The 203,594-nt window shown below is 36.8% G+C and overlaps 2 protein-coding genes and 1 long non-coding RNA gene across 4 annotated transcripts; 1 reads left to right on the forward strand and 2 right to left on the reverse strand.

Annotated features, from left to right (window-relative positions):
* Positions 1–13,966: 13,966 nt before the first annotated feature.
* On the reverse strand, positions 13,967–102,497 carry NDFIP2 (Nedd4 family interacting protein 2; the record flags this gene model as incomplete). The annotated part of the gene is made up of 8 exons (XM_037799916.1): positions 13,967–15,474; positions 16,932–17,037; positions 19,761–19,827; positions 24,279–24,403; positions 37,176–37,269; positions 50,010–50,143; positions 62,392–62,557; positions 102,159–102,497. Coding segments are annotated over 7 exons (1,029 nt in total), but the record flags the coding sequence as incomplete, so codon positions are not given.
* Positions 102,498–102,517: 20 nt separating this feature from the next.
* Positions 102,518–145,265, forward strand: LOC119507386. 2 transcript variants are annotated; one of them, XR_005211228.1, is made up of 4 exons: positions 102,518–102,822; positions 103,448–103,614; positions 105,848–105,904; positions 144,851–145,265. It is a non-coding gene; the product is annotated as an uncharacterized LOC119507386 (long non-coding RNA). The 2 variants fall into 2 exon arrangements; XR_005211227.1 differs by lacking the exon at positions 144,851–145,265 and adding an exon at positions 107,973–109,113.
* Positions 114,277–114,471, reverse strand: LOC119507385 (translation machinery-associated protein 7-like). Its single transcript, XM_037800565.1, has one exon. It carries the CDS (start codon positions 114,469–114,471, stop codon positions 114,277–114,279), a length of 195 nt encoding a protein of 64 aa, XP_037656493.1.
* Positions 145,266–203,594: the final 58,329 nt, after the last annotated feature.

Here is a 203,594-nt window from a genome sequence, read left to right on the forward strand (position 1 = left end):
CTAGTTTGCATGAGGAAAGGGGAGAAAGCTTTGAGCATATCCACCATATGTCCTTTTAGAGTTCACATTATTTAACTTAAATTGACTGCATAAGCATATGGCAAGCCTGTGAAACCACTAATCAAAATTTCTATCAGACGCCACCAAGAGATAAATTTAGTCAGTGAAGTTTTTAAAACCTATACGACAAAGCAAAATTTCTATTAACCCATCGTATATATACTATTATTATAATAGAGAAATGCCTGATATTGTGCAAGACATTAAAATTATACATTATATGTATAAAGTATATATTTATGTAATGAAATAATTATTAGATCATAAATTAATTTTTATAGTTAACATATATTGTTATGGGTCACAACTAAAACCTTTTCAAAGTCTCATCCAAAGCTAACTTCTTTTAAAACTGGTTTAGAGCAGTGGAATCAGGCTACTATACATACTGATACATGTAGTAGACTGAATTATGTACCCCAACAAAGACATGTGTTCTTAATCTTAATCATCATTCCTATGGGTATGAACCCATTTATAATTAAAACCTTTTGAAGATGTTATTTTTAGTTAAGGTACAGCCCATCTGAATCAGGATGGGCCTTAATTCGTACAACTGAGGTCCTTAATAGGCAGAAGAAATTCATATAGTCAGTTAGAGAAGTCTACAAGAAGGTGGAAGTCAACAGAAACTGCAAGAGCAGACACAAGAAGATGGGAGGGAGAAATGCAAGTCAAGGAACCCCAAGGATTGCAGCAAGCCAGCATCACAACATTATAGTCTTTGGGGAAAAAGCATGGTCTTGCCGACACCTTGATTTTGGACTTCTAGCTTCCTTGATACAAATTTCTGTTGTTTTAAGACAACCCATTGTGTGTTATCTGTCATAGCAGCCTGGCAAACAAAGACAGTACCCATTACAGACGATTCTGTTCTAAGGCCAATGCTCTGGTCCATTGTTCCTTAAGCCGCACAAATGAAGAAATAGTTTTGACAAGTTTTTTTCTATTAAGAAAGAAATTTATCATTGGCCCAGTAGAAATTTTGAAAAATGAGAAATTAGGTCTCAAAATTCTGTAAACTAAATGGCTACAATATTTAGTTGGACAAGACATAATCAACTACAAGAAAACCCCTAGTTGTTACAATAGTTCAAGACCAACATGCTCTATACCAAGCACTACATTGTTAACTAAAGAAAATTATTCAGTCTGTAAAAGATACTGGGAAATCTGGAGAAATAAGTTTTCCTCCAGAAAGGGGCGAAGAAAATGCTTATATATACCTAGACAATTTGTGAAAAGATGCACTAGAAAACTGAACAGTGTTTACTCTGAGGGAATGGAAATGAGGAATGAGGACTCTTTACACTGCATTTCCGATACTTCTGTACTATATTCTCCATGAACACAGCACTAATTTAATAATTTGGGGGAGGGAGTGGAGGCTTGAGGGAAGTTGTTCACTAATGAACCAACCAATGAAATGTTTCCACTTAAAAGACTTTCAATTTAATGCTAACCATCTAAACTTACATTAATATATTTCTAGCCAAATCATCTACATCTAACAAACAGGGCAAACTGATTCAAAACTAAAGTCATGTGTCTTGCAAGGTAACTGACCTGGAATACAGCATTAGAGTTTCTTCAAGAGAATGATATACCACAGCACTAAAAGTTCTTTAAGGAAAAAAAAAGAAAGGAAGAAAGAAACCCTCAAATACTTTTATCAAAATGGCTTTCTTCATGATCATGCTGCAAAAGTCAAACATGAACTGAAAGATACTACATAAAAGTGGGAAAAAAACACAAATTTGATCTTTATTCTTCTAAGAATTGCCCAACGTCAGTTACAATATAAATTTTGTTTAAGGTAAAATAAGCCCAAAAGTTTCCATTTTTTTCATCATTCTCTTTATATTTACAGTGCCCATTTAAAGTGGATTCACTTGGAATAGGCTTTTTCTGGTAGTAATTATCCTTAGCTAATAGAAACATCTTTTAATTTCTGTTTCCTATCTTAAAAAATAATTTTAAAAACAAAATCTGGGAATGAAATGATGCTATCAATCATGTTTCATGACTCCTGAATTCAATGTCTGATTTTACAGTTCATTAGAAAGTAGCTAACAGAGTTGGGGTAAGTGCATATTATGCTTTTAGGAGTTTTATTCATTTTCTTTTCTTCCCAGTCACAGGAAAATGGAGAAATTTCTTAAACATGGGAAAGGTAATAATACATTTTTGAAAGACTAAACAAAATGTCTGAATTAATTTCAGTGCAAAACCTGAAAACTGTACAAGATTAACTCCCCTTAAAATGGTATCTGAGAGGCGGGGCAAGATGGCAGACTGGTGAGCTGTATGTTTTAGTTACTCCTCCAGGAAAGTAGGTAGAAAGCCAGGAACTGCGTGGACTGGACACCACAGAGCAATCTGACTTTGGGCATACTTCATACAACACTCATGAAAACGTGGAACTGCTGAGATCAGCGAAATCTGTAAGTTTTTGCGGCCAGGGGACCCGCGCCCATCCCTGCCAGGCTCAGTCCCGGGGGAGGAGGGGCTGTCAGCTCTGGGAAGGAGAAGGGAGAACTGCAGTGGCTGCTCTTATCGGAAACTCATTCTACTGATACAGACTCCAACCATAGATAGACTGAGACCAGACACCAGAGAATCTGAGACCAGCCAGCCCAGCAGAAAGGAGACAGGCATAGAAAAAAAACAACACGAAAAACTCCAAAATAAAAGCGGAGGATTTTTGGAGTTCTGGTGAACATAGAAAGGGGAAGGGCCCTGAGGCGCATATGCAAATCAAGAAGAAAAGCTGATCTCTCTGCCCTGTGGACCTTTCCTTAATGGCCCTGGTTGCTTTGTCTCTTAGCATTCAATAACCCATTAGATCTCCAAGGAGGGCCCGTTTATTTTGTTTTTTTTTTTAATCCTTTTTTCTTTTTCTAAAACAATTACTCTAAGAAGCCCAATACAGAAAGCTTCAAAGACTTACTATTTGGGCAGGTCAAGTCAAGAGCAGAACTAGGAGAGCTCTGAGACAAAAGGCAATAATCCAGTGGCTGAGAAAATTCACTAAACACCACAACTTCCCAAGAAAAGGGGGGTGTCCGCCCACAGCCATCATCCTGGTGGACAGGAAACACTCCTGCCCATCGCCAGCCCCATAGCCCAGAACTGCCCCAGACAACCCAGTGTGACGGAAGTGCTTCAAATAACAGGCACACACCACAAAACTGGGTGTGGACATTAGCCTTCCCTGCAACCTCAGCTGATAGTCCCAGAGTTGGGAAGGTAGAGCAGTGTGAATTAACAAAGCCCCATTCAGCCATCATTTCAGCAGACTGGGAGCCTCCCTACACAGCCCAGCAGCCCAGAACTGCCCTGGGGGGACGGCACTCACCTGTGACATAGCACAGTCATCCCTCAACAGAGGACCTGGGGTGCACGGCCTGGAAGAGGGGCCCACTTTGCAAGTCTCAGGAGCCATACGCCAATACCAAGGACTTGTGGGTCAGTGGCAGAGACAAACTGTGGCAGGACTGAACTGAAGGATTAGACTATTGCAGCAGCTTTAAAACTCTAGGATCACCAGGGAGATTTGATTGTTAGAGCCACCCCCCCCCTCCCTGACTGCCCAGAAACACGCCCCATATACAGGGCAGGCAACACCAACTACCAGGCAAGCTTGGTACACCAACTGGACCCCACAAGACTCACTCCCCCACTCACCAAAAAGGCTAAGCAGGGGGAGAACTGGCTTGTGGAGAACAAGTGGCTCGTGGATGCCACCTGCTGGTTAGTTAGAGAAAGTGTACTCCACGAAGCTGTAGATCTGATAAATTAGAGATAAGGACTTCAATTGGTCTACAAATCCTAAAAGAACCCTATCAAGTTCAGCAAATGCCACGTGGCCAAAAACAACAGAAAATTATAAAGCATATGAAAAAACCAGACGATATGGATAACCCAAGCCCAAGCACCCAAATCAAAAGACCAGAAGAGACACAGCACCTAGAGCAGCTAATCAAAGAACTAAAGATGAACAATGAGACCATAGTACGGGAGATAAAGGAAATCAAGAAGACCCTAGAAGAGCATAAAGAAGACATTGCAAGACTAAATAAAAAAATGGATGATCTTATGGAAATTAAAGAAACTGTTGACCAAATTAAGAAGATTCTGGACACTCATAGTACAAGACTAGAGGAAGTTGAACAACGAATCAGTGACCTCGAAGATGACAGAATGGAAAATGAAAACATAAAAGAAAGAATGGGGAAAAAAATTGAAAAAATCTAAATGGACCTCAGGGATATGATAGATAATATGAAACGTCCAAATATAAGACTCATTGGTGTCCCAGAAGGGGAAGAAAAGGGTAAAGGTCTAGGAAGAGTATTCAAAGAAATTGTTGGGGAAAACTTCCCAAATCTTCTAAACAACATAAATACACAAATCATAAATGCTCAGCGAACTCCAAATAGAATAAATCCAAATAAACACACTCCGAGACATATACTGATCACACTATCAAACACAGAAGAGAAGGAGCAAGTTCTGAAAGCAGCAAGAGAAAAGCAATTCACCACATACAAAGGAAACAGCATAAGACTAAGTAGTGACTACTCAGCAGCCACCATGGAGGCAAGAAGGCAGTGGCACGATATATTTAAAATTCTGAGTGAGAAAAATTTCCAGCCAAGAATACTTTATCCAGCAAAGCTCTCCTTCAAATTTGAGGGAGAGCTTAAATTTTTCACAGACAAACAAATGCTGAGAGAATTTGCTAACAAGAGACCTGCCCTACTGGAGATACTCAAGGGAGCCCTACAGACAGAGAAACAAAGAAAGGACAGAGAGACTTGGAGAAAGGTTCAGTACTAAAGAGATTTGGTATGGGTACAATAAAGGATATTAATAGACAGAGGGGAAAAATTATGACAAACATAAACCAAAGGATAAGATGGCTGATTCAAGAAATGCCTTCACGGTTATAACGTTGAATGTAAATGGATTAAACTCCCCAATTAAAAGATATAGATTTGCAGAACGGATCAAAAAAAATGAACCATCAATATGTTGCATACAAGAGACTCATCTTAGACACAGGGACACAAAGAAACTGAAAGTGAAAGGATGGAAAAAAATATTTCATGCAAGCTACAGCCAAAAGAAAGCAGGTGTAGCAATATTAATCTCAGATAAAATAGACTTCAAATGCAGGGATGTTTTGAGAGACAAAGAAGGCCACTACGTACTAATAAAAGGGGCAATTCAGCAAGAAGAAATAACAATCGTAAATGTCTATGCACCCAACCAAGGTGCCACAAAATACATGAGAGAAACACTGGCAAAACTAAAGGAAGCAATTGATGTTTCCACAATAATTCTGGGAGACTTCAACATATCACTCTCTCCTATAGATAGATCAACCAGACAGAAGACCAATAAGGAAATTGAAAACCTAAACAATCTGATAAATGAATTAGATTTAACAGACATCTACAGGACATTACATCCCAAATCACCAGGATACACATACTTTTCTAGTGCTCATGGAACTTTCTCCAGAATAGATCATATGCTGGGACATAAAACAAGCCTCAATAAATTTAAAAAGATTGAAATTATTCAAAGCACATTCTCTGACCACAATGGAATACAATTAGAAGTCAATAACCATCAGAGACTTAGAAAATTCACAAATACCTGGAGGTTAAACAACACACTCCTAAACAATCAGTGGGTTAAAGAAGAAATAGCAAGAGAAATTGCTAAATATATAGAGACGAATGAAAATGAGAACACAACATACCAAAACCTATGGGATGCAGCAAAAGCAGTGCTAAGGGGGAAATTTATAGCACTAAACGCATATATTAAAAAGGAAGAAAGAGCCAAAATCAAAGAACTAATGGATCAACTGAAGAAGCTAGAAAATGAACAGCAAACAAATCCTAAACCAAGTACAAGAAAAGAAATAACAAGGATTAAAGCAGAAATAAATGACATAGAGAACAAAAAAACAATAGAGAGGATAAATATCACCAAAAGTTGGTTCTTTGAGAAGATCAACAAGATTGACAAGCCCCTAGCTAGACTGACAAAATCAAAAAGACAGAAGACCCATATAAACAAAATAATGAATGAAAAAGGTGACATAACTGCAGATCCTGAAGAAATTAAAAAAATTATAAGAGGATACTATGAACAACTGTATGGCAACAAACTGGATAATGTAGAGGAAATGGACAATTTCCTGGAAACATATGAACAACCTAGACTGACCAGAGAAGAAATAGAAGACCTCAACCAACCCATCACAAGCAAGGAGATCCAATCAGTCATCAAAAATCTTCCCACAAATAAATGCCCAGGGCCAGATGGCTTCACAGGGGAATTCTACCAAACTTTCCAGAAAGAACTGACACCAATCTTACTCAAACTCTTTCAAAACATTGAAGAAAATGGAACTCTACCTAACTCATTTTATGAAGCTAACATCAATCTAATACCAAAACCAGGCAAAGATGTTACAAAAAAGGAAAACTACCGGCCAATCTCCCTAATGAATATAGATGCAAAAATCCTCAACAAAATACTTGCAAATCGAATCCAAAGACACATTAAAAAAATCATACACCATGACCAAGTGGGGTTTATTCCAGGCATGTAAGGATGGTTCAACATAAGAAAATCAATCAATGTATTACAACACATTAACAAGTCAAAAGGGAAAAATCAATTGATCATCTCAATAGATGCTGAAAAAGCATTTGACAAAATCCAACATCCGTTTTTGATAAAAACACTTCAAAAGGTAGGAATTGAGGGAAACTTCCTCAACATGATAAAGAGCATATATGAAAAACCCACAGCCAGCATAGTACTCAATGGTGAGAGACTGAAAGCCTTCCCTCTAAGATCAGGAACAAGACAAGGATGCCCGCTGTCACCACTGTTATTCAACATTGTGCTGGAAGTGCTAGCCAGGGCAATCCGGCAAGACAAAGAAATAAAAGGCATCCAAATTGGAAAAGAAGAAGTAAAACTGTCATTGTTTGCAGATGATATGATCTTATATCTAGAAAACCCTGAGAAATCGACGATACAGCTACTAGAGCTAATAAACAAATTTAGCAAAGTAGCGAGATACAAGGTTAATGCACATAAGTCCGTAATGTTTCTATATGCTAGAAATGAACAAACTGAAGAGACACTCAGGAAAAAGATACCATTTTCAATAGCAACTAAAAAAATCAAGTACCTAGGAATAAACTTAACCAAAGATGTAAAAGACCTATACAAAGAAAACTACATAACTCTACTAAAAGAAATAGAAGGGGACCTTAAAAGATGGAAAAATATTCCATGTTCATGGATAGGAAGACTAAATGTCATTAAGATGTCAATTCTACCCAAACTCATCTACAGATTCAATGCAATCCCAATCAAAATTCCAACAACCTACTTTGCAGACTTGGAAAAGCTAGTTATCAAATTTATTTGGAAAGGGAAGATGCCTCGAATTGCTAAAGCCACTCTAAAAAAGAAAAACGAAGTGGGAGGACTTACCCTCCCTGACTTTGAAGCTTATTATAAAGCCACAGTTGCCAAAACAGCATGGTACTGGCACAAAGATAGACATATAGATCAATGGAATCGAATTGAGAATTCGGAGATAGACCCTCAGATCTATGGCCGACTGATCTTTGATAAGGCCCCCAAAGTCACTGAACTGAGTCATAATGGTCTTTTCAACAAATGGGGCTGGGAGAGTTGGATATCCATATCCAAAAGAATGAAAGAGGACCCCTACCTCACCCCCTACACAAAAATTAACTCAAAATGGACCAAAGATCTCAATATAAAAGAAAGTACCATAAAACTCCTAGAAGATAATGTAGGAAAACATCTTCAAGACCTTGTATTAGGTGGCCACTTCCTAGACTTTACACCCAAAGCACAAGCAACAAAAGAGAAAATAGATAAATGGGAACTCCTCAAGCTTAGAAGTTTCTGCACCTCAAAGGAATTTCTCAAAAAGGTAAAGAGGCAGCCAACTCAATGGGAAAAAATTTTTGGAAACCATGTATCTGACAAAAGACTGATATCTTGCATATATAAAGAAATCCTACAACTCAATGACAATAGTACAGTTGGCCCAATTATAAAATGGGCAAAAGATATGAAAAGACAGTTCTCTGAAGAGGAAATACAAATGGCCAAGAAACACATGAAAAAATGTTCAGCTTCACTAGCTATTAGAGAGATGCAAATTAAGACCACAATGAGATACCACCTAACACCGGTTAGAATGGCTGCCATTAAACAAACAGGAAACTACAAATGCTGGAGGGGATGTGGAGAAATTGGGACTCTTATTCACTGTTGGTGGGACTGTATAATGGTTCAGCCACTCTGGAAGTCAGTCTGGCAGTTCCTTAGAAAACTAGATATAGAGTTACCATTCGATCCAGCAATTGCACTTCTCGGTATGTACCCGGAAGATCGGAAAGCAGTGACACGAACAGATATCTGCACGCCAATGTTCATAGCAGCATTATTCACAATTGCCAAAAGATGGAAACAACCCAAATGTCCTTCAACAGATGAGTGGATAAATAAAATGTGGTATATACACACGATGGAATACTACACGGCAGTAAGAAGGAACGATCTCGTGAAACATATGACAACATGGATGAACCTTGAAGACATAATGCTAAGCGAAATAAGCCAGGCACAAAAAGAGAAATATTATATGCTATCACTAATGTGAACACTGTGAAAAATGTAAAACAAATGGCTTATAATGTAGAATGTAGGGGAACTAGCAATAGAGAGCAATTAAGGAAGGGGGAACAATAATCCAAGAACAGATAAGCTATTTAACGTTCTGGGGATGCCCAGGAATGACTATGGTCTGTGAATTTCTGATGGATATAGTAGGAGCAAGTTCACAGAAATGTTGCTGTATTAGGTAACTTTCTTGGGGTAAAGTAGGAACATGTTGGAAGTCAAGCAGTTATCTTAGGTTAGTTGTCTTTTTCTTACTCCCTTGTTATGGTCTCTTTGAAATGTTCTTTTATTGTATGTTTGTTTTCTTTTTAACTTTTTTTTCATACAGTTGATTTAAAAAAGAAGGGAAAGTTAAAAAAAAAAAAAAAAGGAAAAAAAAAAAAAAGATGTAGTGCCCCCTTGAGGAGCCTGTGGAGAATGCAGGGGTATTCGCCTACCCCACCTCCATGGTTGCTAACATGACCACAGACATAGGGGACTGGTGGTTTGATGGGTTGAGCCCTCTACCACAGGTTTTACCCTTGGGAAGACGGTTGCTGCAAAGGAGAGGCTAGGCCTCCCTATGGTTGTGCCTAAGAGCCTCCTCCCGAATGCCTCTTTGTTGCTCAGATGTGGCCCTCTCTCTCTAGCTAAGCCAACTTGAAAGGTGAAATCACTGCCCTCCCCCCTACGTGGGATCAGACACCCAGGGGAGTGAATCTCCCTGGCAACGTGGAATATGACTCCAGGGGAGGAATGTAGACCCGGCATCGTGGGACGGAGAACATCTTCTTGACCAAAAGGGGGATGTGAAAGGAAATGAAATAAGCTTCAGTGGCAGAGAGAATCCAAAAGGAGCCGAGAGGTCACTCTGGTGGGCACTCTTACGCACACTTTAGACAACCCTTTTTAGGTTCTAAAGAATTGGGGTAGCTGGTGGTGGATACCTGAAACTATCAAACTACAACCCAGAACCCATGAATCTTGAAGACAGTTGTATAAAAATGTAGCTTATGAGGGGTGACAAGGGGATTGGGAAAGCCATAAGGACCACACTCCACTTTGTCTAGTTTATGGATGGATGAGTAGAAAAATAGGGGAAGGAAACAAACAGACAAAGGTACCCAGTGTTCTTTTTTACTTCAATTGCTCTTTTTCACTCTAATTATTATTCTTGTTATTCTTGTGTGTGTGCTAATGAAGGTGTCAGGGATTGATTTGGGTGATGAATGTACAACTATGTAATGGTACTGTGAACAATCGAAAGTACGATTTGTTTTGTATGACTGCGTGGTATACGAATATATCTCAATAAAATGAAGATTAAAAAAAAAAAAAAAAAAGTCATAATGCTGAGCAAAATAAGCCAGGCACAAAAAGAGAGATATTGTATGTTACCAGTAATGTGAATTCTGTGAAAAATGTACAATGTTTTATACTGTAGAATGTAGGGGACCTAGAGATACCAATTAGTGGAGGGGGAATGATAATCTAATAAGAACAGATAAACTATGGAGGGTAATCTCAATGTTATGGGAATGCTCAGGAATGATTATGGTTTGTAAACTTTCTTGGATATAGTAAGATCAAGTTGGAAGCAATAGAGTTATTTTAGGTTTTTTTTTTCTCTTATTCCTTTGTTTTCTTAGGGGTTGTTAATTTTCTTGGGGTATGGAAGGAACATGTTGGAAGCAATGTAGTTATTTTAGATTATTTGTTTTTCTTACTCCTCTGTTTGGACATGGTTTATTAATTTTCTTGGGGTATGGTAGGAACATATTGGAAGCAAAGTAGTTATTTTAGGTTATTTGTTTTCCTTAATCCATTGCTTTGTTTGAAATGTTGTGGGGTTTTTTTGGTTGTTGTTTGCCTGTTTGTTTTTAATTTTTTGATAAACAAAGTTAAAAAATTGAAAAAAAATCAGTAGAAAAATGGGAGTAAAAACTAAATGACAAATAGGGTGGGATGGGGGGATGGTTTGGGTATTCTTTTTTCACTTTTATTTTTTATTCTTATTCTGATTCTTTCTGATGTAAGGAAAATGTTCAGAAATAGATTGTGGTGATGAACGCATAACTATATGATTATACTGTGAACAGTTGATTGTATACCATGGATGACTGTATGGTTTGTGAATATATTTCAATAAAACTGAATTAAAAAAAAAAATGGTATCTATGTGAGAACTTGATATGGTTATAAAAAGCTAAATCTGATATACCAATGGATATACAGAACACTTCAATTTTATCAATCAGAATACAATGGTTGGCTTCAGCCCTGGCCTGAAATTCCTTCTCTTAAATGGCAAGTGGGTTAAGGCAGTCTTTTCTCAATACAGTGTACAGTTGTAATAGGGTAAAAATACAATTTATCCTACAAACTAGGAACATTTTGAGAGTAAGAGGAGACACTAATTAGGCTGAGACAACAGGCGTAAACCAGGACTCTTCTGAGCAAACTTAGGACAAACATCTCTCTACTTTAAATACAGTATCAGTTTCTGTCATTGTCATTGCTTTTGTGAGAGTACAGACAAGTTGTAAAAAATTATAGTTATTCCTTCTGCATTGCTGAGTCTGGGACAAGGTGCCCCTGCAATATGGAAAATTCAATTTAAAATTTTTTGGCCCTCTCTTCATACCAGAGAACAAGTCTGAATTTTTCTTTCTTTTTTTTAATGGGGTGTTTTTAGTACCTTATTGTAAAATTTGGGTTAAGTATTTGATCATAGGCTATATGTAGGTCAATGTAAAATTAAAATACTGTATGCAAAAGAAATAAAAATAGTAAGCTTCTCTTCTTGGCTGATGTACATCCTCTGAGGCATTGTTTCCAATACAGACGTTTCATCAGCATTGAATATCTTTTGCCGTCTGTAGCCTTTCTCTTCAGTTTCTTCAGGGTTTCAGGAAACTCCCTAGCCGCTTCTTGATAGGCAGATGCTGCCTCTCCCATTACTTTTACATTGCGTAGCCTAACCTTTTTTTAAAAATTTCAATTTAGCCTTTGCTGGCCTGAAAATCCATAAGGGCAGATTCTTTACGTTCATTTTCCTGTAGGGAATCATCTAAGGGCTTAGCCTTTTCATATGCCAGAATTTACTGAAATGCCTTTTTAATAACAACCTTGCACCCAAAAGAATGTTGCAATTCCTACACGAGAGAGATGCTGCTCTCGTGGTTTATGCAAATATTTTCCAGTTGTTGGTGGAGCTGCAGCAACAGCTTCCCGGATTTCCTTCTTTTTTCTTCATATGCCTTATGGTTATCATTAACGCCGTAATGGTAGCCAACTGCAGCAGCCCGTTTGCCTGAACATAGCATGTCTAACGATTCTATTTTTACCTTCAAGCTCATCACTTTCCTCTGTTTCTTGGGAGCACTTAGTAGGAACACGACACTTGGGACGCATGATTTTAATGGTTTATGGCATTTAAACACCATAAGATATGAGACACTGCAGATTCAAAATCACCGCGAGGTCACTGGGAGATTTCATGTGAGAGATTACCGTAAACACGCTTCGCATCCCCAAGCCAGTGCGTAGAACCGCAGTTCTTTTACTACAATTTTAGGAAAAAAAAATTATGTAGCTGTTTGTTATTAATCAGTAAAATACATGTACACATAGTATTATACATAACAGTACATACACTTTATGCATTTACGAGTTACTAAACTTTTAAAGACAGCGCTACATTTCTAGTCTTTGTCATCTGCTGGCTTTCGCGTTCTTTTTGCAAACTTCATCTTTTCACTTATTTTAACTTTAAAAAAGAAATTGTGTATACCTTACAGTATTAAAAGATAAAATATATTGATATTTTACAGTACTGTAATTTATTTTATGCATTTCCAAGTTTCTAAACTCTTTCTGGCTTTTGCCTCTCATCTGCAGCTTCTGCAAAACTTCCCAAATACTTCACATTTACTTTCTTATGCCAACCTAAGATTTAGCGACACCATGATGGATAAGTCGTGATGTGGAAGGGATAACTGTACTAAGGAACCCTGATTTTTTTCGACCCTACTTTTCTTGTTATGGGGAGTTTTACTGAAAATATTAGTATTTACTGTTTTAACAAGTTAAAATTTATGAGCAATTTCAAAGGCATGCCCAAAATGATTCTTTTAGATTTAACAGACTAGAGATTGGTATTCTTTTTTCTAGTAAGCAGAGATTTTCATTTTAACTGAGTTGTAATGGGTTTTGCCTTTTAATTTTAAATTTTTAAAATCTATCCTGACCACACTATACAGAAATATGTATTTTCTCCTCAAAATAACATATACACATAAGAATGAATCATCCTGACCATAACTAGCGTGTTCAAATACAACAGAAATAGTTTAAGAAAATTTACATTTACTTCCAAGCCATTCACTCAAAAATTGTTTAGCCACTCTTACAAAGGCACCAGTGCAAAGGTGGTCAAGTATCCCCCAAACAAAGCGGCAGCTGTTCTAGTCAAGCACACAGGAAATAAAGGGAAACATGCAGGATTTGATAAATCTGGAAGGGAATGTTAAGTTTTTGGAAATAATATTCTGATTTTTCTGCATGGATGATGAGATTTAAGGCTACCATTGAATTGGAACAATTATAGAGGATTAGGTAACATGCACACTTGAACCTTACAGACTCTGTGAAAAACCAAAGCAAAAACTGAAGTTTTGATGTTGGACCAAAAGTGGCATGTCCATCCATATTCAGAAACCAAGTATAAATACGCAAAAACTAAAATGAAACTTTAAAAATCGATGCTTGATATCTGAACTTCCTAGTAATTTTAAATTATTATATATCATAGTGATATGTCATTTAAAAATTATTCAAAGAACAAAGTATAAGTCTTTAGGAAATTCATTATGAGATGAAGAAGAGATCCAGCATTAGTTTGCATATATTATAATTACATTCTAATTTTAATTAATTTCCAAATTAGGCAACTAAATTAAATATTTTGCTTTCTTTACCTTATACTACTTTTTTCTGTCAAGGGGTGTAACACAGGTACTTTAATCAACAATAAAATTTCTATGCAGGAGAGTAAACTGAATGAGGGAAAACAAAAAATAGGAGGCTCAATTAGCAAAACAAAACTGCACGTTTTATTTCTCAAAGACAATGGAAAAAATTAGAAAATACAGAGAAATACAAAAGATGTTATAAAGAATAAATTTTATTTTTTTCAAAATGGAAAAATGTCCCTGAATAGTTGAATGTACCTTTTAGTAGTCAGTATTTAATGATGAATAAGCAACCAATTTTATATGTTCTATATAGTTGTATTAAATGATTTTTAAGTTTAAAAGATATAATTCCCATCTTTTTTTATGTTGGCATTCAAAAGCAAAGAGATAACTAAAAAGAAAAAACAGGTGAGATACAAAATGATCTGCATGATGTGAAATGTAGTAGCTGATGAATGTAAAGCAGATTCCAGTTGTAATAATGGTTACTATGGTCTATTTTTAATCTCTCCTCCTACACACACTCTTTCTCTCAACACACTTACACATCCCACCCACATTATCTACAAACACACACATTTCCATAGTTTGAAAACAGATATTTTCCATCTCTCAATTGAGGATATGATTTCTACAAGTTATTCATACTACCATAAAGCAAGAAGCTCTTAATAACACAAGTTTTTATTTGCTAAGCTTAACTTAAACACCTAAAGAAAAAATTATTACAATGACATTGAAAGATACTTTTATTGGCTTTTTAAAAGACAAATGCAAATGAGAATAACTTATTCAGAAAACCAATTTTCAAAACTTAAATGAAATAAATATAATATCTAATACAATCTCTTCCTACAAGGATCTATATAAGATGGGCATTGCTAAAAACCAATTTCCTCATTTGGGAATTCTTAAAACTGGTGTACCCCTTAAAAAAAAAAAAAGATTTTTTTTTTATAAATGACATTTAGTACACTCACATTTTCTTAAAATTTGTCCTGAAACAATCTATATCTTTAACATCCAAATTTTCTATATATATATTAAGTTCATTTAATTTAAAATTAATGAAAAGATATCTAGACACAATTTCTAAGAAAACAATGCAGAAAGTAATTTATGCATGGTTATTTACAGAAAGAGTTTTACTGAATAATGTAAATATCATGGTCAAAAATGTGACAAAACCTATCTAATAATCTGCACTGCAGGTTTCAAAAGACTTTATATATAACAAAGAATGTTTTATGTGCAGTTACTAGATGAATCCAAGAGCCAGACACTAAAGCATTTGACATGGTAATAATTTCAGTTTCATTATACTAAACGTCAGGTCAAAAGTCAGTGGCACTCACATGCTGGAAGACTGTTATCACTCAAATTCTTTAATTGTATAAAACACTGATTAACCAAATGTGACTGGACATTACTGTAACCAACTTTAAGGTTTCTTTCAAGTATACGCAAATCTTTTAAATGGGCACATATGCAAATATGCAAAACAAATGAAATACAAATATTTAAGAGACTGAACAGAAATGGCTTTTAGGCATAAACCATCCTGCATTCAATTTTGAAACTGTATCTTTTCTTCACTAATTTGTCTTCTATTGTTAGTAGTCTTCTATCCTATTGTAGGCTTACAGATCATCTGGAAATTTCACATTGGTATAGGAAAGGAATGTCTGGTCGCTGCAGTCTAGGGACAAAGAAACAATCAGACTTAAAATGGATTAAGGGGCATTTATCTAAGAGACAGTACATTTTGAAACTCATTTTATAGCAGTATTACTTCAAATATATATGCTCTTTTGATAAAGATAACATAAAGTAGTATTTATCCGAATATATTCTAAAGTTTAAAGCTCCTAGAGACCTTTAGCCTAGAAAATATTTGTAACATATTTTAGACTCTGAAATACACACAAGGTAATCACACTGACTACTCACAGAATACATGTAAGTTAGCAAAACTGCCTATCATTTTATAGTTGATTCTGACAAATTTTAATGCCACTGCTTGCAAACTTCTTAATGTTTTTTTTAAAAAGCAGCATATTCTAAGGGGGAAAAAATACTTAATTGAGCATTTTAAAATGATCCAGAAGTACAATGGTATTAATTGTGCTCTTCGGCAGAAGTAAATTATGTAACTTACGTTAACTCACATAATTATAGCTAAAATTTTAGCAACCAAATCCTAAACCATGTGATTTAATTGTAACAAGAGTATTTAATTATATTTATCTTGAAACACTTTGTACTTACTCCTACATGCTGAAGTGTTCTGATATTTTAGTTTCGCAATTCAAATACTTTCAAAATGTAAATCATTTATACATGTGTAGTATTTATACACATACTTCACATGTATAAATGATTATACATGTATAATCATTTACATGTATAATCATGTATACTTTTAAAGAAAAGTATACAGGCTGTAAAAATTTTGCAGTCTCTCCATATAAGGTACTCCTGACTGCACAATAAATAAATGCTATTCTATACACACAGCCTCCAAAAACTCAATGGGTAACCACTAAGACAATCTCTGCTCATTTCTTTATATTGCCCTTTATTCAACTTGGAGCTTTCATTGTTAGTGCAAACTGACACATACTAAGGAAAATAATAACAGAGTTCCTATAGTCATTTTTATTCCTTGATTCAGATTAAGACTGTTAATATCAGTGCATAGCAAATTGCTTTCAATCACAAATTTGTTTTTTTTCCCACCAGCTGTTTATGGGGATTTCACATTTGTTTTATGCAAAATGCCTATCCCTACTGTGCAAGTACTTTGTCATACTTTGTTTTTCAAGCCCTCAAATTTTGTGCTGATGATTACTTCATACACATCCTGTAGCTAATTTTAAAAAGGAAGTTTTAAAACTCTGATTTATTAAATTAGCTAAATTTTCACTGGAAACTATGCATTCTAGAGAATATGAACCTGTTATATAAAAAAAAAAACTAAAAATTTCTGAAACACTTCAAAAATCTAAGTTATCTAAAAAAGGTCCACAGCATATTAAACTTCAATAAGCTGACTGCTGACAGTATACATGATGAGCACACATTAAACACTCATTATGTAACCACTGAATTTGCACACACAAAAAGAATAAAGTTACTATATTAATTGTTTCTTACCTCTATAATAAGAAGAAATATCTTGTTCTATGGGCAGCTGCCATACTTTCAGACATATTTCTGACTTTTAGATAATTAACAAATCCTCTGAAGAAAAGGAGAAGTCCTGAGAAGGTTGAAATAATATGGATATATTATGTACTTCAGCAGAAAAAGAACATGGTAAATGGAAAATAGACAATTATAAACAAGATCTTCTTGGGTTAAAGAAGTTAATCTGTAAGATTCCATTCTTCTCCATGTATATTTCATGCTTTTAAGTATAACTCCATCATGAGAACGTACAAAAAAATTTTACCATCACCCCAAAATTATTCAAGTCTAAATATGTCTAAATTAAAGTAACTCAAGTCATATATGAAAATCCAGAATTACACAAAAATACACATTAAATGATTTCTTTAAACAAATATCAAAGTTACGTAATTCATTCAAACTAATTCAACTTACAGAAATCCCATTTTACACTAAACTTTGCAATTAGTATAAGTACTGAGCAAAGGAGGGTATATTCACTTATATAAAGAATTCAAGAGAGAATTTTGTACATCTATAGCTGCTAATAATTGTGGGATACAACCCACAAAGCTTGCCTAGTAATATCATGTGCCTGTCATCTGTGAAATCTGTATTGGAAAATATGTAATTATGTAAATATTTTAAATTACTTTTTCTTATTTTCAAGTAATAAGACTTTATAAAAAAATTAAGAGGGGGTAAATATTAAAATTGGTGGATCTCTGTAAGAGTTATTATTTTTGCAGCTATCCTGTAAATCTGAAATTATTTCAAAAGTAAAAGTTAAGAAAAACAGAGCATAGGAGAAGATGGTGGAGGGTGAGAAAGAAGACCTTAGAGTCAGCACCCTAGTGATTTCTTACGTAAGTTGTGGTACATAAGTTATATCTATCTCAGTGTTCTCTTCTGTAAAATGATGTTTTAAAATAAATCCATTTATATCACAGGTTTCTTTAATAATTAATAAGATCATGCCTGTGAAATGCTTCAAAGTTTCAGAAGAAAAAAGTATAAAAACATTACCATTATTAGACTTAAGCCTTTTAAATATTTAAACATACAGTTCTAAGGAAAATATTTATTAACTCCAGTAAAATTTTAACCAGAAAATGGGTAGGGGGAAAAAAACAGAAACAGAAGATAAATGTGTGTGTAACTTTCCTCACCAGGAGAAATACAGTCTGTCAATTTAAGATGCAGCATCTTAAACTAAATTTGTACCCCATCTCCAAGACAGTAATCAAAGCCCTTAAAAAAGAAATATGGCTGGAATAAATCAGAGAGGTAAAACAGAAGGATACACAAATAATGACTTAAACAAGTGGGATAAATTTCAGCTACATCTGATCCCATATGCTTCCTATATATCCTAACTCCTTCCCTATTTGTGACCCCCTCTCTGAATTCCACCCTCATGCCCTTCCAGATGCAATTCAAAGATGTTATTGTAATCCAAATGTAAAAGTAATACTGAAAAATGTAAACCAAAATTATTGTCTCCTTTCATCTATGAAGCTGTTGCTTCTAAGACATATTTTGTTCTGCTCAGGCATTTTCTAAAATAAGCTAATTCATATATAGAAACCAATCACTCAGCAGCTATTGTTTGTCAGCATCTTGAGTATATGATGAGGGCAATATTTTTATCACAGATTAAATTTTCACATTTTATATCCCCTATATAAATAACCTAGATTATGGTTATGTGGTTGTTGTCTGCATTCCATTCTACCGTCTAGTTTTCTTCCTAAGATTGCTCCAATCCCTTAATAATCTATATAAGAAAATATACTCATTTAATATGCTTAAATATATAAAAGAGTTTATAAATTTTCTCACTTTTAGGTGGGAAACTCATTAAAGAACACAGAATTCAAGAGTCAGAACATAATTAAATATACAAAACCAGCTAAACCCCTTTGCTGATTCTCCAACAAAGTCACAATACTAGAATAATACCACTATAATTATTACAGAAAGAATTCAGGACCTTGGCTGACGACAAAGAATTTGTCTCCCTAAAGAGCCTAAAGATCCAGAAGCATGGCGAATAAAACCTCAAAGAGAAGAGTGCCCCCTACTGAAATGCTATTATTTCCTAGTGCAATTATTTCACTGGGGAAACATGGCTTTTAAACCTAAGTAGAGACAAAATGTATCCTTCAGGTCAGTAAATATATTTCAAATGTAGATTAAAAGTATAATGTGATTTTAAGATTAATTATCAAGCCCCTAGTGTGAAAACAAAAGGGACCAAAATTAGAAATCATAAAATTCATCAACATGAATGAAAAGATAAACCTTCTGAGAAAGACGACAACACAACGTAAGTACTGTGATCATTAAGCATGAAGCCTTTCCTTATGCCTGGCTGAGTAATGATTAAGGAAGGGCACATTTCAAAGGCATAAAGAATGTTTCCATGATCCAAAAATAAGAAAATGGATAGTTCACCCAAACTGTCCTATTTTCAACATTTCCTAAGATCATTAAAAGAAATTATGCATATACAGTTACCAAGGTAAATGCTGAAGGCAATTTTTTTTTAATCTTGTTAAAATTTTCAGATTTTGTTGTATTAAATTATCATTCAATCACTGATTCTTTAAATTGACAGCCTCTGGATGTTAAATCCAAGAAATCGGGAGTGCTATGCAGAATTATTTGAAAAGCTGAGACGACACAGGCATTCGAATATGACAATTTTATGGTAGAAAAATGATTTCCACTGAAGTTGCAGTATTATTTATATATTACAATTTCAGAAAATATCAAAGTTCAACAACCTAAATGCAAACTAAACAAACTTACCAAGTACAAGAAATATCCACCAAAGCCAATACTGTCCATTGAAATATCCAGTAAAGTAATCAGAAAACTATGGAATGAATACAAATATATTAATCTCATGTGTACCTAATTTAAAAATTAAGACTAGACCCAGTTTGAGAATGGCTTGCCCCAAATAACTTTTAACACTTAAAAATAATACAAAAGGAAAAAAGAGAGGAAAAAAAATAATTAATGACACACATATATATATTTGAGAAAAAAAATCTTGTATGCAACAGCAAACAAACTTACGCAAAATATTTTAGAAACAAAGAATAGTTTCAAACTGCTTGCAAGAAAGAAAGGTAAATACTATATATCTGAATCAAACATTTTCCAATTAAAGAGTTCAGATGTCAGTTTTCTTTTTTTTTTTTCCATAAATCTCTCAAAGTCACAACTACCATCCCACACATACTACAGCAACCTGCTGTTTTAGATATTAACACCACAAGCCACATTAGTTTAATCTTATCAGATGGGGATGTTCCGCTGACCTATGAAAAAGAAGAGCTTTTGACCTTCTGCACATCCCCTACTGCTAATCGCTACCAAGAATACCAGGCACATAAAGACCCCCAACTCATTAGTGCCTGTTTTATTTTCAAACTAGATGTTCCAGCATTCAGTTCCCAACAGTGAGCTGAGAACAGCTAAATGAACCTTGAAGTGGCGTTTCAACAGCTCCTGTTAGTGGCATAGTAGACAGTTTAATATTCTCTGTTATGTGGGAATATGAACAGGCAGCTGGAAGACAGTGGTTGGTATCACTGGATGCAGGTATCTTTTCCTTGACTAGACTCTAGACATCATGCTTCACTGACTGAAAAGGTTTTTTTAAAAAAATCAATTTTTTTTTCATTTTACTTCAGATAATTCTTCCTTTTAGCACTTAAACAGTGTTCCCAAACAATTCTTTTTAAAAATATTTGAGTTTCACTTGGTGTTAGTTTTTAAAAGTGCTAATATAGCCTACTCTGAAAAATACTAAAAATTAGCTTGTTTTATCAACCACATTTCCAATGGGGCTCCAAACTGAATCTGATTTAACTAAAAAATGACCTTGTTAAACACACTATTAAGCTTTGTTCTCAAACTTGAAGTTTAAAAACTTCCATAAATTCATTTGTTGCTAATTTCCATAAAGGCTTACACATTGTATTGCTCTGGAAATAATAGAAATGATTATAAATTGTAAATAATGTCACCATGTAGGCAGCATATCTACTAAAGATTATCTAGATCACTTTTTCAAAGTATTTTTCCAGGAAGCAGTTTCAATTAGTATATGAACCACAGTCTATAAATTCTCAGCTTTCAAAGATTTAAAATTTCAAAGTATAACTGAAGACACAAATTCCACATACCCCTACATATTTAAAATATGTACAATGAAGTGAGAATTTGAAAACTGGAAAAATACAGCTTATAAAATAGGACTTACCTACTTTTTAGTCAAGTGATTAACAACTAGAAATAAAAGGTTTCATATAGGTCAAATCACTGTAGAAGTATTAGAGGCTACAAGAACAAAAACGAATAAAGAAGAACCAAAGCAACAAATTTTTAAGTTTCTGTGCATCTTAACCAATGAGAGGCAACCATAAGATCAAGAACAGGCATTCTTCATCGAAAATATTTGCTATAAAGCTATCCCTTATTTCCTCCCAAGTGAAGAATATAAATACCTTCACCTTGAGGTCACACAGAAAGACTCACTATGTAAAAAAGGATAAAGAAATAAGCTTTGGGGCTCATTACTGAGTTATCAAAATGTTTTTAAAAACTAAATCATAGGGCTGACCCAAGTTGTTTTGCTTTGTTTTTTTAATTAGTAAACCAATCATATTGACTGGCCCAATCACAGACTGCAGAAAGCAAACCAAGGAAAATAAATTAACATGATTTCATTTTATTTTATGAGTTATATTATAATTAATATATAAATTTATTATTTTATATTTTCTTATCTAAAAACTATTTTATTATTTATATCCTGTCAACTTTCGAAAAGACCTTGCTTTTAATAAAACACATGCATTTAAAAAATAATAAACATATTAAAAGTCTTAGAAGAGAAATATGGGTAAAGATATTAACACTAAATCTGTGGTTCACTGCAGCTCAGAAACAAAAAGCAAAGCTGCAGCATGATTTATGAATTACTTGTTGTCTAATGAAAAGAAATGCCAGGTTTAAAGCACTGGTCTCTCAGCACTAAACCCCAGTTAGAATTTGTTGCCTGAAGCATTATAATAAAAGGCAGAGCACGGTAAAGGAGAGTATGAATTAGGAGAACAGGCATTGAATTGAGACCAAACTTGATTCTAGTCCACATACATACTGGGGAAGGCGGGGGTGGCTGGGGGGGTGGTGGTAAAGAGACTTTGAGCAAGTTATTAGACCCTTTTTATTCTTATCATCAATAAAATAGTTGGATTATCACCAACATCATGAATATAAATATTAAGGATTAAAGAATTTAGTGTTTGTAATAAACTATGCCTGGAACATAGTAAGTGCTCAAGGAATTGCAGTTGTTATGAAAGGCAGGAGATTTTTTTTAAATCCTTTTCTTGTATCAACCCTCACTTAAAGGTATAATATTAACCTAACTCAGTAAAGGTATTTTAAAGGGAAACTAAAAAGTCCTGGTAAGCAAACTTGATGCCGGTATATACTTTACAAAACTTTGAGAAATTCCAGTTTTGCACTTAAGTACCTTGTCTTATCACATGACTAGAATTAATAACTAGATAATATAACCCCATCTCAATCCTAGGTTCTACAAGAGAATCAGACCCAAATACCCTAAAGGCATAGGGTATATATAATGGATTAACTTCTTTCCTATGCATCTAGAATATTATTTACTAATTTGGGGAGAATTAAGAAAATAGTCCTCAAATCATTTTCTGTGTTCTGTGATTTAGATAGGAATCCAATTTGAATAGTAATTCATTCTATTACCAACACAACCAAGGATGGACATATGTAACTCCAACTAATTTGAGATTTTTCTAGCAATAACTTCTGCAAGGGCAGAGACTGTGTATGTTCTTTGTATGCTCCATAACACTTAACAGAATTATGCTCATGGTGGGAACTCACTATGCACCTGTTGAAGTAAAATTAAACAAAAAACTGACAGGGGAGAGTTCTTACAAAGGCTCAGGTTTTAAACATCTTAGAAGAAACCAGTCTGTTAAGTCCCAACCAGGAACCAACCAATTAATAACAAAACCTATAATCTGGTCTGGACTGAGACAGGGTCTGATATTACTGAAACTCTGGGAGGCTATAAAATAAGTTTAAATATAATGAAGAAATGAATTGCATCAATAGTATTAACATTTTTGTAGTGGGTAATTTCAAATCAATTTAAAAAGGTAAGTGCATTATCAAAGTGTCGGAATCATTTAAGAGAAGCTGACATTAGACTTGCGATTCTAGTATAAATTTTAGGAAGATTTAACTCATTAAATTAAAAATCAACTTTTTAAGAAAATACAATTTGTAGAACTTATGCATTTTAATTTATTAATTGCATAATAATATTTAAATGTAAGGATAACTTTTAAGGAGGTTTATTAAAACAATAAATAAAACTTGATCAATTGCCTATATCTGATGCTACAGAAACAAAGCTTTGTACAAAGGAGCCAAGAGTACCTTCAAGAGACAAAAGTAAAGAGCTGGGGAAAGAGTATGCTAATGATACTACTGCCAATGCAACTTTTACAGAAAACTACTGGGGACAAGAAAAGTTTCAATATGGAGAAAAGAAAAGGATTTGTTGCTGTCTCCCTTTACATCTTGTACATGAAAAGAAATAGGATTTCAAGGACCAATAGGAAAATGAGAAGAAAACCCTAAAAGAAACATAAAGGAGAAAAGATAAGTTGTGATAGCCACTTCATGGTAAAATGTGTGCAAATTCAGATTTGCCTATGCTTTACTTTTGAGTTCTCAATGTTAAGGGAAAAACAAGTGATAAGATTTTTAACTTCATGATAATTTTACTAAGCAATACAAATTTTTCTGTTTTAACTGATTTTATGGATGCCTGTACTACATCATAACAGGAGTAGCCATGATTTACTGAGCTCATATATTTGTACAGCTAGCTACAGGGTAAGGCATTTTAATTATATGATTTCCATACATCAGAAAAATCCTGAAAGATAGCATTATTAGCACATCATTATCCTATGAAGAAAATAATTCTCAGAACAATTAACTTAAAAGCAGAGCACAGATAAAAAAAAAAAGAGATGAAATTAAAACTTCTTCCCACTGTACTACTCAACCTCTCAGATAATAAAGTTATAGAATGTTCACACCAAAAAGATCACTACAATAATTAGGCATGGAAGTTAAGAATAAGCCCTCAAATAACTGAATTCATATGCATAAAATAAACATTTATGAACCAGAAAAATTTCTACATTTTAGTGTTAAAAATAAAATGTGATATAGGCTATCAAGAACACTTACCCTGACAATAAGGATCCATTTGATCAATGAAAGGCCAAATCCACAGATAGCACCATACCTTCCAGCTATGGTATTGGTTATACAGAAGGATAAACAAAATCCAAGCCAGTTGAAAATAAATGCCACTAAAAGCAATGGAAACAGTTCTTTTAAAGACCACACTTTGGAAACAAATTAACATAGACATAATATTAGCAATACTTAATTGCTTAATGAAAACAGCAGTTCCCTTACAATTCTATAACCAATGAAGCCTTCTGTGCAGACTGTAACTTACCGTTTGCAAATGTATCAGTTATTTACTAGAAAACAACAAATGAGTACAATTGGCTTTCATCTCAGTTCGGTTAACATGAATAAATTCCTTAAAGCATATCACCAATAGGTGATATTGCATTTTAAACCAGCTAAAAACCAGATTAAAATGTAACTCCTATGTGATCCTACCCAAGAAATCCAGCCTCAGCAATCAACCAAATTGCCTTTTTTTAAAAGCAGTATTAGCAATGAGCCAAACAAAATATAAAATAAACTACCGTTCCCAGAGCAGACACTGTTCATTGCTTCTTCCTCCCACCTAACAAAAACCCATGTTCTTCCCCCTCCCTAGGAACCTACCTCCCTCTACAGTCATTTATTTCAGGGAAGGCCAAACCTCTTACTTAGTCTCAGAAGGGTAGGTCCTAAGTAATCACAGTGGGCCTAAACTCCCTGCCAGTGATTTTTTTCTTTAATAGGACTTCTCAAAAACATTCCTTGGTTCTTAAAAACACAACAAGGAGAGGGAGGTTGGTACATAGATGAAGTAAGAGTGGCTCTTAATTGATCACATGGGTGATGGACACATGGAGGCTTATAATACTATTGTCTACTCTGTTTGAATATTTCTATGATAAAAGTTTAAAAAAAAAAAGGCAAGGGAAAAATGGTCCTTTCTCTTCCACTGGATGTCATCGTATTTGCATATAATACCCAGAACTGCTGCAGGCTTCTTGCTACTAGCCAGAGGGGTAAACCATCATGGTGGGGGAGGGTAAAGAAAAGCAAAGAAAAGCAGAGCCAGAGCAGTTATTCTCTCTATGCCTCAAGCCTGCACTTCCATGGACTTCTTGTTTTGTGGAATAATCTCCTAACTGTTCAAAGCAGTTGAATAGAGGCTTTCCTATTACTTGTAGCCAAAAGCATTCTGACACAGGTCCTTAAGATCACTGTGGGCCTAAACTCCCTGCCAGTTATTTTTTTTTTTAAATAAATATGACATAATCATAGTGACATATTTGTGACTAAGATACCAACAAGATCAAAATAATAACCTCTCAAAATCAATTTGAGCCTAGGTTTGATCCTGGTTTAGTGCCCATCTTCTTGCCATAAGTATCTTCTAACGCCTTTCAGGAAGAAAAAGAAAATTACCTAGAGAATTTTGATGTTTCATATTTTGGAAGACAAAGAGGAAACATGTAGGATAAGTTAACACAAAACAGTTGATTTTTTTGAAGCAATTCCCCTACTCCAGTAATTTCTTCCATCACTTAAATGCTTCTTTGTCCCAGCTTGCTTGTTCACTTACAGGAAGCTGTTATTATTTAGTGTAATAGAAGAATGATTTTTGAAATGAGAGACCTGAGTTTGAGTCATAGCTTTTTCATTCACTAGATATGTGACCTTACTTAGACTCACCCCTCACTTCTATGAGCCACAGTTCTCTCATCTGTAAATACTTACTTAACAAAGCTGCTAAGCTGATTAAGTGAGATAATAAATGCAAAGAGTTTAGCATGATACACAGAATCTGGCATATGGTAAGTGCTATAGAAATATCAGCTATCCTCACTACCATACAAAATGATCTCTTCCCTTTACATTCTAGGTTCTATCTTTTCTGCAAAAAACATTTCAGGAAAGACTACTACAAATTAAACTTATTATTTACTTGCCACTTTTTCTTTCTAAGCCTAGACACTGATTAGTATTGTGCTATTCTCTATATCTGTGCTGTCCAATGCTACTAGCCACATTGCTTCTTCCTCCGGCCACAGGAACCCACCCTCCTCTACAGAAGAGACTATTTAAATTTAAATTAATCACGATTAAATAAAATTGAAAATTCAATTCTTCCATTGCTCTAGCCACATTTCAAGTGTTCAACAATCATACCAGACTTAGAGTTACCATACTGACAGTGGAGATACAGAACATTCCCATCATCATAGAAAATTCTATTAGACATTGTTATTCTACACCTAATTGGCTAATATCTGTGTTAGCTGTGGGGAGAAAACACACAACATTTAGATAACCAAAAATAATTTTATACCCATTTAAAAAAAGGATTTACATATGTAGTGGTAGATTCTAAACTGGTACACCACATAACACCATAGCAAACTGCTGAGATATTTCTTTCCTCAGACTTCTGAGGGAGGGAGGGTGGGGTCTGGGACAGAGGGCAGACAACCACCAGCCCTGAGCACCTTCTTCCTTTACAACAGTGTGCTATAAACATTTTATCATTTTCTAAGCATGTCATGTTGTAAAACATTAAGAAGCACTGATGGAAAGAATCCGAAAGAGCAAAATATTCCAAAAGTGTATTTTTATCTTTGAGTATATGTGCATTTAGCTGGGGGGGGGGGGGGAGAACAATGCAAACTGTCCAATTTCTTCCAAATCAGACTGTGGTGGTTTGAAGCCGTATGTTCCCCCCCTAAAAACATGTTCTTAAATCTAATCATTCCTGTGGGTATAAACCTATTTTAAGTAGGACCTTTTACTGAGGCAACTTCAGTTTAGGTGTGACCTACCTCATTCAGGAGGGTCCTAATCTATTACTGGAGTCCTTTATTAATGGAATGAATACAGAGAAAAAGTCACAGAAGCAAGAAGCTGAAGACAATAAAATGCAGAAGAGAAGGGAGAGACCAGTAGACGCTGCCACAGGCCTTGCCATGTGGCAGAGGAGTCAAGGATAGCCAGCAGCCAGTCTTGAAGAAGAAAGCATCGCCTTGGTGACACCTTGATTTGGACGTTTTCTCAGCCCCAAACTGTAAGCTAATAAATTCCCATTTGTTCGAGCCAAACCATTTCATGGTATTTGCTTTAAGCAGCCTAGAAAACTAAAATACAGACTTACTAATATATCTTATATATATATATCATTGCACCCATGCCAGGAACAAGATCTGACAGAATAAAAAGTATTTACTGAGCCATCACGTTTTCTTTTTGCTCTCTGCCAAGTGTATGGAATCCTATAAGCTGTGCTCATGTGATATAATTTAACCATCTTTAATTGGCTTGAGACCTAGGAAAACAAAGTTGGAGACCACTTGAGCCCCTCTGCCTTAAACAGAAAGTGAAGCTGAATAGGTTTTTAAGGTACAGGAAGGGCAGGGGCAATCAGTTTGCAATCCTCTAAGACAAGTCAGAGTCGGCAAGTGAAGAGAATTTAATAAATATATACCAAATGATAAGCATGTAAAACTCCATAAAAGAAATATGTCATAGAGGCAAGCAAACATATGCATGCCTAACAAAGAAAACAAAAACACCTTTCTTTCAGTCTTAACTTCATTCATGACATGTTCCCCTGGAAACCGAGGGTGATATAAGGAAGCTTAAAAGGTGTAGAGTACCTGTTTCTCACACTGTGAGGACCAAGATAGAACCAAAGGAAATAAGAGGCTTATATAACCTATATTCCTTCAGAAAAACAAGATTCAGGGAGAGCAAGCAGCAGGGAAGTGGGGCAATTAACTCAGAAAAGTAGGTAAAAAATGTTTAGTGGAGCTCCCATTATTTCTCCATGCTTGCCTTCACAGTGCTCTTCTTTGCCAACAAAGCAAACCAAGCAGGTTCAACAAGTAACAACATTTGAAAGAAGGCTGCTGATCACCTTATATCATATTACTTTATTATAAATAAAAGGGCAGGAATATTAGCACCACTGTCACTTCATAGCACTCTGTAATTTACTATACACTTTCATATAGTTTAACTCATTTGATCTTTACATTAACCTTTTAAGATGGGTGTTGTGGTTTGCTAATGCTGCCATTACGCAAAATACCAGAAATCGACTGGCTTTTATAAAGGGGATTTATTTGGTTACAAAGTTAAAGTCCTAAGGCCATAAAAGTATCCAAATTAAGGCATCAACAATAGGGTACTCTCACTGAAGAATAGCCAATGGAGTCCAGAAACCCTCTGTCAGCTGGGACAGCACATGGCTGGTGTCTGCTCCAAGGTTCTGCTTTCGAAATGGCTTTCTCCCAGGATGTTACTCTCTAATTATCTGGGGGTGTTCTCTTAGTTTTACCCAGGCAAACTGTGGGCTAGCAAAAGTCTACTTTCAATGACCATCTCCAAAATGTCTCTCTCAGCTGCAGGACTGAGCTTTTGTCTGCGGGCTCTTACATGACTTCAGTAAACTAATCAGGACCTACACTGAATAGGTGGGGTCAAATCTCCAAAGAAACATTCAATCAAGAGGTCAAACCCTAATCAAAAAGATTAATGAATCTGCCCCCACAAGATTGCATTAAAGAATATGGCTTTTTCTGGGAAAGCATAATCCATACAAACTGGCACAATAGGCAAGGTCAGAATTAAATCTACTTTACAGAAGGATAAACGGAGGCATTCTGGAGATACTTAGAGCAGTCAAGTCACAGAGTCACATAAAGTCACAAGGCAAGTAAGTGGTATAGCAAGGACTGGAGCATCCAAATATTTTCTCCTATATATCTAGTGATCTTTTTACTATATATACCACCCACCTATCCAAAGAGGTTAGTAAGTGTGCCAGTTTGAATGTATTATGTCCCCCAAATGCCATTATCTTTGATGTAATCTTGTGTGGGCAGACCTATCAGTGTAAATTAGATTGTAATTCTTTGAGTGTTTCCATGAAATGCGGCCCACCCAACTGTGGGTGATGACTCTGATTTGATAATTTCCATGGAGGTGTTGGCCCGCCCATTCAGGGTGGGTCTGAATTAAGTTACTGGAGCACTATATAAGATCAGACAGAAGGAGCACACTGCTACAGCCAAGAGAGACACTTTGAAGAAAGCATAGGAGCTGCAGATGAGAGACAGTTTGAAGACAGCCATTGAAAGCAGACTCTTGCTCCGGAGAAGCTGAGAGAGGACAAATATCCCAAACGCAACTACGAGTGACATTTTTGAGGAACTGCAGCCTAGAGAGGAACATCCTGAGAGAAAGCCATTATGAAACCAGAACTTTGGAGCAGATGCCAGCCACGTGCCTTCCCAGCTAACAGAGGTTTTCCGGACACCATTGGCCATCCTCCAGCAAAGGTACCCGACTGTCGATGTATTACCTTGGACACTTCATGGCCTTAAGACTGTAATTGTGTAACCAAATAAACCCCCTTTTATAAAAGCCAATCCATCTCTGATGTTTTGCATTCCGGCAGCATTAGCAAACTAGAACAGCAAGATAACCCAGAAGACAATACTGTACACTACATTTAAGCCACACAAATAGTAAGGCTCTCTTCTTAAATTTTCAATAGACACAAAATAAGTGTTAATTACAAAGGGAAAAACAGTAACTTTGGAGTAAAGAAAGCTAGCAGACAGGACAACCCATAACTTGTTTAACACCACCAGTAATAGGACACATCTAGATCACTGATTCCTGCCTGACAGGAATACAGTGAGTGAGGGTGGGGCTAGGGGGTGGTACAATATCAATTCTATGGTATTCTTAACAACAACAACAAAAAAAAAGCGTAATCTGAATCCAATCATGAGGAACCACCAGACAAACCCAAACTGAGGGACTTTCTTCAAAACAACTGGCTGGTACTCTTCAAGAGAATAAAGTCCTGAAAAACAAAAACTAAGAAACAGTTTCAGATCAACATGGACTAAGGCAACTAAATATAATGTGTGATCCTGGATTGAATCCTGGACCAGAACAGGGACATCAGTAGGACACAATCGGCAAAATTCGAATCAAGTCTGTACACTGGCTAACGCTATTTCATTAATTTTAATTTCCTCATTTTGATTGGACTGAGTTACATAAAATGTCAATACTTAGGAAAGCTAGATGAAGGGTACGTGGGAATTCTCTATACCATTTTTGCAACTTTTCTATAAGTTTGGAGTTATTCCAAATGAAAAAGTTTAAAAAGTTTAAAATTTTAAAATATTTTGATAACGACTGAAATGAAACAAATGAAAATTGTAAATGAATGAATACACATATAACACAGATTAACATTTAAGTATTTACTAATTTTCTATGGTCATGGAAAAATACTTATTACAAATAAATGCATGAGGTTTCAAAGAAAATACGTTCCCAAAAAATAATCTCATTTTACTATCCTTAATTCTGACCTGCATAAATGTAAATTTGCCTCACACTCAGGCAATTCCCTTTGTTCTAAATTATTATCCATTAAGAAAGACCTGAAACATTTAAAATGTTCCTTTCTAATAATTTTAAGACACTTCCAATATATCACAAATTCCCTATACAACAATTTCAATAAAATTTACCTTTAAAAAGATAGACAAATGGCCCATAATTACAAGAATAGATATTCAGCATCATTTCATTAGGGAAATACAAATCAAAACCACAATGAGATACCACCTCATACCCACAGAATGGTTATTATATTTAAAAATGGAAAATAATAAAGGCTGACCAGTATGTAGAAAAATAGGAATCCTCATACATTGTTAAATGGAACGTAAAATGGTGCAGCTATTATGGAAAACAGTTTAATGGGTCCTCAAAAAGTTAAACATATAACTACCATATGACCCAGCAACCCCACTTCTAGGTATATACCCCAATGTTCATAGCAGCATTATTCACAATAGCCAAAAGATGGAAGCAACCAAGGTTTCCATCAACAGATGAATGGATAAATAAAATGTGTGTACACACACACATGCACACGCACACACACACACACACACACACAAATTGGAATATTATTTTAGCTGTAAAAAAGAATGAGGTTCTGAAATATGCTACAATATTGGATGAATGATGAAGACTTCATGTTGAATGAAATAAGTCAGACACAAAAGAACAGATATTATTTAATTCCAATTACTTGAAGTAACTAGAATATGCAAATTCATAGAGGGAGAGATAGTAGATTACAGGTTACCAGGGGAAGGGACTTAATGCATAACGCCTGCCGGGTTTCCGTTCAGGGTGATGGGAAGTTTTGGTGATGCATGGTGATAACTTTAGCATGACACTGTGAATGTGATTAATGCCTCTGAATCGCATGCATGGGAATGGCTGACATGGGACATTTTATGTTGTGTGTATGTTACCACAATTTAAAAGAAAGAGAAACAGAGAAACTGAAGAGAAAATGACAATTAAATGCAATACATAATCCTGGACCAGAACTAATAATGGAGGAGAAACCGTCCAAAAGGACATTATTGGGACAACTAAAAAACTGGAATATGGACTGTATGCTTTATATCAATGTTAAATTTCTTGAACCTGACAGTGGTATTTAGGGTGGTTACACAACCAAGTTAGTGCCTTTGTTCTTAGGAAATGTACATCAAAGTTTAAGTGTTACAGTAGAATGATGTATACAACCTACTCTCGAATGCTTACAAAACAGAGTAACATAACAAACATGGCAAAATGCTAAAAGTTGGTAAATCTGGGTATCTAGTAGGGGTGTGTTTTGGGGTTCTATGTATTATTTTTGCAACTTCATATAATTTTGAAGTAATTTCAAAAGAAAAACTTTTTTTAAAAATACATTACTTCACAAATATGAATCCTTAAGGTAAAATTATAATTCTTAGATGCTCTTTTCTGGATCCATTCACAATACGTAACTCCATCTAATAGCTACATAAAAACATCACAGCTTTACATGGACAGAAAAAGTCACCAATGTATTACACATTTTTCAATATGTGTGGTGCCCAAACAACCCTTTTAAGAACTATAACTTTTATGACTTGTATCTGCAGGTGCTCAAAAGAACGTACTGAATAAAGATACTCATTAATTATTAGGGAAACACCAAATGAGATACCACCACACACCTTTTAAAAGGTAATAAAATGTTTTTAGAAACTGGCAATCCAAAATACTGTCAAGGATGTGGAGCAACAGGAACTCTCATTCACTGCTGGTGAGAATGCAAAATGGTACCTTCACTTTGGAAGACAATTTGGCAGTTTCTTTCACACCTAGACACAATTTTGCCTTAGGATCCAGCAATCATGTCCCTAGGTATTTAGCCAACTGGTTTCGAAAATGTATGCCCATGCAAAAGCCTGAATGTGAATGTTTAGCTTTATTTATAATCATTAAAAATTGGAAACAATCCAGATGTTCTTCAACGAGTAAATGTGGTAAATCCATACAATGGAATACTACTCAGCAATAAAAAGGAGCAAAGGATTCATTCACATAATAATATGGCTGAATCTGAAATGCATTTTGTTAAGCGAAAAAAGTAAAGACCCAAAAGGCTATATATTGAAAGATTCTTTTTTAATGATACTTGGGAAAGGGAAAACTACAGGGAGCAAGCAGATCAACTGTTGTCAGGGAATGGTGATGAAGGAAGGTGCTGTCTATAAAAACCCATACAACTGTACACTGTGAAAAGTAAATTTTGCTGTTTCTAAATTTTTAAAAAAATATCAACAAGGTGCTCAGGTGAGGCCTCTCTCAGCCAACTCTGCAAATAAACTCACTACCCTCCCCCCTACATGGGACACGACCCCCAGGGATAAGCCTGGCCGTGGCACTGTGGGATTGAGAATGCTTTCTTGACCCAAAGGCAGGAAAAGAAACAAAACAAAATAAGGTTTCGGTGGCTAAGAGATTTCAAATTGAGTTGAGACATCATTCTGTGGGTTATTATTATGCATTATACAGAATTCCTTTTTAATTTCTAGTGTATTAGAATAGCTAGAAGGAAATAACTGAATCTGTTGAGAAGTAATCCAGCAGACTTGATTCTTGATAATGATTGTGTAACTATATCTATATAGCTTTTATCGTGTGACCGTTTGACAGTGAAAATCTGTGTCTGACACTCCCTTTACCCTGTGTAAGGGCAGATGAGTAATAAAATAAAGACAAAGTACATATATAAATATATAATGGGGAGCTTAAATGGTATGGGATGTTTTGGGTATTCTTTTTTATTTTTTTTTCTTTATTTTGGAGTAATGAAAATGTTCTAAAATTGATTATGGGAATGAATGCACAACTATATGATGAAATGGTGAGCCACTGATTGTATACTTTGGATGCATTATATGGTGTGTGAGTATATCTCAATAAAATTGCATCTAAAAAAATCAACAAGGATGTAAGGAATATGGAGTGTGGATTGTGGCAAATGAATCAAAATGTATTATATATGAATTACATAACCATATAGAAGGGGATGGGGATGAAAGAAGCTGACCTGAGTAACTTTGGAAAACTGTTTTGACTGGATACTGTAAGGCTAGAGACAAAAAGAAATGCATACAAACACTGTACTCTAATTAGCAAATTTGTTTCTCACAGGGATATGGGTTAGGAATTCTGATATTATTTTATTTGTACAAAAGGGTTAAACAAGTAAGTAAATGTATTGTAGAAAATAAGAAGAAAGTTTCTCTCTTTCAGAGGAAGAAATTTAAAACAGAGAAACTGAGGAGGCCAGAATGAACCCTACTGCTGCTGAAATGGAGTCAAAGATATCAGTAAAGACCCATGTTTTAAAATTTGTATGTGTGTATGTTTGTTTATGTTGGTATGCACACATATATCTGAGGCTCTATCCACAGAGCAGGTCTAGACCAGTGATTCTCCAGTAGAAACAAACACACTCCTATTCCCCAGATCTTCATTTCTAAATACTGTTCTCCAGTAAAAGGACAAGAGATCCTCAGAGAACTGGATGACTCCAGAACCACAGCAGGGAAAACATAATATGAGCTGGAGCACCCTGTGGTGCAAGAAAGTTAAGAAAGTACTGGAGAAAAAAGGAAAAAAAAATGTAAAAAATGGAGAGGCATATAGAAAGTACAAGCAAGAGCTCTCAATAGTCAAAGGTGGAGCAATTCTAGCAATAAACTGATTAAGGACAGTGTTGGACTATAACTCAAAAAATAATTCAGAGCAGTCCACATCGATATAAATAACTGAATAAATAAATGAGAAGCAACAATTCTTTCCAGAAGAATTTCAATTAATAAACAAAGAATGAATGAGGGATACAGAAAATCACCTTTCAAAATATCAATTAAATTCTTCCAAATTAAGGAAAGATTACATACATTTGCAAATAAAGCAGCACACACTGGAATTTAGAATTCCGATTTCAACTCTTCTGTTTCTTTTTAATTCTGTACAAATAACAATGTCTAATTTTGTTTCCTTCACGTTTAAAATGGGAATAAAGCAGGCCATTAACTACTACCATAGCATGCTAATATGAAGATGTACGCCTGGTAGAGAAGGCTAAACACGTTGGGAGAAAAGGCTTCTAAAATAGAACCCATAAGATTTCAAAGCACTAGTTCAAGGTCATTTCCACAAACTGTCAGTTATCCAAGGAATCAAATCTTATTTCTAATTTTTAGCTAATAAATCATTGGCTTCTATTCCATTCTCTTAGAAAATTTCTTAGAAGTAAGATCAGAGATAGGCAGGTTAGGCATTTATGAGGTATTCTGTGGTGACAGTTTAAGGGATTAATTAAGAGAAGCAAAAGTAGTATCGGCATACTTAGGATTTCTTCCGTTATATTTTCGGAAAAAGAACATTTAATTATCTTGCCAAGTTTAGGCATAAACTTGTTTTTAGGGTTAGATGTGAAAAGAGATTGAAATATAAAAGATGAGATCTGAAAAGGTAAGAATTAAATGTAAAAAAGGTCTTGATTGAAATATTCTTGTTAATATTCACTTTAATTTTATTTGCACACCCTATATAACCTGAAATACTTAAGATATAAACCACATTAAAGAAAATCTTTTTCTAGACCTTTCATAGACAACAGCTATTCTAAATAGTTTAAGAAGCACAGAAAATATACCAGTTGCAATTTGTAGAACAGCCACTAGATGGTAGGTAGTGATTACAAATAAATCTATGCTTATTATCACAGCAAAGAAGCTCAAACATTGACCTGTTAGATAGCCTAGTTAGAAAAAACATGGCAGGAAATGAAGATGAAAAATAATTTCTAATTTTACTCTTACAATGTTGGTACAATATTTGCATCATAGAAAGCATAAAATTCCAGGTTAGATAACTATTTAGTAAAAATTTAGTGGAGAATTTCTTCATTGCTAATACTATTAATGGCCATAAAAAAGTCATGAAAGTGTCTAGGTTGCCATGCATTTACAGCACTGTTATATTAGTGAAATGTTTTCAAACTAAAAAATAAAGATTAAAGAGAAGATACTGGGGTTAAGTGAAATGTAGAAATAAAGAATAAGAACTAAGCCCTGAGCCAAATAATTAGATAGTATCAAATATTTTTTTATTCCTAAGAAATAGTTGTTTAGACTACAAATAGTCTAATTTAAATGTTTCTAATTAACATTTCTTAAAAGATGTAACTACGAAAAGAATTAATGTTTAAGCTACTCTTCCGTAAACAAAGAATTGTGGGAAGCCTGCTTATAATATAAAGGGTCACCAAGTGAATTAAAAGATAAAACCAAGATTCATTGGACAGTACTAAACAAAGTGATTTGTAGTCAAAAATTTCATTTCCTTTTGATTGCAGTTAATATCTAATCAGGAATTGTAATTTAAACCACAAGATTTAAACATTATATACACATTAGCTGGTTGACAACCTGAATACAAATTTAGTAAATTTGAAGGGTAAAATAAAAACCCACCCCTAATTTTTGAGTGGCTATCTATTTCTGTTCTTTGGCAGATAAAATAAAAGAAATATAGTAAGCAAGAAACAATTTCAAAATAGAGGAAAAGGTAAGTGGATTTCTAGGTTCAAAAGTAGCAAAACTCAGGAAGTATAATGTGTTTTCTATGTCTAAAGTTGAATATAGTTGATCAAATTTATCTTTATAATTAAAAAGAATTAAATCAGCATTCTATTCAAGAAGGTATAAAACCTTGATCATTTAACCAGGTTGAGGGCAGAAATTAACCAAATCAGTCTAATCAGATGAGTCTACTTAAATGAATATTGGGTTTCCACCACCACTACTAGCAATTTAAACAGTTTATGAATGTCTTAATACTACTTAATGAGTTTACTATGCACCAATCACTGTGGTAGGAATTGAAATAATGAAAATATGATACAATCTTCCCTTAAGAAACTATCTATTTGACCTTATAAGTCAAATATTAAATTAAGAATTTCACAAGATGTTAAAAAAAATATATTACTTGGATTAGTGATCTCCTAACCCTCAAATAAGACTTGTACTTTCATACTTTGGGGTCTCAAGTTACATTGTTCCAGTTGCCTTTTTTCCAACCTTTCCCTCAGCTTAAGGACATTCAAATGGAAGCTCTCTGCCTCAAAAGCAGAATTTACACTCTCATTCTATATGCTCCTACAGCACCAAATGGCCATCAACATTATATACACTCCTCACGCAAAATCAAATTTAGCTTAAATACGCATCTCTATCTTTATACTGCTAGCATCTAGCACAATGACTGAAATACATCTGAAGTGTTAAATAAAATCTGTGATTTGTTTCTACTATATGATCATAATTAGTATTCATTACTTCAGTATCAGAAACAATTTACATTTTAAAACAAGTTAAGGACAATATTTGCTTTTCTTCCTCATCTATGCTACTTTAAACACACACAGATAGCACTAAGAAAAAATTAATTTGGAAACAAAAGACCACTTACTGAAAAACGCCAGCATGAAAATGCCATCATTACCCACTCTAAGCTGGTCTGCATCATTAAAGTCATCTCTTGGTGGACATTCTTCCTCCTGAATCTGTAAAACATATAATACTAGAAGAGTTAACCAAAATAATTGCAACTTTATCATTTTAAAAGTAAGGAAAAGAACTTAAATTTTTAAAAATCTAACATCCTTAATTAGCTGTAAAGACAGTTAAGATACTAGAGGAAGGAGAACAATGTCTGGCACATAGTACTCAATAAACATTAGCAATTATTACTTTTTCATGAGTATCTTGGCAAACAGTAACTTTAAGGTAAACACAAAAAAGACAAAACTCGAATTAATGAAAATGGCAGCAATAAAGTTTTGACACTGTTGCAATAGTGGGAGTGTATAAATTAGTACCACCTCCATGTCTGATAATTTAGCAATACTTATTAAAAATTAAAATGCACATACCCTTTGACTCATCAATTACACTTTGTGAAATATATCCTTCAGCTATATATAGATGTATTCCCACTAAAAAGACATGATGTATTAAAGATAATTCATTGCAACAATGTTAAAACAGCAAAAAATTAGACACAATCTAAATGCCAATCAAAAGTGCATTGTGAGGCGGGGCAAGATGGCGGACTGGTGAGCTGTATGTTTTCGTTACTCCTCCAGGAAAGTAGGTAGAAAGCCAGGAACTGCGTGGACTGAACACCACAGAACAATCTGACTTTGGGCATACTTCATACAACACTCATGAAACGTGGAACTGCTGAGATCAGCGAAATCTGTAAGTTTTTGCGGCCAGGGGACCCGCGCCCCTCCCTGCCAGGCTCAGTCCCGTGGGAGGAGGGGCTGTCAGCTCCGGGAAGGAGAAGGGAGAACTGCAGTGGCAGCCCTTATCGGAAACTCATTCTACTGATCCAAACTCCAACCATAGACAGACTGAGACCAGACACCAGAGAATCTGAGAGCAGCCAGCCCAGCAAAGAGGAGACAGGCATAGAAAAAAAACAACACGAAAAACTCCAAAATAAAAGCGGAGGATTTTTGGCGTTCTGGTGAACATAGAAGGGGAAGGGCAGAGCTCAGGCCCTGAGGCGCATATGCAAATCCCGAAGAAAAGCTGATCTCTCTGCCCTGTGGACCTTTCCTTAATGGCCCTGGTTGCTTTGTCTCTTAGCATTTCAATAACCCATTAGATCTCTGAGGAGGGCCCTTTTTTTTTTTTTTTTTTTAATCCTTTTTTCTTTTTCTAAAACAATTACTCTAAGAAGCCCAATACAGAAAGCTTCAAAGACTTGCAATTTGGGCAGGTCAAGTCAAGAGCAGAACTAAGAGAGCTCTGAGACAAAAGGCAATAATCCAGTGGCTGAGAAAATTCACTAAACACCACAACTTCCCAAGAAAAGGGGGGTGTCCGCTCACAGCCATCATCCTGGTGGACAGGAAACACTCCTGCCCATCGCCAGCCACATAGCCCAGAGCTGCCCCAGACAACCCAGTGTGACGGAAGTGCTTCAAATAACAGGCACACACCACAAAACTGGGCGTGGACATTAGCCTTCCCTGCAACCTCAGCTGATTGTCCCAGAGTTGGGAAGGTGGAGCAGTGTGAATTAACAAAGCCCCATTCAGCCATCATTTCAGCAGACTGGGAGCCCCCCTACACAGCCCAGCAGCCCAGAACTGCCCTGGGGGGAAGGCAACTCATCTGTGACATAGCACAGTCATCCCTCAACAGAGGACCCGGGGTGCACAGCCTGTAAGAGGGGCCCACTTGCAAGTCTCAGGAGCCATACACGAATACCAAGGACTTGAGGGTCAGTGGCAGAGACAAACTGTGGCAGGACTGAACTGAAGGATTAGACTATTGCAGCAGCTTTAAAACTCTAGGATCACCAGGGAGATTTGATTGTTAGAGCCACCCCCCCTCCCTGACTGCCCAGAAACACGCCCCATATACAGGGCAGGCAACACCAACTACACACGCAAGCTTGGTACACCAATTGGACCCCACAAGACTCACTCCCCCATTCACCAAAAAGGCTAAGCAGGGGAGAACTGGCTTGTGGAGAACAGGTGGCTCGTGGACGCCACCTGCTGGTTAGTTAGAGAAAGTGTACTCCACGAAGCTGTAGATCTGATAAATTAGAGATAAGGATTTCAATTGGTCTACAAATCCTAAAAGAACCCTATCAAGTTCAGCAAATGCCACGAGGCCAAAAACAACAGAAAATTATAAAGCATATGAAAAAACCAGACGATATGGATAACCCAAGCCCAAGCACCCAAATCAAAAGATCAGAAGAGACACAGTACCTAGAGCACGAACTCAAAGAACTAAAGATGAACAATGAGACCATAGTACGGGATACAAAGGAAATCAAGAAGACCCTAGAAGAGCATAAAGAAGACATTTCAAGACTAAATAAAAAAATGGATGATCTTATAGAAATTAAAGAAACTGTTGACCAAATTAAAAAGATTCTGGACACTCATAGTACAAGACTAGAGGAAGCTGAACAACGAATCAGTGACCTGGAAGATGCCAGAATGGAAAATGAAAGCATAAAAGAAAGAATGGGGAAAAAAATTGAAAAAATCAAAATGGACCTTAGGGATATGATAGATAATACGAAACATCCGAATATAAGACTCATTGGTATCCCAGAAGGGGAAGAAAAGGGTAAAGGTCTAGGAAGAGTATTCAAAGAAATTGTTGGGGAAAACTTCCCAAACCTTCTAAACAACATAAATACACAAATCATAAATGCTCAGCGAACTCCAAATAGAATAAATCCAAATAAACCCACTCCGAGACATATACTGATCACACTGTCAAACACAGAAGAGAAGGAGCAAGTTCTGAAAGCAGCAAAAGAAAAGCAATTCACCACATACAAAGGAAACAGCATAAGACTAAGTAGTGACTACTCAGCAGCCACCATGGAGGCAAGAAGGCAGTGGCACGATATATTTAAAATTCTGAGTGAGAAAAATTTCCAGCCAAGAATACTTTATCCAGCAAAGCTCTCCTTCAAATTTGAGGGAGAGCTTAAACTTTTCACAGACAAACAAATGCTGAGAGAATTTGCTAACAAGAGACCTGCCCTACTGGAGATACTCAAGGGAGCCCTACAGACAGAGAAACAAAGAAAGGACAGAGACACTTGGAGAAAGGTTTAGTACTAAAGAGATTCGGTATGGGTACAATAAAGGATATTAATAGACAGAGGGGAAAAATATGACAAACATAAACCAAAGGATAAGATGGCTGAATCAAGAAATGCCTTCACGGTTATAACATTGAATGTAAATGGATTAAACTCCCCAATTAAAAGATACACATTCGCAGAATGGATCAAAAAAAATGAACCATCAATATGTTGCATACAAGAGACTCATCTTAGACACAGGGACACAAAGAAACTGAAAGTGAAAGGAGGGAAAAAAATATTTCATGCAAGCTACAGCCAAAAGAAAGCAGGTGTAGCAATATTAATCTCAGATAAAATAGACTTTAAATGCAGGGATGTTTTGAGAGACAAAGAAGGCCACTACATACTAATAAACGGGGCAATTCAGCAAGAAGAAATAACAATCGTAAATGTCTATGCACCCAATCAAGGTGCCACAAAATACATGAGAGAAACACTGGCAAAACTGAAGGCAGCAATTGATGTTTCCACAATAATCGTGGGAGACTTCAACACATCACTCTCTCCTATAGATAGATCAACCAGACAGAAGACCAATAAGGAAATTGAAAACCTAAACAATCTGATAAATGAATTAGATTTAACAGACATATACAGGACATTACATCCCAAATCACCAGGATACACATACTTTTCTAGTGCTCATGGAACTTTCTCCAGAATAGATCATATGCTGGGACATAAAACAAGCCTCAATAAATTTAAAAAGATTGAAATTATTCAAAGCACATTCTCTGACCACAATGGAATACAATTAGAAGTCAATAACCATCAGAGATTTAGAAAATTCACAAATACCTGGAGGTTAAACAACACACTCCTAAACAATCAGTGGGTTAAAGAAGAAATAGCAAGAGAAATTGCTAAATATATAGGGACGAATGAAAATGAAAACACAACATACCAAAACCTATGGGATGCAGCAAAAGCAGTGCTAAGGGGGAAATTTATAGCACTAAACGCATATATTAAAAAGGAAGAAAGAGCCAAAATCAAAGAACTAATGGATCAACTGAAGAAGCTAGAAAACGAACAGCAAACCAATCCTAAACCAAGTAGAAGAAAAGAAATAACAAGGATTAAAGCAGAAATCAATGACATAGAGAACAGAAAAACAATAGAGAGGATAAACATCACCAAAAGTTGGTTCTTTGAGAAGATCAACAAGATTGACAAGCCCCTAGCTACACTGACAAAATCAAAAAGAGAGAAGACCCATATAAACAAAATAATGAATGAAAAAGGTGACATAACTGCAGATCCTGAAGAAATTAAAAAAATTATAAGAGGATATTATGAACAACTGTATGGCAACAAACTGGATAATGTAGAAGAAATGGACAATTTCCTGGAAACATATGAACAACCTAGACTGACCAGAGAAGAAATAGAAGACCTCAACCAACCCATCACAAGCAAAGAGATCCAATCAGTCATCAAAAATCTTCCCACAAATAAATGCCCAGGGCCAGATGGCTTCACAGGGGAATTCTACCAAACTTTCCAGAAAGAACTGACACCAATCTTACTCAAACTCTTTCAAAACATTGAAGAAAATGGAACACTACCTAACTCATTTTATGAAGCTAACATCAATCTAATACCAAAACCAGGCAAAGATGTTACAAAAAAGGAAAACTACCGGCCAATCTCCCTAATGAATATAGATGCAAAAATTCTCAACAAAATACTTGCAAATCGAATCCAAAGACACATTAAAAAAATCATACACCATGACCAAGTGGGGTTCATTCCAGGCATGCAAGGATGGTTCAACATAAGAAAATCAATCAATGTATTACAACACATTAACAAGTCAAAAGGGAAAAATCAAATGATCATCTCAATAGATGCTGAAAAAGCATTTGACAAAATCCAACATCCCTTTTTGATAAAAACACTTCAAAAGGCAGGAATTGAAGGAAACTTCCTCAACATGATAAACAGCATATATGAAAAACCCACAGCCAGCATAGTACTCAATGGTGAGAGACTGAAAGCCTTCCCTCTAAGATCAGGAACAAGACAAGGATGCCCGCTGTCACCACTGTTATCCAACATTGTGCTGGAAGTGCTAGCCAGGGCAATCCGGCAAGACAAAGAAATAAAAGGCATCCAAATTGGAAAAGAAGAAGTAAAACTGTCATTGTTTGCAGATGATATGATCTTATATCTAGAAAACCCTGAGAAATCGATGATACAGCTACTAGAGCTAATAAACAAATTTAGCAAAGTAGCGGGATACAAGGTTAATGCATATAAGTAAGTAATGTTTCTATATGCTAGAAATGAACAAACTGAAGAGACACTCAAGAAAAAGATACCATTTTCAATAGCAACTAAAAAAATCAAGTACCTAGGAATAAACTTAACCAAAGATGTAAAAGACCTATACAAAGAAAACTACATAACTCTACTAAAAGAAATAGAAGGGGACCTTAAAAGATGGAAAAATATTCCATGTTCATGGATAGGAAGACTAAATGTCATTAAGATGTCAATTCTACCCAAACTCATCTACAGATTCAATGCAATCCCAATCAAGATTCCAACAACCTACTTTGCAGACTTGGAAAAGCTAGTTATCAAATTTATTTGGAAAGGGAAGATGCCTCGAATTGCTAAAGACACTCTAAAAAAGAAAAACGAAGTGGGAGGACTTACACTCCCTGACTTTGAAGCTTATTATAAAGCCACAGTTGCCAAAACAGCATGGTACTGGCACAAAGATAGACATATAGATCAATGGAATGGAATTGAGAATTCAGAGACAGACCCTCATATCTATGGCCGACTGATCTTTGATAAGGCCCCCAAAGTCACTGAACTGAGTCATAATGGTCTTCTCAACAAATGGGGCTGGGAGAGTTGGATATCCATATCCAAAAGAATGAAAGAGGACCCCTACCTCACCCTCTACACAAAAATTAACTCAAAATGGACCAAAGATCTCAATATAAAAGAAAGTACCATAAAACTCCTAGAAGATAATGTAGGAAAACATCTTCAAGACCTTGTATTAGGCGGCCACTTCCTAGACTTTACACCCAAAGCACAAGCAACAAAAGAGAAAATAGATAAATGGGAACTCCTCAAGCTTAGAAGTTTCTGCACCTCAAAGGAATTTCTCAAAAAGGTAAAGAGGCAGCCAACTCAATGGGAAAAAATTTTTGGAAACCATGTATCTGACAAAAGACTGATATCTTGCATATATAAAGAAATCCTACAACTCAATGACAATAGTACAGACAGCCCAATTATAAAATGGGCAAAAGATATGAAAAGACAGTTCTCTGAAGAGGAAATACAAATGGCCAAGAAACACATGAAAAAATGTTCAGCTTCACGAGCTATTAGAGAGATGCAAATTAAGACCACAATGAGATACCATCTAACACCGGTTAGAATGGCTGCCATTAAACAAACAGGAAACTACAAATGCTGGAGGGGATGTGGAGAAATTGGAACTCTTATTCACTGTTGGTGGGACTGTATAATGGTTCAGCCACTCTGGAAGTCAGTCTGGCAGTTCCTTAGAAAACTAGATATAGAGTTACCATTCGATCCAGCGATTGCACTTCTCGGTATATACCCGGAAGATCGGAAAGCAGTGACACGAACAGATATCTGCACGCCAATGTTCATAGCAGCATTATTCACAATTGCCAAGAGATGGAAACAACCCAAATGTCCTTCAACAGATGAGTGGATAAATAAAATGTGGTATATACACACGATGGAATACTACACGGCAGTAAGAAGGAACGATCTCGTGAAACATATGACAACATGGATGAACCTTGAAGACATAATGCTGAGCGAAATAAGCCAGGCACAAAAAGAGAAATATTATATGCTATCACTAATGTGAACTTTGAAAAATGTAAAACAAATGGTTTATAATGTAGAATGTAGGGGAACTAGCAGCAGAGAGCAATTAAGGAAGGGGGAACAATAATCCAAGGAGAACACATAAGCTATTTAATGTTCTGGGGATGCCCAGGAATGACTATGGTCTGTTAATTTCTGATGGATACAGCAGGAAGAAGTTCACAGAAATGTTGCTATATTATGTAACTTTCTTGGGGTAAAGTAGGAACATGTTGGAAGTTAGGAAGTTATCTTAGGTTAGTTGTCTTTTTCTTACTCCCTTGTTATGGTCTCTTTGAAATGTTCTTTTATTGTATGTTTGTTTTCTTTTTAACTTTTTTTCCATACAGTTGATTTAAAAAAGGGAAAGTAAAAAAAAAAAAAAAAAAGAAAAACGAGGAAAAAAAATATGTAGTGCCCCCTTGAGGAGCCTGTGGAGAATGCAGGGGTATTGGCCTACCCCACCTCTATGGTTGCTAACATGACCACAGACATAGGGGACTGGTGGTTTGATGGGTTGAGCCCTCTACCATAAGTTTTACCCTTGGGAAGACGGTTGCTGCAAAGGAGAGGCTAGGCCTCCCTATGGTTGTGCCTAAGAGCCTCCTCCCGAATGCCTCTTTGTTGCTCAGATGTGGCCCTCTCTGGCTAAGCCAACTTGAAAGGTGAAATCACTGCCCTCCCCCCTACGTGGGATCAGACACCCAGGGGAGTGAATCTCCCTGGCAACGTGGAATATGACTCCCGGGGAGGAATGTAGACCCGGCATCGTGGGACGGAGAACATCTTCTTGACCAAAAGGGGGATGTGAAAGGAAATGAAATAAGCTTCAGTGGCAGAGAGATTCCAAAAGGAGCCGAGAGGTCACTCTGGTGGGCACTCTCACGCACACTTTAGACAACCCTTTTTAGGTTCTAAAGAATTGGGGTAGCTGGTGGTGGATACCTGAAACTATCAAACTACAACCCAGAACCCATGAATCTCGAAGACAGTTGTATAAAAATGTAGCTTATGAGGGGTGACAATGGGATTGGGAAAGCCATAAGGACCACACTCCACTTTGTCTAGTTTATGGATGGATGAGTAGAAAAATAGGGGAAGGAAACAAACAGACAAAGGTACCCAGTGTTCTTTTTTACTTCAGTTGCTCTTTTTCACTCTAATTATTATTCTTGTTATTTTTGTGTGTGTGCTAATGAAGGTGTCAGGGATTGATTTAGGTGATGAATGTACAACTACGTAATGGTACTGTAAACAATCGAAAGTACGATTTGTTTTGTATGACTGCCTGGTATGTGAATATATGTCAATAAAATGAAGATTTAAAAAAAAAAAAAATTGCATTGTGTTAGGAGATAATTCTCCATGGGTCTCTTATGTTTCTGTATGTCTTGCAGATAGAGGCACTGACTACCTTTGTTCTGGACTATCTTTTTAAGGATGTTTATATGGCGAACAGCTTTGGAAGATAAAGTGTATTCCACCAGAGCAAAGGTGTAGGCATGATTACTGATCATTAGAAAATATTTGGGTTCCTTAAGTTAAGGGGGCCCTCTGTAACTCAGTCCACCACTGCTTTGTGTCACCTACCCTGCAGGAATTGGGGTTGGGAAACTGGTGCAAGAAAATGCTAATATCCTGGCTACTGCTATTGTTGTAATAAAGATCATTAATATCTCTGACCCAGTAGTCTCATCTCTGCTAGTAGCCATGAAACTGGCAGGCAAATCAGTCAGCTTACAAATAGGTTAAAAATCTCAGACTTTTCACAGTTCTTGACAGACTAATTAAACAAATGATTGCTCATCTATCCAATGAAATTTGAAAAGCAATGTAAACATTTAAAAATAAACAAAAATAAAAAATACTTCATATTGTAATATGCAACAATCTGCAAGATACATTAAGTGAAAATCAGACGTATAATACCTTTCATGTACAAAAATAATACATCAATATTAACACATTAACTCTTTGTTCATAAATGCAGAGAACTTCTCTGAAAATAAATATAAAACCTGTTATCATTGACTGCCTCCAACAGTCAATAAATATTCACTGAATACCAATTCTACATGAGACTTGGCTTCCTAGTCCTTGGGATACATCAGTGTACACAAAACAAAAATGCTTGCCTTTCTGAATACTATATTTCAGTGAAGGGAGTCAGAAACTAACCAAAGATATATGTTATTAATTTATTTGAAAAAAAAAGAGTAAGGAAAGGATATTATATAATGCTTTGGGGGTAAGGTATTAATTTAAATAGCGTGGTTAGATAGGCCTCATGAAGGCAACACAAGCAAGGACTTAAAGGAGAGGCACAAGAAGTTAGCTATTCAGTTATCTAGTAGAAAAGTGTTTAATGGCATGTTAGCATGGCTGGACCAGAGTGAATAGAAAGTAGGAAGAAATGAGGTCAGAGAGGTGCACTGAAAGTCTTTGGATTTTACTTCAAGTGAAATGGGAGGTTTTACAGGGTTTTGATCAAATGAGTGACATGACCTGATTTACATATATATTATCTCCACGTTACATATATATCATCTCAGCTGAGTATTAATAATTTCAATTTTGTATTAGTTTAAACAGAGACTTGGAGAGGCTAAGCACCCTGTGCAAGACTGCATTAATAAGGCAACAGCAGAATTTGAATCGAGAACACTGATGATCTTTCCAGCTACTCATGGTAGTCTCATTAAATAGACTTTGCTAGAAGAGAAAGACTTTCAAAACCATCTTGGTCTTTAACTGGGCTCAAAGATCTCTTAAGCTCTGCAATCATATATCCCAAGCAAACTTCACATGGTAAACTGAATGACTGTCAATGAACAAATTCGAACTAATTACATTTTTATAATTTCAAATTAATTCAAGAAATAAGCATGAAATCATGGTATGCACAAACAAAAGCACTGTCAATATGATGGAAAGGATAGAAATATTTTATATTCTTTTAATATACCAGCCCAGAGATTTTATCAAAGGACATCATTTTTAAAAAGATATGACATATGCACAAAGATGCCCTTTACAGCTTTATTTAACACCGCGCGCGCGCACACACACACACACACACACACACACATATATTTAAAAATAATCAAATTGTTCACTCCAGAGGACTATAATTTATTACAGTATAAACCATGGAATTTCACTCAACTATTAAAATAAAAATATTTACATAAAATGTTTAAAAAATAAGATGGTATCTATGCAATAATTCCCACTACATTAAACACTGATTTATAAATCTTAAAATTGGCAAAAGACAAAATATATTTAAAATGAGCTCTTATCGAAGAACTGTAGGGTTTTTTTTTCCTTAATTTTCCACATTGGCTAATACAAAAAACACACTTATTAACTTAATCCACTGCCATTTATTAAACACTATATATGTGCCAGATAGTAGCTAAGTGTTAGAAATAAAAACACAACTTATGTTGGAGTTGCTCAATTTATCAAGTTCTACTTGGAATGGCAAAAGGCAACTTACTGAAACAATATATGACAAGTTACTGAAAAGTGAACCCACTATAAGGCTATAAAACAAGCCTAACTAATGAACAAGTCACGTTCTAAAGGTATTATAAAACGAATTATTTGGAATTCATATATAAAAATATTAAAAATGAGTAGCTCATTTCCATAAATCTAAGCATTCCATAATAGGTAGAAGTACACATTAGAAGTAGAAATAATAGAGAAGAGTATGTGTCATCCCTGAGCTATTTACATTCACTTAATGAGAGTTGGTTTAAGAAATAAGCTTTCAGCTGATTCAGCTCTAAGATTCATTTACAACTGAATGTACTCAAAAGCTAAGCAGGCCAGTTTTTTATCTGATGCAGGTGTGGAGACCCATACTCAAACATTCACAGATTGCAGAAAGAGGGCCCTGCTCATAAAATACAGAAAGAGGGCACTGGAACACTGGGTTAGACAGCACTGATGGATTTAAACTATTTCTTACAAGGATGTGCATTTTGTACTGACACACTTTAAATCAGTCTCTTATGTACAGTTGTACTTTGTTTTCTATGAAGTTTTCCACAATCCTCTTGTTTCACAAGCTGGGGTTACAATGAAATCAAAAGCAGGGGAAAAGAGGTAATTTTTCTTTATGGACATGTTCTAACTCAGGCTGGGGACCACACTGACTATAAAACAAGGCACTGGAAATGATGACAGTGAAAGGAGGGAATAGTTAACATTTCAGAGCTTTCTAGTTATAATGGGTAAAAAATCACCTTTTTGCTTTTCTCAATGCACAGACAACAAGACTTAATACCTCCTACTTTCTCTTAGGTTCCATCCCACTGTATGAAAATTAGGGTAGTAGAGAATCCAAGGTGCCTAACATCCTTTAAAGACCTTTACCATTTCCAAGGTCTCTAAAGAGACCCTTTCTCAGAAAAAAGGAGTTACTATTCCTCTATTTCACATGCATGTGAACAAAAGCACATATATATACACTCTAAGCAACCTAGAGTTGATTTTGATAAACTCCATACTTTATAGATCTATCCATTCTTCTCCATGATTCTCCCTCTCAGCATAAAAAATCCTTACTGACTGAGCTTTATTTAGGCCACTTTTTTTAAAAGAGACTTACTTCCCCACTCTGAGAGGTTTACTGTCTTTACCTAACTTCATAATTGTGCCCAAAGCTATTTATAGTGTGAGATGCAAAAAATGGAAAGATATCTCCCTCCCTTTGCTCTTCACCTAATTGTAGCTTTCTAGTATCAAGTGAATTTTCTGTCTTTTTCCTGAACAAAATGGGATATGAATCCAAGGATCTGATATAACATCTCTAAAGTCTGAAGCAAGAAAAAAATACAACAAACTCTAGCCCTGCTTTGCAGCCACACTGAAATGTAAACAATTTCCTCCATTAACCTGGCTGCCAAATAGCAAACATGCTACTGAGACAGCCATTTTTTTTACCAGAATGAAGAATAACATACATGTATATCAGACTCCATTATTAAAACAGACAGATAAGGAACAGAGGGCAGGTGGAATCCCCAACCATTGGTCCAAAATTCTACAATGGGATATGGGAGATGGAGGAGTGGGTAGTGAACTGAAAATTTAAAATAATTTGAAGGCCTTGTTAGGTACCTAGCATTACTTTTTCTGTGTTTTTTAGCCTACCTTGAGTTCATTTATAGATTCACTTAACTGACTATGCTAATACATAAAACATGAAAATAAAAAATAAAAGATGATTTATGATTATAGTGATGGACCACAGAATCTAAACACTATAAAGAGGGAAATGAGGACATAACAGTGAAGAGTTCAATGGACTTGAAGACAAGAAAAAAGAGAAGAACTGTTTGAGTGGGGATAAGTAGAGTGAGTAAGTTAAAAGGATAGAAGTAGATGGTCAGAGCATGAGATTCCTGAAATCAAGATTAAAGAAGTGATACATGCATCGGCGATGATAAGGTGTAGGATAAATATAAGATGAGATTAGATGAAGATGAAGCTTAATAGAAATGAGGAGGTCAAGGAATTGGAGAAGTTGAGTTTAACTAGAAGAATGCCAATTTCTCCAAAAATTATGACATACATAAGGAGAGGGAGAGAAAATACTAAAAAGTATCTATATACACACATACACACAAACAGACTGTTACACTTGGAGAACTATTTTTATATTACTAAATGTAACATATGGATAAATAATTAAAATATTCTCAAAAGGAACTGATATAATTTTCTTACTCTTTGAGATGTTTCTGTTGCTGCAGCTGCCATTGCAGCAGCTTTAGCCTTCTCAGCTTCATCGTATGTAGGAAGAGAGGTAGCAACACTGTAGGGAGGTGGCACAGGATAAAACTCATTGTAAACTTCTGCATCTGAAGGAAAGGAAAAAAAGAGGGGGGTAACCAATAAAAAAAACTATTTTAAATAATTTCTATATACCCATAACCATAAATGAATAATTTACAAAAGGCCACTAAAGACTACTACTGCTATTGTAGTCTTAGAGTTACAAAATTATAACATTTCAATTACTATTATATCCCATATATTATTTTAGTCTTACATTATAAAGAGAAGAGACGGATAAATATCATCTAAAGGCCGATACATTAAAGAACCTCAAGAAGGAGGTTTTGAAAAGGAGTGCCAGACAAGGGAGGTAAGAAACTCAAAATACATGAGGACCCTCTATGATCCTACTACTATGCTCGTCACAGGTACTTTAAATCTCTCGACTTTAAGATTTATCTTTCTATCAGCACATTAAAGATGAAGAAATAAGGACTCAAAGAATTTACTTATCCATTATCTCACAGGCAAAAAGTAGAAAAATCAGGAATAATAACATTTATATAGTACAAAATATTTGATATAGCACTTCTATATCCATTAATCTTAGCAACTCTGAAGCTCAGAAAAGTTTGACTTGCCTAGTATCACAAGGCAAATAAATGGCGGAACCAGGGATTTTCTAACTCCAAATTCTATATTCTAGTAACATACAAAATGTGATTTAAAAAAAAATTTCCAGTAAACCATTTTCTTCCAGATTTCATATAAAAAGATAAGCCATAATTCTCTACTTACTGGGTAAAAACCAGATATCAACTATTATTTATTTTGCTTTTTATTTCCTTAATCTACACACATTGGTTTGAGCAACTGCTCTAATCTCCTAAAAAGATTTAGAATTAATGATTCCAATTTTTTTAAAATTCATTTTATTTAGATATATTCACATACCATGCAGTCATACAAAACAAATCGTACATTCGATTGTTCACAGTACCATTACATAGTTGTGCATTCATCACCAAAATCAATCCTTGACACCTTCATTACCACACACACAAAAATAACAATAATTAAAGTGAAAAAGGGCAATTAAAGTAAACAAGAACACTGGGTGCCTTTGTTTGTTTGCTTCCTTCCCCCATTTTTCTACTCATCCATCCATAAATTAGACAAAGGGCACCAGTCTTTCCCAATCACATTGTCATCCCTCACAAGCTAAATTTTTATACAATCATCTTCAAGATTCATGGGTTCTAGGTTGTAATTTGATAGTTTCAGGCATCTATCGCCAGCTACCTCAACTCATTATAACCTAAAAAGGGTTGTCTATATTGTTCGTTAAGAGCGCCCACCAGAGTGACCTCTCGGCTCCTTTTGGAAACTCTCTACCACTGAAGCTTATTTCATTTCCTTTCATTCTCCCCTTTTGGTCAAATAGATGTTCTCCATCCCACGATGCTGGGTCTACATTCCTCCCCGGGAGTCATATTCCACGTTGCCAGGGAGATTCACTCCCCTGGATGTCTGATCCCACATAGGGGGGAGGGCAGTGATTTCACCTGCCAAGTTGGCTTAGCAGAGGGCCACATCTGAGCAACAAAGAGGCATTAGGAAGGAGGCTCTTAGGCACAATTATAGGCAAGCCTAGCTTCTCTTTTGCAGCAACCGTCTTCCCAAGAGCAAGTCCTGTCGTAGAGGGCTCAACCCATCAAACCACCAGTCCCCTATGTCTGTGAGCACATTAGCAACCATCGAGGTGGGGCAGCCCAATACCCTTGCATTCTCCACCAGCTCCTCAAAGGGGCTCTGCATATTATTTTTCCTTGTTTTTTAAATTAATTCTTTTTTTTAAATCAACTGTATAAAAAATCAAAAATTTTTTTTTTTAAATTTAAAAAAACATACATTAAAAGAACACTTCAAACAGACCATAAGAAGGGAGTAAGAAAAAGACAACTAACCTAAGATAACTACTTTACTTCCAACATGTTCCTACTCTACCCCAAGAAAGTAACCTAATATAGCAACATTTCTGTGAACTTGTTCCTACTATACCCATCAGAAATTAACAGACCATAGTCATTCCTGGGCAGTCCCAGAACGTTAAATTTGCCCATGATAGCTTATCTGTTCTTATTGGATTATCATTTCCCCTTGCTTAACTGCTCTCTATCACTAGGTCACCTACATTCTACATTATAAACCATTTGTTTTACATTTTTCAATGTTCACATTAGTGGTAGCATATAATATTTCTCTTTTCGTGCCTGGCTTATTTCGCTCAGCATTATGTCTTCAAGGTTCATCCATGTTGTCATATGTTTCAGAAGATCGTTCCTTCTTACTGCCATGTAGTATTCCATCGTGTGTATATACTACATTTTATTTATCCACTCATCTGCTGAAGGACATTTGGGTTGTTTCCATCTCTTGGCAATTGTGAATAATGCTGCTATGAACATTGACGTGCAGATACCTGTTAGTGTCACTGCTTTCAGATCTTCCGGGTATATACCAAGAAGTACAATCGCTGGATCGACGGGTAACTCTTATATTTAGTTTTCTAAGGAAGTGCCAGACTGACTTCCAGAGTGGCTGAACCATTATATAGTCCCACCAACAATGAATAAGAGTTCCAGTTTCTCCACATCCTCTCCAGCATTTGTAGTTTCCTGTTTGTTTAATGGCAGCCATTCTAATTGGTGTGAGATGGTATTTCACTGTGGTCTTAATCTGCATCTCTCTAATAGCTAGTGAAGCTGAACATTTTTTCATGTGCTTCTTGGCCATTTGTATTTCCTCTTCAGAGAACTTTTTTTATCTTTTGCCTATTTTATAATTGCACTGTCCGTACTATCGTCATTCAGTTGTAGGATTTCTTTATATATGCAAGATATCAGTCTTTTGTCAGATACATGATTTCCAAAAATTTTTTCCCATTGAGTTGGCTGCCTCTTTACCTTTTTGAAAAATTCCTTTGAGGTACAGAAACTTCTAAGCGTGAGGAGTTCCCATTTATCTATTTCTTCTTTTGTTGCTTATGCTTTGGATGTAAAGTCGAGGAAGTGATCACCTAATACAAGGTCTTGAAGATGCTTCCCTATATGATCTTCTAGGAGTTTTATGGTACTGTCTTTTATACTGAGATCTTTGATCCATTTGACTTAATTTTTGTGTAGGCTGTGAGGTAGGAGGTCCTCTTTCATTCTTTTGGATATGGATATCCAACTCTCTCAGCCCCATTTGTTGAAAAGACTGTTACGACCCAGTGCAGTGACTTTGGGGGCCTTATCAAAGATCAGTTGGCCAAAGATCTGGGGGTCTATCTCCGAATTCTCAATTCGATTCCATTGATCAATATGTCTATCTTTGTACCAGTACCATGCTGTTTTGACAACTGTGGCTTTATAATAAGCTTCAAAGTCAGGGAATGTAAGTCCTCCCACTTCATTTTTCTTTTTTAGAGTGTCTTTAGCAATTTGAGGCATCTTCCCTTTCCAAATAAATTTGATTACTAGCTTTTCCAAGTCTGCAAAATAGGTTGTTGGAATTTTGATTGGGATTGCATTGAATCTGTAGATGAGTTTGGGTAGAATTGACATCTTAATGACATTTAGCCTTCCTATCCATGAACATGGAATATTTTTCCATCTTTTAAGGTCCCTTCTATATCTTTTAGTAGAGTTATGTAGTTTTCTTTGTATAGGTCTTTTACATCTTTGGTTAAGTTTATTCCTAGGTACCTGATTTTTTTAGTTGCTATTGAAAATGGTATCTTTTTCTTGAGTGTCTCTTCAGTTTGTTCATTTCTAGCATACGGAAACATTATTGACTTACATGCATTAATCTTGTATCCTGCTACTCTGCTAAATTTGTTTATTAGCTCTAGTAGCTGTATCGTTGATTTCTCGGGGTTTTCCAGATATGGCTACACAGTTACAGTCTTAAGGCCATAAAGTGTCCAACGTAACACATCAGTAATCGGGTACCTTCACTTGAGGATGGCCAATGGCATCCAGAAAACCTCTGTTAGCTGGGAAGGCATGTGGCTGGCATCTGCTCCGAAGTTCTGGTTTCAAAATGGCTTTCTCCCAGGACGTTTCTTTCTAGCAAGCTTGCTCCTCTTCAAAACGTCACTCACAGCTGCACTGAGTTCCTTCTCTTTGAGTCAGCATGTTTATATGCCTCCACAGATCAAGGCCCACCCTGAATGGGTGGGGCCACACCTCCATGGAAATATCCCATCAGTCATCATCTACAGTTGGGTGGGGCGCATCTCCATGCAAACAACCTAATCCAAATGTTCCAACTTAATCCCAACTATTATGTCTGCCGCACAAGATTGCATCAAAGAATATGGCTTTTTCTGGGGGACATAATACATTCAAACCGGCACAGGCTCTTTCTTTCTTTTTAATATATGCGTTTAATGCTATAAATTTCCCCCTCAGTACCGCTTTTGCTGCATCCCATAGGTTTTGTTATGTTGTGTTCTCATTTTCATTCATCTCTATATATTTAGCAATTTCTCTTGTGATTTCTTCTTTAACCCACTGAATGTTTAGAAGCATGTTGTTTAACCTCCAGGTGTTTGTGAATTTTCTAAGTCTCTGATGGTTATTGACTTACAGTTGTATTCCATTGTGGTCAGAGAATGTGCTTTGAATAATTTCAACTGTTTTAAATTTATTGAGGCTTGTCTTCTGTCCCAGCATACGATCTATTCTGGAGAAAGTTCTGTGAGCACTAGAGAAGAATGTGTATCCTGGTGATTTGGGATGTAATGTTCTATATATGTCTGTTAAATACAATTCATTTATCAGATTGTTTAGGTTTTCAATTCCCTTATTGGTCTTCTGTCTGGTTGATCTATCTATAGGAGAGAGTGATGTGTTGAAGTCTCCCATAATTATTGTGAAAACATCCATTGCTTCCTTTAGTTTTGCCAGTGTTTGCCTCATGTATTTTGTGGCACCATGACTGGGTGCATAAACATTTATGATTGTTATTTCTTCCTGTTGAATTGCCCCTTTTATTAGTATGTAGTGGCATTCTTTGTCTCTCATAATATCCTTGCATTTAAAGTCTATCTTATCTGAGATTAATATTGCTACACCTGCTTTCTTTTGGCTGTAGCTTGCATGAAATATTTTTTTCCAGCCTTTCAACTTTCCATTTCTTTGTGTCCCTGTGTCTAAGATGAGTCTCTTGTATGCAACATATTGATGGTTCATTTTTTTTGATCCATTCTACAAATCTGTATCTTTTAATTGGGGAGTCTAATCCATTTACGTTCAACATTATAACCATGAAGGCATTTCTTGAATCAGCCATCTTACCCTTTGGTTTATGTTTGTTATACATATTTTTTCCCTCTCTCTATGAATATCCTTTAACGTACCCATACTTAATCTCTTTAGTTCTGAACCTTTCTCCATGTCTCTTTCTCCTTTCTTTGTTTCTCTGTCAGTAGGGCTCCCTTTAGTATCTCCAGTAGTGCAGGTCTCTTGTTAGCAAGTTTTCTCAGCATTTGTTTGTCTGTGAAAAATTTAAGCTCTCCCTCAATTCTGAAGGAGAGCTTTGCTGGATAAAGTATTCTTGGTTGGAAATTTTTCTCACTTAGAATTTTAAATATATCATGTTACTGCCTTCTTGCCTCCATGGTGGCTGCTGAGTAGTCACTACTTAGTCTTCTGCTGTTTCCTTTGTATGTGGTGAGCTGCTTTTCTCCTGCAGCTTTCAGAACTTGCTCCTTCTCTTCCGTATTTGACAGTGTGATCAGAATATGTCTCAGAGTGGGTTTATTTGGATTTATTCTAGTTGGAGTTCGCTGGGCATTTACAATTTGTGTATTGACAGTGTTTAGAAGATTTGGGAAGTTTTCCCCCAAAATTTCTTTGAATACTCTTCCTAGACCTTTACCCTTCTCTTCCCCTTCTGGAACACCAATGAGTCTTATATTTGGATGTTTCATATTTTCTATCATATCTCTGAGGTCCATTTCAATTTTTTTTCTTTTGTTCTTTCATTTTCCGTTCTGTCATCTTCCAGGTCACTGATTCGTTGTTCAACTTCTGCTAGTCTTGTACAGTGAGTATCCAGAATCTTTTTAATTTGGCCAACAGTTTCTTTAATTTCCATAAGGTCGTCTATTTTTTTATTTACTCTTGCAATTTCTTCTTTATGCTTTTCTAGGGTCTTCTTGATTTCCTTTATATCCTGTGCCATGCTCTTCTTCATGTCCTTTATATCCTGTGCTATGGTCTCATCATTCATCTTTAGTTCTTTGATTAGTTGCTCCAAGTACTGTGTCTCCTCTGATCTTCTGATTTAGGTACTTGGGCTTGGGTTAACCATATCGTCTGGTTTTTTCACATGCTTTAAAATTTTCTGTTGTTTTTGTCCTCCTGGCATTTTCTTAACTTGAAAGGGTTCTTTTAGGATTTGTAGACCGATTAAAATCCTTATCTCTAATTTGTCAGATCTACAGCTTCGTGGAGTACACTTTCTCTAACTAACCAGCAGGTGGAGTCCGCGAGCCACCTATTCCCCTCAAGCCAGTTCTCCACCGCTTTGTCTTTGTGGTGAGTGGGGGTGTGAGTCTTGTGGGGTCCAATTGGTGTACCAAGCTTGCAAGTGTAGTTGGTGTTGCCCGCCCTGTATATGGGGTGTGTTTCTGGGCAGTCAGGGAGGGGGGGCAGCTCTAACAATCAAATCTCCCTGGTGTTCCTGGGGATTTAAAGCTGCTGCAATAGTCTAATCCTTCAGTTCAGTCCTGCCACAGTTTGTCTCTGCTGCTGACCCACAAGTCCTTGGTATTGGTGTATGGCCCCTGAAACTTACGAGTGAGTCCCTCTTCCAGGCTGTGCACCCCCAGGTCCTCTGCTGAGGGACGACTGTGCTATGTCACAGGTGAGCGCCATCCCCCCAGGGCAGTTCTGGGCTGCAGGGCTGTGTAGGGAGGCTCCCAGTCTGCTGAAAGGATGGAGATTTCGCTGAACTCAGAAGTTCCACATGTTCATGAGTGTTGTACGAAATATGCCCAAAGTGAAACTGCTCTGCGGTGTCAGTCCACGCAGTTCCTGGCTTTCTACCTACTGCCCTGGAGGAGTAACTAAAATGTACATTGCACCACTCCGCCATCTTGCCCTGCCTCTCCTAATGATTCCCTTTTTACTGTTACCCTATTCCTCCCCTTTTTCTCATATCTATCTGTTCTGTAAATTTTCTTTTTATGAAGTTATTTGTCCCTCCCAAATTTTTAAATCATTTTTGACATAGGACCTCCAGAAAGTTATTATATTACGAAGTACAAACTGCTTATTAAAAAAATACATTACTTATTTCCAACATAATAGTATAAATAAAATGATACAGGTCAATCAACTGATTAGACTTATACTAGAATCACTGACATGAAAAAACAAGATAGACTCTAGAAACAGTACATGCCACAAGTCTGACATCACTTCTGTGATTTTCCCCATTATAATTATAGTATTTTTACATTTTCTACATTGGTTTATAATTTCCTTTCTATTAGATTTACTTGTATTTCAAACATGAAAACACACTTTACTCTAGCAATATTTTTCCATTGTAATCTAAGGTATATGCATTTTAAAGCAATTTTTTTAAAGCCATGAATTGATTAGAGCTATGGATGAGAAATCAGGTCATTTTTAATCTAATGATAGAAAGTGGCAATAGCAGCATAATACTGAATGTTAGCCATAGGAAGATGCAAGAGCTTTATTCTTAGCAAAGACTTACTATCAGGATATAAAATCATCATATACAACCAAGTGAATAGAATTATTTAGTTCTGAAGACTCGAGATGAAGGGAAATCTAAGTGAAAAAAGTTATGTGATTACAAGAGCCACTGATTGTACACTTAGGATGGATTGTATAGTGTGTGAATAAAACTGTTATAAAAAGGAGGGGGGAGAGGACTTATGAATTTCAAGGTAGTAACATTAAAATTTTAAAAACCAGAACAATGACATACACTATTCAAGAAGATGCAATCTTTTATACTAACAATGGACATGTAAATTTTTTTAAAAAATTTTTACACCCAAGATAGAAAAAATCCTCACCATTAAAGGAAGGAACATTAAAATGCTACAGCTTTAATTTTCATGTGTTAATTCTACTTATCTTCTTCCACCCTTTAAAACAGTGGTTTTTAACCAGAGATTTAATGCTTGGTGGGGCTCCACATCTAGCAATTCCTTTTCTTAGAAGTTGTGGGACCTAATGTAAATGACATAAGCACTATGAAGAGTCACTTTTTCATCCATGAAGCTGACCCAGCAAGGCTGTAACTTGCTATGATGGGATGAAATTGAAGAGTTTTCAAAAGGATTCTGTAAATTGTAAAGCATTATACAAATGTCATCTATTATTACTGATGCTGCTAAGCGCTATAAAAACAGTGATCTATGGAAATAATCTCTACAGAAAACTGTCACTGCCCATGCTTAAAACATAACAACACTGTTTAAGAAGCTGAAGAAAAGCAGTATCAATAGTTTTCACAAATAGAATTACTCAGTTCTTGAGCTCAATTATAGTCACAAATGACCTTTAAGCATAAAGTTTCAAAAATCGAGAGACCAATAATCACGGAGGAGTTGTAAGAAAAATTGAACATCTAGGTACCAGGAACTGGTTTTACACTTGAAATGTATCTAACCTATAAAAAATAGCTTGCTACATTAGCAAAACTATTCAAGATTATAGAAAAATAATACAAGGCTTCTGAATTCATTTCTTGTTGCTTCCATAATATTAATTCCCAAAACACAAACACAGTAGTACATAAAGTAAGGTACAGATCCCACTAACGAATAAAGCTGCAAAAACTCTAAATAAAGTAGTCACAAATCAGAATCCAGAAGAGATGAGCATATCAAGTATCACATTACAAACAGTAATTCCAGGAACGTAGGGATGGATTAACTTAAAGAAATCTATGAATAATATATTACCAAAAATTAAAGGAGAAAAATCATGTACTTTTATGATCAGGTACCAAAAAGATAACTCACAAGTTCTGCCCTGGCCTACTGGAGCCATTTAATGAAACTTCAGAAGGAGAAGGTATAGTCTGTTTAGGCGGCTGGGGAGTAGGGTGGAAGGAATCAGCAAAATCTTTGAAACTCTTCTTATCAAGAGATGGGGACTACTCTCTCCTCTTAAACACCAGACTTAGTGACTCACTTCTAACAAACTAAATGTGACAGAAGTGAAGCTATGTCATAATAGGTGACATAGCTTCCATCTGGCTCTGTCTCAGAATGCTTGCTCTTGGAACCCAGCTACAATGCAGTGAGAAAAAGCACAGGCCACAAGATGCGGCACATACAGGTGTTCTGGCCAACAGCCCCACTGAAGCCTAAGCTGAAGTCAGCATCAACTGCCAAACAAGTAAATACGGAAGCCTTGGAGGTGACTCCAGCCCTAGTCACCTTCAGACAACCAACCACGTGAGGACCTGGGAAAGAAGTGCATAGTTGATCCCAGTCAACAACCAAAACCATGAGGATTAATAATAATAAACTGCTATTTTACTCCATTAAGTTTGAGGTGCTTTTTATACAGCAATAATTGCAATGGTAAACACAACAAAGGGATCACAATTTTGTTCTTAAAATTAGCAACACTCAGGATCTATATTTTCTGTAGGACACTAAACAATTTAACTTGTATAGTCAGCTTGTTCAAATACCATGATTACATGGAATTTTGAACAGGAAGTGAGATCTGGTAGGTTTGCACAGGTTAGTGTGAAATAGCAACACATCCCAGAGTAATTCGGGCAGAGTATAAAAATACATATGCAGGGACCCCTTGAGGAGCTGGGGGGAAATGCAGAAGTGTTGGACTTCCTCACTTGGGTTGCTGCTGATGTTTTCACACACATTAAGAACTGACAGTTTGATATGTCGAGCCCTCTATCTTGGGGCTTGCCCTCATGAGACTCGCTGCTGCAAAGGAGAAGCTAAACTTGCTTATAACTGTGCCTAAGAGTCTCCCCTTGAGCGCCTCTTTGTTGCTCAGATGTGGTCGTCTCTCTCTAGCTAAGCCAACTTGGCAGGTGAACCCACTGCCCTCCCCCCTACGTGGGACCTGACTCCAGGGGTGTAAATCTCCTTGGCAATGCAGGATATGACTCTGGGGGATGAACTTGGACCTGGCATCAAGCGATTGAGAACATCTTCTTGACCAAAAGGGGGAAGTAGAATGAAACAAAATAAAGTTTCACTGGCTGAGAGATTTCAAATAGAGTCATGTGGTCACTCTGGTAGGCATTCTTATGCACTATATAGATATACCTTTCTAGGTTTTAACGAATTGGAATAGCTGGAAGTAAATATCTGAAACTATCAAACTCCAACCCAGTGGGCTTGACTCTTGAAGACGACTGTACAACTATGTAGCTTACAAGGGGTGACAGTGTGATGGTGAAAGCCTTGTGGAACACATTTCCTTTACCCAGTATATGGATGGATGAGTAGAAAAATGTGGACAGGGACTAAATTAAGATTGGGTTGGGATGGAAGGATGATTAGGGTGTTCTTACTTTTGTTTCTTATTCTTATTTTTATTCTTTATGGCGTAAAGAAAATGTTCAAGTATAGATTGGGGTGATGAAGGCACAACTAAATGATGTTACTGTGAACAGTTGACTGTACACCATGGATGACTGTATGGTATGTGAATATATCTCAATAAAACTGAATTAAAAAAAAATAAGCATCATTCAGATATAGACTTCATCAAGAAACCAAGTCATTTACTTCAAGGTTACCATCAAATTGATATATTTTAAACCTAGTGTAACAAATTCAGCATACTATATTCTAGAAATCTGTAAATACTGAAGAATATTTAGTACATAAAAATTTTAGCAAACACCAATACAGTTGTTAAAACTTACAAAGATGAGTGGATATCAGTATAAAAATTGTGCATGAAACAGAGCAATAAGAACATTGAATAAATAAACATTATATACAAATAAAGAAATGAGCATTTACTCATTTAATTAGTGAGAACACCTTCATGGAGAAGAAGATTTTCAGTAACTGCATAAAAAGAGTAAATGTATTTGGTGTAATACTGGTTCTTTTTACACATTCCATACAGAATAAAATGTGGACAGACAAAATGGTGATCAGAGAAAGATGGCATGAGTTTGAGAAAAGTAGATGGCATTGATTACACAATAATAAACAAGGAGGATAAAACACTCCAGAGTGAAGGACTTTTTTATGTTAAATTATTTTTCAATAACTGATTTTAAAATAAATGCTTCATAATGAATAAAAAATATTTAGAGAAGTAAATGTAGTAATTTTTGAAATTTTTGAAATATAGAATGACTAGTTATTGTAATTGCTGAGAAAATGCAAGTTGTAGCTTAAGAAAGAGAAAGGGTACTTAGAATAATCTGAAAGGATAAGCTCAACAGTGGCAACTATGAATCACAACTATCTAAGAATTATCATCATGTACATAGGATAACATATGTACACACTTTACCTCCATTTATACATACTCGCCACATTCCCACTTATCATAAATAACATACTTTTTTACTATAAGTAAATACTCATTTATATGTATGCATATATGCATATAAATGTGTGTGTATATGTACATATATATTTATATATGGAGAGAGAGAGATATAGTTTCTTCCAAAAGTTACATGTTAATGTATCTAGAACAGATTTTTAATAAGCATAAGAAAGTTTAAATAGCTATACTTTTAAATTAATTTTTTAAAAAGTAAAAATTGCTCTATAGCTACTTGTTGAATTGTGCTTTGAAAGTCTTCACCTTTCTGTAGATACCTTATATTGCATAATGGGGAAAGAACTGAGACTGGAATTGTAACTTTTAACAATTTTTGAAATTACCTATATAAATGCTTGCCAAGCTAGATATCAAAAGTTAACACCTTTTTGTATGTATGATATATTTTACAATAATGGAAATAGCTGAAGTTGGGGAACTGTGATCTGTAACACTCTTTGAAATTTGCTAACTACTTGTTGAATCGTACTTTGAAAATTATCACTATTATGTATAGATGTTAAAGTTCATAATAAAAATTTTTTAAATAAGTAACAATATGGGACAAGTAATATATAAAGTCAATATTTTACAAGTTACCCTTGAAAAAGTATTAAAAAAAAAATCATAAGACCAAAGAAGACCATAACAGACCAGATAATTACACAAAAGCATACTAGTGAAAGACTGAGCTATTAAAAACATTACTAGTTGTTTCCTGTTGAAACAAAAAATACCTGAAGTTGTAGGTACTTCCACAGTAATACTACTATAAGGTGGAGGAGAAGAGTCAGTTTCAAGGCCTGGTGCTAAAGGAGCTGTCTGTACAATCTGTGGTGCTAGGTTTGAAGCTGATGGCTGCTCTATAGCAGATGATTCTGAATTATCCTCTTCATTGTGAAGCTATGAGAACAAAGGGAAAAGAAAACGTTAATGTACAGTGCATTCTCATTATTCACAGCAATTATGTTCTATAAAGTCACCAGAGACACTGAATTAGTGAATACTGAACCATCACTTTTAAGAGAAATACAGAGTTAGGTTCCTATCAGCCTCTGCTCACAATACTTTTGTCAACCAATCAACTATAGCTCATGGCTGAACAAAGCTTTTCCCTAACACACCTATTTTGTCCCTAAGGCACATCAAAGCCTTTATGCACTTAACTTTAGATACACACTTCATCACCATGATTAGGGACCACTTGAAACAGCAAAATCATCAACAAAAAGACAAAAACCATGGCACTAACTAGATCACAAAAAGGACACTTGTTTATAATGTGAGAGCTGAAACAAGGCATTGTCACCTTGTTCAACCTCAGCTGAGAACATGCACATCAGAAAATTCAAATTTTTCGCCACTCTGTACATGTACCAAATGACTGCAAAAGTGCCGCAAGAATTGGTTTGGTGGTTACAAATAAATTTTAGCGAGTAGACAAATATGCAAATATTGAATCTATGAATGGATTTTTATGGCTTTAGTATAGTGACCAGGTGGTGCAAGTAATACTGAACACTATTTTCCACCCTGCAGAAAAAAAAGAAGGCAAGAGAAGTGTTTTAACAGTACCTGAAAATGTGTCTTCACAGAACATTGAGTGTTTTTTGGTAACAAAACTGCAAGCATTATGATTAACTCTAGTTGGAAGCTCTAGCTTTCAATGTATATGCCTCCTATAGCATAGACCTTCATTTCATCTTAAGGTAAAAACAAAAAAATTAATGTAATTACTGAAAGCTGCTCTTGAGAAGCCAGAGATCTCAAAGAATGTTTTCTGAAAGTACCAAGATACATATGTACAGATGTGCTTTAACGTGTTGTTTCAGCAACTGGTGGCCTTGCTTTGCTTTGCTTTTAATTTGGACATAGGGTATAGCTACAGAGAGAAAATGACAAGAATTTGATATATATAAAAAAACATTTTTATACTTGTATACACACACACACACACACACACACACACACACACACACACACACACACGAGGGGTGATATAATTTGCTACAGTACCATATTTGACTATTTTTAGTACCAGAGAACACAACTGTGAATAAGAATTTGTTGTTGTAAGAAGATACATTTTAGTTCAATAAAAGAACTTTTTAATTATTACAGCCATCCAGAGCACTAGATTTTTGTAAGCCAACAAATACTTTCAGGGAGAGTTTGGATGATTATCTGGCAAAGCTGTTACATCAGTAGGGTAACCATATACCTGGTTTTTTCCCAGGACAATCTCCCTCAATACCTGTTCTTTGAGGATACCATCCTTTTTATCATTTTCCTACCCCTCTCATTCTCAAAATTGTTCCAATTTGGGTGATAAAGTTTATAGTCAACCAACATAAAATGGAATTCCTATCCTTAGTAGGATATTAAAGTAGATGACAATGGTGCCATTTAACTCTAAAATATACTAAGACCCTAATAAAAACAGATGGTAGTCTTTATCATTCTATGTCACTTACTTAACTGATTTAAAGAAGAAAACCGATTAGAGCTACAATGAAATCAATTAGTAGAGTCAAGCTACTCATTTAAATCATCCAAGAAGAAAGTGAGCTTACCTTACTTATGTTCCTATGGATTAGATAATAGCTGGTATGCAGAGATCTCTGCAGGGAGTCAGTATTCTGAGCCAAGAGCTCAGAAGACACTACTGCTCAGCCAATGGAGCTTAGTTTTCTACCAATAAAACTGAATCACAACAGTCTTCACACATACACCATTACACAAATTGACAGAATTTACTTAATTTTAGGTTTTCTTTTCAAATATTTTTCCACTAAACCTTTGCTGTCTCTGGACAAATTTTTTGCTAGTGGATTTTTCATAGCCAAAAATATGAACAATGTGGAAATAAATACATTAGCAGCAAATGAATATTAATGGAAAAAACTGCAAGTTAGCAAATCATGCTTAATTTTCAGCTTCTTGTTTTGAAAGAATACCAAAGTTTGATATACTTGCTTGTGGTTTTACATTTGGTAATATCATACAGGTATATTTTTCACTAGTCATAATGTTTCTTGGTAGTATGACAAAATATATCAGTTATTTCATAGTGTTCCACAAAAAGCACCAAGAACTCCAGATGGCTCCATCACCTGAACAAGCTTGCAACAGCTGTTTAACAGCAGGAGTCGGATATTTTTAGGAAGACAACTAACTTATCTTTTAAACAAATAAGGTTTTTTGTTTCATTTAAAACTGTTATTATCTGTTCACAATATAGCAAGTGAAAAAAGTTGTAGAACGGTTTATTCAATGCAACTGGATTTAAAAAATAATAACACAGGAGAAATTTTATTTACTTAATTCATATGGGCAATCAAAATTTCTGGAAGCATATACAAAAACTGTTAACAGAAAAGAGGGAATAGGGAGGGAGCCACAGGTGGAGGGAGAGACTTCATCCTTCTCTATTTGAATTCTTTATTCAAAACACAAATTTACTTTAAATTTTTTATTTTTAATAAAACCAAAGTACAATAAAATGAAACCTCTAATTTCTGATTTGGTATGTCTTAGAAGCAAAAATGTTACAATAAACACAATATGATAAAAAGCTTTCACCAACATAAAATATGATATGATATCATTACAATAGCTACCTTAGAAAATGCAATTTTCTGCTGAAAATGATACAATCTGGAATTGTAACCAAGCAAAAAACATATATGAAGAATGTGAATAAGAAATCATTTAAGGAAAAATACAGCTAGGGGTAATTAATGGGGTGATAAAGTGATTAAAGACTACAAGGTGAAATTTATATTACCAGACTAGACTGACTGACTGAGCTCCAGACCTGTTTATCTATTCATTAATACATTTCTTTAAAATACATTAAACATAATCACATACAGAAAAACCACATACACTCTTTTCCTACCATCCCTCACCGCCTAGCTAACTCGTACACATTTTTTCATCTCAGCTTAAAATCAAGTTCTGAGGAAAGCTTTTCTTGTCTCCCAAAAGTACATTAAGACTCTTTGGCATAGTCTCAAAGCACTCTGTTCTTAGAGACCTTATCACGATAGTGATTATTTACGTGATCATTCATTTACAATCTGATTTTGCAGCTGAAGTATGAGCTCCACAAAAGTGGAGGTTTTGTCTGTCTTGTTGAACACTGTGACAATAAAAGTCAGCAAAATACTTTGATTTAGCCTTCAATGAAATAAAAAGAAAATGCAATATGAGTCACACCAGTCACAAGAACATAGAATGGAAAGCCTGGAGAGAGAATAACCTTGCTAATCCCAAGTACTTTGAAGTCTTCAATAACTAGTTATTACCTTCTTTCATAAAGTCAAAGAAAAGGCCTTAGAGAATATTTACATCCCAAAGACGTTCCAGAAACAAAGAAGCCAAACAGGTGGGGTAAAGATCTTAAATAAATTTCTATTTTCAAAAGAATTTGCTCTTTGGTTAAATTCCTAAGAAGTAAGAAGTTTCTTATCATATCTAAGGTTAATTTCAAATCCTTCTTGTGTTCTTTAATACAAAGTTTCTATTTAATCTTTCAGGACTGTAATTTTCAACTGCAATGCAAGTGACCACAAATGCTAGTGAAATATTACATTGTTCATTTAATCTATAGAGTCCTTCTCAGAGAAAATGAAATTGTGTTAAGTCATAAACAAAAAAAAATGAATCTGACCCACATCCATCTCTGTACAAATCCTCTCAACCACAAAAAAAAAAAAAAAATCAGATCCCTAAATTTAGTTATTTCTCCTTGTGGGGCAGTACAAGTAAAATAAACGGTGACTCAAACAGTGAAATCCCAACAAGAGATGAAGTCTCATTTCATCAGCACCACAGTGTCCTTAGTACCTGGCACATATTAGGAAATCCCTAATTATCTGATGGACAGACAGAAACGTGGTCGGAATCGAGAATAAAATTATTCATTTCTAACATTTTGTTCTGTAATGCCTGCTTTCATGAGTTAAGCAAATGATGTCAAGAACACAGATGCCTTGCTCAAATGAGTATATTTTTCACTCAGAGAGAGGAGGAAAAACTGCTCAGAGATTAATATTCTTGTCCATAAATATTTTCATCTGATAGGCATGGTATTGATCAGAAAAATCACTGGACTAACGCAGACTAGCCGCTATTAATTTTTTTTTAAAAAAACTGGGAAATAGTTCAGAATAAGTAAAGTACCAGTCTGTGCTCTCAACTACATTTCTGACAACAAAAGCTAGAAGGGTTATAGGAAAATAAAAGAACTTGTGTGCCTCAAGGAGGTCCCTCCTGTCAAGGTTCCCTTTGGGCCAGGGAATGATGGTGGTAACAGCGTGATAATGTCCTGCTCATCCCTGTAAGCCTAAGTGGGAAGCCCAGCTCTGGAAAGCCCAGTCTAGGGATTAGTCATTAAATGGCTTATAATCCACCCATTACCCAAAATAGTCATCCTTTAGTACAGTGACTCTCAAAGCATCTATGGTATAGAAACAGATTTTTGTAAGTTTGCTTTTTTTTTCCCCAATCTATTGCAGAGATACTTCTGTACCTAAAAAATACTTACTCTAAATGTCTGTACTTAGTTGGTTATGAGCAGCTGCAGCTTGGAGTTATGTACTCCAGAAAAACATGCTCTTAATCTTAATCCATCCTGTCGGTGTAAACTCATTGTAAAAGACCTTTTGATGACATTACTTCAGTTAAGGTGTGGTCCAACTGAACCAGGATGCATCTTAATCCTATTATTGGGGACCTTATAGAGAAGGCCACAGCTAGAGAAGCCACAGGCAGCACCCAGAAGCTGGAAGTCAAGGAGAAAGATGAAAGACACCACCATGTATATTACGAAGGGACAGAAAAGCTAGGGAACCCTCAAAGATTGCTGGCCAGCCAGTAGATGCTGACTGAGGGGAGAAATAAGCCTTCTAGCCTTATGAAACCATGAGCCAATAAATTCCTGTTGTTAAGCCAACCCATTGTTTGGTATTTGTTTCAGCAGTTAGGGTATTAGCCAAGATAACCTGAAAATCCACATTTTATAAATGGGCAAAAATTGCAGGTGTGGGAAGAGCTGCACAACTGCATCCTCAGAGAGATATTGGGGGAAGAAAAGACATCTACTACATAAGGGCATAGACTCCTTCCTTCACTATGCATACTGGTTAGAATATGTAAATTGAAACAAACACCACTTCATATTCCTAAAGTTGGCAAAAATTTAAATTCTGATAACATTGCTTAGATCACTGGAATTAAATTAAAAAGCTTTAAACCAAATTATAAGTCAACTGGATTATACACTAGATGTCATAACAATGTTAAATTTCTTGGGTATGATACCATGGTACTGTGATAATGCAGAGGATGTCCTATTTTTAGGAGACACATACCTAAGTACTTAGTAGTGAAATACCAAGTTATAGTTACCTTATTTTCAAATGGTTCAACAAATTTTTAAATTAAAACAACTGATAAAGCAAACACGGCAAACGTTAATTGTTGAATCTAAACCAAGAATATAGGGGTGTTCATGGTACTACTCTTTAAACTTTTCTGTAGGTTTTAAATATTTCCAAAAAATATATATATTTTTGTTTATTGTTCATGGTTTCAGTGTCTAAGACCAAGTGTTCACAAGGATGGAAATGGGGTAGAACTACTGCTAGTAAGAGTATAAATTCAACCAGCCACAATGAAAAGCAATTTTCCAATTCCTGGTAAGGCTGACAGTGTACATGACACAGAAATACTACTTCTAGGTGTCAACACTATAAAAATTCCCACTTTGGCATAGAGAGACATGTACAAGAATGCTCATGGCATCACTATTTGTAATTGTGAAAAACTGAGAACAACTATCTGGCCAATAGGCAATAAAAAAAAATTATGGTTTATTAATCCACAATTTAAATAAAACAGTTCATCTAGTGATGAACTAGATGTCTAATTCATAGATAAATCTTAAAAACATGGTAAGTGAATAAAGCTAGTTGAAAAGGTATATGAAACCATAAAATACTATAACAAATACATTTTAACATAACCTAAATCTGAAGTATATATTTCATACAGACACAAATATATGTAGCAAAAGTAAAGCACAAAAACATTCATAGAATATTATACACCAACTTCAAGATAGTAAAAGGAGAAGAGATGGGGAAGGCATGGAATTTTAGTCACTTTTTTTTTTTTTTTTAAAGAAAAAATGTTTAAGACCTGAAACAAATAAGGCAAATGCTAACATTTCTTATCTCCACAGTGGCTACAGAGATATCTTTTACATCATTCTCTGTACTTTTATGTTTCATAGTTTTCTTACTGTTTTAAATTTTAAAAAATAATAATTTGAGCCACCAAGTTGTTATTCTAAAACATCAAGGCAGACATTTTCAAAGATAAAAGAAGATACAGAATATACAGTACCCTTAGTACTTGAGAAATAACTATTCTTGGATGAAAGCCAGGCAACCAAAGAATGAATCAAAATAAAAAAGCACAGAAGCAGAAAAGCCATGGGAAAAGATACGATGGTAAGCACTGAATCCTTTTAAGACCATAGAACTAATGAATAAACTGCTGTCGAACAGAAGGTAAACATTATATACCCTGACAAAGTAAAAAGTATATAACTAACAAAAATCAGCAACTGGAGAAAAAGGAGAAGAAAGAATATACTAGTGCCATTCACTTCACTTTTCACAGCAGGGAATTAGTCTAAAATTAAAACATGCAGTTTTAAAAATTACTCCAACTTCTTACTGGTTTTCAAGAACTCTTTTCTTAATTGTAGAGAATCTTACAGAACTTAATAGCTCTTGTGGTGAGGAAACCTTTATCTAGAGTTCAGCAGTTCCTCAAGGTATTTTTTCTTGCTATTAAATTCAAACAAAATAACACTTCATATTTTGATTTTTAAAAATAGTAGAAATAGTGTGATCCGATTCTTATAACATTATTCCTGTCTACCTGTACCTAAGTTAGAATGGAATGATAGTCACTGTGGTAGTTTGAAGCTGTATGTACCCCAGAAAAGATCATGCTCTTTTAATAACCTTTTAATTAGGTTATTTCAGTTGAGGTCTGCCCCAGGGTAGGTCTCAATCTTCTTACTGGAGTCCTTTATAAGAGGATAAAACACATAGAGAAGCTTGCAGAAGCTCAAAGACAGAAGCCCCCAGAGAAGCTGAGAGAAGAAGCCACTGAAGCCAGAAGCTGAAAGCCATGAAACCGGGAGAGAAGGACCAGCATACATCACTATGTGCCTTGCTATTTGACAGTGGAGCCCAAGCTCACCAGTAGACAGTCTTCTGGGAGAAAGCATCACCTGTTGACGTCTTGAGTTGGACATTTTCACAGCCTAAACACTGTAAGTTTGTAAGTTAATAAATCCCTACTGTAAAACCCAACCCGTGTCTAGTATATTGCATATTGTCAGCCTTAGCAAACTAAAATGGTCACCAAATGTTAACACCGGTACTGGCTTGAAGCTATTATGTACCCCAGGAAAGGCCATGTACTTTTAATCCATTCCTGTGGGTGCAGATGTGTTGTGGATGGGGCCTTTTGGTTAGATTATTTCAATTTGAGATGTGACCCAGCCCACTCAATGTGGGTCTTAATCCTTTTAACCGGAGTCCTTCATGAGAGGGCAAAAGACAGAAAAAGTCAAGAACACAGAGAAAAGACCCAGAGGAGCTAACACAGGACCCACAGAGGAAGCCCCTGGACCCTGAGCTGAAAACAATGAAACCTGGAGTGAGGGACCAGCAGACATCAGCCATGTGCCCTCCATGTGAAAGAGGTATCCCAGATGCCAGCAGCCATTCTTCAGAGTCCTGGTATCCTCCTGTTGATGCCTTAGTTTGGACATTTTCATGGCCTAAGAACTGCAAATTGTAAGTTAATAAATCGCCATTGTAAAAGCCAACCCATTTCTGGTATATTGCACTGCGGCAGCTTTAGCAAACTGAAACAACTGACTATTTCTAGTTGGTAAGATTTGGGGTGCCTAGTTGCTTCTTTCTTTGTACTTATCCTGCTTATATTTTTAAAACTAAGAATACATCATTTTTTATAAAAATTTAAAAGGTCATTACTATACACATACAAACATACTCTCTCTCTTCAACCTAGTAATTCTCATTTGAAGACTCTACCCTATGGAACTAATCCTATACTTAAAACAAGATTTCTTTATAAAGTTGTAAATCACAGTGTTATTATAACTGGAAACAATTTATTCATCCAAAATGAACACAGTACATTGACATAATGGAATATTATACAGATTTAAAATGGTGTTTTAGAAGAATCTTTCACAGAAGAAGGAAATGCTCATGATATGGGGTTAAAGAAATACACTTTTACATACACACACACACACATAAACACACATATGTATACATATACACACAGAGGGAAGAATAGCAGATTATTCCAATTTTAAATAAGACAAAATATTAAAAGTTTCAAGATTCCTGTTAACAGCCAAAATGGATAAAACGGTTGCTTGCAAGTTATTGTATTTTCTTCTTTCTCAATTTTTTTTCTTTATTTACTTTTCTGTATTTTTTCCAAGTTCTCTAGACTAGGGATGAAAGTAAGAAATGCTATTTTGTCTTTTTTTCATGTAGGACAAATGTGATGAATTAAAAAGATTTTCATTTGTGCTTTTTAAAGAAGTAAGTTTCTGTAAGCTAGAAAACTTGCCTTATAAAATATTTCAATGGTATTAAAAAATCATCACAGACCATACATCCATTCAACCTTTTATAATCATTATCACCTCCACAAAAAATAAGGTCAGGTGTGTTCGTATTACCTTTAGAAACTCAGATATGTTTGTCATTTTCCATCAACCACTTAACAGCATTAATACATAAAGTAATATACACTAGCAGCATATATTCATTTTAGTGTGATGATTTTCTAATGAAACCCATTGCAGAGGTCAGAGTGATTCAAAAAGGTTTTTGTTTGTCTTTCCCACACAATATTTTTCCCATGGTGTCCTTTTGCCATAACTAGTTGGTAGTCACATTATCTATTCTTCTACATAACCTAAAAAGGCATTCTGTTTTTACAACGGTACTATCTATTCCCTAGAACTACAATTGTAAATGATGGCACATTTTGAGCAACACACCACCAATGTTCCAACTGCTTTATTCAACAACCCAGGTGATAAAAGACTCTACAAACCCTCCACAAATAAATACATGAGAGAATGTTCATTAAGCACCCAGCAGAGCTACTTTGCAATAACTCTTGTGTTACAGGTGGGGTTCTTTCACTGTAGTCCCATGTATAAATTTAAACAGGGCTTCTTTATTCTAAACTAAAATGTAGAAAGCAGATACTTTCACATTATGTAAATGCTAAATGGTAAGAAAGTTCTCAAAAAATGACAGGGATATGTCAAAAGGATATAGAAGTCAGAAGGAAGAAGCACCATTGGCCAAATCTGAGACAAGAGGAACCTCAAAATAAATAACAGTAATGGATAAAAAAACTCATAGAATAAAATAAGAATCCATGAATTCATACTGGTATGTGAATATATAAATTGAGAAGGAAAAGTTCTTCCTTATAGCAGAATTCTAAATAATAAATATAGAAGAAAAGATAGAATTAGAAAATCATCCCTTGACAACCACCACAGTTACAACTATTTCAGGCAAGATTAATCAATGTTGAAAACCAGTGGGTGAAAGTATAATAAAAATCAGGATATTCACAGTCTCAAAGTAAATCCTCACAAGACACTTACTAATTAAGAAGGGAAAAATAGTAACTTTACATTGGAGAAACAGATACCACATTTACCAAATGATCAAGGTTAATATAATGGGTAAAATCAGTATCACAATGTATTAAAAAAGAGACATCATTTCTGTGCTAGTCTTGACACTCCACCCCTCCAAAAAATGTATAATCTGAATCAAATCCTGAGGTAAACCTAAATTGAGGGATATACTACAAATAACTGACACGTAGTCTTCCAAAATATAAAAATCATGAAATACAAAAAAGGACTAAAGAATTGCCCCAGATAAAGAGACTAAAGAGACACAATAACAAAGTACAATGTATAATCATGGATTAGACCTCAATTTTTTTTCTTTTGTTATAAAGAACATTAGTAGGAAAACTGGTGAAATATACTTATAGGTTAGATAATAGTATTATGTTAGTGCTATTGATTTTCATAATTGCACTGTGGGTATGTAAGAAAATGTCTTTGTTTTTAGGAAATATACACTGAAATATTCATGTAAAGGAATATCAGGCCTGCTATTTACTTTTTTGAGTATATATACACATATACAAAAAGATTATTAAAAAGCAAATGTGGTAATGTTAACCTTTGAAGAAACTGGGAGAAGAGTATACAGGAATTCTTTAGACTGTTTTTCCAACTATTCTTTAAGTCTAAAATTATTACTAAAGTTTAATAATGCTATACTGCAAGAAAATAATAGTATATTGTATAAAAACAAGCAGAGATGAACTTAAAATTCTATGATCCAGTTTCTAATAATTTCCACTCAATCTTTAAAAACATTGCATGATCCTCTAAACTCTCAGCCACTTTACAAAATGATCCCTCCATGTTTAACTGAAATCCAACTTCCCCGGACAACACTACAAGTATTCTCAAATAAAGAATTTTAATCCTTCCACCCCTTCCCCTTATTTGGGAACAAGAAAGCAGGGAGAATTTTCTTGGATATTGCCAATTCCAATTCATGAGCCTCTCCAAGTTCATGCTGTCCATGTACAGCTGGCCAAATCCTCTCCTGCCCTGTTCTTGTTTTTAGTATTTCTAAGTGTCCAAATCATTCCTCAGTGGGGTAAGAAAGACTTACAAACCTGCTCTCTACCACCAATAACATCCTCTCTCCCTTGAACCTTACTATAATATATGAAGACTTCAAAGTTATTATGACTCAACTATCTTTATATCTCAGCTATAAAACAGAAAGTCATGATATCTGGAGGTTAATGGTCCTGTAACCACATCAGTTTTCTATTCCTTTAACAGAACCTCTGACCTAGTCATCATCTAGAATTGTTTCCACACAAAAACATTACATTTCTACATCTCGGTTGCTGATCACAACCTCCTGTCTTTTCTCACTCTCTTACTCCCACTAAAGTTATTATTTGAGTCCTCCATTTGCTGCCACCTTTTTTCACCTTCTATCCAATACAGCCTGGATTATAAAGGGAAGGACTTCAATGACACTCATCAGCACTGTCAATTCCCAAGTCCTCTTATCCTTCTGCCACATCTACCCAATTAATAGCCAATTTAGGATGAGTCTGTCTACCATCTTCCGGCAGAGGGAGGGAAAAGAAAAATCACACAACTGTGTGGATTGAAAACTAAATTTGTAGTGGTACCGATCACAGCAGAGTATTCAAATCAGTCATCACAATGGCAAGTATTTCAACTCCACCACTCTCCTTTTCTTCACTTCAAACCATTTAACAGTCAGAATCTTTGCTTCCTACTTCACAGGAGGAAAGCAGCTTTCAAGCAAGAATTTCTTCAACTTCTCCTCCCCTGCAGCTCTAAACTTAGCATTATGACATTCATCCTATATTCTTCACTCCCAAATGCCAGACAACTGTGCAGAGAAGAGCCTTCTTCCCAAAGGATCCTGTCTCTCCTCCCTTTTTCTTCACTAACTTCTTTCTCTCTACCAACATGCATATTCAATCCACACCCATCACTTTAAAAAGAAAAAAAAAAAAAAGCTGCCCAACTAAAAATAATTTTTCTCCTGTTTTCTGAACTATTTCCATCTCTCTCTCCTTTCCTTTAGTGACAAACATCCGGGGCGGGGGGGTGGGGGGTGACACCAATCTATTCTCATTCTCTGCACTTCTAATTCTCATTTCCTCCTCAATGCATTACCATCTGGCTTTCATGCAAACATCTCTTGGGAGAATGATGACCTTTTAATTGCTAAATCCAAAAGCCTATTTTCAGTTTTCATCTTACCTAAAATCTTTAATTCATTCAACACTATTGTTTGTACTTCTAATTTGTTTTTCTTTAGCTTCCAGAGAACAATTCCCTTCTGGTTTTTCTTCTACCTTTGAGTGTTCGTTCTGTTTTGTTTGTAAGGGTCCTTATTTTTCTCTGCCAATTTTCAATAGTTTTAACTAAAACTGAATCCAGAGCCTGGATATTACCTCTCATACATGAACTTGTACTGAAGCTAGATAGTGTGTTAACTGGCTTGGTTTAGTTTCATTTGCAAGGACATAAGGCAACCAACCCTACACTAATATTGTTGGAGTTACTGTTGTAAGCATTGATTTGTCATTTTAAACATTAGCGTCATGTACTGTCTTGTTTGATTTCGTGTTCTTGTAAATCATCAGGTAGTTGCTATATGAATAAACTGGAAAAGAACTGGATCTGATGCCAGAAGACCTAAATTTAAACTTAGATACTAGCTACCACCTACTAGCTGGATAACCCTGAATAGTTATTAACCTCTGTGAGCCTCATTTCCTTTTTGTGATTCATTCGTTTTCATTCGATCAGCTCAATCAGTCACTCAACCAACACTTACTGAATATCTAATATGGTCCAGGTACTGTGGTTAAGGTGCAGGAAATAGGTACAAATCCCATCCTATCAACACCCTAGGACTTGTAGCTTCTAACAATTAGGAGCTCCAAGGCAAGGTTTAACACACACTCAAAAAGTCAGCATCATGTGCCCCTATTCTGATTCATCCTAACATATTTCTTTATTCTGTATAAATAATACTTCCCTCACATTACAATGATCACTCTAACACTACACTTCTAAATGCACTAGTCAATACAAAAACAGAGTGAACTTTCCAATAAAACTTGATATGACTGGCATTATCTGGTAAAAATTCATGAATTTGAATTCCACTTCTGCATTGATTTGCATTAGGAGCAAAAACGCACAAGGCAAAGATGTTATAATTTGTGCTTTGAAGAAACTAAAGCAAAAATACTATCTGATGAGAAGCTGAGTAGGTGGTTCCTTATGGTACTTCAATTCCATCTGTCAGCAAACCTACCTCAATCTCAGTACAAATATAAAACCAATTTACCAAAGAGTATAAGGGAAAAAAACTGGTAAACTAAATTTTTAACTTTATCTTTTTCAAAGACTGAATTTTGCTTTAACGAAAAACCTTTACTTAGCATAACTAAAACACTGATGAAGAAAGATTTGAGAGTATTTTATTATTTGACAATTTTGTTTTTAACTAAGTCAATGAAAGTTCTGTACTAGAATATATCATTTATACAGATAAATGAAATAAAACACTAGCACAAACAATTCTCAGCCTATCCTCAATCATGTATGTTGGGCTAAGAATATAAAGCATAATGATTAAGTGCACAGACTCTGGAATCAAATTTCCCACATTCAAATCCAGGCTCCAAGACATAACTCTGTGACCTGTCTGGATCTCATTTTTGCTATCTATAAAACGGGGATTGTTTTCACAGGGTATTTGTGAGGCTTATATAAAATAATACCTGTAAATACTTAGAATAATGTTACTTTAGGGGAAAATAAAAGGCACTTTACACATACAATCTAATTTAGTCCCTAGAACAACCCTCTGGGGTGGATATTGTCCTCCCTTTTACAGATGATGGGACGAACTTTAAATAACTGAATTGCCACACCTAGCTAGGGTCAGAGTCCAGGTTCAGACTCAGGTTTTACTGTCTAAATTCAAGTTCTTTCTATTCCAAGATGAGTTCCATAAAAATTCACAGGTAGTAATCCACTTGCCCCTCCTTCTCTCCGACAAAATGACCTTTATGAGCACTTGTAATACAGAACTGAATAAACACACAGACACACACAGTACCTGCTCTCCACTCCCAAGGTAACTATCCTGATTTCTGACACCACAGAGTAGCTTTCTCTGTTTTTTTTTTTTTAATTTATTTTATATAAATGGAATGATACATATGCATTTATTTGTGTCTAGTTTCTTTTGCTCAACATTTTGCCATGTTGTTGAGTGCAACTATATTTGTTCATTCTCATTGGTACACAGTATCCTATCGTATAAATAGACCACAATTTATTTATTTATTCTACCGGCATCCATCTTTTTTATTTTAACCATTCTGATTAATATATAGTGGTGTCTCAATGCAATTTTAATTTGCATTTACCTGTTACTGACCACTTGAATATCCTCTTTTGTGAAATGTCTATTCACATCTTTTGTCCATTTTTCTACTGGGTTGTCAGCCTTTTCCTTATTGATCTGTAAGTAATAAATTACCACAAATTTAAAGGATTAAAACAACAGCTATTTATTATATCACAGTTCTCTAGATCAGAAATTTAAGCATAGCATTGCTGAGCTAGTTGTATGTTTAGAGTATCAAAAGGCCAAAAATTAAGGTATAGGTATGGCTGGTATTGCTTTCTGGAGGTTTTAGGAATTAAATTAATCTACTGCTACTTCAGGTTTTTGGCAGAATTCAGTTCCATGCAGTTGTAGAACTGAGGTCCCTGTTTCCTTGCTGTCTGTCAGCTGGGGATCATCCTCAGCTTCTAGAACCTGGTCTGCATTCCTTGGCTTGTGGCCACCTTCCCCCAGCTTCAGAGACAGCAGTGGTGGGTCAAGTCCTTCTCCTGTGTCTTATCTCTCTAATCTTCCTTACCATCTCATCCCTCCTCTATTTCCAGCTAGAGAAAATTCTCTACTTTTAAGGGCTCATATGATTAGACTGCACCCACCCAGATAATCTAGGGGAACCTCCCATCTCAAGGACCCTAACCCTAATCACATCTGCAGGTAACCTAACATATTCATAAATTCCAGGGATTAAGACATGTTCAACTTTGGGATGAGAGGAGGAGTATTCTGCCTACCACAGTGGTTACAGATTCTCACCTAGAGCCTTCAGAAAGAAAAAAAATACCTGCCAACACTTGATCTTAGCCCAGTGAGACACTGTGTTGGACTTCTGGTCTACAGAGTTGTAAGATAATAATTTTTTGCTGTTTTAATCTACTAAAGTTCTGGCTTTTGTTACAGCTGCAACAGACAGAAAACTAACAACATTTAAGGGTATACTTAAATCCAATTTTGTTTTAAGTAAACCATTCATAAACACCATTATTTTAATGTAGTGGTAAATTACTCTTAACAATTCTTCCTCCTCACCTTCAAGTACGTGGTCCCTGAATCCGTTTTTCCCACTATCCCTATCCGTTCTTTACAGTTTCAATCCTATTGCTTTATGACTCCCACATATTGTTAAAGTACATCTCCATCCTCCATCACCACTCATAAAACATTTTGACCAGAAGTTAATTGTAGCCCATTAACTCCATGTTTCAGAAATAAATAACATTTTGAATGTCTCTGACAAGTCAAAGAACTTAAAGAAGCAGCTGGGTGAAGACTGACTTATTCTTTGGTTGAGTAACTAACTTTACAGAAAAGTAACAAAATTACAGTGCCTTAACTTTGTCAAGTTGTACAGCCCTCACTCATCTTCATGCCAAATAAACAAGCTGAAAGTAAGAGTTATTTAAAATAAAAATTTAAAGAAAATTCCATAGTTAGTATACCATGTCACTCAATCCACCTACAGCCTAAACACTGATGTTCATAATGACTCCAATTCACCAGAAGGTTAATTTATTTTGGTATTTCGTTAGCAAGAAATCAATAACCACCACGAAAGAGTTGAATTTGAAGAGATAAAGTTTAGACATTAAAAGGCAAATCTTCTCAATTTTAAAAAATTACGTCTCCAAAAACTGTCATTCCTCCAACAATGATGACTAACCATAGTGATAGTATACCTGTAAATATAAGGTATAAACTTTCATACACATTAATCATGTATTTCTATTGGTAATAAACAATGTATTTAGGATCAAGATTTAGTTGACACTGGTCCATGGGAGAAAAAACATTTCTTCATAACCATGTCCGAGTACTGAAGCCTCTTGGTGTTATAATTTCTGATACCGCTATTCTTATTCTGTAAAACCAATGTCATACACAGTTTGAATGACTGTACAAGTTGCTCATGTCATTTACTTATTCCTGGACAGCAGATTCTCTAAGATATACTATCGATCAAAGCTTCCAGGAAAGTCATCCAATTTTATTCTATCCCTCTATGATCATGAAAATCTTCTTCAAGAATTATGTATAAACATCACAAACATACAAAAAACAAAGTTATTATATTAACAGACTCATTTTAAAATGTGAAAAGATTTGGAAGTTTTATATAAATGTAATAATATGTAACATCTCCTATAATGTATTTTATTGCTTCTTGTGGCAATTATTAATATATGACTGACCACTTATCCCATCTTCTCCTTGCTTTCCTGACATCTCAGTTTTCTCCCAACTTTTCCAGCTGCTCACTGACAATTCCTCTGCACAAGCTTTCAGAGTTCTTCAGAACTCAACACTGTGACCTCTTCTCTCTCTTTGCACTTTCTTCTCAAGTAATTTCATACATTTCTATAGATTTAAATACTATTATTTCTGTTCACAACAACCAAATTTATGCTTCAAAAGTAAACACCTAACTGGCAACCAAAAACTCCACTTTTATTTTTATAGAAATTTCAAACTAACAGTCAAAATATAACTCGATCTCTCCCACGCAATCTGTTTCTCCTCTAAATTTTCCTTATCCCCCAAAAAACATCATAATTCACTAGGCAGCTAATGCAAGAAACCTGGGAGTCATTATTGACATCTTACTCTTACTCATCTCTTCTACACCTTTTTAGGTAGTCAGTCTTGAAAGTCCTATGGATTCTACTCCCAAAGACAGAGGGGAAGAAGTGAAAATATGCAGACACATTACACACATCCTTGGATCCATCCACTTCTCATGGCTACTATTCTAATCCAAGCCACCATTATCCTTTAACTGAACTACCGCCACCATTTCTAAGTAAACTGCAGACACTGATGTTTGGGAGGCTCTCAGTGAAAAGGCTGACTCACCAAGAAATATCACTATGTTGAAGCCCACCATTCAAACACCACGACATCCCATCAACTTACAGAATATAAATAGGCAGAGAAGGAACTCCCATACTTAAACAGAACCCCATTATCATCAAACAGAAACAAAACAAAACAAAAAAAGTCCTAGGAGAAAAGTTAATGCGGGGAGTAGAAAAAAAATCTCAAAAATCAGTAACTACCCTATTTCCAGCATAGCATTGTAGGCCCCCTACAGGCCAATCCTCCCACTGACAGCAATTATAAACTTGATAATATAAGAAACAACTACCTAAGGATTCTGAAAAGTAAAGAAAATAGATAGGCTGTAGAGGGAAGTTAAAACATGGAGAAGCATCCAGCACTGAGTGTGTTTCCTTCTTTTTTTTCCCCTTCTTTCTGCAGCTTTGCCCTGCTGAGGCTGAGCCACAGTAACAGAGAGGCACAGTGGCTTGGGCCTCTAAGACTCCAACAGAAACCTGCACTGTTTCCAGCCAAAACCATGGAAAGGAGCCCAGGGAGGCCAGAAAGTGAGGAAGAATTCACCAACCCTAGACCATGCATGTGTAGGACTGACCCAAAATGGACTGACAAAGGCCTAAGGAATTGAGCTGAGATTTGAACTACTGCACAGAATTTAAGATTGTACCTACAATCTGAAGCTAAGCTGACAGCCTGCTAAAACAAAAATATCAACATTCTTCAGAGGACCACAGCAAAGCATTCAGAAGGTACAGGATAAAATCCATAGCTACTAGAAATACAACATACTAGAAAATGTGAGTAACTCTCAAGGGAAAAGGCAATCAAACAGATGCCAACCCCAGATGACTCAAGTTACAGTTACAAGGATTTTAGAGTAGCTATAACTATGTTCCAGGAAGTAAAACAAAATTACCTTGTAGTTAATGAAAAGATAGGGACTATCTCAGCATATGTTGAATATACATACCTAACCTTTCACTGTCTATTGTAAACTTAGAGCAAGCACTAAAAAAAACAATGCAAAAAATAGCTAAAAAGGCAATAAAGAATCTGAAAGGAAGGACACTAAAAGTTTAAAAAATACATCAAATATTCTAAAAGAAGGCAGAAAAAGGTGAAAAGGGGGGCAAAAAACAGAAAGAACAAACAGAAAACAAATAAAACAGTAGCCAAAACCACCATATCAATAATTACATTAAATATAAACACTCCTGTTAAAAGGCAGAGGCTGTCAGGACTAAAAAAAAAAAACAACTAAACTATATACTGCCAACAAACAGTACGTTTTGTGGATTCACACAAAGTTTAAGTAAATGGATAGAAAAAGATATGCCACGCAAAAAATAAAATAATATGCCTGGAATGGCAACATTAATACCAAATCGAATAGACTTCAAGACAAAGAGTACTACCAAAGATAAAGAATGGCATTTCATAACAGAAGAGGCAGTTGATCATCAGGAAGACATACAATTATAAATGTGACATACCTAATAATAGAGCCTCAAAATACAAGCAAAAATAATTAAAGGGAGAGCATCAACTCCATACTCATAGGAAATTTTAACACCATTCACTCAGCGATTAATAGAACATAAAAACAAAGATTAGTAGACACATAGAAGATCGGAGTAATAATATCAACCAACTTGATCTAACTGCCTTTATTAAACACAATATCCAACAACTCAAGGATACACATTCTTTTCAAGTTCGCACAGTATATTCCCCAAGACAGGTACACTAGGCCATAAAACAAGCCTCAATAAATTTAAAAGGAATGTGATCATACTAAGTGTGTTCTCTGACCACAAAAGAATTAAACTATAAATTTTAAAAAAAGATATTTAGGAAATTCTCAAGCAAATGGAAATTAAACACACCTCTAAATAGCATGTTTCAGAAAAGAAATCACAAGAGAAATCAGAAAATATTTTGAAATGAATCATAACAAAAAATATATATCAAAATTTGTGGGACAATTAAAGCAGTGGTTAGAGGAATATTTATAGCCTTAAATGCTTACACCAGAAAAAACAGAATATAATTCAACTGTAAAAAGGAATGAAGTTCTGATACATACAACATCATGGGTACACCTTGAAGACATCAGATTGAATGACATAAGCCATCACAAAAGGACAAATATTCTATGATCTCACTGATATGAAATAATTAGAATAAGAAAATTCATAGAATCAGAAACTAGAATATTGGCTACCAGGGGATGGGGAGGGGGTAGGAAATGGGAAGTTAATGCCTAACTGGTACAGAACTTCTGATTGGGGTGATGGAAAAGTTTGGTAATAGATGGTGATTCTGGTAGCACTACATTGTGAACATAATTAACAGCACTGAATTAAATATTTGAATGTGGTTAAAAGGGGAAATTTTAGGTTGTATATGTGTTACTAAAATAAAAATTAAAAAAAGAAAAGCAACATAGGACTGTGTAACATAAACAGTGAACCATAATGTAAACTATGGACATTGGTTAATAGCATAATTATAATATTCTTTCATGAATTGTAACACAGGTAACACACTAATGCAAGGTGTTAACAGCAGGACTATATATGGGAACACTATATTTTCTGTGTGATTTTTATGTAAACCTACAATTTCTCTGAAAATATTTATATATTAAAAAAATAAAATAAAAAGTCTAAAATTAATAATCAAAAGTTCCTCCCACAGAAGATAAAAAAGAAAAGTAAACCAAAACAGAAGGAAATAGTAAATAAGACCAGAATGAAATACAATATAGCAAAAAGAGAAATTTAACAAAGCCAAGGCTGGTTCTTTGAAAAGAGCAACAAAATTAACAAAACCAGAGACAGACTGATGATGAAGAAAAAGAGAGAAAGCAAACTGCCAATATTAGGAATGAAAAAGAGATTATCACCACAGATTTTACAGACATTAAAATGACAAAAACAGCTTATGAACAACTTTATGCCAACAAATTTGACAACTTAAAAGAAAAAAATTCCTTAAAAAACATAACTTAAAATTAAACCAAAGAAAGAAAAAACTCTGAATACTCCTATATCTATTAAAGAACTACAATACAGTATAAAAAATCTCCACCAAAAGAAAACTATAGGCCCAGATGATTTCACTGGAAAAAAATCTATGACATTCAAGAAAGAAAGAATGCAATTTTTTTCTGAAAATAGAGGAGGTAACACTACCCAATGCTTTATGAGGCCAGTATAATTCTAATATCAAAATCTAAGAAACTACAGAAAAAAAAGAGAGAACTATAGAATAATATACATCTTGATTATAGTAAAAATACTTAAAATATTGGCAAAAAATAATAATAAAATATAAAGAATACATCATGACTAAGTAATTTGTCCCAGGAATGCAAAGTTGGTTTACACTTAAAAATCAATCAACATCAAAAGTGACACCTACGAAAATATCTAGCTAAACATACTTAATGGTGAAATACTAAGGCTTTTCCCCCAGGATCCAAAATATGGCAGGAATACCAATTTTTACCACTTTTATTCAACACTGTACTGGAAGTCCTACACTGCAATAGAGCAAGAATTCTAAAAAAGGCATAATTTGCTGATGATATAACTGTTTACACAGAAAATCCCAGGAAGTCTATACAAACTGCTATAAATAATAAATTAGTTTAGCAACATTGCAGAATATAAGGTTAATATTTAAAAATGAATTCTGTTCTAGTAGCAGCAAACAAATGAGATATGAAATTTTTAAAATCTCATATAAAAACAACTCCCTCCCCCCCAAAAAAAAGAACTTAGGAATAAATCTAAGAAAATGTCCAAGACCTCTACAGTGAAAACATTACTATAATTTTAAAAAGACTCAAATAACAGAAAGATGTATCATGCTAATGGATTGAAAGACTCACTATAATTAAGATAGTAACTCTTCCCACAATGTAGCTTAATCCAATCCCAAATAAAACTCAGCAGGCTTTTTTTTGTAGAAATTGGCAAGATGATTCTAAAACTTATATGCAAATACAAAGAACCTATAAAAACCAAGGGAATTTTTTAAATGAAGAGCAAAGCTGAAGGACTTACCTGGATTTCAAAACTTACTATCAAGCTACTGCATAACAAGGATTTTGGCCTTCAAAAAGAGGTCTGGCCTTTAGCTACTACTCCTGGGGAGGTAACCTCTAAATCTTTAGGAATTTCCCAGGATAGGAGTATCTTTTGTTATAGCTCATGCACTAACAAGATGATAGGGTAGGGCCAGCCACACCTATAGTCTTGGGGTGGGAGGCTGGCCACACCAGAAAGACTACCATGTGATTAGGGGACTGGGGGTTGGAGCCTTATAAATCAGCCCAACTTCCTGGACTAATGCGGGGGGAGAGAGGCTGGAGACTCAACGACATGGGCATGTATTTCACCAATCACACCTACACAATGAAACCTCATATAAACTCTATTCAAAAGTTTGAGTGAGCTTCCACAATTGGTTATATATATGGATGTGCTGGGAGGGTGATGTATTTTGATTCCATGTGGAGAGGACATAGAAGCTGCATTTGAGATCCTCCCAGACCTTGCCTTATGAAAAGGCATGCCACAGATTTAGAGAAAATACTCACAACACATATATCAAACAACTTTTATCAAGAACATACAAAGAGAGAGAAAGGCAAGGCAAGATGGTGACATATAGCCAGGAACAACTAGTAAATAGTCTGGAACAACTGTTGGGAGACACCTGTGACGGGAGACATCTGTGACTGGACACACATTGTACACCCGTCTGAATAGGTGGTACAGCCGAGATCGCAGCATAAGAACTGTAAATAAAGCTCCCCAAACTGAGAAGCTGGTGCCCCTCCCCCTTCAGCATGGCAGGCTGAGCTGAAACACTTCCCTGTGGAAAAAAGAAGCAGTCTACTAGGAAGAAGGGAAGATAGCTCAACCAAGCTCCAACTGCAGTTTTAGTTAACGAATTTGGAGTACTGAATATAAGCTATGAGCACAGATAAACCTGGAACAAGCAGGAAAGGAACCCAGAGGTTTCTCCTGGTAGAGAGGAGGTGGGGCTGAAGGAAAAAAAATACATAAATAAATAAAAACAGAGGCTTCTGGAGTCAGCTGATCTCAGAATACTGAAAAAGGGTTGTATGCCAAGAAAAGCACACAAGACTGGGCACCAACTGTGATTTCTGACCGGCAACTGGGGCTTGGGGACTGGCTCTGAAAAGGGGATTTCTTTCTTTTTTCCTTTTTTTTCTCTCATTCTAAGTAACTCATTAGAGAAAGCCTCAAGCATTTTTAATTGTCAGCTCTGACCCAGGCAAAGGTGGAATTAAGACAGTCAAAGACAAAGGAAGAAGTCAAATGTAGGAGATAAATCCCTGAAGGACTTATCTTCCCTAAGAAAAGCTTAAGCTTGTCTTCTGACACTCTCAGCTCCTGGCAGGGACAAGGTCTACTGAGAATTAAAGGCAAGGCACCTCTTTATGCCAGTGGCAAGCTGCGGGCAACAAGCACCACCTGCTGGGCAGGATAGGAAAAGCAGAGCTTCTACAGGCCTCACAGGAAAATCTGACAACTTTCTGGATCTCATCCTCAGGGTAACGTGATACTGATTACACCCTCTTACTGAGACATGGCCCAGTCTCATCTGGGAAACTCTGACTGAGGTAATCAAGGAAACCAGACACATAGACAACAAAAAATTACAATTCACACTAGAAGAAACAAAGATATGGCCCAGTTAAGGAAAAAACTTACATTTAAAATGAGATACAGGAGGTGAAACAACTCATTAAAGATCTTCAAACAAATATGCAAAATCAATTCAAAAATCAAATCAACAAGTTGGGGGAAGATATGGCAAGACATGAAGGACATAAAGAAGACATTGTGCAAACATAAGAAAGAACCTGAAAGTTTGTAAAAACAATTGGCAGAACTTAAAGGAATGAAAGGCACAATACAAGAGACGATAAACACAATGCAGACATACAACAGCAGAAGAAAGGATTCAGGAACTAGAGGACAGGATATCTGAAATCCTACACACAAAAGAACAGATAGGGAAAAGAATGACAGGAAACTGAATGACAACATGCAGTGCATGAATATACATGCCATGGATGTCCGAAAAGGAGAAGAGAAGGGAAAGGGACAAAACAATAATGGAGGAAATAATCACTGAAAATTTCCCATCTCTTTTGAAAGACATAAAATTACAGATCCAAGAAGCACAGCATACCCCAAACAGAATAGATTCAAACAGATCTACTCCAAGACACTTAATAATCAGATTATCAAATAACAAAGACAAAGAGAGAATTCTGAAAGTAGCAAGAGAAAAGTGATCCATCACATACAAAGGAAGCTCAGTAAGACCATGTGCATACTTCTCAGTAGAAACCATGGAGGTGAGAAGGCAGCAGCATGATATATTTAAGATACTGAAAAACTGCCAACCAGGAATTCTATATCCAGCAAAACTGTTCTTCAAAAATGAGGGGGAGTTTAAAATATTTTCAGACAGACACTGAGTTTGTGAACAAGAGACAAGCTCTACAAGAACTAGTAAAGGGAGCACTACAGCAGACAGAAGAAGACAGGAGACAGAGGTTTGGAGAAGAGAGTAGAAATGAAGAGTGAGAGTAAAAAGAGAGAGAAGGAAAATAAAATAAAATAAGATATGATACATAAATTTCAAAAGACAAAATGGTAGACAGTAGATATTATGTTGAGTGAAATTAGCCAGAAACAAAAGGATGGGTACTCTATGGACTCACTAATATGAACTAACATTGATGAGCGAAATTTGAGAGTTAAAGTTGAGAACACAGGTTATCAGGAGATAGAAAGAGGTTAGAAATTAGGCATTTGATGCTAAAGGAGAACCTAAGGGTAAACAAGATTGATTATATAGATCCAGAAATGGATAGCATAATACTGTGTGATGGCAGTTCAATACTGCATGTACTCTGAACAAAGACAAGTGTGAGTACGGTTTAAAGAGGAAGGCTAGGGACATGTATGACACCAGAAGGAAAGATAGAAGATAAAGACTGGAATTGCATAACTTAGTGAAACCTAGAGTGGGTGATGATGGAGATGAATTGTACAAATATAAGAATGTTTTTACAAGAGGGAGAACAAATGAATGTCAAAATTGTAAGGTGTTGAAAATTAGATGGTACAAGGGAAAAAAATACAATCAATGCAAACTAGAGTCTATAGTTAACAGTAACATTGTAATATGTTTCCATGAATTGTAACAAAGGCAATATACCAAAGCTAAATGTCTATAGAGGGGATTATAAGGGAGTTGATAAAGGATTCTTGGTGGTGGCGGTGTTGTCTGACCTTTTCATTGTATTTTACTTCATTATTTTTTGTCTATCTTTTATATTTTTATTCTTCATTTTTTTCTCCTTTTCCTCTTTCTGTGCGGAAGAAATGGAAATGTCCTCATGTAGGTTGTGGAGGTGAATGTATAACTATTCATTCTATGACTATACAGGGAATCATTGATTGTTTACCGACAATGGATTGTATGGTGTACTATGTGACTATACCAGGAATCATTGATTGTTTACTTACAAAGGATTGTACGGTGTGTGAATAAAGCTGTTTAAAAACTAAACAGAGGGATACTAGTGATGGAGAAAATGTGGTGAGAGGGATGTACCTATTCACTGTTGGTAGGTGATCTAGTTTGCTAATGCTGCCGGAATGCGAAACACCAGAGATGGACTGGCTTTTATAAAAGGGGTTTATTTGGTTACACAGTTACAGTCTTAAGGCTATAAAGCATCCAAGGTAACACATCAACAATCGGGTACCTTCACCGGAGGATGGCCAATGGTGCCTGGAAAACCTCTGTTAGCTGGGAAGGCACGTGGCTGGCGTCTGCTCCAACGTTCTGGTTTCAAAATGGCTTTCTCCCAGGACGTTCCTCTCTAGGCTTCAGCTTCTCTCCAAAATGTCACTCTCAGTTGCTCTTGGGGCATTTGTCCTCTCTTAGCTTCTCTGGAGCAAAAGTCTGCTCTCAAAGGCCGTCTCCAAAGTGTCTCTGTAAGCTGAAGCTCCTCTCTCAGTTCCAGTGCACTCTTCAAAGTGTCCCTCTTGGCTGTAGCTCCTCTTCAAAATGTCACTCTCAGCTGCACTGAGTTCCCTCTGCCCATCAGCTCATTTATATGGCTCCACTGATCAAGGCCCATCCCGAATGAGTGGAGCAACACCTCCATGGAAATTATCCAATCAGAGTCATCACCTACAGCTGGGTGGGGCACATTTCCATGCAAACAACCTAATCCAAATGTTCCAACTTAATCCCCACTAATATGTCTGCCCCACAAGATTGCATCAAAGTATATGGCTTTTTCTGGGCGACATAATACATTCAAACCAGCACAGTAGGGAAGTAGAATGGTGCAGCCAATCTGGAGGGCAGTGTGGTGGTTCCATAGGAAGCTAACCATGGAGTTGCCATATGGTCCTGCAACTCTGTTATTGGGTATATACTTGGAAGAACTGAGAGAAGGGACATGAATGGACATTTCATACTGATGTTTATGACCTAAGGGCACATCAATCTATAAACAGAATGGTGAACTGTGGTGTATACATTCAATGGAATATTGAGCAGCAGCAAGAAGAAATGAAGTTGTAAGGTATACAACTAGGTGAATGGGACTTGAGAAAAGTATGTTGAGTGAAATAAGCCAGAACTGAAAAGATAAACATTATAACGCCTCGCTAATTGCGGGATACTGATTACGTGCTTCAACTTGGCGGGCCTGGGCCGGGGGACCTGATCAGCCCCTGGGGAGGGTGGTGGGCACGGGCGATAGCGCCCTCCACAGCCCCCCGGGCCTGAGAAAGTGGAGCCGGAGGCAGGCCCCATTTCCTCACCCAAAAACCAACCGTTAGAGGAAGCTTGCCAGAGAAAACTGCCTCCCTTATCTTGCCACACACTCCCCGTTGCCAGAGCAACTCCCCCACCGCCAGTGCGCATGCACCGTTGCCAGAGCAACTCCTGCCCGCGGCAAACAGCTTCCGCATCCTCTCAGAACCAATCCTAGCCTTTCTCCCCTCAGCATTACCATTTAAGGCTCTTACACCCCCACTCCAACCCCGCCCTTCTTGCCAGCCTATATAACCTGTGCTCACCCCTGAATAAAGTTCCTTTTGTTCTACCCCCACTGGAGGAAGAGTGTCTTGCCTTTCCCTTCTCGCCGCCCTCCACACCTTGCACGCCACCGCCGGGGACCTGGCCAAGTCCCCCGCCTCGCCCTCGCCTCCGGGAAAGAGCCCCCGCCGCCAGTACCCTCAGAGCAGCGCCGAGAGCTGAGGGTTCAGCAACCGGCCGCCATCCCCCCAGACGATTCAACTGCGACCGCAACTGGTGCCCCGTGTGAGGATGGTCCTCTCCACACAACGGTCCAGTAAAATCACCCGCTCGCCCGGACGCCTCTCCAACTCCCCTTCTCCTCGCCTGCAAGGTAAGGGCCGCCTCTCCCTCGCCGCTCCACGCCCGGGCCGCTCCTCCCTTCCCGTATTAACCTGGCTATTGCCCCCGACTACCCTTCGTCCTCTCTTCCTATGACCCCCATTCCTCCTGACACTCTCCCTCTTCCCCTCCATTACTTTGCTGTAGTCCTCTGTGTCTTTCTTTCTTTGTTTGGCGCGGTGTGCCTCTTTGCGACCGCCCCCCCAGACTGCTCCCGCTATCAGAGAGTCCTGCTTTCTGCTCTCGCCGTCTCCTCCGGCCTCGCGGCCACGGTTTACCTCATTCTCCTTGCTCGGTAGACAACCCCCCCCTCCCTTCCCCTCCGCTATGGGCAATCGTCTATCCGCACGCCAAGCGCCTCAAGTTCACGCTCTGGCGGGTCTCCTAGACACACATTGCTGTAAGGTGTCTGTCCGGCAGCTGCAAGTATATTGGGACCTCCTGCTGCCCTTTAACCCATGGCTCACCACTTGCCATCTTTGGGACCCTGTCACTTATAATCGCCTTATTGATCGGGTCACCAACGCCATGGAAAATGAGAGCAAGCGCTTCCCTCCTGGCTTGCTCCCCACCTTAATAACCGTCCGCTCCTGCCTTCAAGGCTCCCTCCCCCCTGATCGGGGCCCTATTAAATCCAAGGAAGCCCTATCAACTCAATCGACAGATTCGGACAGTGAAACTAATGCGGACCACGATTCGGACACAGAATCCTTAGTTGAGCAGATTAACAACGCGCTCGAAAACACCTCCCAAAAGCGAAACAATACTGAGCCTCGCCAAGATGGCGAACTTCCTCCTTCTTCTTCCATCGAGGGGAGGAAGTGCTCCGGCGATGACGTCAGCCCTAAGCCAGGCCGGAAACCACAAGCGCTTTACCCCGCCCTCCCACAGGGCGGAGCTAGCCCGCCATTTTATGCCTTAGCCACACCTACCGCGCCGCCATCTTGCGACGCTTGGGGCCTCCCACTTCCGCCTCCCCCTTCGGCGAGCTCCCCCTCGGAGCCGCTGCCGGCAGCTGCCGCCACCCCTCCCACCCTGCCGGCAAACAACCCCTGGCTGCCTTCTACACCTCAAGGCAACCCTTGGGGCAATGCTGCCCCTACCCCCACTCCCGTGCCAGGCCCTCTGCAAGCGCGTCCTCCTTTCTCTCGCGCTTTTAGCTGCTTTCCCCTTAACCTTACCCCCACACCGCAGAAACCGTACGACTGGTATCCCTTTGACTTAGACATTATCAAGCAGCTTCGCAGGGCCGTCAAGGAGGACGGGTTAGGTAGCCCATACGCTTCCCAAATACTGCAGAATATCGCCATAGACTTTTGCCTCCCCCAAGACTGGGCCTCGCTTGCCCGTACCATCCTTAACCCCGACCAGTTCGTTGATTGGCGTGCCCACTTCCAGGCAGAAGCAGCTAGGCAGAGCGAGCAAGACGCAGCCACTGGGGCCAATCATAACCCCAAAGCCTACTTGGGCACGGGAGCGTTTATACACGCATCCGCCTATACCTATGCACCCACCACCTTTTGGCCTATCCTTCGGGGAATTGCCTTACGAGCGTTTGCCAACTGCTCCGCCTGTCGGCCTAATAAATTCACCAAGCTCTTCCAGGAGCCGAGTGAGCCTTTCGCCACCTTTGTCTCCAGAGTCGAAGAAACCTGCGCTCGAAAGGTAAGTGATCCCCAGGCCCAATATTACATGTGCCCATCCTCAAATCCTGGAAAATCATACTGCAATTCCCCCAATGAGTACTACTGTGCATACTGGGGGTGTAAAACATTAGCCACTAATTGGAAGCCTCCTGTTCCTAATCAATACCTTACCTTAAGGTGGGCCCCTCCAGGGTGCAAACTCCCTACTGTTAACTGGCTCGGCCAAGAAAGTGAGGGATCCTGCACACATCTTAATCTTACAGTGCAACTCCCCACTGATCCCTCCTGGTTACTCGGTCGAACTTGGGGCTTCAGAATCTATGAGAAAGGAGCCAACCGAGGATCACTTATTCTCATAAAAAAGGAGGCTGCAAACCAACCATGCCAAAATACTGCATTAAAAACACCCTCTGGCATCGGTCCCAACCAGGTCCTTAACCCCCTTTATCCACAGCCCTCCAGCCGCACCTCAGCTCCAACCAACCGCACCTCAGCTGCCAACAGCGCATCGCCAACCCCACCACCCCAACCTTTTCTGCCCCCCTCTCGTTACTCCTCTCCCCTCCTCGGCCTTATCCAAGCGGCCTTCACCTCAGTGAATTCCTCCAACCCCAATCTTACCTCCTCCTGTTGGCTTTGCCTCTCCACCTCCTCCTCCCTGTATGAGCCCGTCGCCTCCAACCTCTCCTTTTCAGAAAATACAGAGAATAGCCCCTCGGAATGCAACTGGAATACCTCTGCCGTCCCCCTAACCTTTCATTCAGTTTCCTCCACAGGAAAGTGCATCCGCCCTCTCTCATACAACTCTCCCAACCTCACAGCTTGTGCCAACTACTCATCTCCCGACAGCTCTGCCAAATTTCTTATTCCCCACAACTCCTCCCAATGGCTCTGCTCCTCTACAGAACTTACCCCCTGCCTTAACGTGCAAACCCTCAATACAACTCATGAAACTTGCCTCCTAATTGTCCTTATCCCTAGGGTCTTATACCACAGCAAGGAAGACTTCTTCCTCCGCCTAGAAAGAACTGCAGCTCCTGCCCCTCTGCAAAAGCGAGAGCCCATCACCGCCCTCACAATCGCCTCCCTCCTAGGTCTTGCAGGCGCTGGCACCGAAATCGCTGCGCTAGCCAGTCAAGGCTCCGCCCTAACTCACCTCCGGGCGGCTGTTGACGAGGACATTCGTCACCTACAGAACGCTATTTCCCATCTTAAAAATTCTGTTAACTCCCTCTCTGAGGTCGTGCTCCAAAACCACCGAGGTCTCCACCTTCTCCTCCTCAAAGAAGGAGGCCTTTGCGCCGCCCTAGGAGAAGAATGCTGTGTATATGCCAATTCCACAGGTCTCGCCGAAGACAGCCTAAAGAAGGTCCGAGAAGGACTAGAACAACGCAAAAGGGACCGTGAAGCCGCCAACTATTGGTCCCACATCTTTGCCCCCATCCTCCCATACCTCCTCCCTCTCCTCGGCCCCCTACTAATGATTATTCTAGCTCTCGCCCTAGGGCCCTGTATTATCCGCAGAATTGTCCAACTTACTAAAAACCAAGCCAATGCTGTCTTCTCATCATTTGTGCAAGTCCAGTATCAACGACTTGCCTCCACTGAAGAAGCTGACCCTCCGCAGCGTCACCACCCTCGTCCATCCCGCAAGAAGCGAGGCCCCTCTCGAGCGCCCGGGCGCCACACCAACGTCGAGCTCCAGCCTCTCTAAGCAACCGTCAACCCCTTTTCCCCTCCCCGGCCTCCCCTTTCCCTCATCCCTTAGCGGATCTCTCTGGTAAGCTTCTTCCTTTAATTAGAACAGAAAGGGGAAATGCGGGATACTGATTACATGCTTCAACTTGGCGGGCCTGGGCCGGGGGACCTGATCAGCCCCTGGGGAGGGTGGTGGGCACGGGCGATAGCGCCCTCCACAGCCCCCCGGGCCTGAGAAAGTGGAGCCGGAGGCAGGCCCCATTTCCTCACCCAAAAACCAACCGTTAGAGGAAGCTTGCCAGAGAAAACTGCCTCCCTTATCCTGCCACACACTCCCCATTGCCAGAGCAACTCCCCCACCGCCAGTGCGCATGCACCGTTGCCAGAGCAACTCCTGCCCGCGGCAAACAGCTTCCGCGTCCTCTCAGAACCAATCCTAGCCTTTCTCCCCTCAGCATTACCATTTAAGGCTCTTACACCCCCACTCCAACCCCGCCCTTCTTGCCAGCCTATATAACCTGTGCTCACCCCTGAATAAAGTTCCTTTTGTTCTACCCCCACTGGAGGAAGAGTGTCTTGCCTTTCCCTTCTCGCCGCCCTCCACACCTTGCACGCCACCGCCGGGGACCTGGCCAAGTCCCCCGCCTCGCCCTCGCCTCCGGGAAAGAGCCCCCGCCACCGGTACCCTCAGAGCAGCGCCGAGAGCTGAGGGTTCAGCAACCGGCCGCCATCCCCCCAGACGATTCAACTGCGACCGCAGCTAATATGGACTAACTATAATGTGCAAACTCTGAGAATTGAATCTGAGAGCACAGGTTATCAGGGGAAGGCTTATGGTAAAAGTTCCTAGATTATAAGCTCTTACAGCAGTCACATCTATTAATGAGTTGTAATGGTTATTTCTAAATTCTGAGATGATGAGCTGTGTGTGTATAACCTGGTCAGTCCCTGGAACTTCAGGTATCTATGTGACACCTGAGACTCAGAGCCAGAGTTCAGCAGCTATGAATGTCAGCATTACCCCATACAGCAAATGTTTTAAAAACTGAAAAAGAGATCAGACTTCAATTAGAGATATGAATGAAATGGACTTCGTTAGGACTAACATAAACCAGACTAAAGGGAAAAGGATGACATTGATAGGGTTCTAAAACTTCAACTTCTATTTGAGACCAAAGGAAGAGATGTTAATTTCATGGAAAATCCTTATTTTCTGTAGCATTACCATTGTAGTTGGCCAAGCCTTTGATTTTGGGGTTTGCCCTTATGAAGCTTGTTACTGCACAGGAGAGGCTAAGCCTACTAATAATTGTGCCTAAAAGTCACCCCCAGAGAACATCTTGCATTGCTCAGATATGGCCTCTCTCTCTAAGCCAACACTGCAGGTAAACTCACTACTTGGCAGAGAAGGGTGGGAAGTGGAGATGTGGAGGCAGAGAATGACGGAAGATATTCTGGAGAAAATAACAACAGTGATCTGAATAAAGAATAAAAATTAGTCCTGGAAGGAGGAGGAAGAGAAGAGAAAAAGGGAATAATATGTGCCAACACCAGAAAGCAAGAGAGAACATGGTTTGCTGGGGGTGGATGATGGGGTCACTTTAAAAGATTCTTTTGTAGCACCATCTCAGTCACATAAACTCCAATTTATTTCCTTATTCTCAAAAAGCCTTTGTCCAAAAAATACAATTTCTTTACATAATGTTATGAGAAATTGTGGAAAAACATATTAGAGAAACTAAACCACAGCACATTCCTAAACTTTTAAAGTATTAAATTGTTCATGTTCAAACAAATCTTAAAAGTAAGCAAGTCAAAACCTGGAAAGAATCCGATAATAAATCTTAGACTACTGCAGCATTTTCTAACTTGCATCTGACATGTCTTTAACAGGAATTTTATCCACACCTTAATTCCAACTATATGATCAAACCTTTGGAAATAACTATAACAACATGGCATAAAAACATAGAGAATGACTACAACCATACAGAAAGTAGGTTAGCCTAAATTACAATGATCTTGTCAGTAAATTTACATTTAATTAACATTAACAGAATACTGATTTGGACACTTCCTGGAGTTTTCTCCAGAAAATCTTCCCTCATTCTCTGCCTCCCCATCTCCATTTCCCATCCTTCTCTACCCAAACCTTAAGTTAGGCCTATATATACAGATTATATATAAAATTCTAAAACAATATTATTGCCAATACACATATAATCAGAAAATATTTCAGAATGTAGGTCAGACACTAAAAATAAAAAGTTGCTGAGCAACTGACATGAAACAAATGAGGAAAATCAAAGCAGTGACTACAACTCCAGTTAACGAATTACTAAACAGGGCTGCTACATATGATTTCACCAGTTGCTTACTGAACAACTCTAGGGGAAACCATTCATGGAGGTATACGTGTATGCATATATACATAAATATACATACAGTAAGCAATATGTATGCTGAAAGCAAAAGCAAAAACAACTTTGGAGAGCCCATCTCAGTAGCAGTGATAAAATAAATATAAAAATAAAAATTAGAATAAAATATTAAAGGCAAGGTTTTGAGCCTTATGGAACGGTCCTTGTAGCTAGCATAATTCATTATTATCAAACATCTACAAGTGTCTACCAAATGCCAGGTACTGAAAGATACAGCAGTGAACAAAGTCGGCAAAAATCCCTGCTCTTTTGAAGCTTACATTCAGGGAGAGAAATAAATAAGTACCAAGTGCCGGGGCTTGGAGACAGAGGCATGCCTAGACTGTTCAAGAAACAAGCAACCAAAGAGATCAATTTGGCTGAACAGAGGAAATAAGGATGAGTGGAAGGATGGAACATCACTTGGCCAAGTTAACAAAGGAACCTAACCATCAAAGAGGTCAAGAAGGAAGGGTGATCAGATTGTATAGGACCCTTATCACTATAAATAGTATATAAATAGTATATAAAGACTAGCTTCCATCTGGGATGGGATGTCATTGTAGAATTCCTATTTTTATTAACTGTTCATTAGAACATTCTTCCCAAATAATACAGGGATCTTGAAACATGAATTCTAAGCAGTCTCTTCTACTTACATCTTATTTTGCCTAAGTTGAGTTTTTTCTTTCCTTAATGTTTTATGTAGTTAATGTTTGTTTGGGTTTTTTGTTTTGTTTTGTTTTTCTTTTTTTGGGGGGGGGGATGTCTAGGCAGGAACTATTGCTTAGGTTTTTAAGTGTATCATTTTTCTTTGCTTATCATTCCTCCTTGGATAGTTTTTTTTTCTTCACAAAATACACAGAAGTTTTTCTTTGGAGGTTTGCTGGTATTAAACAATTTTTTGTCCGAAATTATCTTTATTTCACCCTTTTCCTTGAAAATTACTTTAACTTCATATACAATTACAATATGGCAGTTATTTTCTCTCAGCACTTTGAATATGTAAGATCCCCCTGTCTTCTGCTTTCAATTGTTATAATTGAGAAGTCAGGTGTCGATTTCTTTCTTTTTTGTTTGGAAGTAATTTGTCTATATTATTATATAGACTCCCTGATTGCTTTCAAGATCTTTTCCATTACCCACTTATCTTCACTCCAATTCCAGTGACAGACTATATGTGCCTGCCTGATCATCAGGTACAAGTATGTGATGCAAAACTTCACTATATGCCTTATTTAGAGATTGGGTGAAATAAAAAATTAATTTAAAAGCAGGCTCAAGGTTCTGGACTATCTGAAATACATTCCTATAACATTTATATTAGGAGTGGGCAACCTACAGCCAGCAGGCCAAATTGTTGTAAATAAAGCTTAATTGGAACACAGCCACATTCTTTTGTTTACGTATTGGGTATGGATATTTTTGCATTATAATGACAGACCTGAGTAGTTGTGGCAGACCATATGGCCTGCAAAATCTGAAATATTTACTATCTGGCCCTTTACAGAAAAAATTTGCCAACCCAATTACATCACCACCACCACTATCACTACTACTGTCCCCACAGTGAGACTGGTTTCAGGGCCATCTTTATGAGCATGAGATCAGTGCAGGACCCTGCCTCAAGAAGGCCCCATACTTGGGATTTAATGCTCTGCTCTTAATAATTTAATCTCTGAATTTGCTTTTGGTAAGTGAAGTCCAACAGAACAATGAAATATGCATTGGGGACTTGGAGCCTCAGCTCAGGAATCACCTCCCCAGGAAGAGATCTCACTCACTTACTCTCCATCCCCTGCCTCACCCTCTGTCCAGGGGGACAACAGTTTGCATCAGCAGGGGAAGGTCAGCACTCTCATCATTACCCTCCGCAAGGGCCCAAACATGAGCTTAGGCTGGGTCAGAGTTGAGTTTCTTGGGGCATGACAAGGTAGCAGCCGTCTCCACCCCAGGATGACTCCACCACAATACATTCAACAGGCAACTGAGAAGGGGTGTCTCACTCATCCCCAATTCAGGTAAAGAGAACATCCTGACAGAGAGGTTGCAATCCCTTGGGGTCTGCCAAAGGTTGGGGCAGCAGGCCTATAGGAAGGAATATACACAATAACATGAAATGAATTCTTAGTGGGAAAAAAGGGTCAGAAAAATCAGAATGGCCACCTGAGGTTAGAGATTGATTGGGAAGGGCCATGAAGAAATTTTCTAGAGTGATGGTAATGTTCTGGTACACTTTTTCTCTAAATTGCAAAACTACATATTTCAGACTTTGTGAGCTATATCAAATACTCAACCTCTGCTGTTATAAAGTGAAAGCAGCCACAAACCACACATAAAAAGAATGAGCATGGCTGTGTTCCAAAAAGTCTTTATGGACCATAGTTTCCCCATCTCTGTTCTATACCTTGAAAGTGGTTAGGATTACACAGATGCATGCATTTGTCAAAACTCATCCAATAGGACAAGTAAGATTTGTGCATTTCATTACATGTCAATTTTACCTCAAAGGAAAAGAATCATAAATATTGAACTCAAGGCTCATGATAAGCATGCAATTTGTGGTAAAGAATACTGATATCTGCAAGTTACTTTGAAATGCATCAAAAAATGAGATAGATGGACAGATTTATATAAAATAAAGTGAATTTAACAAAGTGCTAACAACCATAGACTCTACAATTAGTATATGGTATACGGGAATTAACTTCAATTCTTTCAACTTTTCTATATATTTGAAAGTTTTAGCAAAAAAAAAAAAAAAAAAAAAAAATGTTGGGGGAAATGCAACAAGTCCACTGAAGATTTTTGAGAAAAGAAGTAAAAATAAAATTTATATTCCACAAATTTTTATATTCCACAAATGACTCATTTAGCACACTGAAGGATGGTCAGATGAAGAAAGAAAATAGTACAATAGTCCATGCCATAGAAAGCATTGATACTTAAGGAGTAAATACAAAAAAAAAAATCATTTCACAAAGACAAAGCAGAGAAATAAAAAGAAGTAGAAAGCTTCTTTAGTATCAGGATATAAGGAAGAAGTTTCAAGCAGTGCAAAGTTCAAAGTGTCAATTTAACAGAGAAATCAAGTATTACTTGATTGATTGAGGACTGAAAAGTAGTTATTCGATTAAGCAATCAGGTGACCTTGATGATGTAAAAGAGGTGTGATAAGAATATAAGCCAGCTTAAGTATACTGATGAGTTCAAAGGAATAAATGAAGGTTGAATCAAGCTGGGTCTAGAAAAGAAAGCAGTAACTACTGAGAATGTAAGATAAAAGGCTGCAACATTTCTTTAAAATGGAAAGTAAAATCTAAAAATCACCATTTATTATCTCATCCAAAACACAGACCCTTTGGGCAAGGCTGTCCAATATGGGCCTGAGCAACCCTGCACATGCTAATTAAATATGCCAGTCTTCATAGCTTACTCTCCTGGTACTGAGCAATTTCTCGTAGTTAGTCACATAAAGCAACAAAGAAGGTTAAGGCAATTACAGCATGTAACTGCCTTCTCAGGGAAAGGTGGGCTAGCTTGTTTGTTATTTGCAACCTGCTAAAAAAATAGTGTTGTGCTCACAGCCTTGAGTTCCTCAGATGCAACATAAAACCACTGTATGGGTCCATCCAGACCCACCACCACCAGGGACCTGGAACCAAGGATGGTGATGGACATGCTGTGCACTGAGAAATAATGTCATTTGTCTCTGACCTGGGAGTCTCCTATCTTCCGCCAACATCCATGAAATAGTAACAAACCAAGTTATTAGTTATTATGGTAAATAGGGTAAAATCATATCTGACTTTTTACAGTTCTTGATAGGGACAAGCAAGGAATTAACATTCATGTTGTGACATAAAGCAAGAGACACAGTGGTATCACAAGCAAAAATTGGAATCGACATAATATTTTAAAGTTCGTAAACTTTATTCATAAGTTATTTGCCATGTACCAGTCATCATACTACATATCTCGTTTAGTTCTCATAATAATCCTAATGAAGTAGGTACTAATACAATGAAACTTATGCTTCAAGGTACTAAATCAAGGTCTCACAATTACTAAAAACCTAACATAAGCCCAGATGACTTTAAAACTTGGGTTTTTAACCATTAATAGACAAACCTCCATCCCTTCTGATTTATCAAGGGTTATCCTACTCTGAATGCAAGAGCAAACTCTCCAGATCTTTTTAGTATGAATAGATGGAATTATGTTCCATAAAAAAACTAACATTTTGAAATGTCAATATAATCTTTAAATAAATTAAAAATCGTGTTCAAAGTTTAGGAAGAGCTTGGTTAAACAAATCCAAACCTTGACTGCAGAAATTCTCATGGTTTTAACATGCTAATTATGTTGTAAATCATCTAGGAACACCTACTGCCATCATTCTTGAATACAGTTTGGCCAAGTATTGCTATAAACAGCACTGCCAATTTAACTTGTACACAAAATACCTTTTAAATCTCAGTGGTCAACTTGGTGCAGGTACATAATCCTTGAAAAATAGAGATCAAATTTAGAATGTGGCCTAACAGTTGCAAGCCAAGTCAACCAATTCATAATCTGGCAACATTGCTCATTTCCTACCAAGCAAAATAGAATTTCCCATGACAACCAAACTACATATCATATTCAGCTTTCTCTGAAATTACAAGGGTAACAATCAAGCCTTTTTGCAGCACTACTTCGTTATTCACTGCTTTACTTAACAAAATTTGGACCCTCTGAACATTGGTAGAAGAGTCCTTAAAAAAGCCACTTTCAGATAAAGCTTCTGCACTGGTTAATGGTAATAAGTCATTCTGATGGTCCTGGGCTTCACTGCTAACCTACTAGTTTGGAGATACGAATGTTAACTCTTTAAGTTAGTGATAAATTAATACCACAAACTATTTCACCAAATATACTCACCTATCTCCTTCCTTAGTCATCCCTTAACATTCAACATCCAAAATCGCATATTGGTCCAGTTAATTAAGCATTCCGGAGTTTTCAAAAAAAACCATATATGGTCCCTAGCTAAACAGTCTTCTGGAAACTTCAATTCAGCTGCCTCTCTGACATATTCTTGGATATAGTTATTGATCAGACATTCTCAACAAAACCAAGAATTAAATCAGGTAGGTGAAATTACTACACAGTCACACAGTACAAGAGTTAAAATCCAAATTTAAATTGTGCCAAGATTCCCAAACACTGCCTTACAAAGAAAGCAAATAGATGTTTTACCTACTTAAAGTGAATAGTATCTATACAAGGGCTAATTTTTACCCTTTACTCTAAGGGAATGCCTCTACCCATTTACAGTCTATGTAGGACCCAACTCCAATTTGAAAAATATGGGAGAAGCAGATTGAAATATAATATTGTGTACTTATTTTGAAAGGAGTTGTAAAAAAAAATAATAAAGTAGGAAATAGCTTAAAACAGCAAATTTTAATATTTTGATATCAGGAATTTTAAAAAATAATTAAGTCATCTCAACTAGTCAAAATTACTGAATGCAAAAGTAACAATATAATATACAATATAATATTATTTTAAGGCACAAAGTTACATCAGTTAATGTTTTGAAAAGTGACTTGTATATGAGAACATGGTTGATCCTGATAAGCAAAAGCATCCAAAGAGAAAGAATTCTTATCAGCTAATGCCTTTAAGAGAAACAAATAAGAAAAAGAAAGAAAATATATTAGAGAGAAACAAATTCCACTAATAATATTATTTGACATTTATCTACTACCTTTTATTTTTCCAAGCATCTGCAAAAATAACAATACCTTAAGAAAAATCAAAACTATAAAAGTTATACACACTGTCAACTTGAAAAACGCCTTCCATACTGGCAGCAATAATTTTCAATGCATTCTAAAATCACTGAAAATTTTTCAAAAAATTCAGAATATGGATCCTTTATAGGTTTTACATGATGTTACCAACTGAATGCAGAAGAATCATGAGTTTTTATGTTAGAAAAATGCAAAATTACATATATTGGGATCTCATCTGTCAGGATCCCTCATATTGTCAAAAAGCATTTAATAGAAATTCTTAGTTCAAAATCAAGTCTTACAAAGGAAAAAAAACCTAAGTCTTATATGTGCAAACTGATTTCAAAGGTGAAATCTGGGACTAACAACTACACTTATAGACAATCCTATATACTTTATTTTATAGACAATCCTATATACTGCACCATCAGCGTTACACATTGATGTTTTTCTCCTCTCCCTAGCTAAACAGATTTAAATAAATTACCATCTGAAAGTTTATAGAGTAGTAAGTTACCTAGCTGCAACATAATAGTCATCTATTGCTGGGTCCCTTTTTAAATTGGGTTTACAATAGAAATCTCCAATAGCCATCACCAGGATTAATACATAAAGGAAAATGTATATTGGAAAAATTGACACAAAACACATAGGAACAACTTTGTCCTCATTTCAGCAGACGGTTACAAAGGTTTATAATGGGAGCACTAATAAATTAAACTGGAAAAATTCATATTTATTGAAAAATGATTTTTGAAAGAAGATTAAAATTTCTTTCTAACAACAAAAAGCTCCTCTGTTCTCCCTCCCTCCCTCCAAAAACAAAACAAAACAAAACAAAAAAGCGGGGGTGGAAAAAGCAATACATTCACTTTTAATACTAACATAATGGAAAAGGACAAAATGACAAGGTTAACTAGAGCAGAGAAACAAGATCAGCACAACGCCTATTACCTAACGTTCCCTGATTCCTAACCCACATTTTTACCAAATCCACACCCCCACCTTACCTGGTGCTTACACCTCCTCTCCCCCACCCCACCCCAACCCCAACCCCATTTATGACGTTCACCTTCCCAGCAGGTATGTGAACTCAGCACCATTTCTAGTAGCCAATGGACCTGAACGTTTCAGGAGTGACTGGGTCAGGGAATAAAGAAATGATCGAGTGGGTCAGAAATAAGTAAGTTTTAAGGCAAGTTGGGGGTTGGGAGCGTCTTACAGCCAGGAACAGGGTGAGATGAGGATGGGGTTGGGGGACTAGGAGGAAACCTGGGGCGAGAAGGACGGGCCTCTAAGGAGTCACAAGCAGGTTCCACAGGGGTCTGACGGGAGGAGCGCAGACCAGAACAGCCTAAAGAATTAGCTAGCATGTCCCGTTCGGGAATAACCTGAGAAAAAGGACTCTTGAGGCCACCGCGGGAACCCAAGGTCCCGGGCGGCGCAGGACACCGGGAACTCACCACTTGATAGCGGCTAGTGCCTGACTGGTGAAGGTCCATCCTGCCCGACTCGGGATCCGGCTTCCGAGCGGGCAAGTCTCCTTGGCGGTCGGCGTCCTCAGCCACCCCGATCGATGTCGTCGTCGCCGCTGCCGCAGCGCTCCTTCCGCCTCTGTTGCTGCCGCCGCTGTCGCCCAGCGGAGCCGCTTCACTTCCTGTCGCGTCCGCGGCGGATCCGTGGAGAAGATCGGAGACGCCGCGGCCCTGGCGCGCGCAACTGAGCATGCTCGAAATGGCCGCGCAAGCGCGCTGGGTCTTCCGGCGCCCCAGGCGGGTCGCGAGTGGGAGGGTTTCGCTGGGTGGGAGGGAATGGAAAAGTAAGAGAAGTCCGGGGGAGCTCTCTAGTTTGTCATCCTGTCGGGAGTGGGCGGAGGTAAAAGGAACGGAAAAATATATCACCGTCCTTGATTGGATTTTTCTATGTGGACAGATTTGGCTCAGGCATAAGCGTGTGCACAATCACACGACACAGATAGATGTCGAGAAGAGAGGGGACGTATTTCTAGAACACCTGAGGATAGGTCGCCCATTTACCCAACACATCGTGTATTACTCAAGGTAGGACAATAAAAGGATACCCATCCCTAGGACATTCTTAGAATGCTCAATCAAAATCATTACTGAGGTAAGGAATTTCTTCTTTATTTTTTTTTTAATTAGAGTAGTTGTGGGATTACAGAAAAATCATGCATAAAATACAGGGTTCCCATATATTACCTTATTATTAACACCTTTCAATGGTGTTACGTTTGTTACAATTGGTGACGCACATTTTTATGGGGATTCTTTTAATCCGTAGGATGTTTTGTTTGCGTATTTGATAATAAGAGATAAGAATTCAGCAGGGACTCTTCGGACATACTCGTGTACTTCAAGAAAAGAGACCTCTAGAACTTTAGGTTACTGGAAGGATAAAAGGGAATAATGAAATAAGGTAGCACTATTTTGTGGTCACACTCAAATCAATAATTCTAAAGGATTTAACATTAAAGGAATCCCTTTGTGTGCAGTATTGTAAACGCTATCTCAGTACCTACACACGTGACCTGCTATGTGTGTGTATCTAGAAGAAGGCATATGTTTCTCCAGCAAGTTGAAGGGTACGATGGGGTGAGGTAAACTACCAAACTTTTCACTGAAAAGTTTTCTGTACCCTGAAAACTATGATTCCACATGATCTGTCCCAGAGGTTCTCAACCTTCTTATTTTTAAGACAGCTGAACTTTTTTTCCCTAAATGATATTTTACAGTGAAGCCACCTGAGGGGAAGAAGGAGTGAGATCTGGAGCCCCACCACTTTATCTCCCTACTGACCCTGGTGTCTCCAGAGGAGGTTTCTGAATGAAAAAGGCCACTGGATCAATCTGATTAGCTGGTTAAAATAACAACAAACACTGAAACTCATCAACCAAAAAATGTAAGACTTTCTGATAGTTTTATTCAAAGTGTTCATCAGCTCTTCCATTTTTGCAGCCCTGACAAATCCAATGGCAGAAAGAATTAATAGCCTAACAATGTTAAGAGGCAATGATATATTTAAATTCCTTTAAGCTTGCTTTCTTTTGCTGTAACAGTATATTTTAGAGTCTAAGACAAACATATGCCATGTTGTTGTTAATACTGATACAAGAGTTCACCCTCACAATTTCATTCCAAATGATGTTACTTTTAGTGATCAAAAAACAACCTATGTCAGCAAAATGAAATTAGATTTCTACATCACTTACAGTCTATAGGACTCAATTTCAAACAATTTTCTATGCTCTTGCATTTTCATTAATCATTTATATGTTCATTTGTTTCTCAAATAAGACTGCTAGCTGCTCAAGGCAGAAACCATTTTTTACGTATAACACTTCCAGCACAGTAATGAGAACATAATGGTGGAAACCAAACCCTTGATTAAAAGCTTTTGAGACAAAAGCTCCCAAGTTCTATGATCATTTTGCTAATCTAGCAGGGCAGGTGACAAAATTCAATGGGAAATCATATTTTCAGGGAGAAGAAAGAAAAAAGGAGATGTAGAATAATAGTTAACTAGTATTGAGCCTTTCCTAAACCAGGGATTATACATGCATTACATCATTTCATCCCCTCCTCACAATGACCCCATGATGTAGACAGGATTGTAATTCCCATTTAACAGGTGGGGAAATTAAGGCACAGAGAGGCTCAGGATCTTGTTCAAAGCCAAATTACTAGTAAGTTGTGACGGACTCCAGAGCCCCTACCCACTGTATTAAGCACTATGCTATAATATACCCTTTTATTTTAAAGGCTCTTACCGTTTTTCTCTTTTGTCCACCACTAGGTAAAACTTGTATAGCAACTTAAGAAAATAGTGACACATCACAATGAGCTAACCTGACTTCCTTAAATCCAACTACTTGATCTATAGGAAATAAATTATTCTTTTCCATTATCCCCAAAAGATCCATTCTGAGCACCTTTTTCCCATTTCACAACTAAGTCAGCATACCCTGTAACGGGCCATCACAAGCAGAGGACCTGAATTGTGCCACTTGGAGCAATTTATTTGGGATAAAATGGGAATAACAAAACTCTTTACCATTATAGAGTCCTTAAGCAACATCTGATTTTTTTTTTAACCCTACTCTTTTGATAATGATGTGAACTCTAGTTACCTAAGTAATTGGTGGTGATGCACCACCAAACTCAAGTAGAATTTTAAGAATTTGGTGCACTTCACTACCACATCTTGTTCTGATCTAATCAATTTTCATTTCCAAATACACAGCCACCCAAAATTTTACTGGTTTCCCACTGTAATACTGGGGCAGACATGAAGATAAGCCACCCAGATTCCCTTTCAAGAAGCACTCTTTGCCCAGCTGCAAAGAGTGTGGTTAGCTGACAAAGCTAACCTTTGTCAGAATCTGTCTGGGCTTTCAAGTAGAGGTGGCACTATTTTCAGAGTGGCTCCCAGCCAATGATTGAGCAAGGCAGTGACACAAGGGCCTAGCCATTTTTGCCCAACACCGGACTCTTAAAGTACAACCTTTGCTTTGGAGCTTCCTCCTGAGCTGGCAGAAACCTTGTCAGTTCTGCATCACTTTGACAGTGCCCCTTGTTAACCCCTGCTTCCTCCTTTGTCCTTTCACAGATGTTACTCCCCAATAAATCTCTTGTGCTCATAACTTCATATCAGCGTCTGCTTCCCAGAGAACCCAACATAAGTACCAAGACGTAAAGTGATAGAACATTGTTAATATTCTCGAAATCACGTTAAATGACTGTAACGTAATTTTACATGGTTGAAATTTCATCTCCAGAATAATTCTCAGTACTCTATGATGTTAGCATTTTCTCATACGGATGTAGCTACATTCTTCCTACTAAGAAAGTACAAGCTAAAATGGTCCCTATACAACACCAATAAAGGATAAGTAGAGAGAAAGAGGGAGGTTGGAGTAGGCAGAGAGAGAAAGGAAATGAAGTACCAGAGACTTAGTGTACAGTTTAAAATAAATTTCCAACTTTAAGTATTTTATATTAGATTTATTTTATATATTTACTGTTACATATGCAGGCATCATCAGGCAGCAATTAGAAAAGATTTGAATTCTGAAAAGCTGAATGTCAGCCTTAACAATATGTATCTAGTGTTTTCATTTTTCCTTTGTTCATAGGCCACAAATCAACAGCCTTTTGCCTTTCGGGTTTCTTACTTTAAATTATGCTGATTCGTAAGTATTTAAATTATCTTCCGTTTACCACAAGTATTGGAGGCTGTTCTTTGGACATACTTAATCAGGACTTTATGTTTGGTTGTTTCCTTTTTTTATGCAAGCTAGATAATCTCATTCATCATTCAAAAGCATGGCAGGTACTGCGTTGCCTATTACGATGAGTTTCCCTTGACTGATAATATATGAGCATAACATAAGAAGACAAACATATATAAATAAAAAGGAGAGAAAAATGTCTCCACATGTCAAGATTTTTTAAATATATTAATGATCATTTGCTTTCTTTCTTCTATAGCAGAAACCAAACCTCATTTGCTACACACAGTCTGATGTCAGTTCACTGCTTCACCATTAAACATAGTACAACATTAACAATAACATTGTCACATAATAAGGTCACCTGATTTTGGTATTGAAAATAAAAGGCGATCAATATCTGAAGGGATAAAACAATGACAGTAAACAGAATAACTTAGTAGATTTTGCCTTCCCAGAACTGAGAAATTCACTCATTTCTGGCCTTACGATTCAAGTAGGAAACAAACTAATGGTTTGACAGAGCCAAAAGTAAGCCCAGGGTAATGAATAAAGGGTAATTCCTTTCATATCTGGCAGTTATATCCTAGAATAAGTAAAATATTTATATTGCATTCCAGTTCACCTGAGAAATAATATGTAATGTTCCTATGAAAAATCTGTAAATTCTGCTTTAAGGAATGAGCACTGAACAATTTGGCACAGTTCTCCAATAGGTAAAAACATCAAGCTCAAATCTTTTTCTTCAGATACGGACTTTTAAAAACTAAAATATAGATTTTGCAAAAAACATATACTCATGCACAAATATAAGACATGGTAGAAAATCAAACTTAATTTTTTGTGTTTGAATGGGCCAGATGATTTGACTCACTGGAGGCCCCAGAAACTTCCTTAAAACGTAATTGTCTGGAAAGGAGATAGAGGTTAATTTTCATAGAACTTCAGCATTTGAAAGGAGCTTGGAGATCACCCATCCCAATGCCATCATTTTAAAGAAACTGAGGCTCAGAAACATAAGGACAGCCCCAGGGTCATATCTGTGAAGCAGTTGTCACTGCACTTCCAACTTGGTCCACATGTGGTAACTTATAAAACAGTGCGAAATACTCCATGAACTGTTTCTTCCTCATCCAACTAGAAATAGCCCTCCAAAACTATACTCATAAAAACATATGAACTCCAAAACGTGTGAACTCAACATGTCATAATTTCCTTTGAAAGAAGCATTACAGTCAAATTTAATGTCACTAAAAAGGATAAATTCTAAAATAGCTACTAATCCTCTCAGAGGTCACTGCTTTGGAACAAGGAAAGCATTTACTTTAAAAATACGATAAAATGTCCGCTCCAAAAATATAGTCTTTGAAAATACAGCAGATACCTAACGTTCATAGTATGCATGCAGACTTAAAAACCAAACATTTCTTACCCTATACATATATTTCCATCTATATAAAGTTGGGATATAAGATGATCTAATCATATGGTATATGGGAACCCTATATTTTATGCATGATTTTTCTGTAAACCCACAACTTCTCTAAAAATAATAATAGTAATAATAAAGATGACCTAAACACAAAGTGAATGAGATTCTACCCTTGACCATGGGACATAATCATGATTTCTGAAAATGTACAGTTGTACAGTCAATATACTAGCCCATGGGGCCATTTAAATTGAAATTAATTTAAATGAAATAATATTAAAAATTTGGTTCCTTGGCCATACTAGCCACATTTCAAGTACTCAGTAGCCACAAGTGACTAGTAGCTACCATATTGGATAGTGCAGATATAAGACATTTGCATCATCACAGATAGTTCCACTTGACATCATTGCTTGTGCAAAGACTTTCTTATTACTCACCTTAAATTACCCTCCTTCACTTCCTGAATTATTCACATAGTATTATAATAACCTTGGTCCCAGTTCTGGCATTTCTTAGCAATGTGGCACCTGAATAACCTGCTGGTTTGTTCAACTTTAATATCAAAATATAACTCCCTCCCTATTTTTCTCACAGATTGTTGTGAAGCTCCAATGAAATGGTAATGCTACAAATATATGAAGTATTGTGATTTCTGGAGGCTCTTTTCCTTTCTTTCATTTACTGGTGGACTTTCAGAAAAATTATTTTTAACACCTTTTGCTCTTAAAATGTGGAATAAATATTATAATTAAGGAGGATGGAGACTGCATAGAACAACAGAGAAGCTGGATATTTGTCCACATGCATCATTTTTCTAGGCTGTGACTGGCTTATACTCTACATAGTGACTCATTATAAAATAAGTAATAAATTCCAGTGGGTGTAATTGTAGAGATTTCATCAATAGTTGTTTCTTAAAGAGTAAAACTAGTTCATGGTATATTTGTTAATCGTTATAATTATGGAAATAATAGCTAATATTTAGTGAATGCTGACAGCCATTTTGCTAAGTACTTCAGGTTATCTCACTATATTTTCACAACAAACATATGGAGTAAGGAATATTATATTACCGTTTTACTTATCCGGAAACTGAGACTCAGAATCTTAAGAAATTTACAAAAGGTCACAAAACAAGTAGGGGGAGGGAGTATTTGATGGAATTATTTTAACTTTAAAAACTTTTCTTTGAAATATATATATAGGAAGAAAGTATGTAATTCATAAGTGTATACCCCAATAATTTTCCATAAACTGAGCAAATCCATGAAACCAGCACCCACATTAAGAAATAGAACGTTCCCAGAACCCCAGAAGACCCCTTGATCCATTTCCTCTCTCTACCTCCCTATAAAGGATAACTATTATCCTGACTTGTAACATGAAGTTTATTCATTCTCATTGCCATATAGTATTCCATTCTGTGAAATAAAATTTTACTTCATAAACACTGTTGATGGACATTTGGGTTATTTCGAGTTTGGAACTATTATGGAAAATGATGCTATGAACATTCTTGTACATTTTATGGTGAATATATGCACTCATTTCAGATAAGTAGATTCTTATGAGTGGATATGCTGAATTACAGAGTATGTGTTCAACTTTAGTAGGTACTGCCAAAAGCTGGCCAAAATGGTTAGACCAGTTTTCCCTCCTGTGGTGGTTTGAAGCTGTTATGTACTCCAGAAAAGGAGTTCTTTTAACCCATTCCTGTGGGTGCAGATCTGTTGTAGGTGGGACATTTTGGTTAGGTTATTTTAATTGGGATGTGACCCACTCCACTCAAAGTGGGTTTTAATCCTTTTACTGGAGTCCTTTGTGAGACTATAAAAGACAGAAAAAGCCCAACGAGATCTTAGAGAGAAGCCCCAGAGAAGCTGAGAGACAAGGGCACACCCACAGAAGCTGAAAGCAAGGAAACCTGGGAGAGAAAGATCAGCAGATGCCAGCCATGTGCCTTCCCATGTGACAGAGGCATCCCACATACCAGCAGCCTTTCTTCAGAGAAGGTATCATCCTATTGATGCCTTAATTTGGAAATTTTCATGGCCTTAAATCTGTGAATTTTTAAGCTAATAAATCTCCATTATGAAAGCCAACCCATTTCTACTATATTGCATTCCAGAAGCTTTAGCAAACTGAAACATCTCCCTTCATCAGGGTATGAGCATTCCAGTTGAGCCACATATTCATAAACATTTGGTACCACCTGTCTTTTATTTTAGTCATTCTGATGGAAATACCCATATCTCATGATTTTAATTTGTATTCCTCCGATGGCTAATAATGTTGAACTCCTTTTCATATATTTATTGACCTTCTGGAGATCCTCTTTGATAATGTGCTTCTACCTTTCCTTGTTTTTCTATTTAGTTGCCTACTTTTTCGTGGATTTGCAACAACCGTTATTTTTCTAGACATGGGTCCTTTGTCCGACATATGTATTTTGCTATGCCTTTTTTACTCCTCTTGGTACCAGATACCAGGCTTCAGGAAGGTGGACAGGCTTGGTTGATCCACTTCATTTTCTGCTCCTCTAAGAATGTGTTTAAAATGTCCATGATGTACTAAAAACTATCATAATATAAAATAGGATGGAGAAATAAGGTGGTACAGAAATATCTAGTGTCTTGTCCATTAAAAGTGTTGTTTTATTAACTGACCTTTTATTTTCATGGAATGATTGTGTTTATCTATGTATGTTTAAGACTGTCTATGTCTCTGTTTATTTCTTTTAATGTTCTCTTCAAAAGACTTTAACCATTTGGCCTGCTCACCTCTATTCTTTTCTGTTTAGTGTGCCAACTTCTGGGCTTACTTTCTCTGTCTTCCAGTGCTGGCATCAGAGAAGGACAGGATGTATCCACTTTCAGTCTTTAACTGGGACCTTGAACATAGTAGACCCTCAATATTGATCTGTTGACTACAATTGATTGAAGTTCTCATTTCATTTCTATGTAAAAATAACCATAGACTGCTGTTTTCTTTTTAAGAGTTTTGAATACCAACAAGATAACATTCCAGGATAAGACAAAGATAACATACTTTGCGAACAAGGTTTAGGAAAGCTCTAATAGGTCAGGAATTTTCCCCTGATTTTATCTAAATATAAATGGAACGTAAGTCTGATCTCTTAAATGGCATCTCATTAATAATCTCCTTTCCTGTTTTCGCTTAGAGTCCATAAAGATCCTCAACCGTGCATTGGTTCTGTAACAGGCTAGAACTCTACTAGAGGTTTCTCCATGAGTTATTTTATTTAATCCTCACAATTACTGCCTCTGGCAGACCTGAATTTGAAACCACTTACATAGCAGCTGACCCTGGCCAAGTTGTTTTCTCTTTGCATCTTTATTTCCTTATTTGTTAAATGGAAATGAGGATAAAAACCTCATTGGATTAGACTGAGAATTTAAGGAGATAGCATAAATATCCAGTGTAGTATCTGCCATAAAGGAAGTATTCAATGAATGGCAGCTAGAAACATTGATTCATGTAGATACTGGACAATTCAGGTGTCGGTCCCATACATCGTGGGAGAAATCCAGATTGATATATGTAATATGTTCCCTGTTTTATGAAGAGTCATTAAAAACAAGCATATAAAGCATATTCCAGAAGTATTTTTAGCTTCTAAAGTACTCAAATCAATGAAGGAAGACAGCAATCATTTGTGAAACATGTTCTTTTCCTTCCACCCACTATCTATTTGCCAACTTCAAAGAGGTTAAATTATCAGTCCAAAACGTTCAGTTTTAAGGTTCAGTGATTTGACTCTTCAGGCAAAGAATGTTTTGCTTTGTTTATCTGACAAACAAAATTATATCATTAAGGAAAATAGACTTAATTACTTAATAGAAATAGAAGCATTTTCACACTCAAGTAAAACTAGTCTAATTCTCAGGGTAAGCATCTTGGAAAATAAATAGCTGAACTTTACAGGAAAAATTTTTTTATCAGCTTTTGTACTCTGCTGGTTTAAATCTATTATGTACCCCAGAAAAGCCATGTTCTTTTAATCCAATCTTGTAAGGGCAGACCTATTGCAGGTGGGACCTTTTGATTAGATTGTTTCCAGTGGAGATGTGACTCACCCAAGTCAAGGTGGGTCTCAGTCCTTTACTGGAGTCCTTTAAGAGAGCTCACGTTGAGAGAGAGCTCAGAGAGGCTAAGGTATGTAATCCAGAGTTTGCCCCTGGGAGAAGCTAAGAGACAAGCTAAGACAGAAGCCCAGAGACATTTTGGAAAAAGCCACAGAAACCAGAAGCTAAATCTGGGAGAGAACCAGCAGACTTCAGCCATGTGCCTTCCCATGTGACAGAGGAACCCCAGATGCCATTGGCCTTTCTTCAGAGAAGGTATTGTCCTGTTGATGCCTTAATTGGGACATTTTCACGGCCTTAGAACTGGAAACTTGTAAACTAATAAACTTCCATTGTAAAAGCCAATCCATTTCTTGTATATTGCATTCCAGCAACTTTAGCAAACCGGAGCATATGCCAATCTAGATTTAGATTGCTTTGCTTCTGATATAAAATATTAGTGTAAATCATAAGAAATTTTTAAATATGCTTTATAATTTTAATAGCTAAAATTTTATAATACTTTTTCTTATGATAGATATTTTGACCATACAAAAAGGTAAAAAAAAAGAAAACTCCTATAACCCTAAGACCCAAAGACAATCACTTTTAACATTTTGTGTATTTTTTTATTCTTTTTTCTAAGCATAGTTTTGCTTTGTTGGCAGAGGTTGGTAGTAGGAGGTTAAACATAGTGAATGATTTTCTATATTCAATTTTATAAACTATTTTCCACTTAGCCTTATAATACAACACTCTACATAATCATTTTCCAAAATTATAAAAAGCACCTTATGAACATATTTTTAACAGCTACTTAATCATTCTCTCAATCCTTTTCTAAGCAAATTCTAGAGAAGAATTATAGAAAAGTGATTAAGAATGTGGACTCATGCCACATTTCGGAGTTTAAATCCCAGCTCCATCAGCGACTATATTTGTCCAGGCTGCCAGGACAAATTCCACACAATGGGTTGACTTAAACAATGGGCATTTATTGTCTCATGGTTTCAGAGACTGGAAGGCTTACTTCCTCCTAGGGTAAGTAGCATTCTGGCTGGCTGGTAATTCTTGGGTTCATTGGCTTTCTGGTCATGTGGCAATGTCCTCTTCTTTTCTGGGTTCTATTGACTTCCAACTTCTGGCTCCTCCCTGTGGCTTTCTCTCCATAAGGCCTCCAGTGATAGGATTAAGACCTTTCCTGATTCTGCTGGCCACTTCTTCACTAAAAATAACATCTTCAAACGGTTCAATTTACAGTGGGTTCACACCCCCAGGAATAGGATCAAGACTAAGAATATGTCTTTAGAAGGGGGTACATAGCTCCATGTGCCACACTATATACAAACTTGAACAAGTTACCTACTACTCTTTGTCTCAGCTTCTTTGAAAATGGGAATATTAATAGTATACCTACCTCATAGGATTGCTTTGAGGATTAAATGAGTTAATACTTATAAAATATTTAAAATAGTACCTCACATATGATAAGCATTCAGTAAATGTTATCTGTTATTCTTATTAGCTATTATAAATCCTTGGTATGGCACTCTAACAACTGAAGTGTTAGAACAAGATAGATATAATAATTGACTGAATTTAAAATTTGTAACATTATTTACAGATGACTTATGCTTTCATAGTTTTAATTTCAACATTTATAAATTATGTGAGGTCAAGTAGTATGAATTCTAATCCTCAATTTTTAATTTCATGCATTAACCTTGTGATTTTACTTTTCACTTGTCAACAGGGTATGTAAATCTTTTGAAAACCATAATTTGTACATCTTTTAATGAAAAGTGCTTTAAAATATAAATTAAAATTTAAATGGAATCAAAATGTTAATCAAAGTTAAAATTAAAAAATTTAAATTTCTGTCCCTCAGTTACACTAGCCACTTGATAGTTTCACTAGCCACGTGGTCACCCTACCCAGACTAATAGCTATGCATGGCTACCATGTTGGACAGAGCAGATATAGAACGTTTATCATTGCAGAAAGTTCTACCGGACAAAGATTTGGGCAAAAAGTGGCATGCTTGGATTTTGCATCAATTCATGAGTAATGTGCTTTCACCCCAATTTTATTCATCTAATTATGCAATATATAGCAATTTAAAAATGTTTCTAATATGACCCAAACTTAATATCATTTGAGAACTGGTTCAATCATCTATGGTGAGGATCAAATGCAAAAAAAGCAAAATGTGAGTGATATACATGATATTTCACATTTTTTCTTTTCAGAGTGAAGTGGTAAACTACTCTCAAGATACTTAACAAGTGTTATCTTTTCAAATACTTAATAATTTCACAGATTAAACACAGTTCTTAAATAACTTAAATTGGAAAATTGAAATTTGCTCAAAAGTAGGGAGATTAGTATATTGAACCTACATCACCAAGTTTCAACAATTTATCAATTAATTGCCAATCTTATTTCCTTTATAACCTTTCTGCTCTCACCAGCACCCTCCTCAAGATTATTTTGAAGCAAATCTTAGACATACCATTTTGTCTATAAACATTTTATATGTATTTCTAAAAGTTAAAAACTTTTTGAAACATAATCACAATATCCATTATCCAAGCAGAAAAAAAATATTAGTAATTCTTCATATTATCGACTATCCAGTCATTAAGCATGGCTTTTTTTTTTTCCTACAAAAGTTTATTCTTAAATGTACAGCAGGCTCCAAGACAAAACTTCATTCTAGCTGTAAAGTGGCAAAAGGTGTTATAGCAGGGAATCTGGATGTTTAAACAGGAATGGAAGCAACAGTACCCATGGCCTCAGGCACAAGGAGTGGCTTACCTTTTGCCAGATTTATGAATCCCACTTGTGGCCAGAGGGCCCTTCCCCGCAGCCTTCACTTTCAGCTCCTCCAGTTTCTTCTGCTTTTCTTTTTGTTTCTTCTTGAAAGCCCTATCCTCCTCGTCCATGTCTTTGGCTTGCTTCTTGGGCTGCTTCAGGGGCTGCTTCTTGCCATCCTCATGGCCAGACATGGCGCTTGCCACCTGCCGCCCCTTCCCTAGACCCCAAGCATGGCTTTTTAAGACCATAAAAAAGCCTCTTAGCTTTTCTGACTTTAACACAAAATTTTAATGTTGTGGGAGGCACATTTGATAATGTCACTCATTCAAGATGACTGATCATTTGATGTCGGAAACAGTATAGGTCAATATTCAGGAAACGAATGCAGTATTATTACCAAGAGAAAGAAAACGACTTAAAGCTATTTGTCATAGGCCAAATTATCCTAATATTGTGTATATTAACAGACTGCACTATTTGCACTATTCTAGTCACAACAGAAAACAACCCTTTGGTATAAAGGGTGAGACAAGTAGATTAATAAATACTTTGCACATGTATTTGCAAATCTAGTATAAACAAATGGACTAGTTAACCCTTGTGTACCTTGAAGAAGGACAATATTATGTGGAAATTCATTTTTGGTAAAGGATTTTATAATTTCTAATTAACTATGAGAGATTGATTAATAGTAAAAATGAATGTGAAAAAAATGTAAAATGTTGATGATAAATGTCCTAGTCACAGGCCAGAAGGAAGAGATGGACTGTGGATTGTGAAACTTTTGACCTATTTAGTCCAGAGATACAGATACAGAGATGAATAGACATGACATGCTATCATTTGAATTGAGATTACTAGTAGGATTTACTGAATGTATTAGGAAATTTTGTAGTCATTGTAGGATCTAATGGGGAAGAAAAATATAAACAAAGGAGGGATAAAGGTGCAGAAAAGAGGAAAACACAGCTGGATACCCAATTGGTTTTGATGAGGTGTATGTGTAAATCTGAGTTACACACACACACACACACACACAAAGTAGGCATTTGTAAAATGTACTGCATAGTCTCTGAGGTTCCATCCATTTCTAAGTTGATGATTCTAAGTAGCAGATTCCTTCTGGAATTTTAGTTTGCTTTCCAACAATTCTTCCCAGCAAATAACTTTTATTGTTTTAATTCAATCATCCAGTAGTTCATCCCAACATTCTTTCCTTCACCAAGCACCTGTAACAATCTATTATGACCTTGTAGTATATAGTGGGGACTATAAAAATGAACTAGACACCCTGTCTGCTTTTGAGGAGCTCATTATTCACAGCAAGAGCAGACAATTATACAGGTAATTCCTGATCTTCCAGGGTAAGGAGGAGTGAAATTAAGAGGTAGTCTCAAGGTGTTCCAGGTAAGAGAAGCTTTGAAGGTTACCAAGTAAAACCTGGGAAAGAAGAATATTCAGTGCCTGGAGAAATGGCAGGTAGTTAAGTGTTGTTGAGGGGAGGTTACAGAGCAATTAGGCTGCACAATTAGGAGCTGACACATGATTAAGGTCTCTGGCATGCTGAGGAATTTGGAGTTTTATCATGGAGGCAAAGGAAGTCACTTGAAAACTCAAATTGGAAATGTGACAAGATCAAATCTAAATTTACAGCAACCAATCTGAGGATCAGGTGGAAGTGAATTGCAGGAGATTAGAGATGTGTAGTGCAATTAAAAGACAGCTATAGTAATCCAGGTAGGAGTCATGCATGATAGACCAAAGCAGGAACAGTGGACATTCAGAGGTGGGGACACAGCCTAGAGATATTGCAGAGGTAGAACTGGCTACAGGTGATAAGGGCCCCACCCCAGGAAATTATGATTTAATAGGTCTGGAAAGGGATCTTGAAACCAATAGTTTAAATAAAATTTCCTAGGTAATGCTGATGACTAGTCAAGTTTGAGACCCACCAGTGGAGACTTGAATGTCAAAGAAAAGAGGATGGCAGTTGGAGGGCTAAAGCTGTGTTGAAAATCAAAAAGCCTTCATTGTTCTCATGCTGGAGAGAGCCAACAGGAAGTACGAAGTTGGGACAGAGAGAAGAGAGGATGGCCCTAGACTCCTGAGGAGCTAAGGGGTGGGGGTGGGAGCACTAGACCCCTGAGGAGCTGAGATCATGGAATCCATTGTGCAGAAGAAACTCTTTGAACAAGAGAAGGATCTTCTGTTTGAGATAGGAGTGGAAAGAAAGTAAAGGTAGGCACAGACAGTTGGAGAGGAAAGGATAGGAGTATATTGCAGGAATTCTACCTTATTCACCCTTTCCTCAGTAAAGAAGGTGGTGAGAAATTAGGACATTTTCTGAGAAGGCTGAGGTGCTTGAGAGGAATGGAAAGAATCATGGAGAAGATGAGCGAGGGCTTATGAACGATAAAAGTGCCATTGCCTTACAGAGCCCTGTTGAAGTGAAACTGTGTATCTGTACTGTTACCAATGGTCATGACTGTGTGATTTTTCCTCATATTGGGTTGCTGAATTTAGCAAATAAAAATACAGAATGCCCAGTTAAATCTGAATTTCAAATAAACAGTGAATAATTTTTTAGCATAATTATGTACTTAAGTATGTCCTGTTCAATATTTGGGACATCTTAAAACTAAAAAATTATTCATTACTATCTGAAATTCAAATTGAACTGGTTATCCTATATTTTATCTGCCAATACTATATGAGAATTTTAAAAATCAGCTGTAAGAGGGCAATGACCTAATACTTAAGTTAAAATTGGAGTTTACTATGAAAATCACTTCATTTATTAATATTTATTTTAGTTGCAGAAATGGTCCACTGTTAGCAGATAGGGCAACAAACACACACTTATAACATGGCAATAACTACAAGAAAAACTGACTAGATGGTGACTGCTGAGATGTTTCTTTACTACCTGCCTCTGTCCCATTTCTAGAAACATCCACCTTCACCTCTGACCCCGGGAGTCAGCATTTCCTGTTCCTGATCTGACACAACCAGAGTGGATTCCTTTGAGTCAACAATGTCTCAATATTGATTGTTAAGCTATAATTCTCACAGAATTGTAATATTCTCCCCACTCCACCCCCAAAAAATCATCTTCATTACTTAAATGATCTCTTCTCTTCTACATAAAAGGTAAGAATTTATAAAGGAAAAGGTACTATTCTGGTTTACTAGAGCTGCCATTATGCAAAATACCAGAAGTTGACTGGTTTTTATAAAAGGGATTTATTAGGTTACAAATTTATAATTCTAACGCCATGAAAGTGTCCAAACTAAGGCATCAGCAAGATGATGACACCCTCACTAAAGAACGGCCGATGGCGTCTGGAGCACCTCTGTCAGTTGGGAAGGCATGTGGATGGCATTTGCTGATCTTTTGCTTCTGGGTTGTGTTTCAAAATGGCTTTCTCCAAAATGTCTCTGGCTTCTCTCAGCTGTCAACTTGGTTCTCCTGTGACATTTCTTTCTAAGCATCTGGGAGTCCTCTCTTAGCTTCTCAGGGGCAAACTCTGGGCTTCGTCTCTTAGCTTAGCATCTCCAAATGTCCTTCTGTCTGCATCTCCCATAGTCTCCAAGCATCTGGGTCTGTGTTGGCTCTTAGCTTCTCTCCAAAATGTCTCTCTCTGCTTCTTTGAGCTTCTTTTCTCTGTGAACTCTCTTAAAGTACTCCAGTGAACTAATCACCGGATGGGTGAAAATGATCTAATCAAAAGGTCTCACCCACAGTTGGTGAGTCACATCTCCATGGAAATAATCAAAAGTTTCCATCCAATAAGACTGGATTAAAAGCTCATGGCTCAGTAGGGGTGAGATTGAGCCTGGGTGGGGGTGGGTGAGGCTGGCTTGGGTTGGGGGTGAGGCTGGCTTAGGGTGGGGGGTGAGGCTAGTCTGGTTGGGTTGGGGATTGGGTTAGGCCTGGGTGGGGGGTGGGTGAGGCTGGCTTGGGTGGGGGGTGAGGTTGGGTGGGGGTGAAGGTGCCCTTGGCATGCTCAGGGCATCCATCCCCAGCCACAGAAGGCCAAGTCCCAGGACAATAACGGGATGTTAGCGAGTGTCAGCAAAGGTAAAGCGCAGTGCATGGTGGCAACTTAGAGGACCAGTGAGACGAAGGGGCAGATTGCAGGATCCAATTCAGGATACCATGTGGCATTTGGAATAAAGTCAACTTTAGAAAATATAAAGTAGTTTTAAAAGCTGGAAGTAAAACTATGGGAAAAATTATAAAAGTTATGAAAAACTAAAAAATATGTAAAGAAACTTGTCACATTCATGGATTGATGACTCAACGTAAAGATGTCAGTTCTCCTGAAACTGAGTAACAATCAGTGTCATCCCAAACTTAGGAGAGTCAAAAAGAAAATGGTTTGAAATCTGACAAAAGGAATCAAAAAAGTGGATTGAAATGCAAGGACATTTCAGAGACCCCTGAAAGACCAGGAGGAGGACAGGATCCCCCAGGTACCAATGGACAGTTAAGAGCAGCCTGGAATAAAATACCTCATAATAAATTTCACCAAGAAGGTGAAAACTGGCATACTGAAAACTACAAAATATTGCTGAACGAAGTTAAAGCAGCCCCAAATAAATGGAAAGGCAGCCCATGTTCATAGAATGGAAGGCTTAGTATTGTTAAGATGTCTATACTGCCTAAAGTGATCTACAAGTTCAATGCAATCCCTACCAAAATTGCATCAGCCTTTTTTGCAGAACTGGAAAAGCTTGTCTGCAAATTCATGTGGAATTGCAAGGAACCCTGAGTAGCTAAAACAATCTTGAAGAAGAAGAACAAAGCTGGAGGATTCACACTTCCTGATTTCAAAATTTATTACAAAGCTACAGTAATTAAAACAGTGTGGTACTGGCATAAGGATGGATGTGGAGAGCAATGGGCTAGAATTGAGATTCCACTTTGCACATCCATGGCCAGTTGATTTTCGACAAGGTGCCAACCCCATGGAATAGGAAAAGAACAGTCTCTTCAGCAAATGGTGCTGGGACAACTGGGAATCCACATGCAAAGGAACAAATGTCGACCCCTACCTCTCACCATAAACAAAAGTTAATTCAAAATGGATCAATGACCTAAATATAAGAGCTAATACTACAAAACTCTTACAAGAAAACATAGGAAAATATCTTCAGGATGTTGTTGTAGGCAATGAATTTTTAGATTTCACACCCAAAGCACAAGCCACAAAAGAAAAAATAGATAAAATGGACTTCATCAAAATTTAAAACTTTTATGCATCAAAGAACATTAGCAAGAAAATGAAAAGACAACATACAGAATGAGAGAAAATATTTGGAAACCATGTATCTGTAAGGGTTTAATATGCAGAATATTTAAAGAACTACTACAACTCAACAATAAAAAGACAAACAACCCAAGGATTTGAATACCCGTTTCTTCAAAGAAGATATTCAAATGACCAATAAGTATATGAAAAGATTCTCAACATCATTAGCCATTAAAGAGATGCAAATTAAAACTATAAGATACCCCTTCACACTACTCGGATGGCTATTATTAAAAAACTGAAAATAACAAGTGTTGGCAAAGATGCAGAAAGACAGAAATCTCATACATTGTTGATAGGAATATAAAATGGTGCAGATATGTGGAAAACAGTTTGGTGGTTCTTCAGAAAATTAAACATAGAATTATCATATGACCAGGAATTTCACTCCTGGGCATATACCAAAAAGAACTGAAAGCAGAGAATCAGACTGATGCTTGCACACCAATGTTCATCGCACATTAGTCACAATAGCCCAGAGGCGGAAGTAACCCAAGAGCCCATCACAGATGAGGCATAAACAAAATGGGGTCCATCCAAACCATGGAATATGTTTCAGCTGTAAAAAGAAGGGAAGGCTGGCACATACCACCACATGGACGAAACCTGAAGTGAGTGAAATAAGCCAAACACAAAAGGACAAATACTGCGAGATGTATATGAAAAACTTAGAATAAGCAAATTCATAGAGACAGAAAGCAGAGTAGTGGTTTCCAGGGGAGGGAGCAATGGGGAGTTATTGCTGAATGAGTGTGAGTTTTCATTGGGGATGATGAAAATAGTCTGGAAATAGTAGTGAATAGTATACTTAATGTCAAAGAATGGTCCATGTAAAATGTTTAAAATGAGTTTTGGCTTATGTATATTTTATCACAATTAAAAATAAATGAATACGTAATTATGAAAAAATAAAAAAAAAAAAGCTCATGGCTCTTCTGGGGTCCATAACAGTTTCAAACCAGTACAGGTACATTTTCATAATCTATGCCATATTAGTTCTTAGAACATTCCGAATGGAAAAGTAGATCATATCTTTAATAGGGTAATTATTAAAGAAGCAATTTTAAAATGATTGAGTGAGCAGCAGGCATGATGCCTGGCTGAAGATGGCAAGAAGAAGCCCTTGAGCAGCCTAAGAAGTAGGCCAAGGAGATGGATGAGGAAGATGAAGCTTTCAAGCAAAAACAAAAAGAAGAGCAAAAGAAATTTGAGGAGTTAAAAGCAAAGGCTGTGGGAAGGGTCCCTGGTGGAATTAAGACATCTCGCAAAAAGTAAGCTGTTCCTTGTGCTGAGGCCATGGAGACCCTTAATTCCATTCCTATTTAAACATGTGGACTCCTTGATACAACATCTGTTGCCACATCTCACTAGAATGAAGTTTTGTCTTGAAGCCTGTTGTGCATTTAAGAATAAACTTCTGAAGGAAAATAAAGTGACTGAAGGAAAGAGTTGATCCTTATGGATGTTCATCCTTATTTACTTTTGGAGTTGTACTTTGATCAATTAAAACCTTCATTATGATGGCAATATTTGGGTCCTGATTTATAGTTATGAAATACGCTGCTAGCTGCTGAACCAGTATTGATTTTCTTTTTCTTACTTAATAACAGAAATTTGATTTTATTCCAGGTAGTAATCGGACAAGCTAAAAGGCTCCTTTCCACAGCCTTTTAGGCAGCTAGACATGGAACTTTCAGAAAGACTCTTTAAGGAAGGGGCAGCCAGCTTGCATGAACCCTTTTTACTCTGTCCCTGTCTTAGTTTCCTTTGGCTGCCATAACAAAGTACTACAAACTGGGTGGCTTAAAACAACAGAAATTTATTTTCTCACATTTCTGGAAGCTAGGAAGTCTGAAATCAAGGTGTCAGTAGGGCCATGCTCTCTCTGAAGGCTCTAAAGTCTGTTCTTCCTTGCCTCTTTCCAGCTTCTGGTGGTTACCGGCTATGCTTGGTACTCCTTGGCTTGTGGCAGTATAACTGCAATCTCCACCTCCATCTTCATATGGCTATCCTCCCTCTGTGTCTGTCTGCATCACTTCTCCTCTTATGTGGACACCTGTGATTTGGGATTCAGGCCCAGCCTAATTCAGTATGACCTCTTTACCACTGCCAAGACTGTATTTCCAAGTAAGGTCACATTTATAGGTACTTAGGATTAGGATTTCAATAAATATCTTATTGGAGAAACAATTCAACCCATATCACCACCTCCCCACCCCACCCCCATTTCTCTTGCTTCTTGCCTGGAACGCATACATGGTGTCTGGTACTCTGGTAGCCTTCTTGGACCATGAGAAAACTTCAAGGATAGAAGCCATGGCTAAGAATGGTACAGAAGGAAAATAGGAAGGGCCTGGGTCTTGGATGAGTCTAAGGCACCATCCTTCTAGATCTGAACCACCCACTCCCCAGCTTCTTTTATCTGAGAGAAAAACAATTAAAGATCCTGTTGTTTTTGGTATTGTTTTTTGTTGGTGTTACTGGATACCAAATATGGACCTCAATGGATATATATTAAATGGATAATATATTTAATTGTGAATATAAATAAAGGTGGTATTGCTTGGATTAGTAATAACAGTGTTACTTATGAGTGTTCACTCTCTTATTGAGTGTGCCAATCTCTGAAATACTTTCTAAACATTTTCACAATCACATTTGATTCTCACACAACCCAGTGAAGTAGGTATTGTATATACTCCATTTTTCGTATGAAGAAACTGAGCTCAGGAATGTTAAGAAACTTACTGAAAGTCAGGATTCAACCCAGACAGACTGCCAGGAGAGTCCTGACTTCTCCTAGTGACAGAAAGCAAAGGGAATTTTATAATTTTTAGTAGATCAGTCATTTGTCAAATTTTCATTGAGAGTTTATTATGAACCTTGTTCTTTAATGGAAGCTGAATACATTAAAAAAATGAATAAGACATGATCTGGTTTGCTAATTGCCATTTTGCAAAACACCAGAAATGGATTGGCTTTTATCAACGGGAGTTTATTTGGTAACAAAGTTACAGTCTTAAGGCCATAAAGAGTCCAAGGTAAGGCATCAACAATAGGGTACTTTCACTGAAGTATGGCCGATGGCATCCAGAAAACCTCTGTTAGCTTGGAAGGCACATGGCTGGTGTCTGCTTGCTCCCAGGTTACATATCAGAATGGTGTTCTCCAAAATGTTGCTCTTGGGGCATTTTGTCCTCTCTTAGCTTCAGCTCCTCTTCAAAATGTCACTCTCAGTTGCTCTGAAGTCCCTCTGTTTGTGAACTCTTTTTATAGGACTCCAGTGAACTAATCAAGATCCACCCTGCATGGACGGGGCCACACTTCCATGGAAGCAGTCAATCAAGAGGTCACACTCTAATCAAAGGCATCACTCACAGTTGGATGGGTCACATCTCCATGGAAACACTCAATCAGAAGGTTGCAACCTAATCAACACTAATACGTCTACCCCCACAAGATTGCATTAAAGAATATAGCTTTTTCTGGGGGACATAATATATACAAACCAGCACAACATGTATCCCATCTTTGTGGCTCCTGGTTTAAGGAGAATAATTGGGAAATGTTCTTATATCAATAACATACCAAAACTGACAAATCTGATTTAATAACTCTAAGAAAATTGTGAAACAGGGAAAGTTTTTTTGTCAGAGCCCTCACAATCCTAATTGATCCTTTCCTCATGTCAATTTATAGACAGGACAGTTGTGTACAGTTGTGCAAGATGATGCATTACATGATAGTCTGCGGTTGGGGGGGCTTCCTTCACATCCATAGTCATCATCAATTTGCATATTTATCATGATTTTCTGGCAGATGTCATGTTTTTCATTTTGGGTTAGTAGCAAGGCCAGTGATGTGCTTTGCTCCCCTACTGCAGGCACCCTAGCTTGTGATCCCTCACCCAAAGCACTTGTGTCCGCTTTAGTACCAATCCTATCCTAACCCAACAAGCTCTGTCCCAAAGAGTTCCCCATGTACTGGAATTAACCCTCTTCTCCCTTTGGGGTCTTGTTATTATTTAGTGTCAAGGCAACAAAGTCCAATTACTAAATTATGATAAAAATTGAAATTAGTCTGTATTCTTGGTTTTCTCTTTTGCCAAGACACACTTGCATACCCAAAGCCTTAACTCCAAGAACTGAGAAGGAGAGGGAGGGAGGAAAAGAGAGAAAGAAAGAGAGAGAAATTTTAGTAAAGTAATAGCCTTTTAAAAATTACACCGCTGTTACTGCAATCTGCAATCCCATTGCCCATCTGCATCTCTTATCCCAGAAAGAACCGAATTCAACTCTTTAATATGTCTTTTTTTTTTTTTCTGGTATTTGCCTCCATATTTCTAAGTAATCTGCTTATACTGGTCTGTCTTATCAATTTCAAATTTATGTATTAATATCCTGTTATTTATAACCCCTTTCCCCGCTTTCCTTACATCGCCCCACTCTCACAAGATAGTTACATCACAACTTTTGGTTAAATAAATATTCATTGTTTACATTTTCATGCCTATGTAAATATTGCCCCCTCGAGCCAAGTTCTTCCTGTAAAACACTGTTTTTCCTAGCATGAATGATTGCTTTATTTTGTCATTTCTTGACATTAAATAACTGCCTCATTTCTCAATTTCTCACAAGAAATCTTTATACATGCTCCATCATATCTGTCAAATATTTATCAGTATTTTTCAAGTGCTCAAACATATCAGGTAATCTATCAATTCTATTTTTTCCTGAAGGCTACCCACATCCTCCTGCTCAAATCTTGCTTGATTTACTTCTGGGATTGTTACGAAGTTGTCATTCAGGGTGTCCTTTCTTTACTTTCTTGTTTTGAATACCTTCCTTCCTATGGTCCCTGAAGTCCTGTCATGAATACCCCCTCATCAGTATATTCTCCAGTATTTCCCTATGGAAGCTAAACATTGGAATTTGGACCTGTCTTCAAATGTCTTTATTTACCCTGATACTTGACTGTTAAAAATCATTGTCTCACAAAATTTTGAAGTATGGCCTCATTGTTCTCTAGGTTGCTAGATTGCTGCCAAATCTGATGCATACTAATTTCTATTTCCTTGCATGTGAACTGGTTTTAAGTGCAACGTTTAAGCTTTTTTTTATTCCTGATGTACTGAAATTTCGCAGCGAAATGCCTTGGTATGGATCTTTTTCATTTATTCTGCTGATAACTAAATGGGTCCTTTAAATCTGGAGACTCATGGCCTTTGGTTCCAAGAAATTTTCTTAATGTTTTTCTGGAACTCCTGTTTCTTCAGCTGTTCTCCAGTATTGATCCTTAGGATCTATTGTTTTCTTTACTAATGTCTTTCTATTTGTCTTATGTCCTATTTTTGGATTTTCTTAATTTTATCCTTCATCTCTTCTATCAAAGTTTTTATTTTATCGTAATGTTAATTTTCCAAGAGCTCTTCATTGTGCTTTTTCATGTCATCTTGTTTGTTTGTTTGTTTTATGGATACAACATCTTGGGAGAGGTTAGGTATATACCAGGATACCAATACCTGTAGTTCAGGTTAGGAAAGACGGCTGGAATTTCCTAGCAGGCCTCCAAGAGGGGAGATTTGTTAGAATGTTATCTGCCTTCTTTAGAAGGATAGGAGGAAAAAATGATACTAACATACTTCCTCAGAATATCACCAGGAAAAACGTAGGGTCAACATCTTCTCAGAGTAGCTTCAGGACTGCCCTCGTTTGTGTCTATAGAACAAAAATCATTTTTGAGTTAGGACACAACCCTAATGCATGGATTATGTTGGGTTATAATAGGCATCAGACAACCAAATGGACCAGAAACTTATTTCCAACAGAGTAAGACTTTTCTTATCATTGAGATCTCATCAACACCGAAAGATCAAGTTAGATTTCATTCTGTCTTCTAATTTTCTGGCTACAGGATTCCTTAACTTCAGAAATAACTCAGCCTACTTATAGAGACCATAGGCATTTGCCCAATTTTCTGTTTTGAGAGGCACCTAAATGCACAATAATAATTGAGGTCCACAAGCTTCCTCACACTGAATGATTTTCCTCAGTTTCTTCCTTGTTTATGATGCCTTCTCTTAACTGGGCTAAACTTACACTCTGTAGTTCTCTCAGTTCTTTTGGTTTTTAGAACTGTCCTAAAAGACCATTCAAGTAGTCAAAAATCTTTATCTTTTCTAACTCTTACATTAGTCTCAGATTAACCTCTCTCTTTTTTTCCCCTGAGGTGATCTTACTGTATTAACTTCCCTTTAGGAAGTTCTGTAACAATTTGGGGAGAGGAAAACACCACAGCCTCACCCCTGCTTTACTAAGCATTCTCTCCAGCTGGTCAGTCAAAAGTTTCGTACAAATGTAATTGTCTTATGTGAAAATCAGAGTCCTGTTTAAGAAGATTAAGAGAAAGACAGTCTGTCCCTTTCTTTTGAAGACAGTGGAGGCTGTCCTGTGCTCATTGTACAGATACGTTATCTCAGGCAGTGGCTGAGCCACTTCCTTTCCTGCAGAAGAGAGAGGTACTGCCCTGAGTCACTGCCCTCTGTTGCTAGGTGCTTGTTTGCTGAGTAGTGGCACACTCCACCCCCATCTCTCCACACACACAGTTCTGGGGAATTGCCCCAGTTTTCAGCTCTGCTGAGATAGTTTGTGACTCATTCTCTCTTCTCTCCAACGACCTTTAAAAGGGACATATTTTACCATCTGATAAACTTCTCTAATGTTTGTGCAGGTAACCCCTATTTTTTTTCTTTTTCTTTTCCTTTTTCTTTCTTTCTTTTTTTTTTTTTTTTTGGTCATTTCTCTTGTAGGCCTTTTCCTATTATTTTGACCATAAGCTATAGTTAAGACTAAAACCAATAACTTTATTTTGAATGCCATTTATATAAAGTTGGCTTTCTATTCTGTTTCCCAGATAAAATATTTTCTTTCCGTTGGGGAAAAACAGTACAGGATCTTATTTTCTATGGGACAGTCAAAATTACATTTCCCATTAATTGCTATCAGTAACCATCCAAAATAAAATAGGGAACTGCAATCCTAGGAGTTCTATTTAGTATCTGTTTATTCATAGCTTTATTTAGAATTCTTTTACAGGAATGACAAAGATTGCCAGTACTAGCAAATTCCAACATCCAATCTTTGCATTATTCTGCAATGGTGTTTTTTTTTTGAATCTTAATCAAGGATATTTGTGTTTTTTTGAATCTTAATTCAAGGATTTTTTTTTGAATCCTAATTCCAAGAAACTTGATTCTTTACTTCATTTTATTGTTGTAGTTGAAAACTATTACTATAATGAAATATCTTCCACCTTTTAGAATTGAAAAACCCCTAGCAATATTTTATGTTAGAATTCTTGGCATGCTTATTCACAATTTAACCTTCTGTAAGGTAAAAAACCATATGATTGGGTTGTGGAAGATGTATCTTTGTGTACTTAACCTCTATCACTAACCCTGGAGTCAACTGGATTAAAAAATTACAAACAGCTCAATTTTGTTGGAACATAAGGTGTGAGGGTGGGAATGGCAGGAGATGATGTAGGAAAGACAGCAATAAAAAGCTTAAATATTGTCATTTTAGGGTTTGTAATACCTCTAGAGAGAAAGGCTGGGCATAATCTCATTTTAGGAAATCTGAAATTTAGATTAATTTTTCAAATGTAAGGAAATTGTTCCAGTTTGCTAGAGCTGCCATCATGCAAAATACCAGAAATGAATTGGCTTTTATAAAGGTGGTTTATTTGGCTACAAATTTACAGCTCTACAGCAATAAAAGTGTCCAACTAAGGCATCAACAAGAAGATACCTTCACTGAAGAATGGCCAGTGGCGTCCAGAAAACCTCTGTTAGATGGGAAGGCATGTAGCTGGTGTCTGCTCCAGGGTTCTGGTTTCAAAATGGCTTTTTCCAGAATGTCTCTAGGCTTGTCTCTCTTAGCATCTCTGGGCTAGCATCTCTGAGCATCAGCTCCCAAGCATCTCTCCAAAAGTCTCTCTCAACTGCAGCACTGAGCTTCTTCTGTCTGTGAGCTCTTATAGGATTCCAGTGGTTTAATTAAGACCCACACTGAATGGGCGGGGTAGCACCTCCATGGAAATAATCTAATCAAAGGTATTACCTACAGTTGGGTGAGTCACATCCCCATGGAAACACTCAATCAAAAGTTTCCACCTGACAAGATTGGGTTTAAAGATCACAGATCTTTTGGGGGGACATAATATATCCAAACCGGCACAGAAATATATTTCAAAAAATTGAGATGAACAATATAGCACTCCCATATAGATCAAGAGTGTTTGGAATTCCAGAAATACATTTATCATTATATAGTTCAAATGGTGCTAGTAATCACACTAATACTGAGTATATGCTCTCTAGTATAGTGGTACTGGTTTAATGCCTGCTTGAGTGAGTGAGTGAGTGGGGAAATATCAAAAGAAACAATGTGCTTCACAGGGAACTTTTTAGTAATCTCACATTTAAAACAATATGTATGAGTGTGTATATGTGAGAAGAAATAAAAGCACAGAAGTGCAGAGTCAAAAGGTAACCATATGCCTAAAGAATCCCTTGAAATTATTTTTTAAAAACTGTCTAAAATATTCCTTCCTTTTTTCCTTCTTGTCTGCCTCCCTCTGTCCTTCCCTCCATTCTTCCTTTCTTTTCTGTTATAGTTGAAGAAAGAAAGAAAAGAGAGAGAGAGGAAGGAAAGAAGGAAGGAAGGAAGGAAAGAACGAAAGAAGAAAGGAGATAGAGAAAGAAAGAGAAGGCGAAGGTTAAGTTTGGGTTCGTGGCTGGGACCTGCATATAATAGATCCCAGCCAGGCCTGTCCACTCTTTGTGCGTGTTTGCAGACTGGTCATTGTTAAAGAGTGGCAACAAGATATGATTGCAATGCCACTGTACATGTATAAGACTTGGTCATTTTTATATGACAGTGATGGTTAATTTCACATGTCAACTTGGCTAGGTTATGGTGTTCAGCTGTTCAGTCAAACACTGATCTAGTTGTTACTGTGGAGGTATTTCATAGATGAGTTTAGCATGTATAATCAATTGATTTTAAGTAAAGGAGATTACCTTTAGCAAGATGGGTGAGCCTCGTCCAATCAGTTGGAGGTCCTAAAAGGGAGAACTTGGGGTTTCACGAAGCAGAAGGAATTCTGCCTCAAGGCTACACCCTCCACTCTTCCTGGCCTCCTCTACAGATTCAGACTAAAGACTTCAACATCAATTCTCCTGGAATTTCCAGCCTCCGACCTGTCCAACAGAACTAAGACTTGTCAGCCCCCTCAATCACATGAGCCAGTTCCTTACAATAAATCTCTTTGTATGCATCTATATCCTGTTGGTTCTATTTCTCTGGAGAACCCTCACTGATACAGATTATTTGTATTTTTATTGTTGAGTTGTAAAAGTTCTTTAAATATTCTGGGTACAAGCCCCTTATGAGATAGATGATTTCCAATATTTTCTCCCATTCTGTGGGTCATCTTTTCACTTGCCTAATGGCACCATTGGTAGCACAAAAGTTCTTAACTTTGATGCTTCCATGGAGTAGGCTGAATAATGGCCTCTCAGAGTGTCCATGTCCTACTGGAGCTTGTAAATATAGTAATTTATGTGGCAAAAGGATCAACTTAATGACCTTGAATGGAGAGATTATCCTGGATTATCTGGGAGGCCCAGTGTAATGTCAGTTTCCTTATAAGAGAGAGGCAGGGGGTTCAGAAAAGCAGATGTGAAAACAGAAGCAGAGGTCAGAAAGAAAAGTGATCCACTGTTGGCTTTGAAACTGAGGAAGGGGCCATGAACCAACAAATGGAGGCAGCCTCTAGAAGCTGGAAAAGGAAAGGAATAGATTTCCCCTCGATCATCCGCAAGGAATATAGGCATGCAGACACCTTAATTTTAGACCAGTGAGACTTCTGACCTTCAGAAGGTCATAAGGGAAGATAATAAGTTTTTATTGTTTTACACTAAGTTTGTGGTAAGTTGTTAAAGCAACAAAAAGAAACTAATACGATACCTTTGTTTAGGATAGTTTTAAAAACCACATAAGGTAATTATCCTGGAATTTCAAGGGGGCATGGTTAGGGATATAAGAGCAGCAGCAAATGCTGCTTTATAGGATCTGAAACTTATTCAATTTGGGGGGCCCTACTTAAGAAAACATACAAATTTAGAAATTCAAAATTTCCAGGGTCTTTCCCAAAGTCTTGGCCGAGGCTCATGCAATTGAGTGACCCTAAAGCTTAAGGTTAAATCTGCCTTTGCTCCAAAAGGAGAATATTTGATACGAGAGCACTTCCCTTGGACAATCAGAAAACTATCACCACCACCCCAATACATGTCCTCTGGAGATTCAAGAAGCCCTTTTACTGTTTCTCTGAGCCAGAACATGGAAAATTATTGGAGTGATGATTTTCTCTATTGTCCCAAGATAATACATACCTAGTACCACTCTCGTTGTATTGGAGAGAAGGTAATCCATTACATGTAAAGGATGCCTTTATGTATTAAGGCTTAATTTCTTCAAGGAATTGGTTGATAAAGGCTGCCCTAGCCACATATCTTCTGTTATTCTTTGCTGAATATTTATAAAGTTTAATTATAAGGTTTATATATTAGGGTGTTTACTTTCGCTACTCTTCAAACCCAATTTCTGTGAGACTAGTTCACCGCCCTAAGCAACAGTCTCAAATAAAAGGCTTACTCAGAGAAGCCACAAATATGATCAGAGTAGGCAGATATGATCACTCAGTTAGTACCAGAGGAGCAATATCAGTTATTAGGGCTAAGGGTCAAAGGTGAGACCATAAACAGGAAGTGAGGAAAAGCATCAGAATCCAAGGTGATCAGGAAAGCTGAATCAAGACAAGGAGAAAGTGTTGCAAACTTGTTCTTTGTGGGTGTCAGGCACATGGCACAAACACAGGCTTGACTGGATGGTACCAAAGGGAGAGCCAATAACGTGCTAATGACACAGAAAATGCACACTCCTCATTCCTTATGTTGCTCTCATGTTTTTCCTCAAGGAGAATAATCTTTTGATGGGCAGTCATAAAATGAATATTAGTAAAGAAAAGGCAACCACAGTGGAAGAAGAGGTTATAAGGAACATGTTAATATTCTAAATGAGACGAACCCTCCTAACTTGAATAAATTCCATGCCGGATGTGGGATGTAAACTCTAGTTACCTGTTAGCTATGCCCATGTGGAAAAGGACATCCAGAAAGGATCTCGAAGAAGGCAATGCTGAGATGAATCTCAGAGGATGAATGAGACATTTCAGGGTAGACCAGGCAGGGTGAGGAAGGCTAAATAGTATGCACAAGAACTTGCATGAATGAACAGTGAGGTTTGATGGCTTATGAAAATAAATGCAGGACAGGAGTTTAGAAAAGGTTGCCCAACTTTCAGAAGAGTTAAGATGATCTATTCCATTAATTTCTGAAGCAGATGATCCTGAGGTTCTAAAATGGGTTACTAGAGAATGTGTTGGGCCCTTCTAGTTCCCAGTATGGATTATATTGGAAAGATCAACACATCCTAACTCATCTTTCCAAATACTACATCTGCCATTCCTTACTGGCAGAGAGGAGTATGTTGTGTTCTTGTGGTGAGGGGTGGGGGAAGGGTGGGAGAAAGTGGACCACAGGCTAAGGGGCTGAAATGAAATTTAGTATAACATGACACTGGGCATTGAAGCAAGCAATGAATGGGCAGGCCATGGCAATGAGAGATGTTAGGCCAGATGACAGGGAAAGAAATGAAAAAAAAATCGCCAAGGTTCAGAAACATTAGAAAAAGAGTTACAGGAATTGAAAGCAGAATACTGTATCAAAAATATGGATCCCATGATGATAAAAGCAAATGCAAACAGTCTGAGTTAAATAGGGTGAAGGGAGAAAAATGGGAGAAAATATAGGTAGTAGGTCCTGAGCCTACTATTACCTTAAAACAGTGGTTCTCAACATATGGTCACAAATGAACATGACCTGGGAATTTCTTAGAAACACAAATTCTTGGACCCTGCCTCAAACCTGCTGAATCAGAGCCTCGTGGGATGGGATCCAGCACACTATTTTAACAAGCTGATGCACACTGGAGTTTGCAAACCACTTTCTTAGAATTTCAGTTAGAATTTGCAGTTTACTTTAATGGGAGTAGGGAGCTCAGTGTAATTCCAAGGGCCAGTGTCTGTCTTGATTGTTACATGGTAAAGCTTTTTTTTTTTTCAGTCGTACAAAATCTTTGCATTGTGTTTAGATTTCAGAGACCAGTCACAAATCATTTTGTTAAAAGGCCTACTGCAGAAAAGAATGACATTTTCTCTGAACCATCAAGAGTTACAATGAGCTTTTTATAGCTCTAAAAATAACCTAAAAAGAGAAAACTTCCTGAGAATGCTGCTGATTCATTTGTACCAACCAATACAATTTATGAACTATCATCAATTTTCACATCAGCTATTGTATCTTGACTTCCAGCAGTTATTTAAAACAATGTTTCAAAAACAAACAAATAATGTTTCACAAAACCTTAGCATTAACACAAGTATAAAATTTCCTATTGTGTATTTTATAATAGATAAAAACAGGTTCCATAGTACATCCATTTCTTTGGGATAGGAGCTTAGAGAACAAAAAATACACTATAAAATACAATGGGATCTATATATATATATTTCCTTCTCAAAGGCTATGAGTCAGGAAACAGAAACCACACCAGTTATGTCAACAGGAAAAGTTTAATATACGGAGTTGTTGGCTGGTAGAAAGGAGTCACTACTAAAACAGGTAAAGGTGTTTAGAAGAATCTGGTGTAAAAAAAAAAAAAAAAAAAAAATGGCAGCTACTTCTAGACTGTGGAAACACAGACAATAAAAGGACAAAACAGAATCCCAGACTGAGATTCTGATCTCTTCAGAGAGAGGGTGGCTACCACAGGAACATACAGCCTGACAGTGGGAAGGAAGTTGCCAGTGTGTAGGCTGGCACTGGTAGGTAGAAGAGGTCCATATTTGCTGGAGGCTGTAATTGGGCTGGAGCTGATCTCTAGAAGTGACACTCCATTGCCAGAGAGTTTGGATAGGCCAGAACTGCTCAGAAGCTGCTTCTGAAAGGGAGATCGTGGCCTCAGGGCAGCTCCTCTACACAGGCCAGCAGTTGGTCTCCTGCTCTGAATAATAATAATATATAAAGACTGGAATCTGGAAAGGAAATGTGTCTTCCTGCTGCTATTGCCCTGAAGCCTCTACCAGTAGCCTCTACTGAAAAAATGGAAAATGCCCTAGTGGGCAAAGGAAAAATGTTTACAGAATCCAGCTGCAGAATCACAAAGCTGGGCAAAGAATGGTAGATTTGGAGCTGAGAGACAATAAATTGATAACTCTACACTCCACATCTTGGCTACTCAGCTTCCACAGACACTTCAACAGTAAAACAATTCCAGTTTTGCATCCAAGATGCAGCTATCCTTCACACACATGAAGAAGTTCTCACCCTCTTCCCAAACTGCGGAAACACACAGTTCCAAGAATTATTGTAATTACCATACTGCAATTCAGAGTTCCACTGAATATTCTGTAAGTTTAATCTTCTACAACTTGTATATAAAATAATAAATGAAAGGAGAGAGCAAAAGAAAACCATTATTATATACAAATAAATGCTTGCACATAGAAAGCAAATAGAAAATATGCGAAGCTACTACAGTCTTTGTTTCTGCGATTGGGCATGAGGCTGTAGTTGTTATCTATGATTTTTTTATTCCACTATGCATTCCATATTTCTCTTGTGCTCAGGAGTTATTTTAGCTGGTAAGGAATCTTTATCTGGTGGAATAACCTAAAAAAATTCCTGAAGGGTCTGTATTCTGAATAGTTTTACCTTTTGTTGTCGTTGTTGTTGTTGTTATTGTTGTTGCTGAGTCTTCCATTAATTTAGGGCATGGAAATACTAAGAGGCACTCGGAAATTCCCTGGGTTTCAGAGGCAGTACTCCTCGACCTCTTGTGTATTAGCAACCCAATCCCCCCTTCGTAATTGAGATCAATTGTACCAGCCAGTAAAGTAATTTTTTTTCCAGATTATTTAGTAGTATAAGGAGCTGCAAATGACCAGGTGGCATTCTCACCTTCCAATTCCATGGAATCATTATTTTATCTTCTGTTGGAAGCATTTTCCTTCTGGGAACTAAGAATGCCAAACCAGCAGAGCTCAAAGTTGCTGGGATAGGAAGCAAAGATTCTGTAATGGATAATTAGGTATAGTTTTAGGAGAAGCCTCTCCCACTTGATTCTCACTACCATATATTATGGAGGAAAGAATATCATAAGACAGTCTCTTATTCAAAATATATACTTTATTCTGTAAGACAAAAGTCCATATCTTCAGGATGTTTTTTTCCCAAATGGTATCATAATCAAGTTTTCAGAAAGTCATTCTCTATTCAATTAGGCCAGCTATTTTTTAGGCTTCTGAATTCATACATTTTTCTAAAAGAAGGGACTTACATATTTGTTTTTGGAGCAGATAATGAAAATAGTTTAAACCCAATATGACTTGAACCACAGTGAAACATTTGAGAAGATGGATTGTGATGCTTTTATGGATCTTTCAAGAAAATATAAGTTAAATGGATGACTTGGAGTAGAAAATTGTTGAGCACTCATTCCGCAGAAATTCGCAGGTCACTGTCACCTGGGAGGGATATGTCTAACATAGTGCAGAAGAGCCTCTTTAACCCAGGCCTATATCACACTCCAAAAAATGACTTGAATCAGGATATGATGTTGAAGGCATACGCTTCAAATCCAAACAAATATAGGCAAAGACGTTAGAAGAAAAGAAAACTGTACATTAACACCTTCTTAAACATAGATACAAAAATCCTCGGCAAAATATTAGCAGATCAACTTCAACAATATATAAAAAGAATAATACATACAACCAAGTGGGACTTATCCTAGGAATACAAGCACCTAAATAATAAAAACTGTAAAATCAATTGATGCAGGAAAAGCATTTGACAAAATTTAACACCTGTTCATGATTAAAACTCTCAGAAAACTAGGAATAGATGGGAAATTCCCCAACCTGATACAGGGCGTCTACAAAAAGCCTGTACCTCACCTCCAAGTTGAAGACCTTCAACCCAATATCATCTTTATTTGTATTTCTCATGAGCAAGATATCCAAATTTTTTAAAGTTGATATGAAAGCTTTCTTCCATAAGTGAAATGGATCACAAATTTGCATACATAATACATAAAGAAGACAATCTTTCCTTTCTTTCCATTTTCTCAGGATTTCCTGGGATGATTCTAATCTTTTTTGGTTAAAAAAAAAAAAAAGGCAAAATTCCAAAGTGTAGTTTGTAATCTGTTCCAACCCACTCATCTACATCACTCACCTCTATCACTGAATAATTGAAAGTTAGCCTAACATTTGGACACTTACTGCATTGTCTTCTCATACATTCTTAATACTGTATTGCTAATAACTTGATAATGTACCCTTATATTAGAAATAAATAATTAATCAAAGGTGCTGAACTCAGAGAATGTGAGCTGCCAGCCTTTCTTTCTTCCCTAAATATTGAGTTTATCACTTGGATCACTTGGGGCTGGAGTTATAGACTGGAAGTTTAGTGTTTCTTAGCCCATCCTTTGCTGCACACTGAATAAGCATTTGTGGAAACCCCTTCTGAAAGCAAATTAATTTTATTAGAAAGGAACAGAAACATGTTTGGAGGCATGTTTACAGTACTTGCTAAGAAATATTCCCAACACATATTTATTGCTGAAAACTGAGGTATTCTCAGTCTTTGTCTGTACCTTTTATGATTAACATTAAACAGATCAACTCCATTCATTCATACAGTTGGTCCACAAAGATTTGATGAATGCCCACGATAGGGTACTATCCATGTCAGGTTCCCTAGAAGAAGAGACTGAGATGGAGATTCTTGTTTAAATGATTAGTTAAGGGAGTGATCTCAGGAAAAGGGCAGTGAGAGAGGCAGGATGGTACAGGAAAAAAACTCAGCAAGCATGTAGTCTCATTGAGACATTAGCTTCAGTATAGTCCTCTGGAAAATGCTGGATTACATATTGCATCACGGGCCCCATTTGAGGGAAGGGGGCCAAACTTTTGTGCCCTCATCAGTCAGTTATTAGATGGAGGCTGTAACCTCAAAGGTGTGACTGCTCCAGTCTCCTGTTATGCTGAGGGGACTAGAGTAATTCCCTTGAAATGAGGGCAGCCATGAGATACTTGTGCCAGTTTGTATTTTGTCTCCCAAAATGCCATTATCTTTGATGTAATCTTGTGTGGGCAGATGTATCAGTGTTGATTACATTGTAATTCTTTGAGTGTTTCTGTGGAGATGCGCCCCACCCAGGTGTGGTGATGACTCTGATTGGATAATTTCCATGGAGGTGTTACCCCACCCATTCAGGGAGGGTCTAAACTAAATCACTGGAGTCATATAAATGAGCTGACAAACAGAAGGAACTCAGTACAGCTGAGAGTGACATTTTGAAGAGGAGCTACAGCCAAGAGGGACACTGAAGAATGCACAGAAGATGAGAAAGTAGCTGCAGATGAGAGACAGTTTGAAGACAGCTGTTGAAAGCAGACTTTTGTTTCAGAGAAGCTAAGAGACGACAAATGCCCCAAGAGCAACTAAAAGTGACATTTTTGAGGAGCTGAAGCCTAGAGAGGAACGTCCTGGGAGAAAGCCATTTTGAAACCAGAACTTGGAGCAGACGCTGGCCACAAGCCTTCCCAGCTAACAGAGGTTTTCTGGATGCCATTGGCCATCTTCCAGCCAAAGTACCCGATTGCTTGTATGTTACTTTGGACACTTTATGGCCTTAAGACTGTAACTGTGTAACCAAATAAACCCCCTTGTATAAAAGCCAATCCATCGCTGGTGTTTTGCATTCTGGCAGCATTAGCAAACTAGAACAATACTTATAAGAGTAGATACACATAATAGCCAAGGATGGGCACATAAGCCAGGTTGGTGGGAAATTGAGGGGAGGGAATTCACCAATAGCATCCACTACATGGCTATATTTGATACTGTCATGATATTAAATTTTTGAAGGTACAATGTACCTTAGAGGTCATATAAGAAATCACCACTCATTTTCCACATAAGGAAAACTGAGTTTCAAAAATGCAGTCACAGAAGTGCCCAATTTGGGATAATTTAAATTAAAGCACAGAACTTGATGTCTAGCCAGGTGTAATTTCTATTGTATCCTAATTCCTACTTACTTTTAGAATTTTTCTTTTGATAAAGGTAACAGAAATCTCATCTCTAATAGCTCTGTTTCGGAGAACTAAAAGCCCAGTTATCACACTTTGGGACTAATGAGTTTTGTGATGGGAAAGAATTAATTGCTCAAGTACAGGTAACTAAAGTTCCCTTTTTGCAATTAGCTTAAGAAGAAGTAAGAATTCAACATCAAAACTTAGATGAGAATGGAAATAAAAAAGCATCTCCAAACTGGAGATAAGAATAATAAACAAGAAATCAATTTCTTCCTATCACAAGTGATGAGGCAGAAAAGCCCTGGGCTGGAATAATGCCTAGAAGTGGAAGACCTGAAAGAGATGTCTTAACATCAGATTTTTTTTTTAACATTACTAAGTATTTTGACCACCTTTGACCACCTTTCATATCTTGACAGAGACAGACAGTCAGGATTCTATTTTCAACTACTTAGAATTGACATTAAAAAACAGTAATTTTCCTTTCATTTTAAAATGTCCTGGTTTTATAGGACTATTTATGCTTTTTTATAGCAATTCTGTAATTATACCGAATAGCCAATATGTGAGAGTTATAAATTCTGCTTAATTTATTTACCTGTTTAGATCAGGAGTTCTTAACCAGGGCTCCTTGATGCCTGAAGTTTCCACGGATAGAATTCACACTTGAATCAGTAAAAACAAATTGTGTGTTTATTTTCAGTAACATCTAAGTAAAATTTAAAAGTCCTTCAATTATGACTGTTGGCAAAAATCATAGTCCCTCTGATCTTGTCACCAATAGAATTCACAGATACTTTCATATCACAGTGAAGTTGTTGCAAGTATCTCAAAACATCATATACGCTTATCACCCCCTCAAAATATGGTAGTATTTAGATCTCAGCCTGGCTGCCCACAAGCACTCATCCACTAGAGAGATGGCAATGAGAATGCAACTCTGGGCCACCAAAGGAAGCTGTGTATCCTTGTAATAGATATTTAACAAAATCAGCTTTGGCTCATGGAGTTAGTATCCAGGAGATAGAATGAGGGTAGAGAATGGGGAGTTGATGCTTTTAGTAAGGTGGATTATAAATGTTTGGAAATGGATAAAGGTGAGGGTAGCTGTTCTAGTTTGCTAATGTTGCCAGGATGCAAAATACCAGAAATGAATTGGCTTTTATAAAAGCGGGTTTATTTGGTTACACAGTTACAGTCTTAAGACCATAAAGTGTCCATGGTAACGCATCGACAAGGATGGCCAATGGCATCTGGAAAACCTCTCTTAGCTGGAAAGGCACGTGGCTGGTGTCTGCTTGCTCCAAGGTTGCACTTCAAAATGGCAGTCTTCAAATTGTCTTTCTCAGCTCCAGCTAGCTATGAGCTCCTTCTGTCTGAGCTTACAGAGTGCTCCAGCAAACCAGTCAAGGCCCATGCTGAACAGGCAGGGCCACACTTCCATGGAAATTATCCAATCAGAGTGATCACCTATAGTGGGGTGGGTCACGTTTCCAAAAACACTGAACCAGTAGGTTCCAACCCAATCCACACTAATATGTCTGCCCCCACAAGAATGCATTAAAGAATATGCACAGTATCACATTATTGTGAGTGTAACTAACAGCACTGAATTGTGTGGGTGATTGTGGTTGAAAGGGGAAGTTTAGGGTCATGTGTGTCACTAGAAGGAAAGCTAGAGGATGACACACAGGACTGTATAACTTAGTGAACCCTATTGTGGATGATGAATGTGGTTAATAGTACAAATATAAGAATGTTCTTCCACGGACTAGAACAAATGTAAGTCACTATTAGAAGTTTTTAATAAAAAGATGGTATGTGGAAAAAAATACACCTAATGCAAACTATGACCACAGTTAACAATAATATTTCAGTATTCTCAATTGCAGCAGAGGTACCACACCAAGGCTAAGTATCAATAATGGGGGGGGGGTTCTTTTGGGAGCAATGAAAATGTTCTAAAATTGATTCTGAAACATTCCAAAATTGATGAATGCACAACTCTGAGTATACTGAGACCCATTGATTGTAGACTTTGGATGGATTGTATGCTTTTTAAAAAAAAAAGAAAGAAAACAGCTTTGGATAATTTTGGTATTTCTTGAGAGAAGCCGATCCGTTTTTTGTTAAGCAAGCTATGGAAACTTTAATTACATATATGATAATATATTTTTGTGAGTCAAGATTATCAACACTTATAACCAACAAAACAAAAATTGTAAGCCAACTGAATGGCCTACACAACCTGAATATTCCCCAGTCAAAGAAAATTTATTGTTCTTACTTATGCTAAATGACAACAGCCTTCACATTTATAAATGTTTAAAAATATAATTTAACTCTTACTTGCCTATTTTATAAATCTACTGTTACTTAACATATTTTTTCATATTTTTAAGGAAGCACATATATTGCTACATCCCCAAATTTAATATTTTTAAAACTGTTTCAATATAATTGATTTTCATTTGTAATCTTATATATTAATGTATTCAAAAACATTCTTATTAGGGCCCATAGGCTTCACTGGACTGCCAAAAAGACCCATGATATAAAAGAAGGTTAAGAGATCCTGATTTAGACATAAGTTATTTGTTATTTATTTAAATTATGACAAATTTTCATCTTCACTAGCCTTTGTGTTCTGGATCAAATCATTCAGTTATTTGCTTATTTTATTTTTTCTATTTATAAACAACTTTATTGAGGTAAATTTTTCATATCCTAAAATTCACCTGTTTTAGGTGTATAATTCAATGATTTTGTTTTTATTTTTTTTTCCTGTTTGAAAACATTTTATTAAACATTTTTGGAGTACTGCTTCCTATCTTCAAAGTTTAGGAATACAAAAACATTTTAATAAAACCAAATCTATAGTATTTGTGTGAAGAAATATGAATGAAATATGCATTAATATTTAAAAGTAATGTATTCCACTGTAGAAATATCTTTAAATATCTCAAGAGCATGACAAATTCTAAACACACTAAGATCATGTAGCTATTTCAATGTTCTTGGAAATGGTGAGTTTGTATTCTATCTCCCCATCCAACTGATTACAGTGTTTTAAATTTATTTTTATTTTCTTAGAGAAATTGTGGGCTTACAGAACAATCATACATAAAATACAGGATTCCCATATACCACCCCAACAACAGCAACTTGCATTGGTGTGGAGCATTTGTTACAATTGATAAAAACACATTTTTATAATTGTACTATTAATTAAAGTCCATGGTTTGACTTAGGGTTCACTGTGTATCATAGTTCCATGGATTTTTAAAAAATTTTTATTCTGTTACCATATATAAAATCTAACATTTCCCCCCTTTTAATCACATTCAAATATATTTTTCAGTGCTGTTAATTGCACTCACAATGTTGTGCTACCATCACCACCAATTACCAAGACATTTCCGTCATTCAAAATAGGAACCCCATACATTTTAAGCCTTAACTTCCCATTCTTTATCCCCACCTCAACCCTGGTAACCTATATTCTAGATTCCGACTCTATGAATTTGTGTATTCTAATTGTTTCAAAGTAGTGAGATCATACAATATTCGTCCTTTTGTGTCTGATGTATTTAATTCAACATGATGTCTTCCAGGTTTACCATGTTGTTGCATGTATCATGACTTCATTCCTTTTTACAGCTGAAAAATATTCCATTGTATGTATACACAATATTTTATTTATCTTTTCATCCGTTGATGGACACTAAGGTTGCTTGCATATTTTGGCAATGGTGAATAATGTCACTATGAACACTGGTGTACAATTATCTGTTTGAATCCCTGCTTTCAATTCTTTTGGCTATATACTGAGAAGTAGGATTGCTAGGTGATTATAGTGTTTTTTTAGGTTATAAGAATCCATCTGTAATAAAAGCCCTATGACTTTGCGGACACTTAGCATGACATTACTGATAACGCATTTTAGAAACAAGATTAATTAGAAAATACTCATTCTAATTGATTAAGGAGGAATCATCGATGGTTGCTAAAGCTAGTGTGTAAAAGTTTGAGGAGTAACAGGATAGTTATATAATCTCAACGTATCTTTCCACAAGATAGTTATTAATTACAGTGGGTAAAACAATGTTACAGTGGAGGAACGTGACTGACAACCCACCACCTTGGCTAATAATGGAGCAAATCAACAGCATCTGCCTCCTAATATGGTGCACTGAGAAGAACACACCATCATTTTTGTGGTAATCCTGCCAAAAGCCCATAACCTGAATTTGATCATGATAAAACATCACAGAAACCCCAATTTAAGGGACATTTTACAAAATAATTGACCTGTACCCTTCATAAATGTCAGCTTCATGGAATACAAATAAAATCTTAGGACTTCCAATATATACAAGGAAAGAGATATGACAACAGAATATAATGCGTGATCAAGAATTTCTTTTGCTATGTTTGCAATTATTGAGACAATTGGGAAAATCTGAATAAGGGCAGTACGTAAAATAATGGTACTGTATCAGTGTTAATTTCCTAATTTTGGTAATTGTGTGTTGGTTGTGTAAAAAAATTTTTTAGAAAATACACATTGAAGAGTATAATAGTCAAGAGGTATCATATCTGCAACTTACTCTTAAATGGCTAAAATTGCATGTGTGTCTATATGTGTGCAAAGCAAGTATAATACAAAGTTAACATTTGGAGAATGCAAATAAAAAGTATTTTGGAATTCTATGAGTTATTCTTGGAATTTTTCTCTAAGTATGAAATTATGTTAAAAGGAAAAAAATTAAATGACACTTGTTCTTCTGTGTTCTCACTGTCATATCACACATTAAAAGTTCTGATACCTCAATTTACATTCTAGTATCAGTTATTTTTAGCCACTGGTAAATTTTCTCCAAAGGGTTTGTGTGTGTGTGTGGGGGGGTGGTGTTTTGTTTTGTTTTTTGCTGTGTCTCCATTTGTGCCTTTTATTTGAGTATTTGTGCTCTCCTCTTTGGTTATTTCCCTAGGGCAGATTATGTTGAGTTTCAAACATATGGCTATTTTTATTTTCTGGCAATAATGGGCAAAAAACAAAAAAGATCAATCACAGTGATAACCTAAAATAAGGTATGGAAATATGGAACAGAATGAGTCATATATTCTGCGAGTCAGGAGCTTTGGTTTGCTGCTTATTTAATTCATGACGTTGGGAAAAACATCATTGCTTTCTGCCCTATTCTCCTTGTAATCTTTTTCCCAGAGCTTAAATTTCAGAGTGTTGAAAGGATTAATTTATGGTTATGTACCACCTTCAATCCTCATGGTATAGGTATTAAAGAAGTTACTACAAATAAATATCCCTATAAATAGCACATGTATGCAAATCCCCTTCTTGGTATTTTGGTGGATGTTTTAGAACCTTAAAAGCTTTTCCTAATGCTTTAAGTATTAGCAGCATTATTTTGTGGTGTACTTTCTCACTGTGAACATTGCATTAATTACATTTTATTGAAGACAATGGGAAATCATGCAAGGGATATACTGTATCGTTGGTATTTTGCCTATTTTTGCCTTTCCATTTCTAGACTGGCAGCAGATAAGTTATTATTTTTTCCTTGCAAGTTTTTACTCTTCAACAGGCATGTTTTTGCCTGCCTGACATCTACTCACCATTTTTCTGACCTCAATATGCTGTTGAGAAAAATATGCCTTCAGCAAAATATGCCTCTCCCAATTTAGTTCATATGATTTAGTTGAGAATGACCAAGATTCACGAACCAGATCTGACCAATCAGAGCAACACATTCCCAGTCACCAGTGATTGGTTCAGAAATAGGCATGTGATACCAATAGACCATGACTCCCTCTTATGACTCACACTAAAATTATTAAAAATCAGATGATCCTGTACCAGTGGGAGTGCTAAACTGGGAATTCTCCCAGTATTTCTGGTAGCCAACTTTCTACCATGAAGGGAGTCCACTAAGCCTGTTTACAACCCAGATAAAAGCAGGGCTGACTCACTCTCTCTAACTGAGCGACTTCAGCAGGTGAACTCACTGCCCTCCCCCATACATGGGACCTGACTCCCAGGGGTGTAAATCTCCCTGGCAACGCAGTTTATGACTCCCGGGGATGAATCTGGACCCAGCATCACGGGGTTGAGAATATCTTCTTGACCAAAAGGGGGATGCAAAATGAGAAAATAGTTTCAGTGGCTGAGAGATTTCAAATGGAGTCAAGAGGTCACTCTGGTGGACATTCTCATGCACTATATAGATAGCACCTCTTAGGTTTTAATCTGTTGGAATAGCTAGAAATACTTGAAACTATCAAACTCCAACCCAGTAGTCTGGACTCCTGAAGATGATTACATAACAATGTAGATTACAAGGGGAGACAGTGTGATTGTGAAAACCTTGTGGACCGCACTCCCTTTATCTAGTGTATGGATGGATGAGTAGAAAAATAGGGACAAAAACTAAATGAAAAATAGGGTGGGATGAGGGGGATGATACGGGTGTTCTTTTTTACTTTTATTTTTTATTCTTATTCTGATTCTGATGTAAGGGAAATGTTCAGAAATAGATTGTGGTGATGAATGCATAACTATATGATCGTACTGTGAACAGTTGATTGTACACCATGGATGACTGTATGGTATGTGAATATATTTCAATAAAACTGAATTTAATTAAAAAAAAAAAAAAGCAGGGCTGAGAGATAAAACAAAACTGTTCCCAGATGATTATTTGAGCATCTGGATCAGCTATGCTTATATTTAAATACCTGAAGTTTTGGTAATGTGGATCAATACACTTCCTTTTTAAAATTTTTATTGTTTTACTTATGTTGGTTGAGAGAGCCCCAACTATATCTTTAACTGCATGGCAGAGACAGCTGGTTGCTTTTTCAATATCCATTCTCCCCTTTAACTTTAGTAACATAACCTCATTTTTATTCAAGGCCCTAATGTCCTCAGCTTTAAAAATACATTTCTCAGCCTCTTTTCAAGATAGATATAACCATATAATTAAGTTCTGATTAAAGAGATGTAGGCAGAAGTCATTTATTAGGAAGCTGTTATTAACAAAAAGCATTTATGAGTACTTTTGCTCCTTGCCCTTCTATTTATTCCTCCCTTGCATGGACATACGATGGCTACAAATTCCAGTGCCCATCTTCTGACCTTGAGAATAGAAGCCATGTATTAAGAAAGGCAGAGCAGAATGATATGAAGGGCTTGGATCCCTACTGTCTTTGTGGCACTGCCATACCTGTGTGGGCTACCCAGTTCTGAACTTCCGTTATCTAAGAGAGTAAACTCTTAGGTGTTTTAAGCCACTGTAGAAAGGTCTTTATTGCTAGTAACTGACAAAATTCCTAGTTGATATAATGCACTTCTGCAATTGAACATAAATGGTACTTCATGAAACACTTGGGTTTATTTTGTCTGAATGGAATATGAGGAAAAATGGGACAACAATATTTTGGCTTAAAGCTATAGGTAGTCCTCTTTATTTTTTGCCTCATTTATGAATTTTGTATGAGAAGTAATCATTAATGCTCGCCACTACCATCTTAACCTCTTTTCTGGCTCTCCCATTCAATGAACAAAATTTTGGATGGGTTAAATGTAGCAGTTCAGAGTCACAAAATTCTGCCAATATGAGCTTGTGAGAAATTTTCAATATTTTGCCTCCTCTATATTCTTACTATCATTGTCCCATTTCAGGCAAATCAACCGTCTGTTATTTGGGGCTTCCTGCCTCCAGTTTTTGCTTGCTAAACTCTATTCTCTGCACTAGTATTGGAATAACTGTTCAATATACATTCATGATCTTTTTTTAAGTTGCTTTGAGAGCTACTACCTAAGTAAACTGAAGAGTGAAAATCAGGCAGAAGCCCAAGAGAAGTCAACCTTTGAAGGGAAAAAACAACAGGTAAGTCTACTTTTTTTTAATTTTCTTTTTTCTTTTTCTTTTCCTTTTTACAGTTTTTATCCAGAGGACAGGCTCCAGTAAGGGAGCTAAAACTTGGATAGAAACTCACAGTTCCACTGGCTTGAAGAACCAGAGACAGAATTTGAAGTGACCACTGTACCTGGGAAGAGAGGAAGAAAATCTCATAAAGGAGAGCTCTAGACAGACAGAGTCCCAGGTTCTCTGCTCAAATATTTAGTAGAAGCCTGAATTACACATGCTTAGGACCGATTTAAATCAGCCAGCTAAGACCAAATGAATTGAACAGAGATTTCAGGTACTACCATCACAGGAAAGACAGACTTTTGTGTGTGGATCCAGCCATGTTAACTGCTTATTAAAAAATAGATTCATCATCTTCCAATAAATATAATGGAACCCAAACTCTCTATGGAGTTTTTGTAATATTATCTAGCACACAATAGAAAATAACTGTATACACAAAGAAATAGAAAATCATGACCAATAAGTAAAGGATAACAGAGACCAACCTTGAAATGACTCTGGTGTTGGAATTATTAGAGAAGGATTTTAAAGAAGGAGTTATACTATATTCATGGGCTTAAAAGAAAATATGCTAATAATGAATGAACAAAAAGGAAACAGCAGAGAAATTGAAACTATAACAAAACCATATGGAAATTCTCGATTAAAAAAATATGAAATTTTAAAAATTACAATGTGAACTTAACAAAAGTTTAGAGATTACCGAATAATCAGTGAACTTGAAGATACAGCAATTGAAATTTTCCATTCTGAGAAACAGAAAAAAGATGGAAATAAAAGTTAACAAAGACTCAGGGTCCTGTGGGACAATAGCAAAAGATCTAACACATGTAATTGAATTTCCAGAAAGAGAGAAGAAACAAAATTTGGCACAAAAAATATTTAGCACAATAATTCGTTGAAAAACATAAATTTACAGAATCAAAAACCTAGACAATTGCAACAAAAAATTAAAAAGACAACCATACTAGACACATCATAATCAAACTGCTGCAAACCAAAATAAAGGATAAAATGATGAATGCAGCCAGAATAAAATGACATGCTGCATATAGGAGAACAATTATATGAATGAATGGCGACCTTTCATCAGAACCAATAGAGGTGATGTCATCAACTTGGTGGCATAAGATATCCCTTGGAAAACTATTTCTTCAGTCAACTAACAGAAGGAGAAATACCACTTGCTTGGAACTCTATAGGATGATAGAGACTGGAGAAAGATTCCACAAACAGTGAATCGAAGTAAAAGAAAAATAATCTCCAACATCAGGTAGAAGATTTCCTTCCTAGACCCACTAGTCCAGACCCCTCCTCCTCACTTAACCCTGCACAGCTAAAGAGTCACAAAGAGGCAGCATGGCCTGGGTCCTTCCTTCTGTGAATCCAGACAATAGAGCCACTTCCAGCAGTGAATTAGAACCACATGCTTATCCAGGCACAGAGAATTAAGTCTGCAGAGACCCAGGCAGAACACAAGCAGCTAAGGAGTGCCACATACAAAAGTGTGCCCTGGTAAAAAGAGACTGAGAACTGTCTCTGTTTGTTGGATCACCTAAAAGAAAAACAGATCTTTCTGGATTGCCCCCACTTTTCTGGATTGATCCAACCTGGGCTTCTGGGACAGGATACCATAATGGAGAAGAAACTGGATGAAGAAAACCCTCACAAGGAAAAAAGGGGGTGGGGGAACTGAACTGCCATAAGACAAGACAGGTCTCAGAACTGAAAAGTGTAAGGAAAAGAGGGTACCAAGTGAGGGAGAGAAATTTATAATCATAGGGGGTGGGAAGAAAATTCTGCATGGAAAAAAAAGAAAAAAAAACAGAGCAGATCAAGATTCGTGGAGAAGGAACAAAGGAAAGGAAGCTTTGTCCTAGAGGTGAAAGAATTGTACATAAAAGGGCAATTGTAAAAATTGCTGAGAAAATCTGAACAGTTAAACACAGGCTACTCCATGGTCCAGAATAAGTTGGACCAAGTTTATAAGTCAAAAAAAGAGCCTTAACACAAAGCCAGTCATCAGTAAAACCCTAGGCATGAGGGAGAAACTGACCCTTAAAGTTAAAATATCAAAATAATCAGATGATCAGACATCAGCAAAAAATTACAAGCTACACTAAGAAACAGGGAGATATGGCTCAGTCAAGGTAACAAATTAGAATGTCAGAAGAGACACACAATTTGGAACAATTAATCAAAGAAGTTCAAAAATATCTAAAGCAATTCATAGAGATGAAGGAAAATATAGATATAAAGCTAAAGGCTGTTAAGAAGACCATGTGTGACCATAAAGATGATTTTAAATTTTAAAAAGAAACATAACATAAATTATGGGGATGAAAGGCACAATAATGGAGATTAAAAATACACTAGAGGCATACAAAAGCAGATTTGAACAGGTAGAAGAAAGAATCAGCAAACTGGAAGATAGGATAATCAAAATCATACAGTCAGAAGAAAAAAATAGAGAAAGAGTAGAAAAAAATTGAGCAGTGTCTGAGGGATTTGAGTGACAGCATTAAGCATGCAAACATATGCATCATGGGTGTCCAGAAAGGAGAAGTGAAGGGAAAAATGTCAGAAAGAATATTTGAGGAAATAATGGCTGAAAATTTCCCAACTGTTATGAAAAACATAAATACACACATCAATGAAGTGCAGTGTTTTTCAGAGACCATGGAGGTGAGAAGGCAGTGGTACAGTATGTTTAAGGTATTAAAAGAGAAAAACTGACAGCCAAAAAAATTATTTACCAAGCAAAACTGTCCTTCAAAAAAATGAGAGAGAGTTTTAAATATTCACAGATAAATAGAAACAGAGTTCATCAGGAAAAGATGGGCCCTACAAAACTTGCTAAAGGAGTTCTGAAGGTTGAAAGGAAAAGACAAGAAAGAGTGGTTTGGAGTAGTGTGAAGAAATGAATATCTTCTGTAAAGGTAACTAAAAGGGTAAATGCAAAACTCAATCGTACTGTATCCTCAGTATAAAATTCTACACATTAATTCTTGTAAGACTCAGAATACAATTGAACAAGAACAGGCATATTTCCTGATAATGGACATACAAAATATAAAGTGGTAAAAATAACATAAAGAGAGAAAACAGATAGATATGGGAGCAGAGAACTTGTATGCTATTGAAGCTAAGTTGGTATCTTTTCAAATTAGTCAGTTGTGAATTACAAACCCCAGGGTAACCACAAAGAAAATATTTTAAAAATATACAGGAACAGAAATGAGAAAGGGATCAGTCAGATGTATCACAAAAGATCAACTATACAGAAAAAGAGTCTGCAGTAAAGAAAGAGATGAAAAAAGACATAAAACATATATAAAACCAAAGGACAAAGTAGCTGAGATAAATACTGCCTTTACATAAATAATATTGAATGGTAATGGATTAAAGTCCCCAATCAAAAGACACAGATTGGCAGAATAGATCATAAAAAAAAAAAACAACCATGATCCATGGTTATAAGAGACTCACCTTAGACTCAAAGACAAAAATAGGTTGAAAGTGAGAGGATGGAAAAAGATAATCCATGAAAATAGTAACCCAAACAGATGTGGGGTAGCTATACTAATATCAGATAAAATAGACATTAAGTCAAAAGCTGTTACAAGAGACAAAGTAAGACTCCACATATTAGTAAAAGGGCCAATCCACAAAGAAGAAATAATCATAAATATTTATGCATCTAACCACAGTGCCCCAAAATACATGAGACAAACACTGGCAAAACTGAATGGAGAGAGTGGTATATGAGGGAAAAATGTACCTATTGCAAACTATGGACTAGAGTTAACAGTAATATCTTAATATTCTTTCATCAACAGCAACAAATGTACCACACCAATACTAGGGCTTGATAATAGGGGGGAATAAGGGATATGGAATGTTTTGGCTTTTCTATTTTATTTTATATTTTTTTGGAGTAATAAAAATGTTCTAAAATTGTGGTGATGAATACTCTACTATGTGATAATACTGCCAGCCATTCATTGTATCCTTTGGATAGCTTGTGTGGTATGTGAATATGTATCAATAAAATTGCATTAAAAAATTCAATTCTAACACCTAGGAAAAAAGACTGAATGGAGAAATAGACACCCCTACAATAAAATTTGGAGATTTCAATACAACAGTTTTCATCAATAGATGGACCATCTATTCAGGAGATCAAAAAGGAAATAGAGAAGTTCAATAACATGATAAACGAACTAGACCCAACAGACATATATGGAACATTGCACCCCAAAACAGCAGGATATATATTTTTCTCAAGTTCACATGGATCATGTTGGGTCACAAACAAGTCTCAATAAGTTAAAAAAAAGATTGAAATTATACAAAGCATCTTTTCTGACCATATGGAATGAAGCTGGAAATCAGTTGACAGGCAGCAAACTGGAAAATCCAAAATATACGGAAGTTAAATAACATACTCTGAAACAATCAGTGGGTCAAAGAAAAAATTACAAGTCCATTTCGTAAATATCTTGAGGAGAATGTAAAAGAAACACAACATGCTAAAACTTATGAGATGCAGCAAAGGCAGGCTGAGAGAGAAATTTATAGCCCTACATGCTTACATTAAAAAAGAAGGAAGAGTTAAAATGAAAGACCTAACTGAACATCTGGGGGAACTAGAAAAAGAACAGGAAACTAATCCCAAAGCAAGCAGAAGGAAAGAAAAAATAAGGATTAAAGCAGAAATAAATGAAATAGAGGATTTAAAAAACAATAAGGAGCGTTAACAAAACCAAAGTTGGTTCTTTGAAAAGATCAATAAAATTGTTAAACCTTTCGCTAGACTGACAAAGGAAAAAGAGAAGCACAAATAAATAAAAGCATAAATGAGGGGTTTATTACTACTGACCCTACAGAAATAAAAAGGATCCTAAGAGGATACTATGAACTCTGTATGCCAACAACTTAGACAACCTACATGAAATGGACAAAAGCCTAGAAACACATAACCTACACTGTCTTAAGAAGAAATAGATACCTACAGACCAATTTGCAAGTAAAGAGATTGAATCAGTTATCAAAATCTTCCCAAAAAAAGAAAAGTCAAGGACCAGATGGCTTCACAGGTGAATTCTACCAAACATTCCAAGAAGAATTAATGCCAATCCTACTCAAACTTCAAAAAAATTGAAGAGGAAGGAACATTACCTACCTCATTCTACAAGGCCAACATCACCCTAATACCAAAGCCACATAAATATACTGCAAGAAAAGAAAATTACAGACCTATTTCTTTTATGAATATAGATGCAAAAATCCTCAACAAAATATTAGCAAATTGAATCCAACAGCACATTAAAAGAATTATACACCATGATCAAGTGGAATTTATTCCACATATGCAAAGGTGGTTCAACATAAGAAAATCAATTAATGTAATATACCACATTAACAAAACAAAAGGAAAAAACACATGATCATTTCAATGATGCAGGAAAGACATTTGACAAAATTCAGCTTCCTTTCTTGATAAAAATACTTAGAAAAATAGGAATGGAAGGAAACTTCTTCAACATGATGAAAAGCATATATGAAAAATCCATAGGTAACATCATACTCAATGGTGAAAAACTAAAAGCTTTTCCTCTAAGATCTGGAACAAGACAAGGACACCCACCATCACCAATATTATGCGACATTGTTCTAAAATTTCTAGCCAAAGAAGTTAGGCAAGGAAAGGAAATAAAGCATATCCAAATTGGAAAGGAAGCAGTAAAACTTTCACTACTTGCAGATGACATGATTCTATGTATAGTAAGCCCCAAAAAATCTACACCAAAGCTACCAGAGATAATAAACAAATTCATCAAAGTGGGGGGTACAAGGTCAACACACAAAAATAGGCAGTGTTTCTATACACCTGTAATGAGCAATACGAGGAGGAAATCAAGAAAAATAATCCATTTATAATAGCAACTAAAAGAATCAAATATCTAGGAATAAATTTAACCAAGGATGTAAAGGACTTCTACATGGAAAACTTAAAACTTTGCTAAAAGAAATCAAAGATCTAAATAAATGGAAGGATATTCCACGCCGATGGATTGGAAGTCTAAATATTGTTAAGATATCAACGCTACCCAAAATGATTTACAGATTCAACACAATCCCAATCAAAATTCCAAGAGCCAACTTTACAGAAATGGAAAAGCCAATTATCAAATTTATTTGGAAGAGTAAGGGGCCCTGAATAGCCAAAAACATCTTGAAAAAGAACTTAGTTGGAGAGCTCACACTAAAACTTTAAAACTTATTACAAGGCTCCAGTGGTTAAAACAGCATGGTTCTAGCACAAGGACAGATATACAGACCAGTGGAATTGAATTAAGAGTTCAGAAATAGACCCTCACATCTATGGCAAATTGGTGTTTGACAAGGCTGCAAAATTCACTCAACTGGGAAAGAATAGTCTGCTTCAACAAATGGTGCTGGGAGAACTGGATATCCATATGCAAAAGAATGGAGGAGGACCCCTATCTCATACTGTATACAAAAATCAACCCAAAATGGATCAAAAATCTAAGTACATGAACCAGGGCTATAAAACCCCTAGAAGAAAATGTAGGGAACCATCTTCAAGATCTTGTGTTAGGTAATGGTTTCTTAGACTTGATACCCAAAGGACAAGCAACAAAAGAAAAAAAAAGATAAATGAGACCTCATCAAAATTAAAAACTTTTGTGCATTAAAGGATTTTATATCAAAAGTTTAAAGATAAACTACTCAATGGGAGAAAATATTTGGAATCCATATATCTGATAAAAGTTTAATATACAGAGTATATAAAGAAATCCCACAACTCAAGAACAAAAAGACGAACAACCTAATCAATAAATCAGCAAAATAGTTGAATAGACATTTCTCCAAAGAAGATATACAAATGAGCAAAAAGCATGTGAGATGTTCAACATCATAACTATTAGGGCAATGCAAATCAAAACTACAATGAGACACCATTTCACAGTTACTAGGATGGTTACTATTAAAAAAGCAAACAAAATTATAAGTGTTTGAGTAGATATGGAAAACTAGGAACACTCATTCATTGCTGGTGGCAATGCTGTGGAAGATAGTTTGGCAGTCCTCAGAAAACTAAGGACAGAATTACCATATAACCCGGCTCTCCTACTGGTATATACCCAGAAGAACTGAAAGTAGGGACTTGAACAGATATTTGCATACCAAAGTTCATAACAGCATTATTCACAATTGCCAAAAAATGGAAGCAACCCAACTGTCCATTAACTGATGAATAGATAAACACAATGTGGTATATAGATGCAATGGAATATTAACCAGCATTGAAAAGGAATGAAGTTCTGATTCATGCAACAACATGGATGAACCTTGAATACATTATGTTGTATAAAATAAGCCAGAACAAAAGGACAAATATTATCTGACCTCACTGATATGAAATAATTAGAATAAGCTTGTAGAATCAGAATCTAGAATATAGGCTACCGGGAGCTGAGTTGGGGGTAGGGAATGGGGGTTTAATGCTTAAATTATACAGAATTTCTATTTGGGTTGACTGTAAAGTTTTGGTAACATATGGTGGTGATCATAGTACAACATTGTGAATGTAATTAACAGCACTGAGTTATATAAGTGAATGTGGTTAAAAGGGGGAAATTTTAGGTCGCATGTATGTTACTAGAATAAAAACAAAATTTCAAAATCCCACAGGAATTTGCAACACAAACAGCAAACCCTAATGTAAACTATGGACTAGGTTAATAGTATAATCATAATAATCTTCCATCAGTTGTAACAAAGATACCACACTAATGCAAGGTGTTAATAATAGAGTGGTATATGGGGAAAAAATACACCTTAATATAAACTATGGACTATAGGTAATAGTATAATTATAATATTCTTTCATCAATTGTAATAAAGATACCACACTAATGCAAAATGTTGATAATATTGGGGTGGGGGAATATGGGAATGCTGTACTTTTTATATAATTTTTCTGTAAATCTACAGCTTTTCTAATTAAAAAGTTTAAAAACAACAACATCAAAAATCAGGAGACACAGATTAGAGAGAATCTTGGCTCACCCGGAGCAGAAGGCCTGATTCAGTATCCATTATAACCACTTAAACTGTAATAGACAAATTCCTTGGCACTGAAGGTAGACTTGCTTGATAGATAAAAACTCCTGGGGCCCGGTATTAGAGGAGCTCCCACACTTTCATGAGGCTTAGTTCCAAGAACCCTACCAGGTTCTCCCTTTTAAAGTTGGAGAAAAATCTCCTCTTCCTTATGGCACAGGAAGAAGGAAAGAAACAATTTTGCAATATGTCCTAACCATTTTGTTCTCTGTAATAACGGCTTGCTTCCAAGAGACACTACTTCAGAAGTCTTATCTTGTGTAAGGGAAAAACAAGTAGACAACTCTTGCCTCCTCTGGCCTTCCTGCCAGAAAAAAAATTCCAAGAAATTCTTCTGAAGTTTACAACCAAGGGTCCCAAGCCCACAGAAGGAATCCTTGTCTCCATCAAAGTAGGCAATGATAGTGGCCATTTACTAGGCCAAAGGGTTGTCCTCACTATGACTTGTCTTTGTTCCATGGCCCATTTCACTTACCCACTCCTCTCCAGCATCTCCTTGAATCAATTCTGAAATAACTATTGGTTCTCAAATGTGTGTGCAGGGTATCCCTATGGAGAGACCTAGCCAAAAACATGGGTGTTATGTGTTGAATTGTGTCCACCAAAGATGGTAGGTTGAAATGTTATCTACAGGAGATCAGATTTGGTTTTATTGGAAATAGTGTCTTTGCAGATGGAATTTAATTAAGTTACAATGAAGTCATAATGCGTTACAGTTGGCCCTAAACCCAATATCACTGGCACCCTTATAAAAAGAAGATTGTGGACAGACAGACAAAGGGAGAAGAAAGCCATGTGATGACAGAGGTGAAGGATGAAGTGATACAGCTACAAGCCATGGAATGCCAAGGATTCCCTACAAACCACCAGAAGGTAGGAAGAGGCATGGAGTATGCTCCCCTATGGGTTTCAGAGGGAGTTTTGCCTTGCCTACGCCTTGATTTTAGACTTCTAGCCTCCAGAAATGTAAAACCATACATTTCCATTTTCTAAGTCACCCGGTTTGTGAAAATTTGTTACTACAGTCCTAGGAAACTAATACAAGTGTTAATTACAAGGGTAACTAATGGTTTTGCCACATTGAGCCATGGTCTCCAGACCCATATACTAAGATTGATGGATCATTACTGTTTTAAAATTAGCCGGCTTAGATACTGATCTGAGGTTCTCATCCTTTAGTGTAGACTGCCTGTATCAAATTTTACACCAACTACTTAATCGATGTGTCCAATTAAGGAAAAAGAAACCATGCTAATGATTTTAAGCTGATTGGGATTTAAAGCATGAACTTGAGTGTTTCAAATGTACTCCCATTTATTTTGACCTCCAGGTTCCATCCCCTTGGAACCCAGTTTGCTCTGTTCTCTACCCAGAGATCAGGAATTTTGGATCAGGTTGCATTGAAAACATACTACCTCCCGAGCTCTCTCTTTACCCAGGGATTGGGAATGAGACATGGAATGCAATTTGTTTGTGTCAGATGCTGTAATTGCCATAGGATTCCTTCTAAGTTGGTGACAACACATGAATACAATGAGTGTGAACAAACAAACCACGGCTTTTCAGTCCCCACATTGCCAAAATTTATACAGCAAATGGGAAAACAGGGGTAGACCTTTGGCTTACCTCCCACATTCGAACCTCACCCAAGCAATGCTAACTGATGAAAGTGTCTTTGCATGGAAACTCCATGTAAAAGGGCATCTAGGAAATGCAATTCCTAGAATTTTAGCCTCTGTAGGATAGGATCATATGTAGAGGGAGGCTCGAGTTGATTGTGGTGCCAGAATCTGTAACTGATAGAAAAAATGTATGTATTTGTGACCTGAAATATAGTTTATGACTTCTGGGGCATAATCTTTATACATTATGCCCCAGAAGATACAGAAATGTTAACAACCTCATAATAAATTTCATTAGGAAAAAAAAAAACACTATCTTTAAAGGGCTGGAAGAAAACCACTGCTAACCCATACGTCTGCAAAAATATCTTTCAAAAAGAGGAATGGAATAAGTTGATTTTCAAATAAATAAAAACTAAAATTTACCCCAAAGATATAAAAAGCATATCTCTATAAAGACTTGTACAGATATGTTCATAGCAGCTTTGTTCTTTATTTTTAAAACAAAAGAAGCTTTATACAAAAGAGTACATACTGTGTGAGTCTATTTATAAAAGGTTCTATCGAGAAGGGTGTTTGTCTCTTAGGGGAGAAGAAAATTGACTGTGAATAGAGGCATGAGGAAACTCTCTAATGATGATTTTTTTAAATATTTTCATAGGTGTTTGGGTTACACAGATTGGTCATTTGTAAGAACTCATGGAATGGTACACTTAAGATTGGTCATTGTACTGTAAGTAAATTTTGCCAAAAAGACTGAAAACAAATATTGAATTCAAGTTAACAACAGAAAAACCACACTAAAATACTATTTCTATATATCATAGTGGTGAAAATTAAATACTATGACAACACCTTCTGTTGGTATAGCTGGGGGAAAACCACAACTCACATGGATTGCTGGTCAGAATGTACAGAGGGAAATTTTGCATTCTAAAAAACCTATATGCCTTTTCCTTTGTGTTCAACAGTTCTGCATGCATGCATGTATGTGTGTGTGTCTGTCTGCGTGTGTGTCTGTGTGTCTGTGTCTGTGTGAGAGAGAGCAAGAGCACATACATGTACATTCACACCATATATACAAACCATCTGCATTATGCTGATGTCTGTGTCTAATCTTTTCATCAGTCTGATTTTACTCTTGACATTTGTCAATACAGTGGTAGCAGAAAGAAAAAGTCTCACATTTCTTAACATGCACTGTCATGTAACATGACATTATGTTGAGTGAAATGAGTCAGATACAAAAGGAGAGATATTGTATAATACCACTAATGGGAGCGCTGTAAAAAAACATAAAACAGGTGTCTTATATTGTAGAATATAGGGGACCTAGAGAAAGAAGGGAACTAGTGAAGGGGGAGTGATAATCTAATAAGAACAGATAAGATATTGAGGGTATTCTTAACGATATGGGAATGCTCAGGAATGACTATGGTTCATTAATTTTCTTTGGGTATGGTAGGAGCTTATTGGAAGCAGTGTAGTTATTTTAGGATATTTGTTTTTCTTATTCCTTTGTTTTGTTTGAAATGTTTTTTTTTAATTGTTTGATAAAGTTTAAAAAAATGCACTGTCAACAGTCGTGAAAGCTAAGATCTGTTTTTCTTCTTAATAAGTGCTTCCTAAAATAGAGATCTTTTGGATTGGTATGCCTTTGGGGCTATACAATGCTGTAAGAAAGAAACAGAGATTTAGGAAAATCACATATTAGTTAACCAAGTATAAAATGATATAGAATGGTGTACTAGAAAGTTCTGTTTCCTTTGCTATATAATGAAGGAGTTAAATTGTTTTTACAAAGTCCCTACAGGTTCAAAGGTTCATATCTCTAGTTGTATGACAGAGATAAGATGTGATTAAATCATTATCTGATGTGCACATCTGTATCTTTAATTAAAATCATGCAGTACTTTAAAAAAGAATGAGGAAGCTGTGCCGAAGGGAGACAGCTCCGGTAAGAAGTATGAATCACAGAACCAAACAGAGGTGCAAAACAGAGAGAGCAGTATGCTAATTGCTGGGGGAAACTGAGAGGGAATTATTTGCTTGCATTTACATAAAGAGACTCTGGAAGAGTGGCTCAGCGGATAACTCAAAGGACTCTGGGTTTGACTCCTTGCTCCAGCACATGGCTGAGTGACCTTGAGCAAGTTATTTAACCTCTCTGTGCTTCAGTTTCCTCATTTATATATAAAAGAGAAAATATCTACCTCAAAAAAAAAAAATCATTATCTGACTTGGTTCTTATTAGTTGATAGGTGCTAGAAGATGGTCATAATAAAGCAGACTTCCCGATGTTTGTAGGAGTTTTAATAAATATATAACCATTTGTTTTATCGTTTACCCATCTGTCCATTTAATATTTACTTACTGCTACCACGTATCAACCATGAACATTAGAACCACAAAAAATAGATAAAGCAGATTCCCTTACCACAAAGAACTAAAACATATGTTTCAATTTTGCCAGAAATCAAGATAAATATTTTTTTCTTTTGTTGCAGAATGTAGACTTGTCTTTATTTTTGTTTTATACTGTTAAATTTTATGATTTACTTATCTGTTGCTTATTCAAAGTAATAATGTTCTCTGTAGAGAGCCCAGAAATTACATAAAAGAATATAAAAAAGAAAATTGTTGATGAGTCCATTGTGAAAAGACAAACACTTGAATCATTCTAGAATATTTGTTTTCCTCAAGGATTTTCCTTTTATTTTAATTAAATTTTCATTTTCAAAAATAATAAAACAGATATTCATTAACTCAGAGTTAACAGATCATTTTGTCAAATTTGCTTCATATCTCTTTTTTTTAATATACAGGAAATAAAATGTTATAGATTCAGCTAAAGTCCTCCTCCATCAAATGCACACCATCTCTTCTCCCTACACCCTCTACATACATGCTTTTCTTTAAATTTTTGCTACATATGTGTGAATATATATGATATTTATATGTGTATATATATATATGCTTTGTTTTGTCTTGTTAAAATTTTACAAATGATATACTACACATAACCTGAGGCAACCTGCTTTCATTACACTAGATTGTTATTTGCTCTTCACCCACTTTGAATCATTCATTTTAACTACTATATAATATTTCATTTTATGAGTAAAATAAAGTCTGTTATGCATTCCCCTGTGTAACAGACTTCACTGCTCAGGTGTTTCAACTTGTTTTTCTCATGATTATAGTGTCAAAGGGACCATCCTCCCTGACAAGCATGTGAGTTTCTCTAGGTCAGACCTCTAAAAGTGGAGATGCTGGTTATAGGCATTTTGTGCTCCACTAAGTATTGCCAAATTGTTTTCCAAAGACACTGTAACAATTTACATTACCAATGCAAACAATGTTTAAGAGTTCCTGTTTTTCCACAACCTCACTGATTTCTAGAGCTAACAGATATTTACCCATTTGTCAATCTTATGATAGCAAATGTTAATTCATTATTTTAATTTCTATTTCCTGAGTATATTTGCATGAATTTGTTGGCTAATTAGTTTTTCTTTTCCAGAATCTGCTAGTTCAAAAATAGTCTTTGGCTATTTTTCTATTGGGTTGTTTGCCATTTTCTTAACTATTTTATAGGAGTTCTTTACATGTTCTGGATTCTGATCCCTTGTTAAATATATACAAAATACCTTTTCCCCCTTGTGGCTTGTTTTTTCACATTCATTATATATCTTAAATGTAATGTTCACAGCTAAACATTGTGCTACCATGGAAGAAAGGTAAAATGGATAGGGATGACAAATTGCATTTGTGTTGCAGTTAGTGAGTGGTTGGATAGATTTTTTTTAAATTACCGACTCTGTCTTAACTGGTTCTATATCTATTAAGAATTTCTACTTTTTCTTGTTCATTGTTTTTCCAGGAAATTATCCTTTTCATCTAAATTTTCAAATGTCTTGGCATGAGGTTGTCCTTGGGATTGTTTTTATGCTGTTTTAAATCTCTATTGTATTTGTAGCAATGCAATTTTTTTTTTTAACTGGGAGCTTATTATGAGTGGATCACTTTTTTTTTTTTCCTTGTTAGAATTCCAGTGTGTCCTGGTTTTAAGTGTTGGAAGTGTCCTGGCCGGAAATATCACCAACCTAGTTTAATTTTAGTTTCGTTTTTCAGCTTGAGATTTCCTATATCACATGGATAGCATAAATTTAGACTCAAAACCTACCTACTAAAGAAAGGCTTAAGGTTTCTGTTTATAATGAGAAACTTTCTCTCCTCCCCACCAGGAATGCCAGCAGCCCCAGCTCATGCTCTTATGACTCTGATTAGAATTTTCTTTTTCATTACCGTTACCATTGGGATAGTCCTTTCTATGTTGCCAGCTTAACTATGATTTTAAAACAATTTTCTTAAGCAGTTTGGAGAAGAAAAATTCTTAGCATTAGTAGTTATAACACTGAAAATGAAAATAAATGAATTAAGCACACTACCCATAAGTTTGATAAAAAATAATAAAAATAAAGGAAAACAAGAGTTTTCACAGATAAAAAGCAAAAACTGGTGAATTAGAAAAGTTAAAAATAGTAGACCTCAGAAGGACAATTGTAGAGTTGGTTATGGGAAAACTCAGTGAAATAAATAAGCCACCAGCTAATATACTGTAATTAAGAAAAAAGAACACAAAATACACAAAATAAAAGATACAGGGAAATAACCAAGAAATAGGGGACTTGAAAGAATCTTGATACTAGTTTGTTCAAATGCATACAAAAAAAGAAAAGAAACCCTGAATAAAAAGGTTAATTTCCTAGGAAAATCATTTACAAACACTGATGCCTAAAGAGAGAAAATTTAATTAGATCCATTACCATAAAAGAAATAGAGTATGAAATTAAAGACTAATTCCTTAAAAGCCCCAGACCTAAATAGCTTCAGGGGAATTTAACCAAACCTTTAAAGATCATATAATTCCAGTGCTGTTTAAATTTTCTAACATGTGAAGAAAGAAGGAAAACTTCTTTTGAGTAAACATTGAAACACATAAACATTGATACCAAACCTGGAAAACAATTGCACAAAAAACTATATACTCATATATATTGATCTACTTATGAATATCAGTGCAAAAGTCTTAAATGCTAGCAAAGAGACTCCAGTATCACAATAGAAAATGACCATTTGGGAGTTTTTCTAATAATTCTAGAAAGCTTTGATATTAATCATAATAATACATATACAATGAAAAAGCATATGACCCTGAATCAAATAATGATCTCTGTAGATGCTGAAAAGGCATTTGACAAATTCAACAACTACTCTTGATTTAAAAAAAATTATTCAATGAAATAGAAACATATGGATATTTCCTTACCAGGGAAAATGTATCTATGTCAGTCCCAAAGTCAGCATCACATTCATGCTCAAACTTTAGAAGCATTCTCAAAGCCAGAAATAAGACAAGTCTGTCAATTCTCACCACTATAATTTATCACGTGTAGTGGAGCTACTGGTAAAATAAATGATATAAAAGAAAGAAATTGGACATCTAAAAAGTGAAAAGAAGAAAGTAAAACTTTGATTATTAGAACTTGGAAAACTCAATTGAAAAACTGCTCCTAAAGACCAGAAAAGTTCAGTAGGGTAGTAAGGTAGAAATTTGAGAAACAAAATAAATGGCCTTCTTACATACAGCAACCAATCATGAATGTAATTTAAAAATCCTATTTTTAAGAGAAACAAAAAAGATAGAACTTAAAAGAAACGCGCAACATATATATGCAGACAATCATAAACTGCTCCTGGAAAAACACATTAGGAAAAAAAATAGAAATGTAAGACTCAGTTTTGAAAAGATATAAATTTTGGCAAAATTAATTCAAAATTTTAATGCAATGCAAACACAAATGTCAATTTTTATTTTTTAAGAACACAGTTTGATGATAAAGCACATATAAAAAAATAAACAATCCAATATAAGGAAACTGAAAAAGAAGAGTGTGGTGGTTTGAAGCTGTATGCACCCAGAAAAACATGCCCTTAAATTTAATATACTCCTGTGGGCAAGGACCCATTGTAAGCAGGACCTTTCTATGAGGACCCTTCAGTTAAGGTGTGACCTGCTGCATTCAGGATGAGTCTTAATCCTATTACTGGAGTTCTTTATAAATGGAATGAATATAGAGGGAGAAAGAGAAAGTCACAGAAGGAAGAAGCTAAAAGAGAAGGGAGAGACCAGCAGATGCTGCCAGGCATCTTGCGGTGCGGCAGAGGAGCCAAGGCTCACCAGTATCTGGTCTTCAGGAGGAAAGCATCACCTTGATGATGCCTTTATTTGGACGTTTTCCCAGCCTTAAAACTATAAGCTAATAAATTCCCATTGTTCAAGCCGAACCATTTCATGGTATTTGCTGGAACAACTTAGGAAACTAAAAGAGCAATGAAGGGGGACCAGAATTACAGAGTAATAAAACATATCGTAAGACTCAATAATTAGATTAGAAATAATAGAAATAGAGTCAAATACATAAGAAAATTTAGTATCTGCCATAGGTGGTATCTCTAAATAGGGAAAAGATAAATTTGTCAATAAATGCTGTTAGGACATTTTGGAGTCCATCTGGAAAAATAAAGCTGGATTCATAACTCACCCTGTACTTCAGAATAAAGTCCAAGTCCAAAGATTTAAATGAAAAAAAAATACTAGAATAAAACATTGAAGAATTCTTCATTACTGAGAGTACAGATGGCTTTTCTGTAACTCACAATTTAGAAGGTATTAACAAAATTGATAAATTTAACTACATAAATATAAAGATTTCTGAATGCCAAATAAATGCCACAAGTGAAGTCAAAAGACAGATCAAGTGGCAACAAATATCACAGAGAACTAATCTCTCAAATAAATGCAGGCCTCTTACGAGTCAGTAAGATAAGTACCAATGATGTAATAGAAAAAAGCGCAAAGAATATGAACAGTTCATAGAAAGGAAATATACATGGCTCCTACACCTATAAAAAGGTGTTCATTCACTCAAAAAAGAGAAATATATATTCAACCTACCATGAGATACATTTTTCTTTTTATTAGATAGACAATTCAAAAGCTTGCTAACAATGTTGTGACAAAATATGCACATTGCTCCTGAGAAAGGATAAATTGGTATAACCTTCATGGAAGGTAATTTAGCAATGTCTAACAATATTACAAATCCCGATGTCCTTTTACCTAATAATCCCACTTTGGGGACTTTATCCTACAGATAGATGTGTAAAATGGCGCATCTGCAAGGTTATTAGTCAAGAATTGTTTATAATAGAAAAAGATTGAAAACAACTTAAAAGTTTATCAAATAAGGACAGGTAAATACATTATGATATGGTCTTATAATGCTCTTGCTATATACTATACAACTATTTAAAAAAAAAGGTGAGGAAGTTCTCTACTATAGAATTGTGGAGAGATTTCCCAGATATATTAGTGAAAAAAGCAAGATACAGAATAAGTTACTTTTGGGTAAGAAAAAAATAGATTAGAATAAGACTTTAAATTCATAGTCTATATATTCATAAAGGATTTCTGGAAAAAGAAACTAGTAATTGTATTAATCTGTTTATGTGGAGGGGGTGAGAACTGAGTGAATGGGATAGAGAAGAGAGAAATTTTTCAATGTTTATCCTTTTATATATTTTAACATGTTTAAATTATGTGTTTTATTATATATGCAAAAATTGAATTAAAAACATGTCATAGCGATATATTTTATCTCTTATATTTTATGTGTGTAGTTGAAGGGCTTCCATTTTATTTTAGTTCACCTTGCCAGAACCAAAAATCTTGGTAAAGATATATATATTTTGAAGTAATGTCTATCATAAAAATCAAATAGAAAGGAAGTAATTTTAATTGGCATTTCTAAAAATAAATGCCATTTAAAATTTATGATTCTGTTATTTTAATCAACAGTTAATATTTGTTTTGTTTATTAACACATTTTATTATTTAAATATTTACCACATTATTTTTTGGAATCCACCAAATAAGAGAAAATAATTTTCTTCAGTGAGTTAAAAAACAACATACTAAAAAAGTTTGAGCTCCCTCTGCTGGCTCTGTAGTAGCATATCATTGTGTATGTTTTCATCTGGAAATAAACTGACATTTAGTTAATGCCATTAATTCATTTGCTAGTATTAAAAAGAATAGTTAAAGCTCTTTGTTTTCCAATAACCTTATAAATGTTAAAATAGGCTAATATACCACTAATACTGACAAGTAAGATTAGCATTTAAATATAGGTGTTGAAGTTTTATTCAGTATGTGTCTGAACCATTTGGCACATCATCCCTTAGTGTAGCACCACATCCATCTGTTTTACAGGAAAAGGTTTTCTACAGGTACCACAATATGTAGAGGATTATTTTAGTTTTTAATTTATTATGACTTTCAAATTTCAGTCACCATAAAACCTACACACCATGTTAATATATTAATATTTAACTGATTAAAAATACCTGTTCCAGTTTGCTAAAGCTGCCAAAATGGAAAACACCAGAAATGGATTGGCTTTTACAGTGGGTGTTTATTAGTTCACAAAATTACAGTTCTAAGGCCATGAAAATGTCCAAATTAAGGCATCAAAAGGTAGATACCTTCTCTGAGGAAAAGGCCGATGGTGTCCAGAACACTTCTGTCAGCTTGGAAGGCATGTAGCTAGCTGGCTTCTGCTGGTCCTTTGCTCCCAGGCTGCATTGCTTTGAGCTTCTGATTCCAGTGGCTTTCTCCTTAAGCACCTGTGGGTTCTCACTTAGTTTCTCTGGGGCAAACTCTGGGCTTCATCTCCTAGTTTAGCATCTCCAAACATCTTTCTATCTGCATCTTCAAGCATCTCTCTGCTCTCTTCAAAATGTCTCTGCCTTTTATCCTCTCATAGAAGATGCCAGTAAATTAAAACCCACCCTGAATGAGTGGGGTCACATCTTCCATGGAAATAATTTAATCAAAAGATCTCACCCACAATTGGGTGAGTCACATTTCCATGGAACCTAATCAAGCTACTCAAACCTAATCTCCAAACTAATCTAAAGATCCCACCCACAACAGGGCTGCACCCACAAGATTGGATTAAAAGAACATGGCTTTTTATGGGGTACAGAACAGATTCAAACCAGCAAAATATCATATACATTTATGGAGGCTAGGGTGAATATAAAATATTTGCATAGCTGAACAATGATTTACATGAAAATCCTGAAGATCTATAATTATGGCTTTGTTTTTTCATGAGAGCATAATGTCACGTACTGATGATTGTGTCTATGAAACACTGATCTATGATGTACTCTGCAAAATGTCAAGCTACCTCTCCTCTTTTTTATGATTTCTATTTTTATCTTCTAGACCACTGATTTGTGTCTCAACTGTGACTTTTTCTAGTTTTATTTATCTACTGAATTCTTTAAAATTTTTTGCTTGGTACTTAAAACTCTTTAAGGGTGCCTTTAAAAAAAGATTCAGGCTTTTATCTCTATCATTTATCAGTTCTAGTTCACTCTTTGTTCTTTTTGTTCTGGCTGATATTCCTCTCTCAAATTGCTGGTGCTCTTTACATAAGTTGTTATTTTTCTTTGCTGGTTCATGAGTTCAATGCTTATTGCTAAAACACTGGGATACCGCAGGTGGTGGCAAAGGAGTTTCTAGCCAGTGGTGTGTAGAGCCAGCTTGTACTGCCTATAAGAGCTGACTTTTAATTTTCCACTAATTTTGCAAGCGGGCAACACAATTCTATAACCTTAAAATTATATTAACTATATTAAAAGCCAAAGAACATAAATACTCAAAACTCACCATTTCCTAATTATTTTACTTTGTCTTATTATTATCTGTGCTTCTGAGGTTATTTACATCTATTGTATCTGTGTGGTAGAAATACTGTATAATGATAAGCTACTGTACATCTCTTTCCAACTCTGGTTCAGTGATGTTATATTGGTAACTTAAAACTGGCCATGGTGCAAGCATTTATACACTGTAATTAGCAAACTCTTCTGGACTTAATTTACTGTTTTGTTGATTGTCTAGTCTTAAGAAAGTGATGCTGAAAATGTTATGGAAATAAGTATTTGGCAAAAAACAACAACAGCATTTTGTGAGAATCAACTGGCTATACAGAATTTACAATAGAGTATTATATATTGTATTATTTGTAAATTGTGTGCTACACATCCTTTATAGCCATAAAATTCATAATAAACTTATATGCGTATATAAGTCTGCATAACATATATATCGACATTTGTAGCTTCTTCCTTGCTCTTTCTTGGATCACTTGTTTTGGGGGAAGCCAGCTGCCAAGTCATGAGAACAAACATCCATTGAAGAGACCCACATGGAATGGAACTGAAGACTCTTACCAACAGCTGTTTTGGTGGTTGATTCTCCAGCCCCCCAAAAGGCTTCAAATGAGTGTGGTCCCAGCAGATAACTTTTTTTTTAAATTAAATTCAGTTTTATTGAAATATATTCACATACCATACAGTCATCCATGGTGTACAATCAGCTGCTCACAGTACCATCATATAGTCATGCATTCATCACCCCAATCTATTTTTGAACATTTTCCTTACACCAGAAAGAATCAGAATAAGAATAAAAAATAAAAGTAAAAAAGAACACCTGAATCATCCCCCCCATCCCACCCTATTTTTCATTTAGTTTTTGTTCCCATTTTTCTACTTATCCATCCATACATTAGATAAAGGGAGTGCGATCCATAAGGTTTTCACAATCACACTGTCGTCACCCCTTGTAAGCTACATTGTTATACAATCGTCTTCAAGAGTCAAGACTACTGAGTTGGAGTTTGATAGCTTCAGGTATTTACTTCTAGCTATTCCAATACATTAAAACCTAAAAGGTGTCATCTATATAGTGCATAAGAATGTCCACCACCAGCAGATATCTTAACTGCAACTTCATGAGAGACCCTGAGCCAGAATCACCCAACTAAGACACTCCCAAAATTTGACCCACAGAAGCTGTAAAATAATAAATGCCTGTTGTTGTAAGCCACTATGTTTTAGAGTCGTTTATTACATTGCAATAAGTAATATAGCAGAAAAGACATCCCCATTCATCTTCTTCTTGGACTTCTGGGAGTCAGTGAGACCTAAGACACTCATATGGAGCCAGTATCAACTTGTTGAAGGGAGGGTTTCTCCCCATAGATCTCTGAAAACTAAACTCTATTCTCAGGATTCATGATGTTCCAAAACAACCAACATCCCTGCTCTCCAGTTGCTTAATTGGTCCACGGGTGAGGGATTCCTGAACCAACCCCCTGTACCAGGACTCCTGATAGAGCTCAAGGCCTCACTTTCACCTAGCTTCCTCTAGACCTTGGCATATATTTGGCTCAAGAGAGAAGACTATCTTGAAGTTGGTAGAGAGGGCAAAGGAGCCATATCTAAGTTGCCATGTTCCTTGAGTTCCCTACCTAGTACACATTAAAAAAATAAGCAATGGCCCTGTCATCATGGGATTGCGAAAGCCATCTTGGACCAAAATGGTGAAGAGAAATGAAACAAAACAAAGTTTCAGTGGCTGAGAGATTTCAAATAGAGTCGAAAGGTCATTCTGGGGGTTATACTTATGCATTATATAGATAGCCCTTTTTAGTTTTTAGTGTGTTGGAATTGCTAGAAGGAAATACCTGAAACTGTTGAACAGCAACCCAGTAGCCTTTATTCTTGAAGATGATTGTATAACAATATAGCTTAAACTGTGTGTCCATGTGATTGTGAAAACTTTGTGGCTCCCACTCCCTTTATCCAGTGTATGGACAGATGAATAGAAAAATGAGGACAAAAAGTAAATGAATAATAGGGAGAGGGGGGATATGGGACATTTTGGGTGTTCTTTTTTACCTTAACTTTTATTCTTATTCTTCTTTGTGTGTGGTAATGAAAATGTTAAAAAATTGATTGTGGTGATGAATGCACAACTATATAATAGTACTGTGAACAACTGATTGTACACTGTGGATGATTGTATGGTATGTGAATATATCTTAATGAAATTGAATTTTAAAAAAAGTAAGCAAGCAAGGGTGGAAGGAGGGAAAGGAAGTAGGGAAGAATGAATGACTCTTATGTTATTACCAAAAAAATCAAATAAAGTTGAAGTCAGTAAAAAGTTAATTAAAAAGGTTTAAAAGGCAGGCAGTGTATGAGAAAATAACACAACAGTTTTCATGTAATAATTTCTTTCCTTTTAAGTTTGAATTTTTTTCCATGAACAAAGGACCAATAATGGCCAACATTTCTTATATTAATGCCTTTGCACCATCAGTCAACATTTTAAAACAATTTTCCAACTTCAAGTTTATGGAAAAAAATATTAAAAAGGAAAAAGGACCAGCAACTTCCTTGTGAATTTTATTGCTCTAAACTACCAAATCATAATTACTAAAATGTCCAAGGCATTTGTCATTTGTATCCATTATTAGAGGTACTCATAATTTAGATTTTTTGTTAATATATCTTCATTTGTGTAATCTAAATAACAAAGATGACAAATAATGAAAACTAATAATGTTATTAGATATCTGTTTTGGGAGGTTTGTTTTATTTTGAAATATTATTTCAGTCTAGTTTTAATTAAATAGCAATTGTAGTCCATAAATTAATAAATCCTGACTTGAATCTAGCCCTCATTTTTGTTTGTATTAGAGAAGTGTGAGTTTACAGAACAATCATGCACAAAATACAGGATTCCCATATACCATCCCACCACCAACAATTTGAATTGGTGTTGAACATTTGTTACAATTGATAAAAGCACATTTTTATAATTGTGCTATAATTAGAGTCCATAGTTTGACTTAGGTTTCAGTGTTTGTATAGTGTAGTTCCATGAATTTTTTAAAAAATTTTTATTCTGTTACCATATATACAATCTAACATTTCCCCTTTTAATAATATTCAGATATATATTTTAGTACTGTTAATTGCATTCATAATGTTGTGCCACCATCACCACTGTCCACTATCAAAACATTTCTGTCATTCCAAAGAGGAACCTTAGCTTCCCATTCCCTATCTCCATCCCATCCCCTGATAACCTATATTCTAGTTTCTGACTCTATACATTTATTTATTAATTGTTTCAAAGTAGTGAGATCACACAATATTTTTCCTTTTGTGTCTAGCTTATTTTACTCAACATGATGTCTTTGAAATTCATCCCTGTTGTCACACGTATCACATTCCTTTTTACAGTTGCATAACAGTTCATTGTATGTATTTACCATGTTTTTTTATCAATTCATTGGTTGATGGACAATTGGATTGCTTTCATCTTTTGGCAATTGTGAATAATGCTGCTATGAACATCAGTGTGCAAATAGCTGTTTGAATCCCTGCTTTCAATTCTTTTGGGTATATACCTTGTAGTGGAATTGCTGGGTCATATGGTAGTTCTATACTTATCTTTCTGAGGAACTGCCAAACTGTATTTCACAGAGGCTGCACTATTTTACATCACCATTAGCAATGAATGAATGTTCCTATTTCTCTGCATCTTCTCCAACACTTATTTTCCATTTTTTTTTAACAGCAGTCATTCTAGTGGGTATGAAATGGTATCTCATTGTGGTTTTCATTTGCATTTCCCTGATGGCTAATGATGTTGAACATCTTTTTATGTGCTTTCTGGCCATTTGTATATCTTCTTTGGAGAGATGTCTGTTCAAGTCTTTGGCCCATTTTTAAATTGGGTTGTTTGTCTTTTTGTTGTTGAGTTGTTGGATTTCTTTATATATTTTTGATATTAATCCTTTATTGAAAATGTGGTTTGTCACTTTACTTTCATGATAAAGTCCTTTGAGGAACAAAAGTTTTTAATTTTTTTAAATTTTTATTGTGAACTTTAACTTATATACATAACAGTGATAACTTCCAAATATGATTTAACAAGTAGTTAGAGAGCAAATTTAAAAGAATGTCATGGGTCACAGTTCCACACCTTCAGCCATTTCCATTATTGTAAAATATAGCATACATACAGAAAGGTGTCAACTCTCAATGTACAGCATCAACAAGCAGTTATATAGGTAATTTCAAAAATTGTTATGGGTTACATAATGAAAGTTTTTACTTTTGATTAGGTCCTACTTATCTATTTTTTCTTTTGTTGATTGCTCTTTGGGTGTAAATTCTAAGAAACCATTGCCTGACACAAGGTCCTGCAGATGCTTCTCTATGTTTTCCTCTAGGAGTCTGATAGTTCTATCTCTTATATGAAGGCCTTTGATTCATTTAGAGTTGATTTTTGTATATGTTGTGAGGTAAGCATCCTTGTTTTTTTTTTTTGTTTTTTTTTTTTTTTTTGCAAATAGAGATCCAGTTATTTCAGCACTATTTGTAATTAGTCCATGAGCCTCTATTAAATAGGTTTAACTTAGTGGCTTAAACCATTATTTCTCACTATTCTTTGACTTTTTGGGCAATTTTTGTTTGGGCTGTCTGGGAAGAGGTTGGATGGTTTAGGATGGTCTCATTCACATGTCACATTCCATGGTGGTTGGCAGGCTGGTGTTGGCAAGCTGGTTGGTTTTAGGGGATCTAGCTAGGACTTGTGCACATGGTACTCTCAAGGGTTTCAGAGTTCCAAAGGGTACCAGAGAGGTCAAGCCCCAACGTGCAAACACTTTTCAAGTTGCTGCTGCATCACAGTTACCTTTATGTCACTGGCCAAAGCAAATAATATGGCCACGTCCAGAATCAGTATGGGGGGAATGCTCAAAGGCCTGGATATGGGAAGCATGAACAAATTGGGGGGCCATTACCATAGCAATTTACCACAAGTTAGAAATATGAGTAGAGTAGAGACAGCCTTTAAACTTTTCCACCTTTCTAGCTCCTTAAAAAAAATTACTGTTAATTCTTTTTCTAAGAAACCAGTTCATTTTATTTTTTTCTCTTTGACTGAGAGAATGAAAAATACCAAATAAATGTTTTTTTGTTATTTTTTAAACACTACCTTTCTTGTGGGCTAATGTTTTACCTCATGGCACCCTGAGAGACAGACAAGAGTCAATTACCATCAGGAGCAAAACACTATGATAAATATTATGCAGGGACAAAGAGAAAGATGGGGGACATGTTGAGAGAGAGAAAAATGACCTTATTTTTAAAAATGTATTGATTATCATTTGTTAGATTCCGGGGATAAAACAGGGTATGGAAAAAGCTTTTACCTTCAAGGAAACTAATATTTTAATGCGATAGACAAATAAATAATACAATGTAATTATAATAAGGCTAAGCACTGAATATACCCCAGTCAGGGAAGGCTTCCTGGAAGAAATGATGTTTATGATACGATTTGAAGGCTGATGAGGAGTTAGGTGAAGAATGGGGTTGGATGTGGGAAAAGTTCTAAAGAGAAGGGACTTTTTGTATAAAAGAACAGAATGAAGGCAGCCTGGCTTGTTTGCAGGACTTGATTAAGGATTTTCTAGGCAGTATGCATAAAAAACATTATGGTGTCCACCTATTTGACATTCAAAATAAAAATAATTCCATTTGTAAAATACCTGTAAGGAAGTACTCTGTCTCATCTTTCTCATGATTTTGATTTTTAAGAAATATCACATTCTCTAAAAATTGTATTCATGCTCCTGTTTTGGTGGTTCTTAAGCATATGCCAGTTTGTCTATTGAATAATGCAATAATGCTTGTTTGAGGAATAGCAAATACTGTCATACGGCAGCATGGTAGAGTGTAAAAGGTGGAGAAGTGACATACGAAGCTTGAGAGGTAGGTAGGTATCAATTAATAAAAGACCTAGTAAAGCGTAAGAGTGTTTACTCACCTGAGTTCAAGCTTTGCGATTTACTCACAGTATAGGTTAATTTCCTTAGTTGTTAAATGGGAATGCTAAAAGTGTGAATATTAACATAATAAATGCAAAGCATTTAGTACAATCCCTAATGCCATAATAAGCACTTATTTTCAATTAGCTATTATTATTAATAAATTTATACTTCAGCCTGAGGGAAATTTGGGAGCCACCGAGGAGTTTTAAACAGGGAATAATGTGATTAAAGTGGGCTTCAGTGGATTTCTTTGGCTGCATTCTGCAGTCTAGGCTGAATGACAATGAGTAGATTCTAGACATATTTAGGAGGAAGAATGAATAGTTATTAATGATTGATTGTTCAGGTGTTGAAGGAAAAGAATAATACCTAGATTTTTTTATTTGAGCAACTGTTTGGATGATGGTGGCTTTCTTTAAGATAAGTATCACAGGGAAGGAGCAAAATCGGTAAGTGAAAATGAGTTTGGTTTTGGATAGGTTGATTTGAGAAGCCTGGAGGGCATCCAAGTAAGATTAACTAATATGCAATTAGATATGTGGGAATAAATTTATGAGAGAAGGATGGGTAATGTATATACATATTTGGGAATCATTAGCATGTACATAGTAGTTGAAATTTAGTAGTTGAAATTACAAGAATAGATGAGATGGCCCAGGGATAATTTTGAGACTGAGAAGAGTATCAAAAATGGAATTCCAAGGCACATCAACATTTAATGGACAGGAAGTATGGTTGAAAATTAAGAAAGAAACTATGGAGTGTCCAAGTTGGAATATAAAATCATGAGAGTGTAGTATAATAAAAATTGTGGGGAGAAATAGTGTTTCAAGAAAAAAGATGAAAAATGTGGTCAAGCAATATAGGATTGAATGTGTACATTATATTTGATCATAGGCAGGTCACTGATAACCTTGGCAAGAAGGGTTTTGGTGAAATGATGGAGGCAAAATCTATTTCACATTGAACTGGTGTGGAGGAAGAGGGGAAGAAGAAGCAGAGACAATGAGTGCAAACAATTCTTGCCTGTAAACAGAAGAGAGAGAATTAAGAGTCATAGCTGAAAGCAGATCTGTGGTTGAAAGAGAGTTTAGAATTTTTATTGGTTTGTTTTTTAAAAATGATAGACACACAACTTCCCTGCAAATGCGATGCCTACCCAGTAAGAGAGCCATCATGAGCTCTTCACAACTTCTCACCCTATTGGTAAGCCCTGAATAAAAGTTCATGCATCAGAAAAAAAAAAGAAATGATAGACACAGAATATCCATAATTTTTTAAAAAAATTGCACCACCAGTGCTCCAGTCTAAACTTCCAATGTCTCACATGCACTCTCAGAATATTCTCCTAATTATCTTTCCTTATTCTACAACTCCGCATTTCCTCCCCTCCACTCCCCCATACATTCTACACACCGAAGCCAGAAAGGTATTTTCAAAATACAAACCTGATGATGGGCATCCCTCACACATGAAAAAGCCATTGTGGCAGGTTCTTTGTTCTTGAAGTAGAGAGGGTGTGCTTCTCAATATCCTCTAGTGGGAGAGATCTGGGAAATTATGACGACCTACTGGTAAAGGGTCATCTCCACTTACTCATCTGCTGAGGAGTATTCATCCTAATTTAATAATTCACAGAGCGGAGGTAGTGGCTCCCATTTTGCATTCAGTATTGGCTGCTCCAGCAGGTACTCTTCCCATGCTGAGTACTGCCACATCTGAATTTTCCAAACTGAACAAACACCGATGACATCTTAAGCAGCTCTTTTATAGAAGGGTTCTGAAACATACTAAAGCAGGACAGAGTAAGAGAACCAGAAGTGTGAATTAATATACCAAGCTTTTTCTTTTGTTCCACATAAGGAGAGGAAACAGTCCTTACACTTCAGAGAAGCAGTCTCCAATAAAAATTTAATGTGAACCACATAGGTAATTTAAATTTTTCTGGTGGCCACACTTTTCAAAGTTAAAACTGGGGACATTAATTTTATAAATATATTTCATTTAGCCCAATAAATCCAAAATATATCATTTCAATGTGCAATACAAAAATTAAGATACTTTACTTTTTTTGTTACAAAGTCTTTGAAATCTTGTGTGTAATTTATACTTATAGCACATCTCAATTCAAACTAGCCATATTAAAAGTGCTCAGTAGTCATTCTTCACCAGTTGCTGTGGTACCAGACAGTATAGTTCTAAAACTTTTGAGTACTTCATGTGGGCATTTAATTGTGAATGATGTCTGCTGTTTCAGTATTGTTGGATATTTCCTCAGCTCAGGTTCTGGCACCCAATAAAGATAGGCCTCAATTTAAAAATCCCTTTCAAGGTTCAACATCATTACCTTTGTAACAGACAGTTTTGTCCTAAGGCTACTAAAGAACCAAGGACAGAATGCAGAGGTAAACCTTCTTCAAAAGGCTGTTTCTTCTTTCCCTTACTTCTATTAACCAGAGAATAAGAAAGGCAAGGGGAGACTAGGATAAAGGCAGTTTTCTTCTGATTCTTGGCTTGAAGGACAGAGACACCTACACAATAAATATTTGTTGAAAAAAATTATATGAAAAATGAAATACGTGACAGAGTCCCCACAACAGCTCTGAAGAGATCATATGCATATAGGAATGCAAATACCTACTTCTCATGGAATTCCAAGGTGGAAGTTGGTGAATCTGCTTTCTCCTGGAGTAGGTTTCTTGAGAATGACTAATGAAATTCATATGTAGCACAAGAGATGAAGGAAAACCAGGAGCCTTGACTTTCAGCCTGAGCTGTCAGATCCTCACTCGAGTTATGGGTTTTGTTGTCCAGTGTTCACTCATTCAACAAATATGTATTGAGAGCCTACCATGTGCTGTGAACTTTTCTAGGCACTGGGGATACATCGGTAACAAGACACACAGGTCTCTGCCCTCATGGAATTCTAGTTAGTTTGTTAGGCCTTCCCAGAGGTCTTTTTGTTTTTTGGGTCTCCTTGCCTAAATAGATTCTTAGAAAACTTTTTATTATGGAAAAACTAAAACATATACAAAAGCAGAAAGATGTATAATCTCGCCCCCTCAACAATTATTGACTTATGGCCAACCTTGTTCCACTGGTACCCTACCTGCTTCCTTACACCATTTCAAATTATTTTGACATCATAGACATTACATCATTTCACTGACAGGTTGTTGTAAATAACATTACATACATGTTTCCTCTGCACGCCAAGATTTATACTTAATATTTTTAGTTAATGTCCTTGTCTATTATCTGTGCCCGTTTGTGCAGGATACTTTGTAAATGTGTGTTTTATGTGTGTGTGTATATGTATACATAAGAATATTCAATATATGTATATATACATATATATCCTTTTAATGTTATGATTGTTACCCAATGTAATCCATATCCATACACAATAGTTCCACAGTACCTCTGAAGTGGAGATGGAATTGTCATAACCAACTATGGGCACTGAAGAGTTAGCAATTGTACCTCAAAGCCTTTATACCTGAAGGGCTGTGATACTATGATGGGGGAAATGATAGTATGTCCTCTGATCCTAGTTTCTATTTTTTATCAGTAATTGCTGATGTGTTTCTTCCTGAATTACCTGAAGACATACCTCACCACAGCAAGCATTATTTTTCTTTGCAAGTTATCGATGTCTAGTCTGGATGAGAAAACTATATTCCCTTTATTAACATGCTCTTGACCCTACTTCTAGGGAAACAAAAACCAAAATGTTTAACATGTCCTTTGCTTACTTCTCTAACCTCAGCCTCCCCCTCACTTGATACCCTCCCACCTCTTCTTTAAGATCCTGGTTCTTCCTTGCCTCTAAACCATCCCATAAGCCATTATGTCTGCTTGGAATGTTCTTGTCTCTACTTTCCTTCACATGGCTAACTCTTGCTCATTATTCACTTTTCTCAACCATTTAAATATCATAATCTTGGAAAATCCATGCTTGAGCCTTTCTAGTCTAAATTGCTACAGTGGTTCATATTTCGCTTTATTTTTCACAAGACAACATAATTTGTAATTATAAATTTTTCCCTGTATGATTATTTGTTAAGTGTTTCCCTTTTCTACTAGGCTATAAGCTCTAAAGGGCCATATCTGTTTGTTCACAACCATGTTCTCAGCCTCAGTAAATATCTGTTTGTTGAATAAATGAATTGGAAGGAGCTAGTAGAGTCAAAGAAGTGGGAAACAGGAGAGAAAGAAGTAACGGATGAAGCAAAGTATCAAAGGAGGCTAGAGGGGATTAAATTCAGGGCACAAGATGGAAGATAAAGTATATATACACTAAAAAAATAAAATCATACGTACTAAATCAATGATAGAGGTATAAAGTCAAAGGCTTGTTAGAATGTATATCTTGGGAAAGGTCATATTAAATTGAGGTGGCCAGGGATGGTTTCAAAGAAGTCATTGGGTCAGAGGGATAGCTAGATTTCATTATTAATCATGATTTTTAAAAATTTATTAAATAGAATGAATCAGATGATTTTACTTGTGTTACAAAGGAAAGCAAACATTGAGATGGAGTTAGGAGTGCAAAGTAGCGCCTGTGAAAGGAAAGGGAAGAAGCGTCAGGAATGGACAGAGGAGCCAGCGGATTGTGATGCGGATCTGACAAAGCTTCCTCCATCCCACCGTGGAGCTGGGTTCTTATAGTATGCTTTAATCAGTCACTGACTAGGGATGAACATGGGGAAGAGGAGTAGCCCCAATAATTGGAAGCTGAGGTGAAGCAGAGGAGTTAACAGCTGGGGACTAGCAACTAACTACATGCCTTGCAATAGAACAGTGAATCCTGTTTTGAAAGGGTGTCTGCTGTTTTGGTACTGTTATGTACCCCAGAAAATGCCATGTTCTTTTAATCCATTCTTGTGGGTACAGATCTATTGTTAGGTGGGACCTTTTTATTAAGTTGTTTCCATGGAGATGTGACCCAGCCCATTCAGGGTGGGTCTTAATCCTTTACTGGAGCTCATGGAGAGAGAGAGCTTAGAATGAAAACACCCTGGGAGGAGCAAGAAGGACCCACAGAAACTGAGAGAGCCATTTTGAAACCAGGGCCCAGGAGAGAAAGACAAGCAGATGTCGTCATGTGTCTTCTCATGTGACAGAGGAATCCTGGATGCCAGCAGCCTTTCTACATAGAAGGTATCTTCCTCTTTATGCCTTAATTTGGATACTTCCATGGCTGTAGAACTATAAATTTGTAACCTAATAAATTCCCATGGAAAAAGTCAACCATTTCTGGTATATTTCATTCTGTCAGCTTTAGCAAACTGAAAACAGGGTCTGAGCAGTACATCTCTGTGACTCCCACACATTCTAAGATGTCAATTCAGTCAAAAGAATCTATAAACTTAATGAAGGATTTTTCTAACAAGCTTAACAATCATGTTCTAAGAATTATTTGGAAGTCCAAAGGTTCATATTTACTAAGTCAAATTTGAAAAGAGCATAGAGGAGGGATTTGCTCTATTATGTAACAGGACATTTTATAAAACAATAATAAATAATAACAACGTGATACGAGCATAGCCATAGACAGAGACCAATTGAAAAATAGGTCAGAACCAGAGCCATGTTCAAATGGAAACATGAATATATGATTAAATGGCATTAAAAATCAATGCGGGAGTCAGGATGAGAGCCCATGCATGGGCAGGGACTTATATGGTTTGATTCTCCCACTGGAACCAAAGGAGGAAGCACCCAAATTTTCCTGTGAGCTTGTCCAGTTATAGGGCATAACATGAAGTTTGAAAGCTGCTATTAGTCAAACAAAAAATGGAGTTGGATTCCTCATTTCAGTTTGTCACATTAAAAAAAAAAGAAAACCCTTTAGAAATGTGAAAACCATTCTTAGCTCATGGGCCTTAGAAAAATGAGGCTGTGGGCCAGGTTTGACCTTTGGGCCATAGTTTGCCATTCCTGGTGTCATGGTTAACAGCCTGGACTGGATATAGACTTCCTGGGCTCAAATCCCAGCTCTGACACATGTCAGCTATAGGACTTGGGGCAAATCCTTTAACATTTGTTCTTCAATTTCCTTATCTGCAAAATGATGATAATTACCTATCCCACGCCATTCTGGTAAGGATTCAGTAAGTTACTCAATGTAATGTACTTGGACCGAGGTATACAACACGATGAGCATTAGCTACTGTATGAACAGCATTATTTCCTTGCAACAGACTTCTGAGCTTCTTTTAGACTTTTGATTTGCTACCCAACTTATCCCCAACTTATTCCATGCCAACCGGGTGTTATTTCTGTTTTGTTGTCTACTCTTCCTCTATATGAGTCAGAGAGTAAATCATGATTGATAACTTAGTTTTAAAAATGTTTCCTGACCAGGAGTTGATTTGAAGTAATCATGTGACCCAGCTCTGGCCAGTGAAGAGCTTTGAGGAAATAGTCAGCAGGATTTAGGTGAAAAGGAATCCTGAGAGATTAACAAACATTTGATAAGATGGCCTTTCATTTTTGTTTTTTTTTAATTCTATTTTATTGAGATATATTCATATACTATACAATCATCCACAGTGTACAATCAATTGTTCACATACCATTGTATAGTTATACATTTATCACCACAATCAATTTTTGAACATTTTCATTCCACACACAAAAAAAGAATAAAAGTTTAAGTAAAAAAGAACACCCAAAACATCCCATTCCCCCCATCCCTCCCTATTACTCATTTACTTTTTGTTCCCATTTTTCTATTCATCTGTCCATACACTGGATAAAGGGAGAGGGAGCCACAAAGTTTTCATAATCTAACACTGTAACACAGTGTAAGCTATATAGTTATACAATTGTCTTCAAGAAAAAAGTCTACTGGGTTGCAGTTTGACAGTTTCAGGTATTGCTTTCTAGCTATTCCAATACACTAAAAGCTAAAAAGGGATAATGCATAAGAATAACATCCAGAATGACTCTCGACTCTATTTGAGATCTCTCAGCCACTGAAACTTTATTTTGTTTCATTTCTCTTCCCCCTTTTGGCCAAGAAGGCTTTCTCAATCCCACAATGCCAGGGCCAAGCTCATCCCCATGAGTTATGTTGCAAGTTGCCAGGGAGAATTACACCCCTGGGAGTCATGTCCCACATTGGGGGAGGGCAGTGAGTTTAACTGCAGAGTTGGCTTAGAGAGATAGGCCACATCTGAGCAACAAAGGAGGTTCTCTGGGAGTGACTCTCAGGAACAATTTTAAGTCAGCTTGGCCTCTCCTTTGCAGTAACAAACTTCATAAGGGCAAGAACAAAGATCAACGGCTTGGCCTTCTAAATTGGTAGCCCCCAATGCTTGTGAGAATATCATTAATTCCCCACGTGGGGAAATTTACTATTTCTACCCATCCCTCAAGGGCACTTTGAAAATACATTTTTATTCTCTGCCCAAATTACTTTGGGATGTATTGAGGCTTCATACTAATCTGTACAAACCAACCAGATTTCACTCCCTATTCAACGTTCCATGTAATTATGTTGTTTGAATAAACTGACCATACAAGTTAAATCATATAGTGTGTGTGCCAGTTTGAATGTATTACATCACCCAAAACACCATTATTTTTGATGCAATCTTGTGTGGGCAGACATATTAGTGTTGAATAGATTGTAATTCTTTGAGTATTTCCATGGAGATGTAACCCACCCAACTGTAGGTGATAACTCTGATGAGATAATTTCCATGGAGGTATGGCCCTGTCCATTCAGCATGGGCCTTGATTAGTTCGCTGGAGTACTATATAAGCTTTGACAGAAGGAGCGAGCTTGCTACTGCCACGAGGGACACTTTGAAGAATGCACATGAGCTGAGAGAGGAGCTGCAGATGAGAGACAGTTGAAGACGGCCATTGAAAGCAGACTCTTGCTCCAGAGAAGCTAAGGGAGGAAAAATGCCCCAAGAGCAACTGAGAGTGACATTTGGAGAGAAGCTGAAGCCTAGAGAGGAACATCCTGGGAGAAAGCCATTTTGAAACCAGAACTTGGAGCAGACACCAGCCATGTGCCTTCCCAGCTAACAGAGGTTTTCCGGATGCCATTGGCCATCCTCCAGTGAAGGTACCCAATTGTTGATGTGTTACCTTGGACACTTTATGGCCTTAAGACTGTAACTTTGTAACCAAATAAACCCCCTTTATAAAAGCCAATCCATTTCTGGTATTTTGCATCCTGGCAGCATTAGCAAACCAGAACAGTGTGTTACAAAAAATATAGATTTTCCACCTAATAAACATCTCTTCCTTTGGTCTCATACAGAAGATGAAGTTTTAAAAACACTGTGCAATATTGCCCTTTACCCTTTAATCTGATTTACCTTAGTCCTAACCAAGTCCATTTCATTCGTATCTCTAATTGAAGACTGATCTCTTTTTCAGACTCTTTAACATTTGCTGTATGGGGTAATGCTGATATTCATAGCTGCCGGACTCTGGCTCTGAGTCTCAGGTGTCACACAGATACCCAAAGTTCCAGGGACCAAGCTAGTTATACACAAAGAGCTCAGCATCTTGGAATTTAGAAATCATCATTACAACTCAGGAATAGATGTAACTGCTGTAAGAGCTTACAATCTAGGAACATTTATAATAAGCCTTCTCCTGATAACCTATGCTCTCAGACTCAATTCTCAGCGTTTGAACGTTATAGTTAGTCCTTATTAGTGAGGCATTATAATGTTTTTTTTTTTAATTTCTAGTTTATTTCACTCAACATACTATCCTCAATGTCCAATCACCTCACAATTTCATTCCTTCTTGTAGCAGCTCAATATTCCATTATATGTACACACCACAGTTTGCCATTCCATTCATCAGTCATTGTAGCCTTAGGCCACCTCCATCCACTGCGAATCAAGACTATTGTCACCATAAACCCCACTGTTCAAATGTTCATTCATGTCACTCTTTTCAGTTCTTCCAACTGTATACCTAATAACAGGGTTGAAAGACCATATGGCAACCCCAGACTTGGCTTTCTGTGGAACCACCACACTGCCTTCCAGATGGGCTGCACCAATTCTACTTCCCCACCAACAGTGCTTAGGTACATCTCTTTCTCCACATTTTCTCCAGCACTTGTATCCCTCTGTTTTATTTTTTAGACAGTTTTATTCACACACCATACATTCCATCCTAAGTAAACAATCAGTGGTTCCCTGTATAATCACATAGTTATGCATTCACCAGCACTATCTATACAAGGACATATCCATTTCTTCCACAAAGAAAGAAGAGTTGAAAAAAGAAAAAAAGAAAAAGAAAAAAATGACAACTAAAAAGCAAAAAAAGAAAAAATAAACTAAAAATAAAATTCGATAAAAAGGTCAGACAACACCACCAATGCCAAGAATCCCATACCCCTTCTTTATATCCCCCTCTTAAAGAAATTTAGCTTTGGTATATTGCCTTTGTTACAATTAATGGAAGCATATTACAATGTTACCATAGTTATCTATAGACTCTAGTTTGCATTGATCATATTTTTCCCAATACCATCCCATTTTTAACACCTTTTAAAGTTGACATTCATTTGTTCTCCCTCATGTAAAGACATATTCGTACATTTAACCACAATCATTGACCACTCTAGGTTTCACTAAGTTCTACAGTCCCAGTCTTTATCTTCTATCTTTCCTTCTGGTGTCCTACATGCCCCTAATCTTCCTTTCAACTGTACTCCCAGTCATCTTTGTTCAGTGTACCTATGACATGGTGCTACCGTCACCCAATATTGTGCTCCACACCACTCTCTCCTGTCTTTTCCTATCTGCCTGTAATGCTCCCTTTAGTATATCTTTTAGAGTAAGTAACTTGTTCACAAACTGTTTTAAGTGTCTGCTTATCTGAAAATATTTAAAACTCTCCCTCATTTCTGAAGGACAGTTTTGCCAGACATAAAATTCTTGGTTGGCAGTTTTTCTCTTTCAGTATCTTAAATATATCATATCACTGCCTTCTCACCTCCATGGTTTCAACTGAGAAAATAGTCTTATTGAGCTTCCCTTGTATTTGATGGATCGCTTTTCTCTTGCTGCTTTCAGAATTCTCTCTCTGTCTTTGACATTTGATAATCTGATTATTAAGTGTCTTGGCATAGGTCTATTCAGATCTATGGGGTACACTGCACTTCTTGGATCTGTAATTTTATGTCTTTCATAAGAGATGGGAAATTTTCATTGATTATTTCCTCTTTTATTGCTTCTGCCCCCTCCCCTTCTCTTCTCCTTCTGGGACACCCATGACACATATATTCATGTACTTCATGTTGTCATTCAATTCCCTGAGCCACTGCTCGTATTTTTCCATTCTTTTCCGTATCTGTTCTTTTCTGTGTAGGATTTCAGAGGTTCTGTCCTCCAGTTCATGAATCTTTTCTTCTCCCTCTTCAGATCTGCTGTTTTATGTCTCCATTGTGTTTTTCTTCTCTTGTTTTGTGCCTTTCATTCCCATTAGTTCCACCAATTGTTGTTTCAAACTTTCCAGTTCTTCCTTATGTTCACCCAATGTCTTCTTTTTTTTTTTTTTTTAATTCAGTTTTATTGAAATATATTCACAAACCATACAGTCATCCATGGTATACAATCAACTGCTTACAGTATGATCATATAGTTATGCGTTCATCACCACAATCTATTTCTGAACATTTTCCTTACATCAGAAAGAATCAGAATAAGAATAAAAAATAAAAGTGAAAAGAGAATACCCAAACCATCCCCCCATCCCACCCTATTTGTCATTTAGTTTTTACTCCCATTTTTCTACTGATTTTTTTTCAATTTTTTAACTTTGTTTATCAAAAAATTAAAAACAAACAGGCAAACAACAACCAAAAAAACCCCACAACATTTCAAACAAAGCAATGGATTAAGGAAAACAAATAACCTAAAATAACTACTTTGCTTCCAATATGTTCCTACCATACCCCAAGAAAATTAATAAACCATGTCCAAACAGAGGAGTAAGAAAAACAAATAATCTAAAATAACTACATTGCTTCCAACATGTTCCTACCATACCCCAAGAAAATTAACAACCCCTAAGAAAACAAAGGAATAAGAGAAAAAAGAAACCTAAAATAACTCTATTGCTTCCAACATGATCTTACTATATCCAAGAAAGTTTACAAACCACTCATTCCTGAGCATTCCCATAACATTGAGATTACCCTCCATAGTTTATCTGTTCTTATTAGATTATCATTCCCCCTCCACTAATTGGTATCTCTAGGTCCCCTACACTCTACAGTATAAAACATTGTACATTTTTCGCAGAATTCACATTAGTGGTAACATACAATATCTCTCTTTTTGTGCCTGGCTTATTTTGCTCAGCATTATGTCTTTTTTTTTTTTTTTTTTAATCTTCATTTTATTGAGATATATTCATATACCACACAGTCATACAAAACAAATCGTACTTTCGATTGTTCACAGTACCATTACATAGTTGTACATTCATCACCCAAATCAATCCCTGACACCTTCATTAGCACACACACAAGAATAACAAGAATAATAATTAGAGTGAAAAAGAGCAATTGAAGTAAAAAAGAACACTGGGTACCTTTGTCTGTTTGTTTCCTTCCCCTATTTTTCTACTCATCCATCCATAAACTAGACAAAGGGGAGTGTGGTCCTTATGGCTTTCCCAATCCCCTTGTCACCCCTCATAAGCTAAATTTTTATACAACTGTCTTCGAGATTCATGGGTTCTGGGTTGTAGTTTGATAGTTTCAGGTATCCACAACCAGCTACCCCAATTCTTTACAACCTAAAAAGGGTTGTCTGAAGTGTGCGTAAGAGTGCCCACCAGAGTGACCTCTCGGCTCCTTTTGGATTCTCTCTGCCACTGAAGCTTATTTCATTTCCTTTCACATCCCCCTTTTGGTCAAGAAGATGTTCTCCGTCCCACGATGCCAGGTCTACATTCCTCCCTGGGAGTCATATTCCACGTTGCCAGGGAGATTCACTCCCCTGGGTGTCTGATCCCACGTAGGGGGGAGGGCAGTGATTTCACCTTTCAAGTTGGCTTAGCTAGAGAGACAGGGCCACATCTGAGCAACAAAGAGGCATTTGGGAGGAGGCTCTTAGGCACAACCATAGGGAGGGCTAGCCTCTCCTTTGCAGCAACCGTCTTCCCAAGGGTAAAACCTGTGGTAGAGGGCTCAACCCATCAAACCACCAGTCCCCTATGTCTGTGGTCATGTTAGCAACCATGGAGGTGGGGTAGGCGAATACCCCTGCATTCTCCACAGGCTCCTCAAGGGGGCACTGCATCTTTTTTTTTTTCCTTGTTTTTTTTTTTTTTTTTTTAACTTTCCCTTCTTTTTTTTTTTTTTTTTTAAATCATCATTTTATTGAGATATATTCACATACCACGCAGTCATACAAAACAAATTGTACTTTCGATTGTTTACAGTACCATTACATAGTTGTACATTCATCACCTAAATCAATCCCTGACACCTTCATTAGCACACACACAAAAATAACAAGAATAATAATTAGAGTGAAAAAGAGCAATTGAAGTAAAAAAGAACACTGGGTACCTTTGTCTGTCTGTTTCCCTCCCCTACTTTTCTACACATCCATCCATAAACTAGACAAAGTGGTGTTTGGTCCTTATGGCTTTCCCAATCCCATTGTCACCCCTCATAAGCTACATTTTTATACAACTGTCTTCGAGATTCATGGGTTCTGGGTTGTAGTTTGATAGTTTCAGGTATCCACCACCAGCTACCCCAATTCTTTAGAACCTAAAAAGGGTTGTCTAAAGTGTGCATAAGAGTGCCCACCAGAGTGACCTCTCGGCTCCTTTTGGAATCTCTCTGCCACTGAAGCTTATTTCATTTCCTTTCACATCCCCCTTTTGGTCAAGAAGATGTTCTCCGTCCCACGGTGCCAGGTCTACATTCCTCCCTGGGAGTCATATTCCACGTTGCCAGGGAGATTCACTTCCCTGGGTGTCTGATCCCACGTAGGGGGGAGGGCAGTGATTTCACCTTTCAAGTTGGCTTAGCCAGAGAGAGAGGGCCACATCTGAGCAACAAAGAGGCATTCAGGAGGAGACTCTTAGGCACAAATACAGGGAGGCCTAGCCTCTCCTTTGCAGCAACCGTCTTCCCAAGGGTAAAACTTATGGTAGAGGGCTCAACCCATCAAACCACCAGTCCCCTATGTCTGTGGTCATGTTAGCAACCATGGAGGTGGGGTAGGCGAATACCCCTGCATTCTCCACAGGCTCCTCAAGGGGGCACTACATCTTTTTTTTTTTTTTTTTCCCCTTGTTTGTCTTTTTTCTTTTTTTTTTTTTTTTTTTTTTTAACTTTCCCTTCTTTTTTCAAATCACCTGTATGAAAAAAAAAGTTAAAAAGAAAACAAACATACAATAAAAGAGCATTTCAAAGAGACCATAGCAAGGGAGTAAGGAAAAGACAACTAACCTAAGATAACTGCTTAACTTCCAACATGTTCCTACTTTACCCCAAGAAAGTTACCTAATATAGCAACATTTCTGTGAACTTGCTCCTACTATATCCATCAGAAATTAACAGACCATAGTCATTCCTGGGCATCCCCAGAAGGTTAAATAGCTTATCTGTTCTTCTTGGATTATTGTTCCCCCTTCCTTAATTGCTCTCTATTGCTAGTTCCCCTACATTCTACATTATAAACCATTTGTTTTACATTTTTCAAAGTTCACATTAGTGGTAGCATATAATATTTCTCTTTTTGTGTCTGGCTTATTTCGCTTAGCATTATGTCTTCAAGGTTCATCCATGTTGTCATATGTTTCACGAGATCGTTCTTCTTACTGCCGCGTAGTATTCCATCGTGTGTATATACCACATTTTATTTATCCACTCATCTGTTGAAGGACATTTGGGTTGTTTCCATCTCTTGGCAATTGTGAATAATGCTGCTATGAACATTGGCGTGCAGATATCTGTTCGTGTCACTGCTTTCCGATCTTCCGGGTATATACCGAGAAGTGCAATCGCTGGATCGAATGGTAACTCTATATCTAGTTTTCTAAGGAACTGCCAGACTGACTTCCAGAGTGGCTGAACCATTATACAGTCCCACCAACAGTGAATAAGAGTTCCAATTTCTCCACATCCCCTCCAGCATTTGTAGTTTCCTGTTTGTTTAATGGCAGCCATTCTAACCGGTGTTAGATGGTATCTCATTGTGGTCTTAATTTGCATCTCTCTAATAGCTAGTGAAGCTGAACATTTTTTCATGTGTTTCTTGGCCATTTGTATTTCCTCTTCAGAGAACTGTCTTTTCATATCTTTTGCCCATTTTATAATTGGGCTGTCTGTACTATTGTCATTGAGTTGTAGGATTTCTTTATATATGCAAGATATCAGTCTTTTGTCAGATACATGGTTTCCAAAAATTTTTTCCCATTGAGTTGGCTGCCTCTTTACCTTTTTGAGAAATTCCTTTGAGGTGCAGAAACTTCTAAGCTTGAGGAGTTCCCATTTATCTATTTTCTCTTTTGTTGCTTGTGCTTTGGGTGTAAAGTCTAGGAAGTGGCCGCCTAATACAAGGTCTTGAAGATGTTTTCCTACATTATCTTCTAGGAGTTTTATGGTACTTTCTTTTATATTGAGATCTTTCGTCCATTTTGAGTTAATTTTTCTGTAGGGGGTGAGGTAGGGGTCCTCTTTCATTCTTTTGGATATGGATATCCAACTCTCCCAGCCCCATTTGTTGAAAAGACCATTATGACTCAGTTCAGTGACTTTGGGGGCCTTATCAAAGATCAGTCGGCCATAGATCTGAGGGTCTATCTCCGAATTCTCAATTCGATTCCATTGATCTATATGTCTATCTTTGTGCCAGTACCATGCTGTTTTGGCAACTGTGGCTTTATAATAAGCTTCAAAGTCAGGGAGTGTAAGTCCTCCCACTTCGTTTTTCTTTTTTAGAGTGTCTTTAGCAATTCGAGGCATCTTCCCTTTCCAAATAAATTTGATAACTAGCTTTTCCAAGTCTGCAAAGTAGGTTGTTGGAATTTTGATTGGGATTACATTGAATCTGTAGATGAGTTTGGGTAGAATTGACATCTTAATGACATTTAGTCTTCCTATCCATGAACATGGAATATTTTTCCATCTTTTAAGGTCCCCTTCTATTTCTTTTAGTAGAGTTATGTAGTTTTCTTTGTATAGGTCTTTTACATCTTTGGTTAAGTTTATTCCTAGGTACTTGATTTTTTTAGTTGCTATTGAAAATGGTATCTTTTTCTTGAGTGTCTCTTCAGTTTGTTCATTTCTAGCATATAGAAACATTACTGACTTATGTGCATTAACCTTGTATCCCGCTACTTTGCTAAATTTGTTTATTAGCTCTAGTAGCTGTATCGTCGATTTCTCAGGGTTTTCTAGATATAAGATCATATCATCTGCAAACAATGACAGTTTTACTTCTTCTTTTCCAATTTGGATGCCTTTTACTTCTTTGTCTTGCCGGATTGCCCTGGCTAGCACTTCCAGCACAATGTTGAATAACAGTGGTGACAGCGGGCATCCTTGTCTTGTTCCTGATCTTAGAGGGAAGGCTTTCAGTCTCTCACCATTGAGTACTATGCTGGCTGTGGGTTTTTCATATATGCTCTTTAATCATGTTGAGGAAGTTTCCTTCAATTCCTACCTTTTGAAGTGTTTTTATCAAAAAGGGATGTTGGATTTTGTCAAATGCTTTTTCAGCATCTATTGAGATGATCAATTGATTTTTCCCTTTTGACTTGTTAATGTGTTGTAATACATTGATTGATTTTCTTATGTTGAGCCATCCTTGCATGCCTGGAATAAACCCCACTTGGTCATGGTGTATGATTTTTTTAATGTGTCTTTGGATTCGATTTGCAAGTATTTTGTTGAGGATTTTTGCATCTATATTCATTTGGGAGATTGGCCGGTAGTTTTCCTTTTTTGTAGCATCTTTGCCTGGTTTTGGTATTACATTGATGTTAGCTTCATAAAATGAGTTAGGTAGTGTTCCATTTTCTTCAATGTTTTGAAAGAGTTTGAGTAAGATTGGTGTCAGTTCTTTCTGGAAAGTTTGGTAGAATTCCCCTGTGAAGCCATCTGGCCCTGGGCATTTATTTGTGGGAAGATTTTTGATGACTGATTGGATCTCTTTGCTTGTGATGGTTTGGTTGGGGTCTTCTATTTCTTCTCTGGTCAGTCTAGGTTGTTCATATGTTTCCAGGAAATTGTCCATTTCCTCTACATTATCCAGTTTGTTGCCATACAGTTGTTCATAGTATCCTCTTATAATTTTTTTAATTTCTTCAGGATCTGCAGTTATGTCACCTTTTTCATTCATTATTTTGTTTATATGGGTCTTCTCTCTTTTTGATTTTGTCAGTCTAGCTAGGGGCTTGTCAATCTTGTTGATCTTCTCAAAGAACCAACTTTTGGTGATATTTATCCTCTCTATTGTTTTTTTGTTCTCTATGTCATTTATTTTTGCTTTAATCCTTGCTATTTCTTTTCTTCTACTTGGTTTAGGATTGGTTTGCTGTTCATTTTCTAGCTTCTTCAGTTCATCCATTAGTTCTTTGATTTTGGCTCTTTCTTCCTTTTTAATATATGCGTTTAGTGCCATAAATTTCCCCCTTAGCACTGCTTTTGCTGCATCCCATAGGTTTTGGTATGTTGTGTTCTCATTTTCATTCATCTCTATATATTTAGCAATTTCTCTTGCTATTTCTTCTTTAACCCACTGATTGTTTAGGAGTGTGTTGTTTAACCTCCAGGTATTTGTGAATTTTCTAAGTCTCTGATGGTTATTGACTTCTAATTGTATTCCATTGTGGTCAGAGAATGTGCTTTGAATAATTTCAATCTTTTTAAATTTATTGAGGCTTGTTTTATGTCCCACCATGTGATCTATTCTGGAGAAAGTTCCATGAGCACTAGAAAAGTATGTGTATCCTGGTGATTTGGGATGTAATGTCATGTATATGTCTGTTAAATCTAATTCATTTACCAGATTGTTTAGGTTTTCAATTTCCTTATTGGTCTTCTGTCTGGTTGATCTATCTATAGGAGAGAGTGATGTGTTGAAGTCTCCCACAATTATTGTGGAAACATCAATTGCTTCCTTTAGTTTTGCCAGTGTTTCTCTCATGTATTTTGTGGCACCTTGGTTGGGTGCATAGACATTTACGATTGTTATTTCTTCTTGCTGAATTGCCCCTTTTATTAGTACGTAGTGGCCTTCTTTGTCTCTCAAAACATCCCTGCATTTGAAGTCTATTTTATCTGAGATTAATATTGCTACACCTGCTTTCTTTTGGCTGTAGCTTGCATGAAATATTTTTTTCCATCCTTTCACTTTCAGTTTCTTTGTGTCCCTGTGTCTAAGATGAGTCTCTTGTATGCAACATATTGATGGTTCATTTTTTTTGATCCATTCTGCGAATCTATATCTTTTAATTGGGGAGTTTAATCCATTTACATTCAACGTTATAACCGTGAAGGCATTTCTTGAATCAGCCATCTTATCCTTTGGTTTATGTTTGTCATATTTTTCCCCTCTGTCTATTAATATCCTTTATTGTACCCATACCGAATCTCTTTAGTACGGAACCTTTCTCCAAGTCTCTCTGTCCTTTCTTTGTTTCTCTGTCTGTAGGGCTCCCTTGAGTATCTCCAGTAGGGCAGGTCTCTTGTTAGCAAATTCTCTCAGCATTTGTTTGTCTGTGAAAAATTTAAGCTCTCCCTCAAATTTGAAGGAGAGCTTTGCTGGATAAAGTATTCTTGGCTGGAAATTTTTCTCACTCAGAATTTTAAATATATCGTGCCTCTGCCTTCTCGCCTCCATGGTGGCTGCTGAGTAGTCACTACTTAGTCTTATGCTGTTTCCTTTGTATGTGGTGAATTGCTTTTCTCTTGCTGCTTTCAGAACTTGCTCCTTCTCTTCTGTGTTTGATAATGTGATCAGTATATGTCTCGTAGTGGGTTTATTTGGATTTATTCTATTTGGAGTTCGCTGAACATTTATGATTTGTGTATTTATGTTGTTTAGAAGATTTGGGAAGTTTTCCCCAACAATTTCTTTGAATACTCTTCCTAGACCTTTACCCTTTTCTTCCCCTTCTGGGACACCAATGAGTCTTATATTTGGACGTTTCATATTATCTATCATATCCCTGAGGTCCGTTTCGATTTTTTCATTTTTTTTCCCCATTCTTTCTTTTATGCTTTCATTTTCCATTCTGTCATCTTCCAGGTCACTGATTCGTTGTTCAACTTCCTCTAGTCTTGTACTATGAGTGTCCAGAATCTTTTTAATTTGGTCAACAGTTTCTTTAATTTCCATAAGATCATCCATTTTTTTATTTAGTCTTGCAATGTCTTCTTTATGCTCTTCTAGGGTCTTCTTGATTTCCTTTATCTCCCATACTATGGTCTCATTGTTCATCTTTAGTTCTTTGAGTAGCTGCTCTAGGTGCTGTGTCTTCTGTCTTTTGATTTGGGTGCTTGGGCTTGGGTTATCCATATCGTCTGGTTTTTTCATATGCTTTATAATTTGCTGTTGTTTTTGGCCTCGTGGCATTTGCTGAACTTGATAGGGTTCTTTTAGGATTTGTAGACCAATTGAAGTCCTTATCTCTAATTTATCAGATCTACAGCTTCGTGGAGTACACTTTCTCTAACTAACCAGCAGGTGGCGTCCACGAGCCACCTGTTCTCCACAAGCCAGTTCTCCCCTGCTTAGCCTTTTTAGCGAGTGGGGGAGTGAGTCTTGTGGGGTCCAATTGGTGTACCAAGCTTGTGTGTGTAGTTGGTGTTGCCTGTCCTGTATATGGGGCGTGTTTCTGGGCAGTCAGGGAGGGGGGGGTGGCTCTATCAATCAAATCTCCCTGGTGATCCTAGATTTTTAAAGCTGCTGCAATAGTCTAATCCTTCAGTTCAGTCCTGCCACAGTTTGTCTCTGCCACTGACCCACAAGTCCTTGGTATTGGCGTATGGCTCCTGAGACTTGCAAGTGGGCCCCTCTTCCAGGCCGTGCACCCCGGGTCCTCTGTTTAGGGATGACTGTGCTATGTCACAGGTGAGTGCCGTCCCCCCAGGGCAGTTCTGGGCTGCTGGGCTGTGTAGGGAGGCTCCCAGTCTGCTGAAATGATGGCTGAATGGGGCTTTGTTAATTCACACTGCTCTACCTTCCCAACTCTGGGACAATCAGCTGAGGTTGCAAGGAAGGCTAATGTCCATGCCCAGTTTTGTGGTGTGTGCCTGTTATTTGAAGCACTTCCATCACACTGGGTTGTCTGGGGCAGTTCTGGGCTATGGGGCTGGTGATGGGCAAGAGTGTTTCCTGTCCACCAGGATGATGGCTGTGAGCAGACACCCCCCTTTTCTTGGGAAGTTGTGGTGTTTAGTGAATTTTCTCAGCCACTGGATTATTGCGTTTTGTCTCAGAGCTCTCCTAGTTCTGCTCTTGACTTGACCTGCCCAAATAGCAAGTCTTTGAAGCTTTCTGTATTGGGCTTCTTAGAGTAATTGTTTTAGAAAAAGAAAAAAGGATTAAAAAAAAAAAAAAAAAAAAACGGACCCTCCTCAGAGATCTAATGGGTTATTGAAATGCTGAGACAAAGCAACCAGGGCCATTAAGGAAAGGTCCACAGGGCAGAGAGATCAGCTTTTCTTCGGGATTTGCATATGCGCCTCAGGGCCCTTCCCCTTTCTATGTTCACCAGAACTCCAAAAATCCTCCGCTTTTATTTTGGAGTTTTTCGTGTTGTTTTTTTTCTATGCCTGTCTCCTCTCTGCTGGGCTGGCTGCTCTCAGATTCTCTGGTGTCTGGTCTCAGTCTATCTGTGTTTGGAGTTTGGATCAGTAGAATGAGTTTCCGATAAGGGCTGCCACTGCAGTTCTCCCTTCTCCTTCCCGGAGCTGACAGCCCCTCCTCCCCCGGGACTGAGCCTGGCAGGGAGGGGCGCGGGTCCCCTGGCTGCAAAAACTTACAGATTTCGCTGATCTCAGCAGTTCCACGTTTTCATGAGTGTTGTATGAAGTATGCACAAAGTCAGATTGCTCTGTGGTGTCCAATCCACGCAGTTCCTGGCTTTCTACCTACTTTCCTGGAGGAGTAACTATAACATACAGCTCACCAGACTGCCATCTTGCCCCGCCCTCCCACCCAGTGTCTTCTTTATATCCTTCATCTCTTTTGCCATATCTTCCCTCAACTCATTGATATGATTTTTGAATTGATTTGGCATATTTGTTTGAACATCTTTAATTAGTTGTTTCAACTCCTGTATCTCATTTGAAGTATAAGTTTGTTCCTTTGGGCCATATCTTCATTTTTCCTAATGTGACTTGTACCTTTTTGTTGTCTAGGCATCCGGTTTTCTTGATTACCCCAATCAGATTTTCCCAGACTAGACATGCCCAGGTCTCAGGAGGAAGGTGTAATCAGTATCACATTTCCTTGAGGACAAGACCCAGCAGGCTGTCAGACATTCCTGTGGGGCCTTTAGACTATGTGCTTTTCCTATCCTTCCCAGCAGGTGGCGCTCCTCAGCCTGCAGCTCTCCACTGGTCTAAAGAGGTATGGTCCCTTTAATTCTCAGCAGACCCTGTCCTGGCTAGGGGCTGAGGGTGTCAGAAGCCAAGTTTAAATTTTTTCTGTTTATTTTCCACCCCCAGGCCCTGGGGTCTGAATTCCATGAGTGAGGGCAGGCACTTGAACTGGGCCCCACCCCTCCTTTTCTTATGGATGATACACCCTTTAGAGGGTTATCTCCTATGCTTAAATCCCTTTTTTGTCTCTCTTGACTCTCTCAACTCCAACTTTGCCTGGGTCAGAGCTGATAATTGAAGATGCCTGAGGCTTTCCCTAATGAACTACTTAGAATGGGAGGGAAAAAAAAGTAAAAGAAAGAAAGCCCCTCCTTAGAGCCAGTCCCCAGCCCCTCAGTGTCGTTGGTTGACTGGTGTTGGTACCGTTCTCTGTGCCCCTTTTCTCGGGACACAGCCATTTTCCCAGATTCTGAGCTCAGCCATCTCCCAAAGCCTCTCTTTAATTCATTTTTTTTCCTTCAGCCCCACCTCTCTATGCCATGAGAGACCTCAGGGTTCATTTCCTGCTTGCTCCAGGTTTATCTACGCTTGTAGCTTGTATTCAGGAGTTAAAATTTGTTCATTAAAACCACAGTTGGAGCTTGGTTGAGTTAATTTCCCCTCGCTCCAGGTAGCCTGCTTCTATTTTCCACAGGGAAGTTTACAACTCAGTTTGCTATGCTGGTGGGGGAGGGATATCAGTTCACACTTTTTGGGGAGCTTTACTTACAGTTCTGTGCTGCAATCTCAGCCATTCCACCCATTCCAGGCTGGTGTACGATGTGTGTCTAGTCATGGATGTCCCCCAACAGTTGTTCCAGACAATTTACTAGTTGTTCCTGGCTACTTACTAGTTGCTCTAGAGGACTAACTAAATTCCATACCTCTCTATGCTGCCATTGTTCCCCTCCTCTTAGCCCTTTGGTTTTGCTAGGTATTCTTATGTCTATTCATGATATCTTTATTTTGTGATCCTGAGGTTTGCAAAGCACAAACCTGGGAAGAAGCTGTGATATATTTTTGGCAGGTGAAATGGCGAAACTTGAAGCTACTTTATATGAGATAATAAATTTGTCTTGTTATTAAAGCCAGTTGAGTGGATTTTCTATTTCTTGGATTCAAAGGTGATTTAATAAACAAAGGTATACCTTGTTGAAGACTTATCAGTTCAGAAGTGTTAACTTTTAGCCATCTGGAGGAAGAATATTGTTTTCATAAGAAATTGATTGAAGGATGGCCATTTTTCAGCCTTGCTAGGCTTGTGAAACTTGCCATTACAAATAAAGTTATTCAGTATTCCATTGTATGAAACAATTATCTACTTTGTTAAGCTTTCATTGCGTCAGCAGAGAAAACCACTTGGGAACTACCAATATATCACATATATCGTGCATTTTAAATGTGTGAAATAAACATTATATTAAACTTAAAAAAAATCAGTGGGGTGAAGTCGTCATCAATATGGCTATGTAAGAAATCCTCTGGAAAAGTTTTCCCTCAGAATCACCTAATAAATGGACAAACCCCAATTGCTTGGAAGTTTGGAGTATGATAGAGATTGGATAAGGACTTCACAAACACTGAATCAAAGAAAAAGAGAAGAAAATACCAAAATTAGGTAAGAGATTGAGGTTCAAAATCTGCCAGTCTGGACTTCTCCCCCTTACTCAGCTCCACACAGCTTACAGTTGGGCAGAGACAGCATGGCTTGGTCCCTCCAGCTGTAGATAAAGCCACTCACAGCAGTGAGTTAGAATACCATGCAGGCACACAGAACTAATTCCACAGAGAACCAGGGAGGAACCCAAGTGGCTGAAGAGTGCCATATACAAAAGTATTCCCAGAGAAAAAACAGACTGTGGCAGAATTTTGGCAAGAGGTACACACAATCAATACAGTCTCTGTTTGCTGGACCACCTAAATGAAAACCAGATCTTTCTGGATTGATCGCATCTGTCTCCCTGGGACAGGATACCCCAACAGGGAAGAAACCAGAGACAGAAAAGCATAAAAGGGGTGGCGGTGGTGATGGAAATGAACTTCAGTAAGACAGGACAAGTCCCAGAACTGAAAACTGCAAAGAAAAGGGGACAATGAGTGAGGGAGAGAATTCAAATAATCATGGGAGCTGGGGAGAAAATTCTGCACACACACACACACACACACACACACAAACAGAACAGATCAAGACTCCTGGAGAAGGAACAGAGGAAAGGAAGCTTTGTCCTAGAGGTGAAAGAATTGCACATAAAAGGGAAATCTTAAAAATTGTACCACATAATCATGGAAAGAATCAGATGAAGAAGAGCCGAGAAAATCAGAACAGTTAAGCACGGGCTACTCCAAGGTCCAGAATAAGTTGGACCAAACTTATAAATCAAAGAAGAGCCTTAATACAAAGCCAATCATCAATACAACCCCAGGCAAGAGGCAGAAACTGATTTGCAGAGTTAAAGCATCAAAATAATCAGACGCCCAGACATCAGCAAAAAATTACAAGCCATACTAAGAAACAGGAAGATATGGCTCAGTCAAGGTAATAAAAATGTGAGAGGAGACACAGAATTTAGAACAATGAATCAAAGAAGTTCAAAAAGATCTAAAGCAGTTCACGATGATGAAGGAAAATACGGATATAGAGCTAAAGGCTGTTAAGAAGACAATGTGTGAGAATAAAGAAGAGTTTTAAAGTTTAAAAAGAAACAAATTATGGGGATGAAAGGCACAATAATGGAGATTAAAAATACACTAGAGGCATACAGAGCAGATTTGAACAGGCAGAAGAAAGAATCAGCAAACTAGAAGACAGGAGAAGTGAAATCTTACAGTCAGAAGAACAAATAGAGAAAAGAACAGAAAAAAACTGAGCAGTGTCTGAAGGATGTAAGTGACAGCATGAAGTTTCCAAACATATGCATTATGGGTGTCCAGGAAGCAGAAGAGAAGGGGAACAGATCGGAAAAATATTTGAGGCAATAATGGCCGGAAATTTTCCAACTTTTATGGAAGACATAAATATACATGTCCAAGAAGTACAATGTACTCCAAACAGAATAAGCCCTAATAGACCTACTCTGAGGCACATACTAATCAGTGTCAAATGCCGAAGATAAACAGAGAATTCTGAAAGCAGCAAGAGAAAAGCAATTCATCACATACAAGGAATCCTCAATAAGACTAAGTGCTGATTTCTCATTAGGAACCATGGAGGTGAGAAAGTGATGGTATGACATATTTAAGGTACTGAAAGAGAAAAAGTGCCAGCCAAAGCAAAACTGTCCTTCAAAAATGAGAGCAAGTTTTAAATATTCACAGAAAAACAGAAATTGAGAGTTTGTCAGGAAAAGATGTCCCCTATAAGACTTGTGGAGTTCTGAAGATTGAAAGGAAAAGACAGGAGTGAGTGGCTTGTAGTAGTGTGAAGAAATGAAGACCTTCAGTAAAGGCAACTAAACAGGTAAATGCAAAATAGTACTATATTCTTAATATACAACACAACATTTTGAATCTTTTAAGACTCAAAATACAATTAAACAAGAAAAAGGCATATTTCCTGATAATGAACACACCAAATATAAAGAGGTAATGTGGGACAAAACAACATAAACAGAGGAAAGAGATGGATATGGGAGTAGAGAACTTTTAGGCTATTGAAGCTAAATTAGTACCTTTTCAAATTCGTACATTATAGATGTAGGCTGTGTAATACAAACCCAAGTGTAACCTCAAAAAAAGTATTCAAAAATATACAGGAACAGAAATGAGAAGGGGATCAGATAAATCACAAAAGATCAACTATACAGAAAAGGAGGGGGCAATAAAGGAAAGAGAGGAAAAAAAGGCATAACATATAAAAATCAAATGACAAAATGGCTGAAGTAAATACTGCCTTTACAGAAATAACACTGAATGTAATAGATTAAACGCCTCAATCAAAAGATACAGATTGGCAGAATGGATTAAAAAAAATGATCTAACCATATGCTATTTATAAGAGACTCAATTTAGACCCAAAGACACAAATAGGTTGAAAGTGAAAGGATGGAAAAAGATAATCCATGCACATAGTAACCCAAACAAACCTGGGATACCTATACCAATACCAAACAAAATAGACTTTAAGTGAAAAGCTTTTACAAGAGACAAAGAAGGACACTATATATTAACATAAGGGTCAATCCAACAAGAAGATATAATCATAAATATTTATGCATCTAACCATGGTGCCCCAAAAATACATGAAACAAACACTGGCAAAACTGAATGGAGAAATAGACACTTTTACAATAATACTTGGAGACTTTAAAACACCATTCTTATCAATAGATAGATTGTCTAGACAGAAGATCAAGAGGAAAAAGAGAAGTTGAATAATATGTTATTTTAATCAGCCCTAACAGATATATACAGACCATTGCACCCCCAAACAGCAGGACATACATTCTTCTCAAGCTCACATGGATTTTTTTTCCTGGAAAGACCACAATTTGGGTCAAAATACAAGTCTCAATAAATTTTAGAAGATTGAGATTATACAAAGCATCTTCTCTGACAATGATGGAATGAAGACGGAAATCAGTTACAGGCAGAGAACTTGAAAATCAAATATGTAGATGTTAAATAACACACACTTAAACAACTATTGGGTCAAAGAAGAAATTACAAAGGCATTCAGTAAGTATCTTGGACAAATGAAAATGAGAACACAACATATAAAAACTTATGAGATGCAGCAAAGGCAGTGCTGAGAGAGGAATTTATAGCCCTAAATACTTATATTAACAAGAAGAGCTAAAATTAAAGACCTAACTCCACACTTGGAGGAACTAGAAAAAGAACAGAAAACTAAACCCAAGGCAAGCAGACGAAAAGAAATAACAAAGATTAGACCAGAAATAAATGAAATTGAGAGTAAAAAAATAGAGAGCATTAACAAAACCAACAAAAGTTGGTTCTTTGAAAAGATGAATAAAATTGGCAAACCTTTAGCTAGACTGACAAAAAAAAAAAGAGAGATGACACAAATAAATAAAAGCAGAAATGAGAGGGGGGACATTAGTACTGACCCCACAGAAATAAAAAGGATCATAAGAGGATACTATGAACAACTGTCTAATATGTCAACAAATTAGATAACCTAGATGTTCTGGTTTGCTAATGCTGCCAGAATGCAAAACACCAGAAATGGATTGGCTTTTATAAAAGGGGGTTTATTTGGTTACACAGTTACAGTCCCAAGGCCATAATGTGTCCAGGGTAACACATCAACAATTGGGAACCTTCACTGGAGGATGGCCAATGGCATCCGGAAAACCTCTGTTAGCTGGAAGGCACATGGTTGGCATCTGCTCTGGAGTTCTGGTTTCAAAATGGCTTTCTCCCAGGATGTTCTCCTCTAGGCCACAGCTCCTCTTCAAAATGGCACTCTCAGTTGCTCTTAGGGCATTTGTCCTCTCTTAGCTTCTCCAGAGCCAAAGTCTGCTTTCAATGGCTGTCTTCAAACTGTCTCTCATCTGCAGCTCCTGTGCTTTCTTCAAAGTGTCCCTCTTGGCTGTAGCAAGATTGCTCCTTCTGTCTGAGCTTATACATTGCTCCAGTAATTTAATTCAGACCCACCCTGAATGGGCAGGGCAACACCTCCATGGAAATTATCCAACCAAAGTCATCATCCACAGATGGGTGGGATGCATCTTCATGGAAACACTCAAAAAAGAATTACAATCCAGTCAACACTGACAAGTCTGCCCACACAAGATTACATCAAAGATAATGGCATTTAGGGGAACATAATACATTCAAACCGGCACACTATATGAAAGGGACAAATCCCTAGAAACACACAACCTACTCTGACTCTGGAAGAAATAAATCACAACAGACCAATTATAAGTAAAGAGATGGAATCAGATAGCACTCCTATCTCACACCATTTACAAAAATTAACTCAAAATGGATCAAAGACCTAAGTACAAGAACCAGGACTATAAACTCCTAGAAGAAAATGTAGGGAATAATTTTCAGGATCTTGTATTAGGTAATGGTTTCTTAAACTTTACACTCAAAGCAAAAGCAACAAAAGATAAAATAGATAAATGGGACCTTAGCAAAATTAAAAACTTTTGTGCATCGAAAGACTTTATATCAAAATTTAAAGATAACCTACTCAATGGGAGAAAATATTTGGAAATCACATACTCAATGGGGGTTTAACATCCAAAACATATAATGAAATTCTATAACTCAAGAACAAAAAGACAAACAACCCAATTAAAAAATGAGCAAAATCTTTGAATAGACATTTCTCCAAAGAATATACAAATGGTCAAAAAGCATGTGAAAAGATGTTTGTATTAGTTAGGGTTCTCTAGGGAAACAGAACCAACAAGAGATATATGTAAATATAAGATTTTATAAAAGTGTTTCATGCAACTGTGGGGATGCAAGAGTCCAAATTCCATATGGCAGGATATACAAGTCCAAATTCTGTAGGGCAGGCAGTGAACTGGCAACTCCAATGAAGGTGTTCGACGAACTCCTCAGGAAACGCTTCACTGGCTAGCCAAAGAAGAAGTGTTAAAAGTCTTCAACTGATTGGACAAAATCCAGCTGATTGAATTCTCTCATTGCGGAAGACACACCCTTTGTCAATGTAATCAGTCACAGTTACAGTCAATTGACTGATGATTCAATAAACCAGCCTTCTGGTTTATTAACCAGCCAAAAATATCCTTGCAGTAACGGTTAGGCCAGTGCTTGGTTGACCAGACACCTGGCCAAGGTGACACATAAACCTAACCATCACAAAGTTCAACATCATAACTATTAGGGAAATACAAATCAAAATCACAATGAGATACCATTGCACACTCATTAGAATGACTACTAATTAAAAAAATTACAAAAAAATTACAAGAGAGAATATGGAAAAATAGGGACACTCATTCATTGCTGGTGGCAATGTAAAATGGTACAGCTGCTGTAGAAGATAATTTGACAGTTCCTCAGAAAGCTAAGTATAGAATTACCATATGACTTGACAACTCCTCTACTGACACATACCCAGAAGAACTGAAAACAGGGACTTGAACAGATATTTGTGTACCAATGTTCATAGCAACATTATTCACAATTGCTAAAAGATGGGAGCATCCCAATTGTCCATCAACTGAGGAATGGATAAACACAATGTGGTATATACATACAATGGAATATTAATCTGCATTAAAAAGGACTGAAGTTCTGATATATGCAACAACATGGATGAACCCTGAATACATCATGTTGCATAAAATAAGCCACAACAAAAGGACAAATACTATCTTACCTCACTGATATGAAATAATTAAAATAAGGAAACTCATACAGTCTGAATCTAGAGTATAGGTTACCAGGGAGTGGGTTGGAGGTAGGAAATGGGGAGTTAATGCTAAAATTACACAGAATTTGTATTTGGATTGACTGTAAAGTTTTGGTAATGGATGGTGGTGATAGCAGTACAACATTTTGAATGTAATTAACAGCACTGAATTATATATGTGAACATGTTTAAAAGGGGGAAATTTCAGGTCACATATATGTTACTAGAATAAAAATCAAATGAAAAAACTTAGGACTCTGCAACAAGTAAACCCTATTGTAAACGATGGAGTATAGTTAATAATACAACTATAAAAATGCTCTTTCATGACTTACAACAAATGTACCACATTAATGCAAAGTGTTAATAATAGGATGGTGTTCTGGTTAGCCAATGCTGCCAGAATGCAAAACACCAGCAATGGATTGGCTTTTATGAAAGGGGGTTTATTTCGTTACACAGTTAGTCTTAAGGCCATAAAGTGTGCAAGGTAATGCATCAACAACCGGGTACCTTCACTGGAGGATGGCCAATGGCATCTGGAAAACCTCTGTTAGCTGGGAAGGCATGTGGCTGGCATCTGTTTGCTCCCAGGTTGTGTTTCAGAAATGGTGTTCTCCAAAATGTCCGTATCAGCTTCCAATGGCCATCTTCAAAATGTCTGTCTCAGCTACAGCTCCTCTCTCAGCTCCTGCACGCTCTTCAAAGTGTCATTCTTGGCTGTAGCTCCTCTTCAGAATGTCTCATTTGCTCTTCAAAATGTCACTCACAGCTGCACTGAGTTCCTTCTGTTTGTCAGCTCATTTATATGGCTCTAGTGATTTAATTTGGACCCACCCTGAATGGGTGGGGTAACACCTCCATGGAAATTATCCAATAAAAGTGACCACCCACAGCTGGGTGGGCCATATCTCCATGGAAACATCCAATCAAAAGTTCACACCCTAATCAAAAAGATTAATCAATCTGCCCCACAAGATTTGCATCAAAGATAATGGAGTTTTGGGGGCCACAATACATCCAAACCAGCACAGATGTTATATGGGAAATCTGTTATTTTATATATTTTATGTATGGTATTTCTGTAAACCTACAACTTCTCTAAACAAAAAATTAATTAGAAAAAGAAAAGAAAAGAAATGAAATGTCAGTTTGGGTTAACTGGAAGAAAATATTTTTGTCTAGACATTTTTTCACCCTCAATCAGGCCAGCCCTATTTTCAAAGTGACTAAAATTTACTGAGATTCTAACTATACATCAAAAGCAACAATCATGTGCTCTTTTCCCTTTCCTAAATAATACCAGGGTATTTTGAAATCCCCTAAGGGATTCTATTCCTGGGACAGGTGAAAAGGCAAAGCTGTATCAGGTCATCCTTTGGGGAGGCTATTATATAAATTGCATATAAAACGAGAGACTGAAATTTCATTTGGTGTTGTTTCATTGTAATGTAATAAGTTTAATCCAATTTTAAAAAGTTGTAGGAAAAGAAATAAATGGGGAAGGAATAGACTGATTAGTAAAATTATAGAGAAAAATTAGCTCAGCATTTGGGAAAAAATAGGTTAGATGCTCACCTTATGTCAGATACAATGATGTATGTTAGAAAGTATAATGACCTAAATGTGATACTTTGGAAAAAGTAATGAACTATAAAAGAAATAGAAGAAAATGTGGACTGTCTTTGTGATCTTGAAATGCAGAAAATTGCAAACTACAAAGTGAAGTCAAACAAGAGTTGTACTAACAAACAAAACAGGAATAGATTTTTTAAATGTAGTGAGAGAAAAAAAGAATGAGATCTATGGCACAATACCTTTTACATCCAGCAATACATAAAAAAAAATAGTATCTTCTAAGTGCATGTGAATATCCAAGGAGAAATATGAAACCCATTAGAGATGGTAGTACTGATAAAACAGATGGGAATTGGGGTGGGGTGGGAGAGAAGAATAAAAGAGAGGGCCGGGATGAACCAATGATGTGTTGTAATCTGAATAATATGATTAACTCAACTCTTCTACCAAGGTCAAAAAAAAAAAAAAAAAAAAAAGTACATGCATGTGAAAGAAAATTTGGAAAATTCAAAAAAGTAGGGAGAAACAAAATCAAATTGTTTTCTGGTAGGGATGGGAGGAATGAAAAGGGCAGATCAAAGGAATTTATGGCCTTTTATTGCATAGACATGGGAAAAAGCATGACCTATGGCACAGAGCTTCTTTTGAATAAAGCTGACTGGCCGAAAGGATGAGTCTATGTATGGTAAAATGGGAATAGCAAATAAAATTGAAAGATTATGGCCACTCTCTCTCTGGCTAAGCCAACCTGAAAGGTGAAATCACTGCCCTCCCCCCTACGTGGGATCGGACACCCAGGGGAGTGAATCTCCCTGGCAACATGGAATATGACTCCCGGGGAGGAATGTAGACCCGGCATCGTGGGACGGAGAACATCTTCTTGACCAAAAGGGGGATGTGAAAGGAAATGAAATAAGCTTCAGTGGCAGAGAGATTCCAAAAGGAGCCGAGAGGTCACTCTGGTGGGCACTCTTACGCACACTTTAGACAACCCTTTTTAGGTTCCAAAGAATTGGGGTAGCTGGTTGTGGATACCTGAAACTATCAAACTACAACCCAGAACCCGTGAATCTCGAAGACAGTTGTATAAAAATGTAGCTTATGAGGGGTGACAGTGGGATTGGGAAAGTCATAAGGACCACACTCCACTTTGTCTAGTTTATGGATGGATGAGTAGAAAAATAGGGGAAGGAAACAAACAGACAAAGGTACCCAGTGTTCTTTTTTACTTCAATTGCTCTTTTTCACTCTAATTATTATTCTTGTTATTTTTGTGTGTGTGCTAATGAAGGTGTCAGGGATTGATTTAGGTGATGAATATACAACTATGTAATGGTACTGTAAACAATCGAAAGTACGATTTGTTTTGTATGACTGCGTGGTATGTGAATATATCTCAATAAAATGAAGATAAAAAAAAAAAAAAAAAAAGAAAGATTATGGCCAGATTATACAACTTTAAATGTTGAGTTAAAGAGTTTAGAATTTACTGTTTGGACAAAGGAATGTTGGTTAAAATTTTTGGAGAGTGTTTCACAAAGATGAATCTGAAAGCATAACAAAGGATAGAAAGAATAAAGAGGAGAGAAATGAGCTAGACCAGTTAGGAGACTAGGCATTAGGGAGGCAGCATGATGGAGTGGAAGCAGTATGGTCTATTGTATCAGAAAGACTTGCATTCAAGACTTGGCTCCTTCTCACCTTGAGTATTTGATTTCTCATTTGTAAAATGAAGATAATATCCATCTTATAAGATTATCATAAGCATTTGAGATAATGTGTATAAAGCGCCTAGCATTTTTTCTGACAGAGGCACTCAGAACATGGCAACAGGTGATATTCAGATGGAAATAATAATGTTGATGCTTCTTCAAATAAAAAGAAATAAATAAAATAAGAGCAAAGAGACATTCCACAGACCCGGGGGTCTGTTGGTTACTGGTTCTGTGAGGCAAGATTAAAATTGACTTTGAGGTTTCTATCTTGAGTACTGAGCTGGGTCTAGACTAAGCATACCATTGAGAGTAATAAGATTGTATTCATTAGCTAGGAGAGAACTGGAAAAATCTAAGGAGGAGTTAAGCACACCGTAGAGAATATGCCTGGGATCAAGAAAGCTAAGAGGTTAAGGCAACTCATGGTAATAAACCGTAAGGAGATGGTTTGTTAGGAGATACATCTTTATGACTTGCCTACCCAAAATATTTTTCCCTACCTTTGTTTCCTTCTTATTTAAAATGAAATACATATTATTCCATAAACATTTTTGAGTATACACTGCTGAGTACAGGAAGTACCAGGAGGAATAAGCTTGAGTCCCTGTTCTTAAACTGCTCATGATCTAAATAGGTTGACAGATGAGGAAGCACACTTAAAATGTTTTAACTCCTATTTTACAGGTAGAAACAAAGAGGCAACTACCCTTTTAGTTAAAGAATTTTGATTTTTATATTGAAGAAAATGTGGGAACTGTTGAAGATTTTAAGCAGGGAAGTGACACGATTGGATCAGAGGTTAGAACGACTGCTATTGAAGGCAAGGTGGAAGATGAACTGATGTGGGGACCCTCTAAGAGGCAGATAAATTAAAAGGTAACTGCAATTGCTTAGGAAAAATAAGAGAAAACTTTGAACATGATTATAATAGTGGAAACAGAGAAGGATGGGCAGGCTTTGAGCAGTTAGAGAAAGAATTAAGTTGAAGTATTCCCTGTGGGAATTGATGATGTGAGCAAATGTTTGGAGAAGGGGAAGATGAGCACATCAATTTACCTGGAGTATCCAGTATTTGACAGAACAGTGACTAGTTTAGAAAGGTTGGAGTGGAGAGGCAGAGTTATGAAACAGTTGAAGTTGAAAATACTGATGGAATCAGCTTGAAGCAAGACTAGTCAATAAATAGGCTAAAGAATTAGGACTTTATCTTTTCCCCAGCAATATTAAATTTATAAATCACTTTAATCAACACCTGGTCATTCAATAGCTAGATTCTAATTTGCATCCTCCTCTATTTGCTGTATTTTAGAAAAAATGCCTAACTTTTCTTACTTGATAATCTTTTCCACTTATCGCTTAAGAATCCTTCACAATTATAAACTCACAGTTCATAATGACAATTTATTCCATCACTGTGTCTGCCATAAAGAGCTTTTATTTGTCTACTTACTTTAAAGTTCTTTATTTGTGAATTATTTCCATCAGTATAGTTCATGGAACCTAGACTCTGCAAAATTCCACCTTATAACTTAATGGTAGTAATTGATAGTTAATATAACAACTCAGGCAGGAATCAAGCTTACTTAACCACAATGGAAAACTCTAGGCCAAGAGAGGGGAAATGTAATTGGGATGCTGATATGCAAGCACTTTCTCTCTCTTTTGATATTATGTAATTTCCCTATTTGTGGCTAAATCTACTCTAAATGAAAAGAATTTTTGAAAAAAATTCCCTCTTTTCAACTTTAGCTGGGGAAAAGTCTGAAAGTTTCAGGGGGTTAGAAACTGTCTGAGAAGTGTCACAGGTTATCTCACCGTTCTCTTGGGACATCCTTAGGTCATAAATACTCTTCCAACATGTCAAGTAAATTTGGAC

This window comes from Choloepus didactylus, chromosome 12 (genome assembly GCF_015220235.1).
Source record: "Choloepus didactylus isolate mChoDid1 chromosome 12, mChoDid1.pri, whole genome shotgun sequence".
NCBI lineage: Eukaryota > Metazoa > Chordata > Mammalia > Pilosa > Megalonychidae > Choloepus > Choloepus didactylus.

Excerpts from the sequence above, each read along its gene's own strand:
- LOC119507385 (XM_037800565.1), bottom strand. The coding sequence starts at position 114,471 with ATGTCTGGCCATGAGGATGGCAAGAAGCAGCCCCTGAAGCAGCCCAAG.